The 250333-nt window shown below is 39.3% G+C and overlaps 1 protein-coding gene across 1 annotated transcript; it reads right to left on the bottom strand.

Moving 5' to 3' along the window:
• Positions 1 to 39158: 39158 nt before the first annotated feature.
• On the bottom strand, positions 39159 to 235141 carry nrg3b (neuregulin 3b). The gene is made up of 9 exons (XM_063483027.1): positions 232579 to 235141; positions 137173 to 137308; positions 76011 to 76084; positions 68481 to 68507; positions 63660 to 63762; positions 61376 to 61502; positions 51086 to 51195; positions 43454 to 43636; positions 39159 to 40365 (listed from the first exon to the last, which is right to left on the bottom strand). Exons 1-9 carry the CDS (start codon positions 233411 to 233413, stop codon positions 39618 to 39620), a joined length of 2343 nt encoding a protein of 780 aa, XP_063339097.1. The 5' UTR covers positions 233414 to 235141; the 3' UTR covers positions 39159 to 39617.
• Positions 235142 to 250333: the final 15192 nt, after the last annotated feature.

Here is a 250333-nt window from a genome sequence, read left to right as displayed (position 1 = left end):
TGTGAAGTTGGGCTCGTTTTCTCTGCACTTTCTGTTCTGGGATCTAAAGTTTTACTTTTTGCCTTGTTTTGTTCTCCCACATACACGATCTACAACCACAGGGGTCTTTAAGCGTATAAATAACTCTACTAGTAGGGCAAGTAATGCACTTCCAACCAAAAACCAGTCCTGAATCAAATCTTTTTTATTCTTTAGGCTCAAAATGTTTCTTCATTGGGCTATTGTGGAAATGCGTCGGATCTTTTCAAACAAGATAAATCTAAAAAGCCCTTCAAGGTTTTCTTTGAATTTATTTGAAGTAAAGGGCAAATTCTTCAAAATTCAGTATGGATTTGATCGGACAAAGGTGAAAACTTAAATACGCAGAGTATTTGTGCAAGTAAATACACAGCAATGGTTTTATTTGATGTACTGCTAGCAGCCAATATTCTCTACACCTTCTTAAGGCTTCACTCTAAAAACAGTCAAATCATTTTACTAAGATAAGACCTTGTTGGACACTTGACCTTGCATCCTAACCAAAAACACATTTTTTATTAATCTGGAAAAAATGGTGAAGAGGCAGCTGGTTTTAAATTCCTTACAAGAAAACAGCTTGAAATCAATAGAGCTTTCTTATCAGTGGTCAGGTGTAGCTAGTGGTGGACAATTGTGTACTGTTTATTTTCAACACAGCATGGATTTCATATGCGAGCACAAGTTGAACCAAAGTTGCACAACGTTAACTTTGACTTCATACAAGTGAACAGAAATTGTCTTCAGAAATGGATTATTGCATTAATTCAGGCAAACCACAAAACCCACCTCAGCACACAGTCAGTGCTGTCTACAGCTGTCCACACTGGAAGTGAATCGCTCATCGTGCTTTGCTTTGAAGCTGACAGCTGGTTGACTTCTGACATTTTGGGCTTTGGTTACGAAGGTGACACTCTGACGTACTTACTACCGGGTCATATGTCAATTATACTTTATATTTTATACTTTTACTACGTTTACTATGGTTATTATGTTACTATGCTGCTTCTTGTTTTATTGCTGCTGGCCTCTGTGAGCTACCAAACAAATTTTGTTGTATAACTACAATGACAATGAAGTTCCTTATCTTATCTTAAAATTAAAGGTATTCTTTACTCCCACTGGTAATCCCTTCAGTTGCTTGTCAATTTATCATAGATCCTAACCACATCTGGTTGCCAGCGGGTATTTTACTCGTGGTTGGCTCTCTTCCACAGTGTGTCTTTTATTCTGTCTTCCTCACATTCAGCTGATCACAGGAGATGGCTGCTTCTCCCTGAGCCTGGTGCTACTGAGGGAGGAGCAGCCATCCTCCCTACTGGGAGTTCTTCCTTTCAACTGTCACCAAGTGCTTGCTTAAAAGGGGTTGTTTAATTTTGGGGATTTCTCTCTATTATTGTAGGGTCTTTACTGTACAATATGTTGTTGTAATTTGGCACTATATTAAAAAACTGAATTGAATTAAAGTTCATTCACTTTATCTGGTTTCCAGTTGCCGATTTCTGCAAATCACTTTCAGTTTGTATACAGCTTAATGGGTGATTTTCACATTGGGGATGATATTTAGGTGTCCTTAGTCTGCCTGCAGTTGCTGTTTTAAGGTACAAGCCACATTGTAACCTACCCCTCCATTGCTATTCCTCTTTTCTATGATTTGTCTGAATCTATTTTTTTCTACTACTGGGGTCTTGCTGCTGTTTTTGCTACCTTAGCCTTTGAGAAAGGCAGTAGGTCCCAGTCTACAGCCATGCTGTCAGATATACTCTGTTGGTCCTGATTGAAACATTGTAGAGTGCTGTTTCTGTTCTCTCTACTTTATTTGATTGATTGTATGATGGGTATCCTGTGTTCTGCATGATGGAAACTTTTATAAGATAACCATTCATAGCTATAATTATGGTGTTTGTTTTCAAGTGGTTTCTTACCATTTATTGTTATAGGAAAACTGGTGAAATAAGTCTTTTTTCAATTATAAAATGTCTTTTAATTAGTTGGCTGCTTTCTCTTTCAGCTTATGTGGATAAGCATGAGGCCTTCTCATGGTTCCACCAGTAATGGCATTCGTCATCCCAAGATACAGTCAAAACGAGGTGTCTATAGTTCTGGTCCTTGGAGATAAGCAGAGAGATGGAGAATTGCAAAAGTACCAATCAGTATGGAGCTCCAAAGGTCTGGAGCCAGATCTGCCATGCCAAAGCCAGAAAACTCTTCCCTGCAGGTTTACTCAGCCAGTTAATTAAAGACAACAGTAAGACAACAGAATGGCAAGAAACATGTCTCCACATTAGGGAATCTGTAAAAGGACTTTCCGGATGGAGTTAAACATGTCGGTTCATTCTCAACATCTGTTCCTTGACTGATTAGCAGAACTGTCTGTCCCCAAGTTTCCTCATCACAGCCAGGGAGGAACTCGGCTCGTGGATCAGTCCCCTGGTGAGCCATGTCTGCATCATCAGCAGAGTGCACGCACTTCTACCATTTTGCAGCAGAACTCCTGCTGCTCTGCATCACTGACTGGCCTTGCTCCTATTGCCTGGAGCTGGGTTTCTGACCTGAGCGAGGTACACTTCTACACACAGCCTTTCAGTGGAAGAGATTTTGTGCCCACAGAGAGCCATAATGCGTGAGCCAAATCATCCTGATTAGATCAGATCAGATGAAACAAATGAAATTGGCCTGAAGGAAGTAAACAGTGAGAAGTTTGCATGATCTCCTGTGTTCCTATTCTATATTTTGCTCCTGTACTGAAAACACAAAGGGGTGGAAGAGTTTAAATTTTACATTTTTTGCTGTGAGCATTATTCAAGTTAGGTAGTCTGGGTAGGATGTCCGCAAGTCTTGTGGCTCTGTAAACTTACATAATAAAAAACCCCATCTTCAGACACCTTCAGTTCTGAAATATTACAAAGAAAAACCCCAAACCATATGTGCATAATAAAAATATTTAGCATAAACTTTGGATTCAAACCTGCAGTACTTCTGCAAAGTGAAATTTTTTATCCCCCAATTTGGTGTAAATGAACAAGAAAAGATTGAGATGGTAAACACTCAGCCGTTGTACCGGAAATAAAAACTTAACTGACACCATTGACTGTGACATCAGCTCAGCTGTGAAAGACTATGACAAATATAAAGTTCATTTTACAGAGGAATCCACCTACAGATCAGCAGTCTGCCTGTCCAGGCTGAAAATGAAAACCGCGACGCATTCCGCAGCAGATGAATTCTAGTAAATCACTGACATTTCCTGTCTGCATGACAGATCATTTTTAATGTCTATCACTTTGTTTGTCTATTAATTGCTTGAAATATGTGTTTCTTTCTCTGTTCTCTGACAATGCACCACCTTTATAGTTATTTCTTGGCTCCTGACATGCTGGCTGCTTACTGCAAGAAGAAAGAAGATAACAGTGATTTTTAGCTGAATTCTTGTGCACCAAAGCGAAAAGGTCCTGAAAGTCTATTTTTTTTCTTTAAAGCAGCTTATTACTGTGACTGATGGTGTCCTGCATCAAGACGTATTTTTTTCATAACCTGTGATTCTGTGCTTTTCTCATGAGTTTGTCTTGGACAGGGCTCAGATGATGAAAAACAATGACATGCAGTTCTTGTGCATCAACCAGGAATTTAGCAGCATTTAGTGACAGCTGTGAGCTTTTTGCCTCGTGCTGCCAGACCACTGTCAAACAAATTTAGATTTTTGTTTATATTTAGCATTGTAGAAAATATGAAAGGCAATTTTAGAAGCTACATTTGTTATGTGAGTACATGTGAGGAGTTGAGGACTCAATTGGAGTACAAGGCAAGCAAAATTTCAACAAAAATACAGAAAGGTCCAAAAAGGGAATAGTAAATGGACTCGTGCTCACAGTATATAGCACCTTTCTATTCTGTGCACTCAAAGAGCTTTTTACTACAAGCTACATTCACACAGTGCTTTATCCTATGCCTTTAAGCACTTTTTAAATGTCACACGCACAATCACTCTGATGGGTGCCATTATGGGTTCACTATTTTGCCCAAGGACACTTTAGCATCCAAAGTGGAAGAGCCAGGGATTGCACCACAGATGTTCCGATTGGTGGAGAACCCACTCTACATCTGAAACCAAATCCAAACAGAAAACCAAAAGCCATCAGAACATTACTCAACAATACAAACTTTAAGATAAAACCTGTGGGTTTTACAGTAAAATATTGGCAGCGGGGTCTCCAGCACTTTACTTTTAAATTGTACAGTGACCAGACTGTAATGTATTTGACTTTTTTTTTTTTTTTAAAACTGCTGCTAAAATAAATATAGTGACAAAAGGTTTGGTATTATTTTCAGCACATCACGTTATTTTAGTTCAACCATAAACTATGTACACAAATCGCAAAATGTTGATCTATACCGAAAGCTTACCTTATGTATCAGTCCCAAAAGCTCCTCAGTGTTCACTAATGATTGCATTAGCAACAATCAAGCTAACCTTAACCTTGCTAGCAGATGATAAGCAGTGATATATGTTTAACGTTGCTTTTAACAATGCCAAATTTAAAGTTTCTAAACATAAAGACTAAAAAATTGAAACTTACAACCACTAGAAAACCTTTCACTGGAATTCTCAGGACTGTTAGAAACCCATTATGCAATTGTAAATTTGAAATTTGTAGTATAGACTCTATATTAACTAAACTGCCACAAGGTCCCAGAATGCATTGCTATTTACAGAATATGACAGTATTTTTGAAAGCCAGCCTGCTTACTGTAAAATCATGTTAGAATTCATACAGCAATTTGTTACAGTACAGATGGCATAACAAAGGGAATACATGATTAGGAAATAGGAAGGGAATGAGACACAGGCGTATACAATCGATAGGAATAAAAAGAATAAGGGAGGAAAGGACGGCCAGAAAGCAAAACTAACACAGGACATGAAAGAAAACTAACCTTTAAAGTTAAACAGGCCATCAAGTAGCCAAATCATGAATGCAACAAGACAAAGACAGGCACAAAAAGAAGCACTAAGGAGACCAGTACTGCTACTAAAAAACACAATAAAACCCCAAGATGATGCAAAAACTAAAACTCATTACTGAAATACAGATAAAACGTACACACACACCAAAGGCTAAATAGAACTGAGACTTATAATATCCTAAAATAACAAATTAAGAGAGAGCGAGCAGAGATTCAAATCAGCCAATCGGATGATGAAATTCAGATGCATCGTATGTCATCACTCTGTCACTTTGAGTCAGTTAAGCAGTAGTCGGTTACCATGGTGATGACTTTCTGTGTGACTGACTGTAACCAGCTGTCATAAGTTCTCTGAAATGGGCTTGGCACTTCTCTTGCATAACAGCTTATCCAAACTGTAACTCAAATCGACCTAGTTTAATAACCCAGAGTACCCTAAGAAGTTGATCTGTGTTTTTCCTTTTTTTGTGGGGGTTGGGGTCCCTCGTGTTAAAATTGTGTGTCATGGGTTGCGGTCTCTAAGAATCCTCGATCGAATTATAAATGATCTCTACGGGTAGTTAAATAGCACTCCTCTAACTCAAATGCCTACAGATCACAAATTGTAAGTCTGTCAGCTTCGAAAAAAGACATTGTTTGGAAGAAAATGAATTTTCCTTCAATTTGGTGCTAAAAATTAAGCCTGCAGAGTAGAAACTGTGGGCTCAGCAGCAGGTCAGAGAAGAAAAAAAATGAAAATAGATATTCTGCTTCTCCAGCTCTGTTGGTTAATTTGTCCGTAGCATCAGGTGCAGTTTTAAATCTGAAAAAATCAATTGGGACTACTTCGATTTCAGTTCTTAATTCATGAGGCAAATAAGCAGAAACGGATGGATAATGCATCCACACAACCAGGAAAATATAACCAATCAGAATAGAAGTCAAAACATTTAAGATTGAACTCATAATACTTGTATCAACATAAGGTCTGCTAATAAGGACAATACAAAACAGTGGCACATTTACTATGGCAATTACACATACAACAATTAATTAAACATTCCAGTGAATATAAGAGTTTATTACTGTATAAGTGAGAAGCGCTTACTTGCATACTGTGTATTATTTATGTTCAGTCAGTTATTAAAAGTCTTTCAGAGCTCAAGTTGTAATTATATATTATGTGGGGTGATGACTTGCAACGAATAAATTAATAATTGTTTGTCATTATTATCGCTTTTGCTCCCTTTATTGTTATTTAAGTCCAGCTTTCACGCCCTTCATCGCTCTCCCATCACTCCTTCTTCCATCATCACCCTCTGCAGCCTTCTCTCTCCCTGCCTTTCATTACTTTGGCTCTCTTACACTTCATCCCTCTCTCCCATCATGCCTGAAAGACTTTTCACTGGCTAATCACCAAAATACACACAGGGCAACATCTACTGAAAATACAACTTTAACTGAAGCACTTTTCATATCATCTAACTCTTCAACAGTCCTTACAAGGGCTGGTGGCCGCCCCAGCTGACACTGGACACAAGGCAGCGTACACCCAGGACAAGATGCCCATCAAGTCATCATCCTCACATTCATACAGACTTCTAATTTAAAGCCACTAACTTCACCTAACATGCATGTCACATAATGTATGAACTCCTGCAGAAATAAACGCCCACTACAGCGGGGAAAGCACTCCACAGTTTAGTGTCCCAGGTTCAGGTTCACACCCAGGTAACGGTACTACCCACTGTACTGCTGTTAAATAAAATACATGAATTTAAATTTCATTTCTCAGCGACTGTGATCGACATTTGTTTATCCTTCTCAAAGAGGCACATTCATCCACACCTCCTTATTTTCGGTGTCCTTGTGAACTCACAGTTCCTGTTTGAAACCTTCGCAGTCTAATGATTAAATTATTGCTCTTCACCCTCCACAAAACCAGCCACAGCCATGCATGTTATGACACTGTGCACACCAACAAGCCAGGCTGGAGGAAAGCAGAGTGAGGAGAAAGAAGCTGGAAAGATTGAGATGTGACTCAGACCATGAGTTTGCAATCAATTAGGGGCCTAATAGATATTCCCCAGGCCTCTATGTTTCAAGGAGAAAAAGGAAACTTATTTTCAATACCCTGACAGCTTGATTAAACGTTCCACCCAATGACATTAGAAAAGGACCGGGATGGATATTTTTGTGTTGCTGTAAAATAAGCAGCCATTATCCCACCAATGTAATAATAATGTTCCACAGAAATGCTCATTACAAAGCATAATTAATGAACAACCAAATCCTGCCAAGCCCAACTCCAATGGATTCCAGGCTTGATTTCCCCATGCTGTTCCATGTGGGCAAATTTAACTGAGATAAGGCTAATGAACTGCTCTGCTTTCTGCTAGAGAAAAACAAAGCTCACGCTGTTTGAGACTTCTTTTTACACTTTCGACAGCCAGAGAATAAATTAAAGGAAGTTATATTGTGTCTGGTTCGCTTTTTTTTCCACCCGACTGTAGAGGAACCAAGTCCAAGTCTGACTCATCAAGGACCAAATCTCAAATATTCCCTTCAAAATGTTTAAGAGAAAGTGTAGAATATAGTCTTGATGGAGAAAATTAAGAACACATTTAGATATGATGAGGCCTGAAAGTTAGAGACTGCTAAAATGATACTTAAATTTTATTTTTTGATTTAATACAGAATGTTTAATTTTATAATATTAACCTATCAGTTTGAATAAATCTGTGGTGGCGATTTCAGATTTCCTTTAATAATGAAAGCGTGCACTCAAGCTGCATCTTCTCCAAAGGTCTGTGCAAAAGCTTTCCCAGCACGATGTGAGAATTTTCTAAAGAGTTTTGCGTGGTGTCAGGAATACTTGACTTGCTCAGATTTTAAGTGGCACCCAAAATGATCAGCAAGGTTTAGGTCAGGTCACTGCGACTGCTACTCGTCCTCTGAGATAGCTACAAGGCAGACTTCTCGAGTTCTTTAGTACTAGTCTCGACAGCGTAGACAGAATTGTTTTCACCTTTTGAGTTTGTGTGTGATGATATCAAACTATGATGAGGACCCGGGAGGTTTGAAGTACTTTGGCAGGTGTCTTTTTCTCTCGCTGTCTGCAAACAGATTTTTCTCAACACAACAGTGCCACAAATATACAGTCATGAAACTTTATGTTATGGTGGGTAAGATCAAAAGGAAGACAGTTCAAAGATTTGTATAGTCTGAGCCATGTGTACTAAGCACTCCACTAATAATTTAGAAATGACTGCTGAGTACTCCAGAGATGACAAGTTTTGGTTAACCAGAACTTGAGGTGTTCATTTTCTAATGCTGTGATTACTTTGGGCTGCCCGATTGTTTCTTTGGATGGAACTTTTTCAGTCCTAGATGGCCCCGTAATGCTAGCTTTCAGTCTAGCCCTCATTTGACAGTGACCAAGCCCCATATGACATTCTGACACTTTTACTTATTTCTGATGCCACATTATTTTGTGCTTTTAGCGTAATCTAATTAATCTATTAAAGTTGGCTGAACTAAGAGTTTATAAGATCTTCGTGTCTCTACCCTTATTTTCTGTATGGAATGGCTATAAGAGTGCCGATTGACATCTGTATTATGCGATAAGCCAGTGTGTGGGAGTTTAAGGAAACATACATTGAATCATATTTAATAGTAGAACCTTTGCCTATCTATATTTTACATGATGTCTCTGTCTATATGATGTCTTGATCTTATGAAACACATTCATCACATTATTACTAAACATTTATATCTATCCCCAAGGCACCATTTTTCTTCTTCTTAGCAGCATGAAAATGAGCTTGACCCTTCTATAGCTAGATTTCTCATCATTAACAGTATGCAGTGTATTACCATTGTGCGGTATATCCTGAATAACAGCCATGCAATTTACTGCACTCAGGTTCTATTTAAGGACTGAGAGTCCAGGTTTGAGAGTCCAACTGAGTTGTATAACTGTAATTTATAGGAGGCAGGGTTGGAGGGTCAGCTGCCAAACAGCACTGCATTAATGAGATTTGATCAAACCCCCAGCACAGACGGTAAGCACGCACTGACATTAAGAAGTTAATGTTATTTGAGCAGTTTTCAGCAGCCTTCTTTTCCCCTGACTCTGCACGTAGTAAGGTCCACAGCTATGCACTGAGCTGTACACACTTCTAATAAAGGTTGAAGACATGGAGCAGGGCTTTGAAGTCTTTATTTGAACCAGTTGTCAAACTGCAAAAGCAAGAGAAAAACTGGCGATGGAGAGATTCAAAGAAAAAGAGATAGTTCTGATAAAGTAGGATTTGCAAAAGTAGCTATTAACTGCCACGGAAACACAACACGGTAATTAACTACACGGGTTAAAAAGAGTAATTATCAATTAACCCAACATTAATGTAACAGCTACTTACATTATAAAACTGTATTCACAAAACAATAGTTACATACAGGTAGTTGCTGGCTTGCTTAGCGGTAAATTGATCAAAAAAAAAAGGCTAATCAGCAATCACATAACACCTCAGGTATAACAAAAAGAGTGCCTCTAAAGACTATTCTAGTAAGGGCATTCAGGGTTGGAGTGTAGATGATTTGCTGCTTAATATTTCATTGAGATTCCCTGCCTCTGCTGTCTGAGTTCATGAAGGTTTAGCTTTTAAAAGGAGATTAAAAATTTAAAGTAAATGAATGAGCAAGTAAAACACTACACTTAAATATTAGGCAAATCTTTAAAAGGCTAGAATTACTGGTTATATGATCGAAACAGAGAAAGGAAAGGAAAGGAAAGGGTTAAAAAGAAAGGTGAAAGAAACTATGCTATTTAAGCTAGCTAAAATAGTTAGCATTTTAAGGCTAGCTACAAATGCTGAAAAAAACAGTTTGAATAACTGGTAGACCTAAGAAAGGGTGAAAGGGATGTTAATGTTTGTATTTTAGAGTTTATTAGAGTTGTGGAAACAAGTAGTTTACATGAAGTTCATTTACAATACCAGAATCCCTGCCATTTTGCTACTGTGTATACTTATGGGGAACAAGATTTAACTTCTGCTGCTTTCAACATAATTATAGTCAATTTGTTTGTCTTTTATGTTATCCTAATTGCGTCTTTCTGTAATTGTTGTCAAGGGTTTCAATTTGATGTGCTATGCTTCACCCCATCTATCAAAACTAAATGAGATATGGCAAGATTAAAGGTTAATACAATAATTTACGTAATGTAGTCTAGCAGATATTTAACTCAGCTTTGGCCAGAAATTTTATCTAAACACTAACTTTTCATTTGAACAAATGTCCACTTCATATTAAATAACATTTATCTTAAAGTCAGTTCAATCGAACATATCTGGATTAGGTTAAGTAGGACTGTGTGGGTACACTGGACAAAAAGATGGAAAACCTTGGTTTGCAGTGGTGGTAAAGCAAGATTGTTTTAAAATCTAAATCTGCCCCATCCAGCAGTGCCCATAAATTAATCAGAACCTACTTCCTCTATTGTTTATTCCATTGTTCTTGAGAATTTTAAATGAGCTGTAAACATGAAACTGAAAAACAAGCGAGCTGTGCGTGATCGATAGTACGATCAGCAGCCAGAGAAGAGTGGTTTACACTATCATAACTGGCTCACACATTACTGAGAGATCTTAGTAGGTATAGCCCACTACACTCACTGAAACCGAATGAAGTTAAATGCCTTGAAAGATGACAAAAGACCAAAGATCAAATATTAAGGAAACACGTTTTGCTTCAGAGATTATATTCATGAGATTTTCCTTCTGCTCCACATTTGTTCTGACGCTTCTTTCTCTTTGTCTGAGGTGATTCAACCTAAGTCTAAGTTGAATTAAGGACATTCATTTCTTTTTCTTTTTCATTTCCCTTTTTCCTTCTTAATAAAAATGTACCTTGAAATCTTTGTTTTTACCTGTTTGAGAATTCATGGTAGATAATCTTTTCTTTTGAATGGTGATCTAGCAACTCTCGGTGGTGGAAATTTTTTTTCTATTAAGAGGATGAAAGATTATTGTACGATTCTTGCAACAGTGAAAAGAGACCTTAGGCAGCTGGCGTTATTAGTGTGAAAAGTGAACATTGTCTACCTCAGCGTGTCTTGACTGGTCAGTCTCAACCACAATCAGTGAGATCTGTAAGCCCTTTCTTTCACCAATCCTCCGTAACTCTAGTGGATTTGGCTGTAATCGTAATGACCGTGAAGAAAGTACTAGGTTTGCATGTACTGAGAAAGGCACAAATCACAGTGATGATGCATATGCAGAGTTGTGCCCAATTACCAACACCTCTCATGCAAATGAGGTTGTTGCAATTTTGATGCTCTCTGAGGCTGGATTGTGCACGAAACACCTCATTAAATGGAAGAACAAAGAAGGATAATCATGGAAGGCCTGAAAACACCCAAAGAATGTTTAGTTCATTATGTCACTGCTGGTCATTTTAATATATTATATTGCTCATTGCTGATGTTTTTTCCTACATTTTTGTCCACGTCATCTTTTTGTACCCTCCAAATGCAGGTACTCACATATACCATTAAATTCCTATAATTAGAAGTTAAAGTGCAACTTTAATGCTGTGTTAGATGCTAGAATATTCCCTTTGGAGCTATAGTGGTGTTTCATAATTACAAGTAAAGTAAGGAACATTTATATATGTTACATAAAAACCTCCCAAACTGTATTCATCTCAGATGATCTGCAGCCTTTTTAAGCTTTACTTTAGTACCTCTAATCTGATTTAACCTATGGCACACACAGTAAGTTACATAGTGTCTCATCATCTCACTATTATTGAAATCAGTAAGCAGTTTTAAGTTCATCTCTGTTTATCAGGCCAGCTGAATGTGTGATGGCTTCAAGTCTTTATATAGTTGAAGTAAAGTTTCCTTTGGTGATTTGTGTGCAAACTTGAAAATTGACAAGCTGCCATGAATAGACAGCTGCAGAGCTCCTTAACTACAGCAACATAAATATATGCTAGATTTTCTTCAGGCAAGGGCCAATAAAATCTACTGAGAAGGATTTCTGCAAATGTACAGATCTGATGTCTAAAGCTGCAACAAGTTGCTCACTTTTTGATGAGACTCGGATGAGCTGCTTAATGTTGTAATACCAGCACATGGTCTAACGTTAATACAGTCTAGCTTGTCAGTCCTGCAGCTAGTCTAAAGTGATTCAGCATAGACAGAACACTCAATGATTATTAATGAGGGGAAAAATATATATATATTCCACTCTTTCTGCTCCTCATTCACTCACTGTTTGTCTCGTCAGTGCATTTGAAATATCTGAAACATTAAAGCAGTCCATAGTGACACACTTTGAATGTCAAATATTACTGCGCGCTGATGAAATGTTTACAGCCTTGCTGTCAACTTCATGTATGTACAATAGCCAAATGGTTACATAAACATGTAAAACCATTTATGATGCATAACTAGACTGGGTAGTATATCAATTTTTTAAACATAGCATTTCAAATGGGGTTTTATGTTCTTATATAAGTAAGCTAAGACCACAACTTAAGAAGGCACATGCAGACAGAGCAAATACAAATTAGGAAAACATCTTCATATCAACATATTACATGCCAGAAGTGTTCACAACATCAGCAAATAAGAGGTCGGCATGTTTGACAAAGAAATTCCATTGGATGCAAAAACTGATAAATCCATTTGGGCTTGTTATTCAATGCTTTATGATTCCTTAAGTTGTCGGTTTATTAATGGTGCTAAAAATATGTATGTTTTTTTTAATTTAACATATCTTATGTGTGCATCCACAGTGGACTGGTTAACATATTCGCTTGGCAAGCAAGAGGTCGTGCTAAAAACTCAAATCGAACACGAGGAGCTACCAACTATCGCAACCCCTTGTGAATAAAGGAGCAGCTGCTACTACTGATAATTAACACATTTGTCTGCTGTAATCCTAACCTTTGCTTTTTGTGTATTTTTAGGCTGCCAATTCAAATCTTCATTTTATGACATACAATTAAATGCTGAAAGTTGTCATATATTGTGTGTTGGAGGACATAAAGTTCTTTTTGTAGCCATTTTAGTGTATTTTAAATAAAATTTGAATTGTGTTTTAAAATAAAAAAATGCTTTGAAATTGCAACGATCAACAGATAGCAAGCTCGATCAGTCTGTCTTTCTTAATAACTACATAATATTAAACTTTTCATCATTACTTCTTTTCCCTATATTTACTACTAATTTGCAATTTTCTCCTTTAGTTTCATCAAAAAATGTTGCTGTTTCTGCTTGACTCAACTCTTGAATAATATTTGGTGTTAGTTTTGAGTCAGTTTCCATATTGATTAATTGCCATTTAAATTGTTTCATTTACCTGATTGGTCAGATCACATTGCTGTGAGATTTTTGGTGAGATTTAATTGATTACATACCTGATTTGCCATGACAAGTAAGAAGATGAGTTATGGGGGAGCACACGCAAAGCCAAAGAAGTAATACTGTACCTAATCATCTGCTAAATCGCTACAGTTTTGGTTCGTTTCTGATGCTCTCCAATCACTTGCTACATCTTCTATTTAAACTGCACAGTCCTCTTTCCAGGGTTTTTCTTAACCGGTTATATGGAGAATGACTCGGCAAGCTTTAAAATTCTCCTGTGGGTTAAATGTCTAATTTTACTACACACAATACACATCCCACGTTTTGAGAAATGCCCGACACATTTAGCAGAACAAGTGAAACACTTTGAACCTCCCGAAAAGGCAAACTGGTGTGTTAAGGAGTTGTTACTTGGCAGAGGATTGCTTGAGAGTCTTACATTCTCCCACAGAACATGCTGTTAACTTGTGCCTAACTACACAATGTGCCAATGTTATCTCTTATCCAGTAAAAAGCAGCATTAAATCCTCTGCAAAATGAGGTGTTTTCATCATTAACGCTTCTCCTGGCAAGGTCTACATGCACCTCCCTTCACTGGTGGACTATTCTTCAGCAGCGTGACTTTTCCCTTCCTTCTACATCAATTTCAAATTCTCGACACTTAACCTTGTCAGGATGGAAAAGATTACCAGAAAGATACCACCACTGAGTTGCCAAGGGCAGCTCTGTTGTGGGTACAAATGTGATATTTTTGCAATTGTCGGACCTGATTTCATCCAGTAAATGTATTAATATCTGTTGTCTGTTATCATAAACCTCATTTGAAATGAGGATGGAATAAAGCAGTGAAAGAACGGAGGTGACTTGCATCGTAATAATTGAACTAAAACCCCAAAAGATTCTACTAATCTCCAAATTTCCTCTTTACTGAGAACAGTTTGTACCAAAAAACCCCTTTATATTTAATTAAAAATAGTTTTTAATATAGATTTTATGTTTTTTTCCCTCTTTTATTTATCAACCCGAGACTCAGATTTGCTGTCAGACACTAAAAGAATAAAGATTTACATGGAACCAGGGTACTGCTTAATGAATCACCCCAAATATGTGATTGTCTTTGTCTTTTTGTCCAAACTGTCATCACACAGACAACTCACTCAATTGCCACTTTGATTACCTTGCTTCTACATGGTTGGACACCTTATACCTTCAGAATTGCCTTAACTCTTCATGGCATTGAGTCAACAAGGTGCTGGAAACATTCCTCAGAGAATTTGGTCACAGTTGCTGCAGATTTGTGAGCTGCACATTCATGATGCAAATATCCCATTCCACCAAGTCACAGGGGTGCTCCACTGGATTCAGATCTTGGAGGCTTGGAGGCTAAGGGAGGGCAGTGAACTCACTGTGATGTTCAAAAACCAGTATGAGATACTGTGAGCTTTGTGACATTTGTGTTATCCTGCTGGAAGAAGGCAGAAGGTGGATACACAGTGGTTATACAGGAATGGGCATGGTCAGCAACAATACTCAGATAGGCTGTGGTATTTAAATGGAATTCAAGGGCTCAGAGTGTGCCAAAAAAATCTCCCCACACTGTTACATCACCAGCAGTCTGAAGCCTTAATGCAAAGCAGGATAGAGCCATGATCTCATGTTGTTTATGTCAAATTCTAACAGCACGATGCAGGTGTCACAGCAGAAATTGAGACACACCAGACCAGCCAATGTTTTTCGTCTGTTGTCCAATTTTGATGAACCAATGTAAACTGTTGCATCGATTTCCGACTCTTAGCTGACAGGAGTAACATGTGGTGTGGTCTTCTGCTGCCATAGCTCACTGCCGCATTTTGCATATTTTCTCTCTTTTGGACCATTCTGTAAACCTCAGACAAGCCATCTGACATCTACAGTCATGCCATGTAAGTCACTTAATTACCTCCCCCCCCCCCCCCCCCCCATTCTGATTCTTACTTTGAACTTAAGCAGAGCATTTTGACTGTTTTGTCTTCATACCTAAAGGTATTGAGTTGCTGCCATGTGATTGGCTGATCAGATTTGTACTAACAAGCAGTTTAACAGGTGTACCTATTAAAGTGGGCAGCAAGTCTATAGTGCTTGTTTTTTTAAATTAAAAAAAAAAATCTTTTAATATACTCCTTTACATTACAACATCCAAATTCACTGTTTTGACTTCACTATTAATGACAATAATTAAAAAAAAACAGTATATAGTTTGTGCTGCTTGTCTTTTAAATTTGGATAATCATTTAAAAAAGCTTAACATAAGAATCTTAAATGTATCTAAAAACATGTGTGTTTTTATTGGGCTGCTGAACCAACATGAGAAATTCAGATATTTTCGAATGAATTTCCTTGACTATTGACTTTAGCCATCTCACCAAAAGGGAACCTTAAGAAGATTACTACCAAGGATAATTAGCATTGCCTGTAAGTGGTATTATTTTTATAATGAAATTCTTTTTGGCTCGTCAGTTAGCTTTACACTAATAAGGTGATGCAGAACAAAATAGTAGAATGGTTATGAATGGCCACATGAATCGTGTTTTACTTGGTGAAGGCATCATAGGGGAAATTACCCTGGAGCATAGCATAGACAGCTACGCTTTGCCGCCGTTAAATTGATACAGGACTGAAGAATCTTATATCAAGCACTCATTATTACTTTTTCCACGCAGAGCTCTCTTTATTTGTTTTAAATTGACAAGAAGTGCAGCTGCACACCGATGAATGGCGAGCGTGTCACGTCATTCTCATTTTTCTCTACAACTTTATAAAACAACTCGCTTCTTGTTGTTTTACCGCAGAGAGGCACTATCGCAGTGAAGCTATTAGTACCCACATGTTGTCACTGCCATGCGGGAAACCACACTTTTCACCTGCAGTGAACTCCGAATGGAGGCAGACGTGTCAGCTCTTTCATATGAGGGATTCTCGCGACCAGCTTCTCTCATCTCGTCGCCCCTGTTGCCCCAGATTTCTGCTCTAGCTTGGCAGGCGTTTTCCAAAACCTGTAGAAAATTCTCTGTGAAAAATGACCAGCAAGAAGAAATTAAAGAGAAAAAGAAATCACAGAAAAGAGGTGAGAAAACTGCCTGAGGGGAGCAGATTCATTTGACTTGAAGATTAAGCTGACCAGAGTTTAAGCAAGCAAAGCACACCTGAATTGTGAAGAAAGCACAGAAAGATCTCGCTCTGCATATAGACCACCCAGCCCCTCTCTATCCTTCTCTTACGCTTTATGTTGAATGTCTTTATCGTCGGGCTCATTGGGAATGAATCAGATGAGCCTGTTTAAAAGATCACTGAACCAACAGAGAGGAAACACACTGGCTGATAAATGCGTAGACTCAAACTGTTAAACGTCTACAGTGCAGTGTGCATCGGTACTGATTCTTCTCCACAGTAGCCGCAGCACTCCCTCCCACTAAAGTCAGAGCCCAGCAGAGTTCCTTTGCTGCCCTTCAAGACATTTTACTTTCCACGATCCTTCCACAGGTGACTTTCCTCATATCAGCCCCCAGCTGACTTGACAGGAAGCAGACAATGTCATTAAAAACACACTGCATCTGCCGAGGGGGTGGGGGGGGAGGAATGTTAAGTGTCCTGAGATCTGCCACTTAATGTGACAAGGGCATTTCAACACCCGGCACAGAAAAGGGACTTCAGCCTAAATGATGCTGCACCGTAGGCCATGCTGTGAGCTTTACCTCTAAATGTTCTTCAATTATCTTTTTTTTCTCTCACAAGTTCTGTATTCAGGGAGATAAATTAAAAACACCATTTAAATAACCTTGTAATTTTTAGGCCACTGCGTCACTGCTAAATCGTGGCCTACATGGTTAATACTACAAAGAATACTACATTTTTTACTTTTTTTTGGCATATATTAATTTTTTCCCATTATCTCTAATGACAACATGTAATCGTGTATTAAACAACCTGATTGCACAGCTCAGGACATGAATTTTGATAATTTCCAGCATCCCAACCTCCGCACCAGGACCAGGAATAACACAGTTGTTATTATCAGTCAAGTTAACCTTCCCTGTCACCTCCTCAGCTGCTTCTTTTGGGCCTCTGTGCTGAAATCCAGGCACAACTAATGTCAACATTTGCATCTGATGAACACATTATCTCACTGGCACAACCGTTTTTCCAATTTAGAGTAATTCCACAAATGTAATCAATAAATAAATAAGCCAACCTTAAAGTGCAAGAAATAAGTCTTCTCTAACTGTTCTGCAGACTCTTACTGAAACTATATCTTTATGGGTTATTGGTGGATGGCTGTTATGACTTGTTTATTTTGATTTTAAAGCTGTTCATGACACCCTCTGATCGCATCAGTTCATATTCTACATTCAAACTGTTAAATCATTGAATTTTAAATGGATCCACTGGCCTGCTGTTTGTAAGCCTATAAATACAGCCTTACAATAAATACATTTATGGCAATGTAAATGAAAGTTACTTACTTACTTGCTTTGCTAAGTTACTAAGTAGTCTGGCTCTGCCCCAAGGCAACACATTTCTCTGTCATTGCTGAGGTTTTCAGGTAATCTAGAGGGTATCGTGAGATGAAGTACTTCCGGCACTAACCATACATAAAACTTTACATTAAACAAGCAAAGTATAACATGTTGATTCATGAGCTTTAGTGGATTTAATAAAGAGCCACACCAGCTGTTTCCCCCTGTTCCCAGACTTTATACTAGAGATAAGCTACAGTAATCTGTGGCTGGCTGTAGCTTTATAATGGGCACATATGAAAGAAGCTATACATTAATCCTCTCATCTGACTCACTCACATGTATAATGTTCAAATGTTTTTTCTAGAGTAGAACGAATTTACTTTTGAAAAGTTAATATTGTCCTGGAAACACATTGAACTTGTCTGTCTGTCTGTCTGTCTGTATGTAGTAAAGATTTTTCTTTACTGTAGTTAGCAATTGCATTTTTATCTAAGTCTATTTATTTTGTAGGTATACTGCTGACCTTTTATTTGATCTTACATCTTTATTAATTCTGCTTGTGCCTATCGTGAAAGAAAGACTGCATGTACGATGTTGACATTTGGCATTTAGTATCTGAATGCAATTCTTTTCACAACCATACAATTTAAAGCTTAGCTCTGGAGGAATACCAATACCATTTTCCCCCCAGGTCTGATGAGAGTACCTCATACTTCCTTCTGTGGATCTACTGATGCTGAATACTGATCTGAGTGTATATATATTAGTCATGCTGCAATCATGCGTGAGTGAATTTACTGAATGTGAATGCTAGTATGTATATTTAGCATGTAGGGTCTCAAGCTGTCACTCCCAGTGAGCAACCTTCCTTAAAGTTACCTTTGATTAAGGATTTAAATAATCCTAATGCTGGCCCAACAAATGACTTAAATTAGAATTATGCAAATAGGAATGTATACACAAAAGTTTTGTGATTTTCTTTTTTTTTTTTTTGTCACTCTGTCCACATTCATATTGATAAGAAGCTCCTCAGCTGTTTTGGATTTTCTGCTTTCTAGACGCTTCCACCATGTGGCCTTGCTGATATCTTGAATTCTAACCATGCACGGAGGATGAATCAAGGTCACACTCACATCACATGGAATTTTCTGTGTGTGCAAAAGCATGTGGCCATTCCAAGTGCCCATTAAGTACAAGGCACTATCAAGTGAATCCTATTTGTGGCCATTTCTTTGATAGTCAGTGTCCAGATGTATACATGTATGCAGTGCTCAGAGGTCCTGCTGGTATGCAGCAGTAAGATAGCCAAAGAAGATCGCCTATCAAAATGAGAGCATGAAGAATTTTCTAATTGCATTCACAAAATCAAAATAATAAAATATCAAGGGTGTAGTATGTGAATGTTAGATGATTTAGCTTAGCATTAGCATTCCGCAAACCCACTTGTCTCTCAATTGTTCCCGAATCAGGATTAACCACTCCACCTAAGTGAAATATGACATTGGTAGTCATTTTGCATACTACCCAAGCTTTGATGCCCTCCTCATCTGTGTCACTGCGGGACAGGAATTGAGTTTCCTCTGGAAAATAGACACATGCTGCTCCCTTTCATGTTTGTCAACAACCCCTACTGATACTGCAATGATGGGATATTGCCAATCTTGGGGAGACTTCTACGAAAAAGGATTTTATGACTGAATAAAGAGATCATCCTACATATATGTGAGCATTAACTAAATCGGTCAATGACTGGAATATATCTTCATAGGTTAAGCTGAAAGTTGTTTTCACATTACAAAATTATTTGACTAGGCCAACACTAAACCAAGCTTACAAAGGTAAAACCTAGTACTGGGTTTGGCCCCCCCCCAAAAAAATTGCTCAAATTCTTTATGGCACGATTCAACAAGGTGCTGGAAACATTCCTTAGAGATTTGGGTCCAGATTGATATGATGACATCACACGGATGCTACAGATTTGTTAGAAAGGAGTGGCACCTGGTGTGGTCATCTGCTGCTCCAAATATCAATGCGTTGTGTATTCAGAGATGCTCTTCTGCATATCTGGTTATTTGAGTTACTTTTGGCTTTCCTGTTTGGCCATTCTTTCTTGACCTCTAATGTCAGCAAGCCATTTTCTGCTACTTACTGAATATTTTCTCTTTTTTGGACCATTCTTTGTTTACAAACCAAAATGCACTGAGTTGCTGTAATGTGATTGGCTGATTAGGTATTTGCATTAATGCGCATTTGAAAAGGTATGCATAACAAAATGGCCAGTGAATGTATAAACCCAACATGGACCACATGATTAGTTCAACGGACATAAATTTTTTAGTCCGTAAACAGACTTCAAAGGCAACAAAAGGCCTCTTTTGAATTTACTTTGTCCAAAACATAAAGTGTGGATCTTACTATTGTGCAATGCTGCTGCATCATCAGTTTAGTCAGAGTAAAAAAAAAGTCCTGCTTCTAATTATTGAATAATATGAATAATCTACACAGAGAGATGTAATTCTGTAATAAAAGCGCCGTGCAAGTGATTATGCAAGAAAAAGAAGCTTTGTTTTGTATTGCGATCTGAGCATCTCAGTGTGAGTTCTGGAGAAAAGTTGGACTAAATCAATTTTATGTTTGTGAGAGGACAGCTTATTAATCGAGAAAGCTCATGTAAGCCATTCACATCTAATGCCTCGCTAATTCCCAACATTTGTTATCATGTGACCTTCTTGTTTCTGTGTCATATCAGCTAAATCATCACCATGACAAATGATTACCCTGATAGTTTTTTTTTTTCTTCCAATTTCATTTGAGCATCAGTGCAATTGGAGAGAACCTTATGTTCCTGGAAACAGTTTGTTTTGAATAAATGAGAGACTGCGTTTATGAACTGCGCTGAAGTTGTTACAGAGTGGTTGGAGTGGATTGAGGGCCTACAAAGTGCATGATCTCCAACAGAGATTTTTATTGAAAATCCTGTTTGCGGTAAGGCAACAAATTATTTTCAAACAGAATATAATGCTGCTGCGATTAGGTTTCCTTTAAACCACGCCGCCTTTTGTTTTGCAAATTGTGATCAAGTACCCTTGTTCACTAAAGGAGATAATATATGGCTAAAGATTAAGTATAAATCATTTTCTGTTCTGTAAATACTGAGGGAATACAAAGAATGTTTCAGATCTTCTGCATACTGCAATTAAATCTTGCATAAGGAGAGAACTGTAAAATGTGATATAGAAATGCAAACATATGTGTACCCTCAGTATTGCCATTGAATAGAATAAATTCTCTTTCCTGCAACATCTGCTTTAAAACATTAATTTGTTTGGTAAATTATGACTTCTGGATAAACATAACATTAGTTCTTGAGAAAACGTTTTTTTGTAGCAGCAAAAAAATCGTAACACATCGGCTACAATAAACTCTGTAGAGCTATCAGTCGAATGTTTTTGTCATTGCTTTGTCAGTTTTTCCTGTACTTCACTGAGATATCCAGCAATAAAACATGAGTGGAGTTCACTGAAAGGATCAGAGGCATCTACTGACCCATAAGGGTGCTGTTCAGCATAACCATGAAGGAAGAGGCTCTGAGGGTCTGCTGGCACAGCGGCGCTGACAAACTTCCGATCGCACTGCTGACAGAATTTATCATTCTTCAGCAGAAAAATTGGATCCCATCTGAGATGACTGTTGAGGAGATGACAAACATGCTGGTTGAGCAGAGCAAAAGCACTCAGAGAAGTGCAGCTCAGGGAGTTTGAACTTAGAGGAGGCTGATGATGCTGATGCTATGTCCCTTTCCATGCTAACGTGAGAGGTCAATGAGAGCACTGCCATGACAGACAGTGACTTCAAACCACAAAAGTTGCTCAGCTCACCCAAAGTGAACTCCCCGTGTTTACAGCATAATAAGCTCAGAAGTGTGCAGCAGCAGGTGTCTAGATAAATACACTACCAGATAAATACACAAACACGGAATTATGCAGCAAAGAAAAAAATGATAAATAAATCTAAATATGTCTTATATTTAGATTCCTGAAAGTAGCCACCGTTTGCTTTGTTGTCAGCTCTGACTTCTCTCAATGAACTTCATGATATAGTCACCTGAAATGGTTTTCACTTCACAGGTGTGCCTTGTCAGGGTTCATTTGTGGAATTTCTTGCCTTCTTAATGGGGTTTAGACCATCAGTTATGTTGTGCAGAAGTCAGGTTGGTACACAGCTGGCAGCCCTATTTGATGTTAGAATTTGAATTATGGCAAAAACCAATCAGCTAAGTAAAGAGAAACGACAGTCCATCATTACTTTAAGAACTGAAGGTCAGTCAGTCCGGAAAATTGCTAAAACTTTGAATGTGTCCCTAAGTGCAGTCGCAAAAACCATCAAGTGCTACAGTGGAACTGGCTCACGTGAGGACCGCCCCAGGAAAGGAAGACCAAGAGTTACCTCTGCTGCTGAGGATACATTAATCCGAGTCACCAGCCTCAAGAATCGCAAGTTAACAGCACCGTAGATTACATCCATTAGGTTTAATATGATGTCAGCTCACTTTTTACAGTTAGTACAACGTCAACCCTTCCAAAAACGTTTTCCAAAACATTTGCAACTATGTTCATGGGTTATGTGTAGTACCGATATGGGACAGTTTGCAGTTTTGTTGTACTATTGTATAAGGTATGACTGTGCAATGACAATAAAGAGGTATCTTATCTTATCTTATCTTATCTTATCTTATCTTATCTTATCTTATCTTATCTTATCTTATCTTAACTTATACCATTATTCCAGAAGAGCATTTGTGAGATCAGACACTCATGTTGGATGAGAAGGCCCAACGCACAGTCTTCATTGTGTTCTATCGGGTTGAAGTCAGGACTCCGTGTAGGCCAGTCAATTTCTTCCACACCAGACTAGCTCATCTGTTTTTATGACCCTTGCTTTGTGCACTGGTGTGCAGTCATGTTGGAACAGGAAAGGGTCATCCCCAAACTGTTCCCACAAAGTTGGGGGAACAAAATTGTCCAAAATGTTTTTGTATGTAATGATTGACTCGCTTTCACTTTGTTATAATACCAGTAATAGTTTACTGTGGAATATTTAGTAGTGATGAATTTAAATGACTAGACTTGTTGCACAGGTCACGGTCACCTATCACGGTACTAGGTGGGAATTCACTGTTCTCCTGAGAGTGACCCATTCATTCACAATGTTTGCAGAAGCAGTTTGCATGCCTAGTTGCTTGATTTACAACTGCTTGATGTACAACTGTGGCCATGGAAGCGATTAGAACACTCGACTTCAATGATTTGGATATGTGAGTGAAAACTTTTGGAAATATAGTCTATGTAGTGATAAGTGATATCTGTGACAGGATCCTGTTCTCTTACACTATGGAGTGCATGACATGATATGGGTCCTATTCCCTTTTAGGCAAGGGACACTGCAAATCAATAAAAAGTTGTATGGAATGATCACCTTTATCCTGAATGTTTCAGTCCTCACTGGACTGGTCTCTTCCAGGAGAAAAATGACCCCATTCAGACCATTAAACAGCTTTTTAAATATGAACCAAACATTATGCTCACAGTAACCAGATCTCAGCAAAATACTTGACAGCACTTTGTTTACCACAGGCATCTAAACATCAAATGAAGGAATATCTTTTGGAAGAATGGTTTTCCATCCTGACAGTAGCGCTCCAAAAACTTGGAGAATCATCACCAGGTCGCATTAAATCTGTCGGTGCAGTTGGTTTTACCTTCGCTTTGTCACTGTTCTCCTTACACTGGTGATGCAAATGCAGAGTGAGTGCCTTATTACACATTTTATAAACACCTTAAGGGGTGTAAACACGGGAGGATATAAGCAACAGTGTGGCGTTCAGAGAACATAAAATATTAATGCAGTTTAACAATATGCAGCTAAGACAGGTGACTGTTAGCAATATGAAGCGGGCAGGTACTGGGTGAACAAATCTAATTATAATCTAGCGTCAAACTGTCAGCAACAAGGAGACGGGCTCCAAGGAAATCTCTTCATATCTGAAAAGAGCTTTTTTCACTTATACAGTATATAAATACTGCAATGTAAAGCCTGTAATGTGCCTTACTACTATGATTTTCTCATTCTCTTATTATTTAAAACTTGGAATACACCATAAAAATTTATATTTAAAAAAAATATATATAACTAAAAATCCAAAGATTATTAATCTGAGACTGGTCTAATGAGTTCCCAGTAAATAGCAACATGAATGATTATTTCAATAGGGAGAGATCACTTGGAAGAATTAAAGATGATTTACTGAGATAGATTAATGAATGTATTTTGCAATTAGATGACCATTGATCATCCCAGCAGTGATAGGATTTAGGGCAGGATCCCCAGGAGTCTAGACGTTGGTGGTGGTGAAGATGAAGACTGAGGCTTGGAAGGAGCTCTGACTGAGGTGTCTGAGGTGGAGAATGACACGTGGGAAATCAGTAGTCATGTAAAGCAAACAGAAAAGCAGCCGAACACCCAGGAAAGCAGGCAGGTAAGTGATTACAGATCTTCCTTATTGAACTCATGCATTAGCTTCATTTTATTATATTATTTTGTTTGAAGTTTGGGGAACAGATCAGCATTCAAACTGTAAAGGAGGCCTAAAAGTCACAAATCCTAAGCTATGTACTGTTGTACTTGCAAATCTTCTCTATAGATGACACCAGGGAAGAAGGTAACATGGTAGCCAAGTAATTAAAGCCTTCATCTCCCTGAATGATTAAAAAGGAATAATTCTGTTATAAATAGCACATTAAAATAATCAGCTCATATTTCACACCTGCAGTGTTACAACTCTGTTGACAAATCGTGCATGTATAAAGTAACTTGTCTGAACTTGTGCACTTTAAAGGAGCCTCTTCTAACACTGGTGGCTTCTTGCACAGTGGCATGCAGCAATGACAGTAAATTGAAAAAGCTGTCAAGCTGTCAAGCTGACAACATATCAGCCTTTCAGTACGAACAATACTTTTTAATATAGCAGGGTGACGACTATTTTTAGCACTCATCTTATATTTGTATCTCTCACTCGGTAAAAAGGTACCACTTCCTAAACTCAGAAAGCACATAGAAGACAACTGCTTAAATAAACATGAACAAGGGAAGCCAGCGGCACAAAAGGAGGGAGCAAAGAAAGGGGAGACGCACTCGAGCTCACATAGGTGCAGCTGCATGTGTATTCCAACTTGTGCACCACGAGGGATGACAATGAAAAATCCAGACACAGATTCAGCATTTAAAATATATTAAAAAGAGACCAGAGGAAAGGAAAAAAATATCACTACACATCTAGAAAATAGAACCAGATTTGACTGACGGAAACAGATTGCAGCACATACAACATTTTGAGGAATATCCTTGAAGTTATAAATAAAAACCAAAAACGTTCAAGTTTGCTGTATAATGCACCTTAAAACTGCAAGCTGTGTGGCTGTGGGTGTCAGGATTATGCATGTAATATGCATTATCAACCATCCAAAATGGTGTGACTTGTGCTGCTGGGTTAATGGGTGGTGTGTCATTGCAAAGTAAAGAAAAGTCTCCATGGGAGACAATGCTTCGGCTCGTATTGCATTGTGCCATCTGGGTTATGTCTGATTGCACTCAGTTCATGCACTGTGGCATCCCCTGTTCCCTCTCCTGGACTGATTGATTCGCTGTGGCAGTGGCTGTGTAAGCCTTAAAAAAAGTTAGCTCAGGTAGTACACACCACAGGTTCTCAGTTTGGCTCTTGCTTTATTTATGAAGGTGACTTATCAGTTCCTATATCATCATAAAATCATACTGATTTCCTGTCTTCTTCTTATTGGGTCTCACTCTATTTGCATGGCATGTCTGTATTTTACGGCTACAGTTAAGAACTTGTAGATTTGAAGAGCCTGCACTTGATGCGGTCTTGTAAAAAATGAGTGGCTCAAGCTGTAATTTCCCTTGCAGACAAACAGCAATTGGTTCTATGTGGTACAGTGTGAGATTGCTCACAAAAGCCTTCCATCATACATCCATTGTGACATGTGGAGTCCAGGGAATGCAGCGGGGCTTTTACAGCCATCTAGAGTGTGTGTCCAGCACTTAAGCACACGGCCATCTGATTTGTGCTTTTCCTGTCCGCTGGTAGTGATCCTACTGTACCCTTCATTTTCAGCACTACATCTGTCATATTGATCCTTCTTAAAGCAAATGAGCGAAAGGCTTATCTAGTCGAACTCTGTCAAGATTTGATGAGTAGGAGGTTGTTATGTTGACACATTAATAAAAATGGAAAGAAGAGAAAAACTGCAGTTTTCATATATATATATATATATATATATATATATATGTTAAAATTATGGATGATTAAGGGTGCGACTGCTTTGAGTGACAAGGAGGGCACTGACAGATGGCTACACTACTATCTGTCTCCAAGGCGCTTCAAAATGCAGTGGCTACATCCATCGTTTATCTATGACTCCCACTCCACCAAGCAAAAAAGGGAAAAAAAGCTAAATAAATTCTTTTTTCTTTGCTCACACTTTTTCCTCTTTTTAATTCCACGAACTGGCAGTGAGATAATCCCTCTTCAGACTACTCTAGACCTTTGTCTAACATACATTAAGCATCATGAGTGTAATTGACCACCTAACCACATAAAATCCATTTTCGGCTCGGTTCATATTTTTGTAAAAGTGCTTGAAAATGTGGTCATCACTGCTGAACTCAGTGCATCTTTTTTTTCCCCCTGCAGCAAATACAAAACCTATTTCAAAAGCAGATTCAATGTGAAAATGTCCTAATGCAATGATGATACAGCTCTTCAAAAATGATTTATTTCTTCATGATAATAACTGTTAATGAGTATTTGGAGTATATATACTGTATGTCTGCTGTGGTCACCAAAATAACATTTTCCCTTTTATTAATTAGCTTCTGGGTTTAAATTAATAAGGAAAAACACATTAAATTAGTCTGTGTATTCACTTGTGAGATTGACAAAGTCTGATAATACTCCTGATTATAGACTGACATTAAACCAACACAGCTCCAGTTTGTACAATTTTCATGTAAATGTAACATTTAGTAACACCTTCAAACATTTGTTATTTAAATGAAACCCCAAAACTCCTAGTTAAAATTTGATATTGCATATTAAGTATACTGGTTGCCGATAACTCTGAGTCTCAGGGTCTATGGGTCAGATCAGCAGGTGAAGCCAAACCTACACTACTGCTTATCACACTGTTTTGATTCTAGCACTGAGACTCACCCATGTCAGCAGTGTTCCTGCAAATGCAGGCTGTATAGCAGATAAGCGTGATGGAAAACTCGAACATCAGCTGCGAGCAGAAGAGTACGGAGTGAAGAGAAAAGAGTGATGGGCTGCAGATGAAAACTGAGGGGAAACAGATTACCCTCGGCTATGGACTACTGGAGAAAACTGGCTGAAGTTAAGCAGCATGAGTGGGCAGGTTGCAGAGGTTAGGTCACTGATGATTGGAAATAGAGACTTATGCTCAGTATACAGCAGTTTAGACAACAGCAAGACTTGACAACCTGACAAGAAGTGCCAGGAGATTCTGCCTTAAATAGACTCGAGCAATTAGGAGCAGCTGCTGAGTAATGAGGACAATGCAGGGCGGGTGAGGTTGCGAAAATCCAGATAAACTGAAGTGCTATCATGATGTGTGAGGACTAGACGGCAGCATGATTAGAAATAAAGTTTGTCTTATAAGGACTCCTGTATGATGGACCCAAAGCAGACAGCTAGCTTAGCAGGAAAGCTGGAAATCATAGACTGTATTTAAAAGATGGCTGTAGCCACTGTGACGTCACCTAGTGGTTGCTGAAGTTTTGACTGTTTTTTATCTTGAGTATTTTATAACTAAAGGTGACATATAAAGGGTAGATGTGACCAATAAATCAAGCTAGTTTGACTCTAATAGGGATTATAGTTCACAACATAACCATTTTGTTCTATTCATTAAAACCGGCACTTATTCATTAAGTATTTTCTCGCATAATATATTAAGGGTCATTTACTCGTGGCCTTCTTTTTGCAAACAGTGGTCACACTCTGCTGGCTGCTAAAAGCAAAGGTGGTTTAAAGCACTTTTGCACTGGCATCACTTTTCAGCTTGCTAATTTTTACCTTTTTAAAAGAACAAAAAAAAAGTATGTCTGAAACTGAAGTGCAAAAGTAACAAGCCGTGTCTTGTTATTTCTTGACTGGAAGCAATAATGTCCTGAGGTCCTTTTTGTCAATGTTTTGCAAAGCTTGCAATGTAACCGGAGGAGCTACATCCGCTTGCTGTGGGTTGCAGCTTCGTAATTACTAGACAAAATTGACACTGGTATCAGTCTTTTTCTTTAAAAAACAAGGATATTTCTCAGAAATCTATGCTTATGTTATAAATTGGTTATTAAAAAAAGACTGTAAATGCTGAAACAGTAGAGATGCACTGTGAAGATTGATACTGAATTTAACACTGAGCCTGATTGTATCAATTAACACAAACTGCCTCCACCATGAAACAGTTGCTAGAAATAACTGAATGTAGAAATACAGAATTTGACGGAAATATTTCCACGCTTTCTCTCTCTCTGATCATTTGACCTCACTCCACTTTGAACTCAGCAGTTCTGAAGTCTGCATCTTGACAGCCTGTGCATAGGGAACATCCTGATTATAGCACAGCCCCAACCAGAGTCTGAGGTCAAGACCACAATCTGTCTTGCAGGCTGACTTCGGAGTCTCTCAGGATCAGAGGGATGTAGCTTGTGGATGCCCCATCAATGACAGCAACCCTAAGGGTTTCTTTGTATGTGAGGGGGGTGGGATACATGAAGTGTCCCTGTCATTCCTGCACATCAGAAGTATAATAGAGTATTAAAGAGTCTTCTGAAGAGTGATTTTTGTGGAAAAATTCCCTTGTGGCAAGCATATGTAGTCTAAACTCCTGTATTAAATCTGGGCATACATCTCCCAGCAAAGGTTTGGACTTACCGATCGCCTTTCATTTGAATGAAAAGCACATTTGTTTTGATCTAAACTGATCAAACATATTGAAAATAATAAGTCATAAAATAATAGAGTTCTTAATGTTTTTACTAGAATGTCTATGTAGTTGTATAGAGGTCCATTTTCAGCACAAAAATACTCCCAACAATGATGCATTGTTACTTATTGCAGCTTTATCACGTTAAAATGCTAACTAAGCACATTAACAGGAGTAAAAACAGTTTCTTACAAAGTATAGCTAATACCCTTTATTTATGTTTGAAGGATTGAGGGCTGTTTCATGCACAAAGTTTCCCAAATATTTCACATGAGAATGTGAACTGCTCCCTTTCCTTTTCCAGCAAAACTTGGCACCTTCTGGTTTTATTCAAAACAGCTGCTAGATGACAACCTGCAAGGCAAATTGTTTCTCTGACTAGAGACTCTAATGTATTTGTCCTCTTGCTCAGTTGTGCAACTCTGGTTAGAGCCAAGTTGTGCTGTTCTGTGAAGGGCACAATACAAACCATTATATGGAAGCTTCACTTTTTTTTGGCAATTTGCTCCCTGCGGAGTAGCCTGCATTTTAAGAATACTGTGATGGGCTTTGTGATGGGAGATGATAGTTGCCAAATTTATTGCTTATTTAATCAGCAGAACAATTTTCAGCTGCGCTAACATAATTGGAAAATGTTTTTCTAATGATCAATCAGCCTTTTAACAATGATAAACTTGCATTAGGTACCACAATGTGCCACTGGAACACAGGAGTTGATTGCTGAAAATGGGCCTCTGCACTGCGTAGCTATTCCATTAAAAAAAAAAAAAATGCTCCATGATTAATGATTCCTTTAACCATGAATTGTCATTTCCAATACTTGTGATTACTTTCAGATTATATTAGATATAAACAAATGTTTCCTTTACAAACACAAGTGTATTTCAAAGTGACCCAAAACTTTTGAGCGCTTTGTGCTTAATTTTAGTTTTAAAAAAAAGTATTTATAATTCATTTCCCTAAACAGTACCTGTCTTTGTAAAGGTAACAAAATATAACAGTGACAACACTAAAAAAACATCTTAAAGTACCACACTGGCTGCATATATGGAGCTAATTGGGAAAAGAGCTTTGTGGGTATTGATCCAACCTCTTGTTAATAGCGTGGCCATGTAGGGATGAAACACACTACTCTGTCTGTCAGCCTCTTTTTTTCACCTTTGTTATTTCTCCTTTGCCAAGAGAATATTTTACACTGGTGGAGGTAGCATACAGTCATTTGAAAAATAATTCAGTAGCTTGTAGAAACACCAATAACTTGCAGCAGTCGTTCTCTGTATGACTTTATTAGTCTCTCACATCGTTGTGGAGGAATTTTAACTTCTTCTTCACGCTGAACACACAGATGTTCATTTATGCGAAACTCTCTGCAGCATTTCAGTCAGGCTGAGGTCTGGACTTTGAGTGGGCCATTGCAACGCTTTTTCTTTCACCTTTTCTTTGTCAGGCATTCTGTTGTAAATTTGCTGGTCTGCTTCGGTTCATTGTCCTGTTAGATACCACCATTCTTAGCAGTTCGTATGAGGTTTTTGTGCTGATATCCTCCATTTGTTATTGCAAAGTAGTGATGTGCATTATGGCCACACATCTCCACTTTGGTCTTGTCTGTTGAAAAGACATTGTTCTAGAACTCCTGTGGTTTGTTCTTATGCTACTTTGCAAAGCTAAGCTGTGCTGCGTGTTCCTTTTAGAGAGAAGAGGCTTTCTCCCGGCAATCCTTCCAAACATGTCATACTTACTCAGTCTTTTTGTAGTTGTACTTTCATGAACTTTAACATTTAACATGCTAACTGACGCCTGCAGAATCTTAGATGTAGCTCTTGGGGTTGTTGCAGTTTCTCCAAGCATTGCACAACCCCAAGAGTTTGGGGTGTATTTGGGGACATCCACTCCTAGGAAGATTGTGGGATTGTGCTAACACACACCTGAATGCTCCTGACTAGCAAACTGAGAAAGCTTCTACTTTTATAAAAGTGCTAACACTTGCTGATGATTAATTAATGAAATTGTGTTTGATTAGCAGAACTTGGTTAATGCTTTGACTCTGATTCTTATGGAACCAGTAGGGGTCCATAGAGTCCTGTGAAAACTTTGTTTTGGATGACTTCAGACCCACTTTCCACCTCTTTGGTCCACCTATGTTATCTAAATTACTACCTTGAACCTTTTTTATTCCTATTTTTGAAAGTTACCTTGTAATTATTATGTTGTCTGGCTTTGCAGCTAACAGCAACAGCACACTGCAGGCTAACATGCTTGGGAGCACCCTGTTTTGTCTTAGATGTAATATGAACATGGACCTACCCTAGGCCTGTGGCCTGATGAATCACTAAGGATGCAACAACTTTATCCACAAGTATTTACATACCTTGAGAACTGATTGACGTACATGCTGCCTGGTATGTCACTTGATGATGTATGTGCCCGTAGGAGCGTTATGATTGAAAACCAGCCCAAAAACGCTGCACATTACTCAAGATATACATTTTTTGAGGACCCATTTTTTACCACTTTGGAAGCAGGAAATTTAAACTGTCAACTTCAAGGAAGCAGCAGCGTCCAACCAAATGAACCAAATGAACAGTGTGTTTTCAGATGTCTTAATTAGTTCTCCGTCATCCATATGTTTGGGCTGGTCATTAAGCGAGTGTAGCGTCAAACTTTGTCTGAAAAATAGTACATGATATGACAATAGTGTGCCTAATGATCTGAGCGTGCGTTAAGATGTATAATGTTTTTGCACTGTGGTTTTTAGAAACCTCCACAAAATAAGCCTGCTGTTTTTGTTCACTATGGAGCTCATCACTCACACTCTCCCTCTTGATATTACTAGTGCATGAATGTCATTTTTTTCTTCCAGAGGAAGAAGTGTAATGCCGCAGTGGCATTATTAAAACTCCTGTCTTGACTTTTGGTTTGAGCAAGTGAAGCAAATGATCACATACATTTTACTTTACGGTGTCACACTGAAAAAATAACATTAGTTTTGCCATCAGTGTGAGAAATTTTGTGAAAAAAAAATTGCTTAATAATTCCGACCCGCAATGTCAGGGCAGCAGTGTAGCGAGGGGGAGCAGATGGACTATTGTTGCTAACATAACAATAGCACTGCCCCATTGATAAACTCCCAGCATTTTAGCAGCTGCATTGTTCTGCTAATCCCTCTACATTTAAATGGAAGACTACACAAGATAATATACTGCAAGAATGCCTTACGGGTAAAAAACAAAAAAACAAGCCCTTGTCTGAAATCACATGGATAATTGACCAAGCTGGGATATCACAGTGACATAGTAGCAGGACAGCTAGATTACTGTTTAATAAGGAGAAAAAAAAATCAGCTGTCGAAAACCATAATTGTTAAATGCCAAGTCTTGTCAGCTCCTCAGACTGAAAGAGAAAGGTCTTCTCTCCGCTCGCCATTTTGGGCCATTGTTCAACAATCATGCAGTGATGCCACCTCTTATGTTAATAGCAGCGGACACAAAGACAAGATTGGCTGGGTTTTGTCACGCTGTCTTATCTTGACTCTCTTTTTCCACCTATAATTCTAAAATTTAATACTCTGGCATTGTTTATATGTGCAGCATTTACCCATCTTCAACAAATTGTATTAATTATACTATGAATATAAAATATTCTTGAAAGTGACAGCTGGGGCTGAACAATTAAGCAAATGCCAAAGTGGCAATAATTACGATTCTGGGAATGACCACTTGATCCTGGAATCCATAAGTAAGCCTATCCTCAAAGAACGCTTTTGTCACCTTTAGATTCAATTTTCCCTTTAAAAAAAGAAAGAAAAAGTAATTCACCTGTTTTGATTGCACTTATTAAGCAATGCATTGCAGCTGTAGCCGGTAGTCATCTGCTCAGCATCACAAATGAATCTGAGTCAGAGCTGCACTTTGTTTTTCGTGCAGTCATCAGGCTAATAGGACGGCTTGCTCTGTGGTAAGCAACTAACAAATCACTCAAAAAGTCTGTTCTCCTGTTCATAGGTGAGTGAATTTTTAGCATTATTAGCACTAATTAGCTCTTCATCTATGATTCATCTGTATCAATAAGCTGAACTCAATTCTGTTCAGTGTTAATTTTATCTCTTTATAAGTTTACTTGTGTGGCGCTCCAGAACATCCCAGTTCCCTGGTGAAAACTAATTGCCCACTCCTGATCAATAGACTCCTTTCTAACTCTCCTCACTCCTTTATTAGCTCTGCAGCCCATTGTCCAACCGTAGACAGTATGAAAGATAGACATAGCTAGCATGACATCACCCACTGGTTACTGAAGTCCCGCTGAGATGACCATTTTCACCATCGCCATCTTAAAAAATAGCCATTTGTACTGAAAACTTGGAGTGTGCCGTAGCTAAGCGCTATCGTGAAGCTAAACATAGCTCCCCTGCCACCTTGCATTTGATTGGTCTTGAACATATAACTCTTCCTGCCATATGGGGTAGTTTATCTAAACTGCTGTCTCAGATGATGCACTGCAGTTCATCGCTCAGCTTGTCTGAATGATGATTTTTACTGTTAAATGTATTTTATGAACAAGCTAATATGACAGCCTTAAAAATACAGAATGACGTTTATGGTAAAACTTCAGTTATAAACTCTCTACTCTGTTGTAATATTTATAATTGTTATATTGTTTAGAGGATGATTACGAAGGAGAATTTGATTCTTTTAAACAAATAATGAACAGATTGCAGCATATAAACATTAGCAACATTAGCATGTTTGTTGGCATTGCTAAATAAACTGTCAAAGTATCAAAGTTTTGTTTGTGCTACATATTACCTTTGGGTATTCAATACTAGACTCGTGACTGTCATTAGCCAGTGAGTGTGCACTTTCTTAGCACAGTGATCCTCCATACTGAACCATTGTTTCACCAAGATTTATAAAACATTTTTCTTTGTCCAATATTACCCAAAATGAGTGATTGAGTCCATTAACTCAGGAAAAAAAATGTTTGCAGCGGTCAAGGCAGAAAGCTGTTCTCCCATCGAACTTCTATATGTCTAGAAATCTTTTGCCACAGCTTTTCTCTTCTGGTAGTCTTCAGATAGAATGCAAGTGTAAGCCAGTTCCACATTGGCTTTATTTATGCTAATACTTATCATCTTGACTGATCAACCAAGCATTGTGACATGTAAAAGGAGGGAACCACGTGCAACCGGAGGTAGATTGGCTCATCTACTAATCAAAAGGTCAGCAGTTCAATCCCCGGCTGCTCTAGTCTACATGCCAAAATATACTTGGGCAAGATACTGAACACTAAGTTGGGATTCGTCAGAGTGTGAATGTGTGAAGGTTAGTTTAAAAGCATTTAAGCACAGAAAAAGTCATTTCTATAAATGAATGGGTGAATGAGGCGTTTAATAAGAAAGCACTTTAGGTACTCCAATAAAGTAGAAAAGTGCTATACAAGTATCAGTGCATTTACCATTTGCATAATTATGATTGCATTCCATTTGGGTTACTTCTGGTCTTGTGCATGCCAGTTCATTGAAACTGTAAGTCCTTATGCAGACATTAAAAACAGACAGAGGAAGCTTCAGCGTTCATATGAAACATACTGCAGGAGATCCTATCTTAACTACTAAATCTGCTGCATTCACAATGTCAGCAGCTGTCACTTAAGAACAAACAAAACATATTTCCTTTCAGGAGAGAAACTGCCACTATCAACATGGCCACTGGCAATGTTAAATATCACCTGATATCCCACATCGAGGGGAGCCTGTGAGAGATGCTAGGAGACATCCACACTGGTAGCTCTGCATTACACATGCTGGCCTGCTGTCGTCATAATCTCCATGCCATCTGGCGGGGAACTTCACAGTCCCCTTGCACCCCTGGCGCATTAGTATTCCTCTCACACTGAGCAGGAGAGACCAGTGTGTATGTGACATTCCTCAGAAACATAAAAGAGTCAACACCTGCGAGGATTAATTGAAGAGTTACAGGGTAAGGGCCCACCTCCAACAAACCCGACTCATTTTAGGTAATGAGAACACTTAATTTTTCATCCTCCTCATTTTTGTGCTGCAGTCCCTTCACAATGCCAGTGTCTTCTCCCGTTTCCCACAAAATGGATCCACTACTTTTGTTACATGTGGACTACTGATATTAGCTGATTAAGTTTGGGTGAGTGCTGCCTGGATCCCTGGCTCAGATGTTTTAGAGGGAGAACCCAGTCTGCAAACAGTGAGACTGCGACTCTTTAAAAAGATGCTTCAAACAGCGCTTCCAGCATTCACTGTGAGCTGTGATCAAAGACTGATCCCGGCCTTTTCAAATCCACACGGCCTCTCATTAGTGCCACATGGGAAGAGCCTTCTCTGACAGCAATCTATTATTTCCAGCTTTATATTTGACTACAATCGTGAGCTGTTTAGAAAGCTCGCCATTGTGTCATTGTGATTTTCACATTGGTCGTTATGTAATTTTTTCAATAAGAAGATCAGTTAACATGTGGTTCAGAGCTTGTATGTAAGTAGCATGGCCTTGCAGCTGGCAGTTTTCCATGAGATATGATCAGGGATTTTCAGAGCTTTGGTGTCCAGTGTTGACTGTATCCACTTCAAGTGTTTGGTGGATTATTGGATAGAGACACTTCAGGCTTCTTTGTTAAAACAGCAAAACAGTATCTACAGATTTAAATTTTTTTTAACACTACCTAAACTAACTTAACTAAAAAAATAGATGCCACATTTTTACTAACAGAAAATGTGCAAAATGTGACAAACTAATCTGCTCAACATCTTAAATGGTAGAATATAAGGTATAGGTGTAATTTGGCAAAACCCAAAGTGCTATTCACAGATATTAGGCCATTTGAATTAGATATGGGAGACAAATTAGGGCCATGGTAAATTCCTGGGCCACCATTTCCTTGGTGTGCCATTGCATTGATACTCTTCTGAAACACCACTCTTCCAAAAGATATTTCCCACTCTGCTGATGCTGATAGTAGTGAAGAGCGTGCCTAAGACAAAATCTCTCCAAAATCTCTCATCGTATTCATCTGGGTTGAGATAGAGTGACTGCAAAGGCCATAACAAACAATTCACATCATTTTCATACTCATCAAATCATTCAGTGACCCTTTCTGCCATATGAATTGGGGCACTGTCTTCCTGGAAGAGACTATTCCATCAGGATAAAAATATTTCATCACGGGATAAATATAATCACTCAAAACAATGCTGCATTGATTTGCAGTGACCATTCTGTCTAAGTGTAGCCACACAATGCTCGCAAAATACTCCCTTGAGTTGATAGTTTTTCCTTCTATATTATTTGGGTTGTTCCAGTGTGCACCCAATGCCTGCATTTTAGCTTAATGATGACTCTGCGTACAGCATAGTTGTTACTTTAGATGGTAAGGGTAATATACTACATTTGCTTCACGCTATTTCCTGCACATATCACTTTGTTCCTGATGGTAAAGCATGAAACGCTGATGGATAAATGTGCATCTGAATGATGCATTCAGAAATGTGATGAACTGTATTTTAGTAGGCAATCGTGTTCCATCTTTGGCGGTCATTAGTCTTATTTCATGTTTAGAGTGCTGTGAAACACGTCAGTCCATAATCTTTTGCATGCTATGAAGGAAACAGCATGCACACTATAACTTATACCCTGTATGGAAATATCACCATTTAATGTGCTCTTCACTTTATTTATTCACTTTAAAAATAAGAAAAGAAATACAACTGTATTCGCACACCTGGGGCACCTTTTGTGATCAGGTAAATATCCTATGCAAATCTCCATCAGCATCTGAAAATTCAGTGAAAAGTATGGTGAATTCTGTCTTACCAGCTTTTACTGTATGCATTTGCATTTAGGATGCAAGTTATTTTCTATTTATGGTCATTTTATCTTTCCTTTGCAGCTGTCTTGGCTCTATTTCTCATCAGGGATCAATGAAGTTCATTTTAATCTTCACAAAAGCCTTCTTATAGACTTAAGATAGTTTTATTCTGCAAAAAAAAAGTGATGAAGAAATCTCAGTAATACCCATTTGTAAGTGCTGTACAATCTACCTTGCCAGCAGTCATTGCAAACCTGAAAGGAAGGAAAGTGAGATATAGTGAATTTGACGTAAATGAGGCATAAATAAAGAATTGCGTTCAGCTTGTATGCTGCCGTGCTTCATTTCCATCCACAAACCTCATGGCCATTGTTAGAATTCATCACAGTGGAAGGAGGTCTTCTTTTGTGCTCATAGCCTATGGATACGGCATGAGGTTTATCATAGGAAATAATGAATAACGAGTATAATTCTGCACTCAGTAAGAACATGGAAAATCTTTGAAGAACTCTTATCATTCACAGTATCTGAGTCACCTTTTTCTTCACATACACAATAGTTCCATTACCAAAGCTTTCCCCATTATCCTCGGCTCAATTTACATCTTTTTTTTTGTGAGATCCATTGTGGAAAACTTGCGTGCACACACATGCACAAGCAAAAAATACCAACCTAAAAACAGTCATTTTTAGATTTAAAGGGAAAGGAGCCATTCATTACCACGGAAACGTTGTATATTGATACGGCAATCAATACTCCTATACCACTCTCTATATTTTGAAGTTTCGTGGTTGTGGCTCTAACTATAACACACTGGCAAGTTCGCCAGTCATCTCTTTCATTTTAACATCATAGGGTATGAAGGTGTTTGGTTATATGCCTCAGAGGTAAAGGGCTGTGGTAATATTGATATGGTTCAGCACTTGTAGCAAGAGCAGTAGTAGCAGCTTAGCTGTGCTCTGAAGTTTAGTGTTTAGTTTGTGTTTTGCCATGTTTGTTACCCCCAATGCTCTTTTTATCTGTGTTTTGTGTTTTGCTTTTCCTGTTTAAGGGCAGTTCTTCCTCCCCACAGTTGCCAAGTGCTTGCTAAAAGTGTGATTGTTGGATTGTGTACTAACAAAGCACCTTTATCATATTAAGAAGGCCTTTATTGTTAACCAATGAGCTACATAAATAGAATTTCACTGAACCAAACCAGAATCCTTATACACTTATTAAGTTCGATGATTTCTAGTTCCAAAAGCTCCCATGGTTTGCAAAAACAAATCAGTTCCTATAAAATGATAAAATATTAAGTTTAACATTTGAAAAAGAGGAGTTAGCTCACTAGTTTTTGTCTAAAGGTGATGCATAATACTGTTCTGACTTCAGTATTTTTAAAAAAACCCTGAAATGTGCAGGCAACATTTGGAAGGTTAGTAAGTTGGGCTAGCTGACATATTGTGATGGCTAGGGAGTTATGGGTATCATGAACACATCAGCACAGTAAAGATGTGGAATGAAGGTCAAATTTTCCCTGATAAAACTTGATCCATTGGGCTGGTCATCATTGTGTTACTGGGTGGTTTGGATTACTCGCTATGCCAAAGTTGTGATCTTAAGCTAACACTGAAATCTTTTTTGAAGCATTCAAGTATTTGTTGTCTTGGACACTGTGAGCCCAAAGGCTGTAGAGTTTTAAAAAGATGTGTCGCACATCTGTAAGGGGGGGCTTTCCTCTGTTAAATAAAACAAAGGTTTGCAACACGTTAAAAAGCCAACAGCTTAAAGAAGTGAAGTAGGAGCTCGGAACCAGCAAAAGCTTGATATCTTATCATTCGACAAGCGGATTACTGAACATACCTAAACCAACTTGACCCTTCTATTCTGAAGGACGGATAATCCCTCACAAAAAACTTAGCGACAGCCCTGTGACAGTCTATCCACAGGCCCAGCTGTAGTTGTTGCTTATCAAATGGCAATATTTAAATAAGTTCATTAAAATGGGCTCCCAAGTTAACAACTACAAACTTTAAAAACAACAGCAAGTGTTGCCATTTTTAGTCTGGCAAAATCCCATCAGCAAGAGACCAGAAGGCTGCACGATGGCTTACTAAAGCAGCCAAATATGGTGCACTGCTTTACTTATAAAGAATCTTGTTTTTGGTGCTTCCTGCATTTTCTGGTGATACCCTGTTTATTTTCAACTACCTGCTTATTTGCAACTACAATTTCACATACAGTAGAAAGTGCAGCAAAGAGAACTCGTATGTTTGAAATCTGATGTATTTCCAACAAATGCAACGATCTCCTGACAGCTTTGTCGTTACTTGTAATCGTTCGACTCGACTTCGATATTTGTCCAGATTTATTTCAGAATGCCGATTAAGTCACGAAAATGGATTAAGATGAATAAAGCCCATAATTAACACTGTTATCTTAGTCTTTATTTTGTCACAATTGTATGTCAAATATATATATGTCTATATGACATATATTATATGACATATATAATTTCATTTCTTTACAATAGAGAAACAACATAGAGATAACACACTATTTTGGTTTCTAAGTAGAAGCTCCTTGTAATAGTGGCATTTTTTTCAATACACTGTTTAAGTCAAGCTCCCACTCAAGTCATGGTTTTGTTTTCCTTTTGAGTCACATTTATTCACAATGTGTGTTTGTTTGTCTCTTTTCCTTTTGTAATTTGATGTCTTTTGTGTCAATATATTTTTTCCCCCCTCGGGAATTCAATCTGTTCGTGTTCTTTCGAAAACTGATGGCCATCTGTTATTGGTCCATGTGGCCACACAGATGGTCCCACCTGCTAACCATACTGAGCCACCAGCAAAGGTATACATTTATTGGAAACGGTGTCTTCTCTTTACAGAGTTAATCCAATCAGCTTGCAGAGGGCTTAGCATAAGTGTTTCCAATTCCTCTGCAGATGGGTCCTTTGGTGGCCAAGTCTGCCCCTCCGTACACAAGAGATGTCTGACCTTGGCACTGTCCCCGGGCTTCTCTTTGGCCTGCTGCCTTCCATCCTCTGGTCCCGCTGCCTGTGTGCAGAACTCTGGGGGAATACTGGACACTTTTCCCCTCTGACTCCCGTGCCGTCTTCGTCTCAAGAGGGTTTGTGCCACCGTGGTGGATCTCACTGTGAGACCCAGACCTTTCCATGGGGCTGCAAAGGCTTTTCTGTTTTAACTCCTCCGCGAGTTCCACTGTAATTTCAAAGGAGCAGGGTGTTTGCGGAGAGCCGAGATTCTTCTCCAACCCCAGGAGAGAAGCAGCAGCGGCGGCGGCGGGGCTAATGCTGCTGGGCATGACACTGGTCGCCAGCACGATGCTTTCAGGGGGAGAGGGAGGATTGCTAACGGGCAGCCCCGTCTTTCCAGCCAGCACGGGGTGCCACTTGAAGAGCCCCGCTTGGTTCCGGTCACTCGTGACTGGGTGGCCGGCCTCAAGGTCACACGCTTGGAGCGAAGGGATGATGGGCACAGATCGGGTGCGGAGGGAGGGTGGCAGGAAGGTTGTACCTTTATCGAGGCGGGTGCAGGGGACCTCAGTCCATCCTTTCCTGGCTGTGAAGTGAGAGAGTGAGGTCCTGCTCAGGAGGGCGCCGACCCTTCCGCTGGCAGAATCACACCTTTGGGCAAAGAGAAAAGGATGGAAATGTCAGGGTGAGAAAGTCATTTATAGTTTGACCTTTTCATCCTAGACACTTTCCTAATTTTAAATTAATAAAAAAGCCCGAGCAATAGAGAATATGAAGTTACCTTACATATTTAGAACACCAAGATGACATTCGTTGTGTTTTAGAAAGATGCCAGTCTGTCAAGGCTTCACCGTATCATTTCACACCGGCACAAAAATATCTTGTACCAAACAAAATGATCACTATTTAGGTATTGTTGTTTCATAATCTATGTGTAATTATGTATAATCCTTGGCATGAGCAGCGTCTACTGTTGCTGCATGAATGTTTAACTGAGAAATCCCTCTGCTCATCACTGCCTTATCAGAGATTTAAGGCTTTAGCAGCACAGCAGGTGGATTCCTGACCCCGCCCTGTGTGACTTTGTATGTAGAAACAATACACGGAGCCACTTTACGCTTCACACGTCTTCTAATTTCATTTTATTGTAGTTTTCACACAGAAAGCAACTAATCAGATGGGCCCACGATGTAACATTAAGCGGGGATGAACGGGGGAGTAAGTCTCAGCAGGTGCATTTGCATGATGATGCATCCTCCTTCAAACGTAGAGAGCGGAAGCAGATAAGCTTGAAAGGCATTATCGTCGGCCATGACAGTAACACGGCAGAGAGGGGAAACTTATCTGGAGTCAAGTGGGCAAGTTTGTGTATGTTTGTTAATGTTGTTACCGTAGCCTCGACTCCCATTTAGGATCACATCCAGTGTTATTGTCAGCCTTGAGAGACTGTTGGTAGCGTAACCAAGTTTAAATAATTGAATTACCCCCACCCCCACTCTTGGTATTAGAAGGGCAAATGCTAGCTGGAGGTAAATCCGACAGATCAAAACAAAACCTAAAAATAACTCCCATAGCAAATTTGCCTTCAATTCTTCCCCTAACCATGATGGGTAAATATGTTTTGACACCAGATAATGAAACTGACAATACTCTGTGGGGATTTGTTGTCACAAAATGGAAGAGTGTTCTCGTGTCTGTTTGTGGTTCTCGCCTCTTTATTAACACTTTCCACCGCGCCGCACTCGGTGCCTCCATCTTTACTTCTCGGCTCAGTCCTCCTCCTCCTTTCCTCACTTTCCCCTCTCGCGTTCTCTCACTCTCCTTTCCACCTCCCGTCTCTCATTTCCAGAGATGAGAGGGTGTATCCATGGCAACACGGGAGACGTGGGGGGCTGGAGGAGGAGGAGGAGGAGAGGGAGGGGGCTGTAAGCTTGGTGTTGCGTGGCTTGTAAGTCGAGAAATAGGTCATTTCAACCTCCAGAAGGCCAGCGAAAGCCATATTTGAGTGATGGATGTGTAGGGGAATTATCAGTGGCTAATGAGATCTAAATTGTTTAACTACACAAATGCAATCTTATCCCCTAGAAGATGACAAGCCCTCCTATTTCAGCTCCTCTCCTAAACACTTGACAAAGCGCGGCAGATTTAATTGCCTATAGCTTTACAGATTTCGACACTGTGAAAAAGAATTCTCGTCAGCTTCTTTATTAGTTTGTTTCGTTATTCCTTATAAGTGCGAGCGTGCATGTTTGTGAGTGTGTGTGTTTAGAGGGAAACTGCTCCTGAAGGATCTTTCTGCACAACCATTTGAAAGAACTGCTGAGCTCCGTGGAGCTTTGTTTAAAAATGTAAATTATGGAAATAGGTCACATAAAGAGTTTGGCAGCTTGCAGTGTAACTTACAAGTCACTGTAATGCTCAATCAGGTTGGCATGCTAATAGGAACATTGCTAGGCACTTTAAAGTGTGTGAAATGCACAGGGGACACTGCTGCTTTAATGACAGACGTTTCTGTTAACAGTGCTATTGCTCAAGTTCCACACAGTGACAGCAAATTAGGCTGCTTCTGAGTCATATGCTAAATAGGACTGTCTTACTCAGGATTAAAGATGCTCTTGTCTGCATCTGTAAATAAAACCTACACTTATTTAATGTTTACAGTGTTTTGAAGGAGAAATGCCAGTGGAGCTGCTTGACATTATGCATCAATGCACCGAGGACTACAAGCACCTCAGTGATAAATATTTTCCGTCTTTGGTGGTCGTTACGCAACGATCAGCCTGAAAAAAGGCCAAAAGAAAAGTTATAACTAATGTGAAAAGCTTTGTTTTAACATAAAAAAATCAGTATGTCAGAGAGGATTTCACATCAGGGTACATTTTAGCAAGCGTGACCAGTCTGTACTTTTTAAATGTGTTTTAAGTCTGCAGACTAGGCTGTGCCAAAAGTCCCTCTCGCTTCGAATGCCTCCTGAAACAACACCAGTAGTTGCGCTTCGCTCGGGATGGCCGTCAAAATAGGCCAGCTCGCTTCACTCGACATCAGCGGGAGCATGGGGGCAATTCAAGATGTGCAAAAGCCTGGAAGTAATCCATTTCAACATGTAGCCTGTTCTAAGAGGCCGCAGTCATCTAATGTGGCTTTATACTCAGCTTGTAAATTACAGAAAATTAATTATTTTGTTGATATGTGAACCATGACGCTTCCCATGCTTGATCATTAGCCAAAATCAAACCGTTTTGGATAGCTAGAAATTCGTGTGAACCCGTGCATCATTTGGTAATTAGCTTTGGCACAGCCGTTGTATTTTTAACCCTGTTAAAACAAGCAGATAAAACAAATTTTCATTCACAGCAGCAGCCCAGTGGCAGCGAGGATTACACACATCTTCCCCAGCACCATGATACTGTTGCGCTTTTGGGATCAAGTGTGTTCTCCAAATTAATTGTGACAGTCCCAGCTGAAAGAGGAGGGGGGGGGGCACTGCAGATCTCATTTATTTCCCTGGATCACATTTCATAGGCTGGTTCACGGATTTGAACTGAGAGTCTTCCAGTCATAAACTCATTTCTCCCTAAATTATCCCTCTGCCACTCCGACTTAACCTTAGTTAGTCCAGAGGTCTGTATCACTGAACCGGCTATTTGACCTCGGCGTGGAGGGAGGCGATGAGAATTTCCTCTTTGCTGGCTCAAACAAACATGACAAAACTAATAACGAGACAAAGAAATAGTTTCACCTCCTTATGGACTCCATGTCCGATGACTCATCCTCCTGCAAGTGTTTGTAGACATGCCCCGCCACTCTGGATCCGTCAATAAGATTTGTGGATATTTTGTGTTTCCCTCTGGAAATGGGTGGAGTCCTGAAGTAATTAGTCTCTCTCCGTTGTAGGGCTGGGCTGAGTGAGAGCGAACTACTCCTGAAACCAGACAGCATGCAAAAGAGATGGGTGAAAATCATCAGGTAAAGACCGTTCACTAATTCATCTGTTGTATCAGCTATAGGTGTCCTTTCTAGGGTTTCATGATGTAAAAATGGTCCGGAGTAAATCGACCTTTGTGCTTGAGACTTGAAAGGGGGAAAAAAAAAATCCAATCCCACATTCAATTGACTCGACGCGGAAATTACCCCAGTATCAAAGCTTATGAGACAGATGTATCAGATACACGTGAAAGGAATCGTAAGTTATCAATAAGCAATACAATTTACATAAGAATGGAAGCATTTCCACTCATCCATCCATTTTCATCTGCTTATCTAATTTAGGCTGAAAGGCTCGGTACACGGCAGACAGGTTGCCAGTCTATCTCAGGGCTAACGCAGACAGACAGACAAACATCCAACCTCACATTCGCACCTATGGCCAATTTAGAATCATCAATTAACCTAACATGCTTTGGATTGTGGGAGGAATCCGGAGCACCCAGGGAGAACCCACGCAGGCACAGAGATAACATGCAAACTCCACACTCTTCCCACCCCCGCAAGAGAGAAGGGAAGCAACTATGGGAGAAATCTCAAGCTGTGCCTAAAAGGAAACGTGAATGCGCTTGAAACGACACCAAAAAAAAAAAATCTTTAGTGTAAATGTTTTAATTTCAAGATTAATATGCATTCCCTACGCTTTCCTTTTTTTCCACTCCCTTCTACCTGTTGAAAAGGGGGCTTAGATTAATTAAGATTCACAAAGCGCACATGTAGCATAGAAAGATGGTTTTCATGCCAAGCATTCATTCATTCTTGGAACTGGCTCACCTAAGAAGAATACAGCTGTTTTTTCATATTAAAAAAATACACCCGTGCTTTCCCTGCAATATGTGCTGTGAAAAGGTCTAATCCCAAGGCAAATGTGGAGGTTAGCAGTGTGATGATGCTCTGTTTTTGTTGCCTGTGAATGTAAAGATGCAGGACTAGTTTCTCCCTGGGTTTTATTGAAAAAATCTCACAGAGATTTTGCCTCGAACCAGGTGCTGGAGAAGAGGCTGTGTACTTACTGCGGTGCATTCTAGGAGAGGTGTGTTACACTATTAAACAAATACTTTTTCATGTACTTTGAGGGCTGCTTTAAAATTAAAAGATTAATATAAAAAGTTTTGTTACATACATGCTTAAATGAAAAGCCCTGTGCTGCTTGAGAGGAATGTGCAAAAGTCTTGAGTCTCTCCTGGTTTTTAATGTCAATATTTTAAGTCGGTATTTGGTACGAACACCTTTATTCTTCAACACAGCAATAGGGAAGCCTTCTTTGAGTAACCTCACCTATGGTTATGAGCTTTGGTTAGTGACTGAAAGAACGAGATCGCGGATACAAGCGGCGGGAATGAGCTTTCTCCAAAGGGCCCTGTCTCTAAGGGTGAGGAGTTAGGCCATCCGGGAGGGGCTCATAGTAGAGCCGCTGCTCCTCCATATCGAAAGGAGACAGTTGAGGTGGTTCAGGCATCTGACAAGGATGCCTCCTGGGCGCATCTTGAGTGAGGTGTTCCGGGCATATCCCACCTCTGGGCAGACCCAGGACATGCTGGAGAGATTATATCTCTCGGCTGGCCTGGGACCGCCTTGGTGTTCCCCTGGATACGCTGGAGGAGGTGGCTGGGGAGAGGCCGGTCTGGGCTTCTCTGCTTAGGCTGTGGCCCCTGCGAGCTACCCCCGGAAGAAAATGGATGGATGGATTCATGGACCGAACATTCAACATTTTAAACAATCATTTTTGAATTAACATCTGTGTTTACACATTTTATTGTCAGTGATGGATGCTGGAAGCTGGGAATCACCAAGAAGACAGTGTCACTCCTACTTGTAGAGTTTGATTATTTCACTAATTTTTGATTTAGCCATTCAACTCAAATTACAGGATAATCACTGCAGATTTAATGTTACATTTTAAATTGTCATTTTGATCCAAAGAGCCATGCACTAGCATGGATAAACAAGTGCTAACATGCTAACAAAGTTTACATACAGACCTATATCGTTCAGAACATATAGAAAACACTGCTTTAGTGTTTTCTTTCTGTGAACTTCAAATAAATGCCATGTATTGTTAGGGGTTATCCTGCACCTTGAAAATGACCTCTAGCTTACATACTGATATTCTACTGCTGTTAATGATAGAAGCAGCTGCCTTTAGAGACTGAGCTTCCTGTTTAGGCACACAGTTTTTAAATTGGTCTGTGGGCAGTAGGTGGTCTGCCTCAAAGCAGATCCCTGGATGTCTGCAGTAATGAAGCAATGGTATTAAATCCAAGGTATACCGAGCCATAATGCAATCTGATGTGTGAGCACATCATGCAAAGACAAACAGCTCCCAATGAATATGTAATCACAAAATACACTGAATTATTTTGATGTTATTATGAATTTCTTTAAGACACCGTGGCTCCCCTGATCGTTGCCTACCAGCAAATCCTCTGTGATCAATATGTCACTTGATTGTGCTAGTTAATCTGAACCACTGAAAAGAGCTGAAACATATTATTATTGTCGTGTAAATAACTTTTTTTTGTATTGAACCATTAAACAAAAATCAGCACCACACGCTCTCACAGCTTGATTTTGGCTCTTGAATAATTTGGCACGGCACAAAAATGGCTTGTGTATGAAGTGTTGCATTGTTTGATTTTTCTTGTTGTTGAAATAGTAATCAAGATGTTCAAACTTTAGGATTTTCTTGCCAGTCATTAAATTGAACTCCCTGATTCCTTTTATTTCATGCAGTAAGCTAAATAGTCCAGTGGATGACTGCTTAATAATTGATAAACCACTGGAACACTGTGAAAAAAAACCAAAAAACGCTCAGCTACAGTAATTTCCTGATGTCCGTGGCTGTGGAACAAAAAGCATACACAATGTTGGCTCTAGTGTTTGCTGGCTTTTATATCGACTGATGTTGTAAAAAGTTGATATGAATACAGCTAAATATTGTCCGTTTTGTTGGCTATTAGCATGCTGATTTTTTTTTAATTAGGATTAACCGAGAACTGGAACAAAATTAAAACATGAGTTTTTGGGGCTGTTGTAATTACTGAATGATAAAAGTTGAACCTTTTAAAACAGAAAGGCAGCTGCTTATCTCCACAATTCAACAAGACTGTGCAACCCCCTGATGTTAAATGGGTAAGCCTGGTTGGTAGGGTAATCCAGTACTTTTATAAACCACTTCCTCCGTCTGTTAATGCCTTTACGACATATCGCAGAGAGAGAGAAACGGCAGGAAAACAGAGGGCGATGGCATGTGACAAAGAACCTGAGGTGAGTTAAAAAAATGGAAAAAGTATGCCACATTTTCAGAGTAAACACCATTTTCTACTAAACCAGCAGGATACACCCACATAGCACTTCTGATATTCACTATGGATACGGATTATGTCCCCTACTCAACATGTACAAGCCACACGTGCTGGCTTTCAGCACATTGATTAGGCTTCTTACTACAATTTTCTCATAATACCGTCATGACAAAGGAATCATTGTAATCAATTGAATTTAAATGAAAACAGCAATTGACTTGTGGCAGCAAGAGTCCACTGTTTTCATCAAAGCAACTCGTACATATTACCGCATTCAATAGGACACGCAAGTGGGAAGTTACGAATCGAAATGATTTTTGACCTCTAAACCTTTGATGAACGATGGTTGCCTTGAGCTTTTTTTACTGCAATCAACAATGTGAATCAACAGGCGTGTAGTTCAGTTAACTGCAGGAACAGAAGAGCAGGAAAAACAAGCTCAATACATCCTTTGTCTAATATTATATTATATACTATATTATATTATATTAGGTGAACAAAATAAAGATTTAATTGCTTTTGGCATTGATGTGCTGGATAACACATGGCACAAGGATTTTAGTTCATATTTAACCAGCATTGTATTACCAATCATTTTTGGGTGAATGACTTAAATCGTGGAAATCAGGGCTGAAAAATCTCAGTTCTGGTCAGAGCCAGAAATTCCCAGCTGCCATCAAAGGCAGCATGCCCACGAATAGGCTGAAGAGAGTGAGCTATATTTCGATTATATTAGTAAATTCACAAAAACACTTTTCTTTTGTCCAGAGACTTAATCTAGGGACAGTCATGCGATTTTGTGCAATAGTAGTCCTCAAAGGATTAATTCTACTTAAGTTGATTTACCTTACAAGACAACTGGATTCACACGAGATTCATAATCACCAGAGAATCCATCCTACTAAGTTTGTCAACTACTGCACGCAATCATAGCTGAACTGAAGTCGGTACGAAGAAATAGGAGTCCTATGAGGAACTATGGAGTGTATAAGGTCAACTAAAGGTCTGGTTTACATTTAATAATGGATCTTATACGTAATTACCTAACAAGGAGTTTGTTAAGTACCTGCAGGAGTCCTTTATATGCATATTTTCTTTAATACATCTTGCTAGCTTTCAGAGCTTTAAGCTACTCCAATTATGTTGTTGTTTCCCCTCTTTGATGTTCCTTGGTTGTCCTGTGGTTTGTTGATCTGCTGTTTGAGTTTAGTCCATGGTGGGACTATTGCGCAGATGGTTCAACCAATCACCTGCCAAGTCTTTTTTTGAAGAAGACTGTCCTTTTCTAACTATTTTTCACGGAGAAGCTCTCTGCAAGAAACCATGTTTCACAGATGTTGATAAGATCTTCTGGATTTTCCACTAGTGCCAACATTGGATGATATTTGTTGGTTTTAAACAAATATCTTCTAGTGCAAACATTTCCATTGACTTCAAGGCAAGATATTGCTAATGCCTTTGGTGACGTGTATTAAAGGATAACATTTGCTTGTGCAAAACAACAAATCCTGTCAGCCTTAAATGTGCTTAATGCTAATTATCGAAGGTTCAGACGCACTAACGTATCAATGCTAAGTTGGTTAAAGATTACGTTACAGCTGTTTTAGAATCGTATTGTGACATTTAACAAAATCTCAGCTCAACAGAGGCAATCTGCATTACAAGTGAATCAGTTTGCATATAATCCAACCTAATTATAAACCAATGAGACACAGGGACCATTTTCAGCAGTATTGATAGGCCATATTGACACATTTTTATGGTGCATTTCTCCTGATAGCTCACGTTGTGGTCCACTTTCAGGTCAATAGCTGAAAGCATCTCAACATCATCCATCACAGTCTAGTTCTCCCCTGCCTCGGCCTACTTTGAGAGCAAGCTGAACAGATGATTGACTGTCAGCTGCCCTTCATGAGGCACCTGCACGACACTGCGGAGAATAAAACACCAGAGGGAGATGGTACCATCCCCGCAGCCACATATGACAACCTTTTTTTGTGAAAAACTTTCCTCTTTGACACAGCACTGGTCCATTAAAACAGAATAACTGCTGCCACAGTGGGGCTTTCACTAAAGGTGGCATCGCAGGCAGCCACACACACAAAAAAAACTTCCTCGGTATATAGAGACAAGCTCCGTTTTCTACCCTAACATAGGCTCTTTTAATCTCTGTACATGCTGTATTCTGTGTTTTTGATGCAGAATATGGAAAATCCATTACACTAAACCAAAAATAATGAGGTTTTAAATAAATATGTTAAAACTTATGCACAACAGTTCTGTTTAAAAGTATTGAGTCACCCCTGATTTCTTTCTATTTCACTTTTAATGAGCCAGATTTTCTTCTAATATTATGAAAGTGGTGAGTTGAGCAACAGTTCTCCGTTTTCAGAGTTTTTTTTGTCTAGCCACAACACTGACCTATAAATTCATTCAAGCATAAAAAAGGCACCTGACTCAAGAGGTGAATCAGCATTTTGTCCACACATAACAACTTGGCAAAAAACTATTAGCAGCCTCTTGCAAAAATAGATAATTTGCTTCCCTTTCTTTTGTTGAATCTATGGAAAATGTGAACGCTAATGCAGTTTGACAAGTCATAAAACAGTATTACAACTATTTAACCAGTATAAATGGAGGAGATCCGGAACATTAAGTGTCTACAACCATCTTTAAAACATGGTGGAGGCTCTGTGGTGGTTTGGGGCTAAATTTCAGCCAGTGGTGTTGCCGATCTGGTCAAAACTGATTGAAAAATAATTAGATTTTAATCCAGTGTGTAATGCCATCTGGAAAGCATCTGATTGGTAACGGCTTTATATTTCAGCATGAAAATGATTCAAAACATATTCCCAGTGAAGTTTAAGTATACCTGAAAAGAAAAAGCACACAATGGAGCACTATCAGTCATAGACTGATCTGGCCAGAGCCCAGACCTCAACAATACTGCAGCAGTGGGAACATCTTGACAGAGAACAGAACAAAAGGCAGCCAACATCCAAAGCAGAGCTTTGAATTTCCTTCAACAAGCCTGGAGAACTATTTTTGAAGACTATTGAAAGAAGCGCGAACGCCTTGCGTTTGCCTGTTTGTGCTTCATTTCCATGCATGTTTGCAAGTTTTAATCACTGCAATTATGTACCATTTCCCACACAAAATATAAAGAAAAGGGTGACTCAAGACTTTTGCACAGTGCTATATCTTGCATTGTAACATAATGTGCAGCTCCAACACTGTTATTCAGATTTGGTACCAATCATCTCAGGTAACAGGCAACAAGTATGAGGATCAAACATTGTATGCGATTTGGCAACAATCAGTGTAATAGCTTCTAAGGAAAATAAACTTCTTTGAAAAGATGGCAGGCTTACATGTCGTGTGACTGAATGGCATTAACTGTCAAAGTGTGCCTGCATCCATATCATCAAAGCAAATGAAACGTCTCTGTAAACAGCTCAGATGAGGCCATTGTAGCGCGGCCTATATCCACATCCCTGTGTTCTTCTGAGGATTGGAAACTGCAGCATTTGATACTGAGTGCTGTGATCACAAAGCAACCCTGCTTGCGATATCCCTCGTAGCAAAAGCGCTGTTAATTTCCTTGAATCTTCTGTCATTTGAAGGATGGCATAAAAATTTGGTTGAGTCAGTGTTTAACTCTGGACATTAAATTCACTTCTCCTTGGAGGAGTGTTATTATGTTCACTCCTATCTGCGTTCAACTAGTCATTTCAGGAGATGCCCGAGGACACATTTAATTACTTTGAACAATTTACTTGAATGCCATGTAAATAAAGACGTCTCCATCCTCAACTAGTTTGACAGCCTCTACCCTGTTTTTTCTTTTTTATGTCATGCTCGCTGAACCAATAATCATACAATAAAATGCACACAGATATAAGATCTAACCTCTATGTGTATGTGATCTGTTTTCTTTTGTTAGAGGTCTCGACGATATACATATTACACTACATGGGATGATTAAATTTCTCACCTCACTGCCCCTTATGGCTCAAACATGCTGACTCAGCACCAGATATGAAACAGGGCAGGAAAAAAAAAAGCGCATGTCATAATTGTACCTGAAGCGTTTCCCTTTAGACAGTGCTTTGCTGAGAATAGGTGGAGCTACTGTTGATGCCCCTGGTGCCACTTTGCCGCCCTTAACAGACGATCCGTGAGAAGTGCAACTCTGCAAGAAATGAAGAAAGTTGCGCAGGCAGTTAGTGAAACTCAGATACTCAATTAGTTATACTCAGCAAAAGACCCGGAAATGTAGCCAGATTCCACTGCTGTAACGATTAAAATGAAAAACAAAATGTCCAATGTAAGTAGCTATGTAAGTACACAGAAGTGAAGCTTAGGATATAACACATAAGGCTGATAATTCTCTATGAGTTTAGCAGCAATCCCCAGTCAGGTCGAGCGTGTTCTCTCGCTGATGTATCCCCGGTTAGTCAGGCAGAGCGTCTTTAATTACATTTTACATTTTAAAGCGGCAGATTAGGAGGGGACACTTTGTGAATAAACTCCACACTGGCCCTCACAGCACTCCTGATTCACTCAAGAATTAATCCAACACAAGATTACATTAATGGTTTCCTAAAGAAATTGCCCTCTCAATTCTTTCCCTTTATTCTTATCAAAATTAACACTATTATCTTACAACAGGCCGCAGTCAGAGCTCTGGCACAGTGACCGTGAACGCCCCGAGAACCCCTCTGTGAGACACTAAGTCATGAGATAATTCTGTCATTCCAGTTACAGAGCTTCCTGTGCTGCTCTCTCTCTCTTTCGCTGTCTGATTGTACATCACTAAAGCGATTGCATGTGACTTAGTGCTGGGTTCACGGTTCTCATGAATGATAAGCCTCTTTTTTTCCCCATACACCGTTTGGCTCCCAGAGGAAGCTGTTGCCGCTGCTCACTAGTTGTGCAAGAAAATAGTATCATTTGGCCACCCTCTCATATACCCTGCGGGGGGAGAACACCTCACTTTGTGAAACAATTGCCATGGCAAAGTTTCCTGGGGGAAGATATCTATGTCAGGGGATAAAATAAATAGCTCTTGGCAGTCTGCCATGCCATGCAGGTCTGCCACTGGCAGACAGTGGCGTAGCCCATTGGCGTAACCCAGTTTGCTTGTTCCCTCCCATCACAATTTTGCCTTGTTTCATGCTACTTGTGAACCTTGGATAAACACAGTGCAAAGAGAAAGAGAGAGAGTGACAGAAAAAAACCTCCCCCATCAATATGTTGACTATCACCTACATATTAAGAAGTAAAGCAAACCTATGCATTCAGAGCAGCCATAATCCCCCTTGGATTACGATCAAATCACAGGTCCTGAACTGTGCATAATAGGATATTTGACCATTCTTCAACAAGGACAGTCTTTGAGCTAGCAGCTCAAAACTGCTTGTACGTTTACTGAAAGAGCATGTCTTAACACTTCAGGCCAAGGTGTGAAGATTTTTAATGGACAACAAAGTGCGACTCTACCCCGTATTTAAATGTTAACGAGTTCATTCAGAATTATGCACTGCCATGCTCAAATTTGGATTTAACATTCAGGCTGCACTGTCCTTTCTTTTTAATAATCACTGGGATACCTGTAGAAGTTATCATATCTCCCCTTCAGCTGACACAACACCCCTGCTGAACAAGCGGCTAATAGTCCTGATCCATTTCCTATTCATAATTGTACTCTGCTTGATTATCTGATGGCAGAAGCACAGCTTCAATACTTTATACTTTCACACTTTCTGAGACATACTACATGGGTGCTAATTGAAGCTGTTCCATCAAACCTTTCCCAGATGTTTGAAGTTCATTAAACAATGTCAATCTGATAAAAACTAATGAATCAAAATGAACGATTCTCTAATTATGTCGAGAAAGTCTTTGGCAAACAAAATTAGATGAAAAACGCATTACTTCATAATATTAATAATAATAAAATTATAATAAAACCGACTATGGTTCAAGAGAACGTAGCCTTGAATCACACCGAAGCATTCATTAAAATATTCTGATATGATGAAGTATTTATATAGCATGCTCACTCCTGAGAGGAACTCTTCTTAGAAGACTAGTTAGTTAGAACCACTCAAGCTTCAAGCTGATGCAAATGGAGTTGGTGTCATGTCCTCGTTGCCTGTGTGACCCTATTCCTTCATGTCAGCGCATGTCTGTTGCCGTGCAGCCTGTCTCATGGGTGTATAACCCATCTCTTTCATTTGAGACACATTTTATTACCACAGAGGTGTTGATTCAAATAACAGTGGACACAGAGGGGTGTTTCAGTATGTACTTACAGTTCATTTTCTCTTTTTCGTTTCATTTCCTTTGTAAAATACTTGATATATACAAGTCCCAGCTGTTTACAAGTGTGTATTTGAAGTAGCTGCTCATGTGGAAATGTATACTCTGAATTGCAGATGGAAGAAACATATGCACAGAAATAGCTACAGATGTGCACCCAGTATATATAATGCTGCATGTTCCACTTCAGGTGCCCTATCAAAACATCAAAAAATAATAATCATCTGCATTTCTTAAGGGGTGGTTAAAATGATGGCTATTTACTTGGGCAACCTCCTGTAGTCATGTAAAATATAAACCCTTTAATCTTTTCGGAAAGATGGTCATCGCCTCAGGCATAACAAGTAAAATGGAGGAGAAGGTCGCTGTCAATACAGGTTTGCATGCATGTGCTTAACATATAGTTTTACACTATTCTTACACGTTCACAAGACATTTTATTAGATACATCTTGCTAGTAGTGGTTTGTTTCTTTTGCAAAGCTACCTTAATTCTTCATGGCTTGGATTCGATGAGGAGCTAAAAACATTTCTCTGACATTCTGGTCTATATTGACATGAAAGCATCACACAGTTGCTTCAGATTTGTTCCACCACATCGCAGAAGAGTTCTGGTGGCTGTGGAGGCCATTTGAGTATAGTGAGTACAGTACAGTTTGTAATGAATCAAATTGAAATCACTTTGTACTAAGGGGCCTAAAGCGTGCCAAGAAAATATCTTGGTTTGAAAGAGGAGTAAAAGAGGCCATTTATGTCCACTGTGAGCGACCATCTTTGAACAGAGGCGGTGGCTTACGACAACAACTGTCTGCCATCTATAATCCAGTCCCTTCCCAGACGCCTTAACGCCCAATCACATCCTGGGCCATTTGACCTCAGGAAATCACATGATAGGGTGGGGCTAGGTTTCACAATGAGCTCACCTGAAACCTTGGCTGACTGTGACCTACACCCGTTTTCACACCTTGGCTCGTGTGATTAGGTAGAGGACCATTAGGGGGTCCTTTTGTCCCTCTTGGGGGGGATACTCCCACAGGGTTTAAATCTGGGACTCTCCACCATTTAACCCTAGACCTGAAGAAGCTTCTCGGATGAGAGGTGAAACGTCTTCAAGCAATTTAAAGAAGTCCAGACGCTTTTCTTTCCATGCTCCTTAGACTACGATGACCTGGATGACTGTGCTCGGTTTCTTGACAGGAGTGGCACCTGATGTGGTATTCTGCCACTGTAGCCCATCTGCTTCAAGGTTCAATGTTGTGTGCATTCTGCATACTTTAGTTTTAACGAATGATTGTTTAATGGTGATCAGTTACTGTTGCCTTCCTGCTCAAAGCAGTCTGGCCATTCTCCTCTGCCCTCTGGCATCAACATCAATTTTCACCCAGAGAACCGCAGCTCACTGGAAGTTTTCTCTTTTTCAGACCATTCTCTGTAAACCCTAGAGATGGTTGTTTGGGAAAATCCCAGTAGAGCACCAGATTTTGAAATACTCAACCATGCCACATTTAAAGTAATTGAAACTGCCTTTCGTCCTCATTCGGACACTCAGTTTGATCTTCAGCACGTTGCCTTGACCATGTCCATGCATGTTCTTAACATATGGCTAAATAAGAGTCTAATATAACCCAAATCATTATATTTTCCTAAAGCTAATCTCTCCATAATTTACACCTTGATGTGGATTTTGTAGGTTTTTACACAGCTTTACTGGTGTCGCCACCATTTACATCAAATGCACGCCGTTTCAAGAGTGTGCCTCTTAGGAGTGACGTTATGCTTTGAATACAAGAGTTCAATTTATTCTATAAGGAGTGTGTAGGTGACCAGGTATATATTTTTAAAAAGAGCTGAGGGTTTAATTTGTCTTGCATATGCTTTCATCATGTCAGCATATATGTCTTTAGTGAGCACACCTAGAGGGGAAATGCCTTTCTCTTTAATCCCAGAATTCAAAGAGTTAATAACAACTGAGCGCCACATCAGTTTATTAGAGACTTCAAATGGAAGACAATGACTAAAAAAGGACTTCAGTTTTATCCTCCCCTCTTGCACCTGCCTTGTCAGAGCCAGACATTTTTTTTCTAGCTCGCTGCACTTATCCTCCATCCTACTGCCTTGAACACATGCACAAAAACCCCCATTGTGCTTTGATGCTGGGTTATGCTGCATACACCAAATGTTTTGAGCCTATTTAAGAACACTCTGCTCTGTTCTTCCTTTGAAAGTATTTTCATTTTGTCTGTGTAACTTTAAAGAAAATAGAGATATTGTAGGACTACACCACCCACACCCACATGTCCTCTCCCTAGATGGTTACAAGCTGAGGGAGTGGGTGGAGAGAAGCTGTGGTCCGGGGTCATTGTGCCAAATCTGTGGAAAAACAGGTTTCACTTGTTAATCTTTCGTTGGTCTGTACAGCTCATGCCCCCTCCTGGGTGCTTATAGCCAGTGATCTTTCACATCCCACCTTAAGCTTCCCTCACACTGTTCTATTATAGCTGGTGTTTCCGTGTTGTCTTTGCCTTCCTTCTGGCTTCCTTCCTTTGTCCAGCATTCAATGCATTTCGTGGTTGGATGCAGGGCTTCACTGCCTCACCCGCTGAGCCCTAACACATTCCCGATACCACCATCTGAGTCTCCCCTTTTTTAGGTTGCTGTTGTGCTGGTTATTGTGCTTATATGAAAGCATTTTTTTTTAATATTACTTAAACACAACTACTTAACAGCTTTTTTAACATTTGCATCAAAGGTGGTACAGCGTCTTAGCGATCAACTGCCCAGAGCCATGATTTTCAAATGACACCCTCGAAAAGCTTTCAGATGGTGCCAACTGCAGATCCGTGGGTGGGGTTAGCTTAAGGGGTGTTTGTTTCAGTGGGTGACACCAGACAGTGTTGAATTATTAAAGAGCCTCCATATACAGTGGTGTGAAAAAGTGTTTGCCTTCTTACCGATTTCCTAGTTTTTTGCATATTTGTGACACTTGCATGTTTCAGATCATCAGACTCATTTTAATATTATACAAAGATAACCTGAGGAAATACAAAATGCAGTTTTTAAATGATGATTTCATTCATTAAGGGAGAAAAGGTTTCCAAAACTACCTGGTCCTATTGCGAATTAACTGTGATTAACCACTTTTTTTTGAAAATCTGAATACATTCAGGGATGATCACTGGCAGACCTGCTGAATTAAGAAATCACTTACATAGAACCTGTCTGACAAAGCAAAGCAGCATAAAAGATCTCTAAAAGCAACACATCATGCCACAATCTAAAGAAACACATGAGAAACAAAATCACAGACATCTACCAGTCTGGAAAGCTATTTCTAAGCCTTCGAGCTCCAGTGGACCACAGTGAGAGCCATTACACACAAATGGAGAAAACTTGGAACAGTGGCGAAGCTTTCCAGGAATGACTGGACTACCAAAATTCCTCCAAAAGCACATCGACGACTCATCCAGGAGTAGGGATGGGTACCGGTATCGGTTCTGACATAAACGGTAGTAACCAGACCGAAAAGCAGCGCACATTTCGGTGCTTTATTTCTGTGCTTTTTTTTTTTTCCCTGAGATGTCATACACTTTGGATTCTAGCCAATCATTTTACCTTTGCAAGGATAGTAGGCGGGCACAGGTACGTACGTTCTTTTACAGCACAGCTACAGATTAAAAATGCCCAAGGCGAAGCGGTCAAAAGTCTGGCTGTACTTCACAGCAAAAGATGCAACCTCAGCAGGCTGCAACAAGTGCTTTAAGGTGATACTGTGATACTGTGCAAAGGAGGTAACACCTTGAATCTGACGACGAACCTGGCGACGCATAGCGTTTTTTTAAAAGCCGAGAAATGCACCGAGTTAGCAACATCCCCCAAGAACCTGAAGAATAGAGTCCTGGCCCCTAGCCCTGCCAGTGTAGCAGAAATGATGAGGATGATGATGGCAGCAGCAGCCATTCTTCTCTGCGTGAGTAGCTTAATGTTGTTCGTGTGTAATTTACGTTGAGTAGGCTAACCACGTTATTAAATTAATGCATGTAAGGTGAACTAGCAAACACCGTCGTAGTTACATGCGGCTGTCTTCTTGTTTGATGGCAGATACTCCCTTCACCCTGGCCAAAAAGGCTAAAATGACCAAAGAAAAAGAGGGAAACAGCTAAACATGAGAGGTTTTTGGACAAAGTTTGTATTTTTTCCATTGTTTAAGCACTGCTTCCAGCCAAGAGTGATACCATATATGCCCTATAGCTGCAGAAAAGGCTAACATTGTTATCTTTTTACAAAAAAACAGCTAAACATGTGAGGTTTTTGGACAAAGTTTGTGTTCTCCATTCTTTAAGCACCGGTTCGAGCACCGTTTAAGCACCGGCACCGTTTCAAAAGTACTGGTTTGGCACCGGTATCGGATAAAACCTAAACGATACCCATCCCTATCCAGGAGGTCACAAAAGAAAGTAGAACAACATTAATGAACCGTAGGGTTCACATGTTTCAGTTAAGGCCAGAGTTCAGGACACTGGGCAAAAATGGTATCCATTGAAGAGAACATAAAGTCTTGTCTCAGATTTGCCAAAAAAGATCTTCATTAATGTGGCTGAATTACAACGATTCTGCAAAGATGAGTGGGCCAAAATTCCTCCACAAGTGCTGTAAAAGACTCATTGGCAGTTATCGAAAAGGCTTGATTGCGGTTGTTGCTGCTTAGGGTGGCAAACCAGTTGTTAGGTTTAGGGGCCAATCAATTTTTTCACACAGGGGCATGTAGGTTTGGATTTTTTTACCCTTAATAATAAACAGCTTCATTTAGAAACTGCAGTTTGTGTTTACTTGTGTTATCTTTGACTAATATTTAAATTTCTTTGATGATCTGAAACATTTAAGGGTGAAAAACATACAGAAAATAGGAAATCAGCAAAGAGCAAACTGTCTACAATTCGTCTTTATACAAAAAAGCTTATTGACGAAACCAATAAGCATACCTGGAAGACACATTTTCACATCATGTCGTTTTTAATCATTAAATCGTGTTTTTAATAACCTCGCTACCTTAGTATCCATACATATTAAAATGAGATTTGTGGAAGCTGTAAGTATTTATGTTTGAGCAGTGGAAACTTCAAATCTATAATCCATCTTTTATCAACAATATACAGGAATAAGCGCATTTTAGCACCGATACATGATGGACTACTACTCCATATAACTTCCTGAAATGATAAAAGAAAGACTGCACACTGAACTTCTTTAAAAACAAAAACAAAAAAATCCATCTCATTAAATAAAGAAAGTAGGAACGCATTATGCCAAGCGGTCGCACTCTTTGATGAAACCTTTACAAGTGTGCAGTAGAGTGCAATTACCCCTCTGTGGAGACATTAGCCTTATCAGTGCCATCCACGTCTTCTCTCTGCTTTTTCTAAGAATGTCTGGGTCACTTGTTTCCTCTGCAGTGTCTGCTGCTGCAGGCTGTGGTGGCTTGTAATTAATTCTGAGCCACTTTTTCTTCTACGCTTTGCCATTTTTTTTTCTTAACCAAGAATTAGTTGCCCGCCTGGATGAAATTTTCTTCCTAGAGCTGATGCTATGTGTTTATTAGTTCATAAATGATTACATAATATTAGTCTTCTTCAGTTTTTGAGTTGGTTGAGGGTTATGTGGTTCAAATTTGCAAAATCCAGCTTTTTAAACACATGAACCTGCTGTAATGTACAATTTTGTGCTCATTATGGATTATAACTGTGCTGCTGTGCTTGGATGTTGAATTCAGGATTCATGATCCAGAGTATGGGCACAATTTTACATTCTTCTATTTAAAGAGGTCAGAATTCCAGCAACGTTTACTATGTAGATCAACTTCATTGGCTGGGGACATTTACTATCAAAAGAGCCATTTTTAGGCAAATGTAGAACACCCAAAATCTTATTTATTTAGCCTATTATGTATAATTGAGGTAAATCTTTTTGTGTATTTTGTTGTTGTTGTTAATAGTTATGATAATACAGTACTTTAACTTGGCATTTTGATTATAATAGCACCATGTTTCTGCCATTTGGCAGTGGCACAAAATTTATTTTTTGTGCCCTTTGCTGCTTCAGTTTTATTTAGATCTTTTTTTTTATGTTTATATGATATAGTGAAGAACAATCACAACCACAATTCACAAGTTTCACAAACTTTTTATTGGCAAATAAATAAAAATTGCCAATAAAAGTGCCCAAAACTTGCAGCCATGAATGCAGAACTGCAATAACGAAAATTGTTATTTTTTTACTCACTTTTTTTTAACCACCAGAATGGAATAATTGTGAAGTGAAGGAAGAAATATCTGGCAGAGCAGCTACAACCTGTGTTTTGCAAATTAAATGAATCCTGCTCTGATATATAAAAAAACAGCAGCCAATGAAAGTGAAAGTAAACAGACATTTCATAATATTTTACTTAATTTTAATTTTAGTTTAAGTCCAGCAGCACATCAAACATACCAGTGTACCAGCAAATATGGTGAAAGCCAACAAATGTATCCACTGTTAAATTCTCTATTCCCCTCCACAACTTATTTTTTTCCTCAATTTTTAATCCATAGCCGGTGGGACTCAGGACTAGACATTTAAGTGCATACATTCATGCTAACCATGCACCTAACTTAAGGAATGAACCAGTGTTTTGTCCACTCATAACAGCCAACTTAGCAAATACGCATTTTTAAATTGCCTGTCAAAAAGAACACCTGATTTCTTTGGTTGAATCGACAAAAATGCCAAAGATAACAGTTTGACAGGCACAAAATAGTAGTTTTGCACTAATAATGTGATTCCCAAAGGCCTGTTAGCCAAATACCTGGCATATCTGGGTATGGTGTGCAATGTGTCCTTAAAAAATGTGGAAACTGGACAAGTGGCTGACAAAAGAAGAAGTGGCAGGCCTAAAAATGATCTACAGCAGATAAACAGCATCTAAAGGTCATGTCCTTAAGGAAACACTCCAAAGACCTTATATAGGACCTGAGAGAGGCATCTGGCCCTTCAGTTGTTCCATTTACTGTTCACTGAAATGATCTCGATGCGTGGCTGTCGAGAAGCCATTCTTAAGGAAGAGAAACCAGGAAAAAAAGGTGTATTATGCCAAATTACACAAGAACTGGACAGAAAATCGGTGGCAGAATTTTGCACAGTACTGTATCCTTGTACACCATAAAACAATGTTCATAGTTACTGCTTACTAAGTTAAATATTTTGAGCTTTGTCACTCCTGACATTTTCTACCTTTCCTTGATTTGATTTGCTCCACTTTAAAGTATAATTTAACACACTGTTTCTACTCCTTCAACATCAGCATACAATATGAGTCTGACGTCACGATGTCAGTGCGTGTGGAGAGGGATAATAGGAAAGCAATCAATCAATCAATGTGCGCCCTGTTAGGCTATTGAGAGTATTATGCATGCAGTCGTAGATTGTATTTATTATTATTGCTGTATGTGGTTGTTTCTGGAAAGCACTGGTTTTCGAGGAATGTCTAACTAACTCAAAATTTAAAGTTTAAAAAACAGAAGACCTCTAGGAGCAGCTGGCTTCAAACCAATCACTTTAAAATGTTATTTGTGGTATTACTAAAATGAATATGCACAAGCACAATCACATTTAGCTATCAATAAAGTTTTTCCATTTACTATATAAGTCTTGCTGGAGTTCTTTAGAATTCAGGATCCTTGACACCAAAACAAATTATAATTTCTACTCTGCAGTTTGTCACAGGAATCTGTCACAGTGAACATGGCAGGCAGATTTTTCCTCTGTAATGTGTGATGCATTTATTTTAAGCTATAATTCCCCACTGCCTCTCAGCCTATGTCAGATACGAGTGTGAACAAAAGACTCGAGCCAGTAGAGAGATTATTAAGACGTATTGTAGATCATAAATCATCCTGTCAGGAACTCAAAAGACTATAATGTGTATATGAAGTACTGTATATATAAAGAAGAAGATGGTGACAATGATGATTAGGGTGTGACTGGAAATGAATAAATACATCATTGATAAAGACGCACCTTTTGGAGCTGAAGGCTGTATTGAAGTCTGGGGGTAGATTTGGACATGAGGCCGGAGGCATTGACGGTACAGTCTCTGAGGCTGCGGCTGTCGGAGAAATGAGCCTGGAGTTTCTCCCTGTGTCTCCTGTGGAGGAAAGCATGTGCCGGTGAAAAAGGGAGAACAAATGTAAGTCTACAACAAAACTAAAGAAATAATCCAGAACAATGGATAGACTGATGACAATACAGCGTGCAATTAGGAAAACAAAGGGATCTCTATGAGGCAGAAAAAAACCCTCCCTACAATAGCTGCATTTGCTCTGCTGAGGATTCATTCATTTTTTTCCTAGTCATTACACAGTTTAATAACGGTTTCTTTTTAGGTCATATTTTTCACACGCATCTAATGGCAACGTTATTACATTTATTGACTTGTTACCATTTATTTCTGAGACTCACTTACAGATCACACATAGTCGACAAGATAGGCCCTGTCAACGAATTTCACATCTACTCACTGAAGACACAAACACACATATGTGGGAAATGTGACGATGAACTAATATATACATTTTTTGTTATGCAGCGATAAAACATCCTTTGACAGTTTGAGGTTTTTAAAACGGTGAAATTTAACATTTCTGGAACACATCATAACAGAAAGTGACATTCAACGTTCAACTGTGATTACTTTTCCGAGGTGAAACTTAAGGTGGTAAAAGTGCGCCACAAAAATAGCTTTAAAATGAACAAAAAATGCATACAAATAAAATTTAAAACTACATGAATTTAATCAAGGAAAGTTAAAGTTAAAGAGATAAATACAAAGGTTTTCTTGATTTACTATGAAAGCCAAAGTTTGGATTCTCTCATCTTTGTGGGGAACTAGAGGGAGAATTTCACATGCAGTGATATCCATACATACAGCAAGAAGCCTTAATTTATAGCAGTGGGAACAGCTATAACCTAAGGAATTGAAGTAAAGTCAAGTTTGCTGACCTGAGCAGACATTCCACTTTTCTTAAACTACTTAATTTTAGTTGTTCTGCCACATTTTTACCTACTCTGTCTTTTCCCTTTACCATACACACAAAAAATGAAACAGCAAAACGTGACAAAGAAAAAAGTCAAATTCTTCTGCTATGATAAATTTAAAAAAAAAAGGAAAAAAGATGATACCGTTCTTTCATTTTGGATTAAAATTTGATTGGATTAAAAATTAATTGCTGCTTAAGACTTTTGGATTAAATGTTAATTCACCATTAAATGTTCATTTTTAAATTCTAGAATGCAAAATTCTGTCTGCAGCTGAGACTCATTAAGTGTTTCCTGCATAAAGGATGATGGCGAGAAGTGAAAAGAACTTTTTAAAAATGTGGAAAGCAACAAATCATTGCATTGGTTTATAGGGTTAACAAACTATAATCCAACTACCTAATGGCTTGGAGGGATTAAAACGTGCTGCAGGAACCCACTCTAATAAATAATAATAATGAAGTTATACCACCTAAAAGCAACCTTTCTGAAAACTTTACTAATCTTTTCTGAGAAGTACTGATACAAACAAAATTTCACATTTTTCTTGAGAGGAAAAACAACCACAGAGTTTGAAAAGCTATTTATCCGCGGTAGCCTGGCGTACAGCTATTTTTTTTGAAGGAAAGAGACTCATTATCACAGGATTTGGGATTTTGGATAATTTTCAGTACATTAATTCTATCTGTGAGCCAGGACTATCTGTTCATGTTGACCAATATGTGCTGCACTGCTCAGAGCACTACACTACTCAAAAATAAAACCACCTTTTTTGTTTTTGTTTAGCAAGCTTAATTTAGTCAGCACAGCATTCATTCACTCCTACTGAATGAATATACATACACACACTCTTCCAGTTCTTTCCCTCTGCATTCTTTTTCCTTCTTCTTTGGTGCCATGCATAATTGACTTTGGTGGTCTGCTTCTGAGCCACCAGGAAACCCTCTTATCTTGTCACACACATGTACACGTGCACTTAGGGTCTACTGTACTTGAACTTGGTCTGTCTCTTGCCATATCTGAGTATTTTGTTTTGTGTGAAGCATTTTGTGACACACCTGCTTGCTAAAACCACTTTCAAATAAATCTTACATGAGTATCTGTCCCAAATGCATCCTACACTATTTAGATTTGTTGCCTTGCTAAAACATCCTCTAGCTGACTCACACTTAGAATTTCATTGGGCTCCATGCCATGATAGTAAAGTGCTCTTTCTGCACAGCCGGGGGCATACGCTACTAATGTGGTTCTCGCTGGCATCACTCACTTGTTGTGGCGGTAGAGAGCCATACATGCCACTCCAAGAAGACAGATCCCCGAGGCAATGCTGAAGATGGACAGCACCTGCCTCTGGTAGGTGTCACCACTCTCTGTGGAGGAGAGAATACAGTTCAGTCCAATGAATTTCTGCTGTGACATAAACGATATGGACTATGGTTGCGATTGAGCTGAGAGGAAGAGATGGATCATGATGAATTAACATACCAAATACACATAAACGGTGGAATGACATACACTCGAAACCGCGCACAGACATCCGCCCACAATCTGCATTTGCATAAAGCGACCAATGCTGCTGTCAGTAAATGTCACTGTTTGAGCATGGGATAGGGACATGGCAGACACAGGCAGGGCTCAGTGACGTGCTAACTGAAGTGTGATAATCATTTCGTTCAGACAAACCCAGCAGGGAACACCGATGGACTGTCTGCACAGCAGGAGCAGCACTTGGTGTGTACGTGCATGCAAGGGTTGTATATGTGTCAGCATTCAGAGACTGATGGCGACAGGGAATTAGCAGCAAATGAATGCTCCCGGAGCTTCTTGTCAGACCCCTGCACGTCAGCGGCAGAGGCTTAAGGTCACAAGCAGCTGGGACAAGTTGTAGTTGATCCCAGCAAATATCTGTCTCACTGAGCAACTGGATTGTGGTGCTGAAATACTTAGCACGGTGCACGGTGTGGAGTTCAAAGGCACGCACCCACTGGCTTAACAGAAACTCTCATGACGATACTATCTCATGATCAAAATGAGCACAATCCATAACCAGCAACTCATATCACTAATCCACAAACGTCGCTGAGAGTTTGAGACACTTCTCTGATCCACCAGCATCCATGACCTTACGGGCAACTTCCTGTGGCATTACTCGATCACTCAAAAACAACAAATCCCCCTGTGTCTGATTTTACTACCTTGACAACTGCAGGGGAAAGTGCAGAGAACATCACCGCAACCTGCTCATGACCTTTAAGGGCTTGTCTGTGGCTTTTGATGTTGTCAACAGAGAACTGTCCTGGGAGGTCTTCTTCATCCGTGCTTGTCGGTCCAGGTTTATCAACTTCCCTCAACTCTTGTTTTTGAGGGCAGATACTGCTGGAGAGCGTTTTTTGTTCGAAGCTAACGTTTGAGTGCAACCATGCGTTCTGTTTTGCACCGTTTTTTTTTTTCTCGCCCCACCGCTTTCTTCCTCTGCATTACATCAGTGCTGCATCAACACAATTTTTGATAGTATGATGTAACTGAGTTCAAACAGGAGAGAAACCTTTTTAAAATTAGAGTGCTTCTGGCAACAGATAAAGATAAAATCTGAACATATCCTGGAGTGACAGTATGTGAATATATATATATAAACATTGGAGGTCCAAACTACCCACTCAGCTCCCATAGAAGGGAAGCAGGATGAATTAAATATAGAAGTGATCCATAGAAATGCTGCAGGAGTGGCCTGCTGTGGCACATGATTGCTTATTTAATACGGTCAACCAATAAATAGTGGGGGTTAGCTTGGTTAGGCTGGATCACATTTTTTACTGTTAAAACAATAAATGTTCTGAAATGAGAAATTATTGAGTTGGAAAAAAATAGTCAATCAACAATATACTGTGTAATGACGCAAATATAACTATGTATATATATAAAAACCAATATAAGCTACTGAATTACTGAATTGTGTAGTCTGGTCCTATCGTATAATTTTAAAGGGATTTTTTTTAAAAAAAAAAATGTGTTTATTTATTGCTGTGCAGGTAGAAGAGGAGAAATGTCCTGCAGCTGCTCAGCAAAAGTTGGCTTTTTTCTTTGTTTATAAGTAATGTGCCACTTGGAAATCCATGTCCCTGTAAAGCCTCCGGCCTTTACCATCAGTGAAATGACCTCTGCATGGTTGCATATCTGAAAGATATTGAAAACATTTTTTCCTGCTCCTGCATTATCAGTGCTCATGTGGAGCACCACCTGAGACAGGCCTCTGCCTCTTTTTTTTTCTTATGTTTTTTTTGAGGGATGAAACAGGCTTTTCCATAATGTGAACATAAAAACAGCTGTCTACAAAGCTCTGCTGAATGGCTGCAAGGAAAACCGACATGCAGTCTGTATATAAAACCATTACAGGCCTTTCATGCCAGATGCCTACAAGGCATTCTTGAAATTAGATGCAACAGCACGTTATAAAAGAACCCCACCAAAGTGAAGAGTCTTAGCTATATTGGCTAAGCCGCGTTATTTTGACTCAAAGACAAGACAATCCCATATGGCCGCTATGCCAGCGATGCACTCTACACTTGACAAGAATAACGTGCTATAATGAAGTTCATGCTAAAGAATCCATGAGAAAATGGGGTATTCAGCCTGCAAAACATCAGAGTCAACTATTCTGAGTCACAAAGAGCTTCAGTTGCTGGGCTAAAAAAAAAAAAATGCAAGAAAATCAAAAGACAAGATTACTTTTAGAGCGCTCAATTCTACTTCAAACGGAGCTTTGCTATAGTCTGACAGGCTGTCTCAGACTGTCACATATCAGACTTATATAACAAGCTATCAAACAATTCATTGATAAAGCAAAGACGAACTCATAATGGAACACAATGAATAAGAAACCCTACCAAAAAAAAAAAAAATCCTATCTGCACCTCTGTCTGTCATCTGTCCGGCTATCAATCGATCAGTCCTGCTCTCATTTTCTCTAATGCATCCGCCCACCTCCAGTAGCATTCTGAACTAATTTAGTCCCCCAGATTAAAGTTACTGAAGTGAGGAATGCTGTTTGCAGGGCATACATCCTCTCCCTCCCTCTATTTCCTGGAGCAAGTGTGTGATGTGACAGCAGTGTATGAAGCCATGTTAATGGAAAACTTCATAGCATGCAGTGTTAGTTTTTATGTATGCACAAAAGCAAGGCAGAAAGTGGAAAAAAAGATGGGAAAAGAGAAAATGAAAAACAGTGTTGCAGATAGAGTGTATGTGTGTGTAGTCTTGGGTGGTGAGACTGTCTCTTCCCTCCCTTGTTTTTTTTTCTTTTAGTTTGTTGACAGTCTGTAGGAAAGTAGAGAAGTACCTAAAGTAACTCCAATGAAAATCCAAAGAATTAAAAAAAATCTATATGCACTGCTTCTCATTTCAGTATTTGACCTTCTGTGGATTTTATATTATACTTTAGATCCTATTGTTAAACTTGACTAAACATCTATACCAGAAAAAGGCTCAGCCTCCTAATTGAACTTGGTTTGGTTTTAGGTTATTTAATATAAAGAAAGAATAATGTACTCATGAATACACATTGATTAGTCTGTAATTATGTTCTCTAACAAAATAATACATTCACATAAACTTTGGATTAACCCGTTAAATATACACTGGGTTGAGATGGCCAGGAAAAACAGCAGTGCTTACTGAAAGAAAAGTTCAGGATATCTTTAACAACTCAGCTCACTATCACTGTCATTGGACAGAAGTGACCTACACTGACTCATCGAACCATATCGAACCATATCTGTAAGTAGATGTGGATGCTCGGTCTATTGATAGCTGAGGTTAACAGCATACTGACAACCTACACTCACTGCAGATGAACGGCAGCCAGACGTTTTGAAGTGACTCAGCGGTAAAAATGTAAAATACCACAAAATATTTAATTGTCACATATCTATTTTTATTTGTGGTTTATTCAAGTGTTATTATTCAAATATGTTAAAACATGCCGACCACAGCAGTTATCGAGTGCAGTCTAAATTTGACATTTTTAATCTGTCTTGGCTAACTAAAATGTGTTTGGCCTAAAGGGGCCACCGTAGTTAGGGTTATGGCCAGGTGCTTGAATTGGAAGAGGTAAAAAAAAAACTGAATTCAAATGACTGCAATCTGTAATCTACTGACATCTAGTTGTGAGATTTTACACACTGTACCTTTAAGAGTACTGACGGAGACTTGTTTGAACATGGTCCACACTATCTGAAGAATAGAAACTAAATTGCTTCTACTTTTAAAATGAGGGTAAGTTCAAATTTAACTTTCTACAGAATGACTACTAAATTTTAGTAATCATTAACTTCACAATGTAAGGGCCTTTTGTCTTTGTAACTACTTAACAGCTTGTCAGTAACACACTGTTCTGTTTCTGTAGGTGCTGTTGTGTGTCCGAAAACTATCCGTCCACTGCATATGAATCAGTTCAGTCATGCAAACAAAATATTTTGTTCATTATAAGCATCGCAAAATTCAGAAAGCTGTAAGCTTAATTACAAGACTTTTCCGTTGTTGGGCTTCTTGTTTTACTATCTGCTTAAGACTTAGTGAATTATACATAGAGCTGCGTCTTATATTCAAACACAACAAGTATAGGAAACCAAATTTATGATGTAAATCTGCAAATCAAAACTGCAGATTCAAATTGGAATATTTTTGTCAAAATAGAACTTGGTGATATTATTTACTTCTCGAACATTTCGACTAACTTCGTGCTGTACCATGATTACACTGGAAACCGGGATCATTTTGGACATCACTACCGAGATATGAAATTTTCACATAGTACATAGTAGGCAAGTAGATTCGGCTTTATACAGTACATGAATCGCTTTCTTTGCTCCATACTCATTACATCACTCCTCTCTAACGGTACTGTTCTTCATGCAGACAGAATACACCTAATTCACCACCACGGTGTTTCCATGGCGACTAGCCCACATTAATTTTCCAAGGTGAGCGGCCTTGTTGTGCTGGTTGTGTGTGTTTTGTATGCAGTATTTCACAGACGTGAGGCACACGGAAAGATTGAGCACTCGGCACAGTCAATGAAAAGTTGTCTTACCCATGAACTCGATCCCAAGTTCATCCGCTGTTCCATTCAAGGCGGGATAGCATGAGAAATGAGGGCGGGGAAAAGAGAGAGAGACAGAGCATAAAATAATTACAACATGATGTGCCTCAGTTTTTTTTTCCTCAGAATTCACCTTAGGGGTGAGACACTTGGTGCAACTACACTGTAGAGTTGGCTTTGCTGGCTTTTTCTAACATGGCTTCCTCTTTTGCACCAGGTAATGAGCCAGCCAGCCAGCCTCGGATGCTTGGAATGCTTTTCCGTGATACTCTGAATTCACACAGCCTGCAGTGGCTTTGATTGAAGCAAGAAAACAACGCAGATGTGGGGGCTGAGAGGATTAGAGGAAGGATCATGAAAATAAAGTTGGAAATGACATATCATGTGGCTTTATGTCATTGATGTTGCTTTGCACAGGCCTTTTATATTGATTTGAGCCTGAGGCATTGCAGTAATTGTCCTCTTCTGTCTCCAAGCATAGCTTTTCACTATTCACAATCTGGTTGCTTTAGGATGCGTCACTCTAACACACACACACACGCTCAAATGCATGTGTACCCACACAATATGGTATAAGCTTGCACGTATTTTTGGTCTTTTTCTGCACAGGCACACACTTTGACATTCACCCTCTCTTTCACTCTCCTCCTAAGACACACAGTCTTTCTTCATGCAGTTATGTCTTTTCCCACAATCCCAGCGCTGGGGAAAACAGATAAAAAGGAGCACTCGTGTTCTTTCCATCCTGGCAGTGCCCCCTTTTCATGTCACTGTAATGTAATCTTATTTAAATTAAAATGAAACCCTCTCTAGTAATTGCTTTTCTGACAGAGGTGGTCTGAGTTTTAAATAGAAGATGGCTTGCCAAGCCCTGACAGATTATGTGTTGGAACCTCTAAAAAAAATGTCTATAAAATAGGGGGAAAAAAGCATTTTGATTGTGCCACGGGAAAAATTCTGTCATTGCCATGGCTTTTATTTAAGGAAAAATAAAAACACAGCGTGACAGGAGTGAGATCCAAGCATTTAGGTGAATGGATTAAAATAAACTGTGCTGCCTTATTAAGAGGTGGAATGTAAACGATTAAAAAACAGGACCTTAACACCTCCCTAAATTGCATAAAGGGAACGCTTCGGAGGGCATTTGGACTTGAAAATGGTAAGATAAGCGCTTAAGTCAAATTATGCTATTTGCTCCAAGATTGCTTGACAGGTTCTTAATGAGCCTAAGGGATTTTCATGATCACAGAGATAACAAGAAAAAACAGCCTGGAAAAGCAGGTCTGAGATTCCCAAATTAATCAATGAACAAATGAGTTTATGTTTGTATTTAGACAGGCTGCAGGTGTCATTGTGTTGTTGTTGAGCAGAATGCAGGGTCTGCATTTTCCTCCTGCAGCCTCGAGGATTATTTTACATGCCAACATTCATTATACGCTCCTTCTGAATCATAGTCAGTCTCATAGCAACCTTGCAAACCAATGATTAAACAGTTAAGAGCCAATCACTTCTGACTGGGGGACTTCATGCTTTTTTGCCACGAACAGTTTGGAGATATAACTGTATGATCAAGATATGGCTACCACTTTTCTTACTTTTTTTTACACTTTTCTGACTCGAACTCCTTACAAACAACCCCCCCCCCCCAAAAAAATGAATGCAGCATCTTCCTGACGTTGCTTGATCTGTATTATACATTCAAGCCTTTTCCTGTGATTGCCCATGGCAACAGCCAACCCTTCTCCACTCTAAATCGCCCTGACTGTCATAGCCTGTGCAGATGATGTCATTACAACTCTGATACACATCCCTTCCTCTGGCATTGCCTTGTCTGGAGACATTCACCAATCATAATATGTGCAGGCTCCCAATCCTTTGCACTGGCAACTCGAAGCACCCGGGGGAATCATTCACGGCGTCTTATGGGAGCCTTGAGCAAGCTTGGAGAATACCTGTGCATCATGTCAGATGCTTTTGGCCCGATTAAGAGGCAGGAATCTGGCTGGTGGGAGAGACAATGGCAGGAGTGAATCAAATCCTTAATCCCCTCCCTCACTTGGGTGAGAAGGGAACTGCAGAGTCAATATGTGCATGTGTGTGTGTGTGTGTCTGTGTCTGTTATTGAATTCGATATCCTGTGTAGCTACTTACTCCAGGCATAATATCTACAGAAGATCAATAGTTCAAATTAGAGGATTGCCTCCTTCCTCTTTGTGAGTAAGCTGGGTAAAAACCAAAAAGGCCCATCTTTCCTCCGCCTCCTCTTCAGTCTTCTACCGAAATATCCCCTCTGCAGCCTCAGAGGTGCAACTTGCCCAACTGAACACCATTAGTGGGATGCTCTAAACTTTTTCATGGTTAAAAAAGAAACTCAATCCACATCCTCAAGCAGTTATAAACTAAATTGCTGCCTTCCTACTCCGCCATGGCTCCACTTAAAGACTCCACCACTTCCCCTGTGCACCAATATGTTAAACTCCAGCATTTTCTCGTCACCTTATTTCCAAAGCTGAGTCCACTGCAGTACGGCTGGAGTGTGTTACAGGGAGGACTTAATTCTTTTAGTCCATGTGGTTCTGTCATGTGCAGGACGGACTCAATTATAGAAAACAAAATTAAATATTGTGATTATTTTGATCAATAGCGAGATTACTTACTACTTATTCATCGTTAAATACATTTACCTTTTGTTTTTTTTTTTACACATTATTTTTCCTTTATCAATGTATATAATTTAAGTAAAAAACTACTTTTAAAAAAGTCCCTCTTAACTGTAGTCCCCATCATGGGAGTTTTGTGGGTGCAAACAGTGGCAACAAGAGGTCCATGAGGCAATTTTCTTATGTGACCTGACAGACCTGCACAAAAGCCACAAGCAGACAGCGAGCGAGGGCTGAGTGACACAAGTGTATTCCGACTATTACTTTGTCTCAATAGGTCTCGTTGACCCAAGACTCCTTTTTCCACCATGTTGCCTCGAACTGAATTAAACAATGAGCAGGTCTGGACTTTCAGGGAGGGGCCACAACACTGTTGTGATAACGACTGACGCATAATAATCGCTTTATCTCAATTACCTTGTTTTCATAATCATTGGAGCCAAAAATCATAATTGAAATTACAATTTGATTAAACCCTAACCCGCCTTCGCCTGCGATTCTCTATCTACTTCTGTGAGGACGTGTGAATGAGTGAGTGACTTAGCGGCACTGTGGTCCAAACTGCTCTTTTGAGTATTTTACCAGTCGATACGAAGAAAAAGGATAAGGGGCAAGAAATGATTTGTGACTGTAAGGTGCTCAGATATTGATCCAAAATGAAAGCTCAAAGCAGAAAAGCGTGGCATGGCACGGCAAAAAAACTACAAAAAAAAAAAAAAAATTGCTTATTTGTACACACGCTGAATTTCATCAGCGCTTAAGATTTAGCTGTTGTTGGTATATGCATGTATGTTTGTGCTGTATGTTATTACGTGATTTAGATTTTGGAGGCAGGATAATCCTCCAAACCCTTGGTAATCTGGGTAAATTTTAGATGAGTATGTATCAACACAGATCAAAACTAGGCTCCATTCCCCCCCGACTCTCAAATCTTCCTGTGTTATTGGTCACGGTCACTGGAAGCTGTTTTCTGTGGTTAACTGTTGTGGCCATTGAGAGGTGATGCAAGACAAATTCGCGATAAAGCTGTCAGTTTCTTTTTTTCCTTTTCTTTTTCTTGTGAAGGTCAGGGGTGTACTCGGTGCACCGTCTTAGCCTACTACTGAAGATTTCTTCAGTAGCTTGTTTGTACAAAGCATTTTATTGATTCTTTATTCCAGCACAAGAGAAGCATTCTGATTAAAAACGCTAAGCAATTTTTTGATTTTCCATACTCCCTGATATATAAATCTCTTCCAGCACTCCTCTGATCATTTCTATTTGTAGACTGGAAGCCTCTGAACAGTGCATTCAGTGTGAGAAGGAAAAAAATAAAAAGGCTTTTGGCCCATTGTCCACATCTAATAAACATTGACGCGAGCTTGCTAATGGCTAATACATTTGTCTAAAGGGTTCACAAGATGAATGGGGGTGGACTGACCACCAGAAAGATCAGTAATTTTCCTGGTAGGTTAGTCTTTTGCTGATTAGTCCTTTATCTTGAACCTGCCATTAGCCTATTTTCACTCACTGGCCACTTTTTTAGGTATATCTGTTCAACTGCTTGTCAACACAAATATCTAATCAGCCAATCAGGTGGCAGCAACTCATATAGGCATGTAGACATGGTCAAGATGACCTACTGAAGTTCAATCAGAACATCAGAATGGGGAAGAAAGGTGAGTTAAGCGACTTTGAATGCTGACAACATGGTTGTTGTGCCAAACTTTTTTGAGTATTTCAGAAACTGCTGATATATTGGGATATTACCACACAACCATCTTTAGAGTTTACAGAGAATGGTCTGATAAAGAGAAACTTTCCACTGAGCGGCAACTTTTCTGGGTAAAAATGTCTCATTGATGCCAGAGGTCAGAGGAGAATGGCTGGACTGCTTCAAACTCAGACAACATTAAGTCAAATAACCACTCATTGTGACTAGGGTATGCTGAAGTAGATCTCTGAACACAAAACACATTGACCCTTGAAACAAATGGGCTAAAACAGCAGAAGACCGCACCGTAGCGCTCCTACTCCTCTTGTCATGTAAAAACAGGAAACAGAGGTTATAATTTGCGCAGGCTCACTAAAATTAGATGATAAAGGACTGGAAAAACCTTGTCTGGTCTGATGAGTCTTGAAGTTGGCTGCAACATTTGGACGAGAAAGTCGGAATTTGGCATAAACAACATAAAAGCTTCACGCTTGGATTAATCCTGCCTTGTATCAACAGCTCTGGCTGCTGTTGGTGTAATGGCAAGGGGGAATATTTTCTTGACATACTTTGGGTCCCTCAGTATGATATGAGCCTCTTTTAAATGCTGCTGACAATGTTTATCTCTTTGTGACCACAGTCTTCTGATGGCTCTTTGCAGCAGAATGTCACAAACCTCAAATCATCTCAAACTGGTCTCTTGAACACGAAAAGAGACATGACATGAGTTCAGTGTACTCACATTGCCTCCACAGTTACCAGATCTCAGTCTAACTTTGGGATGTGATAGAACAGGAGATTCACATCATGACTGAACAGCCTACAAATCTGCAGCAACTCTGTGACGCTATCATGTCAATATGGAGCAAAATCTCAGAGGAATGCTTCCAACACCTTGTTGAATCAATGCCACCATAGCATGCTATACCTAATAAAGTGGCCAGTGAGTGTAGCTTACAAATCTTCAATAGGTCAACAGCTGGTGCAATCAAGCACAGCACAGACCTGAAAAAAACTACCAAAAATTTTAGTACTTACTATGAAAGCAGTCGTGCAGCCAAACATGGAGGAGCATGTGGCTCGTGGTTCAGATATAGGAGAAACAAAATTTCAAAAGGAGAGGTCGTGCCAAACCCTGCAACGTGAGGTAATGGATTTATTTAAGTGATGGGGTGCAGGTGATGACAGTTGCAAGAGGCAATTTTCTCTTAAACTGCTCATCAGTCTTTTCCGCATTACAGCCTAGCATGTAATGCTAGGATACTTAGCTGACAATGTAAACAAACAGGTGAACGTGGCTCTGAACAAGAATGGTGATCAATCAGATCCATCGGCGGGGCCCTGTTCATGTCTGTTGTCTGTTTATGAAGTAACAACATCATTTATATGATCAGATTGGACAAAAGTACCTTTTGCATTGCAAGAAATCAAACATTTCTATCAATGCAAGGCAATTTATCACAAATGTAATGAATGCACATATCAGAGGTAAGTCAAATTAGATATGAATTAATTTACAACCTTTAAGCGATAAATATTTCCAAACTGTATTTTTGACAAAACTGTTGATAAATATTTTGCTGATTTCATAAAAATCCAAATGTGGTCATTTGTGTGAGCTTAATTTTGTGTTATCAGATTGGGGCAGTTCTCTAGGTTGCTTATTGTTGCCGGTTGACTCCTGACTGAATGACACAGTGAAACTGTTACAGTAAGAGCAGCAACTCCACAGCAACAGCTTAACAGCTCAGGGATTGCTTCTACGACCTGGGAGATCCTTGCTCTGAAGTGTTGTGCTTCCCTCATGCTAATTAAACTGATTTATAGGTCTACCTATAGCCACTGTAAAAGATGCTCGCCCCTGAAATGCAAGTTTTTGTCTTCTGAACGATACAGTGTAAAAACTTCACCGTTTTGTTTCATATTTTGCCTTCTGAGGCATATTGTCTTATATATTTCAATAAATCTACAAGTACCACGGCTGTGTTGTAATTCACTGGTTTGTTTGAGAGTCCGTTTTTATCCAAAGCACAGTAGAATTCGGCTTATTTTAAATAGCATCATAAAAATCTCTTGAGCTGGACACGCTGGAAAATTAATGTCTGCCTATAGAACATAAAACAAATCCCAGTGTGAAAACTGTGTGCCATGCGAGAGCATAAAACAAGCTTTGTGACACTGGCTTGTGACTCCATTAATGGACTCTCAGCGGGCCTGATGGAATCAAACAGACGGCAATAGGAGTTAAGTTTTCTCTTTGACTCTTGGTGCGGAGGAGACGAGTCACTCCATAAAACAGTGTGAATTTGTAAAGCTGCACTCTCACGGGAAAGGCTCTGGGCCTCCAGTTTTTCTTCTTTGTACCTGTGACTTTTGCTTTATTTTATTTTTTTTAAGTACACCACACAGCTGTCATCGCTTTAGGGGAACAGTTTTTCACGAACACCAGAAAAGTGAATACTTCCCTTCCTTTAGGCTAAATGAAAGCATGATTATAAAACATGCAGGGGATTTTTCATGCATCTATATGAGGGACATTCATGTAGGCCAATGAAAATAAATCTATCGGGATACACATTTTACCCGGTAACTAAATAATATCTTTGACTGCAGTAATAACTGCTTGCATTAATATTTAAATGAAAACCCCCACGTTTGACACAATATCCAATGTGTGATCACCTCTGTAGATATAGTAGGAGATATTAAAGTAAATGAAAAAAAAATCTTTTCTTTATTGAATGAATTCAGTGCCATAATACCCTTGCTTTTTTATTTTCAATGCAGACGTAGCAGATAAACTTTAGCATGAATCTTAACCTTTTACCCCGCTAAGCTGAACATTTTTCTTTGACCACCTTTGTCAACTTAAGGAGCGCCTGGAGGTTCTCTGCATTTGTATGCTCCAAAATGACTGAACCATATTGGAAATGTTAGTTTTTTCAATATGAAGTCCCACACGATACTTTTATCACATACTATTACTGTACAAGACCAACAGACTTAAACAGATAACAGTTAATCTAAGGCTAATTTGTCTTACTGATAAATATAGTACAGTAAGAGATTTGCTCAAGGGCATGTAGCGTGCACTTGTTATGAATTTGTTTTTATGTTTCAGATCAATACACCAAGACGGAAAAATAAAGGGTAGAACAGGGAGCGTACTTGGATCTGACAAGATAGCATCTGTCTTGGGAACAAACTGGTCACAGCGTAGTCCATGGTAGCCCTCTTTACACCTGTCAGAGAGAGAGGGAAAAAAAGAGACACAGAGCAAGGTTTGAGATTAGAGGCAAGACAAACAGAGCAAAAAGTACCAGCATGAACTATCAGCTGAAGGGACTTTTAGATAAAGAAAGTTGAAAACAGGAAGAGCCTAGACAGATGAATGAATGGATTGCTAAAAAAAGAAAAAAAGAAAAGTGGAGTGGAGTGGAGTGCTCGCTAAGGACCGCGGTGGTCGAGGGAGATACACAGCAACTGTGGAGAGGGGTGGAGTGAGGACAGAGAAAGAGAGGGGAAGATAGTTGGGCAGGCCCAAGAAGTGCCTGCAGTCTCACTGATAGCACATGACTGGCAGGAATGCCACGTCCCAGAGGAAGAAAATGGGGTACTGGGAGTGGATAGTACTTGGCGTGGATGCAGCAATGCAAGATTTTCAAGGGAAGGGAAGCTGCCATAGTTTGAACAATCATATAAACAAAGTCCTGGCACGGTCCAAATATTTACCTTCATCATATGAAATAAATATGCCTCTACTGCTGATTCCTGCAGATCCTTGAGCAACTGTTATATACCTACTAAAATTATGACAGTTGATGACTGATTGGGGATATTTAGCAATACAAATATCAATTTTACTTTATTGGCCAAATCGGACCTGTAAGAATGTACAAATGAATGAATGAAAACATACATATAGTTTCATAATTTAAAAAAAAGCGTGACAAACCATATTCATCAAGTTTCTCAAAACAACTCATAGTTATGAGGAACCAAGTTTGGCACAATCCTCAATAGGTTTTGTCTCCAAGAGACTTAAACACTTTTATTTCTGTCTTCAATAGTGGCCACAATGCGGGGACATTCAGTAGGCTGATCCATCCCTCTGCTCTTTCAAAGATTAGGCGAGACAATTGGAGGATTTGCTTTGATGTGCCGTTTCGACATAAACTTGTACATGAGCGAGTGACATGTCAGAGTTGTCTATACTTTCGCCATTCCATCATTCGGTGCTTTATTGTTGGGAGACGATGGGGGATTAACACTGCCACAATATCCATCAATATCTGTCCACCATGTTTCCAGCAGTGCCAAAGAACCCCCCCGTCCACCACCCACCACCCCAATGCAGTTTAATGCATTGGATGAGTGACAAGCAGAAGTGGACGGTTCAGTCTCTCTTAGCTTGGCTCGAAATAAATTAATAAATAAATAAAAAGAAAAAGTGAACCATATTTTTGAAGAAAAAAAAAGAGTAAGCAGCAATGGAAATGGGAAAGTCAGAAAAATTGTTATAAGGTTGTCACAATACTCTGTTTTTAGGTCTCTGGTGGATGTTTATGCTCCATAACTCAGCTCAATAGGTGCAGTTTACCATCTTTATGTAAATGCTTCTACATGGTAATGTTTATTTTGTAGCCAAATTATTGAATCTGCACCGATTTGGTGAGTCTGCAGAAATGTACTACTACCATTAAGGTTGGAATGACAGACAAGGCCAGTGAAATTTCTGCATAATTTTAGGACACAGAAAATAAGAAGCAGTGTTTTGCAAAACATTTAAATTTTATATGTATTTTGAAACTAGGACAAAAAAAGTATATCAAATGCCGAAAACATTCATTTGAATTTCTAAAAGCTGTGTCTGAGGCATGTTTACGTGTCTTTCTAATGCAAAATATTTCCCTATTCTTGCTTGATGTAGAATTTCAGCTTTTCAATACTTCAGGGCTTTCTTTGTCATATTTCTTATTTCAGTGAAAGCGGTGTTTTCAACAGGTGGCAGGTCTGCACCTGGATTCTACTAAAGTACAGAGCCATTTGTCATGGTTCTGGGATTTTGAAATCTAAGCTTTAGTTTGTTGGGACTAGGTTATTGTTAAATTCTCTCTTTGATTATAGTTGTCTAATTTTGCTGTTCTTATAGCTGTTTTTTTTTCTTTTCACTTCTGTCAGTCTAATATGGTTTAATAATAATAATAATACTAATATTGTGTATGTGTTAGTCCCCGTAGGGAAATTACTCCTCTGCATTTAACCCATTCACCCAGTGAAGCAGTGGGCAGCCACCAATGCAGCGCCCGGGGAGCAGTGTGTAGGGACGGTACCTTGCTCAGGGGTACCTCAGGGTAGCCGTTCAGTGGAGTCGAACCCCTGACCTTCCGATCATGGGGCAACCACGCTACCTACTGAGATATCCCTACCTAATCATTTCTAGTCACTTCCTGTTCTTTATATTCCAGTTTGTACTTGTATTCTGTATCTTCATTTTGCATTAGGTTCATGGTCATAATGTTTAGTCCTTAGTTGTTGTTGCTTTGTATTTTTTGTTATTCATGCTAGCTTCATCGCTTTAATGTCGCCTATCTTGTTGTCAAGTCTTTGTCTCTGTCTGCCTGTGTTCCAAACTTGTTTTGTTCTCTATGTTTGCTAAGCCTTATGTGCTTTTGCTTAAGCCTTTTGAACCCTGCAGTTGATTTTCTGTTTTGGACCTCCACAGTCTTACTACTCAGCCTGAATAAAGGCTGATTTTCTGTTTATCAGGTTCTAGATCAGCAGCCTGCATTTGGGTCCTTTTCTGCACCGCATGACACTATGCTGTTGCAAATGTGTACCACTCAGCATTAATGGGGCCTTCACAAAAGGTAAGTGCTGTGTGCACTAATCCGATCTAGCTATCGAGCTATTTACTGTTAACAAGCAAACATGCATATGAGAGCCTAGTTTAATTTTCTTTTAGGGGTGCATCATTCATGATTTCCAAAAATTGTTTTTATATTTTTATTCATGAGATCATAGGGCAGTTTTCTGCTTCACCTCAGTCCATCTTTACCAACGTACGTACCGTGTTCAATGGCATTGGATTTCAGAAGTGTTTCTAGAGCCCATGCATTGATTTCCACCACAGAATTGTGTTTTTGTTTTAATGCATTGCAGCCTGGAGGTATACAGATGATGGCTATTCAATACTGGTCTTCGGTCTTGACCTCTGTGTTCCAGGATCGACATAAAATTCTAAATTGTTTATTTTTATTTTATTTTATTACATTTTATTTTCAATTCAGACTTTAATGATTTTCAATTTTCATCACAGTTTGTTTTTATTGTTTTTTTGCACATCATCTCAACTATTTTTGGAAACTCCTTTTTGGATTTGTTTTGCTGTCCACTAAATTTATCTGTAATTGTTGCTTTATGTGAATGAGCTAATTGCTAAAGTTTTTAATCTGTCGTTTGCAGTCTGGACATCTGTAACTGTTCAACTTTTTTGCATATTGCGGTTGTGCACTGACAGATGCCCTGATAAATTGATCTTCACTACAAACCACCCCTTTCACATCAAAGTTATTATTATGCTAAGTTGCACTGAAATGTATAAAAACATCTTGAATTATGGGGGTTCTCAAAAGTGAGTTTGAAAAGCTTTTGACATCTGTGTTGCCTTCATAACGAACAACATCGCTGTCAAGCTGCAAGGTATGATCGTTGAAAGGGCCATTTTGGTGTTATGTGGCAGTAAAAACCTCTCTAACTGCACCTTTAAATAGCGAGACTCATTACCGTTCAAATGATGTGTGAAAAATACCCTTGAATTAAACCCTCTAAATCTTAAAACTCTGACTCTTTGTGTCATTTCATTTCCAGAGTAATAAGCAAAACACACAAAACCTCTATAGTCCTCTGCTCAAGAAACCAAAGGAGGATAAAGGACTCCATTCTCTCTTGTCATTGTCTCTCCCACAGCCAGACTCCTGCCTCTTAATCAGCCTGAAAAATGACTAATTCAAAACTGAGTATTCTCCAAACTCTGCAAATCTTTCTTTCATACAAATATACACAACTACACAAAGATTCTCGCAACGTGGCTCACGGACCTATCAATACCCTGCACTTGCACTAAACATCTGAAACATTGAATATATTAGGCAAAAACCACAGTAGAAATGCTTGTATAACTCCCAAGAACATTTTAGGGAAGAACTATTCCGTGATACATAACCAGATGCAAAAATGTTTGTGGTGAAGAGCATCAGGTGGATTCTTACAATCATCATCTACTCACTGTGCATTTTAGTAGACAAAAGAGACAAAAGCCAACCTAATTTAAGTGATCACAAATGAAAGCTTTGAGAAATCATATTAAATCCAACACCCATCTAAAAATTATCATTAATCACCATAGAGATAGACTATTAAATCTGATTGAACATTTTACAGTGAAAATGGAATATGCAAAAGAACATGCCATGCGATGCGTAAGGCACCAGTCCAAATGACTGATGCAAACAGCTTAGATTTATTACCACATTAAAACAACTTGGTATGTGAGGTTTGCAATGAGATGGGCGTGGACACGAAATGTTATTTTGCATCAAATGTTAATGTGACGTTTCCATTACCTTTATGTTAAGAACTTATTAAACACATACCAAAGGAAATGAACCCACTCTCACTCCAACAGCGTCAAATATGACACTTTTTCAAAGCCGCTTGTGTAAAAAAAAAAAATGCACAATGCATCCAGTGACACTGGTGCTGTGACTCAATAGCTAATAGTAATCTTCCTGAAACGCTGCGTAGGGGAATTTGTGAAGGGCCCTTTAGCATTACATTAAAAATGCAAAGGGTGCCTTTAAGTGTGCGAGGGTTAATGCTGTGGACGGATGTATTTTAACCTAATCCATGATCTTTTCCTAAATGAAATTGTTTTGTTGCATAAACCAAACAGCCAATAAAAGCAAAACTAAACAGAACTGTGATTTGCACTACAGCTATTCCCTTCTACTCCTTTCTCTGGACCTTGTCGCTTCATCAAACAGACCATTAGCTCCAATATTAGTCCAATATTGCTGCGACTGCTGGATCAAGGAACTATGAGAAATGCTTCCTCTCTCCAACGCCAACGCCTTTTGATAAAATGACAGCATTTGACACCCGGAGATGAGAAAACGTTGGTGTTACAGATTGTGGCACATTTTTAGCAGCCAAACAGAAACTTAGAGAATAGCTACGTTCTTGATTTCCTTGTTTAGGTGTGAGAGATATGCACTGTCCTTTTGTTTTTGTCAGTATGACAATCTCAGTCAAATAATGATGTTCAGAGAGGGACCTGAGATGGCGAGCAAGATTTCAAGGGTACGTTTTCCCTCCCCTCCCGCCGCTTGGCTCTGCCCTGCATCACACCTTCTATCCCTGGGTGTGAGCTGAGATGCCTTGTTAGTATTCTGAATCACAACCCCAAAGGCAGAATGCCTGTCTGGCTATCTGTTTACATCTGGGCTTCCTGTCTGTTTGTCTACATCTCTCTCTTCCTGTCATCTTTGTAGTACTGTGAAATAAGCTCAGCATTCCTCAATGAAATATGAACAATGCTTTGTAAATGTGTTTGCAGGAAAATGGCGTTGAATGCCTGAATGGTTGATAAACAATGTGAGATAATGACATGCTTTGAGTATATGTCTAGGCTTTGTATCTCCAAAGAGGGAGGGAAAGGGAGGAAAAATCTCACATCTATGTTTGCGTGCATTGTTGGGATTCAAAAGGTGGGAATATCTCAAAGTGAAGTGTGTGTCTGTGTGTGTTTGCTTATACCCTGTAGTCACTGTGTATATGAACAGCAGCTATAGACTCAGAGCGTGTTTTCCCCTACTGCTCCAGAGCTGTCTTTGATTACCCAGCTGCTTTTAACACATGTTCCAGTCACAGAGAAAACACACCTCTGAGTCTGGAGGATGACAGGAGGGTGGGGAGCTCTGCCTCATAACTAATCACCATTCTGCCTGTTAATTAGCAGGAAGAAAAATGAAGGATAGTTTCAGTGCAAGGGGAGGGAATGGAGGTTCAAGGAGGAGATAAGGGAAGGGAGTGTGATCATGTCAACCAAACTTCATTTACCTTCTGACACCAATGCATATTAGCTTCCGCATGTTCTATAAAATAACTCCATATGCTACTGCTGATGAGGCACAGAGGAGGTGCCAAAGCCTACTGTCGGGGGATAGCACTTTCTGACACGATGAATGATTAAGGCTTTGAACCCATGTTGCCGCTATAGGTCGCCTGGCTAAGCAGGTGAGCCACATGCCAAGTGGCTGCAGGGGTTTGGGTTTGATTTCACTCTGGACTTTTTCTTGTGAGTCATTGGCCCTTGCTCTGGCTTAATGTTCTTAAATGTTCTGCCCAGTAAAGGCAAAAATAACCCCCAAAAGAGGATTTCAACTTATATGTGGTTAAAAACCAAAACCCATCATGTATTTTCATAAGCACACTGTCAGTAATAGTTTTAACTAGATAAATTGTTTATTACTGAAGTTAACAGGGGATTAATAGCTTGATTTTTTACTAACATCTGTTCACAGGCAGCTGTAATGATGTGGCAATTTCTGTTGTGCAGTTTATGGTGTTCTTTAATTGACATTAAAGTTTTACAAGTCATTTTAGCTGAAATTACCTTTGAAGCTGCAGTTATGAGTGCTAATGCAACCGGCTAGCTTTTATTAGCAAAGCTGCTAAGCTAATCTAACCTGCTGTAATCTGATATTTACTGTACAAACACAAGTGTGGCGATTTGATCTAATGCTCAAAAATAAGCAAGAAGTTCCTGAAATACCTGATTTCATTCCAATCTTGACTGTAACAACTGTACGTTAAGAATTTTGTTGAATTCCATCCAGAAAAATGGAGGATGTCTTAAACTATACAAATGTAACATTGTTTCTAGCAATGGACTAACAAATATACATGATCTTTTTTGATATGCATTCTTATTAACAGACACTCCCCCCCTCCTTAAACTAAATTCTTTTATAAGATAGCATACAACATCCTGTAAGGATCAATACTATGATTGTGTCTCCTTTCACTTGAAATCTGGAGCTGAACACACCTATAGTCTCCAGCTCAGTATAAAATGTATCTGTGCTTGAGACAATTAGTCCACATGTGACTAAAGCTGGCTAACCCAGAACTGCAGGAAATTACAATTTCCAGCTGTTAGATGTTGGATCATTTTGCCACAATGAAATTAACAACTTTTTACGCAGGCATGAACAGATGCCTTAGAAAAATTAGCAAACATGAGAGGGAGAGACACTGCATGTTACCGAAATTGGGCGCTTTATCTCGTCTGTTCACAATAATTGCATGTAAACTTAAAGTATCTACATATAATCTGAAACACAGGTAATGTTGGACCGGACCAGGTTTTCCCTAATTACCTGACTTCTTGGAAATGATTTTCTTCAGGCTCACTATCAAAGGCAATCATTATTTGGCAGCAGGGGTTCTCGCCACACTCAATAGACACATTTATCACACTGCACCGAGTCTTTTGACTCGCTGCCACATTTCATATGGCACACCAACTGGTGCGGTTGATGTTTTCAAGTATTACTGAATTGGGCGTTACCCCTAATTTCCATAACTTGACCTACAAGGCACGCATAATAAAATCAAGATTTGCATATGCATTGAAGCACAGATGCAATATGGCATTATGTTAATTGCTAAATATTGAAATAAATTATTTAAAATCTATTCACTGTGTGGGGCTGGTGAATGCTGTGGTATTTTAATTTGCTCAGTTTTGAGATACAGCACCTGCTGCAGTCCATGATATAGTCCTGTTGAGTGTATGAATGCGGTACAGAAGGAGGCTGGGGGCATGCGGCTGATTTAAGCTGCATTTGCTTTCCACCACAGTCTAATTTTTACTACTGGGAAGGTCAGGATGACTGACAGAAATCCATTTTATAATCCATTCTTATGAGCGGAAAAAAGCAGACCTCAGTGATGTAATTTCTTTTATAATAAGAAGCACACACACACAGACGCACACTCTCATACACACAAACAAACAAACATGCACACACCCAACCATCACTGCTTCACTCTCAATATCAAAGCATAATCAGTGGCTGACACTTCTCTCATTGTTATTGATGAGCTATGGGGGAAGAATAGGTATGAGCTGGCTGCAGTGTGCCCCGATTGTTCTAAGCTGAAAAATAAATAACAATAATGCCAAAACGTCTCCAATGAAGACAGTCTTTTGCCTGTATCTCATCGCGCAGCGGCACACTGTGCGATCTGTCTTTTGCAGCGGTGGAGCAGAGCAGGTAGAAACATCATTTATACCTTGAGAGAGGTTTTATAGATGTCTACTGTTACATGTGAGCTGTTTACATACATAAGTAATATGCAGCTGCTGGGATGTGCCTATCCTCAAAACGCATATGACAAAAAAAAAGTACAGGAACTTTTGTTTGAGTTAAAAAATGTATATAATGCTACTGTAGTAGTAATAGTAGTGGTTGACTATTTGGCATAATGAATGTAAACAACTTAATTAAGGTGATGACATAACAATCTGTTAATAAGCTGTTTCACTGTCTGTGGACATGTAAAGTCTGTATGACGTACGATTGGATCTATAATATAATGGTGTGATTAGGATATACATTGTCAAGCCAAAGAATTACAGGGTCAGAAATTGCACATGAAAACACAGCCACAGTAATTACGGCTTCATTAAGGTTCTCACTAACGAGCCACTTTACTGCTGAAGTAAATACATGGTGAATATAGTTAAGTGAGGTTATAGTGTCCTCATTTCTCTTCCACCCCTTTTTGGATGGTATCCTGAATACATTTTCCATCCCTGCTAAATAGTGTTTACAGTACACTGCATTTCCTTGAGCTGTACCCTGGTGTAATTGCTGCTGCGATGTCCCCATTTTGCTGTAAGCACCATTACATTTTCATCAGCTAAGACAGTAAACAAGGGTGCCGCGACCATCTCATCCATCAAGTAAAAAAAAAGAAAAGAAAAAAAAGAAATCTACCCATCAAATGTCATGTGAACTAACAAGCTAAGCAAAATATTGCAGTAAGCGTGGGGGCATAAAAAGAAACCCAGCACATGATGCTCTGGTCTGGCGTGCCCTATCCAAATGCTCCAAGAAGTCATTAAGCTCTTGGAGGATGAAGACATCCCAGCTTGTTTGCCTCTCACATAAGCAGGGCTGAACTTGAAACCGGGAGCTGGCACTGTATCACGTAGAAGTGTGCACTACATCATAACGGAGCTCCCAAGATGCAAGGCTGTAACAGGTGCTGTTTCAAAGCACTAGAGATAACAGAGAGGAAGAAAAAGGGCGAGGGGAGACGGACACAGTGAGAGAGAAGGGATGCTGCTAAAGGAGATGTATTCCTCTTCATCTTCAGAGATGTCTTTTTGCTTTTATTTGCGAACGGGTGTATGTTTGTGCATGGGCATGCAATTTGGAAAAAAAAAAAACCCAAACAGAAAAAAACTGGGAAATTCTAATTCTGTTTTGAAAAGATGAATATTTAAAGCTATACTCCTCAAGCATAGGGATGGATTTACCAGTCGTCCATATGGATTAAATATTCATAAGATTTGCACTTCTAGTCCTAGTATTATTAACCCTTAGGTCTTAAGGTTTTTGCACTTCTAGTGATTAAAAAATAGACATTTACTAGAAAAAAAGCTATGTATTTCCATTCTGAACTAAAGGAAAATAAACACAACCAAGTCCATTGTTTTAGCTATCTGGAATATCAAGTAACAGCCGTGTTTGAATGCATTTTCTTATGCTTTCTTTTGTGAACAGATCAATTTTTGAGCAAGGTTTAGAGAGAAAACCAGGAAAGGGCTTCGTCATTTGGCTCTCAGGGGTCAGGTTTTGCATTTTACAGGCTCAATAGTTGGGGCATTTAGAAATAAGTGTAACAGATTTCTCCATTGAGTGATTTCATAATGGAGCCAGGCATCAAATCAATTCATAATGAATTTACACACCAACCATCACCAGGGAATCGCCACCGGGGTACATCCACATTACATACTTATTTTCGTTCTTGCTACTTAACCCCTCCCACCCCTCCGACTCTTTGATATCCAGGCCACTTAGTCACCATACTCCACACTATGGGCAATATCATGTATTTTTCCTAACAAGGAAAAGGTAAGGAGGAGTTTAACAGTGACTAAAATGCACAAACAATTTCAACTTCAACTGTGCTTGTTTATACAGTATGGCACATTAGGACTTCTAAGCCGTTAGGAGTGATAACTATGTGAATATTTGGACTGAGATAATCCTTGCTATTTTAAAGATACCACAGAGCTTGAGAGCCATCAAAACAATATCTCCCTGAACCACCAGAGACGTGTCTGTGACTTTTATTATTCATTAGGCTTTTCCTCCTGCAAGCGACTGCCAGCACCAGACAGCCACAACACATCCTGTTGGCTGTCTCCACTTCTGATGCAGGGGCATTACAAATTTAGCAGGGGGGTTTGAACTGTACCTTGAGAGGACATAATGTGATTATTAAACAATAATAAAGAAAGATGACTAGAGAGGGGGGAAACCCCACTCAGGGCCTGCGCCGTAAACGAGGTGTGTAAAAGCGTATTCTCTTTGATATTATTTACATGGCCCTTTAGGAACGGTGCCAGTGAAAAAAATTAAGTTCAACTGTGTTGCTTTAACCCAGCAACTGGAGAAAAGCCATTCTTGAGACCATACATTGCTTGTGAATGAATTTTGTGACTGACTAAAAGGTGCCAAGAATTGTAGCATCATCACAGCAGGAGTGAGAGTGACCTAAATAATTCACCTCCTCTCTGTAATGGGTAGTCAAAGATGTATGTAACATCATAGTCTTGTCTAGACAGATCATATGAAGTGGGAGAGCTTTGTCAAAAAGTTGGTGATACTTTTAGGATTGAGAGAAAACATGATGGGCGGATTTAAATCTTAATGCGTTTAAAAATGTTGGAACTTGTGTACATTTTACAGGCATTTACTTCACATGTTTTAAACTAAAACAAAGTAGTAACTTTATTAAAAAAATATTATTTATGTTTAAATCATTTATTTAAAAAAAAAACACACTTTGCAAGATTTTGTATAGGATGGTGCTCATTATTGTGTTATGAAATCTTAGCCACCACATCAATCTTTAACAATCTCTATTTCCCTGCATTATCTTTTAATAAGTTGTTGCTGCAAACAAATAACGGAGAAGAAATTACCTTTATCCGATAAAGTGCTTTAGCTTGTAAATAAGTACGACATTAAATGCAGATGTCTCTTGGATATCATAGCCCGAGAGGGATGTTTTGTTGTAGACTAGCAATTTAGTCTTGAAGAAGAGGGCATTGCCATTTAAACGTGATTATACTGTGATTATAGGATGAGAGAGTATAGGGAGAGAAACTGATCTTTTTATACATTACATTTGACTAACACTTGACACAAAGTATCAGCAGTTCTTTAAACACTGTCATCTCCAGGAGACAAAACATTAACCCCCTGTGTATCACAGCTTATTTTTGATTTTACCTTTTTATAAGAGATTCATTACTGGCTTTCCTGTTTTACGCTTGTTTCCAGATATATAGGGAGTACAGCGTCTCTCTTTTTTGGCCTGTGTGTGTTTCGGTACTACGCTTTAGGCTGTAGAAATGTTACAATGCCAACAACAAAAGCAAAAAGATAATGTTTCGGGAAGTAATCAGAAAATTCCACCCTAATCGAAACTAGACACAATCAATGCCACTAAATTCTTGGATGACTCACTACACCAGAAAAACATATGATATATGGATACTGTAGTTACAATACATTAATCTTGCAAAAAAAAATGCTTAAGTAAGTACTTACAGTAAGCCTAGTGGCTATCTTCAGTCTGTCACGCGCTTCTGTTCCATCTTTATGTTTACACTAACATTCATGCTTCTAATTAGTAAGTATGAATGCAGTCACCATCATATGCCACATTTAATTAATTTTTACATTAGAAATGGGTGGAAAAAAACTGACACTTAGAATGCACTCAAGAGCTTTAAGTATCATCTGTACAGGATTATGCTGTGGTTTTCTCTGTAAACATCAATATAATTATGTATGCTTAGTTTCCCTTCTTGGCCTACACAGTCCCAAATTTGTCTCTGGGTTTTAGATCTGGGGGATCACTCTGCTCTGTCATGCGCAGCAGAGTGCAAAAGCCACAGTGCAACATAGCTCCAGGTGCTAACGCTAATCGGCATTCGTATCAGAAGCTCATCAAGAGGTCAGGTTGAGTTAACCTTTTCCCCGAGACAGCCGAGCCGCTCTCCTCTTATTCCGCGCGCAGGCCAGCCTTCTCCTGAAGATGGATATTGCATTTTCAAGAGCTTTATTAAAATGTGTTTCTTAAAGGAAAGCGGACACTGCTGCCTTTTCTGTCCAGCGTTTTGGATGCTGTTGACATCCAACTCTACAACCTTAATCCTGTCGGTGGCATTCAGCATGATTGAACTCAAATCATTGTAAATGCTAATGGACTCTAAAGGGCCTCTGCATACTCGCCATAAAAATACACGCGCGGTGACAAATACTCAGCCACACACTGAAAGTGTACAACACTGTCAAGGTAGAGCTTTGTCTGTAGATGAACTGTCTTGAAGTCAAACCCTCCAGCTCAGCTACAGTATCATCTGTAAAAGATGGATTAGAGTTCTCTATAACTACTCTCTCACTGAGGCACAATGTAATAATGTGAGTGTGTATGTGTGTGGGTGTGCTAGAGAGACGAGGGCACATCTTAAAGTGACTGCACACAGCTACTGTGCCTACTCTGGTATGTTTACTTCTGCAACCTGCCTACAAGTGTGAGAGGTTTAAAGGAGTCTGCTCTGATAGAGACAACTGGAAAAGCTTACACTGCTCCCTAAAAAAAAAAAGCAAACAAGTGTCTGGGGGGGAAAAAAAGAAAAAAAGAGATTGCTCCCGTTGTGATCAATCTGACTGCCTTAGCCAACCAACCTTGAATAGATGGTCACATTTCACCCTGCAGACAGACACAACTATGCAGCACAATGTCGTGCAGACTGAATGACATCCCACCCTGGCTTAAAATCTGTCATCAACCTCTTCTTTTCCCTTATGCCCATACAATTGTTTACACAATATCTCACAGCATAATACAGGCTAAACGCTTCCTAAATGTGTCGAGATCATAAATGTGTGCAAGTAAACAACACAGTTTATAAGACCTGGATCTTGTTAGCCTCTTTATTACACCTGTGGTTACTTGAAAAACGTCCGTGACGAAGGCTGCAAATAGAAAACACTGTCAAACTCCAAAGACCGATTGCTGCAATCACCCAGCGAGAATTATAGTTATCACAAACAGAGACCTTTCATAGGCATAACAAAGACTTAGCAACAGCAATATCGCTGCCAGTGTGAGAGGCCCAAAACAATGTATCAAAGAAATATGAAAAAACGGCCACACGTTTCAGCTGCTTTGGGAGAGGTGAGATATCAAAGAAACTTGCAGATCAGTGAGGCTGGGTAGGTGTTGGCGGGGTTTAGACCAGACGGCATGTTCTTAAATAGCTGCATTCTCAAGAATTTTCATGTCATAAGGAACTGTCAGGTTCTTCAACGCAGAACACGGCATTCCCACTGTGGAACTAGTGAAACCGATCTCACGGAGGGAGCGAGATCCGCGTCGTATATGCACGATCAGTACTTCTCGGCATCGCTTTAAAAGCAGCGGGTACAGTACCGGTAATTTCCGGTCATTAAAACACACCAGATTAAACAGGTGTGCTTTAACACAAACCACAATCCCTTCCCAAACATCACCAACTGGGTTTGATGCTTAAATGTAACCTAGCAACAAGTGAGAGCAAACTAAACAGCAAATGAAAACAGAGCACAAGAAAAGAAGGAAAAAAACAAATGTTCTGAACTGGTTACAGTGTGTCCAGTGTTACCACGGCAGTCAAAGCACCAGTTCTCAAGGACATCTTGTGCATACCTACAGTATGTGATACTACTGTGTGCTGTTAGAACTGATGCATCTTTATTTCATTTTCCTCATTATCCATTCTCAAGCTTGCAAATTTTTAAATATAGATGTTGTACTCAAGATGCCGCCTACTGTACTTCACTGAAACCTGTAAGAAATGCACATAATCTAATGGACTTGCTGTATTCAAAAATCACACATCCGCTGCTTACTGATGACCTTTCGATAAACACTGATTGCTTAACAGTTGGCATTTATTAAATTTAATGCTAGTATGAATAGTACTGTAGCTCACAAATGTTGCATAAGAGCAGGAAAAGATGCAGGAACAGAGCATACTTAGAACATCTTGTTTCCACTCTTGCAGCAGACTGAATGCCCTTGAGTCGACTTAGATAACGCCTGAGGGATGTTTTTAAAATGACAGGTATGCCTCCTTCTTTGTTCATACCAGCTCTTATAAGCTCCTTTAAATATTTAACATCATGCATCGACTTCATTTAGCATTCGGACAGTGTATTTGAAAGATCCCAATTAAAAATGTTTCGACTTTTAGCCATAGTAAAAGACTCATGCAGTTAGAATTAACCATGCTGTAAGGTCAATGGTTTTTGCGCAGCACTGAGCCCCAAGATGCAGCTGGAAAACATAACAAATATGGTCTTTAGGCAGTGAGAAAACAAATTCCATCTAAAAGATTTAAGAAATGGATTTCATTCACATTTAGAAGTGAAAAACAAGGCACCAGACCAAAGTTATAGCTGCAAAGCTAATTGGAGGAGAATTGAGCTGGAGAAATAACCTCACAGTCTCACTGCCGATGTCAGCCATTATAGATTTTCTGTGTGGACAGTGATATATATTTACTATACACTCTAAATACACCAATGTTTTATGATTTACCTATTGGCGAGTTTTTGTGTGAGCAAAGTCTATTTTTTAACTCGAGGACGGCTATGAATTGGTATTGATTAAATTCTAATTCAATTCCCCTCGTTTTGCTGTTATTGCCAGCAGAAGCTCAGATGCACCGCCTGTCTAGGCAAATGTAGCTCGAGCACAGAAATAGATGACCTCTGTTGCTTTAATTACCCTCAGCCCATCCAGTGTGGTGAGTCTGACTTGCTGGACTATATATTTACATTAACAGCATTAAGGATGGAAAACTGGCATATCGAATTGCCCAAAAAAAGAAAAAAAAAGAAAAGAAAAATCTCAATTATCTTGCTTAGAAATAATTCAGCTGACAATTATCACCTAGTGAATGTTTCACAGTTGATTTGAGCTGCTTTTCAATGAAATTACACCATTTTGTCAGAGAGCATTGCACTGCAGCGAGAGCCAGATGATTCTCTCCTCCGTTTGTTTCACTCCCCGGTAGCAAAACAAACCCAAATCCTATATCCATCTGAGGCAAGCTGGGCTCCAACTATATAGTTGTCAGTGGATTCGCTTCCATGTTTAGCCTTTGGTTAAATTCATTATAACCATCTCTCTCGTAGTTTGAATCACGGCTAAAAGGAAGAGCATGAAAGTGATGGGCAAAAGAAGTGAAATTGAAGGCTGGGTGACTCTGGGAATTATAAGAGGGAAACCGTCAACGTAGGGTGCATCAGTGTCAGTCAAGCTCCATCCCCAATGATGGCGGCTAATTAGATTTTCCTATGCTCAACAAATCATGCTGATGGGGAGAAACATTTTGCAACTCAATAGCCAGCTGACATGTACTGATAGCATTGTCAACAGAGTCAGCTGTGCTGCCTGCTAACATGGTTCGAGTGGAGGATTATGGATGATATTACAGATGCATGTTCTGTTTACATGCAGTGACAGATTCCATGAGGGGAAAAATGCCTATAATGAGAAATGAATGAATAAATGGATGAGCGATATCATACTGCATGTTCAGAGGCATCAGCTAATTTCTTTATATTATTGGTGCTATAATTTCCTTACATCATCTGTCTGTCTGTCTCTCTATTCGTATCTATCTGTGCTGTTTGCCCTAAATTATTCATCTCTTCTCCAGTCACATCCTTGTTTGACCTTGATGATACAGACAGTGTTTCAAACGCTTTAAAGGAATTTAGTTCAAAATGAGCCCAAAGACTTTGAGTAATCTGCCTTGCTGGATGCACTGCACTACCGGAGTGGTAAAAATCTTCAGTTGTAGCACTGACTTGGCTTGAGTTTTCATTTGGATTCCAAGATGCAGCAATTCACAACAGATACTTGGCTTTTCCTTCATAGTCACATTAATGAGGACAAATAAAAATAACAGACACTAAAATGGTCAAATTCACAGAAGCCAAATGACCGGGAAATTGTGGAAGGACAGACTCTTCCACACTATACAGTACATTCAAACAATAATATTTATTTCATAGCTGATGGTATTTTAGAGGGGGCACGTCTGCAGAAAAGCACTGTGTTTTTCAGCTTCAACTGCAACTGTCAACTTATGCACATATTTTCTCCCTCAACTGCTTTATCTTGCTTGTGAGGTGCTGCCTAGGTACTAATTACTTTCTTACGCGCTGCTGATTAGCTCTGCCTTGAAGTCAAAGCTCCAGAGTGTGTATGTGTAAATTTGTGAGTGTATTCATATGTATGGATTCTAATCACTTCTATTTGATTGCAAAAAGAAAATTTTTTACAAAGATGACAAATCAAGGTTTGTTTTCTGCTACGAGTCCTGCAATTCTTTGATGCAAATCATGTGTGACTGGGGGAAAATCAATCATGCTGACTTAACAAGAAGTGTCCCTCACTCACTTCTTTCCCTTCGAACGGGTAATGATGAGATTACATTGTCTGGTAATCAAAGATAACCTTTAGTGTGTCTCTACCAATCTATCTGTTTGTTCACATCTCTGACTATGACTTATTAACCTAGAGTAGCTGCAGTGACAGGTATCTGATTAGCAACCAAATTATTCTGAAGGGTTTTCTGTTGTTTTTTTCATTGTGTAGGATGATTATTTATTTATGTGAGCAATTTCTTGGCTTTCTTTGCTATACGTTTATAATATTCTTGTAGGCTAACGTGCTTCCTCAGGCAGTTGGCAAAATTCTTCTACTTAAGTTAAGCTACCGACATATTTGTACTAAAATAAACCAGCCTCTTTCCTTTGCAGGAATTTGGCATTTCTTCTGACAGTTAAGTATTATTATTGCACTAAATTACGCTAACTAAAAAACTTTATGGTACTGTGGAAAAGTCTTGAGCCACCCACCATTTTTTTTATATGTATATATACACACACACACACACATATATATATATATATATATATATATATACACATCTTTATATTTTACTTCCAAAACTGGAAGTTTTTCAATTTTTTTTCCCAAAGTGATCTTAAGCTTTCGTTCTCCAGACTTTCTGAAGGTCTGAAGCTTTCTTTCAACAATAGCTGCTTTTCCCCTTATTTTCAGTCCAGTCCTTATACCGGACCATTTTCAGAGGAATGCCCTTTGTAAAACGCCTTAACACTGATGATATGAATTTTTTAAGCGTAAAAAAAAGCACCTAATTCCATGGGTGAAACTGTGTTGTGCCTGCACATTTAGGCACATAAGACAAAACACAACTTGGTCCATTTCTTTGGTTGAATCGACAAAAAATGCCAACGATAAGACAGTTTGATAAGCATAAAATAGTGTTTATGAACCAGCATCGTGGTTCCTGAACAGGTATTAGATGAGAACTTAGCATAGCTTTTTCTCTTGTTTGGTGTGTCCTTAAATTACTGGACAAGTTGAGGATAAATGAAGAAGTGATAGGGCTATCTGCAACAGATGGACACTATCTGAAAGTCATGTCCTCAAGAAATAGGAAAGAAATCCAGCTGAAAGATAGATCTGGCACTTCAGTTGAGCCATCTACTGTGCCTCATCAGAAATGATCTCAGTGGAGGGTGGCTTTTAAGAAGCCATTCTTAAGAGCCACCCAACCTGAGCTTTTTTTTGTTTTTGTTTACCAAATTACAAAAGAACTGGACTGAAAATTGGTGTGAGAAGGTTTATGGAGTGATAAATCCAAATGTAAAATTTTTGGTTCAAATCATCATCAGTATATATGGAGGAGGTCCGACAGTGAGGCCTACAGCCATCAGTGAAAAATGATGGTGGCTCTGTCTTGGTTAGGGGTTGAATTTCAACCAGTGGTGTTGTGGTCTTGTCAAAACTGATGGAATTATGAGTTCAGAAAAGTACCGTCAGATTTCAATCTGCAATGGCTGCATTTTTTTCATACAACAATGATCCCAAAAACACTGCCGATGCAGTAAAAGCTCACCTGTGTAGAAAATATACTGTCAATCATGGATTGGCCTCAGCAGAGCCCAGACCTTAACATTACTGAAGCACCGTGGGATCATCTGTTCAGAGAACAGAACAAAAGGCAGCCAACATCTAAAGAAGAGCTTTGAATGTCCTTCAAGAAGCCTGGAAAACTATTCCTGAAGACTACAGAAATAAATGACCAGAAACCTTCCCTGAAAGAGACTGTGTTGAAGAATAAAGGTGGTTATATTAAATACTCCCATTTTTGCCTCATTAACTACATTTCCATGCATGTTTACACATATTTGAATAAACACCTATTTTCACTTTTTTCAAACAAAAATATAAAGAAATGAGGAGTGTCTCAAGACTTTCGCAAAGTACTGTAGCACATGTGACTTGTATTTGCTGATAATGTAACTGTCAGAGGGAATCTGTCTCTTTCTGGAAAGCAAACGCCATCACTTAAAAATAAATCGTGACGTATCGGGCTGATAAAAAAAAATGTTAACTGCAATTTCTGGGGTGTAAAAGTTACCACGCAGCGCATTAGCTATGAGGTGGGAAAGTATTCAAAATAAGGTCACAATGGAAAAACACAACAATCTCTTTTACTGAAAAGCAAGATTATCTCAGAGGATTTTCAACCATGTTATTCTTTACATGACAGCCTCCGTTAAACAGGTGAGCAAAATAACAAAGAATGCTTTATCAAGGCAATTATCTGAGCAGAACTGCACTGGTGAATGTATTCCACTCTTGACTTCTCTTTGATGAAAGCAGCAGGAGCCTTCTCACTCCCTCCTTCTTATCACACTGTCAAGGCAGCTTGCCTGCTCCCACACTGTGCTTGCCAGCAGAAAGGGCACTGCTCGTTAATGCCAGTGAGCTGGAAATGAGTCACAGCACCTTGTCACGTGGCTGTTCTGTACCCCGACGGCGCCCTCTGCTCAGGAACTAAAGAACATGGTTTTCCCCGCTCGTTGACATTCAGTGCTGCTTTCATGACTGTTGTTCTCATCAAATTGAGGGAGAAGAGCAAATGCGCACATTGAGTAAGACGTGCTGAATTGAACCGCAAGGTTGGCGGTGTGGCCACTGGATCCTCTGGTCTTACATATTGCAGTCTTCAGTAAAACATATCCACTCTACGGACTTCACAATGATAATGTGTAAAAGGTGAAAAAATAAACACTTCTCTTTCTTTTGGGCTTCATCCGAGCTCGTATATGGTACAAACACCGGGGAGTCGTGCAACATAACTTTAGTTGTGCGTCGGTGTGCTGAGATTATATAAACATTCATTCTCTCACAGTTGATTTGTTTCAACCGGCTCCGTGTTTTCATGTGGGGGCTTGGGAAACATTTGATATAATCAGGTTATCTTCCACAGTTTTCCAATGTTCTGTGTGGAATATAGAGACAGTTTTCTCAGTGACTTCACACCAGCGCCATATCTGGCCCTGTACTTGTGCAGGCTTTGAGGGCCCACGCTCACCTTGAATTCTGTGCTAATCTCCAATGGCGTGTTTTTCAAATGCGCTGAAGACGAATCTGCACAATCTGAACTCGGACACTGTTTCTTAGTCTCTCTTTTCTCAACAACTGTGAAAACATTACATCTGTCACACTAGGTCAAATCTTCATTAAACCCCAAGCATAACACAAAGACAGAAAGCCATCTAACGGGCCAAGCACTGAAAAAGGACTTCTGTATTGCTGCGTCTCACAGTAAAAGACCTCGCTAGAACCATGAGTATGAATTAATGTAAATTACTTCCCAAGTGCTAGTCCTGTCTGCTGCAACATAAAAATAGCATAATAAAAGTAGAAGCCTAAAGGCAGAGTTTAAATACAGAAAGCTCCCGCATTAAGGCAGAAAACTCAGGATCAGAACCTGCTATCATTTCCAGTGTTGGCCTGTTCTTAACACAAGAGTCAAACAGCAACAATGTCAAATTTATAAATTATTGATGCAACTGTAGGTTTACTTCACCACACCAAATCACACCAACTCAGTGGTCTTCTGGTCTAAATGCAAGTTGATGCTAGAAAAGCATTGTGTAATATTCTGCAATGCAATTACTGCAGATAGTAATTATTACTTGGCATTGCTGCTGCTAACTTCTTCTAAACTGTTATAAATTAGGCTTTTAAAAACACCTTTATGAGCCCAGCTTGTCTAACATCCTTACTAACGTGAGCAGATGGCGATGGACTCACAGCTGATTCACTCCGTGTGGCCATTTCTCAAGCTGAACACAATGCCTTTTTATTAAGTTCAAACTCGATGTTAGAATTTTAGCTAAGCAGTCATGTTACATACCAATATTAAAGCATTCTGAAGCACTACTAGGAAACTGTGTTTGTAGACACATGAACCAGCGTCTTTAATCTTGGCAGCTTTCTTATTTTCCCAATTTCACTGCTTCATAACATAATGACTTTACTGTAGTTCGCACCATCCACAATTGCAAATCCTGTTTGCAAACCAATATTATTATTCACCTTACTCCAGGAAGCCCTAATGTTGCTTTAAATCCAGGAAATAGTCTGCCACAATGATATATTTAAATATGTATGTATGCATGTGTTTAGTAGCCATTACAGATAAACATTGTTGTAATTTCATGGACCCCACTGTGTTAGGGCCCTGGTAAGTTAGCTACACTATTCCACTTTATACAACATCCCAGTTTCATAAAGTCACATTACCATTACCAAGGCCAGGCCCTCAAAATAATACATTGTATATTCTCAGATATGAGACAGCAATTAGTTTGATCATAATTGTAAATTCATAAAAAACCACTTAGACAAATTATTTTGTGAGTTTGCGTTCATTGCTTTCTAGAAGTTAATTTGTGGTAAATGCACATTTAGCCCTTTTTTTGTATCCACTTCCTCTAAGTTTAACTTATTTTCTTTCCATTCTTTGAATTTATATTCAGAATTAGGAAATGAACACTTAACTTTAACTCTGTCAGTGCACCAGTGCAGCTGTCAAGCACCACTCAAGCAAATCTGTGGAGATTACCAAAAAAGAAGCCTTTTCATTTTTATTGTGCAGCGTCCTCTCTCGGGAATAGGTGACCCAAATTCTGAGTGAGAGTGTAAGCATTCTTTGATAATCTGTTAAAAACATTGTTATATAATCTTTAAGAATGCATAGGTTTGATCATGGGAAATTTGTGAGACTAACACAGCAACATTTATAGATTTCCCCCCCAGGAGTTTTCCTAATGACACAGTTATTGAATAGAATATCTTAGTTAAATGCTAAATTATGCACGGCTAACATGCTGATCCTTTCAATCTGTTATGGTAGAACGTTATCAATTGCTAATTAATGCTAATATCAAAATACAGCTGTCATTAGTTTTGTGGGAAATTGGTCTTAAACCAAAATTTTGACATTCTTGATTAAAGTAATATTAATAATAATTATATACCAATCCGGCTATTATTGTTATTGAGATCTGGAGCAAAGTGGTGGACAGCTGGCAGTATGACTACTAGAGGCACACTATTAACATGCCACATTTCAGCAAATTAAAACTATAGATGTCACCTCTGCTTAGTGGTCTAGCTTGCTTTAGTCCTCAGAAAAGTGGCTGTGTTTTGGCATTGCTTCTATTTTTCAAAGATAACTTTGCCTGTGATCTTTCCCTTTTGTTTGTCTTTGAAATAAGCTTGCTACACACAGCAGATCAAATACAGAAAGCACAGTGGGCTTACTGTAAGCGAATTGTTAAGAGGAGTACTACTTACTTTACAGACCAGATCAATTTTTCTATGCTGCGAAATATAATTTCTTAGATAGAAGAATCAGCAGTGGGTATAAAAGAGTTGGGGTCAGATCATAAACATTCGAAGAGACTGGAAAATATAAACTTGCCCTGGCTGAGTGTAAACAATCGCAGCAGGAATTTCTTGATCTTTTGACATCGTTTGAGATAGTGGAGGTGAATCGAAATCAAGCAAAGTGCCCAGTTTAAAAAGATAACACAGGGAGCTGTTTAAAGGAAGGATGAATGGTGTAATGTGTCTTCTAAATTGAAAAAGCACAGTTGACTTACTGTAAGCTGTGTATTCTCAGTCAGGTGTAATGGAATGATTGAAGGATAAAGGCCTTGAATTGTGAAAGGCCTGTTTGTTAGAAACAAATTCAGTGTTTGTGGTTAAAAGAAGCTGCTTGGCTAGATTCATCAAGGTATTATTTTAAAATCTGCAGCACTTAATAGCGTTACAATACTGGTAGTTTGAAAGCTTTTAAAGGTTACAACAAAACTACACAGCAACTCGGATTACTGCTGTAAGAAAAATGAAAGTTTGCTGTATTGCCTGGTTGCCTGTGCCCTTCCAAAAATGAGCTCATTGGTCCTAATAAAGTCTATGCTTTGTCCTTGAGCTCTTTCTTGTAAAGCAGGAAGGCAGAAGGCTGGGGGACAGTAAAAAATAAACAAATAAATAAATGATAACAACATTTTTTAAAGAGACTGAATAAACGGCCCTTAACTCATCTTTCTTAAAAAATATTCAAAACAAGTAAACTATGGTCAAGGACTGACACTGGGCCTATATTAAAAATATGTGTTTTTACTGCATTTAGTATCTGCGACTGCATTATAGTTAGCAATATTTAACTACATGTAAAGTGCTTAGGCTACAAGACATATAGCAAGAACTATTGTTGGCTAGTATTCATATAGGAGGGAGGTTTGGAGTCTTCACACACCCCCGTTCTCTGTTGCCTGTTGGGGCGGGGGGGCCGGGAGGAGGAGTTGGCCGTCCGATCGGGGTCTGGAATGTGGGGCCTCCCTGCTGCTGCGGAGTCGGGGCGGTCTGCTTCTCTCCACCCCAGGGAAGAGGGTAACACTACCTGGGTCTGGGTGCAGTTTCCCCCTCCAGGGGCAAGGGTACCTAGACCTGGGGCTTAGAGTACGCTTGGGGAGTGTGATTGTGTGTACAGTGTCTATTTATGTCTGTCTCCACGTTGGGTGAGTGCTGGGTAATTGCATATGAGAGCATGAGGGTGGGAATGGATGTTTGTATCCGTGTGTGCCTGTTTGTTTGTGTCTATAGGTCAGGTCGGATATCTCTAGGGACATCTCAGGCCCTCCAAGGTATGGAGGCCTATCTCCCCCCATCACTCCCCCTGCCAGTGGAAGACGCCCTCAGACATCGGTGCATTGGTGGTTCTTTGTGTCCAGGGATGGGCGTCCAGGTACACACCGGCTCACTCCTGGTGGCTGCTTGTCAGGGCCTGGAGCCTGGGGCTCGCTCGGGCCCCTTCGGGGGTGGGGTGCCCTCGGCCTCTCGGCCTGGAGCTCGGTCACTCTGGCACAGCTGGCTGCCGGCGCAGCTCACGGGCACGTCACTGCAACCCCCCCTGGCTTCTGCTCCGCGGCTGCTGAGTGACCCCTCATCTGGGGCTCTCCTCAGCTTTTTCCGGAAGAGTGGCACGGTTGCCCCTCCGTTGGTCTTCCTTGGTCTCTCATGCTCTGGGGGCCTCTGGATGTCTGGAGCCTGGATCTCCTCCATACCTGCTTCATGCCCTGGAGGACGGGGCTATGGCCTCCCACACCCTCTAGCAGATCATTACATGAAGGAACCTTTTAAATACAAGCGCGCTCATGCTCACAGGTGTACACACAGGTGCTCACACACACAAACTACACCCTTTTTGGCTCCTACCTCAAAGAACACTGTGCGCTGTAAAACTTACGTGCTGCATAATAATATTCAATATTTAATATTTACTGCTATATACACATAGAGTATCGCGATGGTTTTGTGTTTATTATATTGCTGTTTTTGTTTGCTTGTTTTCTCTTTTTTTTTTTTTCAACAGGTGATCCAGGAGATATATATAAAAAATATGTATTTTTTTTTGCCCCCCCCCCCTCCCCCCTTCTTTTCCCTTTTCTTTGCCCTTCATCACTATTCCTCTTCCCCACTGTCTTTGTCCCCCCCCCCCCCCCCCGTCATGTCAGTCTGTAACAACTGAAAATAAAATAAAATAAATAATAACAACAAAGGTCAATCAAATGGACCAACACGGCAAGGCAGGGATGGTCCACTTGGTAAAGTAATTCCATTGGGCTTCTCTCTTTGCCTTCAGACAATAATTCTGATGGCAAAAGAACCAAACAGGACAGGTGGCAAAAAGAAAAAAAGGCTAGTATTCATATAAATGCACTCATTATCATTAAGACACACTAATAGTTTAATAAACAATAGTTTACAATAAACAGCAAGCATGCAAGGTCAGCAGAAAGTCTGTGAAGTACACTGTATGGACGGAGTCTTATTGTTATTTAATATATGTATGTTAGGCTCACATTCTTGATGTGTCTGTGGCCTCTTTCCTTTTTTTTAATCCTCCATCTGTCTTTATTGTTCTTGAATATAGCTACAAAACAGAGGGTCTCCCATATAATAACAGACTGTATGTTAATATGCTGCTGCTCTAGAAGTTAGAAGATGGTTGAAAGGCCAAGCTAACTGTGACGTGAAGTACAAAATATAATGCATTATAACATAACGGATAGTCTGTTTTATGATCCATGTATGCAAACATGGCAGGGAAAGCGGGTTAACATGTTTTGATCCACATTAATCTGCATTTAGGCCCTAATGACGTGTTTTAAGCGAGCAGTACAACCTATAAAACCACCTCAGTCCTCCAGTAACTGGAGCAGATGGGGATAAAGGCTTCACTCCCATTGTTTTTGAGACACCTTACATATTCATTTCTCCCACCTACAGTATATTTTCAAACCTGTACAGCTGGGCTCAGCAGTCTCATAGTGCGAACAGGTTTCTCTAATAATTGTGTTTCTAGCCAAGAGGTTATGAAACTGAGAAACTAGTGAAACAGCTGAAAATACTGAAACATAGAACTATGGTATTACCGCAAAGCAGCCACAGCATGAGCATGCCATGAGCACTTATATCTCTCTCTCTTTTCCCTCATAGTACCTACAGTGTGGTAATAAAACAAGCCATAACATTTAGAGTTAACTATCAAATATGTGCTATACATGCTTCTCTACATAAATTACATTGAGGGCTCTACAGAAATACTAAAATAAATGAATATGTGTAAGCAGACTTCAACAAAGTCACTCACATGGCAAACATCATTAAAATCTAGGGCTGTAAACAGAAAGCCAGCAACACAGCTAAAATTGAAATCCCAAAGGCATCCAAACTTGCACGCATGGTCCACAATAGATTGGCTCAGAGCCTAATTGGTCAGTAAACAAAAATAGATCTTTGTTTTGAAATGAAAGTAGGAGTCTTTCCTTTGCTGTGCCATAATGTAATATATATATATATATATGTATATATATAAACTAATTAATTAATACATAGATTCTTTACTCCAAAGAGGATAAATAAACCAAGATAGTCTAAGGATGCCATATGTCATGGTGGTTTAGGTGGTCAGTGTAACTTGATAATTACTGATGAAAGCAAATGAATTTAATCTGAGTCAGTTTAAACTACATATTTGAAAATAAGTTTGGCTGCTCTCTATAAAATGAAATTTGCCTTCTGATTAGAATTAAGACACTAAATATTAAGCTTTCAGTACTCACGCACATCAACATTTAGATGCAAAGTCTGTTGAAATGTGAGTTATTACATTAGATTCGTATCTGAGATTATGTGAAGGTTAGCCATAGAAATGTGCTTGATCAACATTACACATCAGCAAACGGAATCAAGCTTTGTGCAAATTAGTAATGTTAAATATTCTGAGCTGCTAATGATCAGATTACTAGATGCAAACTCAGGATCCCTGCGGTATGCGTCGAAAGTACGGGATTGGTGGCATGAAAGCAGATGAAATCTCATTTAAGCAGTGAGGCGATTATTCATGGGTTAACCTAGCTTAATGTAATGCAAGCAAATAATGCTTATACAATCAGCTAATTCAAATGACCCAAAACATCCTTCTATACACATGAGGATAGCATGCTCAAATAAACTGCATTAAGCAAACAAACAAACAAAAAAAATGAATATACATATATACAGTTATTAGATGATGTGTGTAATTGTGCCAGAACCCGGAGGACTAGAGGACTAAGCATTAGCACTTTAGGGATCTACTGTATTTCAGTGACTGTTTTGGTTATATGACCTTCGACTTTGGTTTTGAGTGCAATCAAACCTGATTGTAACTATGGCAGACACTAAGCCATGTAGCTGTCCAAAAGCTAATCAGCAAACACACAAAGTCAGCGGGAAGCCTGCGAATTGCATTAGCCTGTATACGCTTACTTTATTAGGCACACCTGTTCAGCTGCTCATTAATGCAAATATCTAATAAGCCATTCATACGGCACCAAGTCTACATGCCCAGTGTATCTAGGCATGCAGACATGGTTAAGGCGATTTACTGAAGTACCAGAATGAAGAAGAAAGATGATTTAAGTGCCGATCTACGGTGATATTCTGATGTTCTGTAAAAGAGAAAATATCCAGAGAGTGGCAGTTCTCTGGATGAAAATGCCAGAGGTCAGAGAAGAATAGCCGGTCTGCTTTTAGCTGATAAGAAAGCAACAATAACTGAAATGACCCCTTGATACATCCAAGGTATGGATAAGAGCATCTCTGAATGCACAACACATTGTTTGGATGTACAGCAGCAGAAGACCACACCAGGTACCACATTCAGATGGCAAGGTCAGAATATGATGTAAACAATGTGAAAGCATGGGCCTAATGAATTGTCCAGGGAGTGTATGTTAATACTTTGTGTCTGTCCAGTGTACAAAAATGTGATAGCTTGAGATCTTAATTGGCCTTGTAAAAAAAACATTTTCTTTCAAAAGCTCTCCTACATAAGTGAATCAATACTACAGTTTTAATTTTTTTTTCCAATTTTTAAAGTGGAAAATCTGTAAAGGATGTTTTCTTTGTGTTTGGCACATACTCATTATGTTACTGACAATAGAGAGAGACTTATGAAACTAACTATAACCGTATCCCATCTTGAAAAATCTCTGGCCTGATAATTAGAAGTGATGTGGGAAGTTGCCATAGCAACTCTGTAATCCACATCATGTATCTCTATTCACAGACACAGCACAGGTGATAGCCAATGAAATAATTATGCAAATGCAGCCCTGCATATTTAACACCTACCAAATTGATTTCCTATGCACCTGACGAAGTCAAGCGGACAGCATTCTTGTCTTGATAGACTAGTGAAGGGAAAAAAAGTCTTTCCTAGGAAATCATTTGTGAGACGAGGTGCTAGAAAAAAAACATGTTTGAATATGACATGGAAGCACTAATTGAGCGGGAAATATTGCATCAATCAGAAAACAAAACAAAAAATATATAGTTAAGCGTGGTCTTTCTTTCCCCACCACAGCCAATATGACAAAAAATGTGAAAATGAAATCTTCCAACTTTACTCAATACTCCTTTACACACAGATTGGAGGATGTAAAGTGAAAATTAATGAGATAAGAGGAAACCTAATTAAGTACAAAGCCAGTGGAGGGTGTCTGGGGGATTGCATGGCTTCCAAGCAAGAAATTTGCTTCACATCTGCAGGTCAAAGCTTAGTTTTAACCTGACAGGGTGATAATATCAACGTGACGTCCATATTTGCAGTTTTGTCTTGGTGTGACAATATAAGCAAGCTCCCAAAGTATCCTCTTATCCAGGAGGTGACACAAATACCCACTCCATCAACTCAATGTGCAGAGGGTGCCCCAAGTAGCTCTTATCAGCACCCTAACACATCCCCTTTTGCCAGCCTGCACTATGGATGCAAACCCCTCAGTCACCTCACCATGCATGGCGCACTGCCAAAAGTGTCAGCAAACAGCCTGAAGAGCATTCAATTCAGGAGGTTGAAGCCACACTGGCTCGTTTATGGGTGGCAACAGGTTAGATTAATGTTGTTTAGATAAACTCTAATTATTTTATTTTTACAAATATACAAAAAAAACAAAAAATATTTTCTTCCTTTCAATAAATCCCGGGAAATGACTCTTAACGAGTTCCAAATGCGCACCGCACTGTTGTTTTATTTGAGACATTCCCACGTACACTTTTCTTCTGCCGGTGAGGAGGAAACATACCGGCTATACTGTATCTTTGGGAGTGATAACAGCTTCTAACAGCCATTCGGTGGGCTGATATAACTTCTGAAAAAGGTGACTAAATGTGTATTAAACCGCAGTGCCAAACAGACGGCGCTGTGCACTCCTCTTTGAGTAATGTGGGGTAAAAACTACACCGTTCAGCTGTTTTAGAAAATTACTTTATACTGTATCTTGTGAAAACATCCATCCATCCATTTTCTTATCTGCGTAAGGGGGCTGGAGCCTATCCCAGCTGACGTTGGGCGAGATGTGAAGCGCACCTAAGAGAGCCAGCCCGTTAAAGGACCCCGTCTGAAAACCAAGCCATGCATTTTTGACCTGTTTTAAAGACTTATGTGATCAGAAACAGCATATGATGAGAGGTTTAACTGGCAAAGTTAAGCTGGTTTGGTTTGCTGACAAAAGCAAACATTTTAATATAACATAGGCTTATCTTCTAAACCCTGATAACAAGATAACAAAACCGCTAAACAGTATTGACGCAAGACAGATAATTATGACAAACTGAATTAAACTAATTACTTATTAATAGTGAAGGCAACAAGAAAAAGGCATAATTATACGTGACTGACTGACTGGTTTATAATACATTAATGTCTACATGTTATTTTTGGCCAGGAAACTACGCCAGACAATTGATGTTGCAGCTCTGTGTTTTGACTTTAATGTGGGTGGGGTTCTGCCTGGCTTGGATCGCATGCGTATAAGTTACTTTGAGCTTGTTTATTACTATGTGCTGATGTGCCTGTGCCCATCATGACTGATCTCTTCCTTTTTCACAACCTCCCTTTTACTGGCAGACAACCGGCTAATGAATAATTTAAACCGCTGCTAACGTCCTCAGCTTAGACAGAGAAAATTGTTTCGGAAACACATGAATGTTTAAAGACAAGTCACTGAACCTCTGTGGTGTCTGGAGGGGCCTCACTGGTGTCATTAATTTGTGCCCAAACTGCTATCAGAAGGTTGAAGCAACAGCACGAGGCTCCATGCAAATTCAGCAGAAGAAAAAAAAAATCCCTTTGATTTGTTGGGTGGAATCATTTGTTTGTGTGCTGATACCTTTCCAGACTGATACAAATGAGTGAGGAGCTTTACATTTCAGTGCAAAATGCCAGGCTGCAGTCGGCTGCAAGGGGGAGGGGTTGGTGGGCGGGTGAATTTTAAGCCACCTCTTAGCATTGCTGGCTGTATATCTGCTTGGTTTGGCAAGAGTCCCTGTAAGCTCTGCATACAAGGATTCAGTGTGCATGTCCATAAAAACACAAACTTTTTTATCACAGCCCCACTGCTGTGCAGGGTATTTATGTCAACATCAAATGAAACGAGAAATGAGATGATAAAATTAATGCTTGCCTCTTTCGCCGCTTGACATAGCGCGCATGATGATGGTGATGATTTCAAACGTGATGCATTTCGGCTTCTATTGCAGAAAAGCTTTGTATAAATCAGATGTTTTATTTGAAATGCAAACGAACAGCTCTAGATTAAGTTTAAATAAATAACTGGACGAGAAAAAGTGAGCTATAGAGTCTGTGTTAAGCTTTCCATTTGTTAAAAGAGAACCGGATTATTATTGCTATAATATAACTCTTACAGATGCTGAACGAGGCCTGCGCTCTTCTACTGGCATCTGTAAATACAGTGTTTTTAATACACACACAACACAAGCTCCTTTTATGTCATTTCAAACCTTTAATTAACAGTCGGGCTGCTCGGTCTCAAGTAACATTTCAAGCTCCATCCTTTTTGCCATTTTCGTCTCGAACTACACAAAAGTCTCTGGAAAAAATTTCAGAGCTAAGATGAGCATCACTCCCGGCATATGTTCTCAGATATTTAGGGTGTCTGTCATAAATTATTGAGTGCCGTCTAACCACTCACAGAAGGTAGAGCAACTTTAGAAAGCAAGAACACTATTTTTTTTAAAAACAAAACTTTGTGTTTACTGAAGTGATAATCTTTTTTTTTTTAAGTACTTTAAAAAAAAGGATTTATCTCTGATGCCATCTGTATATGAAACTGGTGTTTGGAGCAATATTAGTGTAAGCTGCCCGAGTGTCTTATATTATGCAAAAATAAATACTGCTAGACAGATAAGGACACAGAAGAGAGTGAAATTATTTCGATTCCTTGAATAAATCATTGGGTTGCTTCTGTCAAGTCTTTACTGATTTAAATGAGCTATTTCTATAGCTTTCCTCCCCCACTTCCTCCTCTCCATCATGTAAAGGTGCTACGATTGCACAGCTATGATGTACAGCAGAGCTGTCACAGAAATGACTGTGCATCACTTAGAAAGAATATGGACTGCGTTTTTGCCTATTTTGGCTTCATTAGTGCAGACTTTAGTTAAAAGCTTTCCGTCTGCACCTCAATTTCCTATCAAAGGAACATTTTCCTTTTCCTGATCTTTTGATCTTTGCGATTCCACAACATTCTTTTATTCTATTGAGCAATTTTTCTCACCAGCTGCAACCCTAGCTATTACTTCAGGGTGCACAAAAAAGCTCCCAGGGAACAGTTGACACTGAAACACTCTGAACTCGGCAGATTAACCTTTCTTGGCCTAATACAGTATAAAGGGCTACGGGGCACCGCTGCCCAGATGTGTGTCTCACTCATCCACACGTAATTTTTGCTGTAAGAAGAAGAAACCACTGTAACGCTGTGGATATTCACGTCTGATTATAACATTACATAACTACTGCACTGCTTCTGTTTAATACCACTCCAAGAAAAAATATTCTCTAATCTTACCAGCATGTGTGAGTGCGGATCAGAGGAATAACAGATGACATGAGACAAGTGTGCCTCATATTTATATTCTGACTAATCTTAGTCGTGCCGGTTCCTTGCACTGACTATATGTAATGTAAACTGTATGCTTGAATACAAAAATAAAAGAATCCAGCAATTAGTCTGAAATCATAACAAAAAAACCAGTTTCTTTGTTATTGCTTTTGGAAAAATACTGATCATTTCTGATACAATCTAACGACTAATCCTCATTTTTCTTGTTATATTTTCGCAGTAAATATATAGAAACATATTTTGTCGTATCGCAATTATTGAGGAAGGGGCAGATGCCGCTTTGTGCAAAAGTTTATTAAATTCTCGGCTGTGCTGCTTTGTGCTGTGTTGTTGTCTAGTCCCAACAATAATGAAAAGCAATTCCATCTGATCATGGTCGTCTTCTAAAAAACTAATTTCATTTCTCCATTCCATTTGGTTTCAGTTAAAATATTCATCATGTATGGATGTCCCAGTCATATTTTTCTGGCTTTGATTTTGGAGTGAGAGTCAACTATAATAAATCACTGTGAGAGCAACCTTCTCTGTAAAATACATAATCACTTGCAAGCATATGCACATATATGAAAAAAGCGAAGATCTTCCATTGTTTAAATAACAGCAATTCGATACACAATATTTACTGATAAAATCCATTCTAGCCTACATAAATCGGCTTCTCGTTGCATATTCTGGTGATTTTTTTTTCAAAGCATGATTTAAACATAAGCATACGGGCTCACTAATTATATTCTGTTAATGTACTGTAACAAAGAATAACATTTCACTGGTAAACACTTTTAAATAATCCACATGTAATCCCACTTGCTGCTCACAGAATGATTCCGGCATACGACAGATATCAACTTACATTTGGGCTTCATGTGCAATCAGACAAAATAAGCAGTGATAGAAGCCCATAATTAAAAATTAAGTATAATTTTGAAAGAAACTTCATTTTTTTCTAAAAATCACATTCAATTCAATAGTATCTAAAATAGTTTTTTCTTTACGAGTGAAAACCTTTCATGTCAGCATGAAAGTGAGACGATATATGACCATTTAAACATATAAAATAATTTTCAATAATATGACATTCAGCAAATTAAAACTGATATCAGCCTAAAGCAAATAAGTAAGTAATATTATGTCAGCACAATATCAAAGTAAGCGTGGTCATGTGTTATCCGGGCTTTTTTCCTTCATATCCAACGTGTTCATCGTGTCTTTATATAACACTGTAGATGGCTTTAGATAAAAGGCAAAATAAGAATAATCAGCATAACTCATTTGAAAATTACATTTTTCTTTCAACAGCAGAACTATACCTGAAAGAGCATACTATACTTCACATATGTTCAAGGACATTTACTCAGTGCAGATCATGATTTTTGACAATTTAATGCATCTAATTTACTGTCTTTATATTGATGTCGTGCTGATACAGACACCTTATCCACATTTTGGTTTCCTTTCTTTTACACTCACGATCAACAGGGCTCCATGAATGCTAAAATATTCAGTGTTTATGAAACCCTTGAAGAAGCTCCGTAGAGTTTTTGACCGCTATCTGCACTAGGAAACAATTACTAATGGGACTTTTCACAAGTGCATTGCCATGTTGTTTGTCTCTTGTGCTCAGCCAACACAAGAGTAATGTGATGGACAGTTTTGCTGACTGCAGAGGCGGCATTGGAAATGCATTACGGAATGTAAATGACAACAGAGCGGAACAGAATAAATACAAAATTCACGTCTTGTATAAACAGTAGGTTGGAGAGTGCAAAGAGGACCATCTGCTTTCCACTAGATAGCATACAAACGCTATGGTGGTCAGGGAGAAGGTCTACAAGCTGACAATTTGTGTCATTTTGACAGCCTAGCAACTGAAAGTGGGTCACGGAAACCTAATGAGAGGACAGTTTGAAAGATGAGATATATTATACAATCCAAGCAGTTGCTATGGGGAGGGCATCTAATTTGACAGCAAAGTTAGGTTATACAGTACTTCCATATAAACAGAAAAGTAGGATCCCTTATTGAGACGTGAAAAAAAATCTCTTACATGACACATACAGGAACTCTTCCACCCAAATATAGGACTTCGAGTTGCACTACATGGTATATTAACAGAAGAGTGTCTTTTCTTGAGCAGAGGCTGAAAGAGGCAGACTGTAGGACAAGGATGAGTGGGTTCCAGGAGGTATGCTCCTGCCAGATTACATAACAATACAAGACGAACTCTGGCAACAGTGTTATGTGATTAGGAAGAACATTTTCTCCTGTATGTGAGGAAGATCTTTGGGTTTTAAGATAACCTTCTAGCGTAGCTTCCGTGCTATTGTCCACATAATCACATGCTTAACCAGTCAAAGGGAAAAAGGTTGATATCTCATTGTTGCAGTGATGTGCAACTGTGTAATTCTGTTCAGTTGTATTACAAAGGGATCCTGTCACAAATGTGACTCTGGAGCTATAGATTTTTGGGTCAATTTTCAAGGCAGCCAGAAACTCTGCTCTACTTTAATATTTCCTCAGAGAAGATTAAGATAAGCATCTTCGTTCGTGTCCTAAATTCAATGAAATGGCAGCCCCTACTGCGCCCCTGGTTCTGAAGGGAGAGAAAAGCAGGGCTGTGATACGCCTTGCTTAAGCAAACGGGGACTGAATTTTGAACAGATGTGACCTAGGTCAGACTTTGCTAAGACTACCCTCAATCCAAGACTTTATATGAGGAAAACCCTCAAAAAGGACGGGGATAACTTGGATGAGTGGAAGTGTTTTCACAAGGAAGTAGTTACCCTGTGGTTCCTTTCAATATGAGTTCTTTTCCACAGTCATGCCAGGATACATTCATTGACAAGTCTCGATACATAAAAATCGGATTTTGCTCGCAGCTTTACTGCACTGTCAATATCAGAAATGAATGAGACCGACCTCATATTTGTGATTCGAATCCAGTACTGGAGCACAATGTGTGTGTGATATATGTCAAGATATCATCACATAGAGCAGGAAAAATAATAAAGGAACAAACTCAAAGGCGCACTAAATTGTGGATATGAAGTTCAATTTAAATTCATGTCTCGCGCCCCATAAAAGAAGTTAAAGTCACGTACACGGGATCCAATAAAAAAAAAGAAAGAAATATCATCAACAACAAATCTAAAACTGCGAGATCCAAATATATATTTTTTGTTCATATTTATTTTGAGCATAGAAAGCTCAATAGGTGACGTGCAGAGACATTTCACTTGCTCATTACGTGGTTTTCAGCGAACGGTCTCAACATCTGGACGTCACACAAATTTTATAGAGAGAATCAAGGAGCTCTCCGGGGCCGATTCAAACTCCCCTGCATTGTATTGATCTGCCACTGACATGGCTGTAATGCAGGACACGGCTCCTAATGGAGGGTGATAAAGTAACTTTAAACCTGCTGTAACCTGCCGGTGTATCACTGTAAAAACAGAGAGTGGCAAACGAGAGCAGCAGGGGGAAAGCAAAGAGATGAAGATTTCTAAATTTTTTAGTACTCCCATTAAAGAGACCTTTTATGGATTGTTTTTCTTTTGTTGCGAGGATGACAATAGCAAAGCATTTCACCACAGAGAGCAACAAATGGGGAACGTTGAGGGGGGTCTTTTGTGATCTCCTGAAAATGTAAGCTCGACGTGGTGGTTACTTTCCACTTAAGCCTTAAATATGCATGCGCTGTTTGGCGAGGGAAAAATAGTTGGCCTTTTTGTTTGTTTACCATGTCTCACGGGAATTTTTGTAAAATGGCTGAAGAAAGCTAATTGCCTTTTTTGTTACTCCTAACCTTTCACATTTGAATGCATGTAACTTCCTGCAATTACACTGTGTGCCAAAGGATATGTGATTTTCCCATTAGAGTTCCATAATCTTTTCCTTTTGGAGTAAACCTACAGTGATGAGAGGTATGCAAGCCCAGCAGTGTAATGCAATTAAAAAACAATGTTATTTGAAAAATTTCTGTCTTTACAAAATATTATAGCTGTGAGGGGCTGAGTTACCATCACCAATCAAACGTGTCACTTGCAAAATAGTAGTGTAATTATTATCGATTCCCACAGAGGAAGTCAGATTTCAAATTTACTCTCCCGCTGCAGGGATAAGCGTCTTGTTCAAGGATGCATAAGCTCTTGTTTGTCCAGTTGAACAATCATTTCTCTGACCCTCCAGCTATCCTATATAAAAATGACCACATATTTATTTCTTATATAAGAACAATGTAAGAAAGGAAAATACTTGTTTACCTCTTTTATAAAGCTGGAGAACTGAGAATAGATTAAATAAAAGTGGTCAATATTGAGCACACAGAGGCAAAAAAACATCCCAACACTTCATCAGTAATATGGGCTGAGCTGTATAAACATTTGATCGCACATTTCCCACAATGTAACTTTATAACATTTCATGTGTTTCAAATGCCCACCTGAATAACTCTGTTTGTAATATAAGCTAAACATTAAAGTTCTAACCCCAAGACAATATATTATTATCTTTTTCATAGGCAGTGAAAGGCAAATAAAATAACAGTATGGCTCTTTTCACATTCACTACACTCACGTGAAAAAGAGGGTTTTTACTGGACTCCATGCAGTGCTATGAAAAAATAATGCTTCCGTTAGAGTTAAGGGGTTAAGTAGCAGCAAGGTGCAACTAATGAAATACATCTGATTAACTGATCATCAGCAAGTGCAACCATGTCTGTAAAAGCACAAAGTCTGGCAGTTTGCCGCACTGGAGCACCCAAGTGTGTGTTAACACGATGCTACAATCTTCCCAAGTGTGGGCGTCCCAGCAAATTCACCCCAAGGTCAGACAGTGCAACGCTTAGAGAACCTCCAAAAACCAAACAGCTACATCTCAGACTCTACAGGCCTCAGTTTATGACAGGACAATTAGATAAAGACTGAACAAGGATGGCTTGTTTGGAAGGGCTGACAGGAGAAAGCCTTTTCCCGATAAAAAGGACATGGCAGCATGGCTTAGGCTTGCAGTGTTTCATCTAAACAAACCACAAGACTTCTGGAATAATCTCCTTTAAACAGACGAGACCAAAGTGGAAAAGTTTGACCAGAAAGGACTGTGCCATATTTGCACTGTGACACATCATGTGAGCATAAACACCTCACACGAACTGTGATGGTGCAGGGGTAATGATTAGGGCATGTTTTGTACCATTTGACAGGACAACGATCCCAAGCAAACCACGAAATCAGCAGCAGAGTGGCCGAAAAAGAAAAGAATGGAGGCTTTCCAATGGCTCATTTCGATTAGGTTGGAGTCCAGACCTCAAACCCCTCACATTGAAATGCTGTGGCAGGACCTTAAGAGAGCTGTGCATATACGAATGCCTGCAAACGTCAATGAGCTGAAGGAATGTTGCGAAGAAGAGAGGGCCAAAATTCCTCCGCAATTATTTGAGACACTGATAAAGTGAGAGACTGATAAAGTGATGCAGAAACAGATAACTTCAAATTACTGCTGCAAAAGGTCCTTCAACAAGCTAATGAATCATGAGGTGTACAACTGGCATGTTAAACACCCTTTGATGTCAAACCCGAATGAGTCAGACATTTGCCTTCCCCCATGCAGTTCCACTTGAGAAAATTCAGGGATGCAGTTTGTGTGTGAAAAAGGCTACTATACAAAATTACAGTTTTTTTTAAACCACACACTGGGTACCCAAAGGTACAGTTAGACTGTATCCTCAAATTTTCCCTCAAGGATAATACACAATATCAGCAGGGGAGCATTAGTGAAGGTTTTATCAACACATTGTAGGAGTAAGCTCTGGTTGTAACAGGTATTTTTGAAGACAGAGAAAATGGATAATCAAGAAATTATCCCAAAGAGTAATATGTGGTATGATCACAGTGTTGTTTTTGTATTGTGCAAAAAGTTAAAAAAAGAAGAAAAAACACATGCAAGCATAAAGACTTTCACAATTATACGCAGTTTTAGTAATCTAATGGTAGGCAGAATTTCATTTTGCAAGAGCTTCAATTTGTTTAAGGTTACTACCAATTATTCAAAGGTCACAGCCATTCATTTAGCATTTTTTTTAAACAGAAATGAATTGTGTCACTGAAGGATAGTTCTAAAGAGGATGGATACCGGGTAGCAGGCATTTCATCGCTCAAGTCAGAATTAGTTCTGTCATTAGTTGGGTAAAATCATATAGCAGAGCTCTGATACATCTGCAGTAGCTCACAGTGAAAAGCACTTAAGTGAAATAAATGTTCGGTACGTGTAGCACGCACGTCATGAATAAATACTCTATATGCGTGTGCACATTAAGCCTGTTGATGATGAGTTTTGGTATGAAAGACTGACAAACATTTGAAAATGAATTCCCATGGAAAATGCAAAGAAAATGAAACTGTTCCATTAATTTGAATTTTTTTTTTTTTACCTGTAAACTGTTTAGCCTGATAATGCAAGTGCAATAATTCTATTTATTACTAGGAAGTCAGCAAAGGTGTTTTCACACATGTATGATATGACTGTCAAGCAAAGGCGCCACACTTTTCTTCAAATTCATATTTCTTCCATATCTCCCAGACTGACTGCTGACTGCAAACACTTTTGAAACTCAAACATTCATTGAGCTTTGCTTGAGCATAGAAATAACACATGAATCCTTAAATTGACTGCTAAACACAACCCCACCATTTTCTGCAGTGCTATCGATGGCACCCACTCTTTTTTTGTGCGTGTGTAGTTTTCCTGCAGTGTTACATGGACGCCTGATAAACAGCAGATTTCTATTAAGATGGTGTATCAAGTTTTTATTTGTCCTCTACACCGCTCTGTCAGGCTCTTTCACAGCGTAATAACATTCACTTTGCTCGGTTTAACTTCCAAAATGTTTAGGTTCAATATACATCATGCTTCACACTATCACCACCTGGCAAAATAGCCAGGAGCATCTTTCCATCCTTCTTACTTCTTGTCCACCCTTCTCTCGCTTCCTCCACTTGACACTCTTTTTGTAAAGCAACTACACTAAATCCATATCTGCCCCACCGCCACATTTGACCTTCTCTGCTCGCTTTCTTCTGTACTTCCCTGTCAATCCACCTGACTCCTTGCTGTCTGAAGCCTTGCAAATGGAGTGAACTCGAGTTCATGTTGCTTTAAGTAAGTGGCTCAAATCTGGCTTGTCTGATGACCTGTCTCACTCTCACTTGCTCCTGAGTTTCTTATCAACATTTCTTTCAGCACCTTATCCCCCTTTGTGTAATTCCAATCCCATGCTTCTAACCCCAGCAAATTAGTCTCCATACTGTATATCTCTCATGCCTCTAAACTCTCTTAATTCTGGAGTCTGTGTCACCCACACTCCCAAGAAGTTTAACAATATTCAAGGTTTTTTCTACCAGCTACCCACAACTCCTGTCCTCAATTCCCCTCACCGCTTCCTCTGCTGACCTGACAGACTTTGGTGTAAATTATCTACCTTCCTTCTCCACAGATGAGGTCCCGAAACTGATCCGCAGTCTTGCCACTCTTCCTGATTGCTATCATCAGCACCTCTTTGACGGCGGACCGATTACAATCTGCCTTCAACTCAGGTGAAGCGCTACTATGGGAACACTTCACAAAAAATGGAACTTTACAAGCTTCAGGAAAGTTATTGAATATAAATAATATGATACTTATTATAAACTAAACTATTTCTAGTAGAACCTAGTGACATCATAATATATCAGCCAGCAGAGAGAAGAAAAAGCATATATGGGCAATCATTTATAGACTATATAGTCATTTATTTTAGTTAGACCTACATATGTTGAATGAATGTTTGAAATAATTACTAATCATGACAAAAATCTTCATCGCAAGTAGCATAAGATATTGTACCATTGTCAGGTTTGATTTATGGTCCTGAATTTGTATTAGCTTTTGCAGCTCCCCAGGTATGCAGAGAGTTGCATTGTGGGAATTCAAGCCATGCAAATGTTACAGAGAGGCACTTGTGTGCAGTCCTCCAACAGCAGGTAACCCTTGCATTATGCAAGGGTTACCTGCAGACTGGTTGAAAAATTGGCCTGATCATGACAGGGAGAGAACACAGCAGAGCTCACCACTGATGATGCTGGTGATGAAGTGCAAAAAACAGGAACAAAAATAATAAAGAACATGCGAGGGAAGCCGATACAATGACTGCAGGGGACTGTTTTAATAGCTTTTTTTTATACTAGATTTTACTTTGCTTTAAAAGAGATCATTGTAAGTTCGGACCTCTGTTTTTCCCTCAGTAGGCAGTGAGCTAAAGGAGAGCAAACAAAAGTGGCCCAGACTACTGGGTGTGCTACATATTTCACAGTGTCCCCAAGAGGCAGTACCCAAAATGCAGATGTGGGTCTGCAAAGCTATGTACCACGTCTGGACCTTCAGTCGCACCAGTATACAACCCTTACCAATTACGCTCGGTTAACTTAAGCAAACTGCAATATTAACGAGATTTTGTCAAATGTTGCGATCAACCTACGTACAGATTGAGTCTTTTGGTTTGCTTCTTCAGCAGTCATCCCTCTTTGAGATAGCTTGTGACATACTTTAGCATCACCTGCATTAAGGACTGGCCTTTTGCTACAGCATCATGTTTCAGTTTAGTATTGGGAATAAAGACATCAAAAAAGTACAGGCTCAGAAACCGACTAAGTCGTTTCGAGTCTCAAAAAGAGTCACAAGCTTTTAACATTGTAAGATTCATAAATGTGGTATTTCTTGCTTGGGTGTTGCATTGGATTGCATTATGCACTATATTTAAGATCTGCACATTCTTCTATCTGCCACCGTAGCGTGCATTTCAGTGATAATGACTTCCCTCGGTGAAAAGCTCATGAATGAAAAAAAAAAAAAAATCTATCAGTTCAAATCAAGTACACCTTGAGATAAAATTTCAGCTTTTTAAAAAAGGGCTGTGGTAATATTAACCATCTGCATGGATATTTCCATAATGATAAGACATGATATTATGTATAGTAAACTAAACTAAATATCGACTTGACCCAGCAAAGGTGGGTTGAGGTGAAATGACCTGTTAGGCATTCGAGCCCAAACTACTGCCTCAGAGACAGAAAAAGAAAAAAAACAAAAAAACATAGCTTATATAAGGAATGTTAAGCAAATCATACACCCATCCAAGCAGAAGTCTACAGGGAATGTCAGTGGCCTACGGTAACCATGGCTGAAACCAACACGGACCATAAGCAACCAGCTCAAACCGTGAACACCAGGAGCAACTGGTGCTTGTTTGTCGGGCACTGTATTAATGTTCTCTTTCACCCACAGTGTACTGAGCAACATGAAAACAATCAGTAATTAGAAAACAATACAGTAATTTGACGGCAGATGCTACACCGATTTATAGCTGTGAAACATACTGAACTTAGCCAGCACACTCTCTTAAACACATGCAAACAGTAGCTCACCACCGTGTAGCTATTACACACATTTTATTTTCAAAAATCTTGTTTTTGTCATACAAATGTTCATTATATTGTGTTCATTTGAACAGTCACATGGTCACAATCACACAGTGTGCCTTTTCTTGCATCTAACAAGCGCGATGCTTTTTGAAGCCATGTGTGATTTTGTTTTCTCTGAGTTATTAGTAACTTGCTTTTCATCTCTGTGTCATCTCTGCATTTTAAGACACTGGCGTCTGTCGCATTTTCATCACTTTGGTTCGCTCGCACGTATTTTGAAGAGAGGTTTCAAATATTAAATTACATGTGGTTAATTGGTTATCAGAGAACACACTAGTAAAAACTCTTTGAAAAAAGTGTTGCCTTTTTATAACACATTAAAATGCATGTGCATACAAATGGAGATGTTATAAATGTTTAAAAGGAGAAAAAAAGGAAAAAGGTCTGTGCATATATCCATGAGAGTCGTGTGTGTGTGTGCAATACTGTGAGATTCTGTAGAGGCGACTGACAGATACACTGCATGGCAGTAGATAAAAGAGACCGCCTCACAAGGTGGGAGTTAAAGTAGGTTGTGCGTTGTGCTGAATAAACGGAGACTGGACTTAAATACTGAGACAGTGTCTGCTTCCCTAATACTTGTGGGAGGTTTGGGGGGACAAGGGCTGGGCTGTTTTTTTTGGTTCTTTTGTTCCCAGATTGTTCTTGCAGAGATGGGTAATCCTGCAAGAACACAATCAACATGTGGATTTGCAAAAATTTGGCGAAGAGAAACGACGAGTGACTACACTACGCATGTATTTTCTGGTTTGTGCAGACATTAAGGCTGCATATTCGTGCATGGCTGATTTATGTGTGTGGGTTTAGTGTTCAAGAGGCCACCGCAGCAATTCCCGAGGATTCGGCTTCTGAAGAAAATGACAGAATAAGTAATACAAATATCTTAAATTATAACCAGGCTTTTGTATAATGCTTAGATGCAGCTGGCAAAAAGTCACTGTTATTGAAAGAAGTGTATTGCCACCTTTCATTATGATGTTGCATGCCACAATTACAGTGAAAAGAGCACATCTATGTAGTGTAAATGACCGAAAGGAAAGAGAATCAGCATAACAGGATAAAGCTAAACTTTCGTGACTGTGGAAAACAATCAAAATTTGTATAAAAGTTCTTTGTTATTTGGGTTTTAGCAAAGCCAGCTGAGCGCAGAAGAGGAAAAAAGCTGAAGGTTAGTATGACCTGAGCAAAAAACAAACAAACTACAAGCTACACTTGAGTCTAAGAAAACAAAGACTAATGCAGATCCCTGGTCAAAATAGAAAGTCATTTGTTAGTTTCATTATAGCTGTCTCAGTGGTCCTGTAGACTGCACTCTGAGGCAGATTCGGCGAGGTGATAGATACTGAGAAAATAAGTGGGCTCAAGATTAGAAATTGGTCTGTCATTTTTCAGACTTCACTGTTGCTGATGAGCTTTTTTTGTAACAGCAGCTTAAACTTGCTACTTTTTCAATTAAGGAACAAAAATGACAAAAAGGACTTCTCAGAATACTAATTATTTATGTATTTTTAACTGAAAAATTTGAAATATTTCTTAAAGCACGTCTGGGAACAGCAACCGTAAAGTTCTGGATGATTTGCAAATCATCTACATCAACTGATGTAGAAAACGACTAAAAGAAAAACAAATCAGTGTAAGTAGAAACTCAGTAGTATATATTGCAAGTGTGTAAGTATTGAACAGAAGAAAGAAATGTCAAATTGATTTTGTAGTCTTGCTTGTGAGAATGGAACCAGCTAAGCTCCGAGGCAGCTGACTGTATTCATAACTAGGCTATGACTTCCATCTCCCCCTCCTTGTCGCTGCCAATTGACACTCGACGCTGCAAAGGCTGCTTTTGTCTCTACTGACATTTCAGCCATATCAGTGATGTTACACCGCCACTTAATTGTTAACTACAGCTGGGCACTAACTGAAGCTTCATTGTGCCACTTTCTACGAGATTCATCCATCCCAGCAGTCAAATGTGAAATCCCTTTTAGAGGCTTGGTTGGGAGTGATGGTTAGTGCAGATTATCTGGTATAATAAAAGCTTTACAGATGTATCCATCTATCTTATTCACTCTAATTGACATGGACTGTTCTGGGCTATACTGATAATATGACTGCTAGTTACCAGGATCTGAAAGAGGCTTTTAAAGAGAATCGGTGCATCTCACCTGCCACTGCAAAGTCTGCTGGTTTTTCCCTTATCACTGCATATTAAGTTATGACATATTAATATGCATATTAATGCATACTGTATGTGAGATTAGAGGTCTTGACTTTATTGCATCAGTGACATTTCAGGAGTCAGGAGGATCATCTTCAGTATATAACTGTGTATGACAGCTACTTTTTTCTAATTAGTGAGCAAGAGAGTTGAGATTGAAGATGTTAAAAAAATTTTTAAAATCTGTGGATTCTGAGATGTAATTAATTTTGAGAATGGATTTTAAAATTTTCCTCATGTGGCTCCAGTATTTAAAAAGCATCTGTTTTTCTCAGTCTACCATGAAATTATGTGCTCTCTCTGTGCTCGTACGCCCCCCATCTCCCTTTTTGTGTGGAACCATTATTCATCTTATCACTCATTTTGCCACACAGTTGTTAATTATTTTGTTTTACAAGCAAAGTTTTATTAAAGTAGTTAAGTGCCGCGAAATGGATTATTTTGCCATCTTTCTCCACACTGTCTATGGATTTATGTGTCAGCTAAGGTAATTGGATCATTGATCTGTTCATTCATCCCTTTATTTGTCTTGCCACATGGTGGAAAACTGTTCCCTCTTCAAAGTTTTGCTGAATTATAAAGCCTATGTTTTGTGTAATTACGTTCGGGCCTATCGAGCTGAAACTTAAAGTAAACATTTTGGGTTTCGTACACACAGATTATCATCATAACTCAGCATTAATTAAGACTGATTCTGTTAGCTGGGCTGCTATTAATTGAATTCATAAAAGCATTTTTTTAAAGCACTTGATATTTCACCGTTAAATATGAAATAAATATTGATCACACAAACATTTTGATGATTCTTTATGCTACACATGTTCTCGTAGAGTCCTGTACAGTCTTGTTTGGTTTCCGGTGATTTGGACAACTACTGTGTTAAAAACACTCAAACTTGCCCAAACTTTCACTATTTATAGACAAACACCAGCCCAGAATTTTGCTCAGCTTCAAGTATTCAGCGAGAGTTTTAGAGGGTGGGTGCACACTCATTTGCACACATTTGCATGTGATTAGCACTTCAAACCTACAAACTTGAAAGGCTTTCCTTGTCAAGACGCTCTAATCTTCCTCTCTCTCTCTCTCTCTTGGTCTCCCTCTCTGTCGTACTCTTTCCCAGGTCTCTGCTCTCTCACACAAGTAGCGATTAAGTAGCTTGGGACATCAATTAGAAAGTTTAGCCTTCTGTTCACACTTATGACAGTTTCCAGGATATTGAAATCAATAATATGCTGGTGTTTGTCTTCAGCGTATTTCAGCTTAGAGCCTGAGCCGCATCAGAATCAAAAAATAAATAAACATTTGAATTTCAAAGCAACCCAGTGTTTAAGTTAATATAACCAATAGGCAGCTGAAATGATTGCCTCCTAGAAGCGTAAATGGCTAAATGGTACTGTTACAATGTAGCCTTGGTTCTCTGAGTTCCATATTCCATAGTTATGAGATAACTATTAAAGATACTTTGAACTGAGATATTGCAGGCTGATATCCCAGTCCATTACAAAGTAAACAAATGAATTATTTAACGTATATATTTCCAGGTCACTGCCCTTGGCTCTTGTGATGGCCAAGCTGAGCGACCCACTTGCAAGATGCTAAACTGACCAAGGAAATAATGCTGGGTTGTCTACTGCCGAGACACACCCAGCACTTGCAAAGAAGAGGCTGGCTGCCACATTAAGTCAGGAAATCGGAAGAAAACGGACTCACAAAATTTCGTTGAAACTGCACAAATAGCCAAGAGGGAAGCTCCCTTCCCTAATTCCCATGAGGTGGCTAAACCTTGGGTTGAATGAGCCCAGACTCCAGACAGAATGGGAACACTCAGGAATGCAAATGCCTGTTCTCCTCAAAACACCAGGGTTGAAGCAGATGAAGAGTTAGTCGGTCTTCCTAATAGCGTGAGAGCACCTGATGTACTCTGATCCGAACAGGGCACAGAGTAGCCTCATTTGGCTTCCAGCTGGGACTGCAAAAACTGCAGGATGGCCTGCACTGTAGCCTTCTGGGGCATGTCTGGTGAACTGAACACCAGGTGGTGAACACTGCCCAGTGGTACCAGTAGGCAAGCCAGGAGACCTGTGCCCGAGACTTGTGGACAGTTCAGCTCTAGCACCTGTAGGCTTGAAGTGTTTTCTTCACCAGATCATTGTCATTTCTTTAGCATGGACTCAATAGAGAACTTGCTTTAGGACAGTGAATAAAGGAATGTATAGATGACAGCGTAGGGGCAATGGGTGCACTAAGGCATCCAACCACACAGGCGGACTGTAATACACCCTGGATGTGAAAAGGGTGGACCTCTACACTTTTGAAAAGATGTCACATCTATTCAACCATCTGAGGATGGAATCTGTAGGTTGGACTAAATACTCAGAGACGTACAACAATGTTTCAATCACAGGTCAACACATTTTAGATCGACACACCCTGTATCTAACCCAGCACAGGTGCTTTATAGGTAAGCCATGGGGCGTGACCAGGAAAGCTGTAGTGTCTTAAAGAAGTATCCACATGGCCTTGACTAGCAGGATGAACTATGGTTTAAAATTCACCTAGTAATTTCAAGGTGAATTGTAATCAATTATTTTCCATTTTTCTGTTATCAAACTTCATTACAAACTTGGTATTCAGTCGGGGGGGATTTCTGATCTATTTTCTTTCGATTGCAGACAGCTGTTTCAGTTTAGTATCTGAGTGTGTGGTTTTTATCTCATGCTTTCCTGCAAAACTTACTTTTCTCTATCATGATCTACAATGCAAATTAACTAAGTCGACTGTACGCGTGTGTCTGCGCATGCGAAACAGAGAGGGACTGTAATGCAGTACTTACTTTACAATCAACTACTCAAGATGGCCTAATTGTTATTACTTTGTAACCATCATCATTATGCAACTCTGATTAAGTATTTCAGGTACAGTTACCTCCTGCTTTCTTTAATCACTTGCAATTTAAAGCACACTCACACGTACATGCACATGTAAATAGAGTATATAGATTTCTTTTTACCATACTACTGGGAAACTCATTAAATCCATTATTGCACTGAGAAACAAGTATGACTATGATTTAGCTGAGACACATAAAAACCCAACTTGTTATCTGCCTTTTAAAAAAAATATCATATTATACAAGATTTGGGTTTTTTGACAAAATGACAACATCTAATTATAATATGGCAGGAACTTTCATGAACTGAGTTACACTGAGATTAACAGAAACTGCAGTGACAAGCACCAGACTGGCACACTTGATGGAGTTGAAGCTTTGTTGGTATTTTTTCAACATCTAAAAAACCCCAAAGGCATTTCAAGACATGTAATCACTGTCACGCTCTCCTGAAAAAAATGTTTCCATCCACTGAACTGTTTGAAAGATGCAGACTTTGACAACATTACCCCATTTCTTGTCACAAGTTCAGACAGCTGCTTCAGCTGAAGATAACTTCTCAGCAAGGACAAAAGAAATTGGTCTTATGGTCTTTATGTGGCTTTTACAAAAACAAACAAATGGGGGAATTCTCCTTAAACTGTAATGAACTAATATTCATATACTACATTGTATTGAGGTCTTTCATAGAAATTCAGTAGGCACTCTATGAAAGGCACTTTAGCGTAACTGATTGAATGAAAGTAAGCATCCGGCGCACAGTACATGCTAAGTTAAGCTCAAGTAACAGAATCACCAATAAAAAACAAAAACATACTGACAGATTACCAGTGCAGGGCAGTCCCAGAGAGGCCAAGGCAATCCCTCAGTTCGCTGACAACTATGTACTGAGGTCAAGCAGAACACGGCCCATTAACTGCTATCTCCATTCATCAGAGATCGTTTGTAACAGGTAAGCGACCTGGAATTAATTCTGAGCTTCTTTATAACAATGAAGACAAGCTCAGAATTTCCCCACTCTCAACAAGCATACAAGTATATTCTCTGATCCCAGTTATTGATGCAATGTCACCCAAAATGTCAGCCTTAACAGTAAGCAGGTTGCTGTTATTACGAGCTTGTATTCAAACCCCTCTTTAGCTTGTTTTACCGCCTGTTGTGCTTTCATTTTAACCACGATATAAATGTACTGCGGTCAACAATATTAAATGTTTCTGGTGCTCACAAGCTGCTAAAACGAATAACTGACTGTTCAAATAAAATGTTACCACACAAGGTAGTACACTTTGCAAACTGTGCTGCATTGTTACAGAAAAATCTTATGTAACACTGAATGTCATTCACGTGGACAAAGCGTTAATCTCTGTCTTTACGCATAATATTGTGCGTATGCATTAAGTGCATCTTTGGACCCCCTGTAATAAAATGAGTGAGATAGCAACAGTGTTTTCACCTAATGCACAAAGCTAATGGCACCTTAATGACCTACACTTGATAAAATCTGCTAGTGACAGCTGGTAAAATCAACCATTGTCCGATGTAAAAAGGAGGCCTAAAAATTCTAGGTTTCATAAGCGCCACTGCCATCATTGTGAACTGGACATCGAAGATATAGCAACCCTAACTTTAGAGTAAGTGACTTTGTAAACACGTCCCTATAAAGTCCTCTATGAATATTACAGTGAAGCATAAAAACATCACACTTTAGATGACATGCTGATAAACTTACTACAGACCTCTTCTTCTGTTGAGTACTTTGTAATGACACACATGAAATACAGTGATGGGCTTCCTAGTAATCATTAACAAGAGCTGCGATTGCTTAGACTGATATGTTTAATTAAAATTCACTATGGCTTCTTCAGATGTGAGGAAATCGGCAGTCTTGGGTGTTGTAAGATTAAATCTTTAACTTACATTGGTAATTGCACATAATCAATTTCTAAAATGTTACCCGTATATCAACCAGTATTACATTCAGTCCCATCTTTAAAAGTTGTTGCAGTACAGTGTTCACATTAAAATAAGTTGTGCTTCCTTCTCTAACTTGTTTAAATTCCAATAGTTATTATATAGTAATTTAGGTAAAGTCATTTATTATAAATGTGTGAAATATGTAAATCTGCTGTAAGAGAATCTAATCAAGAGCTTGTTTTTTCATGTAACTGGTTAAATTAGGTTATACCATACGTTTTTTCTTAGATTTCTGCCAAAATTTGGGGTTTTTTCTTAAACTATTTAAAAAAACCCTACACATTAAAGAAATATGAACACAGTAACCTGCATATCTTGTCTTGTCGCTATTTAACTGCTATTTCCTCTTCTCCACGTTAGCTTTGTTAGTCAACATCAATCTTGTATCGACAAATAATTTCCATCCCCAGTTTGCTTGTTGTTTTGCGGAGAACATGTATTAAACTAGTCCGTTGCTTGATAATTGATCTCAGGCTGAGACAGGTTAAGGTGGAACAATGGGATTTCTTTCTCTCTCTTTCTCTCCCTCTCGTTGCGTGTGCGACTTTCCTTAATTAAATTCAAATTCAATTCAGGAGTGTTCTATCAATAAACATGGACGGTTCTCGTGGTGCACTACCAAAGCGAATCCTCTCGTGGAAATGTAGCGTGCATATATCAGGAAAAATAAAGAAACATTGTCAGATCATTTGATGATAAAATACCTCGTTGGGTTTCTTTTTCTTTCTTTCTTTTTTTTTTTAACCATTTTTCTCTTCTTTGTTTTTTTCCTCTCCTCAGTTTGCTCAGTCCTCTCCTTATGTTTCCCAACAGACCAATGTACTTATCCTATTTGACATCCTTCTGAGGATAAAATGTGCAAGTTGCAGCTCAGTTAAAGTCCATAAAGATGCTACAAATAGGACTGTACTTTACTTGTGACAGGGAGGGAAAAAAGGGAATCACAAGGGAGACTGTAGGGAAAATGAAGGCGGTGTTTATCAATATAATAGAGGGAAAAGAAAAGCTTGTTATTTTTATCCTGTTTAACTTAATGTTATTTGATGGCCCCTTGCCCTTATATAATGGAAAAAACACAACACTTTATGGATATGCACTTGAAAATATTACTATGTCAACATAAGGACACCCCCAAAAACAAAGTAGAATAGGTCTCTTCTAACTATAATTATGAAATAAGTGGAGCTCCCTCTGCTGGGGTAGAGGTGGCAATTCTTAGCACAGTTGATGAATGTATTTCAAGGTTTGGCATGCACCTGAATCCCAAACTATCATCTGATACCCATGTGATGGAAGGGAGCTACATGCATACTCCCACTATTCCCCGATTAAAATATTATAGATCTACATGTAGTTATTATACCACATGTCCCTTTCCATTGCTTTTCCTGATATCCTAATTACAGAGTATTATACACAGAAGCCTAGGCAGCTCTTCAGAAACCTTCAAGAAGACCCCATGTGCATGCGATGGCTACAGAGATATCAAAGTCTGCTGTCAAACGATCTTCTGTGCTCAAGCATGATGATGCAGCCAAACCGAGTCTACGCTGTGTCCACTGCTGAAAATCATTTAGTCTAAACATCAGTAATGAGAAGCAGCTGTTATCCTTCACCAGCTGAGCTCACGTCGAAATTGCAAGTAAAGAGCTGCAGGCAACTAACTAGAGCTCTACTGCTGCCTTCAAATCCAATACAGTCTCTTTGCAGCGGTTACAATCAAATGCTCTGTAATTGCTTCTTTATCAAAGGTCTTAGGGTGCATTTGATGTGGGAAAGGGAGAGTGGAGAGAGATGCTGTGTTGATGTATGCGTTGGTTGTTGTTATTTTTTTTGTCCTCTCGCTTCTAATTTAGCTTTTGCAAATGTGATTGTGGACGTTCCTTTTTTTAAGATGCATGTTTGCCAATAATGAAAGGCTATAGTGATGTGAGTTGAAAGAAATATTTCTAATATATTAGCTTTTTTATTATTTTTGAAGGACGGCGTGCATTTATGCATTGTTCGCGGGTAAGACGTCTTAAAGTCAAAATGAAATTTGTTCTTGCCTCAAAAGTTCCAAGAGAAGAACCATTTTAGCCAAAAAAAGTAATTCCACAAAGACTTCTTTTCAAACAAATGCCCAACAACTTCCAAACTCGTTATTCTACTCTGCTGTGCTACCAAACTAACAGCCAGCTGCTTGAATGAAAGCACATAAACACTGTAATAAAAACTTGCTTGATTACTATGTGATGAAATTTAACATTAAGCAGTGCAGGTGGCAGGTCACTGATACTGGACTGTGTAAGCAATACACTTCACTTAAACACACACTGCCGGCAGCTCTTGTAGATGTTCATTTAATATATATGGTAAACTGTAGCTATTACATAGAAGAAGACTCCTCACACCTGATGACTCACACATTAGAAGCCTTGTTGCTTTGGATTCTTCTTCTCTGCTACCTTGGAGACAAGTGTTGTTACCATTTGGTTAAGTTAAAAGCTTTCAGCAGTTGATGGTTAATAACTGCTTTGCATTTTGAGTTGCAGACCTCGTAAGGTACGTTTCTCACACATATGAGAAACCATATTTATGTTAATTTACCATAAAAGTGCAGATACATAATCAATGAAATTATCACAGTAATTCAAGTAAACCTATGTGTCAAAGAATTATGAGACATTCAGCTTAATGTTAAAGTAAAACAATGAAGTATATATATTTTTCCACTCAATATCCGAAAATTGTGGCATATCACATTTACCTGTTTTGTCAGCAAACAGACATATCTCTCAGCTATTCATTTGTAAGCCTTCCTGCAAGAAAGTAAACACTTTTATTTGTCTTCTTCATCTTGTCTTTATTTGCTTAAGACATTCCCAGTTTGGTTAATTCAACTTGGTTTGTCCCATTCTTTCTTACTGAACAGCAGTTTTCTGAATTTAAATAACCCTCAGAAATCAAATCATCACTGCTGAAAAAATAAACATTTCTGACTTACTGATGACGAAAATATTTACCTATTAAGTGCAAAAGCATAAAAACAAACACCAAGGATATATATGCAGGGTTAATGAAATTCATATAGCATCATATCTTTATCACTTCAGTTGAAAAATCAGTCCTCGAATACTATATTAAACAAAAAAACATATACTGCTTGCAAATGTAAAATTCTAAAAAGCAAGTTAATTAATCTTTAAACTGAGCTGAATATGTAAAACAGCAAATGTAGATTAACATTTTGTGAAAGCTGTAACTGACTCCAGCCTTGGTGAATTATCTTAACAACATGTCTGTCCCATGCTCATTAGTCTTTTATATGGAAAAAAAAACCAAGTCTTTGTTAGCTGAACATGGACATGTGAGTCTTTTATCTGCAGCGTTTGTGATGGGCCTGCATAATTTAAAATATAATGCTGAAAGAAGCAAGACGAATGCAAGGGTGGAAAAATTAGTCATCTATTAGTAATAGGATATATGTAGAATGACTAATGGAGTCGAAGCCAAATGTTTTGGAAAAAATATCCCTTATTATGAGATAATGAGAAACAGAAACTGTATTTCTTCCTGGTCAGATATGGAGGAGATATAACACATGGGAAGTCTAAATATATTTTCAGTTAATACATGAGAATTTATTGGTGTTGCCAAGCGTTGCTGTTCAGTACTCATGTTCTGTGTGCTTTATAATCCAATTCCTCAATTGAACATGTGCAGAGAAATTACACTAAATAAAGTTTTGTAGTCAGGCGATGCTGGTCTAAACTAGTTTTACGGCCCTTCGGCAGTTTACCCAGGAATCAAGCTAGCTGGCATGAGAATCAAGTCTACAGGTTCATAACACTGCTCATAAAAATTACAAAACATACCTGGCAGAGATCTGGCCATTCTCTGTTTCAAGGTTATGTTCTTGGGCAGCGCTGCATGACTTCCAAGGTTATTCCTATTTTGAGATTGTGACTACTTGGTACTTTTGCATCTGTAATGGAGCCTGGATCCCAGCTTGGTTATAATTTTAGGGAGCGGACAAAGGAAGAGAAATGTGGAGTGCACAAAGATTATGTTGGCATGGCAAGAAACCCTGCATTTTCAATGTTTTATAGCATGTGCCATAGTTTGGGTCAATACAGCTGTATGTCCTTCCTCATTACAGTATGTTAACAGTCTGACTATAGGAGACAAATTTCGACATCTCCTGAACTGATGTGCCTTCTTTGATGCTGAAAACGTCTCTTAACAGCAATGATCCTTGATGTGATTGTGAATTTAGTTTGATGTGACCTTTTAGAGACGATCGATCAGTCTATTTCTAAAATATTTTTACAGGCTTTGTGATCACAATAAATGTGGTCCGTAGCTCATTTCAGAGTTGGGTGGCCCGGGAGCGTGCTGATAAGCACAGAACCGAATTACAGTTTTTCTACCTGACGGTTTGACTCTGAAACTCAGAGGGGACGGCCTGTTTGAATCAGAAACCTGATGTGCCAATTGAGCTGAGATCCGAGGCCAAGCGATGGCCCTGTCAGGAACTGTTGCCAACAGGTAAGTCTGCTCCCATGTGTGGTTGCTTTCATACAGCTGCTAGAGGTGGGTGGTGGTGGTAGGTGTGTGTGTGTGTGTGTGGGGGGGGGGGGACATGGCCCATTGGCTTTAAGCCTGGAGTACGTCCTCCCTAGCAGGATGGATCAGCAAAGGAATGGCAGCATCGTGGATTAGTGCAGCCTGTCAAGGTCTGACGGTGCAGTGACAATTTAATCGCTGAACTGGCTCCCCGTAGAAAAAGGAAGATGAGAAGAGGAAAAACAGGAAGGGAAAGTTAAGAGACTGTGGTCTTCATTTATATGATTCATTTTGTCATATCAGATTCTGCTAATACTGCTGTCAACGTCTCCCGGGTCCTGGAAGAAAAAAAAATAAACAGGCTCATGGAGACAGCAGACAGTCTCAGCCTATCCTTAAGCTTAGCCCTACAGAGAAACTACCAGTAGAAACAGCTTTCTTACTCATCAGGAACAAAGAAATGCATTTCATTTGTGAGACTTGTTGTTCTTCCTTATATCAGTATAGATGAACACACACAAACACACCGAATACATCTTTTATACAATTCTAGCTTTAAAAGCTACAAATAGTTCTCTGTCTGCACAGATGGGGTTTGAAGGAACAGACATAAAACAAATCAATGTTCTTTTAAATATGATCTAATGCCTTATGCCAGCACAGCTTTGGATGAAGCAATCAAATGTGCAAATTTTTCATGAATTATTTACGACAGCAGTCATTCATACCATTAGGGGGCAATTATTTTAATGTCTGATCAGTCAGAATCAGTGCAGAAAGTAGAATGCAAACAATAGAGCATTTGAATTTAGCTGCCATTGCAGTCTCACTATAAGTGAGTCAACAATTATTTTTTTCAGCTTCTGGCTTCACACTAATGAGGCAAGAAGTTACCATGGTAATAGCAGACACGAGCTACCTTTCCTTGCCAGGCTTTTAAAGCGCACGCTCAAGCACAAAGACACACACACACGCACAGAGAGACACACACATGCACAGGGGATAGTGACTTCATTGTCCAAGCTGAGGAGAATAAAAGCGACACCATAAAATACGTACTAATACTGAAAGGCGTGGTAAAACATACAGACGTGGGCTGCAGTCTGATTTTTTTTTCCCTCTTGATCATCATTATTAAAAGCAGCAATTAACAGCTTTTTGCCTTTTCAGTGTCTGACATCCAAACTGAATTTCCTTGACTTTAACTAAACATAGAATTCATGACAAATCTGAGCTGCTGAAATGTATGCATTTAAGCGTTTCCAACACATTAATGTCTTAGACTCTGTCTGGAGATGTTACCAATTTAAATCCACTATATACTCAATAGCAATAATTTTACCATATTAAATTAACTGGAGAAATTACACTGGTAAACAGCCATTGTTTAAATGACCTATTAGAATATATATATGTAACTGGAACAATAACAACAATGCAAACCATTTATATATTTACTCTCATGTTACTCTTCATTCTGTTTCAACTATAAAGCTAACTTGCAGTAGCTTTGCATCATCTGTGCAACACAAGCCAGCCTCTGTGTAATGTGCTGTTGAAACAATACCCATACAAGTTAGGAATCATTCTTTTGAAAGGAAGCAATTTTTTCCTTTCAGTGAACATCGACCATTGCTGCTACTGAAATCTGCAAGCAAAACCTTCTATCCAGAAAAGAAATTGGTTTCAACGCATGGGACAAGAACGCAGCAGAAAGAATACTGGTCTGAAAAAGCTGATGTACTGCACACAAGTCCACATACAGCAGCCCGGAATTCATGCTTGCTGTATTTCATGCCCAAAGCATGCACAGCATCCTGAATATTATTCCTATTGCTGTGTGTTACCAAACTATGACACAGTGCTGCAGGTGGTGGCCAAAGAACTGCATTGCATTTTCATTGCAACTAATATATTCCGCAATGCCCTCCAACCAAACACTCTCTCTGAGTAAGGGGAAGAGAGAGAAAGTGCTTCCAAGTTTTCAGTCATAACTATATACGCTTGTGACTCTGTGTTGTGAGTGTTACTCAACCCAGAACAGTTAGCATGCACCATTATTCATGGAGTGTGGTTTGTTGAAGTAACTGTCAGGCTCTGGCAAGTCCATCCTGCACTGGCATAGCCTAAGTATCCCAAAAGTCTGTAGTAGGGCCTATGTAACACTGAATTCTTCCACTGCAAGGATCACTGGATTATGTACTATCATTACCATGGTCATCCTCTATTCTAGAACAGTACTTAAGGTGCAGTTTTATTCTAAGACCTACACCACTAACTGCCCAACTGCTGTGGTGCTGAATATAGCACTAAGAAAAAGATGACATGATTACATATGACAGCCATCTCTGCTACACCTCTTGATAATGTATTCCTCCTCCTTTTTTACATGAAGTTCTTTTTTTTTGTTACAGAATATATATGCTTTCTACCTTTGTGCACTTAGTGAGCTTGACATCTCATGGTAAAAAAAAAGCATGTTATCGTTTTCATGTGGCAATTCATGTTAAATGCTAAATGTATGAAACGAGTATCTATGAAACAAACAAACACTGAATAAATCTTTTTCATTTCAGACCTATTTGTTAGTCACACTATTGGAAAAAAAAATTTGCAAGGAGAATGGGAAGCTCTTTAAGACTGGGAAAAATAGTGGCTGTCTGGTCATTACATGAAATTTCTTTTGCATTCAGCAACCAACTACAAGTGGTTGTGATAACCAACTGGTTACCAAGAAGTTGTATAGCAACACCCATCAACGTCTGGGCAACCTTGCAATTGAAAGTCAAGTCAAGTGCCCAAATCACCCAGTGGGAGGCAATCTGTATGGTGGCCCTGAGAGGTCAAATGTAATGCAACTAAAAACACACACCAGCAAATAGAAAAAGCTGCAAAAGAACACAAAAGGAATGTGTTTTTGGTGTGATAGTAATGTGACAGACCAGCTGTGGCAGTAATAGAAACCAAAACATGTGAAGGATTGTACTGAGATGTAGGAGGATTCTTTAGTGCTGTGAGGGGGGAAACGGATCGAAGGTAATATGTGATTTAATATCATGATTTGAATAATACAGCAGATACAGGTTTACTGTTAGCGTGTCACCTCCACAGCTGAACTCTTCTGTTGTGTTTCATTCAACCTCCAATTTGTTTTGTGCGGCTTTGAGGCAGTTTTTTTATTCACTGGTCTTTTTCTAAGTTGCAGTGCGTCTGACGTCTCAAGGCCACAGTCAACCTGTCCCCGAACAATCATTGGCAAACTTCACAAATAACTGCAGTCCAGTTTAAACACATACTGAACACATTATAATCAATCTGAGTTAGATTGTGCAACTTGTCTGTGACACATTTCTTTGGAGTTGGGGACTGGATTCAGCTGGTTGCCAACTGATTGTAGTCTGGTTATATGCCTATATGAAAGCAACGTGAAAAGGTTCTACCTCATTTGTGGTTAATTTGCAGGAACTGCAGAATTTCAGTTTCTTAATTTCAAAGGACAAAGTTTACAAGTTCATTGTACATGAATGCATTAACTTTTTCATGCCATCGTTTTCCAGCTGCTGTTTTCCCTAATGTGACTGCAGCATAGCACATACCATTTACCATTGTTGGAGTTTGAATTCAGGAACTGTGAGACGTAAGCGTATTTTAACTTCACTCAAATCACATTTTATAAATGTTTTAAAGCTTCATCCCATCCAGAAGAAAAGATACCCACTTCAGTATATTTGTCATTTGCCTGCGCCACTAAACCAAGTAAAATTTTTGGTCCCCTTAGGAAAAAAGGGCCGCTGATCTATCAGCAACATTAAAATCGCTGACAGCTGAAGTGAGTAACATTGATCATACTCAATGAATTGTTCTGCAGGGAAATTTTGTGCCCTGGAACTCATGTGGATGTCAGTTTTCCACTTCCACATCCCCATCATAATGCCACTGCCATAGCAGGACAATGCGCCAGCCACGCCCCAAAAACTGACCTGGGAAAAATGAGTTCAAAGCAATAAAGAGTTCAAAGATTTGATCCAGCTTTCAAAATTTCCAAATCTCAACATAATTAAGCATTCATGAGATGCCCTGCAGCCACATTCATGGAGGTCCCAACCTACAGTCCACAGGATCCAAAGCATCAGCTGCCAAGAACCCAGTGCCAGACACCGTACCCAGAGGTCCTGCGCTCTGTCCTGGCCGTCACAACTTTTCCAGTAGTGGGTCTACAACATATTAGGCATGTCACAGTAAATGCCAAACATGTTCTGGTTTGATCTGTGAGAAATTCTTTTGCCATCTTCTACAAATAAAAGAAGAAAACCTTTTGTAAGGTCTGTCTATAGAAGTAGTGACTTGGTTTTCAAAATGCTTAAATTCCAACAACGTGCTATGATTTTTTTGTTTTGTTATCTCTTCTGTGATAATCCTGAATGTGACTAGGCTGTCATGTGTTGAGCCTCACAAGACTTTTGAATTCTTGTACATTTATTGTACAAAAGGCACGGCACTGATGTGGAAGTAGGTCTTAAACTCGCATTTGCATGTTTATTTTGGGAGCCTTATTAGCATTGGCAAACATGAACATCCGGCAGAGAGTGGTGGGAGAAGGGGCTAGGAGGAGGAGAGCAGAGGAAATGTTTCGTAACAAAATAAATTGATTCCCAAGTTCAAAACGGTGTTTCCCGACAATAATTCAAATGTTTAGAGACGATTCTGACATCTTTAGCTGTCACATGTTGGAAAATATCCAACTGGCTCTGAGACCCTGGAGGTCTGGAAGAAAGCATGACATCAAACAAGGCAGCGATCTTTAAACCTTTCCTTTTTCTGTATTTTAGTGGGAGAGGTCACAGTTCTCAGATCAGGACACTGATCTGACCTTCCTTAAAGGGCTGATCGATCAGCAGCAGCATCTCCAGCACCTTAAACCTGACTGTGAAACACCAGCCTCATATTTTATTTATCTCTTTTTCTTGTTTTCAGCAATAGGGATGGACAATGTGCGAATTTACTTTCGTGAACAATATCTGTGACAGGAAGAAGGCAAGAAGATAACTCTGTATAGACTATAAGAAGAAAATGATGGAATAGCAGCATCTTTATGTGTCTTTGTTTGTTTGTTTGTGTTTTTTTTAAGCTTTCAGCTGGTTGTTATGGTTTAATCCTCAAAAAATAAGACTGCGGGCCACCATTTTCGGCAAACAAACTCACACAAGCTTATTGTACACTACATCTTCAGCGTGAAATGGCTGAGTAGAAGATCAAACGTAAACAAATAACTTAAGAAGCCATAAATGCAGTCACACTGTTGAGGAATCTGTGCATTGAACAGGAAAGAAAGCATTAGTAAATTTTGGATTAACATTTGTTGTCACAAACAATGGGATGTTCCTGCTGTGAATATTTAAACACACATTTGCTGTATTTCATGTAACTTTCTGTATCATTATAAGTTAAAAATCGAATTCACTTTTCTTAAAATGCATTTTAAAACATCTGATTTCAACTACAACTTGCAAATTTTGTCTTTATGTCACCGCGTTGCTTTGAACTTGTTGTGACCCCCCCCCCAAGAGTTCAGAAATCACCTTATGCAGCTTTAACGAAGAATGGGAGTTTTCATTTATTCCAAATGACTTCCTGCAAGCTTTGATGTAATTTCTGTCTTAGATCAGAAGCCCACTTGGACTCCCCTCCTAGTAGCAATGCCATTAAAACACAATCCACTTGGCAGTGATTTTTTTTTTTTGTGAGTGAAATGATCATATTTTTTTCTGACTTACTGCTTGGACTTCTCTCTGGAAAAAAAACAACCTTTCAATAAAAGTACTCACAAACCTGTAATCATTCTTTCACACAACAGGCACTCAGCTCAAGAGAAATTACCAGACAGTGTCTCTAGGTCAGGCCCTCCAGTCATTCCTGAGTCCTATATTCATCATTCAGCTGTCGCTAATTATAGCCCAGAGTGTAGTTGCAACAAGTCTTCAGGGTGTCTTGATGCTGTCACACAGGTGACATGCTCGAAATTGTTGTAGCTGCCACAATAATATGACATGAAACACACACTGCATTGAGCTTGCATCATTTAATAATTCCCAGCATCAGCTGTATACTTTTTTTTTTAAGTTAACACAACTTATAATTACACTATCAACTAAACTGCCAGTATATTCTGAAATAAGAATACTTTTACATTTAAACACTTTCTAGTCATTTCCTATGAACATTATGCTTGTTTTATTTCATATTTCATATGTTATATTTTACACAATACATTGAAAATATTTGGCTAAAACCTGATGTAGATACAGAAATTTGCAAATTCGTCAAATTCTGTAGCTGTTTAACGTCTTAACAAAATGTTATCAAGAATCACTTTTTTTCTCATTTATGGAAAACCTTTTAACTAAAGCAGGAGTACTAATGAGATTTTTTAATTCAGCACCTTGACTCTCTACCTCAGTTCTCAGTGAAATTTCCTGACATGTACATTCTAAAAACCAAAAACCCAAATAAATGTTAGGCCCTCACTGAAGGAGGTTCTGACTATGAAACGGGGATAGACAGCTGCCTATTCCAGCTCAACACAGCCTTCACCAGATTTGCAGGTCAGATGGGTGTGAGGCGCAGCGAGAAGCAGAATGTGACAGGATATCCACACAGAAGCTGTGGGGAGAGTGATGGAGGGCTTCTGCAGGTTCACCTGTGCCTTAACAAGATTTCTCTGGGTCCTATGGAAATCTTGTTACAACTTTTTTCCCTCTAGGTAGATATTGATTGCCAGAGGCTCTCCTTTGGCACAGCTGAACTAAAGAAGTAAGTTTGGGCTTTGCAGATATTTAAAGCACAGAACAAAGGACGGCATCGATACAAAAAAATGAATTATGCTCAGTAACCAATATCCAGTAATGGGTCATTTAAAGCCAGAACTGATATTTAAATCAGACTTGATTAACCACCCACATTGACTTTTTATTGCCAGTTTATGTTTTTTTTCCCCCTCGTAAAACATTGCATGTTCTGTTTTGAGAACACCAGTCAATTCTTTAAATTTAGCTTCCAGGGAGCCAGACTTTCTTGTAATAGTTTAAAGTGGACTAGAGCAATAATTCTCCAGGCTTTCTAAAGATCTTTCAGAGTTTGTTCTTTGACCATTTTCAGGTTTTTTTGTTGTTCATTTGTTAAATCACATAAACTAAACTGTTAATCATTCAGGCAGAGAAAAGGTACTTAACTCCAAGGATGAACCAGCGTTTTATATATAATAGACAACAAAGAACCAATTTTAAATTGTAACTTTTGGCACTTTGTTACTAGGAGCCTGCCACAAAAACACATAATTTGTCCCAATTTCAAAATGGCAAAGATAACACACTTTGGCAGGCATAAAATGTTTTTGCTTCAATAAGGTGACTCCCAGACAGCTGTTAGCTAAAAACGTGGCATATCTCAACACTCTGTGGAGTGAGTCCTTTAAAGGATTTAGGGAACTTCAGGACAAAAGAAATGGCAGCCCTAAAAGCAAGTAAGCAGTGTCTTGAAAGTCAGAAGGCATGGCACATTACAAAAGAACTGGACTGAAAATCAGACACAGCAGGTCTTACAGACTGCTAAATCCAAACCGTGGTCAACAAGTATGGAGGATGTCAGGAGTGAGGTAGGTGCAGCCATCTGGAGTTGCATTTTAGTCAATAGTTTTGAGCATTTTTTTTCAAATTGGAGTTATGAATGCAGAAAAGCACCGCCAGATTTTGATCCACCATGCAATGGAAAGCTTTCACTGTCGATGGCTTCTTCTTACAAGAGGAGTGGCATGTCCTTCAAGAAGCCTAGAGAATAATTCCTGAAGCCTACTTAAAGAAATTACAAGAAAGCTTGCCCAAGAGAGCTTTGTTGGAGAATAAAGGTGGTCATACCAAGTACTGACATTCAAGTTTGTTAGAACTGTAGAAACTCTGTTTTGCGTGTGCATGTGTGCAGATAGATCAATAGCCTGCTTCACCTGTGGAAATAGAAACAAAGAGGTGGCTCAAGACTTCTGCACAGTACTGTATAAACAAGTGATACTTTTTATCTATCACAAATATGAAGCAAATTAATTAAATTGCATGAGAGAGACACACAGTAGATGCTTTCTGATGCAGGCGAATAATTTGTAATGTCAAAGGCATTAAAAATACCCTGGGGCTGCATTGATTTCCTCAATAAGTTTAATTGAGTTAATTGACAGCAGTTTACTTATTCCTGCCTGATTACATGATGTGTCAAGGGTGTACTCGCTGGATTTACCTTTATTTATTCTCTTGGGTAGTCACAGTGTGAGTGCCAGGCAGAATAAAACAAAAGGAATACAGGAAAGATGATCATGTCACAAAAGAAAGGCAAAAAAGAAAAATCAAGGAAAAAATCTATTTCTTTCAAGTGAGATCAAAGAAGGATATAACAAGAGCTCCTTCTTAACACTTACCATTAAAATGTGGTGCAGACTGAAGGGCCATGTCAGACAAAATTTTTTTCCAAGCTTAATACGGAAGGAGAAAGGCATTTTATAAGATTGCTATCATTATTACTACTTTTGTCAGAGCAAAGTGAAGACAGAGATTTCGTCACGTTCACTGCTCCGTGGTTGAATCTGCAACTTTTCTGCAGATCAGAGAATCAGCATCTGGTTCAGCTAAAGTATATCCGATCCCTCTTGTAGTGGTTCAGGTGATAACAGATCTTAATTTTTTGTGCATTTGCACATTGACCTTCCCGTTTCATGTGTTTCATCACTTCCAGAACTAATTTAGCTGGACTGAGTGAAAACGAGTCGAGACTAGTGATTGAATTGGTGATGGATTGGGGGGGACAAAGAGAGCGTTTCAGTGCCGAGACAGAAACACGGTGCAGCCTTCACACTCACCTGCAGTGTCTGTGAACCCCAGCCACGGTTTCAATGATCGAACACTCTCCCTCGTTCAGACAAAAGGCTAGGTCCTTGTCTTCCACACATGGCTTGAAGACCTCTGAACGAAGGCTGGGATGTGTTGGGGCGAGTGCTGGAGAGAGACAAGAGGAAACCAATTTAGTTCAAATTGAACAGTTTTATACATTAAAAAAAATTCCCCTCATTCTTTAGCAACTTAAATCAACAGGAACATTTTTCTAAACTTCTTTCATGTGAAGCGGCAAATGTCATTCAGCAGCGATTTACTTATTTGTAATGAAACAACCACTCTTGTTAGATTGGAAGAGAAGATTTCATTCCTCGCTCCCTTGCAAATCTCAGTGGGCTAAAAGCAAGATAGCCCAGGGAATGATTGTGTTTTATTAAGGACTGATTAAAATTGGTGTTTTCAGCTTGAAGAGACAAAGAGAGGAAAGTAATGATGACTGAAATAACACACTTGCACTGTTTTTGGTGTATGTGCTTGCATCATTATTAAATACCATGTATTATGCTTGCTTTTTTGTTTCAAATGAAGCCGTTTAACCACAACTTCTAAGTGAAATTCCCGTTCTGCTCTTTTAGTAAACACAGCGGAAAAACCCGGGAATATATTAATGAGGTAAGGCAGAGAGATGTGAATACGTTAGCACTGCGCTACCCAGAGACACAACACAGAGTGATGGGCTTGGTGATGCAACTTTGATTTTCTTCTTCTAGTCTGACCCTGAGCTGCTCTCACATAAAGAGCATGGCTGCTGTGTACGAGCACCGCAATGCAGGGTTCTCCACCCTGTGAAATATGCACAGCTGTCAGACATGTCAGCACCGCAACTATTATGTGCAAACGCGTGAAACCACGTGCAAAATTTGTCCAAACACTCTATTGGAATTACCCAAGCACACATGTGTGCACAATGACACAGAAATGATCACAGAGGAGCTCTCGCTTCATGTTCAAGCACTGGCAATTGGATTGACTGGTATTATACTCCAATACCTTGCCAATACAACTGGATTACTCATCTGATTCTGCTTTCATCCATTTATGTGGTGCACAGACACACCTTTTTAACACCATGTTCTGGTAATTGTAATTCCTTTTGTATGAAGCTCCCGCATCTTTCATGCCTGATCCTCTGTACGCTGTATGGCACGCTTTGGCTGGCAAGTGGCATTTTTACAGCTGTGCCTCTAGTCACCATGCGCACACGGAGGGCTAAAAACTTGATAATCTGTTTGTTGTGCCCCAGTGTCCAGTTCAATCGATGTTTTGTTTATGGCTATTGATTGATAAATCTGGGGCTCTTGATGTAAGACCCAAGAGCTGATGAGAGATCAGAGAGAACACAAGGAGATATGTGTTGCTCCTGAGGCTACCCGAGACTCTTCTATGTCAGAGTAAAAACTTTGGAAGACATTATTTAAACTACTTATTGTGGCGGTTTAAATGTAAACTCTTTAGTAGTAAAAAAAACACCACTGGTATCTTCTAAGGTGGATACAAACACAGTAGAAAAGTAAAACATGAACATTTTTTTTACTCTACAAAAGTAGGCCTCAAACCAAATCTGACTCTTTCACTCTCTAGGCTTTAAAAGACACAGGGATTATATGTTGTATAATTCCACAAACTCCCAGAGTGAATCATTAAAAGGTTATCTATTCAAAGATGTAACTTTATTAATAGAAAATAGAACACAACGTCCCCCTGTGGTATGCACATCCCTCGCAATAATTGTCACGGCTTTTAAAGCCTCCTGGATATTTTATTCAGAAAGCAGCAGACAGTGACTACACGTGAGAAGTACCACAATTGATATTCAAAGACAACACCCACTATGCCAGGTCAGTGGTTCAGCTCTAAGCATGTGAGGCAGAGGGTTCCAGCTAAAGAGGAAATTGATTTTGTGCCGTAAGGCTAACCGTTGATATATTTACATTAGAATGCCAAGGTCATCCAGATACCAAACACCTCCAAGTACCTGCAACACAAGGAATCCGATCTGTGCTGGAAAAAATTTTATTCTTCAAAGTTGCCATTGTATTTTATGCGAAGCAGTCTGTACAGCAAGCTTTTCCTGATATATCATTAGTTTATTTCCTGCATGAAAAGTGGCTCAAACATAGCACTGCTTCCAGCTTCCAGTTTGGATGCGGGAGACAGACACTATCTCTACTTTTAAGATTAGGCTTAAAACATTCCTTTTTGCTAAAGCATATAGTTAGGGCTGGACCAGGTGACCCTGAATCCTCCCTGGCCGCCCCTCCCTGAGCCTGGTTCTGCTGGAAGTTTCTTCCTGTTAAAAGGGAGTTTTTCCTTCCCACTGTCGCCAAAGTGCTTGCTCATAGGGGGTCATATGATTGTTGGGTTTTTCTCTGTATGTATTGTTACAAGGTCTACCTTTCAATATAAAGCACCTTGAGGCGACTGTTGTTGTGATTTGGCGCTATATAAATAAAATTGAATTGAATTGAATTCTTGAATCCCATGTTGGTAATGGAGCAGAAAAGTAGGATGTGAACAACACAAGGTCACATAAATATAATATATATACACATACATATATATGACGATGTGCCAGCTTCACACCCAGAAGGGGAGAGGCTGACATAAGCTCCTAAAATTAAACATATTATGGCAAAAAGATTTCCATAATAGCTGATTTTCAAAATTTTGTGTGGGCTGCAGTGAGTCATCCAAACATATAAGATGTGGCAGTGAATGCAAACATTTCAACACGTTGTCCGTTTCTTTAAAATACAATGAAAAATGTCTCACCTGTCATTCTATAACTGCCTAACAAAAAACAAACAAGCTAACAAAAAAACCCCATGTGCTTAAGTCTTTAAGGATTACATCTACTCTCTTAGCCCCCTTGTCCAAATCAGGAAACAAGTCATCTTCAGATATGTTCGTCCTTGAGCGGTACACGCTGTCAATTTCTTATGGGTTTCCATTTCATCATCCTTGACAGGCAAGAATTGGTTTAAAAAAAATCTGCAGCATAGCAAGCACAACTCAGGGACTTTTGAATGAGCACATGTCAAGCTGGAAACAAGAGCAAGTTAATAAAGGGATTAGAGGGTTTCTTGTTATCAAAACAAGAAACTGATAATCTGTGTTTGATTTTTTGGATGTTATGTTTACTGCGTTGCCATTCCTTGACATTCAAAGAATTAACCCTGAAAAAGTCTGTGTAAATTCTGAGGCTGGTACAAGTACTTTAATGAGTTAAGGACATTTTTCATATCAAACCAGTAGTGGGAGCGTATCGCACTTTTTTCAAATTAATCTTCATCTTCATTATAGAGGTAACAGCTGATAAATGAGGTGTCCCTCGCTTTTAGTTTTTATTAAGATTTAATGTCATGACTAATTATGACAACCACACAAGTTAGTATGACGTTCATTTATCAACACTTTTAATGAAGCCTTTTACAAAATAACCCCCCTGCAAAGCAAGCCTCTAGCAAACTCTATGAACCTATGTATGCTAGGTAGCTGTAAAAACCATGGTGGAAAATGTGCTAATAAATGGCAGCTGCAGTGGGAGCATGATTCATCCTGGACTCTTTGAAATCATTTTCACGTCTCTCACTCTCCCCGTTGCACAAAGGCAATCCAGATTGCTCAATCCCTTGGTAACTTTCAAGGAATCTACTGGCTGGGGATCACAGATTCAAATGATGCTTGAAAGATCAGAGTTATCTGAGAAGAATACCAAGGCTAGTGCTTTTTTTTCTCCATCACTACAATTAAGTTGAAGTGTATAACTTCAGTAAGTTCAAGAACTTGCACATAATCGTTCTTCATATTAGAAAGCATGCCAGGAATGTAAAGATATGCTGCTCTAAAATAAATGTTAAAGTAACTCCACTTCCATAACAAAAGCAAAGTCTCTGGAGCTAACATTTAAACTGTGCAATTCAGACACATCATGACTTTAGATGTAGTAAAACGGAAAGTTGGTGTTATAAACTCGGGCAAAGTCAGCCTTCAGATTATATGCTACACGTTGTAGCATCCACATTGGCGTGAAAAGGGGGGTCTCAGGGGTTTCTGCAGTCCTGTGCAAAGCTAAGTACACCCTTACTGCTTCCATAGCAATTAAGAGGGTAAGTAGCAGCCAGGCACTGCTAATCTAATGCACTTCATTTTTTGGATCATCAGCGAGTGTGACTACCTCTATAAAAGCAAAGATTTTGGCAGTTTGCTGGTCTGGAGCATTCAGGTACGTGTCAACACAATGCAACAATCTTCCCAGCAAATTTACCCTAAAGGTCAGACCATGCAATGTTCAGAGAAACTGCAAAAACTGCCTCAGTTAGCATATTAAATGTTAAGGTTCATTACAGTATAATTAGAAAAGTACTGAAGAAGTATGGCTTGTCAGAAGAAAGCCTTTTCTCTCTAAAAAGATTATGGCAGCATGGCTAAGGTGTCCAAAGTTGCATCAAAACAAACCACAAGACTTTTGGAATGATGTCATTTGGAAAGACAAGAATCAAAGTGAAGATGTCTGGCCATCACAAACCCATCACAGCATATCAGCACAAACACCTCAGACCAACTGTCAAGCACAGAAGTGTAGAGATGATGACTGGGGCTGGTTTTGCAGGCACAAGACCTGGACATCTTCTAGTCACAGAGTTGACCATGAACTCTTTATACGAAAGTATGCTACAGTGAAGCATGAGGCCATCTGTCCAAGAGCTAAAGCTTGACCCAAATTAGGTCATGCAGCAGGTCAATGATGCAGCAGAATGGTCGAAAAAAAAAAATCAAGGTGTCGCAATGACCCAGTCCAGTCCAGACCTCAAATATAATGCTGCGGTGGAACCTGAAGGAATATTGTTGAAGAATGGTTCAAAACTCCTCTACAAGGATATACAAGCTGATAAAGTCATGCAGAAAACAATTATTTCAAGCAAAAGGGGGATTCTAGCAGCTATTGAATTATATTGCGTGCTTAACTTCTCATGACTATAAAAAGGCTTTCTGGGGGTAACTAACATCTACAATGTTTGCCTTTACTCTTTCATAGTAAGCATACAATAATGTTCCATAACATAAGCATCATTCTTAACCAGTGCACTCACCTTGACATATGAAAATTTGACCTGCCCGTGAAGAATGAGCTCTAACACCGTTTTTTTCAGGCAGGTAGAATTGTTCTGCATCACTTTTCTATGCCCTATAATTATCTTAAATGGAATAACTGGAGAATGATTCATTTGTAATGGTTTGCTGCTGTTATTGTCGGTGGCATATGTCACTTCAGTTTCACAGTGCCATGTTCATTTTTTAGTTCCAATGCTTGAATCCCCTCAACTGTTAATTATAGTGCAGCTGAAAGCTGTGGTTATATATTTCGATTTTTGCAGCTTAGCTTCAAATCCATGTTTGCACATCGTGGCTTCATCAACTTTAAAAAAGGAATAGCACTGTTCTGGTCTCCATATTTAGTATATACTCTGTAGACATATGCAAGACTTATACACACAGTGCAGTGGAATGCATTAACACCAGCACGTCTCATAGTATAGACAGCATCTTTGTTATAGACAACACAAGAGACAATTCTATTTACAACTGTAGCATTTTCCTTCTATGGCTTCCTTCTAATGCGCTCATTAGTGTTCTTGTGCTGAGTCTCATCCCTCAGGAGACTGTGGTTGGGAGAGAACCAGCTGTGTTTACTGCAGCACACATCAAAGAGGGCCTTACAACGTAAAGGGAAAGTCTTAAGGGGGCCTGCTGATTGCCTACCCATCATGCACTGCTGCCTTTTGGACAGAACCATATTCAAGACTGTATACAGTAGAGTGCAGTGTGAAGGGACAGCACAATGGCTCTGACAATGCCATCTATCATAATGGTTTGGTGCTTGGATTTTTTCCCTCGGAAGCAGCACTTTAACCTTTGAAGCAAAAATAATAATTTCTGGATTAATTCAAGGGAGAATAAATACTGATTGCACTGCTTTACCCCATGGGATACATTCAAAGCCCAGTAGCTTATGCTTATCTCAAGATTCAAGTAATACGATAAGTATGAAACTGGCCACACTTGACTGAAGGTTATTCTGACTATATCACCAAATGATATCATTCCCAGCCATTCTGTTTTTTAGGGTGCTGCCTATTTTGTACAATGCTAAACAGATTAGCGCTACACAAATATAGATAAACCAACTACATTAAACAACGCTTCAAAACTTTTGCAAATGCATGTAATATGGAGGGAAATATGAAGGGAGATTTCCTTCTTTGTGTGAGTTTTTTATGGTGGGCGGATCAAGGCAGTTAATCAAAAATGATTTTCAATTGTTGTGTTTTATTTAGATTCCAATGATGATGTACTGTATGCACGTCTGAGCTTAAATAAGCAGGTGAAAAATATTGATTTGAATAAACATAGCTTTGGTAGAGAAATTAAACATTCCTGTCAGTTGTTATTGATTAATAAGTAGTGTAGGGTTTTTGCCCGCTACCAGAAGCTTGAGAAAGAGAATCTGCGGATAAAGCTGCCGGACCTGAGCCATCATTCGCTCTTGTGATGGCCCGTGCAGGTGTCTGAGATGAGCAAGGTTGCCCTGGGCCTTGCTTGCTTACTGCGGAGGAGGCTGTGGACACTGACAGTTGCCCTTGTGAAATGAGACCCATTATGCAAAACAGAGTAAGTCAGTTTTGTTTTCAAGCACTGTGAGGCAGAGAGTTGTTTTTTTCTTCTTGGATTTATTAACTCTCCCCAAAGTAATTTATTCCATCTGCAACATATGATACAAAATATGCTATATACTGTTTGTTACATAAGCCTAATATATGCATGGACAGTGAATACAGCAGGATGATGAAAAGTACAAACTTTAGCCATTTATTTTTGTCATAAAAAAGCCCTGATGAACACATATTCAGCTACAGGTCAGTGTGACAGCAGAGGTCACACTTGTACACAGACAAATGCACATACATACTGAACTATGTCATGCATGATCATAAGATTACAAGCCTTAGGAGACCTTCTGTTCCCAACATGACAGAAAACAAACAGTAGTTGACCCCCGGGACAGTTGGTTAAAGGTGGCAGTCACTATGTGTAAGCAGGGTTAAAGAGCACAGGGCCTCGGTTACCATGACAGCCCAGTGACAGGCACTTGGTGGAACATTTGTCACAGGTACTCAGGCCGCCCTTCATTCTAGTCCAACGTTAACTGACCTTAAAGTCCCAAAGCTGTGAACCACTATAAACAGTGTGCAGTATTTGTTTCATAATGTAAAAGAAAAATCCACTTATATACATCAAATATTCCTTTATTTTCTGGCCACTGGGACATTTTTGAGTCTAGTCATTATCTACATGTAGTAGCATCACTTCTTGAAGAACTAAAAAGGCTTTTGAAAGTGTGCCAGGCCCAAAGCAGCAGGTTAATAAAGTAGACTCCAGAAAACATCACACATGCATTAAACCTCAAGGGAGCAATTCAGCCCCTAATGAAAAGCTTTAATAATCTACATTATCTTCTGACCCTGTGTCACAGGAAGCTTGATTAAACCGCGGATGACCACACACAACACACACAACAACTCAGCCCCTGCAGTTTCAAAGCCATCTTTCTCCCAAACCAGCTCCAAACAAGTCATAAAGTGACGTTAAAAATTCACTCCACACCACACGCAGCAAAGTGCAAGTGTTTTGCATCCAAGAGATTGAACCCGAAAGTCCAAATTGCCTATACCGCGCTCGACCCTTGCTTGTTGTCTGATGTGTACTGTAGCTCTGCTGGAGTTGAATGTGTCTGCACTGTCAGACATAAGCAACATCTCCAGCAGACGAGGATGTGCAAACATCAGCGCAGCCAGGACCGGCATGTAAAGTACGCAATCTCATAAAAGTATGTGTGATAAAATCCAAGGAAAAGCAGAAGGGTGTCTCGGAATCTATCTGAAATTAACAGGCTTTTATCAGTATCGGAAACCCTGGCTACGTCGCCCAAGGCCTTAATTGGCTTAAAAGATAATTTGCCACCTCAGTTGCACAGTTCTCTCACTCATTGGTGGTTATGAAGCTCCAATACAAACCAGAGGATGTGAATCCATGATTTCACTTCTTTAGGCCTGCAGTTCTTATTGTAGCAGTTTCTGAACGTAATCTGCCAGATGTAACCGACTCCCCATTTAAGACTGGAATTAGTAATGATGTTTATAAGAATACTCAAACACAGAACAATATTATTAGATGCAATTCCTCCTGAGCTAATTTGTCTTCACAACCCATATGCAGTAATATGGAAGGAGACAGATAATTTATCCTGATTCATTGATTGTAATTTGGGGTGTAATTAACATAATATACCACCAGGAGGGACAAAATGATCTTACTGCTTATGATCTCATGGAATGAAGCAAACATGCGATTTGCTATACTGTAGCTGGTACTTTATTCTAATGTTTTTAGCCATATTTCTTTATTTTGAGACAGAAAAGAGATGGAGATGAACTCCATCTGAACTGTAATAGCAGTATGTCCAGTAGGTCCATGAACACGCAGAGAAATGGATATGTGCCTCTACCTTACGTTGTGGATGATGTACTTATCATTAACGTGTCATTATTTCCATTATTTACAGAGGAAAAACAGCAGCTGGGGAAACAGATCTGAATATTTCAAATGCATATTTAATGAGGGCGAACTCCTTAGGGCTTTTGCCACAGCAATAACATTAAGATTAAACTTGGATTCCAGGAAAGGACCACAAAAAGTGACCCAGAAATCAAAGCTTGCTGGAGTCAAGATACATAATTGTGGTGTTGCTTGAGGAAGGATTAAGTAATTAATATTCATTTTTTTTACACATAGAACATCATGAGTTAGGCTGTGAAAGCAATGGAAAACAAACAAATGTGCGAGAAGCCACGAACGCAGTGTGTGAATAAGACATCTTGAAAGAACATTAGATATATATTCATGTTTAAAAATGAGCTTAGGCATTACCTGGTGTGGCCTATTCATAACTAAAAGTTAGGAAAAAACAACCCTGAACTCTGAATAGCACAGGTATAATTTGGCAATTACCAGTGTTAGTCAAAAGTTACAAATTAAGACATCTAATTAATATCTGCAGTCGCCACGTGTGTAATTTTGCACATTACATGCCCATCAATGGGTTTTTTAATTTATTTCCATGAGAAGTCCTTTTGTTTTTCCACGACAATTCATTAGCAATGCTAAGAAAACCATTTATTAAATGCAGAATATTTGGCTTGTGTCTTAATGTGCAGTTAACTGTTACCACACTACGTCCTGTCTTGGCAATGTCTATCTCCATCTGCCTTTTTTTTTTTAAAGACTATATTTAAAAAAATACCATAAAAATTTAATCCTGGGGGTTCTAGAGGATTATGCTGTGCCAGCAGAAACTGGCACAGACTAAGAGGTGCAGTCGGACAAGTACCTAATTGTGTCTTCATCGGCTTACTGTAACATCTTCACTGACGTGATGACTGAAGCAAGAAAATGCTGATTTTTATGAACTGAAGAAATGTTATCAGCATTATGATCACTACACATTTTAGGATAATGCTCTGCAAAAATACATATATATATGTACTTTATATATATATATATATATATATGTTTCTATTTCTCTTCAATCAGTATTCACTGCACTCTCTCTCTGTGCCCAACAAGCATATTGCTTTGAAAATAACTCAAAATACTGTGTTCTTCCCCTCTCTTTGCCTCCCTCTCGCTTTATGGTTAATCCAACAAGATGCAAGCAATTATTCACACCTGAGAGGGCAACATGAAAGGAGGGGCTGTATGCAAAGCATGAGAATATGATAAAAAAAACAACCAAACACCATTTAAAAATTCTCCTTGGCCTCATCACCATACTGCACTCTTTCCTTGCCAATCAAGCACCTCAAGGGAACTCTGTGAAGTTAAAAATATCTAACATCAACATGCATCCTCATCGCCGCTGGAATACGAGTAAGAGAAGAGGAATTGAATGATTCACCTACACAGACCAGAGAGTGGCTTCCTGTCAGTGCAGTTGATTAAAATTCCTGGGACTAAGAACGCAGGGTGTGATGTACGACGAGCAGGTGGTGTGGGTTTAATATGCATGAGCAGACAGCTCCTGCATCTGCAGATTGGCAGTCACTGAGCTTGTCTGTCCACTCCCTTGGCATCTCTCTTGGCATATGGAGCTGCTGAGGGCATACATGAGCATAGCAGGGGGGCTGGTCTTAGCGCCCACTGTTACACATTTCTCTTTTTGTGACTCTTGAGATCAGTAGGATGGCCACTAGTCACTTTTGGTGGCTTTGGTCTGCTCAAAGTAGCTAAGATAAAGGTGGAGAAGAGCATTTTTCCTCCTGTTTATTTTATTGATTTTTAACAAACAGCAGGAAACATCAAAAGGGGGAAGGATTAGAGGAGCCTGTGTAAAAATTGACTTAGATGTGGTTGGGGACTTAGGCTTACTCAAAGGAAGATGTGATTAGCCCCTGCACTCTCTCGACTGGTGATTCTGTTGATATGAAAAACAAACACAGTCCCACTATACAATTTGAAGAGTGGAAATATGAGCATAGTAACTTCTTTGACACATAAACTGTGACTTGGAAAGGTTGTTTGAGTAGTTCACACAACTGTATAAAATCTGATTCACAGGCTTCTTTGTTTGTGTAGACACACTGAAAAGCAATATTTTTCAGCTTTTTCCCCCTGTCCCTGTTATTTCGGTCATTTGCTGCGAGATCCAGTAGGAGGAGAGGTGCAGTAGGGGGTGTGGCACTGGCGACGCAGCAGCGCACTGTAATTTTGATGTCAGGTTTGTCCACAGTTTTTGGAAACAGCTGCCTGTCTGCAGGTCAATAGGTCACTGCATATGCCACACCCATATTTTGTTATATTGTCATTATATTGTGGGAGAGCACTGTGACAACTACCATCAAAATCTGAAAATCACACAAACCCACTTTACTCATGCCTGAGTGACCGTTACACTTTTGTATTCCTCAACTAGCTGGACATACAATGAACAACAACAACAAAAAAAAGCACTGTCAGAAAAATAAATTCTTACATGTACGAGCTTATATCACCAGTGTTTGAGCTCGAAATACGAGATAAAGCATTATAATAACTATAGTAACTTGTTGGTTGCACATTATGATGCAATTTTCCTGTTCCACCACATCCCAAAGGTGCTCTATTAGATTTAGAGCTGGTGGCTGTCGAGGTCATTTGAGTACAGCAAACTTAAAGCCATGTTCAAGAAACCAGTTTGAAATAATTTGAGGTTTGGGGTATTGTGGATTACCCTGCTGGAAGCAGCCATCATAAGATGGTCCACTGTGGTCATAAAGGGATGGACATTGCCAGCAATGATACCCGGCTAGGGTGTAGCATTTAAATTATGCTCAGTTGGTGCTAATAGACCGAAAGTGTGCCAAATCCACACCATCACACCTACAGTGCCAAACCTGAACATTTGACTCAAGACAGGATTTATCCATTATTTCATGTGGTTTCCTAAATTCTCATGCTACCATCCAAATAACACAGCAGAATTTGAGACGCATCACATCAGGCAAGCTTTTCCATCCATGCAAACTGTAGTCTGACTTTCCTGTTCTTAGCTGGCAGGAGTAGCACTGCAGGTGGTCTTCTGCTGTTGTAGGCCATCTGGTTCAAGATTATACATGTTGTGTGGTCAGAAATGCTCTCCTGCATACCTAAGTTGTAACAAGTGGTTATTTGGGGGTACTTTTGCCTCAGTTTAAAGCAATCTGGCTATTCTCTTCTGATCTCTGGCATCAACAAGGGATTTTAACCAGAGAAATGCTGCTCATTGGATATTTTCTCTGTTTTGGACCATTGTCTGTAAACTCTAGAGATGGCTGCATGAAAAAATCCCAGTAGATCAGCAGTTTCTGAAATAGTCTTACCAGTCTGTCTAGGCACTAACATCCATGCCAACATCACTTAAATTACCTTCCTTCTCCATTCTGATGCTCTGTTTAAAACTCAGGAGTTTGTCTTGATTATGTCAATGTGCTTAACTACACTGAGTTGCTGATTTGTATTTGGCAGTTGAACAGGTGTCCGGCCTGTATATGGCTTACAAATCAATTAGCAAAAATTATTGTATGTCATTTTGTAGCAAAATGTAAAACAGCAGTCTACAGATAATGATGGCCATTATATGGCATTTTCAAACTTTTTTTCTTACTACCACATTTAGCCATCGCACAACATAAACTAGCATACATATAAAACTGAAAAAAATGATGAGGCCCGCTAGCAGTTTTGATTCTGCCCTTGGGGAACTGTTCGGTGCAGTGAGAGTTGAGTATTAACTCGAGAGCTATGGCTATAATGATGCAGTCTAACTCAACTCCTATCTCATACAGAGCAGCTAGTATGCTGTCCAAAAGTCTTCCCTTTGAGCTGATCAATTCCCTTTTCATCAATGTGTGGATGGAAGGGGCATTTCAATTGAATGCATATCGAGTCACTTGCACTGTGAAAGCATGTGCTCCATTTTGACTACTGCTGTAAGTAAGTTTGGAAAAACAGCCACAGAGGCCCTTCATGTTCTCATGTCCCTTGATTGCTCTCTCAAGAAAAATGACAGCATCAGATGTTTCGGGAAAAAAAAAACTTAAGTTCACCTGACAAAGCCATTAACGTCAATAAAGCGAAGCGGTCAGGTGAATGGATCTGTCAGCAAAACGTTAGACTTGATAGAGAGAGCTGTCCGTTTTCTGTTTCCTACCAACTGTCAACACTTGCCAGACCATGAGAGTAATCATCCAATAACGAATATGGTTCGCCAAGTACGTATTTGAACCCAAAGAGATAAGTCAGGAAACACTTTGATGAGTTTCTTTTAGAGATGATTAAAAAGAACATACTTTGTTGTTTGATGTGGAAGATTGGCCCCTGCACCTTGATCAAAAAAACGTGTTTTTTGTCCAGTAAAGTGGTCATTAAATAGGCAAAGGTTTGCAACGTATAGTTAACAAAAAATACCTATTTATTACAGTGGAATATTGGGCATTCATGGAAAAACCTAACATCGAGTTATATTTCCCAAAGATTCCTAACCTTGATATAAACATAAAGAAGTGCATGATCATTATTATTTTTGGTGAGCTAGGTATGTGAAATTAGCGACACATATAAGTCCACACCTGCAATGAATCCTTCAGAAATAGATCTGTCAATACAATGAATTGGAACTAATTGGATTACATTAATGATAACTAGCTTGGAAAATCTCACCAGGGGACATCAGTTAATCCTAATTATAAATCCCTCTAACTGTGTGGCTCATGGACAAAGAAAAGCCCCGATGAGTCTCGTTTTTCTTTAATTGAGGCAGTTTTCCCCTGTTACCACATTCTGCCTGAAACAGCCATCCATATCTTTGAGGTGTCTTTCTCCCTCTCTCACTCACTCTCTCTCTCTCACAAGCAGGGTATCCATCACTGATGAGGCCAACACACTGACTTACATTAGTTTTCAGGACACTTACTATAACCTTAACCCTAATTGCTACTTGCCTAACCCTAAACTTCACCTCAAGCTAACCTTATTCTACCCTTTAAAATTGTGTTGACCTTAGAATTTAATGATTTAAGTTATGTGCTTTTTGTCCCCACAAGAAGACATGTCCCTATTAAGTGGCCATAAATACATTTAGGTCCCCACCACATGAGTAATTCTTGAACCCCAGGACCACACACACACACACACACAAAGAAAAATAGTGTCAGGAAATTCGCCCTGGCATTATCGCCCCAAAGCTCAACAAAAATAAACACAGGTAGAAAAAAAGGCAGAAACACCCTCACTCGCAAATGCCTGCTGCTCTCAATGGAGCATTGGGAACAGGATTACATGCCTTTCAGACTGCTCACTCACAGCAGAAAGACACAGCTCTGATCCAATCAGGGTGACACAGGCGGAAACAAGGCAAAGGATCTGGTCTGGCCTCCCTCAGGAGGCAACTTGTTATTAGTATTACTTGACAAAAAAGGAGAAAACATTAACAAAACACTGATAATGTGACCGTTTTAAAATGATATAGCATAAAGATATGTGGGAGGAGATGATTGGCTACAAGATTGTGAGACATAATAAGGTAATACTCACCACTTTATTCGTGCATATGTACCTAAAGGCACTACTTTGAAGAAAAGCTGCCAAACGCATACTGTGTGGTATCTCTAACTGAATAGAGAAGCCAGACTGGCACTGGGAATGTGGTGGGTATGCAGTGGGACTGGCAGTGCTGGCCCTGACAGTGGATCAGTGAAATCCTGTTTAGCCCCCCCCCGGCCTTCAGGGAGTGCCTGCCATCTAATTCAAGCCAAATCATGGCCTGTTTAACACCTCACCACCTGCTACAATTATTTGTATTTATGTGTATGTGGAAGAGAAAGACAGAAACAGGGTGTGTATGTATATGTGTGTGTGCTTTAAAAAGTAGCTTGGTAGCTGAAGGTCTAGCGGCTTTTTTCTCTAAGATAAAGAACGGCTGTTGGAGACGCACACGTTGTCAAAAATGTCTCTTAATTGGATGGTTTCAGCATGGCTAACATGGGGATTTATTCTTTCCATTTTATGCAAGACATGCAGCATGAAAGCATCCAATGATCAATGGAGATGATTTCACCTGTCACATAGGAACTGTTAAAAATCCCTGTAAAACAAATCGCTTCCCCAAAATATTCTTCTCCCTTCCACTCTATGGTCCTCATCAAACGACGTATAAAAACATTAAACCTGACCGACAAAAGAAATTTGTACGTGAATGATGGTTGCTTTCAGAAAGTGGTTCTCTTTGGTGCATATCATTCCCTAACAGACATTCATCAAAGAAGTTTTGCTTAGAGCCATTTGGGGAAACATACAAACAGTCCTCTCATTCCTCCACACAACAATGTTTCCTCCGCTTGATGTGTCACATTCAATGGAAGCCACAGGCAAATATATTTTAACGACTGGATGTCTGTCATCAAATTACAGCAAAAGGCTTTCTCTTGAGGAAACAAAAGGTAGAGAATCCGAGCTTCATGGGTATGCAATCTTGTTAGGTTTCCTGCATTTTTCTTTCTTTTTTTTCTCCATTGAATTTGGCACGTTTGCAGCAGAATATAAGGCAAGTTGCTCAAAGCTGAGAACAGAAAACTCCCTAGCTGAAGCACAAGATAAAGTGCTTTGAATAGCAAACAAACAGAGCTTTGCAAGAGAGTGGCTAGGGATGAATCAGTGCAGGAAATAGCAGTGATTGCAGTGACAATTGTTCCTGACACTCACAGTCACCTTAAACTGTGACCATGTAACAGGAAAATGGTTTATCCTAGCAAAGTGCAACAGAAATGTACAAATCAACATTTGTTTCATTCCAGGATTCCAACATCTACATTCATACTAGCAAAATATAGTACAGTCATATATATATATATACTATAAAATTAATCATAATACTAAATAAATCCTTATATTACTATAATGTATGAGTTAATCTAAATTATGCTTCAGTAACAAAAGAACCATAACAATTTTTTTTTATCAACTAATTGTGGAAAAATGAAATTCTTAATGCTCAATGCTCAACAAAGTGGGCTGTATCTCTACATTATTGTAATTGCAAGTACTTTTATAAGCTGAGAAATAGGAATGCAACAGACGAAAATACAGAAAAAGGACAGCAAAGAGCAAAATGGAAAATGGCATACTGAACTTTCGATAAACAATTACATAAGTCAAAACTGACTGTAACATCAAAATGCTTGTAAAAACTATGTTAAGCATTTTTCTTTGTTAACATTAATATTATCCCAGCAAATAAATGATGCCAACATTGCATTATTGAGGGAAATGCTCTAGCTGAATCTCACTTTGTCGCTACTGACAAACAGGAAAGCAGCTCAGCTTAAGAAATGACAAAATGTGCAGTGCACCTTAATCCAGTTACACCACAACAGCAGCTGACATTACCAGCCTGAATGCAACATAAAGTAGGGCCTTCCTTTGCGCCTCCAGACCAATTGCAGCAATTTTTGTGGCAAAAGACACATTTAGAAATAACAGCTTCCATAAATAAGCCGTCAAGCCTGATGCTGATTTTAGTTAATGGTTAATGTGGCCTTTGACTTGACAGGACTGCCTCACTGTGACACCCCAACCAGCCTGAAGTCTTTATTCCTGTCAGACGGGTGGGTGGGGAGGTGGGGTGTTTAAGCAAAAACTGGGAACTTCTGCCAGAAACTCTACTTGTCATGTTTACTATTTTCATTCCAGCAGACATAAAGGTCAAGTACAACTGTGCCATGCTCAGATAATAGGCACGGGTGTGCACTGGCTGGGAGCAACTACATGCAATCGGTTTCAAATATTGCATTGATATTTTATTTACTGGGCCACGCTTTTTGGCAGCAGATAGAATATAAAAAACACACTAACTGTGGTTGACACTACTAATAAAATAGTAATATTTATGAGTAAAAACAGTGGCAAAGTAAAGAAAGAAATCCCTTTCAAGGCACAGCCATATAACAAAGGAGGATGAAACGCCAGCACATTGCAACACTACTGTCTGCCTTGCCCAGGCTCAAACAAACAACAAATACTGCTGGTGGTAGTTACAGTAATTCCCATGCTTCAGTGGTCTTTTTTTTGGGTAGTTTTCCCAAATTGACATTTTTAGCGCTTGTAGCAAATCAAGCTTTTAGTAGGCTTTGACTCCTATCGAAGTGTCACAGTGCTTAAGCTAGCAAGCCTATGTATTTATTATTGTTATTATGATTATTATTATTATTATTATTAGTAGTAGTAGCAGTAGTATTACACACAATTTGTTGCACATATATCAGTATAAAGGCTTCTTTCTTGAAAAACCAAAAACAAATGATATGTACATTTTCTCCCATGTCACTCTAAAAGACATATATACTGCCTTGAAACTATGACAGCCATCCACAGCTAAACGCAAGTAAGACAGACGAGCTAGTAGAGGATTTTCACCAAAGCCACTGACACCTTTCATCGCAAAACACATAAATAACAAACTGGTCAGACTGACTGGGTTGACGGAAGCGTTAGAATTTTCTGCTTGGGAGGTTCGGTCCTTTCAGTGTTTATACAATGCTAAAGACTGTCAATCACTAGCTGCCTGTGGCCCAGAAGTGTACTAAGGATGCAACATAAAAACTGTAAGTCAAAGGAAAGGTTTGTCAAACCATGTAAAGGGGTTCTGCATGCCGTTGGTAGGATTACTGAACCGTAAAAGAAAAAATAAATGAGGTGTGTTTATATGAAAAAACTGGGTGTAAGTATGCTTTTTGAAAAACAATCTAACTGCAGTGTGTTAGAACACTGTAGCGTGTCCGCCTCACCGAGAACAACACACAGCATATTACTTGCTCGTTTGTGTTGACAGCAATCAGACTGCGCAATGGTTCCAATCAAAACAGCCCCAGACTCAGCCAATTAACAGTGTGCTGAGGCAGGATGCTTTCAGTGCCTTTATAAACTATTCAGAATTTATTCTAAGTTCACAGTTCTAAGTTCTTTGCATCTGCACCGAGGCTGCATTGTATTCATTCTCCCAAATCTTAAAAGTCTTGTCTGGCTTGCTGCACAAGTACAGGATATATACAGGTCCTAATCTTTTCAGTACATTTCAGTTTCTTCTTTAGATTACTGTGCACAGTGTTTTGACACTTTAGGTGTGTGGGTTCTTATCACAGATATCTCATAATTTTGGTTGAGATTTTAATCATTTACATGTCATCTTAACTCATGGTAACAATATCTTCTGAGTTATTATTAATAAGATTTTTTGAACAACTTTAGCTTAGCTAAAAAATAGTGGCAGTAAATTTCAGCACTATGCACCATAATGGTTGACTGAGGCCTATCACATACAGTACAGTTTGGTCTATATAAGCAAGCTAAGGCGTAATAGTGTAATATGTGATACGCTTTGAGGCAAATACTGTATATGACCTGTATATGATATATAACACTTAACTTATGTACATGTTGTCTGGCCATTAAGTGCAAACAAAAAACCAACATCCATTAATTTCTTTACATCACAGTCATAACAAAATTGAAGATAACTTTGCATTAATACTAGCATAAAGGTTCCTGCATATAGTGTGTGTGGTACAAGAACTAGTGGGACAAATTTACAGAGAAACTTAGACTCTGAAGGTCTAACAGTTCAAGCAACTGACTGAACTGCATTATGTACTATCTAGCATTGTTCCTCAGTGTAATGGTAGATCAGAGTGTGGCAAAAACGGACACGAATAACATCACATTTCTGCACTGTGAGGTATATCACAAATGCATTACTTGCAGTCATTAATTTTTAATTTCATATAATTTTGTTGCTCGGTGCCTGCAATAAGGAAAACCAACACACTTAGTTTAATTTTATCAGTCCCACAGTCCCATATGAATCTAGTTAGCTGCTGTAGAAACTAAATCCTACATTAACAAGCTTACAGCCTGTACTTCATGCCTGAAAGTGGCTCTTTGAGGCAACATTCGCAGCATGCTCTCAGATGATATGCATTACTTTGACCACCAGCTGGTATCGAAATAAACAGGGCTAATGTATGTACACTGTTCAGCTCGAGAAATCACACAGCACACAGAAACGTGCAGGAACGCGGCAGTGAATCAACAGAATGCCATTTGCATCTTGCTTATGGCTGTTGTTGTAGTTCAACACATATCTGTCAGAGTTGGACATAGTTTCTAAATCACAAAGAATACACCCTACAGTAAAGCTGTGTGCAGCTTTAAGTGAACCAGATCTGTGCACAGACACACACACACACACACACACACACACACACTCAAACAGCAGCCAGGCCCTCTGCAGCCATCAATTCACAGCAGTGAAGCAGACTGCAGGCTGCTCCTCTCTCTCTTCCCCTGTACCAGAATTAATTTCTCCCCAGAGCTGATAGGCTACGCTCTACTGCAGCCAATCCATATAATTAGGCCGTCAGCAATGTAAACCCCTGGCTCAGACTTGAAGTCCATTTCAATATTAGGTGCAGACATGACAATGGCTTCATCAAATGTGAGTTTTTCCTGCAGTAATTTGATAAATTGTTCTTTCTTATCCTTCTACAGTATGTGGTTTATCTCTTCACACAACTGGCTAATGTTTCAGTTCTGTTACACTAGTTCCACTTTTTGGGCTAAGGGGAATTGTAATCTTCTTCTGCTACACAGAACGCTAGATGTGTCCCGTCTTCCTTTGGGTTTTATGATGCATTTCGATGCTCATAACTAATGAATCACTTGAAAATGTTTTAATGGGCATTTAATATCGGTGGATGTGGAAACCAAAGTGTCCGCCTTCAACACTTTCTCCCTCCCCATTCTCAGCCCACTTACATAAGTATTTTTTTTGCTGAGCCAATTATGTTGAGTTTTGACGGCTGATCTCACTCCATATGGCGACAGCTCTGTTAATCGCCACCTCCAAGAGAACTGCTGCATGACAGTCTGCGTGTCAAAATCACCATCAAAACGGTGAGGCGTGGAAAGGGGAGGGTGGGAGATGAATGGAATGTGTGTTTGTGCATGTGTACACGTGTGTGTGTGTGTGTTTGGGGGGACAGGAGGCGGGTAGCGAGGAGAAAGGAAAAATTAGCCAGAGAAAACAAAGTCAATGAGGCATGAAGGAGGCTACCCTCTCCTGTGTTTTGTCGAGGTAGTCATGCCTCCTCATTCACCGTTACCACCACTCCAGTGGAGAGGGGAGAAAACTGCAGCTTGGGAGGAGGGAGGGGAGGGCGGACTGGTGGAAAAACAGTGAGGCTGTAACAGGATTCCACGTGTTTGGATTGTACTTGGTCTGGTTATGGCTGCTGACTGAAGCAACACTTGACAGAGCAGGCCTCCAATCCTCTGTCCGCATGTTTGAGCAGAGATTCACTTGTATAGTGCATTTGCATTTCCACCAGTCAAAGTGGATCTCCTTGGATTGAAAAACACCTTCGGGATGGCGTGTCAAGAGGGCATGTTGAACACAACACTACAATATCATGGTTCGAAGCTATTACAATCACAATGGCCTGCTTTGTGCGTTGACTGATTACCACTGGAGAAGTGGGAAACAGCCTACATCAGCTTAAATCGGCCTCCTACACATATTTGCTTATACCAGTCTATGATAATAGCTATATGATACTTAGCGGACAAAAGACACAGTTTCATCCAAGAAATGCAACATTGTAACTATAGGCAAAACATTGTGGCTGCTTCTAAAATCCACTACATGGTTTTTGCATCTTTTTTGTCCTCTACATTTCCCTAGAGAAAATCAACATCTAATACAACCTTTACTTAAAGAGATTACAAAATTAATACTTGTCTGCACGTGTATTTCTGTACAATTCCCCGTGAACTTGCTTAAGCACAAAGGCATTATCCATATCATAAAGGTCTTGCCTCTGAATGTGATGCGATTAAAGAGAAACACAAGAACATTTGCATAATTACCTCGACGGGAAGTTGATTGGTTGGTTGTTGCATGCTTAACAAACTACGAGTCGCAGCTTGTGCTTCTGATTTGGATGGCAGCGGGGGGTGGGAGGTGTTTCCAACATATACATAAGCATGACAACGATTTATTTGGCTTCTAATTATCATGACTGTTTTGATAAGCGTAACCTTTAGAGGCAGCTGGCAAAAGATGAGCATAAGTCTAGATACCTCTACTGACACAATCGAGTTCTATTAGCATTCTGATTTTGCAACAACTATAACAAAATATATGCAGTATATGTAAGAATTAAAACTGAAGAAACCAAATAAGTGGAGGTGAGATTTGAATATAGTTTAGTTGATTGGTATGAGCTGCACAGAGTCAAAACCACTCGAATTAGTTTAACTGCTTTGATCCACTAGTCTGTGGGCACTGCAGATAGGAATTATATGTTATACCGATGAGGTGTAAGGTGAAGCAGCATAAATAAATCAAGATACAGAAAGAAGTTTCACCACAGAACAAAGTGTTAACCTAGGATTGGTAGAATGTGATATCAGTTACCTGACAACCTCAAAGCGACCACTAACCTCTAGGGCTAGTCTCTAAAATCACTTACTACATACAGAAAATGGACTGTTTAGTGAGTTTATCGTTTTCGCCATCCCAAAAATTAGTGTACACCCGAACACATCTTGTATAGAACTCTCATGCACTGCCTAACTATTTAGCCTTTGAAAACCTATTAGGAGTAATCTTTGAAGTTATTTCCTTAACCAAGCAGTTTCTGTCATATTTCAGGCTTGTTTATAGAACAAAACGACAGGGTTTACATCAGAAGTTAGTGAGGATGGTCACTGCCTATGCAGCTACCATTGCAAAAGTATTGTAATGGTTGTCAAACCTCGTCTTTATTGATATATTTACTGGTGTGTCAAAACTCACCATTAAAGGTACTTGGGAGGATGTCAAATGTCTTCTTTATGGGAGGAAAGAGTTAAAGAAAAAGAGTAGACAGATTAGAGGAAAGAGAGCAATGCAGCACAGCATAACCTGCCACAAACTATTAGCATTTATTAATTTGGAAAAGTATGCATGTCACTATTTATTTTTTACTCCATCACTTTTATCACTGATATAATTAACAGCATTTAGCGCTATAAAAACTACAGCTGTAGTAGCAAAATTGTACATTAGTTCTTTTATTCTTTGTAGACTGTAAATGTTTTTAATTTCCAACAGAGTTATGACATCTTTTCCAATGAATTATTTTTTTAGCGGTAGCTTTTTAAAAAAAAAAAAAAAAAAGCTACTGCATTATATAATTTCTATTTTTATTCATTTTTTTATGTCAGGTACAGTAGAAGTATAAAAGTACACTACAATCGCACAGGACACAACCTTCCATTGACTTCATACTTTGCCAACTGCTTGTGGCGATTTCCATCTTTAGGCTGTTTGAACATGAATAATCATTTTCTGTGAACCATGTCCAGTATAACCTTTCTGATTCCGTGAGTGAAGTTTACTAAAAACACCCAGAAGCGGCTCAGTGATGTGAACATTTTGAATGCTAGGTAAGCAGAAAGTACATGACACAGTTTAGTCAGTGCGCACTGAGGGTTAAAGTCCGACTGAGTCACTATGGCTCATGTCAGAAGGCCTTAGAGTTTGCCACCTCACACAACACACAGGCGTAAGGTCAGTGTCAATGCCCTGCCAAGTGCTGACCTTTGATCAGTTAGAGGAGTGTAAAAAACTGCCCAAAGGTCTCCCTGGGTATATCTCAGAGCAGGGGAAGGAAAGGACAATGACAACAGCCTTTAACTACCCCAGCAAGACTCTCCCTGCCAGTAAAAACATTAAAATGCTTTGTCAACATAGAGTAGTGGTCTGAATCAAAGCACAACATGAGCCTAATGCTAAAGCATCAGAAGTACTACACATCTATTCTCATTACCAGGCCAACAAATATTGCCATTTTGTCAAAGCTTGTGAAATCACTGCTAAGATGTCCTTTGGTGTCACTGCTTTTTAGTTTCACTCGGTTTAGTTCATGTTAACCATACACACTGAAAAATGGTACTAAAGGGTACAAAGTGCACTGGAATGTGGTGTCACGGGGTTGTGCCCGTGCTTATCTGAATTCTTGAATCTGACTGCAACAATGTAACAGTGCGCTTAGAAAATACTACAGTGAGCTTTTATTTTTGGTGTTCATATGGGTTTTCTTTCATATACTATATTGTAAGTTTTTCGATTTCTCTGAAATATGATGCATATACAGGGAGAAAAGGGAAAATTATACATGTGGCAAGCTTATGGCGGCTATAGCGAAGATATTTTAATTGGATTTTCTTTGAAAACAGATGTTTCCGTCTCTTGGCCCCAACACATTGAGCTTGCAGTGTGCGCAGTACATAATTTCTGTCAGTAAGAGTCTCTCGTCGGAAATAACAACAAAAGGCATTGTTTGATGGTGGAATTGTGGGAGTCACTTGTTTCATTACCACTGCTGATGAAAATCTGATGAGTCTCATTTTCAGTTGGATATTATTTTCACTTTTCTAATTCACTCGTTTTCGTGTGAATGCTCGGCCACTAGCCTTCTATGTCACATATTATTGCAATGACTACCACTGAGAGTAATTTCTAATTGTGGAGCATTAACACTGCAAACACTTCCTTTAACTAGCAGGGTTGTAAACATTATGTACAGATTGTTTTTAACCCAAACTATGACCTTTCCATAGACCAAAACAGAAAGAAAAAGTCAAAGCAGACACAAAATAACAGCAAGCGAAAACAAACCTTCCAAAAGAGAGATGAACCACAGCCTCCTAGATGACAATCAATTGGTTTACACCACCTCCACCCCTCCTGCGGACTTGATTGTGCTTTCAAACAGGACTGTTAGCTTTCACTGTCCAATATTGCTGAGGCACAGATAACAAAAGATACCCTGGGCATATCCCAGGGATGCTTCGAGAAAACATCAGAATTAGCTGGGACAGAATAGGTTTTCTGATGTGACTCTGGCAGAAATCATCTTCTTGAAAGTGGTAACTTAAACCTGTATATTCATGTTCTGTCAACAAAATATATAACACTGGCCTTTTTAAATCAATTTTAATGCCAACATGTTACATATGAAAGCTTTAAACTGCTTTAAACAGTCAGTCGCAGAGTGACTGCTGTTAAAAAAAAACAGAGTCATATCAATTTCACCTCACACACTGTTTAAATTCCCATTGCACATAATCAGATAATCTTCCATCCACAGCAACTACAGCAGGGAGGCATGATATTGCTCCCCATGTGCAGCTAAATGAATATTCACCCACGTGTCCAAGTTTTTTTGGGGTCGTTGTTGCTTGATGTGATTTTTACCGGACCGTTGCGACACAAAAAGCTGCACAGGCAGGCACCTGTAAGCATTAGCATTTGAATATTTAGAATAGGAGTGGAATTTCCTTTTAGTTAGTTATTTCAGTGGGGAAAAAGGTCAGCAATTATTAGGAATAAAGCATCAGCTCAATTACATCTGTAAAAGCCTGATTTTGAAAAAGTATTATAGTTCAGAATGCCATGTTGTAAATGAAATGACCGGATCTCCTTCATCTCTCATGCTAATTATTGCTTGCAGCTTCAAAGTGTTCTACGTAGTCCGTTTGCTGTTTAGTGCTGCTGACTAGACACCAATAAAGCTCAACTCTCCTGTGCTGCCATCAGAAGCTGTCTTGACCAATCAAAATGTCTCGTTGTTTATACTAAAGTGGTGTAGGAAGCAAAAGTCAGCATTTCCTGCTGTGAGAGCTATTTTTAGACTCCACTGGAGAGAGAGAGAAAAGAAGAGAGACCACAAGAATGCATGTGATATTACATTTCCGATTTGCAGGGAGAGTGAGGAGGAGGGAGATGAAAAGGGGAGGGGAAGGAAAGACACTGATGTGAAACAGAGGCGCGGGGAGCAAGGCAGAGAAAATGGAGACAAAAAAGAAGAGATGAGAGAGAAAGAAAGCAAGAAGGAGAGACAGTCACACTTGGTTTGCCTCATCTCTGGGCATATCATCTAGCTTGCAGGGGGAAAATTACTGTACCAGTCCCCCAAGGGCCAGAGTGACTTCCTTAACCACTTTAATAAACTGGAAGAGTGTGATTGCCCAGACAGTGCTGCTGTCAGCGTGTTAATTAGACACACTACTTTATCAGAGCTGGCCACTCATGAACCGACCAAGCATATAACCATGAATGCTTTACTATCAGCCTACATGGGAAAAAGCTCGACTTAAGGCATATAATCTAAATTCTTTTGTTAAATTTTATGTTACCTGCTGAATGAAAACTTACAGCTCGACATGGCTCGACTGTCAGCTAATTAAACAATAAAACAACGTTCAAAGAAATGCAAGCTGCATTTGTTTTGAAGTAAACATTCCAAATGAATGTAGCCTTTGAAACATTCCATAGTTTGCAATCCTCATTTCCAAACCACCTCATTATACAGTGGAATCCAATTATATGTTCACAAACTCTGTTTGCTCGGTGCTTTTTCACCTATAATGTTTTTCTACATCTGCTTATCAGCATGTTTTTAATCCTCAAATTATCGCCCTTCTAATTTGAGACTCCTAACCGGAATTATATAAGCTGTAAACCAAGTGCATGGTGTTTATTTCCCACTAATCAGCTGTTAATTATAAGTTGTACTTTTATGTGCATTGCATGTACGGTAAAGCAGCATGCAAGACATGAAGAGCATCTACAGACGTGCTTTTTTATTCGGCTTAATTCGATGTTTACCATTTAAGAAATAGAAAATCTGACAGCTTTTAGAGGAACTCATAAAATCTATAACATTTTCAGTAAATCATCCCAGGGAAATGCTTACATTCAGGTCTGATCTGTAAATGCCATTTTAAGCCTTTAATGTTGGCTTTTAGTTTTGCCAGTGGGAAAAGGGATAATGCTTGGGATAAAGCGAAATTAGATAAGATCAGACTAATTAGGCAATACAGTCGACCGACTCTATACGTTCATGTTTGATAAACAATTTAGAGGGACCAATCAGAGCGCCTCTCCTCTCAGAAAACAAAACGAAACACAACAAACTAGGAAAAAGGAGAAAAAAAGAGAAAAACAACTTGCATGGTCATTTCTCCCGTTCTACACTTTTGAAATCACACCACACAGTATGTCAACACAGCTTGCAGCTACTTCACATTGTAGCTGATATATTCGTCCTCTTCAAGCACAAGAGTATACAATGGGTGGGAAGCAAAAGCAACAGTGTTTATTCACCCTGAAGACAGTAGATATAATAATCACCTCCAGCCCAAGTTTTTCACAAAAAAAAAAAAAAAAATGAAACTAGGCTAGTGAATAATTCATAAGCTCTGAGTGTGTGTCACCAGCTCAGCATTTAGCTTGAGGAAACTGTGGGAAAACTCTGCGAGGGATACTATTGTTCCCCTTTCATCTCTTATGTGTAACTCTGTACTTGGTTTATTTGAAATTCACGTCCTCATAATGAGAGACAAAAGCAGCCATCCCAAATAGAACCGCATGTCACTGACACAACTGCAGATGTCCTCCAAAAGAAAACACTTACAGTTTGTCAATTTCTGCTAAATACATTTTGCTTGGTAGACCCCCAGTCATCAAAAAAAAAAAAAAAAAAAAAAACCCAGCCAAATATGACTATTTATGCTTTACAATTCTCTTTATTTGGTCTTTTTTTTTTAAGTCAAAGTTGAAGCCAGCTATTCTGCATCATTCATTGACATTGTTCTTTGGGCTAAACCCGTTTGCTAAGTCATTGCTTTTTTTACAGGGTGCTATAATTTGGGTCAAAAGAAGCAGTATTAGGCTTTTACAGACTTGAATTCGACTTAATTTCACCCATTCAGTAATTTCCCACTGAGCTATTTCCTGTGGATTAGAGCACTAAAAGAAAAATGTCTAAAAAGGCGCATACCTTTGGTTCAAAGGCGACATCGAGATGAGACCTACCCGAAGTGAGAGACTGACTTTTTTGTTTTTTAATCACTTTGATTAATATTTGGCTGTGAAATTGTTGCGATTAGATGGCTACACAACATCCACTCTAGGTACACTGAATATTTTCTATCAACCTTAAAAATGGATGCATGGTTAATATAACAGATCATCTGAAACATTATAATACTGTGAAAAAGTTTTATTTTTTTCTAGAATGGTAAGCTTTCATGTATTCTCAATTCATTAAACATAAAAGGGGGATTTTTCGAGCCTTTTCGTGTTTCCACTGAGGTTGTGTTCAAGAGTCACCAAACACAGTCCACCTGGGTTAAGGAGAAAAAGAACTGGACTGTTGCTCAGTGGTCCAAAGTCCTCTTTTCAGATGAAAGCAAAATTTTCATTTCATTTAGAAATCAAGGTCTTAGAGTTTGGATGAAGAGTGGAGAGACCCAGAAAGCAACGTGTTTGAAGTCCAATGTGAAGTTTCCTCTGTCATGATTTGGAGTACTATGTTATCTGCTGGTGTTGGTGGTGGGTGGCCCACTGTGTTTAGTCAAGCCCAGACTCACACAGCCATCTACCAGGAGATATGGAGCATTTCACACTTCCACCTGCTGACAAGCTGTATTGAGATGCCGATTTCCTTTTCTAGGACTTAGTACCTGACTAGCATGAAATGATTTGCTGATCATGTTATTATTGTGCTTGATTGACCGGTCAACTCTCCTGGCATGAATCCTGTAGAGAGGGGTTTGGTCCAGAGGACGAGATACTGAGTGTCTACATGAACTTTTTTTCCCAGAAGTTTCTGAAAATATTTCTGCATTGAAAATCCTTTTTTGATTAATGTTAGGAAATGATAATAGCATTTGGGACTGCACAGGAATTCTGATTTCCAGAAGCTATTGGTCATAATAATTACAAAAAACATTATTAAAACAAAAAAGACTTAAAAGACAGCAAGACATAAAGGCACATTTTAATATTTTAAAAACATGACCCAGTGTCGCTTGCAATAACCGCAAGAACATTGCAGCTGTTGGACAAAACTAGGCCCACTTTGTAATTGCCTGGCAAAATTAGATACTGTAGATTGCATCCCCCCCTCCTCCTCCTTAAGGAAAACAGTCTGAGAGCTGCAAAATGAGTGACAAAACACACAGAGGTTTGACGTAGTGAAGAAGTGGTCTGGGAAATGAAAGGGAAGATTATCCCCCTGAAGTGCGGAGAGGAGGTAGAGGGGGTGGCTGTGCAGGGCACGTCTTAATCTATTTCCAGAAGCATTTGCCTGACTGCTTGCCCTTGAGCCCATTATTTCCCATGTTGTGGGTGAAAATGAAAGATAACAGTTCATAAGCAAGATACCTGATGGTGTAGGAAGTCAAATGAGGATATGGCCCATGCTGTATTCAGAATCGGAATATCTTAAAAGAATGGAAATAAGAATATACTGTAAATATTAGACCACGATGACTTGGAAATGACTTTCATTCAAAAATTGAAAAGCCAAAGAATATGGCCGCGACAGGCACTGAAATTGAAAGCCTTTTTTGTATATTCCTTCATGTGCACCTGGTGTCTCAGCTACATACTCAAAGCCTCGTATAGAAGCAATATGAACTACTCAAAGCTATATTTAAAGACAAAATGTTAAACCAAAACTAAAGAGTGATGTGATCTAAGGAGCAATAAAAAGTACTAAGAAGTCATCCTATGACAAAATGTATTAAAGGTTTTAAATATGGCACAATGACAACTATGAAAGGGACAAGTTCAGCAAGTTGAGCTGAGTTTGGAAGGTGGGGATATTCTACATACATGAGGGGATCACCAGATTCTAGAGTTTAAACACCAGACAGTGTACATATTTGCAGAAGATATTCTGAGGATTAGAGATAGTGAACTTGTCGAGAGTGGAGACAGTTTCAGAGTTGTACTAGAGGTTCTGGAGTCACATTCATGCTGTTTATTTTCCTAACAGTTTCAAGTGTCTTAAGTCTTAAGTTTGGTGGGTTACTCTCACAATGAAAACTGTTCCAATTTGGCCAGCAAGCGAGATCTTTATCCATCCTCTCCGCTCGCTGTTCTTTGCTTTGAAACTATTTGTTTGTTAAGACATTGTCTAAGAGGAGGCACCACAAACACCAAGTGCATATCCAGTCAAGAAGTGGAGAGTCAGGAGTGGACTAGCAGGTCACAGAGGTACATGTACTTAATTAACCCTACTTGAAATCTGGCCCTGCCTCAGTAGGTGGTGCCAAATGGGCTATGGAGATACAAAGTCATTTGATTAAGTGTGAAGCTGAAGAAAAGATTGGAAAGGAAAGTTATTCCTGAGCTCTAGAGTACTGTGAATGCTGTGAGTCTTTCATTTTAGCTGCGTGTTTCTTTGTACTGGTGCAGAATAAAAGACAGACAGAACAAGAGGCACATTTCCTGTGTCCTTGCTTCTATTTTAATGGCAGTTTCTGGATTTTATAAAATGCAGTTTTGCATTGTCCACTTGAAGGTAAGGCCACTATAATACTTACTGCATTACGCTTTATATCTACTGTATGGATGGGTTTTATTTTGTTCAAGTGTAGGGGTAAATGTGCACTAGGATTTCCAGGAACAAGCATTTTGAATACTGAGAGTTGGGATTGTTGTATGGCTAATAAAATACCTCGAACCCAGAAACTTGCCCAATGGCGTAGCTCGAAGACAAGACGAGCGCAGAGCAGAGTCTGATAATCTGTGACACAGTTCACACAAGGGTTAAACTAATTCTGAAGCCACGCTTGAGACCTCGGTTAATAACAAATTATTTCATTTGTTTGCTAAAGTGAACTATGTACTACATACAACAAATCTGTCTGCCAGACGCTCATTCGGGCAAGGCATTTGTTTTCGTAAATCTCTCTCTCCATTACAGCCTCTGAAAATACAAAAGACATTATCATCAGTGTGCAGGCAGAAAATGTATTGTGGGTTCCCGGGCTGTGATGAATTTCACTAATTAATGAAGTGTAAGGGCATCAATACTCACAAATATATTAGAGTGGATATGACATTCTGCCTTCATGACTGGCCTTACCCACTTTCAAGTCACTTACTGTTGAACTTCTTTAACCGAAATGCAAGAAATGTCCTTCACAACACGAACAATCAAGCTTTAATTAAAATTCACAGCAATGGCAAGACAACGCTTTGTCTTTACGGCCCTTAAACAAACATCACGGTCAATGCCCCATAAAACAAACACTTGAATTTTTAATCAGTCATAAACATTAATTGTGGCAGCTTTCGTTTGGCATAAACTGTAATTGAGCATAGAAGTCAGTTTATGCTATTAGGACCTGGGAGAGGCGGATGTGAATCTTTTATTTTCGGATGGGTTATTTGCCGTTTCTGCTCCCATGACCGCGAAAACGTAGGGATCAAGAAAACCTGGAGCCTGTTCTCGGCGCAAATCACCCCCACTGTTTTCTTTGATTTGTTGAGTGACAAAATCTGCACCAGCTCGTCACATCAGCCAGGCCGTAGGCCCTGCACGCAATCCGCTGTCTCTACCCTTTCAAATCGTTGTGTGTCTCTCTCTCTCCCCAGCACTCCCACACTGCTCTCAAGTGAGATTGCTGCTTGCGGGGTGGGTGGATGAGACATGATCTCACTCTAGTAGGTGATGACATTGACAGGAGCAGCCAGTCACTCAAAATTGTTTAAACAGGGTTGAAGTGCGGGCTATCTGTGGCTGGAGGAGGGAACTGAGGGCGAGAGGTTGATGATCCTCTGGACTAGTCAGAACAAACATGTCCACTTACGGCTAGATGATATGATGTGATGCCTCCCCTGGCCATGTGAAAGTAACATGCAGAGTCATGACCTGAATTCGTATCCTTTGGCGACGGACAGCTCTGCAGTATTTATCTTGAATTCCCATTGTTTGCATAGTCATATTCACTGAAACTGTACTTGCTTGTACTTTCCGATGCCAACATTTAACTTGATTTAAATTGACTTGAAGTTTTGAACAGATTTTAATTTCAAATTTTTACTCGAAGGCAAATGAAATTAATAGTGCGCCAATAACTTGCTCCAAAAAAGGACTGGTACCTTTTCTCTTACAGTTTCAATTAATTTTCCTATACTGGTCGAAGTAACAGATTTCAAATTTAATCCAAACTAATAGGGCTTAGAAAGAACAAAGTGTAGGTTGATAACCGCAGGCACACTTGCAATATCCGTAAGATAAGACAAAAGCAAGCTTCGGTATTTGAGTTATAATATGTAAGAAATATAATATGTAAGAAAACCTTTGAATGATTAAAAATATACTTTATTATCCTTGAAAATGGCTGTGTGAGCCCTTTCAGAGCTTTCTAACTGTTAATATTCATTCAAAGCAGTGTAAAGCTTGGTGAGTTGCATTTCCTGGTGTTACAGCAATCCTGGATTCTACTGAAGGTCAACAAAGGACCTGACTTTAAAAACAATGTATCTGTTTTTAAAATTTGGCAATGCCCATATTGGTAAAATAACAAAGCAGCACTTAAGAGAGCATTACTGAGAGACTACACATAGAAGGATGATTTCTCCAGGTCTTAGCAGCTTGCTACTGAAAGGCTTATTTCTGCCTTTGGGATCAGATGGAAACCCATTGAGACTGGGCTGGCACGGCCCCGTAATTGGAGAGTAATCATAATCCTGTTGGGCTAATAAAAGGGGACAAATTTGAGGAGCACAGACTGGATGAGATGTATTTGGACAGACGAGAGAGTGTGTTCCTTCACAGAGGATCTATTTTTAAACCATGACGTCTAATGGTGAGTAGGGGGTAGCTTTCTTTTCTAAAGGTGCTCTGTTTTTTTTTAGTTTTTTTAACTGGAGTCAGCACCTCTGTTTCAGATCGCATGGATCAGAGGCCAAGAATGAACAATGTGAGCAGAGCTCTGGCACAGAGAAGCATCAGGACTGCCAGCACACTTCATCCATCCACGCTGGCACCCCGTCTATCATTCACACTCTGCAGTAGGCCCCCGCCTTCCACACACATCACCAAAGCAGAGATTACTTTTAGAAACATGATACTACAACCAAAGCCATGCAACACCCGACTAAAACAAGCATAATCACCCACAAGCACAAACATCGCTGTGGCTTTTCACTTCAGGAGCACGGTCAGCTCTCTGCAGTTCCGGTCACTTCCATCATTGTATCTAACAATCTATTGGCACAATCATCTCCAGTCAATGAGAAATTTTGACAGCAAACCAGCCAGCTAGCCAATGTGCTCTTACCAATAGCCACTTCAGACCCCGCTGTTGGAGGGTGAAGTGTCACTTGACTGCTTCGAGCATCTATTATCGATTTTTTTCCCCCCCTTGCTCTCATTTGCTTTTCCTACAATATCCAATGGCATCAACACAAAGGTTGGCACACATGCAACTCAAATTAGTGCACCATCTCTACAACCTTATTCGACCATTACCATCTCCTTCACAGTAACTATAAGTACTACATAATTTGGTGCTTACATTTCCTGTGTGTTCCCTTGTGTTCTCATTATCTGCCTTTCATAGGATGCAATTCTGCAGCTCAGCAGCAAACAAATTCACTGAGCATGTAATAATAAAAAATACAGGCGACTTGCTTTTCATATGAAAAAAGGATGTGTTCTCTGATTTTGGTACGGTGAGATTTTGGAATTTTTATTTTATCATTTATTGAGATTTTTGCTTCAAAAATGTATGTGTTTCCTGGTTTACCGATATTGGAAATGTCTTCAATATTACATAGCGCAGGCATCTGTAAGACTATGTGAGTATGACAGCAGTGTGAGAGCTAAGAAGTCTCATATTTCTGTAGTATTTCCTGTATAATAATAATATTTGAGCTTGAAACAGAGGTGAGTCTATAGGGGCGCAAGAATTCTTTTTATTTTCCTGTTTCTTTATGACAAGAAAATGACAATTTAACAGGATAGATTTTTTTTAAAAAATCCCTAAAATTTAGACTGTTTATAGAAAAAGTGCATTCTGCCAAACTCAAAAGTTGCATATTTGATCCAAAATGCTTGTAATTTTGTTAGTGAATGTTCTGAGTGCTCTGTGCCTGAACACATCTAAAAGAGGTAAGCAAGTACATCCTGTGTGTTTCCCGTTGCTAACACCCATGTTCTACTTGACACTTTGTTCACAGTCCAAGAGCTGCACTCAAGAAATCTCCACATCCTTTTCTCTTCATCACGACCGCCTGCCCACTGTTGGCGACACCTCGTTTCTTGCATCAGCTCTTCTGCCCTCTAAGAGCACGGACTCCTACATATCACATGAGATAAAAAGGCTGCCTGAGGAAACAGAACAAGTTTCAAGTTACTTAAAAAAAAGAAAACAAAAATAAATCACTGAAATCTTAACCACTGTGTTTTTTCTCGAACGCTCTCTTGGGTCTTGTACTGTTCAGAAGCTAACCCCTGAAGCTGGATGATTATTATTTCCTCCGTTAAAACCTGACACTTGTATTATGTGTCTTCATATCAGGTGTTCACTCTCATTATGCACATTTATTTACATTGTCACAGTATAAATTTAGTTTTTTATTGTTATGGGTGAAATGGAAGCGAGTAAGTATGTAAGTGAATACACAGTAAAGTTTAGCATAACTCATATAGATAGTTTCTAGCAAGTGAACCAATGAATAAAATAAAAGGTGTAATAAATTACACATTCAAAGGACCTACTCTGTCTGCAAGAGCACACAATTAACCACACTCTCCTGCATGTGCCACAATCCTAAATTTAAAAGCAGAATAAACAGGTACTATAATTCAGATTCTGCTTTGTTGTGCTAAACTGTTTAATATGATTTTTTCCCACTCTCTTTTGTTTTAACAAGTGTTATTACTTACAATAAAACCCATGTGGGTGCTTGCTTCAAGAGTAAAACACTATTGATAATGGGTTTGATTCAGGCCTTAAAGACTCGTTATTTCATGATGAAAAGTTGTTTTAGAACATTCAGTAGTGATTTTTGTGAAATACAGCCATGCCTCCATTAAAACTGAGTATTTGCTATCAAGGTTTGGCGAATTATGCTGAGCTAAAATGCCTCTGTCAATAGCATGGACATTCCTTTCATCTGTGAGAGCAAGCAGCGGTATGTCTACACACTCTCTGAAGCTCGAGCTGACAGCTGTGATTAATTGACAAGTTGACTGACAACTCAAATGTCAGTGACTGTCATTGCATTCAGTGTTCACCTACAAGCTGGGAGACATCTCCCGTGCTCTTCAGCAGGCAGAAATACACTTAGACTGATTTTTTGTTCTATTTCTATTTTAGACATGGTATTATCACTCGTTACTCCTCACAAATGTCTAAATCCAATGAAATTTCCTGAAGTAAATTAACACTTCCGTCGCAAATGCATCATTAATATCTTTTGTCTCTTGAGGGATTCAGGAAGAATGTGAAATCCTTTGAGTTTAAGGGCACAGTCTTTTGAAGTACATTTAAAGCTGAAATCTGTAATGTTTAGTTTTTTTCAAAGGAAGCTTAATCTCTGAGTGAGAGTCAGACAAGACAAGACATATTATACATCCTGTTAAGTAAATACTTGACCCAGTCATCAATCAATTGAAAAGGGAATGAATCAATCAGCAAATAAAGTGATCTGTGTGCAAATACTGCATACAAGGCTCACAAATGAACACATCACATCTTATTTATTTAGTACATACAAAAGTATGTATAATTAAAGCTGCAAGTGGCGATGATGGGGGCCCTTGGTGCATGTCGATGTCCTCTCATGTGGAAGTCTTGGACCTGGGATTCTGATTTTCTGTTGCCCAAACTAGGTACCTATTATTATTATCCTGTAACCACTAGAAGGCAGTAGAGGACATCCACTAATTGTATATCATGCTGGTTTATATAACCTGTGGAACCCAATTAAAATTTGATGTGATCCCATGATGTTTAGGTGTCTCCAGATTCAGAATCATATAAACAGAGTTTTAGATTAGAATTTTTTGCCCTGTGGCAAATGATTGACATTTTGTGCCAGCACACACACACCCTTAAAAACCTGAAAGATTTGCAAAGGTCTATAGATTAAAGTAACCAGAGATCATATTTGTTAAATTACAAACCCAGAAAACTGTGAAAATGCCAACAAAATTGCATTGAAATTAAAATTTTGTTTGCCACATTTGATTATTATAACGAGACTAGAAACATTTTTATTTCTGCTCTAAAATTGGGTAATTTTTCATGAAAATCCATGGAAATGGCTCTCTTTAGAAGCAAGCCTCAAGTGACCATTAGTGATACTGTGTTTTAATTTTCATGTTGGCTCCATTTTTCAGTCCCAGACGTTGCTGCTTGGTGTCACCTTTAGACAAAGCCAGACAGAGCTCAGATTTTCTTATATTGCCAGCCAAGCTAACCACCTACTCAGTATATCTTTATATAGTTATGTATGATTTAAATCGGTACTCTTCTATCTGTCTAAATTCTGGTAAAAAGCAGATAACTGCTGAATAATTAAAATAATAACTGTATGCTAATGGAAAAGATGTATATACTGAGGTTGGACGTGGTCATTCCAGCTATTTGCTGTCAGGAAATATAGACTGATATAATCTAATCATTAGGGATGTCACAATACCAGAAATTTATTAGTGCCAGCAGAATAACATTGTTCTCTATATCTAATTTATACCATGGTGAAAAAAGAGAAGAAGAAAAAAACAAAACAAAATGATTCTCCCAAGTACTTAAACACAACAATTTCATTAAACCAGGAAGATCCCATTAAGATTAAAAACCTCTTTTTCAAGGGAGACCTGGCCAAGATAGGCAGCAGCAAATACTGGTGGTGGCCAGTCGTACCCCTCAGCCTCGTAGTAGATATACCTATGTTATCAGATTCAAACTCCAATGCTGCTTTGTTCTCGAATTATTGCATTCATAAGATTTTCAGAAAACTTGACCTCTGACCATTATAGCATTCATAAGATTTTCTGACCTTGACAGAAAATCTCATCCCAGATTTTTAGTGGACGCACCTACGGTATCAATTTGAAAATCCCAAGTAACTTCCTTCATTGCAAACAATTTAGCATATGGAATAAATGGCAAAATACCCCAAAACAACGAAAATTACTCTAATTGCTGTTTTCATTATCTAGTTCAATTCAATTCAGTTTTATTTATACAGCGCCAAATCACAACAACAGTCGCCTCAATATTGTACGCTTTATATTGTAAGGTAGACCCTACAATAATACATACAGAGAAAACCCCAACAATCATATGACCCCCTATGAGCAAGCACTTTAGCGACAGTGGGAAGGAAAAACTTCCTTTTAACAGGAAGAGACCTCCGGACGAACCAGGCTCAGGGAGGGGCGGGGCCATCTGCCTCGACCGTTTAGGGAGAGTACATATATTGTGGCAGCTGCACTAGTCACCATTTTCCTTGTGTAGTTTTTCGTGCGCTTGTGGGCGACCTTCTTCAGCGCATATGGATAGTTACCACAGTGCAGAATTTTGGTATCAAAATGTATCCATAGTTATTGAAATGCATCGTAAATATCAGTTCTGATGATCTCCTTGCTGCTCACACCTGTGACATTCATCAGCTGGAAGTATTACGGTAATGGTTTAGATTGAAAAAGCAAAATTGTAGCCAGCAAAGACACTCGGGTCTGGGTTTTCAGGTGAGTTGCTCAGTTTGACAAACAATTAAAAAAAGAAAAGAAAAGAAATCAATGTGTATTTTTACTTTGTAAAAGAAAAAAAAGATCCACATAATTTTAGATTGTCCTAAAATAGACATAACAGGCACTTTAAGATCACTTCCTTCTTTCTTTTTACAAGAGCATCAGTAGGGAGGCGAGGCTCAGACAGTAGTACTTTTTACCCTGCAGGGTGAATTTCAGATGACATTTTCAAAAGCTATGACTGTCCATTTGATGTTTGTGTTGTTTCAGCATTGACATAAAAAGTCCAAATAAACATAGAGAGGATTATATGTCTTGCAGCTTGCAATGAAAGCAGACTTCCTGTTCAATACTACATTTCTGAATATCACTTCAAAGTCCCTGAACATGCATTTCTACAGTGCGTTACTGACATAAAACAAAAAAAACGCCATTGATTCTCAAGCGCAGTGAAACACAAAAGGCTCATTTAAGAGTACACCATGGGAGCCTCAGTTGGTAGACCTGAAGTGCTTGTCTACACAGTATTCTGATTGCAAGTGCATTTTTCCTTAAAGATCGCCATCAAAACCTCAGTGGCCTTGGTGTTGACCAGAGCAGAAAGCTGGCATGATTGAAAGACTGAGAGAGCGATAGATGACGGGACACAAAACAGACAGCAGAGAGGCAGATTAAAATAGGAGAGAAGGGGAGCTAGGGGCTTAATCTTTTTTAATAAGAGGATTCAGGTTTAATTTTTGAATTTCGTATTGCTGTGCCCCATGCCCTCTACCCATGCTCGTGTGCAATGTATTGTTGTTGTTGTTTTTAATTTGCCATGCATGTGCATGAATTCATTGCGCAGATGGAACTATGCTTAAGAAAATTGCCCCACACGGGTCGTCAAGTGGGTGGTTTTGTTTGTTAAGAGCTTTTGACTGATATCAACTTGTGCTACGACAGTTCGCTGCTGTCCCATTAGTCGAGGGCAGGTTGGCACAACATCCAACTACGGAGATGGCGAACAAATCCATCCGTGTTCTCCAGACAGTGATAATCCCCACTGATCTCCTCTTCACCTCTCCTCCCCATTCTCCCCGCCCATCAGACAATAGGGAGGGAGGAAGTGAAGAGGGGGAGGAAGGAGGAAACAAAAAAGCTGAGAGAGGTAATAAATAGTAAGAAAACTGTTGTGTAAGAGACAAGTAGAGATGTCATGAAAGAAATGTGGACTGAAAAGCCTCACATCTGCCTCCCCCGTGATGTCACAAAGGCTCACTGTGCTGCCATGATGCACATGATATGCCGGAGAGGATTAAGCAGTAATCACAGGGGTTTGGCTGTCCTCATAAGGGAGTATCTAAATCCCTCCTTTCCCACTAGCAGCTGAGCCCTCTGCTGGCTTCTTTGAGGGATGTACCTGGGCAAACAGTCAGTGGTGTTAGAGGATTTAAAAGACACTTCTAGGAAGCATTCTGTGGCACCTTAATCACAAACACAAAAGGAGCTTTGGTCTGGAAGCAGAGAACATACAAAACTTGAAAGGCGTGCTCTTCATTTACAACCTAGATCTTGGGTATTAAACAGATTCTCAATGTAACTCTAATATTTCTACTTGTAACAGAACAATGGGCACACCTGAAATTTCTTTGAAAACCTTTTTTTTTTAAAACCTCTGGAAGTTGCTAACAATTTTTTTAAAACATTCATCGTTAATTTCATCTAATTTTGACAATTTTTTTTTACCACTTAAGTGGAAAAGTAAATAAAAGTTAATGTTAAAATGTCACTGCTTGAACTCCACTCTGTGTTTAAATAAATCATTTTCTATTATCTATATTTCATAGAAATGCTTAAACAAACAGACCAAACAAACCAAATCCGCCACTGCATTCATGCCAAACCAATTTGCTTTCGCCATGCAGTTGAACTGAGGTAACACTGTAGTTGCATTAAGAATGTTCCCAAGAATTTGCACTTTAAGGAGAAAGCACTTCACTGAGGAGCTTCGTCATTCTTGGTGGCAGGGAGTTCACTGCAGTAATGAAACTGTTTTAGGTGCAGTCTTCCTCAATGCTTTGTTTTGATCAGAGTCATTACAGCAAAGGAGGCCTCGCACAAATAAATGGATTGCTTGTTCCACTGAGTTTTCAGCCGAATTGCTGTTACATTGAAACAAAAAAAGAAAGAAAGAAAAAAGAAATTTTGTGTGCCAATAAATATGTGAAACTGGCTTCCAGCTCAAAGTGATTACATTTGTTGGTCTTTGATGTTTTTGACAGGTTATGACTGTCACACTTATTTAATATAGTTAAATTTCAGTGTTAAACTTACTTAAATATAAATTAAATATTATATTATACATTCAATATTATATTAAAGATATATTGATGAAAATGCCTATAGCGGCTTTACTGGTTCTTATACACAGTAGTGCTTTTCTACCTGAGCACTCAAACCGCTCATTCATCCATTCACACAAGCACTTCCTTAGTATCCTTGGATACTGGATAGCATGTGCCATACAGACTGAAGCACCAAGGGCTAGATCCTGAGCTATAGTCAACTTATGGTTGCAATAGCTGAATATATGTTGAAATTAGCACTAGGATTGGGCAATAAGGTCTCAAAAACAAAATAAATATTTCATTTTTTCTAAAGAAAAAATACTGATCTACTTTTTTATAGACGATTGCACCTTGTGTGTAGTAGCCTTTATTAGTGAGTTACTGTCAGTGATGACACATTATGTAATTCAAAGTGTGAATCTATTTCCACAAGGTGCCACATGCAGCAGCATTTTAATAAAATAGTAGTGTCAGAAATATATAGAGTGACACAGCATAAGTCAAATGTAAGTACAACAGTAAGATTGTCCCTTTTTAACACTGTAGTTTAACAGTAGTAACCTAATCTTATTAATCTTTAGAACCGAGCACAATTTTGTCACATAAAATTCAAATTGAAAAATATATTCTACCTAGGATGTTGTAACCAGGGTCCAGCCTTGTAATCAGCTGCTACAAGCCCTGGTTCTCCATCATGTACCCACATTAGTAAGTTCCATCCACTGTTTTGCACTTTTATGTCATGTATGCCATATAAAACGGCTCTAAGCACAAGACTGATAAACCCTGGGGTCATGTAAAGATGCTCCTGAGACCATCGCAGCACATAACAGACGGGTGCAAGATGCTAGCAGGCAGGGCATGCATGGAATGCAATAACCAAGTGGCGGGCATAGCATAAAGAATCATCTGCACTGAGCAAGTTCTGGTATTCCCAAAGTCAAAATGTGACACAAATGTTTTGAGATGGTTGAGAATGACCGAGCTACAATCTTGATCTTGGCCTTATTGATAGATGTAGCTACACTGAGTGATTGTAGCATCAAGAAAAAGGAACACATGAAATCTGAAAAAATTCCAAAGGCCTAGAGAAAACGCTGTAGATGTGGAGGGTGAAGGGAAAATTGGTCCTTTTGGTATTCAGAGCACCTGAAGAAGTGACCCCAAACTAGGCAAGTGGCTCCAGCAGATCTCAGGAACAACACCCAAGTCCTGTCCAGAAGAGCGCGGTCATAGGATCAGCAAATATACTGCAGGATCATCAAGGCCTCTGGTAGAGGACCCTTATTTATTTTTTCATATAAATAAATGTGTAGATTGATGACATGATATGGCACAGCTCTAACATCTAATCTCCCAAATGCTGTACGTTTATTAAATTTTGTACTTGGATGAAGTAAGTTTTCTTCACTTTTGTTTCTGAGTGAAGTTTAAAATCTCTAGGATAAAGGGGTTTTAGAATGACTTGTCCCTCTAAATTCATTTCTAAAAGTCCGCCTACTTGCATGCTCCATTTTGTTATTCACTGCAGGGATTGTAAGTCCTCATTCTTTCCAGTTATGCACTGTGATATAGTGTGGGATAGTGAGGACCAGACAGCTCAATCTGCTCATTTCTATATGGCATGTAGGTGAAAAACACAGCAGCAAGGCAAAAGATTGAAAGAAGAGATTTCAAGCAGAGGTGCATTTTGATAAAATGTTTTATGGTTCCTATTTCTCACTATGCTGAATCAAGCATAGCAGCTAGAAAGAAGCACCCATAGCATGCAGAGGTAAAGTGAGCACACACAAGTGAACTATCACCCCCCACATCTTCGCTGTCAGCTCAAATCAGGATCTCACAATTATTCCTGCAAATAGAATAAAGTCATGAAATGCCTGCGCAGCGGAAATTGTGACACAAATAAAAAGGCTTTTAAGTGGCATGATAAACACATAGATTTATTGGCTTTCTATGCATCTGGTGGTTCTAATTCCTATTTGATCTTTCTGGCATTTCTTGAAATTTACTTGACATTTAGCTGTGCTTTTATGAGAGCAGAAGGCCTCCTATCCACCAAGCAGACCCCACCCCACTGACACTGGCTTAATCACTGATCCCTGGTCGCCAACATGACCTCTGCAGTCCCCTTCGTGCTTCCTGCTTTCAATAGTGTGCTGTCTGTCAACCTTTCTTATCTACCCTCCACTTTTCTAGCCCTCCTTCTGCTGAGTTTTGGCTTGCTCCCTCCTACTGTTTATGAGATCCATGTTTACCCTAAATATATTTTTATTGAACTGCATCAATATATCAACATCTAATCATACAGTTATATCACTCATTTTTAAAAACTTTAAAACATCGAAGCAAGCACAAAAAGTGAAAGACGTCAATATGAACCATATTGTTTATCTAACCTCTGAAGCAGAACGAATCAAGGCACAAAAGGGAATAAGATGATCCCCAGATGGAAATTTGTGACGTTATTCCCTAATCACTAAGGGCATTTTGAAATGTGATGTTATTTGACGAATCACATTTTTTAAATGGTTAATTTCTTTATTGAGATAAAATGACAATCAGAGGATCTGATATCACTGGTTTGCGAAGCCTAACAGATCTAGAATTTGTCTGTATAGATAATGTATTTATATTTATCACTGTATAGATCATTTAGCAGGTGCATACAGAGCAGCTTACACTTCTACTGCTTCCCTTGAGTAGCAAGACCCTCATTTAAGGAGGCCAAGCAAGTACAAGAGAAAAATTCTTTATGCATCCATTCCCACTTTCATATTAAAATGATTCTGATTCAAGATGTCATTTTAATTTATTTCCCATTACACTCCCATACAACACGTCCCCATACCTAAATGACAAAACAGGTCGATTACCAGCGACTTTAGAACGAACACGCATGAGTGTTTCCACATTTGCAATGCTAACATCTCTATTGTGAATAAGGGAGACAAAATTTAAGTTTAAGATGATGTGTAGTTTGGAACAAGCACAAGAGTTTTGAACTAGAAACTTACTCTTAATGCTTAAGATTTCAGTAGTTTTACCAAACATTGCCCACTATACAGATTTTCTTGGAGTCTAGCATGTGATGGAAATGAATTGTTTCAGGTGACAGCATTTTAATAGCAATGCTAAACTAAGTAATCTATGTAAAAGGCAGGCGGCTTTAGGTAATGAAGTTATGCACATCCATCAGTGCTACTCACAGCTTTCTATGGATCTGTTACATGCAACCTTAGGACGTCAGTCGAGTCATTGTTTTGTGGTGTTTTGTTGTCATCCTTATTAACTTGCTCTCTTTCTCTCTCTGATTGGTTGCTGAAGAATTGCTGCAGGACTATAAAGCCAGAGGAGGGTTGGTCTGGTGGTTGGTTGAGGATGAGTTGTGTCCTTTATTGGGGTTTTTTCCTCTTTATGTAATTCATCTTTATTCAAGATGAATTTGTGGCCCAGCTATACTTTTCCCTATGCAACTTTCATAACTGCACTAGAATCACTGGTCAAAAACAGGTCGTGTACATTTTTTGAGGTAAAAATGTTTTATTCCACTCTTCTGCCTTCTCCCTTGATGCAGTCTTTGTAAAGAGTCAGGAAAGAAGCTAAGCACAACACACTCCACAACACAACAATCTGGGGTGGAGCAACCCAAAAGCAAACAGCAGAGCTCATAACAGCAGTGCAAGCAGGATTTGCATCCACTGTAGGTCTGGAGGTAAAAAAAAAATCATTCTTTTTCCTTTTGAATGAATATTTTGCTTTGCCCATGAGAGCGTGGTGCAGCTCTTTTTCATAATAATATCAATAAAAGTAAAGGAGAGGCATCCTTGTAGTGGTTAAGGTAAGAACTGGTAGACGAAGACTTAACCTATTGCTTTCAATCCGTCTTCATAAATGAAATACGAACAGTATTGAAAAAGAAAGGCAAACTGTCCATTTCAGTGAGTGCTCAGTGGAAATAATGAGGTAGACTGAGGAAGAATAGTGAAGCTTAATGTGCCTCACTAAGACATGCCTATACCGAAATACATCAGACTCTGCAACAGCTCTGGAAGCCCTCCAGAGAATGCAGGCTGACAGAAAGAATGAAACTGGCAAGGGAAAAGCAATGTGGTCTTGCCTTTTTTTGACAACAACAGATGTTGTAATCCCAGCTGTGTAACAGTAAAGGCACATATCTGCAGTCAGGATTTTGCACTGTTGGCCAGGGGTTTAAAGCAACACTACTTTCACAAGCCATTGCTCTCATTGTTACCGCTCTGCAGTCACTTCATGCAGATGTTCCATGTAATGTTGCGCAGTAATCGCAGGATTATGAATACTGTAACCAGGTGCCATCGCGGTTTCAACATGCCTCCCACTCTTAACATTTTTCAAACTTTGACAGACACATTTCTGTTTATAACTTTAATCTGCAAATACAGCGACAGCAGGGCTTCACGTAGACATTCGTATTTCTTTTGTACCTGCTGTCAAATCATTACATTTACGACATCTGCCCTATTTTCTGTCCTATTTTTTCTGTTGCAGTGACTAAACTTCCCTGCTGGGGTCATTCAGACTCCGACTATAGTGGTAAATCAGGGAGAGAACATATGAAAGCGAAAAGAGAGGTACACCAAAAGACAGAATGACATAGAGGCAAGGAGAGGGAGAGGAACACAAAACATTATTTTTGGCAGCCCCTCCAAGCGTCCCCGTCAGTCACTCTCATTACCATCCAATTGTGAGAGAAGGGCTACTCCATCCAGCATAGTGGAACACAACCTGGCAGCTGCAGCTCTGTAGGACAAGCCAGAGCTCCTCCACTGAGCCAGGTTTGTGCTTTTGGCTCTCTTTGTTCTCTTACCTATGCAAGTGTGCCACTTAAAAAAAATTTCAAGTAATTTCACAGCGATGCGTATTCACAGTTTTCATTATCTGCAAATTAACGTGCGGCGAATGACAACTGCCCTGTTTTAGTTCCAGTTCAACTCTATTACTTATTTAAATGCTTTTCACACTTTTCGTATTTAATTGCAAAACAACTTTTATCTTCAGCGAGGCCTTCCCCTTGTGATTATATTTCATCTATACTGGGCATTTGTAGGCTTTGCCACAAGCTAATAGTTACTGTTGTGTTTGAATTTAATAGTGCATTATTGCAACACTGCTTTAAACAACCATAAAGTAACGTAACAGTATTTTCTTATCTCAATCTGGCTATAGCAACAGATACCAACCAATACAGATTCAGTATTCAAGGCCAAACATAGATGGTTAAGTATTTCCCAAAGCCAAGAATAGTAAATGTGGCACCCCTCCATGCCTTGAATTAGTTATTTAAACTACAGCCCCTTCAGTGGAGCTGTTCACTGGGCGACTGTAGAAGACTGGGTTTGAACTTGCTTTGAACTAGGCCCCTCTCTATAAAGCCTACATTTCACTATATGAATAAATAGCAGGATGGTGCTTTTAAATTGCCACTCAGAGATTAATATGACTTTACCTCGAGGAAGATTTTGGTGAATCCTGAAACAGGCAGTTTAACTAATTCTGCTCAAGAGAAACTCCAAAAGTTTTCAAATGCATACATGAAAAAAGATGCGTTCAAAAGGTCACTTTATTTTGCAAAGCTCTGGACATTTTTTCTATTCGTTTGCCAAAAAATAAATAAATAAAATAAAATCCTTTATCGGGCTGCGTGTGATCACTTAAAAGATGATCTGGATCACTGGCATAGCTCTAGCCAACAGTCAAGTAAATAAAAAGCTTGAGACAGAAGTGAGTCACAAAAGGTAATGTGACCACAGCACTGCGTGAGTCAAGAGCTTACTTTGCCTCTGTTATTTGGAGCATCATTACACATCGTCTCTTATCCTTGTGTTCTCAGACTAACTGTACTGCTCCGGCTTCTTATCGTACCGGCATTACTGATACCCAACACGACATCCGCTGTCTGCGCTTGTTATATCTTCACTGGTAATAGCGGAGCGAGGCAGAGGCAAACATGAACAGGCGAGATGGCGTGTAGTGAAGGAAACCCGTGAATGTGTACTTTGCATTGGCGTGAAGCACTACAAATAACCAGAAACCATCCGATCTCAATTGCCAGTGATTACCCCCCGCTGTCTGGAGAATTGTTCAGGGCATTTCAAAGATGATGAAAAAAAAATCTACAACCTCCAACGTCTATAAATTGTTCCATTAAACTAGCTTACAAGTAACCAAGATCCAAGATCACCTGCTAGCTGATCTGAAAATGTGCATGTGATAATGCCGTAATTGGCAGGGGTAAATTCACCACCATCAAAATATGGGTAGTCGACTATGAATTGAGATTTGATCTGATTTAACCGATGAAGGTCTTGTCGTGTTTGTCATTTCATCATCTTTTGACATACAGACAGTAAGCTCAGAAGCCATGAAGTTTTGAAAGGCTTATTTTCACCTCTAATATAGACCCAGGAATACACAGTAAGGAATAAAATATAAATTCACCCACTATTTTACCAAAGGGCTCTAATTAATGTTTTCTAAAAGACAACATTTCTATCTGTATATGAAAGGCTCCCACTAAGACAGGGAGTGCCTGAAATTAACTAAATTGAAGATTACTGAAATATTCATAGTTTTAACTATATATATTTTTTATTTGAATAAAATTTAGACTAGAGCTTCCAAAAGAAATCATTTGATATTTTTTTCTTCTCTTTTTTATTTTTCAATGCCAGTCTTTGAGCCGTTCATTTATTTCTTGCGCCAAAAGGATTAATGCTCTGCAAGAGAACTAAAGAAATCAAGGGAAGAAAATGGTATCCAAGGATCTCTGACTAGGTCTGAACTGATTAAAGCTGAAGAAAAAGCTTGTTAACAAAGCAGCATTCTGCTCCAGAGGCTTTTAACCTGATAAATAAAGGAACTTGTGTGTTTGCCAGTTTTAATTCCGAGGAAGGTTATTGTGTGGGTGTGTACAATTTTTAATTTACTTTGTCTATGCACATGTTGGGAGTCTCTGAATTCCTGATGTGCAGTACTTTGTCTAAAAAGGATTAACATTATGAAGAACCCTGATATAATACCTATTATGCCTATTTCCACATACTGTATATACAATGTCAAGTGTTAATCTGAAACCCAATATTTGAAAACTAATAATGAAAAGTGTTTTAAAAAAACACCTTTATGCAAATTGTAGCACTCACTCATAGCTTTCCAAGAGCTTACACAGCAGTAAATTAACTGTAACTGCTGCAGTGATATTTAAACCTAGGTCATCTAATTTCATAACTGATTTTAGAGTTGGATAGTTTACAAAGAAACTAGCAATTTTTGCAGGCCACCTTCCCTGTAATCAATTACAGAGATAGTTGATTTTCTCAAGCGCAAGTCTTTTGTGTGATTATATGCATAAGAGTGAATTTTCAAATGCTTGAATCGAATAAATCCACCCTCGCTGTCAGTTACTAAATGGTCTCTGAAGCTTCAGAGCCATGTAAGGAAACCAATGACTAAAAAGGAGCTTTTGGAACGCAGAATCATGAGGCAACGATGCAGAGGGGAATTTATTTTACAGTAAATTTCACAAACAGTCGAAGAAATCTCCTGGCTACATCATTTCTGCGATTTCCAGGTGCCACTCGTCCAAAGACTGGGGGTGACCCTTGTTAGAAACGTTCCATTTGCACTTCCAACGCTGTAATGTTTAAAGCTTCTCATCTCTACTCCAAAAAAAACTGAAATTGTCAGGGCAATCCTTTTGTGATCAGCCAAATATCATTTCTCGACTCTTCCTAACCATACTCTACCTGATCGCTGATCCATCTCCTGGCTGACATCTGAAAAAGGATTGAGGTTCCATCCTTGAGAATCAAATTAGAACAAAAATAGCTAGCCTCCTGTGCACTGTAAAATAGTCACCGTGTGTTTTATGTCTAACAGCCCGATATGTATACGCCAATACTCTTTGTACCAAAGCATAACTAATCCTAAATTAGTTGTGCTAGGTTACTGACCAGGTCAAAGCAGATTCTGATGAATAACCTGTCTTTAAATCAATAACTGCAGTAATTAAAGTGGACCGATTGAATCAGGTGGAGGAGGGAGTGTGCACGCAGCCAAGCATGCGCAGTCATTACTCAGCTAGTTAAACTGTAGCAACACATACTGCATCAAAGACCCCTGCCTGAGATAGCTCTAATTTCAGATTCCATTGAATTTAAAATAATGTGTAAATGCAGCATAAGTCTTATTTATTTACATTGTTCAGTCCACTCAGTTTGCCAAATGAGTAGCTCACCAGCTGGATTCAACCGGATTTACTTCTCTGTTCTGCATGCCAAGTGTGTTAACCGTGTGGCAGAGCCTATGAGACAGGTAAAGAGATCTTGTAATGGTAATACTGTGCATGCTCTGCATTTAAACAAGGTGCAAGGCCTTCACCAGCCCTATATTATCTTGTGTGGTGCATAATAATGCTGCATTTACATCGACCCGTTTGACAGCCGTCAAAATTGCATAACGAACTATAAGCACATGCACACAAAGGTGGCGCGGAGCAGAGTATAGATATTTAAAAAGTCCCCGTTATAGGTATTCCCACTCATATATTATGTAGCTAATTAAGACTGAGGAACGCAGCGTTGAGGATCCAAATTTGTCTGTTTCCTAAAGCTATAACTCCGGTCTTCACATCTCACTTCAAATGATGTTACTGTGGGAGTACCTTTCTTGCTCTTCAGTTGCTGGGTTGGAATCTGTAATTTTCACTTCTTTCTTTTCTTCACTTTATTTTTTTCTTAGTGTGGGCGAAGGGGAGGTATTTGAGATTTTAAGGGTGACTAAGGGCTCCATGCTGAGAAAAAAAAACACTTTAAATGTGGTTTTGGTCTTGATTATCCTTTCAGAAAACACTATCGCAGGAATGCATCCACTTGACAGGTCTACTGTTGTGCATTTGTGATTTGCAAATAGATGAGAAGCCATTAGCTGTATATCATGCTACTTGCTGCTCTCCATGAGGTGTCTTGTTTTAACTTACTACATGATTCGACTCGAAAACACTCACATGGGTTTCAGCGTTTCTGCAAAACATTATCTAAGAACTAGTTGGACATTTTTGAAAATACTTTTGCCTTGTTTTTGTGCCAAGAGTTATTTTAGAGGACTGACATTACCCTCATCCCATGTTTTAATTGTAAATTTTTAAAAAAGAAAATAGAGCTACTGGCAGCAGCTGGTTAGCTCTGCTTAACATAGACATATTTTTTTAAAGGAAACAGCTGGTGTTTAACTTCTTATAAAACCACAATGTTATGTTTTTGCACACAAACCAAAAAAAGGAAAAAAAACACCCAATGGATTATAATTGGATAGCTTAGTGATGCTAGTACGTAGTTGCAACCTGGTATAAGGATAAGTTGCTCCACTCCAGGTCAGTAAAACCCCAGCTCCCTGTTTTTCACTCTCCTAATCCACTCTGACCTCAGGTCAGAAGTCTCATTCCCCCTCCTGACCCTCTCTGATGGCTCTCTGAGCACAGTGTGGTGTGCTCACAGCAGACACAGAGAACTTATTTCTCACAGCAGCTACCCGATTTCTCAGTAAGCGAGAACACGACACAAGCCAAGTCATGTCAAGTTTTGTCTTTTCCCAAACTTGCTTTAGTCAACAACAGGAAGAACATAGCAAGCTAGCGCCTGATGCTATTTCTCCAAAGACATCAAAGTAGCAACTGTTTTTTTTGTTGTTGTTTTGTGTTGTTTTTTCTGACAGGGAAAAACTAAAAGTCTAACCGACTATGTGTGGACTATAACTCTTCCCACCTTATTTCAGAAATAACCAGGTCAAGCTAACTAAATAAATGAGCATAGCACTGCACAACACAGTTCATGCATAACTACAGACATGCTCATCCCAAATCAGTATAGATACAATCATAAAGTTTATTTATGATAATGTTGCTTCGTATTTACAAGATTTCTTGGCAAAGGTGATATAATTACATCTCACGAAGATGCAGAGTCTTACATGCCAACTAACCATCTTCTTTGCTAACCAGGCACTGTAATTAAACATGGACCATCCACTGAAATGACTTCATTTTCCTCACAGGTGGAGAGGAAATTTAACGCTGCCCACACAGTCCTTTCTTTTTTTATTTAGCACAGTGTGCAATTTGTTTTGTTAATATATGCTACTCTACTTAATGTTGCACTATAAAAATCAAGAAATCCTTCAAGCATTAAAAGCTACGTGGTTTCCATGTTTAATCTGTGTCCTATATGTCCATAACAGTGTCATTTTTGTTGTAGTTATTAATTAGTTTAGTTTATGAAACTGAAGAAGCTTGCATTCCCATTTATTTGTACTATTTTAATTATTCATGAAAATTCCGTCAATAACTTATCAGAGCAAGTAACTGATTTATCAGTTTTCTTTCAATCAGTGAAGATGCCCTAAGTTATTCAGATTTTACAAAACTGATGACAAGTTAAAAAGTTAAACAAGCTTTGTTATTAAAATATTATCTTAAGACGGTTGTTCCTTCCTGAGACATTGCACTGTGTATAGGGAAGCGAGTACATGAAGGCACTGGGAAATCATGAGAGTAATGAAAGAGAATTAGGACAGAGTGCAGCAATACACTGCAGTTTTGTGTTAATGGTGTGTTTATGGCTCTTGCTCCAGGCACTGTCTAGGCTACTTTACAAAGCAGGTAATGAGTCTACTCCTAATTTACTTACCTTAAGCCCACCTTAACCATTCATGAGATGGCAACACTCTGTTTGCCTACATAGTTTGGGTAAAATTCAACTTGTTTTCATAGGAAAGGCGGGGCTTCATGGTTTGTTGACAGCCAAATCAAGCCGAGTGGCGTAAATATTGAGATGTGGAGTTAAGATCCTCTCCTAGTTTGCATAAAAATGAGATGACATTTTGATGAGTAAAAGGACGTGTGACTTTACAAGTAAAAACCTAGGTATGCACCAAAAAAATAGAAAATGCACAGTGTTTTGTCTTAATATAACAGACACCAAACAGCAACCTCGAGTACAAATAATTTGCAGTTCATCTTCATGTCACTCTCATATTAAAATGTCCTTATAACCTGGTACAAAAATAGTTTTGGCCTCTATGGATAGTTCTCCCCCACTTAATTTAGAGTTAGACGTTGAGAGTCAGGAGCATGACTGCTTTGATATCACTGACTGCTAGGTCTAACTGCTAACTGGAGTCGATAAATGTATTTTTTGCCGTTGGTGCATTTTCGAGGATGCATTTTATACATTAACTAACAAATGTGTGCACATGTACAGTTTATGGACATAGCTTGCAAACCCCTGCACCCTTTTATCCAAATGAGGTCAAATATGACACTGTAACACTGAAGCTTGAAAATATTGAGATAGTTAGCTGGTGGGTCTTTTTTTATTGCTGCCTGCACAAGCTGATCTCAGCAATCTGCACTATATTTGATATATTTTCTATTACATGCATGGAAGTGAAAGCCATATTAAAATTTGCTGAACACTTGCTTAGCAGCCCATTTCCTCTGTTGGTCATGCAGCCAATAATAATTGTGCCAATTTTAGATATTTAAGAAAAATATGGTGAAAAATTGTGATTTGTTTGGAGCAGCTCACCGAAAAAAAGTTTCAATAATCAATTTTTATTGTAAATCTGCCTTCTGGTTAGTAGCTTGTTTCTTTGTGTAGTGTGTCGGGCGTCTGTGTAGCGTAGTGAGTGGCTGCTGGACCCCATTGTGGTCGCTGCATTGGTCGTTTCACTTGCAAACTGTGACATCACCGCAGCCCCATCACCATTTACATAAGACCCAACCACTGCATCAGTAGCGGTGTAGGAGCAAAAGTTGAAACCAGAAGCAACAAAATCAACAAATTTTCACCATAAAGTCTTGTTTTTTCACACTGTTCCAGCATCTCCCTCTGTACAATGAGTTTCTGTACTTATATATCATTGAAATGAAACACTCATGTCTTTAACCCGGCTGAATAAGCCATATGAGCCAAAACGACACCAAAGCATGGCTTACACCAACAGATGTGACGTCACTTGTGGCGCACAGCGCTGTTCAAGAGGACAAGGACAATGAGGGTAATGGACCCACCAGGAACCGGCTCACAGCGTAGGCAAAAGTTACATCTGAACCACTAATTAGCAATTCCTATTTTGTAAACTCATACTGCTTTTATGGTTTGACTGAGAGCATTAAAAAAAATCTCCACACGCTGAATTTCATCTTTACACCCTGCACAATTAATTCTCAATATAAAAGCATCACCATTTAACAAATAAAGGCGTGTTGGACTTTAGAATTAGTAATCATCTACATACTTGTGCCTGTGCGAGACTAATTTATTAGTGCAAGCTCTTAAGAGACTTACAAGCATTGTTACAAAAAAAAGGGAACATGTCAGCATCCACCAACAATCTCTTAATGAGTCCTGATACAAAAGACCTGTGTTAACAGACCATGTAACTACACCATGATTCTCTGTTGTTTTTTTTCAAAACATTTAAGAAAACAAAAAATGCTGTGAACAGTTCTTAAAGGCATACTAGATATTATTCTTAAAGCCAATGGATTGCAGAAATGTAAAGAAGTATGTGCTCTCTCAAGAGAAAATGCAAACATGTCCCCAAATACCTGCCCCTAGACTTATTGTGCATGCACTGTAACCATAACTTGCTAAGCCAGCAGTGTTCACCCAAGCATGTCAGGACTGGCTGTGATGTAATTAAGACCTGCTGGATGGGGCTTTCACCTGCCTCCTCCATGATACTACTGTATAAGTTTGCTATCACGCTAAAAGCAATTTATTTTGGGCACTCACATGTCCTATTGCTTCATTCCCCATGTGTGCATCGTGCACTCAGTGTGCACAAAATCTTCGCAAACACCAACACACACACACACACACACACACAAAAATGCAAACATATATCCAATGTCAGACCTGTGGATGCACCCACACGAAATAATATTCAATAACATACCAGACAACACGAATGTGCAAATAGTACCACAAAACTGTCAGCCTACACGCACAGTGCCACAGCCGCGAGCCTCATTCAGCGAGGAACTCCAGCTGTGCTCAGAAGCTTCCTCCCTCCCTCTCAATCACGGCACACTGATTTTAAGAACCTGCCGCTTGGCAGCTTTTCATTTCATGCAATTACGTCTGAAAGCACTGCTTATTTCTGCTAAGCTAAAGCCACAACTGGGTAAACATTTTGTCCTGCTGCATGATGATCATCATATCTTGCATGAAGTCATACAACCGTTGTAGCACCGTGCACCGTACATGATTTATGCAAAATGTAAAGAAAACATTTCATGCTTCCCTGAATCCTCGGGCATTAACAGAGACGTGAGGTAAAGAATGAAATCTCTACTATAATTAATGTTCTCTTGAGAGGCATAAAATGCTCAGGCATATTTTGGTACATGAAAAATTATTGGAACTAACACAGTGAAGCTTAACTGTGACCAACTCTGACCAAAAGGTGGAAGAACAGCCCATTGCTAAAACAATATCAAAAGTTGGACAACGCACAACTTTCCACAGTTGAATGAGAATATTGTTTGGCCCTGCAGCTTTTGTCATCACCCAGAGCTTGGATCTGTTATCCACTGATGTCAGGCCACATGGCAAAAACCTTGGAGTGATATTTGCACTCTGAAATTTGACAAACAGATCAGCTCAGTGAAAAATGTATTCAGACACTGTCTGTCTTTTAGCGCGTTCATACCCTCGCAGCTACTGCGGTTCTCTCTATTTTCATATGAATCAGCTGCTGGTTATTGTTCAAACGTGAAAAAGGCACCACATTACACAGATGCTAGCCTCTTTGCACTTGTTCCAAATTCTAAAAATTTACTGTTTGTCTTCACACCTCTGCATGTTCTCTGAGAACTTCCCCCACAGTAAAGTACAATCCCCCACAGCACCGCTGAACCCCTCAGATCCTCCCACTAGGGCTTTCACCATAACAATACTGAGAATCCAATAGCTGCCCAAAATACATAATGTTGGTCCCCTTGTATATGTATTAAAATAATATTTTTGCAATATATGAGTATCTCAGCCCTTTCATACATCAAGAAACAATCATACCTCAACACAAAATAGCTCACGGTTCATATTTCAGGCAGAAATAAGGAGTAAATTAAAGTTTAACAGGAAAAGATCCCAAATTATTCTCAAGTTTAATCTGCATTCCCTTTTTTCTTCATGCAGCACCACCTCTCCTTCTATGTGTGATTTTAAATGAGGATGCTGAGGTCCACAGCGCCTTTGTTATGTCTCTGGTATATGTCCAACAAACAGAACAACATAAGCAGCCTGTGGACATGTATAGTCATCTCTCTTGACCTTCTACCTTTCTCAGAAAGCTTTCTTTTATCCCCTCGCAGTTTTTGGACATCTTAAGGTAAGATAGTATCCTATATGTGGATTGGCTGAAGCAGAAAAAGGCATTTTTTTTAAAGCTGTAGGAGGAAACCATAGTCAACTGGCTGCAAGTCATTTTCAGGAACCTTATTTGACTTTTGAGTGAGTTTTACCATTTCTGGTCTCTTCCAAACCTTAGGCAAGCCTGGTTTTCAGCTTTTTAAGTTTACTTATGAAGCATCACAGGACTGAGATTTGAAAGGAGTGAAATCCACATTTTCTTCCTGTCCAACTGTCCTTAGACTTTCCTTTTCTTGCAGTCAACACACAAAAAAATATTTTTTCCTCCAATTCACATCAAACTCATTTTTGTTGAAGAATTTATTCATGCTGAGAAGATTACGCTTGAGGCTTTAGAAAGGGGTAAAAAAAACAAAAACAACATGAAGTCCAAATGTATTCCATCAGAAGTTGTAAATAATATGTTCACAAGGATAATTGTAAGCGTATATATATATATATATATATATATATATATATATATATATATACATGCTATATTTTATATATATATGTGTGTGTGTGTGTGTGTGTGTGTGTGTGTGTGTGTGTGTGTGTGTGTGTGTGTGTGTGTGGCTTTAAAAACCACTTGGAGCTGCACTGAAAATTAATTTTAAATTTATTAATTAAAATTTATTTCTTCTGGGATTAATAATAATGTTTTCTAACTCTTATTCTGACATTAATAAAACATTCATCACAGGGTAAAATGTACCTGTTTCACTCTAACTGGCATATTTATTTATAAATGTAACATATATTTGTATGGAATATCAGGTAATAAATAAGAAAAAATAGTAAAAAATGGGCTCATTTTATGCAATCATACTTCTGGCCACCACAAAGATTTGATGCACTTCAACATTGGTTTTACTGTTTTAGTGTTCAAACCTGGAGGCTACATCAATATTTTCCAGTAAACACAGTTTCTGCTTGAAAGACATTGCTTTTACAACAGAAACTGTATGTTTTCCTCAGATACTGCACTCTAAAACAAGCTAACTAATAACCTACTAATAACTTAAAGCTACAGAGTATATTTTTGATCCAATCTCTAAAAATGTTGAAGCGTCCCTTTCCTCACCACTGGATGAAAAGTCCTTATATTTAACAATTTCAATTTTATTTTATTATTATCCCTTTATTATTGATTTTTGCACTTCACAAAGATAAAATGAAAAATGAAGTGAAGTAAAACACTCACCCTTTCAGACCAAGTATCAGTCTAGTGCTTTTATTATCTGTCATAAAGTTAGCGCATTTGGTGAGAGTAATTGCATTACAGATATTTAATGAATTATATATGGAATTATGGTTTGCCTAAAAAACTATTATAATTCTTTTGGCTATTACTTTGTGACTACACAACAGCTTGAGAACCAAACCTTCATTATGGCCTAAGGGTTGCATGCCTCCACCAACCAGTCTCATATAAAATGCTGTTTTTAATGGAAAAACTGGAAGAATTTAATAGGTAAGTCTTAATGTTAATATCTGACCAATTGTCAAATATGGTTCCAATCTCCCTTTTAGTTTTAGAGAAGGTATTAAATAAAGGCCAAAAAACTGTTTGCACGGAACATTATGATGTGATATTGAAGGTGACCTTCAGGGTCCTAGATAAAGGAAAAGTCGTAAATTCATAATTCAATCCATTTAGAGTGATTAAGTAGTGATCCCCCCCCTAATTCAGCAATTAAATGAAATCCTGTTTTAAGGTCAAAAATGTGTTTTGTGACGTTATGTTGACTTCTGAGCACCAAATTCCACACAGCTCATCCATGAGTCAAACTGGACCTTTGTACCAAAGTTGAAGAAATTCCTTCAGGGCATCCAAACAATATTGCAGATGGACAACTCAAGAACATCTCGCCTATGGCTAGAGCTGGTGCGAGAGGGAAGGCATAAAAATAACACAGCTGAAACCTAGCTCAGTGGAAAAACAAATATTAAATCAAAGGTAGCTGGAACTTACTAAAGTAACACAATGCTGACCTTTGTGGCTTCTCAGGAACTTTGAATCAGCATCTGGAATGTTCATAAAATAGTTAAGACTAAAATTAATGAATAAAACTATATAATGTAAACTCTTATGTAACTCTTTAATGTAACATTAAAATGCTCAAACCTGTAGAGCTTGCATAGATCTATGATGCCTGGAAAGATTCTGCGAACGTTTTATTTGCGCGATCATTGCATCCAGAAATTTCTTTAATCAAAAAGTTTTGGTTATTTTGTTGGTATAATGGTGATTCTCATGTCACAGTCCTTGGTCACAATGCTACATTAACAGAGCTCCTTGATAACAAACAAGTCAATGACCCTTGAGAAATGCCCCAGACAAGCTGCCCCCTTAGTGCTTCGGTGACAAACGATGCAGTCACCAACCGAGGCCAACCAGCCTCAACATTCATTTAGGCTTGCCCACAGGCAAATGGAGGACATGGCACTTTCTGATTACTTTATATTGACTTTATATTTTCCTTTAGCCTGGAGAGGTGAAGTCCACTGAGGCCACTCTACCAAAAACCAACAATCTAGGACTTAGTGTTAGGTACCACACACCGTTAGTTACTGTAGCTGATCTAGAAGAAAACCCTTAATGTTTTTTTAACCACATCTCCAGGCTAGGCTGGCAATTTTCACAAAGTTGTGAAATGTAAGTTTTGCTAACAAGCTAACCTTTTTCCCTCTTTTTCCCTGTTTTGAGACAATTTCAAATTGTGTTTCCAACAATTACAAAAACCTCTATATTTTCTTATCATGAAAAAGTGCATCTTACACTTTGGAAAGGAATATTTTTTCACCTTGTGTTGCATAATGACTAATTCTTTTTTTTAAGTATTACACATTGAATACAAATATTTGAAAATAAATTACCTGTTCTTCCAAATTCATCAAAGGAATTATACAAGGTAATTTTGGAAAAATGGAACAGTAATTTAACCAAAACTAGAAGCTTGGGAACAGATACACATTGTACAAAAGTGCAAGTATACTGCAATAAAGCTAAAAGATTTGCAAAGTAGATTGTAGTTTTGCTGGTTTATTGGCACATTGGAATCAAACAAATTTGAAAGCTCAATTTTCATAATTTCCTCTGGCAGAATGTGGTTCTTCCTCCTGACCTTTCCCGTATTGAGCTAATGACGACAGATTATCTAACATTGGGAAGGTTTATACGATGACTGACATTGCTGCACGCCGTAGTCTCAACAACATCCTGATGTAGCAGCTCAGCGCTGAGTGATAGCAGGTTTATCCCGTTACGTCCAGACACACTTCGGTGTGGCCCCATTTATAATGCCCCTTGGAAATCACAACTGGACATCAGCATAATACCCTTTTTCAAATTTGCTCTTGTTCTTGCTCTCGCCACAACTACAGCACTCCACTCACAGCTCTTCAGTTTACAGTTGAGAAGTCGTTTTCTGAAAACGAGGGAAATCCTCAGGAGTGGCAGCAATTTGTTTTCCATATACTGTGTGAAATATTTTACTCTGAGGTTCCATCGCAAGAGATTTCGCACTGACTACAGATGTGCCATAATAAAAACACTACAAATCTATATTCACTCAACCAGACTTAATATATTGTTGCAGGCAAGAAGAAGTCAGTGAGGTCTGAATTAACTGCCCGCAGAGGCCTGTGGATGCCTTCTCCTCACACTACCTTTGATTACTGCATATCTAACCTTACGACCTGCCATCACTTTAATCAGGCCGGTCTCCAAGATTCTTGATATGTGCACCCACATCTGCTGCCAATCCACATCCACTCCGTCACGCTTTCTGACAGTAAATTATAGATTATGTTTTTATGCGTGTACGGGCACACATGTGTGTGTGTGTGTGTGTGTGTGTGTGTGTGTGTGTGTGTGTGTGTTTAAAGCTGCAAGGAGACATTCTCAAAGACTGGTTTCCTTCCTCTGCATAGGAATTACCCTCCACCTCAGCACCTTTGGAGTTCTTGTGCATGCTGACTGGATATTTTCTATGTAATGTTGGGATCAGCATATGCTTGCACATACTGTAAGACTTAGACTCTGTAAGAATTATATATATATATATATTTTTCTACTAAAAGCAGCAGATATATATATATATATATATATATATACATATACATATATATATATATATATATATATATATATATATATATATATATATATATATACACATATATATTTTAGCAATGCACACATTTCATTGCAACTCTGCCAAGTCATAAACTGTGAAGGACACATTTTAGACGGATGCGCCAGCTGTATGACGTGCCTCTCATCTGCTCTATAAACCCTGCAAATGGCAGGCAAAATCCCACCAACATTTAAAACAGAGTTCACTAGACTTCGCTGAGACTTTCATTGCTGCACACTTAAATGAATATCCAAAAAGGCATAAAAATGCACCTATATTCTCTGTATCTACAGGTGTGCATAGAAAAAAAGGAATGGAAAATATGCCTGTATACAAAATTTAACAATGCATGCACTCTTGAATTCTGGTGGCAAAGGTGTTCCTCTCCCATTGGTATTCAGTGGTTGAGATCTGGTAACTACAAAAGCAAAAGCGTATGATTTATATCATTTTACTGCTCATCAACTGACCCCTTGTACCTTATAAATGCCTCTATTGTTACCCTGGAAGAGAGCACTTCAATCAGGATGGAAATGTTTCATCATAGGATAAAAGTGATCAGTTCAACAGCAATTCTGTATTGATTTGTAGTCACCCGTCTCTCTAACGGGATCCCTTCACTCGTCAACGTTTTTTTCCTTTATTCTGTCAACCTTCTCTATTTCAGTGCAGTTATCAGAAAAGGGACAACACAGAAGATGTATGCTCTATTTTCTAACCCTGGATTACATAATGCTGCAAGTTAATCTTACCTCCGGCAGCAACAATGCACGAATGGTAGCAGTAATCCTTGAGTGATTGCGCCACTGCTACATTTAAAACTTTACTTACAGGGCTTTTAATGTTTTTTTTAGTGCATTGTAATTAATCATGAGCTGGGATTCCCTTTGGATAATGTTAAAAGCAGTTCTTTTAGGCTGTTAGCTTGAAAGGGAGAAAAAAGATATCAGGATTTGGCAATATTAGTGGAAACAAGCAAGTATGTAGAGAATTTGCTAGGAAAACTATTCTATAGTCTATAGCTGGTGATTTAAAAAATAGATATGAGGTAACCAGCTCTATTTTATTATATACTAAGTATCTCAAAAAACATTGAAGGGGTTGTTCTGTGCCACGCTAGATTAGACTACAGTGCTTCTGGGCCTCAGACGGATCCAGACTGAAAGTGTACTAGTGTAAGCAGTCAGTGTTTCACTCTTTGAGAGATTCATTATCTTATCAGATGCATACATTATGTTGCAATGCCCTTCTGAGTCAGGAAGCATGTGTGTGGGCAATTAAACTGAAGTATAAAGAAATAACATTGTCACTACATGACGAAGCAGAATTGCTCCCAGTGGTCCCACCAAGAGTTCAGTTTTACAGTTAGTACAGCAATAAAACTGTGAAATGAAAACATATGCAATCTTTTGTTTGCAGGGACTCACATTAAGACCCCAACATGAAAAATAAGTAATGTGGCACATATTATATTAACCTCAACAGGAGATAGATCTCTGCATTTACACATCCGTGACCGTGTCCTGGACCTTTTCAAAATGATTATTCAGTTCCTAGAATGAAATGTTTCAATTTACATCGAAACAGTGAGAGATGACTGACATCGAAAGTCTTGCATTTGATAACTCACAATGGTTAAAGTTGTTTTTCATGCAGAAATACAGGACAACAGTCCCAAGCTTCGGCATTATGAAAGTTGATTTGCTTGTTGATGCATACACTATTAATGCAAAGCAAGGGGAGGAAAATATTTCTGTATTTAGTCTCTTTTGTTTTATCATGCGTTGCTTTGGCTCAATTTGCCATTTTAAGAGTTCTTTGTATTAATGTGAAACATCCATCCATCCAGCAATTTAGCCCTGGACGCAGCTTATGTTCTGGGATATTCGTGTAATTTGGTTATTTTTTCCAGTGCAAAAATTCTCCAATTCCCTCTACAAACACAAATTTTATTAGCTTTTAAAATATGAACAGCAACGCCATGCTGTGAATAAATCAGACAAAATAAAATGGCAACACAAACTGGCTTTATCATAAGGAAATTAACATAACTAGATCTTTATATTGTTAGTCAGCTTAGTTTTGTATGGTAATTTTGTTACATGGACCAGTAAATAAGAAGAAAGACTACAAGCCACACACATCGTTCCATTACATCACAGGAACTACATTCATTTCCTGAAGTCTTCTTACTAAAATAGAAATATATTGCAATATGCCTTTTGTGCCCAAAAGAGACTCTAAACAGATTTACATGCCAGCAACCTTAGTAATACCATTATACTTTTTTATGTTTTTAAATTATCTCTTGCCCATTGAGCAGGGATGAAAGGATATTTTCAGATAAACATGAATAATGAAAATTGAAACTGAGGCATATTTCCTGAGAATATTAATTTAATTTAAGCCTCTTGTTTATCTTGTTTACAAACTGTGTCATCCAGCGCAGTATAGTAATCGCACCATAATACATGTTAGAAGGATGGGGGCATGAGTTCGCCTTTATCGTTAATTTTAACTGGGACAGAAGTGCTGGTGTTGAAACAGACCTTATGAATAATTAATTCTGGATCATGCAGATGAAGGGCTGGCTGCCTGATGACTGCTAGCAAAGTGAACAGATTATTCTCTGAGTCACCTACCATGAATTGAACGGTCTAAGCTCCCTCTCTCATTCAAGGTCACTGCGAGCTCAACATAGCCGACATCTAAAATTCCTCAGATGTCTTCAAAGTATTGACCCCAACCTGCATCCGCATCCTGCATGCTTCCTTAAATAAGTATAAAGTCTGATGAAAGTTCATAAACAGAACATATCAAACAGAAATCACACAACCTTGCAGATTTAGAATGACTTTAGTGCTAGACAGAGAACCAAGATCAGCCCTTTGAATGACAATGTACCTACTGCTGCTTCTTTATATTTATTTCAATTGCTTTTGCAAAAATCTCTGCATATTTCTATATCACATTGGTTGCCCATTTACTTATGCTCAAGTTTTTTCTTATAGTAAGCAGTATTTGCAACCTTATTCATTATGTCTGAACTTATGAAGATTGTATTTGATCTGCAAGTAATTTCCTCTTCATTTTGTGATCCGACTGGTCTCATAATCTAGTTTCGTTGCCTGTCATTAATGTAAAAGGGTTGTGGGTGTAAGGCAGCCATTTTAAGGGAAAGTCAGGCATCTGTTGCACAGAGATTAAGAAAGATCAGAAGATCACAAATGCTTTCAATCTAGGTTTCAGAAGGGACTGAAATGACCTCCCTCTTTTAGCTCAATCACACATGAAGTCCCCAAACAGCCTTTACCATCCACCTCCCCCCCTTCTCTCTCTCCATTCTCTCCCTGTTCCTCTCACACTCTCTATTACTTTCACCTCCCTGGAGCTCATCAGTTTTTCTAGGGAATAGTACTCAACAGTATCTTCAAAAAGCCTCTACAAAAAGAACCTGCTTTATTCTACAAAAGCGAATAAAACAGGTTTAGGTTTGCGGCCCACATTTTTGAGAGCCTATGTGTGATTCTTTGTCCTTTAACATGCTAAAACATGCATATTTTCACCTATATTTTTAATGCTTTTAAGTATTTTGTTGTTGTTTTTTTACAATACTAGTAATTTCCCCTAAAAGTAGAATACTGCAATCACGACATACAGCAGCCCTGTAAAACTGCCATTTGTTCTATACCATCTTCATCTGATGTGGAAATCAAAATCAGTTGGCTTCTGCTAAAACAAAACAGAACAGTGCTGGAGGCCAACACTTGGCACAAGTTCTATCATTACTGCTGCTTAATCATTTTGGCCGCTGATTTTAATAAAAATGCATAAATACAAAAAGTTTAACCAGTCGGTAATTACAAAAGCATCGTACCTTTAAAAAAACATAGTAAACAACAAAAAATACTGGTTGTTTTTGCTGCTTTCTGCTGTCCACAAGAAGGTCAGCTACAGAACAGCTGGTGTAAAGCTGGCAGGGATCAGTGTCTTGCTCAAGGATGCTTAAGCAGGGCGAATGCTTACCAACACTGACGCTTAAACCTCCAGTTGAGGGATGGTGTCCTTTTCACAGTGGCATCCAGCCACCTCTAAACAACATGCATCAGAGCTGGCTAAAGTGGCTTTAGCCTTTCAGATCCTAGTACATGAAGACGAAAGTCCAGTTGTTTACAGTATCCATTCCGTGAGACTGCTTAATGTAAATGTGTTTTATATAATATTAAATTAAAATTGTAATATTTTCTTTTAATTTATAACTCTAAAATCCCTCCTTGAACTCCCATGTCCCTCATAGTTTCAGTGTAATGCATGAGATGGATAGCAAATACCGGGAAGCACTATTGCTGAAATCAGTACCACAAATGCAACACCAAACATTGATTTTATCCATTTTTATCAATCTAATGACCTTTCTCTAGCACATTTACCTTAGGATAAAGTATACAATATATTATAGGATGTATAAAAGAGGCAGGCTGTGAGGCAAAAAAAAAATGAAGCCAAAACAGAAGTGCCAAAAACAGCATTTCCACAAGTGGCCGCTTGAGATTAATCAAAAAGTGAGTGACTCCACACAGACTCCCGTAGTAAAATGTCAAACTTTACAACAGAAACAAACATGTTTACAACCTGGGAAAAAAAGGAAGCACTTTTAGGCTTTATAGTTAATGTTCCTGTCCCCTTTACAACAATTGTACAGTTGTAATTTATTTTTTATGAACTCTGCCTTTTAAATTATATTAGTACTTAAAGTTATGCATTTTTAGGGGTGTTGCCGTTTAGACTGACATATGGATCCTGTCACAGGCAGTTCTACTCAGTAGCTTTTTTTTTGTTGTTGTTATTATTTATAATTTAAAGGAACCTGTTAATAGACATTAATATAGGAAAATAAGAGATGTAAACATGATAGATTTGAGCAAAAATGTTAATTTACACCCCTAGTCCCTGTGAAAGTCATATAACACTACCCAGTGAAAATAAAACAGATATACAACAAAAGACACAAACAACTGACCAAACACAAAAAAACACCCTCAAAAAGAGTTAAACGATGTCTGGTAAGTTTCACCTCATCAGATTTTTTTATTTTGTTTTACTGAGCTGAACTTGTCGACCATGTTTGTGAAGTTTAAGCCTTTTGGTGCATTTACAAAGCAATCATCTGCAAAATAACGCACTTTGTCATGCAGCAAACTGTATAAACAGCCTGTCCAAGAAGTCTGAAGTCTTGTACTTCTAGCGAGTGAAATTCTAGTATTATATTTGAATATTACTTGTCAGTGAATTCCACCTTGATAATAAAGCATTTCAGTGTTAGATGATAACTTAGCACGCCACCCTCGTGTCCAAATATCCTCACTTCTGGATGTAAAAAGATAAATAAATAAAAATGAAAAAACATGACATCACAGTACTTCTGTCCATCTCTTATATACAGTCTGTGTATGTGTATAATAAGGGCTTTCATTTTACTGATTTCTTTCCATGCATAAAACTCGAGACAATTTATAATTTTTTGTGCACTTCTACAAGCTATAGGCATCTACTTCTCTCTCATATTGCCAGTCTTTTGACGCTGTGTTTGCTGAGCAGACAGACGCTGTAAAGTGCACTTTGCATACATCATAATCTGTATTAGTGTTCTTTTTTCTAATTGCTGAAGTGGTCTTTGTCATCATTTTATTATAGGTATCATTTGTATGTTGATTGTAAGAAGGGCGCGAGTTGTCTAATCGAATCTCTCTTTAACTCTCATTTGAATATTAGTCATAATCACTTAACACTGAGGTTCAGTGGTGTTCTCTATAATCTACCACATCTTATTGTAATGTCGGTCTTTTGTGGGGCTGACACTTGTTTTCAAAGTGACAGAATAGTATGGATGGCTAGGTAATCCCTGTTTCTCAGTTATGGGTGAAATGCGATACAAGGCTTAAGCATTTTGTTTGAACAACAGCAAAAAAAAAACCCATTGTGCTTCATTTCTGACAGTCTACATGGTTTTTCATTTCATTTGACATTTTATTTGACTTTCTATGTCACCCCTCATGTCCCACTAAAAGCAAAAAAAAGTGAAATGAACTGTAAACAACACCCTGCTACTTTAGCTGCAAGTAGTGCAGTTTTGGTGGTTTTATGTATTCTAAGTAGGTTCCACTTGACATATTTGTCTAAACCTCTTACTGAGGTGTTAATGCAAGCTGCTTTCCAGTGACTCTCTCGTTACGCTAAAACATTTTCATATTTCATCATTCAATTTCCTTCCCTGAATCATTTTGCAAGTCGTGGTAGTTATTTGTAAGACAGATTTCTTACGTTCCCAAACACAAACTCAACTGCATTACAATGACAGAAACATACTTTTTGTTTAGAAATATGTATCTATTTATTTTTTAAAAATACTATTCTGGTTACTGTTCAGAATTGAATGTACCATCTACACAGAGAAGAGTGTGCTTAGTACCCGAGAAAGTGGTTTTATACTAAAAAAAAAAGGCCGCACAAGGAATTCTTTCTAATTAGTTGCTTAGGCCAAAGTCATCTGCATCATGTCGTAGTTAATTTGGCATATTTAAGTGAAATTGTCAAAAGTGCTCCATTTAAAGAAATGTTCATTTTCAAAAGCCAGATTACTAAAGAAGGAGAAAGCCAGAATTGGCAAAACAAGACTAATATTGTTTAGGGTTATCTGTGTACATATGACAGCATACTAAATGTTACAGCATCAAACCTTACATTTCCCATAAAGCATTGTTGTTGTCTAAGATTACAGTAAATTACAGGAGTACAGTAGCAACAGAAGGTAGCAGCAGCAACAACAGTAAACAACAGTTTGTTATAAGCAGCAGCACCAGAAGCAATCAGATGCAGAAGGGCCTTTAAGACGCTCGACACCAAAACATGTTATCAGTTATTCTCAGTTATTAGACCTCTGCTGAGGCACTGTTGTTAAAAACAGCCTTATTCATGGCGCACAATTTGTATTGGACGAGGAAACACAGGTGAGTCATAACAATGATCATTTCTGTGGGTCTCTAAGCCACACCAGTGAGCTGGCATGGTGAATATTGCTGAAACTACATGCAGTGCACCTATCACTAACAAAGAAGAAGCTACTTTTGGCTGCTGTCTTATTCACAAGGGGATTGCTACAGCAGGAAGGTCTGCATGTTTGATTTGAAAGAGTTCTTTTGCCTTTCCTAACATGACCCAAAAGGGATTTGTCTCTCTTCTTATGATCGCCTTTCACTTGTTAGGCCATTGGTAAACCACTACACTATGGAGCCACTTCACTAATAAAAGGTATAATAAATTAGGTCACCTAGATTTATATAAACACTTATGTATGTGATGGGAATAAATAAATGGCTAAAGTATTCATTGAAAAAATGACTCCATTATTTCTACCTGTGTGTTTCATAGTTAAAACTGCTTTACTCAGATATAAAGATACAATAAATTGAATAATATCTGATTATTTTTTTAGATGAAGAAAAGAGAAACCAAAAACATAAAGGGGAGATGAGGGAGGTTTTCAGTCAAGCCCAGCCCTCTGCACATAAAGTCCTATAAAGAGGTCTAATGATCCAAAGTAAGTGAAAACACCAGGTGTTGGGCCTTTAAATAAATTACATAGGTAAATGTGTGTGGAGGCGAAAAGATGGCATTTAGGGAGTTCAGCCAATGCTCGGCTTATATGGATGGCATTAATGACTGTGTTCCTGTCTGAACCTACGCTATGAGCTCCATTTGTGCTTCCTCATCTACTCACTCCTCTTCCGTTCTCCACTCTGTGACCTATGAATCGATCAAAGGCCACCATTACCGAGGATGTTCCAATCAGCTAAATGTAGCTCAGATGAGATGAGCAGGAAAGGAAGAGATGTTCAAGAGGATCTTAGAGGCATAATACGCAGTTGTATCATTTTTTTTTTTTTTTTTGCAGAGTCACAACACCAGAGTTGAAATCTGCTTATTGATCAGCCACTGCAGCTCATATGATCCAGCTATAAAAGCAGTGCGACAGTTTGATAAAGGACTGCGACTGTACAACGCTTGCTATCAGGGCAAAACAACAGCATCAATCACAGTGCTATAATACTTCCACTACCACACTACAAACTGCAATGTATTAGGTGTGTGTTAATCTAAGTTGTAAATGAATGATAATAACAATTTTCACATTTTCCTTTCCTAATTAATTACCCAGCCCTTTATCTCTATAGTAGCAATGTGCTACAGCTGTGTGAAAACCAATCTTAAAAAACTCCACTTTTATCCTTTTGAAAACCAGAGCATTGTGTTTCAAATTACTTACTTATGTTTGAAATTTTGATTGCATACATAGACATAACAGCCAAAAACTGTGTCCAACACAGTGCACTTCTCACCACTTACTGTTTTTATCTTGGTTACATAGCAAAAAGGAGGGAGAAACAATCAGTTTTTTGGCCAGCAGATTTAGCACACATTTGCAGTGCCGCTAGCTAGCTAGTAAAGGTCTCAGTCACACAGGCCTAGAAGACCGGTGACCTCTTTGAACCTTCCCAGGAGTTGGCAAGTGGTTGCTAGAGGTTAGTGGGAGTTTTTGGGTGAAATCAGTTTCAAAGTGTGTTTTGCATTAAAAAAAAATCCTCACTGCTTCCTGCTTTGTTAGCTAGCAGCTTGTGGCGGTTGCCTGTAGTTTGAATTGAAGACACAGACTTGTCTGCAAAAACTGCATTCAATATAAAAGTGTTATCTTACTGCTGAAACCAACATGTTTCAAATGGTGCAAGTTTTACTTTGAAGGTGAACAGTCTCTGCTTCCACTCAGCAACGCACTCATCAGTTTTACTCCAGAGAATTCAGAGTCGTCTATAAAAGCTACAAATGGAACAATCTCTTATTGACCAAAGCAATCGCAAAAGGGATTTTCATTGTATGTGACAGCGTGACCTAGGGACAGCCATCTGCAACCACCTGCCAACCAGTAAACAGGAGTTCCTAAGGTGGTTGCCAACCACCTTAGGCCTGCATGACCAGGACCCCAAAGACTGAATTTATCAGGCACTGGCGTGAAATGTGTGGTGGCATCATTTGGTGTTTATGGCTCTTAACTGCCTTCTTCAGCTGAGAAGACTTTGCTGTTATATTTTGTCAGAGGGAGGCCAAAATGTAGCAGCTGCTGTGTCAATTAGTTTCAAATACTGTAATCATCATTTCTGACGAGCATACAACTTGCCATGTTTGATATGAGACTAAGAAACCCTGTTGAAATTCACCAAGTAAGCAAGTATGCTGTGTACATAGTGTACGACATGGGGAGTGTGTCTCAGCTGAGGCAGAGGAATGGACTTGATTTAGAGCTGGCAGTGCCATATAAGACCTCATGCCACTTCTTTTTGTGATACAAGTGGTTTTATTTTGTGTTATTTTCATTTAATTACAATCTGTGATGCCTGCATTTGATCTGCCATCAGTATTGAAGCGGAAACCATAATTGATCACCGTCAAGCAGAAATGCTTTTGATATCATTTTCCTAGCTCTTTTTTTTTTTTAAAATAAACTATGAATCATTCACACAAGAAGCATCCTGAGATTAATCAGAATTAATAAAAATGAGAAATGATTAAAACAAAAAAGAACAGCTGTTACATTTAATATGAGAAGTAAATGACTTTCTGATCTTATAATTCAACCTGCATTGCTAACTCATGGCGCCGATCTGCTCACAGTTTATTGAAAATCGACAATCCTGATGATGGTCTGTGACATTTTTAATGTGCTTAAAGTTTAATCACACAGCATGCCTATTTGAAAAAGTATTGATGGATGGCCTTTACAAGTAATTTCTTATTACACAAGGTTGAAAACACAAGCATGACCTAACTGGGTTTTTTTGTTTTTGTTGCTCTTACAGAACTTTCTGTGCTTGTATAGGAGCACAGTTCAGAGGTGAAGATTAATACTTACAATCAGAGCTTTAAAACTGCTATATTTGTAGTATAAAATGAGAAAAGGAAGCTTATTCATACATACATATATTTGGATTTCCATTAGCTTTCACTGTGTGGTTACTACTCACCCTGGACCCCAGGGAGGACTAGCTACAACAATAATGATTTTATTGCATCATTATGGCATTGTGACATGCCATTTGTGACTTTAGAGCATTCTGCATCTTTTTGAGGATGAATTCCAACTGTTCAAATGTCAAAAAGTAGCTTTGTCTGGGCTTGAAGTGGAAAAATACAAAATGTTGACAGCCTCTCAAGAGTAAAGGCCACGAGCGATTAAGACCTTGCCTGCAGAAATGTCGTACCCAGGTCTGATCACTTTCAGTCTTTTCTAAACGGACCACTATGAATCGACTCTTAAAGGTCAAGCCATCCCTGATATAAGGACAAACAATCAGGTTTATGCATTACTGTGCTCTCTGATCCCCTCGCTTGTCTAAAATGATGTATTCATTTACTGTTATTTGCCGTTTGCAAACAACAGAAAACAAGGTGACGAGAAATACAGCAAACATAAGGGAATACCGTATCATGACTGCCTGTGAATACCCTCACATGGCTCCTGCTAATATGGCTAATTAATGAAGGTGACATGAGACCTCTATGGCTTTAAGCAATGTTATGGCTGAGCTGGCAGAGGAAGAGGGAGCGCTTCCCTCTTCTTTATTCCACATTAGTCAGGACTGTGACAAGAGCAATAGATCTGGAAACCCTGTACAGTAGCTGCCCGACCACAAGTGCGTTTGAAGCCATTCTTTATCTCATGCCTGTGGGGCCCTTCTGGTTTGGATGCTATCCCTCTAATCACCTGGAATTAGATAATACCTGCCAGTTAAATACAATTATCTTGCTCTTTTAAATAGAAAATCTTAGTAATTACTGCATCATTCATGAAGATCTTCTCTCACTCCTATCTTGAGCACTGTGTTTTCAGTATTTTTAGCCACGTTTTCTGGTGTCTCATTGCTCATCCCCTGGTCAATTTTGCTGGCCACTTTTGAAACACCTTGAATTTAGCGCTAATGAGAAATCTAAGTATGCTAACAAGCCCAATTTAGATTTTGATAATGAAGAGGCAGAAAATGACCTCTTACCACTGTTTGGTTTATTTTAACTGAAAAACGCTCACATTGCATTAAAGCCTGACTGGTACTGGATTTGCAGGGCTGATATAAATATCCCACAAATCAGTTTTCATATTAATTTATCAGTATACAAAATCCACATTGCCGTTATAGTGTCTTTACCTTACTGTGTTAAGATAAATGCAAGTGATTTGGACCTTGTTATATGCAGACAGTATCTCCCAGTGGATCAATCACTTTTTCATCGTGGTGAGCCTTTCTCGCTGGCTTATATCCCAAATGAAGTTTGAAAATTCAACTGACTATGATTACAGTTTGAGTTGTACTCAAACGTGATGGGGTCATTTTATATTAACTTTCCAGAATTGCATTTCACAAACTATTTAGCAAGTTACCCCCTAACATGCCACTTGATTCCGCACCACCATCTGCCCAGCTGTGATGTGTTGCTGAGTATTCCTAGCAGACTGCATAAAATGGGTCCACTTCAGTGTGCCCTCAGCTGCATCACTTTAATCAAAACATCGCCACATATATTCAAACAAAGCTCAGCACTCAAGTGATGGAGAAATCCTTCGTGCTTTGAGGTCAGCAAGACAGTCCAGTTCCTCGAGTCACCAAAAATTATCCATATACTATAAAAGCAAGCACACATCGAGACATTTTCTTTTAAGGGGTGGTGGTTTAGAAGAGGTCCTCTTCACAGATTAGATTATTTTCTCATGAGCACTCAGTATGTTTGTGACAAATGCCTGGCAGAATGACTGTGCAGCTCAAGATTCCCTCACACTAGAAAAAAATGGTAAAATACTGCACTGTATTGTATTGTACAGTTAGGAACTGCAATATATATGATTTAACACTTATTAAACTTGACTTGTACTTTCCTCCTAGTTTTCATTACGAAGAATTGATATGAAAGTGCTTTGGCGTATGCCATTTAAAACATGGTCTTCATTTAGTGCTCTGCCTATATTCTAGTATTGAGAAATGGAGACAAATGAACAGTGACAGAGGGCCAATTACAATTGCTATACTAAATGGCCATATTAAAATGATAACTAGTTATAATCAAGACATCAAGGAAACTTGACAGCAAGAGAGAAATGCATTGATTATTTCCCACATTTCTGTGTTAACAAGATCAAAAATATTGACACTGCGGTCAGGACCGTCAGAGCTCCTCGCAACCCAGAATCTGTCAGCAACCACAACAAATTTGCGTTTGGATTCACACTCAAAAATAATGGGAAGAAATCCACAATGGCAATGCTAGGAGATAAGGTGCACTTTTTCTGAAAGTGTGGGAGGATAAATGACCATCTGTCCTCTCAAATTAAGATGTACAGAACTACTTCAGAATGGAAATGGCAACTCCCTATCTGCAGGCCAAGGAAAGAGCACATCGCACTGGCACAGCAATCAGAAAGGAGCTGAAAAAATAATTGAAAAGAAAAAAAAACTCCATTATGGCCTCCCATTGCCCTGTAAACCAAATGAGAATATTGTTAAGGTGTTTGCGGTGAAGAGAGCAAATCTGAGCAGAGGTGTGCCATTTTTCTAGCTGTGGCAGATCAAAATTAATGTTGTTAGGGAACAACACACTGATGTACAATAGCAGGAATGAGAGGCTCTGGCTTATATAAACTGTCATGGCTGTTTCAGTGAAAAAATCACCAAGAAATGAATATGACAAAAACTTTTTGTTTAATTTTCATTGCTATATGGTTCTCACTCAAATCTGTGTTTTATACTTTTTGTAAGTACGCCCAGTATTCTGGAATAAAATGTTTGAGACACAACAGCCTCGTAGGATTTTGAAAAAACTTTTTTTATATAACTTTTTCCAACCAGGAACTTTCATGCATGCCTCTCTCTCTAAAAAAAACATCACTGACCTATTTAAACTCCTCAACTAAAAAAATAAATAAGCTCCATGTATCACTACTGTATAAACACATAGTAATTTGGCCCACCATGACATATTATTTATTCATCATAGGCAAATATTCAAATCTTGCAATTTTTATCGTGAAAACTATTCATATTTTACACTGACTTATAGTCGACCTGGTTAGTAAAGGATTTATTGCTATCCCTTTGCAAAAAAATCTTTAGAAGCACATGTTTGAAATGCACAATCGTGACCATTTGAGACCTCACCCTGTGCTCTCCATTTCAAAAGGAGCCCACTGTTGCCAATTTAGCAGCCAAGCCCCCAGATGTGGGGATTATCATAACCCTTTAAGTTAAACATATTCCAAATGTTACAGGATATTGCAACAAAGACACCGCATATCCTTTAATGTTTTATTGTAGTTTGCCAACTGCGCATCCTGTAATAAAGGTTACATGATATTTATGCCATAGTCATATAAGGCTCATCACAGCCATTACAAAACTACCATCAGGACACTCCCTCTCTATTAGGTTAATAACCTGATGTTGCTGCGTTATCATCTATTACACTGAAACTAAAGACCTTATGTGAGTACTTCTGTGTATGAATAGCTTTGATTTCTTTATTTCATCAGCTCTGTGCACAGCTTGAGGTTAGACGGATGTAATGAGGTAATTTGAAAAGGTTTTGTCTAACCTAAAGGAAACAAACACATTTATACCAATGTGGAATCATTCTTTTAAACCCACACGGCAATGTTAAGCCATTAAAAAACTCGAGCATCGCTTTAAATGAGCTGATGTAATGCGACTATATGCTGCTGTATAGCTGATGTTATGTGTTGTCATCCTGGGTTGTGTGCCGAGTCTTGTATTGTTTATTCCAAACCACCTTTTGTAAGAAGTCACTAGCTAAAGCTCTCCAGAATTCTGAGTGTGGTTGCCATAGAGCATGGCTTATACTGCACACACGTACATCCCTCTGGAATATTAATCCCATCCCAATGGGGCAGCTCAGAGTATGAAAACAATAAGATCCCAGTGCTCGAAAATCCTTAGGAATTGACAGGCACACCCATTTAAAAGAAGAAAACAGCGTGGAAAAAAATAAGACAATAAGCATGCAAAGCCATCAGTGCTTTTCCCATAAGAGTTAAGGTTTTAATTCCATCAGCCACATACACAGAAGCAAACACTGCAAAGCAGTTTAGTATCAGTGAAATACAGATCAATAGCCGGCAAGAAATTAGAAGAAGCAAATATTGCAGCCAATAACACGTGAAGCATGCATGTGTTAAATTGCTTCACATTCAGATTTAAGTGAATCCTCTTTCAATTCTTAACTGCTCTGTAATGATGAAGCCTGAATGGGCTCATAACCCCTGTAAGCACCTGCTGCAATAGCTGGAATATTACCATTACCACACCACAACTCTAATGGTTGCCACTCTACGTCATTATGAAATTGCCCCCAAGTGCACCAATGAATGGCGTTAATGTGGTCCCAATTTCCTATTGCAAGGTCTGCAGTGTACTGTCATTGTGGTGAGCCAATGAGGGGTTTAGTGGACAGAGATAATTGTGGTACTGCTCATCATGACTACTGCAGTACTTAATCTATTGTATATGTTGCAAAACAACATACAGAAAGCTTTTTGCACCTTCAGTAGACCGCTGCTCTCCGAATTCTCATCTTGTTACTGAGTGATTGCAGCGTGTTCCCCCAGATGGTTGGCCCAGGCGTACTGAGTGTCATCACCTCACTGAAGAGCAATTTAACAGTTAACTTACTCCACGCAAACCCAATTACAGGTAAATCTAATCCTGGATTAGACAATATGCAACTAGTCTTTGTTTACAAGGCTGGGGAAAAAAGGGACGCCCGATCTGGAAAAATTCCATTTAAAGGCCCCGAATAGATCTGCCCCGACTTACCGCTCTGATCGACACCATTCCCTATTGCATTTACTTTGAGAAATTGGAATATTATTGACTTGCTAGAAGCGACAGAAACGGAGAAACAGCACAAGTGCATTTCTTCTACTTCACTGCCACCAGACTTGGAAATAAGGTCATATTGTATAAGCATTAAAGCGGCTTCATTTGACTTATCAAATCTACCGCCCTGATCTGTTTCAGTTATTGTCCATTTGCTGCGCCAAACGTCACATTTTGACACTGATAGGTATTAGTGTTTTCCTTGTATCTGGACACATTAACTTTGAAAGCCGACCCTGCCTTTCTCTGCTCTGCATTATTTTCCTGCATGCCAGATGAGAGGAGGTGAAGTGCAGTAAATCAAATCAGTATTTGACACGCTATCATTAATGTGGCAACTATTCTACTATTGGTATATTCCCAATCTACTTCTTCTGAGCTTATTTGGAAACTTCGCATAATTATTCAGTGGATTGGGGCTTTCTACAATTCATCTGTCTCTTTATGTAACTGCTGATTTTTCTTTACAAAAGTGACTCAAATTTGTTCTTTATTTCAGAGCCAATAAATTAAGTTAAATTATTCCAAAACCATTTCATTATATTTTGAAATCCTAAGCAAGTTGGTTGTTATTCAATTTTTTATGGAGTGTTAAGTTAGAATACAACTTTGGGATAGCTGAAACCTAAATATTACAACTTTCCAGTTTTTTATCCTCACGTCTTTCGAGTGTGGTGTTTTTTTTTCTGTCTGTACAGACAAAAAGAAAGTAGATTCAGGGAAAAGCAGCAACATCAATATATTAGAAACCACTCCAGTTGCTCTCCAATCTGCTCCACACATTCAGACACATGTGTGTTTACTCAGCATACAAGGTCATGGCTCCAAAGACACAACTGTCCACAAAAAGAGAGAGTATAGAAATGAAAAGCTGTGCCTAGAAATGAAACGTATTATATGAATTATAAAACAGCCTAGCGACATTAGCAAAATGACATCAAATGTGAATAGCAGAGTGCAAAGAGAAATTATATTTCAACTGAACCGCAAACAGGGACATGTATGCACACTCTACATCATAACCATCTGCCTTTTTCTAATATTTGCAGAAGCCTGTATGTTTTGGGAGGAGTCCATTTTGGCAGCCGTAACCTCGCTCAGTCTTGGACTAGAAGCCAACCTGCTGTATATCCCCACATGCAACGCATTTGTATCATTTTAAAACTACAGTCTTGGGCAGGTTGTTGGGCAGGAAACCAGCTTCTCTTCCACCTCCATAATTCTTCTCCCCGCACCCCCTTGTGGATACAAACACACAACAAACACACAAACGGCACACTTGTGCAGCAGCAGTGTCATCTGGTCCTTTCAGCATCACTTCTCTCAAGGATCTTTAGCCAAGGCCAGCAAAGGCCACAAGGGATGGAACGGGTACTGTCACGCACATCTAAAAATCTTTGATCCCATCCATGTGTTTAAAATTTCATACACAGCCATTAGCTTGTGGTAAGTTGGCTTTTAAAGGGGACCACAGAGGAGGAACCATTAAAGTACATCTGGGAGGTCAGGGAATTCGCTGTCGTGTGCTTTGAGCATGCCCTAGTTAATTTTCCAGCAACAATCAAATTAAATTAGATTCAGACATTTTTGATGTTTGAAAGTCTTACATGTCAAGGAACTCAAAAAGTAAGCAGCACATATTTTTCATTTATGCTGCAAAATTTTCCTTCGTGCTGACTGATGTCAAAAGATGTTGGTCCTTTGACATCAGCGTATCTACAGAGTCGAATATTTTTTAGACAAGACCGGAAGCTATTAAAGACGGCCTGTCTCGATGGGCTGGGTAAAACCTCATCATTAATTTACTTGAATATTTAAGATATTGTCAGGATGTCTTGCAGAAAGCCGACACAGTTAATTCATTATTGTATGCATGACTTTGGCACAGCCGATCCTTCATTCATACTTTCTGTTAGTTAATGCTGCCAGATTAATTAGATTTCCAGCAAACATCTTTGCTGTATTTTTGTTGTCTGTTGCTGTTATTTAACACAGAACTTGCTCTGTCCTGATTAGATATCACTGATTATGTGTTTCCATTTTTTTCTTCTTTTGAATAGAAATCTGTGAAATGTAATTAGAATTTCATTTAATTTGGTGATGAAAATTATATCGTAGCAGAGGACAGAATTTGAGCGTTTTGTGCCGACACATTTTTTTTCATTGCTAGCACTGCATCTTGATCAGTGAATATCATAAGCATCCCTGACTTTTTAATCCAAAGTGATATTAGCGCTACTCCAGTAGCTTAAATCTTTACTTCACCATAATAACAAGCAACATACTATACTTACTATAACATAAAATCAGTTTTAAGCCTACAGAACTAACACAATGGAGAAGAACAGCATCAGGGAAAGAGCATTGGGTTTAAAAGTAAATAAAGGTGTAGAGAAAAATAAAGGGGATTTTACTGTGGGAATAGAGGCAAGCATGATGCAGAGGCAAAAGGTGACAGTGAACCACCATTTGTCATGGTTGTCAATTAAAGACTGCGGAGCTTTTTAAACCAAATTCGCATCCAGTTAAAGAAATTGAATACAGAAGCTAAAACTTAAACGGATAGAAAAAGAACTCTGATTCCATTTATCGGATTTAAAAGTGAATTCACAATTGCCTCTGGTGCCGTCTCGCAGTTTGCTGTAGATGCGTATAATTTATCCCCGGTAAGGGTCACCCCATAGACACGTAAGCCTATATACATACACACAATTTCAGTCCTATTGAGGGGATGTTTGTGGTGCTTGAAGGTCACACTCAATAATGAATTTAGTGGAGTTGTGGCAATTATACACACAAAGTGTTCATTCACACACACAGACACAAGGGGGCACATGCACGCACATGCGGGTGCATGTGTGTGCGTGTCCCTTGACTCCCTTCACTCCAGTGCAATGATGATTGGGTCTCTCCACTGGACTAACTCCACTCCTGCTCTGCCATTTCACTCAGCACAGTGAGAAATCACCTAGTCAGTCTAGGACTATTACAGAGTAATTGGCCTTTTAAAGAGGGGTTCCACCATGTGAAACAGTGTAACTGAGAATGATACTCTTGTTGCTCCATTCTCCATTTTGTCCTCGATTTCTCTACTCTTACATTCCTCACCCCTTCTGCCTTTCCTTCCCGCTTTCCTCCCCCCTCCACTCTCCTGGCCAGCTGCTCTCGGCGTGTCTGTGCCTTTCAGCATCATGTTCGAGCTGCACCCTGTCTTCTGCTGACTCTCGCTGACCTCTAAAAACCTACGTTACCTCTTTCAGCACCAGACAGCTCCCCGACTGGACACACCAACTTTTGAATTTTGAAAGAAACATCACAATACGGCTGCAGATCAGAGCAGAAATTCGCTAGCAACGACATGTCATTACTGCCAGCCACGGCACTAGTATTAAAGATGACACTGTCCACGCAAAATGGCTAAACCAACCAAAACAGCAACGAGAATAGAGACAGCAGAAAAAAACGTTGATGTTGATAAAAGAGGAAGAGCAGTAAAAAAGAAAAGAAAAATGCAACAATGGGAAGATTCTACAGCCATGCTTCTGGTGCAGTGAGGCTGTGAGCTAAATACTAAATTATTGAGCAGTTGTTGAGACATTTGACTCATACCCACAAATCAACCTCATTCAAGTGATACCAGAAATATAAAAATGCGACTTACAGCATAGATTAATTCAAATTTTATTTTATACTATGAAGCAAAGTGGTCCAAACCAAAAAACCGGACAGAACTGTCACAATGCTAAATAATTATCATTTTGAATAAATAAATCATTTTGAATCCTCCTGAAAGTATGACTGAAAACATACATGTCTTTATGCAGGTGAGAAAGTCCTTTATGAGATATAATGCAAAAATAATTGACTCAACAAGATAATAAGATAAGATAACCTCTGAAAGATATAACTGGATCTTTCAGAGGTTGTAGCTGACTGATGGCAGCATGATTTTTTTTAATATAATTTTTAGTTGAAAAACTTTAAAGACAGAGTTTGGACTAACTGATTCAATAATCACTGTTTATGTTTGAGCATTCAGAAAATAAAACTCGCACTCGCAACTAAATGATGGTAAGTTCGGTGTTTTACAGCAGCAACTATATTCACATATAGAAAATCGGAGCAGAATGAAGAAATAAACACTTAAAAAAATGCATTAAATGCTATTTGATGTATGATGCTGATGCTACTGCTGCTCATAATCATGATATTGAGCTTTTTTATTGTGCTCAATTATTATCTGAAATAATCTGAAATTATCAACCGGAATTTCAAGATGGTTTTCTTGTCGTTACCCAAACCTTTTTTAGTCTTCACCAAACAAAATTATACATGATTTTATTAATTTATCTACTTATTTTTTATTCATTTATTTTTTGTTAAATGTGTTATGAATCAGTGTATGTTTTATGAGAGAGAGTACGAGTTGGTAATGCAGATTGTGTTTTCAATATTTATTGATGCGTTTTTAGCAGGTGGGAAAATTAAAACCTGGAGGACTTTGCACTCAGATTCTTGACACTGGTTAAAGTATCTTCATTACTTTTCCATAATATGTGTTTGCACGTGCATGGCTTGTGTATTCACAGAGATAGGGCCAGGGAGAGAGCTGTGAAAAAGTGATACGGGGGAAGAAAAGGGAGTAATAAGGGGAAACAAGGGGAAGGGGGGGGTGTGAGCATCAAACACATCAGCACATTAGCAGACTGTTTGGCTTAGAAGAAGGCAGGAGGGCTCCCAGGAGATGAATCACATAGGTGTGTGTGTCTATGTGTGTGTGTGTGGGAGAGAGAGGGAAATGGAGAGAATGGGGAAGACAAATAGCGGGAGAAACAGAGAGAAAAACGATGTATCTGAGAGTGGGTATAATGAGAGTGTGACCATGTGTCTCTCCGTGTGCCTAAGTGTGAACATGTGTTCTTTTGTGCGTGTGACATGTGAATCTCTAGAAGTGAGGAGGAACAGGATTTGGGGCCTGAGAGAGGAGGTGAAGAATGACATCTTTAACAGTACACATCAGCTGAAAACCATAGGAAAAAAACAAAACAAGCACAGTGTGAACCTGCCAGCACAAGCTCCATATTTTAACAGCACTGAAGGCATAGGTTTAGTCTGGACACATGTAACCTCTCCCTTTGGAGGTTTACTGGGCCAAGAGGAGACACAAAGGGTCTGACCCAAGACACTCTGCAGGGAATACGTCTCCCAGTGGCACCAGAGGCTACACTAAACCCTAAGAACCTGCAGCAGAAAAGCAGGTCTGGGTTGCTCTGCATGCCATGTTGTTATGGTGACCCTGACCTGCACATGCTATATATTGGGGTGGCTGGTAAATGGCATCCAGTGACGTGAAATGATTATGGAGATTGTACTTTGAACAGGATGACCCAGGCGGTAAGCATCTAACCTATTGATATGCTGTTTTGAAACAGCTCAACACGGATTAACCTGCAACAACATCAAACCAAGCCTTCATGTGCGGGGATCAGAAGCAATTTAGGCATAGTGGTTGTGCCAAAAGATGCAAAAATAAAATGCATGTGTGTGTGAAAGTGTGTGTGTGTGTGTGTGTGTGCTATAGGGAAACTCAGTGTCTTTAAGAATTTTCATTCAAAATACTGAAGTGCAGATGCATCATTTACATTAGTTTCCTGTGTTGGCAGTAGTGTGTTGCTCAGGCATAAGCTTTCTGTGGGACTGTTTTCCTACCGTAGCTGAAGAATCTTATGCTAGATTTCACCAGTAGAACTACTGACCTGCTCTATCACAGCTTAAGTCCAGCAGCAAATTAATCTGCTGGCATTTTGCTTTCTGGAGGTGGCCTGGGGATGCACTTGAGCTTGGACGTGTATTGTTCATTTGTTTGTGATGTAGATTACTTTGAGAACAGCCCTACTTTTCATCACAGCACCCCTGACCCCCACTCCAAACAAAAAAAAAAGAAAAAAGGAAAAAGGTACAAAAAGTCACATTCTGGCAGAAAATGCCACTCACTACAGCTTACTACAAAACTGCCAACTTGTTCACTTAAGTATATATGAAAGTAAATAAATGAAGTACCCCACTATTCGTGGGAAAAAGCAGAAAAGAGCATATTCAGTGCTCATAATACTTTTGTTTATAATGATTTCTGGGGATTTACCTATGATGACATCATTGTGTGAGCATTAACCAATGCTTGGACTTATCATTGTTCCTTCATAGACCAAAATTATTTGTAGTTTCAATGGTTAACTACAGAAAACAACAACATACATGCAGATGAACTGCCAGAAGGTACTGCAAAATGCTGTTCAACTGTTATATTACTTAAGTTACTGCAGTTTTACTAGTTCACTACTCACAGCTGATCAGATACATGTGGTTTGTCTGTTTTAATCTTCTTAGGGTGGATTTACTTTCCGACAGGCATGTTGGAAACCTATGCATGGCGTAATATATGATATGTTGAGAGCTTTATCCAGGATAGACGTCAGAGAATCAGATTAAAAATGGATTTTTCTGGCGTTTGAAGACAGTAGCCATCTGGCCAATGAGGAATTGCTGGGTGTGTTGTCTTTTTAAAGCAGGTTTCTCATCAGAGGCATGTGCGGGCCAACCTCACCTTGACTCTGAAGCAAGGAAGGATATAAAGTGTTGCCCAAAAGACAGATAGTGAAGATTGGCTGGAAGGTCGATAACTCTCAGTGCATGTGTGCGGCTCTCCCGCATAAGAAAAAAAAAGGAGGGGAAAAAAACTCAGGGATTCATTTAGATTAGTCGCTTGCTGATCTTCCACTTCCTGTCACAATGAGTAGACAGGGTGGCTTTCGGACAGGGGAAGCTACCTCTAGAAAACACATTCATGCTGCTAGCCAGACAGGAAGACATCAGAGAAAGGGAGAGAGAGCCAGCAAAATTCCGGCCTACTCCTAGACAGAGAGCGACAGAGAGAGGGAAAGAGGGGGCGAGAGAGAGAGAGAGGGAGGGAGGGAGGGTGGGGTGGGATGGGGGGATAGGAGAGGAGCAGGAGAGCAGTAATACGTTTTCATCTGAAATATTAAAGCCTCTGCATTAATCTGTCTTCGCTCTCCCTGGGGTGCTGGTGAAGGCTCTCTCTGTCCTAGAGTTCCCCTGGAAAAGGACAGAGGCTGACTGCCACACCTCCTGCTTCTCTTCAGGACGCAACTGCCTCTCCACCTCTCCTTTCATAATGGCCATTTAAGTGTTTGAGTGGGAGTGGGCAGTGTGCTAAGGTTTTCTGAAATGGCCGCTACAGGCTGCAAGCGCCAACTGACCAATTTTGAACTTAAGGACAATGGTGATGGGTTTTCTTCCACACTTTGAAGCGTTAAAAAGTTCTAAGTTCAATACCTGACAAGCTGATGAATAATGGCTGAATATTTATAGTTTTTTAATATCAAGTAAAATGTGTTCTAAGCTCTAACATTTGCTTATTATTAGTAGTATTATTATTATTTAGATCAATATTAGAAGTTGATAAATGAATTATTTAATTTGTTATTATTTACAGCGAGCAGATACAAATTGACATATATTTTTAAATTTTATTAATTTTCTAATTCATTTTTTATCTATTTTTTATTTTGTAAAGTTGACAAATTACTTGACACTGGAAATGCTTCCCTCATTATTTCAATTCATCATTCTGAGAAATTTAATAGATAGCCAAAATTAATTAACTTTTACTATAGCTGAGTAAGTAAGTGTCCCGTCTGATGCATCAATGGCATAATTAATATTTTAACCTTAAATGGACGCCGATGCCAAAGTCAGCAGGTCAGTTTAAGAGTCTTCATTAACGACTTAAAAAAAGGCAGGTCGTAATGAGTGCTCTCTCGGCTGGATTTTTGGTCCATCAAAGCCTTCAAGCTTTTAACACCTACTCTAAATGTTCTGCTGGCATCTCATGAAGGTGGTGGCACCCATCTAGTCTTTATCTAGGCCACCAGATCCGCAGCTGGACCCATCTGGCCCAGCTTTCTCCTCGTTCTGTCGCAGCACATACACACTTGCACGTGTGGGCACACATGAAATCCATCACGTACACACACATACACACACGCTCACACACACATACACACACACCAGCTGTTGTGGATTACCAAAGAACAAGTGCAGTATTTTCTGACTTCTGGCCAGTGTTTGATGGCCTCACCCTGGATGTGACCCAACACAAAAGCACAGGCTTGGTTATTATTACATACAATAACGCAGGGTGCTTTGCTTCATATGTGCACTGGTGACAAGCTTGCGGAAAGAGGGAATTGTGAAAAATGGCGGGTAAGAGTTTGTAAACAAGTAGTTATCAGCATCCATCACGCTCACTGAAACCCAAAGACTTTGCAAGTTAGCAATAAAAAGCACATCGTATAGATAGTACCAAGAGACTTCACTGTTTGTGGTGCAAAAATCGGACAACTTAAAACAATCCCAAACCCTCTGCCAAGAAGAAGCCCATGAATTATGCCTTGTGCTTTCTTATCTGATGGAGCGCTAACATGGCCACTCAGAGAAATGTGGGTTCTTTTAATCAAGATGGTTTCCACTTCTGAGAAACAGGAAATCTGTCTGGCCTCACCTCCATCTATCTTAACTTCCCTCCAAACATTGATCTTTGCACACTGACCCTCCAATCTTCCCACTACCCGATCTCAGCTTAATCTTCATTATTCTCTCTAATGCCACAGACTCTTTCTGGATGGAGTGTCAGTCCCATCTTCACTAACCCTCACAGCATCCAGCGGTCCCATGCCACCCTTATTTGAGACACACACACGCACTCCACAAATTCAAAGACTACGCAGTCCTTTTGTAAAACAGACGGTTTAGGAGTAACAACATGCAAAATAGTCACTTGGGTACCCAGCTGAGGCTTTAAAGCTTAAGTTATTATGAAGGGGATAGGGTGAAGCCGTTGGACTGAGGCAACCTCACCAACTGCTTTCCCACAACTGCAATAAAATATTCCGTCATATCCCTCAAGCATCCCTGACTCCAGCTGGGATCAAAGAGTATACTTGATGACTGAGAGAGGAGTGCATATTAGTGCCAACAACGGCGCTGTCTCACTTGCACCGAGCTCTTCATTCCGTTCCATTAATGGCCGTCATGGAAAAACACATGATAGGGTTTGGTGTTTCCATTTCCTCAGTAAGTACAGATGCATTAGAGCAGAAGACACATCGGAGCACGGAAAAGTCTTTGCATGTCACTCGCGTGCTCTTTCATGGAATTATAACGATGGCAATTTATGTTTCTTGTCTCTGCTGCTGGCTGGTTTGTTTGCACTGACTTAGCAGTCGACAACAGTGAAAATCTCACTTTTAACGCGTCCTCCCAAGCACAGCAGTAAACAGAACAACCTTAAAATTATGAAAGGCTCAATATGCACAACTTTTGCTATTCAAGAGATCAAAACAGGCTCCACATCTCACTGTGGCTGTATTCCTTTCAGGCCGACTGTGACAGGTGTTTTATAGGAAGGAGCACTGTTGTTGTGGATGTCCTATCAATGATTCAATGCGGCACATCAGATGGAAGGGAGAGACAGAGAGAAAGATGTCTCTGCCTGGATGTTCGGAGGCGAACTTTCAATATATAATTCACTGAGTTGTCTGACGGATGGGGTGTGAATGTGATGGATGCTCTTTCAGTCTAGTGAAGATTCAGCGTACTTAAACCTTGGATCTCTTAGGCCACTTTGAGTATGAACTACACCACTGCCAAATGTCCTTTTATGATCTTTTGATCCTTACACTGTACAGCTGAAGAACCGAAGCACTACACACACGCACACAAAAAGCACCCACCGAACAGGTAAGTCGCTCTCGCACACGTTCCTACAGAACATAACTGACAGCCGGTTCTTCCAATTAAACCAGGAGAACAGCAGAAACTCTCCAGTAACTCTCCAGTTGAGTAATCAAACGCACACAAGTGCAGTGAGTAACAAAAACACTTCATCCAATTTAATACTGGCAAGTGTGACGTGTGATAAATGTATTTACTCCCCATTGATTTTATTGATGTGCATTACAATAACAGCACCTCCACTGACTACGCACTGTTTCCATGAAAGCCTTTGTGGGTCAACCACGGATTTGCAATTGTGTTTACTCAAGCAGAAAAGGGTGCTTGACACAATTTAAATGAAATAAATGTCATTTCAGACCACCTTTTTTTTTTTAGATAAAAAAGCAACTGAGCAAAGATCCACAGTCCAAAGAGTGTGAGTGTTTATTGTTATGTTTAATCGGCAGGCTCGGGCAACAAATCCATGGAACGGAACCACGTAAGATGGCAGATTAGGGGAATACGGAACACACTCTGGAGTGATCGCTACGCTAGGGCTTTTGTCTTGTTATCTTTGGGAGAGAGTTGACATTATCCCCATGGATAAGGTTTTACCATGCATGGATTACCGCATGAAACAAGCTGTGTACGCCCCCAGGAAAATAACACGAGAGGACCTTAGTTGATCCCATCTCCCTCTCCACTCGGGCTCCATCCCTCACTATTCATCAGTGACATGATCGGCACACCTGGGGCTTCTGACACTGTGTTTGAAAATAATGACATCTGCTGTAGTTTCACAAGGGGCATTAGGCCATTTTTCACTGTATACTGAACAATGGGGTGTGCAAATACTTAAACAAGATTTTGCTTAGTCTTTGAGGCCACGTTAAATGTACATTCCTGCACAGATCTTTTCATTAATAACTTTTCATTCAATTTACACATATCAGGCTTGAAACCATAAGGCAGGAAAATGGCCGAGCTAAAAAGAGACACGATCTAAATTTTGTATGAGCAACATGATACTAAATAAAAAAAGACAAGACGAAACGTTATTGAAGGGACGTCCTTTAAAGCGCTCGACTGAAGTAGCCTCCTTAATATCTTCAGAAATGGTATTCCACTGTTTGGAATCTGAAAGCGTAGTTTTCTTTCTTTCTTTTTCCTAGTTTTTAAGATCTAACGCAGCGAAGGATCAGACTGACTTGTGGACAAACATAAAACAACACAGACTCTTCCATGCAGGCTGGTCCTCAGCCTCTTAAAGCTTTGTGTACAATGAGAAGTACTTTAAAGATATGCCCAAACGATACACGGAGCCAGTGCTCTTCAAAACACAGTGCTGCTCCACTTCAATTAGCATGATGCGCCGTCTCGTTTTAGTTTTGATCAGAAGTCTTGCAGCAGAATGTTGAATATTCTGTAGCTTCTCAAAAGACGAAGGCAAGCAGAGCATGCTATCAAGACAGCTTCTTCTACACAACATGTCATCCATTTGATGAATGCAAAAAAAGTTGTTGAAAATAATTTCATGAGAGTTGAAACAGGACCTTAACTGAAATGTTCTTCGTGACAGCAAAGTCTTTGGAAGGTTTTAAATAGAAAAGAGGCCATTTGAACCTCAATGTCTAGGTCAGGTTTGTGTAGGAGAGACTCAACGACTGCAGCAACTCTGCGTCTGGAAAAATCCTATTGTCAGGGGATGTGTTTTTAATTTTCAGGACATTATCTGACACTCTGTTATAGTCATGCTTAAAAAATCTAGTGAAAAGACAGCACGGAGAGGATTTCCTTTCATCTTTAAAGACTTTTTAAGGGAGGAAAATCGATGCATAAACTCCTGGAGTATGAAGGTAGTATTTCTTTGTGAAAATATCTATATTTGTGCAGTAATTTGATTGTTGGAAGAATTTGGTAATTCCACCCCTTGTGCCATTTGGGGCCTTACATATCACCATTATGTAATGCCTCACAAAATAACAGATGAATTGGATAATCTATTTGTAATCCCATTTCACATTTGCGGTAAGGTGCAAAAAGACGTGAATGGAAATTATTATATAAGGAACTGAGCTGTTATGGAAAGCAATGGCTTTCACCTGTGCAGCTTAAAGGTTTAGCACAATGTGAACAACTAAAGAAATTCAGGGTCCCATTTTGAGCACAGCAGATATCAGCGATGAAATAGGCTCGATTTCTTGTCATAATTTCCTTGGGAATTCTTCTGGAGGAAGTGGCGACAGTAGCTAATATGGAATGATGAATGATACCCTTATCTCTTCCGGTACACTCCTCAGATAAGAGCTCTTATTGGCTGGTAGTCATATTATCAGTGATGTGAGGTGACTGGAAAAAAAGGGAAAGAAAGCCTGCAAAGAAGAAAGGAGACAGAGGAGAGAGGCGTGAGGGTGACTTAAAATAGAGGACAGAAGGATGAGAATTTCAAATAAAAAAAGAAAGAAAGAAAGAAAGGAGAAACTAAGTTTAGAGGCTTGAATGATAGTGGGAGGGAGGCGAGAGAGAGAGAGGATGAGAGAGCAAGAGGTGACCTCCATCTTCACCTACACCTCCACACGCCAAAACAACCCTCTCCATCTCAACCAGGGCATCATGGCACGTTTCCCGTCACTGGGGGTGGCAGCAGGCCACACATTGCAGTGAATCAATCCGACTGCTGCAACCTCCGCAATCCACACTCTCCTGCAGGCTCGTCATGTACCCAGATGCTATGTGCGAACCAGGAAGTGAGAAATCATGTTCTACATGCTGCACGCGCCTCCGTTTAAAATCGTGATTTAAACATATCTCTGTGCTGAAACAGTTGAGGTCTAGATACAGATAACTTTGGAGGAAATGATGAAACGCTGTCTACTTTACAGCAGGGGGTTTATGTTTATACCAACAAGATTAGTGCTAGTTGGAAATTAACAAAGGAGTTGCAAATTATTTTTTCTATTTTTTTTCTTTCTTTTTTTTAAATTGAGTATCTATTTAAAAAGTAAATGTAAACATTAATAAAATCCACAAGCATGCTATCGTATGTCTTACTCACAGTGTTCTCCTTTTATAACCCCTCGTGCAGCTTTAAAGGATTTGTAGGCCGTAAAAATGTTTTTCATAATAGTTAATGAAGGTTTTATGCAACCACTATAGCTGTAATTTATCCAGAATGGAATCCATTTATCTAACAGAGTAGGGAAGAACTAACCTAGCTAACCTAAATCACAAATGGCACTGCCACTTACAGTCCCCTGGCAGACAAAAATTGGACGTTATTAGATTCATCGCATCCCACCAAAACCTGCCTCAAAGCCACCATCACCACCAACGCGTCGAGGCCCCACTTCCCTTCTTTTCTGCCTCTTTTGTTTGCAAATTGATAACAGAACCAGAGACCCCACAGGGTCTGTAATTCAATATTGGGATCTAACAGTCTCAGATCAGATATGATGGACTGTAATCCTCTCTGCACTTCCACATCCACACGCGCTCCTATATTTCAGAGCCCCTCGAGCTATAGGGAAGTAACTGGGTTCTCTTCGCATCGATGAACGAATAACTAACTGAATGAATGAATGAATGAATGCGTGAATGAATGATGGGGTTTTTTGAGAATTAGAAGCAGACCTAAGTGAGTAAGTGAGTACCCACTGTGTTAGACTTGCATTTGACAGCTGGTGATTGAACTGAGCCTTAATGAGCATTCCCTAAGTGCATGCATATCACCACCGTCACTAAACCAAGCCTTTAAAGCTGCCCCACTACTTATTTCTTTCAATTTGAAAGGCTATAAAGTGGGAGACGCATGGTCAGAGACAATAATGATCCCACTGTTTACTTTTCATAAGGATTATTATATTCCTTAGGCTAAGAATACCTTTATTTCTCTGTGGAAATATTAGTAACAACTTCCTCTGTGGGGAGAGATATTGCCACAATTATTAAACAACAAAGAGCAAAAATAAGCTACATCCTAAAGTTTTCCTGTGTTTGCATCCAGGGCACTTATGAATATTGATGCCATTGCCTCTGAATAGCAGCCTATTGAAGCTAAATTCCATACACTTACATCCTTTACATGTTTTTGCCATAATAGGATCAAGCACAGGAGAGGTGAAGTGCTTTATAAAAGGGAATCTTCATCAGTTATGCACATTTCCGGCAATACACATTCCACATGGTATTCTTTCGATATATTAATATTTCACCTCCCTGAATATAATGCTACTTCTCGCAGCTATCTCCCAGTGGACACTTTGTCCACATGAATCACACAGTGATATTATGAAGCACTAAGATGGCTTCATTCAGTACTTAAAGTAGAAAAGTTTCTCCTCAGTGGATAAACAGGATATGGATGACTGCAGTGACACACTGCAAATATACTTGTACCCAGACAGAAATGGCTGATTGATGAATCACATTTCAGGGCAGCTGAATAAAAAAACAAAGCAAAGCAAACAAAAAAAAAATCAAAAGAGTATAAACAGTTATATATTTTTTTGCTTCTCTTCAGGAGTTTTTTTTTTTTTTTTTTTTTACTTTTCTGTCTCTTTAAGGTCTTGCCGGTATAGCAAGATTGACAGGGAGTGAGATACCTGTCTCGAGCCACATTCCCTCAGGAATCACTGACCTTTTACCACCAGCACGAAAGTCATGTATAATTTAGGTTCCGGGAGCTTAAGGTTAGGGTCGGGGACATTGTTGCAGTTAGGCTCATATTTAACCATCAATGCTATCTCTTTTTCTAGAATGTTCTCAAAAGCCGACACTAATAGAAGCTGCCGATTGATCAGTTGGGTTGATATTATCAGCTGATATTTTCTATTTGTGGCACAGTGCTGTGGTGGTTAGCAATGCTGCCTCACAGCAAGAAGGTCCTGGGTGCAAATCCACTCTGATGCCATTCTGTGTGGAGTTTGCAGATTCTCCCTGTGTTTGTGTGGGTTCTCCTTGGGTAGTCTGGTTATCTGGTGATTCTATATTGATTGTAGGTGTGAATGTGACTGAATGGTTATCTGTCCAGGGTGTTCCCTGCCTCTACTCCTGTGACAGCTCCAGGTAGCCCTCAGAAGAAGACTGATTAGATATTTGCTGATCTATACTAATACTGGTATTTATGACAATTGATAAACATTAAAAAAGTAGACCTTGGAGAAACACCCTTCAAGTATCTTATGAGTGTTGATATTACATAGTTTGTCCACCACAGTGCAGTTTGAAGCTTCGCTGTTAGCAACACAAGTGTTTGAAATATCACAAAAACCAGTTTAGAGAAAAAATACCCACTGATACAGACGAATATCAGATTTTTATATCACCAAATATCACTATCGGCACTAGTCTTTAAAATCTTCTATCAGTCGGCCTCTAGTCGCTAGCAGCAATCCACGATCCAGCTTAATAAACTGACCATTGTTTTCTGAATTTTGACATTTTTGTTTTATACAGAAAATCTTAAAAGTTTCAATTTTCTACAACATAACAAATGCAAACATCAAAATTCCTCGATTCCTCCCTATTTGAAAAGAAAGAACTTTTGTTATTTTTATTAAAAGGTGAATCTGCAATACTGGCCATTTTTCTTAAATGCCAGAATCAACTCAAAGAGTTGCACACTCTTACCAGAAGTTGGTATAGTGCATGCCTTTCCCATTTATCTACATAAAAAAAACAATACAGCCTCCCACACACATATATGCATAAAATGTATGTGTACTGTATAAAATAATACACTGATACACTGATAACTTTGACTGATTTGCATTGCTTTCTGATTCAGTTCAGTATAGAACAAACCATGCAGACACTGCGGTGACAGGACTGAAATGAAATACTTGTAAAATTCAAATGCGGATAATACCTTCAGGGCAATCTGCATAAAAATGAGAGATAATAATAGAACGGCTAGAATGGTGGTCTGAGATATGTAAAATGTCTGGCTGAGGCCCATTCAGTTAAGTGTGATGTCTCTATGCCTTTAACTTGTATCTGGATCCTCACTTCTGGAGCATGCTCTTGAGGTTTTTGACAGTTTTTGCCCCAATAAATTTATTTTTTTATTTTTCTCTTTTGTATCCAACACACCCCGTTTCTCTCCTCATGCCATCTTTCATTCTTTCTCTCTCCTAGCCATCCTTACTCGAGGCTCTCTCTCCCACCCTCTTCCTTATTGATTCTTTGAGGTTCAGTGAATAGAGCAGAGCACCAGCAATGGAAAGGGCATGGGATCAATTCCCACAAAATTTCAAACATTCACTGGGCTGTCACTCTAGGATAATGTGTCTGCAGGCTTACCCGACTGAATAGACAGATGTATTCTGCTTTGTTATTGGTGCCCATCAGTGTCAAGTGTCTCTGCTAGATGTTCAGGGCCACCACTGCACAATACTGCACACATCTTCTACTGTCTGATGAAACCAGGTAATTCATAATTCCCTGATATTTTTTAAGATTTCTGCTTTATGAACTTGGTAAAAAATAAATAAAAGGTTGTTGTTTTGATATTGTAGGTGTACAGCTGTTTGCATAGTAGAAACACTAATGGAAGCCATTTGGTACAGTGTCAGAAGAATTATAGGTAGTGCAGTGTGTCTGAGTGCACGGCCTTTCCTAATGCCTTCTATAGCAGTGCAAATATAAATAATTTCTATTTGTGTCATCTTACCTTTCACACAAACAATCTATGGATACAGAAACAGCTCCTCACTCATTTTAAGCAATTAAGCATCTAAATAAGTGTTTGGTATACAGCTGTGCTAAACAAAGCTTCCAAAAAGCTAACTAGCATTCACTGTAACAACATCAAAGTATCGCTACCTTAAATGGGACCATCATGTTGCTCTTCTGGAGCCAACTAGCTAGACTAAAATGTAACTTAATGACTTTCAGCCTCAAATGATAGAAGCTGGGGCCATATAAGCCTGCCTTCCAACTAGGAAGGTATTTGTAAATCGGTGCAGCTGCACACACTGTGCAGAGGCAGCCTTGCTTGGGCCGGCCTCAGCGAACAAGCAGAGCATGTCTCGGGAGAGACAGAGGGGCCTCAGAGGCAGCCTGGCAAATCTGAGCCTGACCTCCCTGGAGAGAGCGAGAGAGAGGCAAACTGGATTTATATCTTTGTTTTTAATCCCCCTTACACGCATCACTTGTCCTACAGTAACTTTGTGCAGGCTTCGTGTATAGTCAGGATGCAACAGAAACAAACAAACAAACAAACAACAACATCAATAACAGAAAATCAGGGCTTGCATGTCAAAAAAAAACATTCTACTATTTTTTTTCTCAGTAACATCAGAGAAAACAAATAATTTACGGTGATGGCCTCTTTTTTATTGTTCCTACATCTGTGAGGCACTGTAACTGGTTTGCTTTTAACCCTAAAATCTTATTATGATGTTATTCTGACTCAAATAAAGTAAGTATAGTTTATTTGCATAGCACATTTTCAGTTCAATTGTATTTTTACAGAAACAGTCACTTCAAGGTGCAAACTTAAAGACCCTACATTTAAAACCAAAGCGCTTTACAATATATCAATGATAAAAACAATACATGAAAAGCAAAAGTTGAATAAATATAAAATAAAAACATTCCTAAAACACACTGTTCACATAAAACAGCATGGCACTACCAACCTACTCTCCAACCATAGTTCCAGAGATCAACTGATTCCAAAAGCCTGACAAAAAAGGCAAGTCTTTAGTTCAGATTTAAAGACAATCACAGCCTTTGATTCTTGTCTGAGGTCATTCAGGAGATCATTACAGAGTCTTGGCAAAACAAGAGCAAAGGCACGACCCCCTTTTTGAAATAAGCTTCGATCGCAGGATGGTTAAGGCTGATTGGGGACTAAACCTTAATGATTTTGAGCAAGTGTATGGACGGAGCATATCTATCACATTCAAGACCATTGAAGTCTTTAAAGGCTTTAAATTTGTGATGACATTTACTTCTTATTAAGCTTTTTGTGTGTGTATTTATTTGGCTGGGGCCCGTCACTGTAACTGAGATGCCCATCTGTTTAATGACATTTCCAGGTAACAATGAATCTGTCGAGGCTGCTAAAAATAAAAACGTCCAGATTGTCATTTATCATGATCAGAGCTTTTTATGCCAAATTATTTCGTAAGATATGTGTTAACAAACTCAAAAAATCTGTTAATTGCATACAGAAAAAAAAACTCTGAACAAGCAGCTTCAAGATGAAGGACTAAGTAAAATTTCATTTCCTTAAGTGACAAGGGAGCCAGGCTGATCATTTAAACCTATAGGGAATAATAACAACAAGACATTTTGGGTTTTTTATGCCTTCAGTGCTCAGCTGTTTTGATTTAATAGCTGCTTTTTTAGCCAATTGAGTTACAGCTGCCTTGATGGCTGAATTTCTAGCTTTAACACACTTTGATCATGTTCCCCAAAATGTAAAAAGTGCTGATGCAAACTGGGACACTTCCCACATATAAAGGCGCTGACTGACTCTGCTCTTTCTCTAAATGAGGAAATAGCCATTGATTGCAATAAAAAGCAAGAGAGACCTTTGAATCGCTTGCAAAAAAAAAGAAGCAAAATTTGAATGTGGCTGGTGATTCACAGGTCTGTAATCAGGCTAGTGAGATGTGGATGGAATTACAACCACACTTTACTGAAGATTTCTTACAAATGAGGCGAGAGACGCATGGGCCCCGAGCCAACACAGAGTCTCATGGTTGCCCAACAGACATTCATTGTGCACTGCTCCATTTGCCTGTTATATCCCTGCTTGTATGTAGAGAGTGGAGCTGCATACATAACCTCACATAGAGAAAAACAGACGAGGGATTCATGCGTACGGGCACACACATGCTGCACGGTTTCCTTTGTGTTCACAAGTACGTATCGGCAGTTCAGCGACTACTCATGGATATGAGCTAAGGAGCTAAAGTAAAAGGGGGACAGAAAGCACAAAAGCAAAGCAAAAATAGATGGTGGAATACAATGACACAGAGAGCGGACACAATAACCACGGGGAGAGAGGGAGATGGGGGGGAAAGGGAGGAGAAAAGAATACAAAGGGACTAGGTAAAATATGTCATTATCCTCAACAGACAAAGATTTTCTGTCTTCCAGGACACAGAGATTCATTTAGATCTTCACCAAACGTAGCAAGTGGTAGTGAAGTAGAGGGAGAAAAATGCTTTTGAAAACCTACCTCCTATATGTCGTCAACCTGAAACCAAAGACTGTACATTATAACAACTTAAAAAATGAAGTCACGGTTTACAGGGCATTTTATCACCTGCCAAGAAGTTTCCTGCGTGTCCTTATGCTGTACTGCACAACTAAATGCTCCTATAGCAAGCATGATACAACTGAGTCTTAGAAGAGGCGATGTTTTCCGTTTATGTTAGGGTTTTGAGAAAATTAAAAAGCACATAAAGACTGAGCACAAAGGTTATGGAATTAAATGTAATTAGCAGAAGGGTTGTGAGATATATGGGCTCAAATATTGAAGCATTTTATTTACTGGATATTACTTGTATTCTCACAACTATCCATAAGCGGATGAAAATGGATGGTTGTGAGAATACAAGTAATATCCAGTAAATAAAATGCTTCAATATTTGAGCCCATAGCAACACTGCAGGAGATGATGCATAGCAAAATAACGTAGCAACAAGAAGCTTTTTAACACTGAGTGCAGCCTCAGCATCAACAGTGGTTGACATAGACACTGAGAACTAAGCTGTACATTCCTGGTGTCTGCCCTGAGGGTTACAGATGTTTCAGTTACACTTACACAAATGTACTTTTACATTTCAAAGTATATAGATATATACGCACATATATTGGCAATACTGTGACACTATGAAGTCCATATGAACTTAATTTCCTCCATAATGTCATTGAAAAAGCAAACTTTCACATTTTTTGCATTCATTTATTCTGAACACGTGACATCGGATATTTCAAACATTTATTGCTTTAATTTAGATGAATATAGCTTATAAATCATGAAAATTAAAAGAAATCTGTATCTTAAGTTGGTGAGAGGTTGGGTATTTCTCATCATTCTTTAACAGACTCTCTAATAGGTTCAGGTCAGGTGATTTGGCTAGCCAGTCAAGCAGAGTTATGTTGACACATGGTGAGCAAACCATTTGGTAGTAGTTTTGGCACTGTGGGCAGGTACTTAGCCCTGCTGGCAAAGGAAATCAGCATCTCCATGAAGCCTGTCACCAGGTAAAACCTCCTGGTAGATGTCTGGGTTGATTTTGGACTTAATAAAACATAATGGACTAACCAACACCAAGACATGGCACACTGAATGACCACAGACTGTGGAAACTTCACACTGGACTTCAAAACCTTGGCTTATGAGGCTGTCTGCTTTTCCTCGAGATGCCTCAGACTTTGATTTCTAAGTGGAATGCAACATTTACTTTAATCTGAAAAGAGGACTTTTGGACCAATGAGCAACAGTTGAGTTCTTTTTCTCCTCACTCCAAGTAAAAAACTGCTGATATCACTGGTTCAGAAGTGATAAGATATTAGGAATGCAACAGCACAAGCCTCAGTGCACTCCCTGTCAAGTTCTGGAATCAACTTTTCGTCACAATCAAGAAAATCAAAATTGTAGTCATCCACGTTACTTGTGCACCTCTTCCCACCACACTTTTCGCGTCCAGTCAACTTTCCATGAATACAGAAAGCTTTAATATGTATGGCACTGAGAACAGCCAGTCTTTTCACCTTCTGCAGCTTGCCCTCCTTGTGGAGAGTACCAGTGGCCGTCATCTGGACAACTGTAAAGTCAGCTGTCTTCCCCATGATTGTGTTGTGTGCACAGAACTATACTATGAGACAGATGCTATTCATACGGTTTAAATAGTAATGTACTCAAACTTGAAAAAGAATGTATCACGATAGTGGATTTCTGATTGGCTGATCATGGGCTACAAGCCGTCATTTTTCACACAGGCTTCATTCAAGTTTTGTTTTAGGAGGAAATCACTTTTGAATTTGTAGATGCTCTGACAATGATCAGCTGCTGTCATGGTTTGATAAATCTAGCTGTAAGATTTTCTGGTGAAGTATCTGGCTGTTAAAATGCCATTACTCACTGTAGAAGCGCAACATATTTTTCCTTCAAATAACACTATTTCTGGCATTGTGAACTACTAGCAAAGAGCTTTCTTACTCTCACAAGTGATTTTGAGAAACACGACAAGGGCTTAAAGTTTGTAACCTGGATTTGTTGTTCAAGGTTATAGTTTGCATTATTATTTTGTAACACAGAGATTCCTAAAACATTAGCCAAAATCCATACATGTTGCTTTCAAGCTCAATAAGCCCTGTTGAGTTCTGTTTTGGTGCTAGTGAAGTGCCACCTGCAGGCTTTACTAAAGGATTCAACAAGTGGGCCAAAATGTCAGCCCACTCTGCATGATGTCAACAAGTGGGCTAGAGACTTCTATACAAAAAACAACAACAACAACAAAAAAAAACCAGCATCAGCCACCAGCAAAAATTACGTTTACATTTCAAAGCTTCTATTAATGGAAGGCAGCTTTACTAAGTATGCTCTAGCTTGTGAAGCCTGCACCCTTTTATACTATAGAGTACAAACAGATGCTTCCTGACGTTCACACAAGGGGGTTGCCCACTTTGGCAGCTTTCAGCTGTTTGGTAGCTCTTTGTGGAGTGATATAATTGACTGGATTATTCTGCGGGAGAAGTCAGAAGACTGTCTTTATGCATTTCCTCATGTCACAACTGTTTTCTGGCCAAACAGGCTTACCACAGCGCCCATATTTGGGAAAATGAGAAAGGTAGCACAGCAGGGGTTTTTTTGTTTTAAAAAAAATGGTTTAACATCCAATTTCCAAACAGCTATGCAGGAAATATGTTGCCCTAAGCTAAAGAAAAATATATCCCTTAATCACTGTCAGTGGAGTATTAGCCACTGACGTGTCCGGTGACGAACACGGAGATAAGAAATAACTTGTAGTCATCCGGAACTGCTGTCCAAACATATGAGCCATAGCAGAAATGTTAATAAATGAAGGTTCAAGTTGTCATCGTGATACTTTGTCACTGCCCTCTAGAGAAGTAGGTTGAAAAAAAGAACAGGAAGCTATCCAAAAATACTCTAATGGTGAGCCCAGTTATCGGAAGTGAAGATGCAACTTCGCCAGAATAGGGCACTAAAATGAAAGACCCCTACTTAAATCCCAAAATGCTCCCAACATCAGTGAGTTGGAAAAAAAAGTTACATTTTACGTACTCATGCCCAGTGCTAATGATTACACACACATCATGCTCCACCCACATTAAAAAAAAAGAAAATCTGTGTGAAGTTTAGAACATGTCCCTTGTGGAATTGATCACGAAGCCTTCTTTCTTTACACAATGCAAAATATGCAAAATTCACAGCTCCCCTTCTTTAAACCCTATTTCCCTAAAGCCTTTCCCTCACTTAGCCCTCTCCATCTGCCATCTCTCTCTTCTCACAACTCCTACTCTTCAATTTCCTGCTTTGTTGTGCTTCCCGCATTCACTTCCTTCCTTCGCCATCCTCTTCAACTTTATGTTGTTTTCAAAGCATTTCTCATCTTTTAATCCATTTCCTACCACATATATTTCCACTTGTCCTCGCAAACGTCATTCTCATCCCTGTACCCATCATTTCCCCCTCTCAGTCTCTTTTTTTATTATTATCTCCTTCTCCTTGCCTCCCTGCAGTGTTAAAGCTGTACCTGCGGCATTCTGCTCCCAGTATCCTCTCATCTAAATGGGATGTGTGGCCTTGTTATATCTGATTCCTCTAGACAAGAGGTGAGAGCTAACCTTTCTCCTACTTCCACACCTCACCCGCTCCTGTTATTTGTTTTCATAACACAAATATGCTGTCCTCGGTCACAGCATCCATCAAAAAGCTTTAACATCCCAACTCTAGCAGACAAAACAAAATAAATTCTACGAAATGGAGCTCTGTCTTTAACGGTGCTTAAACCACTGTGTGAAAAAAAGAAAAACCTCCTCCGGAGGTAAGATTCATATCGGATTAATGCACAAGTGAAAGATAAAGACAAGAGGGGTGAAAATACTGAGAATATCCTCGGATATCTGCCTGTGCTAATGAATATGATTAATGTTAAGCTGCTAGAGTATCCACTTTCCATGTGGATATAGAAGGGAAAAAAATTATATTCTCAGGCCATGAGTTACAACAAAGCATATCAGACGAAATAGGTTTTCTTTACCAAGGCACACAGGTAGAGATGATAACTCGTTACTGTAGTCAAATACCATCCTTCCTGTTATAAAGGCCCAAAAAGAAAAGAAGCTCTTATGGTACACTCATCAGGAGACTCACATGCATAACCTCACACAGCAGTACTTACTTATACAATTCCATAAATTCAAAAAGTGAACTTACGTGTCCGGAAGCGGTGGTGTGGGCGTGTGGCCGGGCCCTTGCCTGGGCGTCCATGATTCCAGCGTGATGTGGGCTTGACAGGGGCTGGCGGTTGAGAGGTGGTCGGCTGTACCTTAGCAGTGGCCTTGAGTGTAGCTGTAGTTGTAACAGATGTGGTAGTGGTGACGGTAGGAGAAGTCTGCCCTGGCTTGGAGTTGACAGCTCCATTACGTCCATTGCTGTTTCCCTTTCTCACATTACTTCGAGGGGTGACCTCCCTACCGCTGGATGGTGGAGTGAGTCGAGTGGCACGAGTAGCAGAAGTGGTAACAGTCCCGCTAACGCGGGTGCCAGCACGGTTATGAAGGTGTGGGGCACTGTTGCCATCTCCATTGGCAGTGCTGCCATTGGCCGAGTGATTAGCTGGTGGCCCTGATCTAGTTCTTGGCGCTGGGGCGGTACCGTCTGCAGCTAGTGGCGTGGTAGTTGACACCATTGCTGTCGTAGAGGCTGCTAAAGTACTGGTGGCAGTGGAAATGTCAGGCCCCTTGGGCATGGCACTGGGTTTAGAGAGAAATATAGGATCCTGTCCAATGCTACCTTTAGGATCCACTAGATCAGTGGGGACATAGTCTTGGACGGATCCCACCACAATCCATTTTAGCAGCATGAGACTGAGTCCCAGTCCCACAAAGCCCATGACTAGGGGCACGGCACAGAGCCAGGTCTGCTGGCGAGGCCACACGGCACAGGGGCCACAGCGGAGAGGGCCCGGGGCTCGAGGAGATGCCTGTTCTGCCCCTGGTTCCTCCAGCGTCATGGCTGCTAGAGTGCTTGCACCAGAACGATCGCTCATCCTGCTGGAGGTTTTTTTTTTTGTCTCTTTTAAGGTACTGGGGAGGTCAAACAGGTGGCCAAATTACACAATGGCATGTAAGAGGAAGGACAAGTGGTGCAGAAGAAATGCTGTGCATCTTAAGTAAATAGTACCCACACAATACCTGGTCTATATGCCTTCATGCAGCAACATAAAACACGTACTAATGCACAAGCACCCACAAGCAGAGCAGACACGAGATAGCCTGAGTTACTCAGTCACGTACTAGGTGTAGGCTTACTAATTAAAAGCTGGCACGGCACTCAAATGCATACACGAGCAATATAACCTACACTCCCTCTGGCGGACAACAAACCAAACGCACATAAACTCACACAGACACAGAAATGCACAAGAATATACACACAAGCACACAGGTTATGGACAGGTGAGAGAGAGAGAGGCGGGGAAGAGGGAGGGGGGTCGGGGGGAGGGCGCCTCACTGTAGTTCAGCGCTAACGAAGCGATGATAAATCCCAGGATGCTTCACTCCCTTGTTAAAAAGCCGACGCAAAAAAACGAAAGATATCGATCCGTTGCGTGGCGAGCTTCAGATTGGAGCTGTAAATCCATACGCGTGTGTGTTCGTGCGCAGACCAACAACCTAGGCTAAAGGCAGCACCCTTCTCCGCTCAGCTGGATGATTATCGGCCGAATAAGGTCGGCAAAAGACAAGCCACAGATTGTTCTTCAAATCACTCTACTCTTGGGTTTCATCGGAGTTTACTTTACATTAGAGCCTGTAGCTTATGTGCAGCCTACTAATGGGCTCCCTTTCCCACTTGCAATGTCTTTGTAGGCTGCTCCAACTTTGCCTCTCACAGCCCTTAGGAACGGCCACCCTTTCAGTCGCTCCAGCTGTCGATAATCCAAGCCGGTGAAAGCCACCGAAACTGAAACGAGGCAGGGCAGAAGGGGATCTGATGTGATCTGCCAATGAGACTGGGGCGGTGTTGCTGTTGGTGGTGCCCTGAGAAGCGGGCTAAATCCAATTGATCCTGGTCTAATCCATACGCTGACCACCCCGCGCTGATTTCCCGGAATGACAGCGGCGAGTCTCCAGAGCAGTCTGACTGCAGTCCGTCCCTGTGATAATATATCCAGTGTTTGGTGGAGGAGAAAGAAGAGAAAGAAGAAGAAAAAAACAGGAGCCCCTTACGATTCGTTTACCTTCGCTGCATTCCCACAGTGGTGCAAGCAGCAGAAAGGGAGACGGGTAGAAAAAGAGGATGGGGAAGAGAGAGAGAGAGAGAGGGAGGAGGAGGAGGGGGGTGCTGCTGCTCTGAAAAAATGATGCGGCGGCTGTTCTTGGAGGCTGCAGACTAGGGAGAGACAGAGAGTGAGGGGAGAGAGGAGGGAGGGGAGGGGAGGCTTGCTCAATCCGCGGTGAATGATGTGGGTTTCACGGCTCCTATCCCATCCGGCGCTCTCCTCCGGTTCATCGCCGTCCTCAATACTCCAAAGTGACGAATAGTGAGTGCCCCATCTTTCCCCGTAGACTCCACGGCTGTAGGTGTGCTCTGACTCCCTTATCAGCAAGAGAAGAGAAGAAGGAAAAAAGAGGAAGAAAGCGACAATTGTGGTGGTCAAAAGCAGAAAGGTAGCGGGGAAAACAAGACAGAGAGCACAGATGCGTGTTGGCTAAAGCTCTGCAGCAGATGCAGATAGGAGGCAGAGGGAGGAGGCGGCGGCGGCAGCAACAGCGGCGCGCACCACACACGCACAGCAACGAGAGAGGAGAGGCGCTACCATAGACACACCCCAGGGAGCGGTGGAGATAGAGCGAGGGAGGGAAAGGAGGAGAGGAGGAGGAGGGAGGCGCCACCCCGATGTCTTCCACCAGTGGCACACAAGAGCAAGCAAACCAAACACCGGGCTCATAATTTAGGCTATGGGCGAGTTGGAGCACTACTTCAACTTGATACTTCCGCGGGCAGTAGATGAATCCCGTATTTAACAGTTCACAGGGGACAGCGGTGCTTTAGGCACACAGCCAGCGTGGTTTTATGGCCAGTGCAACTTAGTGAAATGAAAAATGTGCGTTCCTACTTTTAGAAGGCATACAGTTCAGCAATGAGACGTAAAGTGCCCGAACCATCAAGGTCGTATGGAAAGCATAAATGCAACGCAAACAAACAAATGTGTGTGCGCACAAGTAAACTTGGACGACATAGGTTAAAGACATTCTGCGAACTTGTTTCGTCTTTGAATTCTGAGAAATAACCACCATTCGGCATCACTTGGAGCCCACGCAGTCTGTATTCTCTTCTTCGTTTTAAAATAGTTTGCAAATTTGTGGCAATAATTTCCTACTTGCGGGAGCTTTGGTTGTCACCAGAGACACATCAGTGTTGCTGTTATTTTGCTACAGTACCTTTTCCCTGTTCTCACTCAATTAATTTCAGTTGTATTATCATTAATCAGAAAAGTGGCTAATTTTACACAGGTTGCACTCGGTTAAGGGTTACTCAGTCAGTTAGATGTCTCCAAGCCTGCAAATCGTCTCAGCTGTCCCTTTTTGTTATGTGCAGAGAAAGACGTTTGCAAATACAGAGACAGTCTTTGGTTTCGCACGCACTGTTCCTTGAAGTAAGGACTGTGGTCTTATTTAAGGCTGCCATCTGCTTCTTTGTATCATGATTGATTCTTTTTTAAATAGAGAAACGGGAGTAGTCGACAAAATCAAGAAAACCGTTTATCATTTCGAAATGTGGGTGCATCTATATTGCTGTACATTTGAAAAGAAGGCTGAAAATGGGTGTGTGTCTTTCTCTAAGTATAAAAGGAAGTGAGAAGGAAAGGACCAAGATAAAGGGGTATCTTGGTCCTTGATGTGATGTCAAGTATCCAAAACTCACAACAACTCAGAAAACCCCCCAAAATCTTAAACATTTGATATTGCATTCTGTCTTCTTACATATGGCAAAAAGTCACATTTTAAACTTTTTTTTCTTTAAATATTCCTTTACATTTTAAGCTGCTGCCAAAGCGGTTCGCCTTTTTTTATGGACAATAACAACTTCCGTGACCCCGAAGTTTGCTTTTCATTTCATTTTCATAGACAACAGGAAGTGACACAACCACAAGCTCCTTTTATATTCTTGCAGTGATCACATTTTTCATTAGTGGCTTTGCTAATGTTCACGATGAGTCTGACTGCACTGTTTACTGCTTTAGGCGCAGAGGTAATGTCCCGCTCTGAAGATGCTTTTGAACTTGACAGGCTGTCGACAGTCATTCTCTCCCAGGAATATACTGTGCTTCTTACCCCTCTCAAGTATTTGAAGATTCTTAAGAAGGGGAAAAAATGTGAGGATTTCCAGCAGAGGAATCTATTCAAGTCATTGAAATGTTGGTTCCATTTCTGTACGAGTTTCTTTTTGTTTTTGAATAAAGTTTCAATGAGACTTTATTAGACCTATTAGACTTATTAGAGTATTATAACACAACATAATGTTTCATATACTATTTCCCAATATTCACTCATACATTAGTAATACTGTAAATGCAAATACATTTTAAAACCTATAAAAAGCTGTTGTCACAAATGCCACAACTAAAGCATGTGCTCTGGACCTCAGCTTGTATTATGTAATGTAATTATAAATTATTTTATATAAGAACATAAAAGTGTAACTTTTAAACAACTGTTTATTTATGTTTAATTTTTTGTACATTTCTTATCAAAGTGAGTCTTGAAAAATAAAAGTGGGGTAGGTACCAAACTATGCGCTCTATAATGAGTAACAGTTCAAGCCCTCTGAATGCAACATCCAGTGATTTCCTGTACTTGTAAGCAGGTACCAGAGAATTCCTTTCTGTTATGCAGAAAAGGGCATTAAGCTCACTGGCTGTGATGAACATCCATTGACGTAAGTTAAAGTTCATCTTGTTGCCATTCGGCTTATCCTGGCTGTGGAGGTTTGTCGTTAGAAGCAGATATCATTTTATCTGGTGTATTCCCCTGGGTATCTCCTTGCCCAAGAACATTAGTGGCTCTATGAACCTTTTGCTCAGATGCAGGGTTATGTATTGTGTCAGTCATCCTATCTAAAACATGTCTAGCCTGTTTTCAACTCCAGGGCCGCCTTTCCGGCCAGTGTGCCTCTTGAGCATGAAGATGTGTGTGTAAGGTCAATAGGTAATGGGTGAATTTACACTCTCTGCAACCTTCACACCACTATAAAAATAGCTTATAGGCTTCTTTTACTAACCTTCTTCACTTTGAGAGCATAAACTATGGCAACCTTTATCTCCGTATTGATTATTGCTCTCTGTATAATATTAAAAATCAATGTATTTTCCCTCTGAAAGTGTCTGCATTCGAGGATCTCTAGGGAGCTACTATTTAAGAAGACTGATCAGGACATACAAACACATTCTATAACACACTGAGAAAGACTTCTCAAACCAAAATAGAGGAAATACATTTATAATGCGGTGTCTTTTCCTTTGATAGCTTCCTGTGCAGCTTCCTTCCTGCATGTGTGTGGTGCCAGAAAAGGTGAACGCAGTCTTAGAGTGTCCCCAATCCAAACCTGTAAAATAGGATTAGTGCTTAATGGGGTTCACTAGTTTCTACTAGTGCTTCAGTGAGATGCTTAGTACTATCCCTCTTTGATTAATGCATTTGGCAAGATCCCTACCTGACCTCTGGAAGCAGGCTTTCACGAAGCACAAGAAAAGTTTTCCTCGGGTTATGAGAATAATTAGCTGGCACTTATATTGCAGGGAAATTCAATTTCAGGACTTCCTCTCTTAGCCACAGAAACCAATGCAAGTCACTGGTTACAGCGTCTCCTAAGTCTGCCCCTCAGTTCTTATCTAAACATTTGGTCTTTCTCATCTATGTGTCGCTGCATTTTACCCCACGACCTTCAACACTCAGTTAAACAACCTTATGAGTGTTAATCAGGAGAATCCACATTGTGCTGCTTGGCTACATGCATTCCTAATACTTGGAAATCGCAGCTCTTGTGGGATCAGTGCACTTCAAATATACTTGAGATTTTGTTCACAGGCAGGTTTTCATTTGAATGTCAAATGGGTTACCTGTCAGAGCAGAACTTAGAAGTGGGGGTGCCCACTGCAGTGGACTGCAAAGTACCTCGTTGGGCAATCTCCACATCTAAAGAATAGCTGGAGAATTCCTGCTAAATGGGAGGTCCAGGTTTTCTTGGTTTTTAAAAAACTTTTGTGATATACAACAAAAGCGAGTAGGATTAGAGCTTTTAAAATTTGTATTTTATTTTTTAGTGAGGTTTTGCTTGCGACATTAAGAACATAACATGCAGGAACTGTTAACGAGTAGACGAGTTAAAAAGGCAAATTTAAAGCATGTCATAGCCAAATCCATGCCATTCAAGCTACTGTTAGTCATCCCATAACCCAACAGAGAAAGAAAGCTTTTTAGTGTGTTGTTGAACTTCTGCATCATGCTCTCAGTTGACAGTTTATCAGTGGCGAATGTAAAAAGTCCTTACATATTGGTGACAGGTAAGAGTTGAAGATCAGCAGCAGCACCTACAAGACTGCAGAAAGAAATATCAAAAGTGCTGTCCATGGTGCTGATTCTTAAAAAAAAGTGACCAGCAAATAATCAACCAACAGCCATTATCAGTAAATAAGCTATAATAAGACAATGCACAGTCTCAAGTGGTGTTTCTTCTTAATTTGACTTATAATATTATATTTTAATGATGTATGCATGATTAAATAACAACATCAGCATTATGGTACCACAATAAATACAGTAATATCGCTCAAGGCATCAAAGTTCATTAGAAATACATCTTAGAAACATGATGTGGAGTAATCTTATCATTGGGGTGCAGCAGGCAGACGATATTACATGTGTAGGAGTAATTAAATCATCTGTCCCCAACTGCAAACACCACATCATCATCTATTCTATATTGTTGAGGCAGCCGAGTCATAAGCCTACAAATGGGATCAGCTGTTCTCAGCTGTTGTTGCCAAATGCAGTGGACCTCCAACATTGCTGCCAGTGGGCACATTGCGTCGTTCAGTTCCAAGGCCTCCTCTTTACTCCGAAATGAGAGGGTGGAGAGGTGTAACCCAGCTGGGGACAGTCGCACATGCTCCGTAATTTCAATTTGAATGTGTCAACAGTGATATGTTTTGCCCATAGTGAAATTCACTTCTGTTTACATTGCAACTCTATGACTTTTGCCAGGGTGGATGGATCTTTATTCCCTCTGAGTATATATGCATTTCCAGCAAAACACTGGCTGAATAGTGAAGGGAATGGAACTCAACTGTGGTTCTTGTCTCATCTGGCACTTTCTGGGTATATGCTCATATTATCTTATTTCCAATAAGTTCAAAAAAGAAAACATAATCACAGTACTGCTAATAAGATTTCTCACTGTTTTCTTAGTATCATTAGATATTAGTACAAAGCACAGACCATTAATGTTTCAGTCATTAAAAAAACAGCAGGATGTTGTTTTTAAAAAATACTAAATACTTTTAAAAATCCATACACTTTTGTTATGTTTCTAATTCATGCATTGGCTTTGCTGCACTGACAAACAGTCAGGGACATAAAGAGCAAATTGATTGCAATGTAGCAAATATTATCCTGTGTTTTTCTTTAAAGACAATTTACAGGAATTTTGCTTTTTGCATGCAATGTTTATGAGAGTGTCCTTCACACATAAATCCTTAAACAGCCAATACTTTGATTCACTTCCCTTGATTAGCCACCAGTTTCTTACCTACTAACGCTAAACCGACCTTCAATGACTTATTGATGAAAGCTCTATCTGCAACTATTTTGTGTCTTACTCAGAGGGTGGCCGTGTCTCTGGGGAGCATAATCACTGGATGGTAAATCTTTGGAGAGAAGCAACTGCATTTCCTTGAGGTAATATTAGGCTCTCCATTCTGTCACTTTGTATTGCTGCCTTTATCTTACCCAGTGGTTGATTTGAAGAAACAATTTCCAAGACAATAATTTATTTTGATACCAACGGACTTTAAAATCAACCAATTTCCAGAGTCACGATTACAAAGAAGCATGTTAAACATGTCTTTTTCCACAGATTTGTTTCCAAGAATGCAACCTCATGTCGAGCGTATGTCAAAGTTTACCATGAAGAAAACAACATTACTGTTGAAAGCATAACAGTCAATCCTAAACACCATTAATTCAAGCTGGAGGACAGCACCACACAAATATGTTCGCAGTTCACACTTCCCCTGTGAGAATAATTTGGGAAACACTCGCATTATGTTTTATTCAAACCCTGCTTAATAATACACGAGATATTGCATGATTTGGTTGTGTGATTCAGTATGTGTGTGTGTGTGTGTGTTTCATGGATTTTCTTAATTGGCTAGAGAATGTAGCCTCATGACCACTGTGACTGTGATACTGGAGATATAATGAGAAAAACTCATGGACTGAAGTGTAAGGCAGATTGGTGCTCAATGAAACTAGACTGATCCAGTTTTCAAAATCTGCTGTTTGATTCAGGCTGGTTTGAACTGTGGAAATACTGGACAACATGCCTTCAAAGAGTCCAAGAGCTGAGCTGTCTGCCTTGCCAAATATACATTGTTGAACAGTCATTCAAAGTCTTTCAAGCCAGGAAGTGACTGTTCATCTGAACAAATTAGTCATTTAAGCTACACAGTATGTCAGTATGATTTGTATTTCACAACTGCCATTTCAGGCGAACCACCTACGCTCTAAAGTACCTGTGACTGCTTTCTATTTTCATGATAGTGTATATCTACAATTATTGTACTAAGACATAAGATAAGATAAGATAACCTTTATTAGTCCCACACGTGGGAAATTTGTTTTGTTACAGCAGAAAGTGGACAGTGCAAAGTTATATAGCAAAAATTAGAGAACACTGGAATAGAATAAGAATGAGATACTGTACACAACTGTACAGAATAGAATAGAATAAAATAAAATAATATATACAATAGGATAAAAATAGAATACAAATGCTATATACAACTGAGTAAAAATACAACTTTGTCAGAAAAGAGTATTGCACTTAGTCTTATTGCACATATGTGTGTTTGATCAGCTGCAAAGTCTTTATTGTGGAGTCTGACAGCAGTGGGGAGGAAAGACCTGCGAAATCTCTTCGTCCCACACCGTGGGTGCCGCAGCCTGCCACTGAAGGAGCTGCTCAGTGCTGTCAGAGTCTCCTGCATGGGGTGGGAGATGTTGTCCAACAGGGATGACAGCTTAGCCACCATTCTCCTGTCACTCACCACCTCCACTGGGTCCAGAGGGCATCCTAGAACAGAGCTGGCCCTCCATATCAGCCTGTTCAGTCTCTTCCTGTCCCCAGCAGAAATGTTGCCGCCCCAGCAGACCACACCGTAAAAGATGGCTGAGGCCACCACAGAGTCATAGAAGGTCTTCAGGAGTGGGCCCTTCACTCCAAACGACCTGTCTCCGCAGCAGGTACAGCCTGCTCTGCCCTTTTCTGTAGAGGGCTTTAGAACTATGAGTCCAGTCCAGTTTATTGTTCAGATAAAGACCAAGGTACCTGTAGCTGTCCACAGCCTCAATGTCCATACCTTGAATGTTCAGTGGTCGCAGTGGAGGATGTTTGTGCCTGCAGAAGTCTACCACCAGCTCCTTGGTTTTATTAGTGTTGATCTGGAGGTAGTTCTGCTGGCACCAGTCCACAAAGTCAGGGGTCAGTTCTCTGTACTCCTTGTCATCCCCATCAGTGATGAGGCCGACTATTGCAGAGCCATCAGAGAACTTCTGCAGGAAGCACTGGGTGAAGTTTCGTCTTGATGCATTCTCAATCATCCAGGAAAGTAAATCTCCAAAAGTTGATTCTGTTCATCTGGACGTAGCGTTGGGTGAAGTTGCGGGAGAAGTCTGCAGTGTAGATAGTGAAGGGGAACAGAGCCAGAACCGTTCCCTGTGGGGCAGATGACCCTGTCCGACACACAGCCCTGAGTTCTCACATACTGTGGTCGGTCGGTGAGGTAGTCCAAAATCCAGGTAGTGAGGTGGTGGTCCACTCCTGTGTTTTCCAGCTTTTCCTTCAGGACTGTGGGCAGAATGGTGTTGAAGGCACTGGAGAAATCAAAGAACATGATTCTCACAGTGCTCCCAGCGGTCTCCAGGTGAGAGAGGGAACAATGTAGGAGGTGAATGACAATCCAACATGTCAGTTGGATTGTGAGTAAATTTAGAGTTTTATCATCAAACTGTTAAGGACTTATAATATAAAAAAGGCACCATGAAGAGAAGCAATGATGATGTATTATGGTGATGTTGAATGCTAATGGGTTGTTGAATATGACCAAAATATGAAAGATGAAATTTCTTTCATTGTTTGTTGTCACATTGCAATTTATTCTAACTTTTGCTTAACACTACAAAGAGTCTATAGCTATGTATGTAACAGCACGACAGTGCTGTGCCCCTAATGACACTTCTAACAGGCTACTATTAGCTGCTACGCACCATATTGACTTAGTGTGTCATTATTACAACATTTGCAAATTTGCAACTAAAACAAAGGACCACAGAAGCTGATGGGAATGCTATTAAGTTTAAAGATATTTGGTTATTATTAACAAGACTTTGACAAAAGCCGAACAGTCACTCCAAATTAAACTAGGACAGTTGTTTCACGTTGTCATTAAACTGCGTTGTGAAAGGGGCATAATTAGCACTCAAAGTGGCATCTTTTTCATGAATTGCACTTTCATAACCTAACAGGAGAATGAGGAAAATATTTTTTTTTCTGACACAAAATAAAATTGGTTTTGAAATGTTAAATGAAAGCTTGTTTTCTTACAAGTTTCACACTTTTCATACGAGCAGTACTGTGACACTAAATGTTACTACCTTTTAAATGGCTTAAACCATCAAAGATTCTCTGTCTTTGTGCATCCCTAAGAAATGTCTCAGTGATACACAAAGAATATACATCATTCTAATAATTGCACATACCTTTATGTAGGGAAGCTACATAAAGCTTCTACTGAAGGGCTGCTGGTTTGCTGAATCAAAATGACATTTCACACATACAGTCGCCAACCTGATTCATAGTGAGCTTCAATGGCTGCCCCCACCCGCCCGCCCGCCCACACACACACACACACACACACACACACACACACACACACACACACACACACACACACACACACACACACACACACACACAAATCCCACCCCAGAGTGTGTCACCTGTCCTCCTACATTAGAGTCTGTCATGTTGCCCATAATACCACAGCAATCCACAGTGTGGTATTAAACAGGAGAGGCATGAACGCGAGGCTTCCTGTTGCTATGTAAATTTACAGAAAGAATTCCACTTACTGAAAACATCCTGTACAAATATGTCACACAATCAGTAATAAAATGGAACTGCAGTTATGATTTTTTAATGCCATAATACTGTTCAAGATTAGATAAACTATTTTTCTGCATCAACTGGAGTTTAGTGTGTGTCTGCTTTTTGTTTAGTCCATGTAAACTGATTTTCAAGCTGAACTAATCTCAGTTTTCGTCTTTTTTTCTAGACTTGTACCTCAGTCCCAGATGAGAATATGATATAGCAATAAAAACAATAACAACACAAAGAGAATCGCCGGCTAATCAAATTAATCTTAGTCAACAACAGAATGAAGAATATCTGTCTGGGCGATATAACCCACATCACACCTGTTGATGTGAAGTGGGGCAGTGTTTAAATCAGCGGTGTGTTTAATCAATATTATTCACTTCACTGGTCGATGGTTAAATGCTGGGAGCTGGTCAGTGTTTATTATAATGAAGTTTAAACTTCATATTTTCTAATAAATAAACAAACTAAAATCCTCAAATGAAATGTTGTAAGCTTCACTGGACCAACAGAATCTGAACACCACAAAATGCATGCATCTGACTTATAACACTTATGAAAATATAAAAAATAACATCACTATGATGATGAGTTTTGCTAAATGATGTAATGATTATTTTCACTTTTTGCTTTAGTTTGTTCAACAGTCCAAAACACATGCTGAGTTTACAATAACAAGCCTACAAAGGCAGCAAATATTCACAGTTGGCTCAAAAACCAAAGAATGACCAGGATGATTAACTCTTTTTTGAAACAACTGATGATTAACTAATATTTTCTAGTAATGATTAGCTCATCATTTATCCTCAGGTGACAATTATATTTATTATACCCTTATCCCAGCACTAAATAATTTTGTACAACTAAAATGCTAAAACATTCTCTCGTGATTCACATACTGACTGAGGGGCAGATCTTTAAAATTCAACCCACAGCTGTAATCAGCGTAATTCAAACCGTTACAGCCTCGGTGATCATCACCTCGTCAGCTGTGAGGAATGCTGCTGCTTTACATCTACAGCAGAAGATATTATTATTTACAATCATTCTCCTACGTGTCTCCTACACGACATCGGTTTGACGTAAAAGCACACATGCAGAGAGACCAGTAAAATATGAGTCATTCTTTTTCCACACTTGCAGTCTCAGATCGGCCATATTAAACTCTGCTCACTGATGGAAGGATGAAACATTAAACAGAGTATTATTGATTAAAACCATGAGTATAATTTAATATGCAAGTGTGATTTTTTTTAACCTTGTTGGTGCACAACTGAAAGAATGACTGACTGACTTACTGACTGAATGAATGAATGAATGTTGAGTTTGAGTTTGCTTTTTTGTCAAATGCTTCTCTTGGCAGTATCTGAAGTGTACCTCAGTGTGCAAACCTGTGGTGTGTAAAAAAAACCTTCCAGAAGAGTTTCTGAAAAGCAGATTCACTGTAGAGAGGATTAGGATATATCCATTCACTAACAGCTTTATTAGGTTAATCATGCTAGTACTGGGTTAGGCCTCCTTTTGCCTTCAAAGCTGCTTTAATTTTGGTGGCATAGACTCAACAAGTTGCTGGCAACATTCCTCTGAGTTTTCGGTCCATATTGACACGATAGCATCACACAGCTGCTGCTGATTTGTTGGCTGTACATCCATGATGTGAATCTCCCATTCCACCACATCCCAAAGGAGCTCCATTGGATTGAGATCTTGTGATTGTTGAGGCCATTTGAGTACAGTGAACTCATTGTCATGTTCAAGGAACTGGTTTGACACCATTTCACCAATAGCAGCAGTCTGTACTGTTGATCATGCAGGGTGGATCTACCGTTGTTGTTTACACCACATTTTCACCCTATCACCCAAATGTTGCTTCAGAAATCGAGACTCATCAAACCAGGCTTGAATTTGAAGTCTTCCGTTCTGACAAGCGGTTCATTGAGTTCCTGTTGACTTCTTATGATCTCAAAGCAGCCTGGCCATCTTGCTCTGACCTCTGGTCTGTGGGAGTGTCTAGTGTTTTTCCACCTGTAGGGTGCCAGTCTCCTCTCCACCCGTTTGGGGTGGAGCTTCCTACTTCTCACCTGGGCCTCATCTACAAGCATTCAGCAGGAGGAATTTCTTAAACCAGAGCAACCAGCCACTCCTCGCCTGTTTATTATGTGCCTTCTGGTGATAACTAGGTAGCTCTCATATGAAATTGTGTTATCTGACTTTTTCTCGTGTAACCTTGTCCCCCTTGTGTACAGAGGGTGTTGATTCCCGCAAATTGGACTCACCTGGAGTGAACTTTGATTCCTCCACTCTGGAAATATCTGACCGCTTTCCCTGCCTGCTTGTCTGCTCTCCAGCCTGCCACTGCACCCCGGATACTCTGGCTGCTGAACTGCCTCAGGATACTGCAGTTGGGAAACTCTGTGAGGACTGGTTGTGGCTCCCGGGCTGGGCAGACACCCATATACTAATGAGGGGTGTCAGAACTTAGGAAGGGGGAAAGAAGATGGACAAAAATGAAGACAAACCACCTGTACTCCTGGAATGCTAATATAGTGTAAAAGGTCTGAATCTGAAATTCAGGTCAATTATTTCCAATAAAGTTTCAGCAGGAAAGCTGTGAGAACAAATTTAATCTAACAGTTAAGTGATTTTCTCTATAGTTTTAATTTTATTGGAGTTAGTTAGTTTCACAAAAACACAAAAAAATCTAGCTTTTATTTGAGTTATCTAAAATACTTTTTCCACAGCTAATTTCAATTTTTACTTTTACTACTAGTTTTAGTTAACTATTATTACAATGTTGGGAAAATCCCATTAGACCAGCAGTTTCTGAAATACTCAATAGCTCTGTGCAAGTCACTTTCATAATAATAATAATAATTACAGGGTTAAAAACTGTTAAAAAGAGTTAAAAACAATAAGAATATAGAATTCCTATCAAGTTTTAAAAAAAATGCAATATTTATAATTCAAGTTGGAAGTTTATGTATGGACTTGAGAGGAAAAAAGAAGAGAATTAGAGTAACCAAGGTGTGAACAAGCTTTGACAGTACTGTTGGCTGAGACAGATGGAGCAAATTAATGTTAAAGAGGGAACAATAGAGAACTAATAATGTTAATGCCAGAATTCTTTTTTTTTTTTGATTTCCCGGAGGCAAACGCAGAGGACAGTGGTAGCAGGTGTAGTTGACAGATAGAGCTGGGTGTCATCAGCATAGCAATGGAAAATTACATTTAAAAAAATCACCGCACTTCACAATTCTGGTGAGCTGTTGTATTTATCACCTCTACATGTCTAAGTGTGTTTAGTTGATTCCATGTGACTGGCTGATTAGATATTTGCATTAATGAACAGTTCAACTCATGCGTCTAACAAAGTGGCTGGTATGCAGAGATTGTAATATAAAGAATATTATGAGTATTTTGTGGTAAAACATCAACCATCAATAAATTTTGAGTCAAACCAGAGCAACAGCAATAGTATTTGAGAAGTTCAATAAGAGGAGGTCAATATTATTTAAAGTACAGCAATTTAGTGTGTAATCCTACAGACAGAACAAGTGCTAATTCACCTGAAACAATCAGTCTTTTAAATCAGAAGCTAGCCCAGTTCACTGGATGTCAGGGCACAGTAATTTCCCACATGGAAGAAGAAGTCAAGGTTCTCTTTTAACTTATTGCGCTGAAGCAGAAACATAATCAGTGCAAAGTACATGATTATTGTGGTAAGAGAAACATTATCAAAAGAACCGTGGGGATAACAGCACAGATGGAAGGAAAACTAGCACCCTGATGCATTTTCAGCTGTCAAACTGTCACATAGAACGCTACTGACACATGGCCCACCTGCCTCCTATGTTTCTCTGATATGACAGGCAGCAAGCTAATTTGCTCAACACTCTGTGTCTGAAAAGTCTGGAATCACTGGGAATTGGCCAAGTGAACAGCATTTCAAAGACGCTTGTCATGAGTGGGAATTGAACAATAGCTCCATTCAAAGACTAGAAATCCTCAGATCATTCAGCCATTGTAATGTATGCAGGGGAACAAAAAGATAAATAATGATATACTGCTCATCCCTAAGATGCTTGAAAATCCAGACTCCCTGATACCGATAGCATCAAGGTAGCTCCCACTGCTGACTTCCCCTTCTGTTTTCAATGAACTTATTTTTTTTCACTGCATATCAAAACTACCTCCAGCAGCGACTTCACAGATGGATAGGAATTCAAAGTTGTCATGTCAAGTAGGCCTGCTTGCAGTAAGGTGTGACAGTTATTCCACACGCTATGGTCTGGCCTTGTCATTTTCTTTTGGTCATTGTAAAGGGCTTTGCTCCTCCTCGCCAGCGTCCTCCCTGGTGGCAGTGACATGTACAAACCCAAATGGAGGCTGCATCAGTGTGCGATCAGTGACTTGAGAAAGTGTTCAGTCTTTTCATATGAGACCGCCATGACATACCAGATGATGCACACACATATTGTACAAAGGTCTTTCAAGGTAACCCTTAGTGATAGCATGACTGAGATTTAACTTAGCCCAGAGCTGGGGCTAAACAGAGGCTGCCTGGGTTTTGAATTTTCAACAGTTTGTGGTGGAATAACATTTCTTTTTCCAGTTCAGAGAACAGAGGGCCCTTTTGATAGATGTGTGTAGGCAGCAAGAAAAGGCACGCCTGAGCACACACTCATTTGCACGCACATACACACCGAGCGGCAGACAGAGACGGGAGCTTTTAGTGACTGAGGCACTCTGCTTTTCCAGGAATGCGCGGATGAAAACAGCACTTCAGTGTTAACCTTGAAGCATTGAGCAGTGCTGCCTTCAGAGTACGTGAGAACCCAGAAGGACCACAAAACAAATTATTGGACCTGTAGGCTGCAAGTAAAATTACTTCCCTTTCTGCCTCTTTATTTCCATGAGTAACCCTTCATCGTTTATGTTGACAGAATATTAAAGAGCCTGGTGAGGGAGGATGAAAAAAAGGGTACATTCATCACTCCATCTCCTAGTCAGAATTTATTTTCCTTTCTCTGTGGACCACTGCTTTTATGAATGACATCCAAGTGAACAAGCTCACACTTATCTTTCAGCCGGGATATCATCTTTTCACGGCGCATATAGAGAGGACGAGGTGTGTTGTCATCTAAAGTCAGAATGTGTTTCTCCTCAATCGAGTCTATCAGCGTAAAAACACACAGCATGTTCTATAGTGTTGATGCACTCACTCGTCCATTTAGTTCAATTTAATTTTCTGGATTTACGCAGCTTTGAGGACTACAAAGGTTTTGCGGCATATACTGTTAACTGCAAAAGGTTAACTGCATCCAGCAAAAATCACAACAGTTGAGCAACAAAAAAGAGCACGAGATGCGGCGTCTCCCAATATAAAATCCCATCTAACATTTATATGATTTCATCCCAAAGAAAAGTACACAAGGTTTGTTTGGGACTAAAATATTAACACTGAGCAAAAGGAAAGAGGAGACAACTCGTGAACAAAACAAGACAAGGAATTAGATTTGGGCTAATTTTACACAATATAATTCAAATTAAGCAGCTTGTGATATTCACGTCAAAGCCTGACTGATTTTAAGACAAATACCTTAAATTTAAAAAATTCACCCGCTTGACACACTGAGTGATGAAAGAGACCCATGTAAATACTGCTAAAAGTAACCATGGCGTTAAATTTATTCTGTATGCATTTCTACTTTAAACATACTCTCTAATATTTCTGCGGTTGGCTTTCTTTTCATTCGTAGCTTAGATTTATTATGGCACAGTTTAGAATTGGTTTCATTTTCTTTTCAACCTGTAGAGTCAGATAGGGCCAGAAAAGCTTAAAATCAGCTTATCGTATTCTCTCAAAACTCAACCCATCAAAAACTCAGACTTATCTTGTAAGTGTCGCACATCTCCATGGTATGAGTTGTCATTCTCTGGGAGGTAGTTGACCCCCGGTTGCTCCCTTCTGCTCCACTCCTCAAGGCTCCCCGAGGTATCGCTTGTCTGTGATTCACGTTCTTATCTCCTTGGTGCATATAGTGAGGTAGACCGCACAGACACAGGTCGCAGGACCAATCGCATCCGCACATCTGAGTGAATTATTCAAATTGCCGAGAGCAAGAGGAGCATGCAACCTTTTCCCGTTACGTGAGAGGAATGGCTGGTCAGGCACCAGTCACTGCAGATCAGAGCGTCATTTAGATTGGACAAAAATGTAATTTGCTCTCTTGTATCTGATTTTATTGTAATGGCTGTAATAGTGACTTGGTAATGACCTGGTGTCCGTCTTGTGCTGTGTGCAGCTTTAGTTAATGAAATCACCACGAGCAGTAGCTCATGTGTTCTAAATGAATAACATAGATCATATTTATCCCCATTACTGTAATAAAGTGCATGTATGTGTGGAGGTGTTGACACAAGGCGGCGGAAAAAAGACAGGCAATGGTAGCGCTGTCTGAGCATCACAAAGACCGGAGCTAAAGGTAACAGGGTGGAAATCAATTACATGGTTGGCCCACCTAATTGATAG

This window comes from Pelmatolapia mariae, linkage group LG8 (genome assembly GCF_036321145.2).
Source record: "Pelmatolapia mariae isolate MD_Pm_ZW linkage group LG8, Pm_UMD_F_2, whole genome shotgun sequence".
NCBI classification, from domain to species: Eukaryota; Metazoa; Chordata; class Actinopteri; order Cichliformes; family Cichlidae; genus Pelmatolapia; species Pelmatolapia mariae.
Note: the sequence above shows the minus strand (reverse complement) of the source record. Positions and strands in the feature narration are given on the sequence as shown.

Coding starts and splice junctions, on each gene's coding strand:
- nrg3b (XM_063483027.1), bottom strand. CDS start 233,413: ATGAGCGATCGTTCTGGTGCAAGCACTCTAGCAGCCATGACGCTGGAG. Junction 63,763..68,480: donor ACTTGGGATCGAGTTCATGG/GTAAGACAACTT, acceptor TCTCCTCCACAG/AGAGTGGTGACACCTACCAG. Junction 43,637..51,085: donor TCTAAAGGGAAACGCTTCAG/GTACAATTATGA, acceptor GTCTGGTTTCAG/GAGTAGTTCGCTCTCACTCA.